The sequence below is a fragment of the Balaenoptera physalus genome (genome assembly GCF_965194825.1).
Source record: "Balaenoptera physalus genome assembly, chromosome: 2".
Lineage (NCBI taxonomy): Eukaryota > Metazoa > Chordata > Mammalia > Artiodactyla > Balaenopteridae > Balaenoptera > Balaenoptera physalus.
Window position 1 is genome coordinate 142082964 of NC_138883.1, and position 281896 is coordinate 142364859.

Genomic DNA, 281896 nt, shown 5'->3' on the forward strand with positions numbered 1-281896 from the left:
GCTTCCAGGGCTGTCCTGTACTGGTTCCCAGCACCCTGGCTGAGGTCCAGGACAGGGTGAGGGGTCTGTGTCTGGCCAATGGGTGTATTGACTTCTACAGCTCTCCTGGGTTGCTCCTGGCAGGAGGAGCCACAGGACTATGCAGGAGTAGACAGTTAGGAGTGTGGTTTCTGGAGCTCCAGGAAGAAAGCAGCATGGGCAGGTGAGGCCCAGGATAGCTGTGTGTTTCTCTCTATGCAACCAGGCCTGAGGCCAGTTCTCCAGCAGCTGCCCACAGGAACCCTGCCAGGGCTAGGCTGGTACTGTCTTCTTAGCCATGTCATATCACCTTCTGATGGCCCCTCTTGCCAGATCCATACCCCCTCCCCAGGAAACTGCTGAGTGTGGTGTGGATTGTGAGGGTTGGGTGGGGGGCCCAAAGCTAGTTCAAGGTTATGACCATGTCCATCAACACTCCCATCTCCTCATTCTGGGCATCCTCAGATTCCAAAACCACGGATAAAGGCCAAGGACTCATTACACCAAAGATCTGCCAGGGCCCAGAGTCAGTTACAGGGAGCTGGACTCTTAGGTGTGCCACAGAGTGGGGGCCAAGAGGGCGCTCATGGATCTGAGGGGGACCTATAGGGGGTGAGTGTACATATATAGATGTCTAGAAGGACTGACAGAAGTGTCAGAATTATCTGTGCAGCTGCAGATGGCAAGAAAAACTGAGTTTGGTTTGGAAGGCTACTTGGCATTATCTATCAATATTTAAAATGAACGTACCCTTTCACTCGACATGTCATGGTTCCAAGTTATAAATTTACCCTATAGATATATGCACACATCTACATGAAACATTTGTATAAAGGCATTTATTGTAGCACTGTTCGAAGGAGCAAACAATTGGAAACAACCTAAAAGTCCATGATTAAGGCACTAGTTTAATCAAACATAGCACATCTATATTATGAAGCACTTACTGTGTGGCTGTTAAAAAGAGCAAGGAGGATTTATGATACTGATACAAAAAAGATTTCTAAGATATATTGCTGAGTGAAAAAAGCACTGAGTATAACCTCCCACAGCTTGTGTAAACAGTGGGGAGTATATACACATGTGCCTGCACATGCACAGTCCGTAATCGGAAAGATACAGAAGAGACTGGCACCATGATTGCTTTGGGGAAGAGAAACCAGGGAACTCAGGGAGGAAGGCACACATCCTTTGGTAGTGTTTGAATTTTTAACTTATATGTATGCATTTCCAAATGTACCAAATATTAACATTTTCAAAAATAGGGCTTGGAATGAACTGTGGCTATAGAGTCCAAATATATGGTCTATACTGTATAACAAACGATCACCACTGTCTCCCAGCACTGGGGGCGCCAGCATTCGAGAGGTGGACGGAAGGGTGAACATGCAGGTGGAAAGCAGTAAGGGTGCAAATGGAAATGTAGCTGTGAACAGGAAGGTGGCGCTACAGAGCACAGGCCAGGACAGCCTGTGAAGAGTGTGGGGTACTCAGAAAGTGATGCTCATATGTATATAAACACTCAAGAGCTTTTGCACCTGATTGCTGTTCCCCTCAAAGTAGTCTTCTGAGAGCCTGTATACTCAGAGGAATCTCTGCATTCAGGGCTTAAAAATGTGCCAGGATCTCCTGCTTGAACCTTTAGGGTGGTGACACGTTCACTGGTGGCAAATATTTGTCTACAGAGGATGGATGTAAATACTGAAAACAGTAAAATGTCACTTGGCCACAAATTCGGTGAAAGAAGTGCGAGGTCAAGTTAGGCAATTAATCTTTTGGTAAAAACAACAAGGCATAGAATTAAAGCAGACTGCTAGTCTGATGCTTCTCAAAAATGGGCTCTGACAGCTAAGCCCAAAAAGGATGCTCAGAAGATGTGTGCCTTGGCAGCATCCTTGGAACGAGGCTCGGGACCCAAGGGGACTACTTGGAAGAAGTCAACGCTCATTTGGACGTGTAGGTTCTGTTTGTTTGCAGGAGACAGCGGCCCCAGCCCTCGGCCGGGGCGGGGCCGCGGGCCGGGCCGGGAGGGCAATGGGGACAGCGGGCTCAGCTCTTCTTGCGCAGCTGGCTGTACTGCGTGCGGCCCAGGATGGGCTCCATGACGCTGGGCCGGAAGAAGCTGTCGCTGACCCTGCGCGCGGGCTTATCGCGGGGCATGGCCGGCAAGGCGGTGCGCGGCGCGGCGGCCGTGTCCACCCGGTCCTCCGCGCCCGGGCCCCGAGCGCTGCGCAGGCTGCCGCGGGACGGCGCGGGGCGCGACGCGGTCTCCGAGCCGGCGGGCGGCGCCCCGGACCCCCTGCGCTCCGCCTCCGGGCTCTCGGCCTCGGCAGGCGGGTTGTCGATCTCCCGGAATTCGCTCTCGGGCTCCATCAGCGACAGCCTGGGGAGCTGGGGGCCGGCAACCACGTTAGGACCCCGCCTTGGCCCTCGTCTCTGCGCCTCCCACCACCGCCTCCTCTGTGGCCCTCGCGGTCACGCCTCCCGGGGGCGGCCGTCCGGAGAGCAGAGGCCGGGGTGTGGGACAGGGATGGAGGGTGCAGGGGAGACCGCTTAGGTCCTGCCCTCCCTGACAGTGTGCACAGTCCAGACCCCCAATGCAAGGCAGACAGCCACCCTCTAAAGTTTCTGGACCCCTCGGGTCTCCCTCGGAGGTTCCTCAGTGGGAGGTCAGTGGCTTTCCTGACTCTTCCTTGGACCCGCACCTTGCCCTTGCCTGGGTCAGGGTACCCACGCCTGGCTCTGTTTTGGGCCCAAGGTGAACAAGCTGGCTGCCAAGACCCCTGCCATGCCTCTTGGTGAGAGTGAGTGGCTGAGTAACCCATTCCTCCACTTCCCTCACAGCCTCCCTCAACCCTCAGCTCTAAGGGGCCTCCTGCCCTGACCAGCCCTCCTACTGACTGCTCAACCTGTAACTTGCTCTGGAAAGGGACCCAGGGACCCCCAAAGTGATAGTACTGGCACACCTTGGGGTTTTCCTGTTGGTGACAGGTGTTGGAATTGGCATGGGGGCAGCTGCTGTCCCCTGGAACATAGCTGACCCCGCAGGGTGCCCTGGAAGCCTCCCTGCAACCCTTTCCCAGGGAGCAGCATGCAAACCTGCCAGGTCCTTCAGTTGGGAGCTGAGGGGTAAGGACTTGGCCACTGGGACCCCCAGATTAATGGTGGGTGACCACCCCAGCAGCAGGTGGGAAGGACAGATGTGGGGAAAGGTCTCAGGCCAAGGCCACAGGTCTCTGTACTTTTGGGGCTGTGAAGGCCCCCAGTCAAGGCCATAGTATGTCAAAATGTTTCTGGGGCACTGAGGATCAGAGACTGGGGAAGGGAGGGCAGCTGCAGCCCCTTCAGTCAAATCTGCTTTATCTGTCCTTTCGGGGGGGGGAGGGGGAGGGGTAGCCGGAAGGGTAGGGGGACTCACCGGCACATAGTGCACCACCGTGTCCACGACGTTGTCAGTAACGCCCTTCAGGGCATCAGACAGGGACATGGCCCTGCCCTTGGTGGAGGAGACAGCATGGGCTGGCATGAGATGCAGCAACCACTCTGCCGTGCCCAGCACAGCCGCAGGCGCCCACATCACGACCGAGATGGTGCACTGGAGGGCCTTCTGCAGGGTGTGCGCCACACCGCCCAGGAGGCCTTGTGGGCCAGGCAGGGCTGCTCCCTGGGGGCCAGAGCAAGGTCAGTGCCTCCTCAGCAACTCCCCTGACCCTTCCCCTCTCCTCACCATCCCCAGAGCTAGAGGGGAAAGAACATGGATACCAAACTGAAAAAACTATTAGCCTGGCTCTTGGGCAGGTCACTTGGGCTCTCTGAACCTCAGTTTCTTCATCTGCAAAATGGGGATGACAATCTCTGTCCTGCCTATTTTATGGGGTTGTTGTGAGGATCCTCTGAGAGAACTTTGTTAGCTGGGCGTTTGGGGGTGAGGTGAAGAGCACTGCACCCATGTACTGCATTCCTGGGCCTGGGGGCAAAGACCCTTGTTTCACCCAGGGCCTCTGCTTCTCACCCCCTCGGTGGGCTGTGGGACCTCCAGGTTCCTGCATCCCACTCGGCTTCTGCTCTCTCCCTTACCTCACTGAGCTTGTTCTCCTCCGTCTCTGATTCCTCCTCCTCCACCTCTGTCTCCTCCCCCTCTGTGTCCATCTGGTCATTGTGGTCCTCCTCCCGGGTGGCGGTGAGGTTGTGCAGCCAGGGCACCCGCACCTCGCTCGACCGCCGGGACACCACCTGTATGGCCGCCGATGCGCCCCACTGGGCCAAGCTGCTCTGAGGGCGGGAAGGTGGCGGGCTGCTGGTTTCACAGCCCCTGCCAGAGGCTGGGCAGCCCCAGCAGGCAAAGCCCCTCACCCGCCAGGGTCAGGGTTGGGGGAGGCAAGCAGGGCCTGGCCCCAGCAGACTGTTCTTCAAACTTTTTATGGAGTGGTAACTTTCACCCACTAAGGTGCACAAGCTTTAGTATACAGCTCTGGGAATTTTTAGAAACACACACCTGTGTGACCATTACAGATCAAGATATAGACCATTTTCGACACCCCAGAAGACTCCCTGTGCCCCTCACCCAGTCAGTACCACCTAAGGGTGACCACATTCTGGCCTCTATCACCATGCATTGATTTTTCTCATTTGTAAATGGACTCACACAACGTGTTTTCTTTCATGAATAGCTTTTGTTCAACGTTATGTTGTGAGATTCATCCATGTTACTGAGTGTCAGAGTAGTTCCTCCTTTTTCATTTCTGTGTCATGTTCCACTGAATAAATATACCACAATATACCCATTCTCCTGTTGATGGACATTTGTGTTATTTCCAGTTCTTGGCTAAGGATAAAACTGATAGGAACATTTCCGGAGTGTCTTTGGGGGACATAAGCTCTTATTTCTGTCGGGTGGAATTGCTGAGTCATAGGGGATATGTATGTTTAGCTTTACTACATACTCCTTGCAGACCTTTTCAAGAGTGAAAAAAATCAAGTGGGCTAGAGGATCCCATGGGAGGAAACTGACCTGGGTAGGTGGGCTGGTGTCCCCTGGGGCACAGCTTGGCTCATTTCAAACCCCTAGGGAACCCCACAAACAGAGTCTCCTTGTTATACATCCTTAGGGGACACCATTATTTTCTTTTTAAGATTTTTTTTTTTTTTGATGTGGACCATTTTTAAAGTCTTTATTGAATTTGTTACAATATTGCTTCTGTTTTATGTTTGGTCCTTTGGCTGCAAGGCATGTGGGATCTTAGCTCCCTGACCAGGGATCGAACCCACATCCACTGCATTGGAAGGCAAGGTCCTAACCACTGGACCGCCAGGGAAGTCCCTGGGACACCATTATTTTCTATATGAACGGTGGTGTCTGAGGCTGTGCTGTACAGTGGTCCCCGCCCACTAGGGGCTAGGCCAGGGCGCAGCGGTTAGTCTAGCCCCCATGGGGAAGTGGCCCCCCAGTGCAGGTGACAGAGGAGAACTACTACTCCTGTATCCCTACTGGAGCTACAGAACCTGGCACATAGTAGGTTCTCAGCAAACATCTGCTTGAATGAATGAGCCAGGCCTGAGGATGCTTTTAAAAGTACCGCCCTCTTGATGGCTGAAAAGTGGTTATCTTGTTTGCTGACATTTATGCGTTAATGCTTTTATTTCCTTTTTTTTGTGGGGGGGGTGGGAGGGCTTAGTTTCTTACTAAAGTTCCTATGAAAAAAATCCAGGCTATCTCTGCTAAAATACACAGAGAGGTGGAGGTGGGGTGTGGTGGGGAGTAAGCCCTATCTGGGCCTAGAAAAGGCAGCTTTACCTTGGGTGCAGTGGGATGCAAATTAGAAGCCTCTAGAAGGGAAACCAGAACCCTGGGGGCAGTCAGAGACACAGCCCAGCTGGGGCTCTCTCCCCAACAGAATGGGTTTTGTGCCTTGCTTATTTACAGATGACACTCCCTAGTGCCTAGAGGGCAGATGGGGGGGTCTCTGCTTCCTCACAAGTGGGAGGGCCCACTTGGGAGGATGAAGGCTTGGGGGGGTGGGGGGGGGAACTCAGAGGGAGAATGGGAGAGACAGAGGAGGGTGGGGGGTAGGACCACCCTAACAAGCAGGCCTGCCCTCTCCCCTTGCATCCTAGAGGACTAGCCCACCACCCCACCTAAGGCCTCTTGTCCTTAGACCTAAAGTCCCCGCCCAGGCTGGAAGAGAGGAAGTTCCTAGGACAGGAAGCAGAATTGGGTAGGGGATGGGAGGGACCAGGAGGCCCACAGACAGGGTTCCCAGGACGTGGGTCAGTCAGAGCTCAGGGCAGACACTCACCAGGGGCGCCACACCTGGGATCCACATGGCCAGGGCCTGGCCCTGTTTCAGTGCCCGGGCTGTGGTCTGGAAGGTGTGTTGAGAGAGAGTGTTGGCCAGGGTCCCAACCCTGCTCACGAGGCCCGGCTTGGCCCCGGGAGGTTTCTGGGCATGCTGGTGTCCTGGAGCAGGGGCTAGGTAGGATTTTGTGAGGGGAAGGAAAGGAAAGCTGATCAGAAAGGCGCTGGGCAAAGCTGGGTTGTGTCTAGGGTTGGAAAGTGGTCATCCTAGCTCCACCACAAGCTCGCTGGTGATTTGGGCAACTCACTTTCTCCACTTAAAAATGGGGAGAGAGGGCTAGGTGAGGATGGATCCTTCTGAAAATCTTGCTGGGCCATCCCTGTTCCAGAGCAGGGGCTAGATGAGCCCTGGCTGCCTCTTCCTAATTCCCAAGCAGCATGGGTGGCCAACTCACTCCCCAGGACCCCTAATGGCAGATACCTGACTCTTCCTTGGCTGGAGGGAGGAGGAACTCTACCACCTTCTCAACACCACCCAAGGCCAAGTCGGCCCCTCCAGAGGCTAGCTGGCCAGCTCGGGTGTTGGCAGCAAATTCGGCAGTGTCTTTGACCATCCCCCAGGCGAGCTCACAGCCAGCCAGAGCGGCCCCTAGGACTTTGTCTGAAGTGCTGGCGATGGGCACACTGATGCTGTTCCTGGCACTGCGAAGGCGGGTAGAGATGGTGTCCTTCAGCTCAGAAGCGATCTGGAGGAAGTGGGGAGGGAAGTCAGGCATGTGGATCTGGCAGACCCTGAGCCCAGCTTCAGGAAAGCCTCATTTAAAGGGGACTGGCACCAATATTTGGGCAGCTTGATTAAGCCGAACTTAAAAGGAAAAGGGCTCCAGTCCTTCCTGTGCCAACCACTTAGATCTCCTGGCTTCTTTGCACCCCATTTCTACCTGTCAAGATCCTAACCATCCTTCAAGAATGCCCCCCAAAGTCCACCTCCTTGATAACACCTCATGCACACAAGGCATCTCCTCTTCCAAATTCCTCTACTGTCTGCTGTCTTGCCCTCAGAACATTGCTCACATTCCTATCTGCACTTATGTGGACTTATAGATGTGGTTGATCTTCCTACAGGTTCTGCATTGAAACAACGACTTTCTCTCCTTTGCCTTAGGAGCTCCTCTGTGACAAAGACGTTGCCGTTTATCTGGAAAAATAAGTGAAGAGCAAAGGCCTCAGGGCCAAATAGACCTGCTCTCATGTGGCCTCCACTTAAGGCTGTGTGGTCAGGGGGAAGTCACTAGTTTTCTCATCTGTAAAATGGGGATACCCACCCCTATACCAGAGGGTTGACAAGAGGATTAAATGAGAGGGCTCTATAAATCATATGTCATGACCCCTGTCATAGGGTAGGGCTCAGTAAATGTCTGTGAGATGGGTGGTAGTTTGTCAGTGAGACGGATGGCGTCTGAGAGTGCAACTTATTCCCCCAAAGCACCAGACATGGCCCTTACCATGGCAAATGCCCAATGAATAGCTATCCAGGTGAAGTGACATTTTCATTCTCATGGTCCATAAAGTGTTGGATCTTGAGGACATGGGACTGCAATCCTGGGATCTGATGAGTGTGACCCATGATCTTAGGTGGCTGTAGTCACCAAACAGTCCAATGCAGGCCAAAGAGCAGGGAATCAGAAGCAGTGGGCCCTACCCCAAGCTCCTGTTTGAGTTTGCCTCTGGGCTGTGCCTGCTGGTTTCAGAAAGCCTGCCTTCATCTGGCCCCACAGGGAGAGGAAGAAGCCCATCGTGTGGTCTTAGGGACAGGCAGCTGCCACCAGCCTTGGAAGGCATTTGCCACAGAAACAAAAGACTCACATTTATGCATCATGGGCTCGTGCCCTCTCCTCAACTGGGAGGCAGTGACAACAGAATGTGGGGAGCCTTAGAGAAGAGGGGAGGGGCTCACCTTTTCAGGAGGATACTGGAGGGCCGGGATCTTTTCCTCCAGGTGGTCCAGGCCTCGGCAGGCCAGCTCGTTGGCAGCTATGACTGGAAGCAAAAGGCCATGGTCGGGTGAGCCCTGCCCCCACTGTGAGAGCCCAGCAGGGGCCTGTGTGCCAAGGAAGGCACCTTGGAGCCCTCAAAACCCCCAGCCCTGCTACCCCCAAAGCATCTGGGAACCTAGGGCCCTCTGCCACCTTTAGCCACCATCCACTGTGACTCCTTGAGAGCAGGATGTTTTCCCTCTGAGCAGGAGCTCTGGAGTCATGCAGATCTGCACTCAAAGCCCAGCAGCTGCATCTGCAGTGTAGCTTCAGGCAGGTCACAACCTGGCTGAGCCTCAAGTTCCTCACTTGTAAAATGTGGATTAATGTGGACAAACCTTGCAGGGTTGTCGTGAGGAGGAAGTGACAGAACCTTTGTGAATCACCAACAGATCCTGGTCTCTCCTCCTCCTACAACCCCTCTTTGGGTGAGCGCTGGGTGAACATAAGGGGGGAGACCAGAGGTGTCAGGGTGGAGGGGCAGCTGGGCCCTAGGGTGGGAGCAGGCCTGGCACTGCTTAATTCTAGAGGTGTAAGGCTGTTCTAGAGTTCCAGATAGTCCATGGCCCTTCCTTTTAACCTCTAGAAGTGAGATGGTCAACACTGGGAAGAGGGTCACAGGGAAGAGAAAGGGGCAAGTGCCAGAGGATGCAAATGTTCCCGGGAGATACTGCCCAGGGGCTGCCGAGGACATCAGCTCTGCAGACATGACCATGGAGATCACAGTTTTAAAGGATATCTATATATTCTCTTTCATATTTTCTTTCTCCAGATATCCTAGGTTTCTTCACAAAATTCTCAAGCAGCAGAGAGCCCAGATGACTTGGCTGACTTCCGATTGGGCAAAATGAGACCCAGGGAAATTATTTAAGGAGTTTGCAGGCAGGGAGGTGGACCCAGGCCCAGGTCTTCTTTATATCTGTCCTCTCCCGTTTGCTGTGCCAAATCCTCAGATACCCATAACTCTGTAATCAGGACTGTGGAAGGTCCTAGACTTCTGGAATTTCCCTCAGCCCTGTCAAGAGCCATGCTGTGGAGACCATATTTTCTGATGGGGCAGAACAATTTGAACAGGGGCAGGTCTGGTAAGTTGTCCTCACCTTCAGGGCCCTGACTGGTAGCTCTCTGCTGCCCCTGCCTGTCATGGGGCCGGTACTATCAGCTGCTGGACCCAGAGGGCTTCCCCTCTCCCTCCTCTCCCCCCATCCCTGCCAGGCTAGCCCTAGTGCCCACTGCCTCTGCCTCTGTGCCAGACTCTGCTAGTTCCTGCTGCTGCTGCTGGATTTGGAGCCAAAGTGGGTGTCTGGTCTGCCATGGGCCCCCACTCCCACCACCGCCCTCATAGCTCTGCCCACCCCTTCTCCTGCCAATTATGTGGCCCATCATTGTCATCCTAGGAAAATGCCAGCTGGGCTACAGATGAGGCGTCTATAGATGAGAAGAGACCTATATCTATATCTATATCTATATTTATATCACCTATATCTGTAGATGAAAAGACTATGTAATGGGATGTAGATAGTCAGGAAGGCAGTCAGACAAACAAAAAGGCAGACAGACAAGCAAGCTATCAAACAGGCTGATAGATGGACAAAAGACCGGCAGGCAGGCAGTGAGCATCAGTGAACAGGCAGGCAGCCTCCGAGCGCCTCGAGGACTCACACTGGGTGGACAGCCTTCGGACCACCGGCTCCATGCTCCAGGCTGCCAAGCTGGTGGCGCTCTGCACGCCCTTCTCGTACGCACTGCATACAGAGGTCACCAGGGGGTGGGCTTCCTTGGTGCTGGTGTAGGTCTTCTGGAAGCACTCACAGGTGCTGCTCACCACCGGCAGCTGCAGGACCCGCTGCAGCACGTTCTCCTGCTCCTGGAGCGGAAGGAAAGCAGGTATTGAAGCCATCCCACCTCCTCCTCCCACCTCCTGGGGAGGCAGCCCCAGGGCCATGGAGCCCATTAGGGCTGGCCTGGGTCCAAGTGACCTAGAAGGAGCCCAGACTAGAGAGGTCTCTGGAGGCCCCACAGCGAAAACAAGAGCCAGGCTGCCATGCTCTCCTGGTCACAATCCTGGCTCTGGAGAGCTACTGGGCAAACTCTGGCCTCCAGGGCACCCCCCCTCCCCATAGCCACCCCACTTAAACTTAATGGTAGGAGCAAGTGTGTCGGCGCACCTGCCTGGAGTTTGAGCCCACCTTGGATTGGTAGCTTCATCTGAACATCTTTCTGGTCTTTTTGGGAGACTGCCTCCCTGCCTCCAGTGCTTGTCCCACTGCCTAGGATGCTCCCCTTCCCTCCCACAGCCCCTTCCGTCTGGCAAAATGTCACTCCCTCAAGACACGGCTTGAGCATCGCTTCTTGTGTGAAGCTTCCTGACTCTCCCCCTTCACATCAGAAGCCACCACTTCCCTCCCTGGGTTGTTTCCGTACTCATACATGGTGCTCGTCTTGATCATGTGTGTACTTGGCTCTCTCCCAGGAGACTGTCATCTCTGTATCTCCAGGGCCTAACCTAAAGCCTGCACAGTAATGTTAGTTGAATAGGTGAATCACAGTCAGGGCTGCACCTAAGGTGTTAAGTTTAGATCTGCCCAACCGCACGGAATCACAGAATCTTAGGCCTCCAGGGGCCTCTGTAGCAAGAGTGCTTCCCACAGTCCCTCTGGGAGGCTTGTATTTGGACGTCTCCTTGCATGGAGCTCACCCCTCATAGAGTGGCCTATGCCCCTTGTTGGACAGCGTGGCTGAGCTGAAATCCGCTCCACTCTCTGCCCTGTGGAACAATACTGAGGAAATCTGTTTCATCATTCATGGGCTGGCCTTTCACACACTTGAAGACAAATATTTCTCCCTTTAGCAGTCCCTTCTCCATTCTAAGTAGCTGTAGTTCCTCACTTAGCTTACAAACGGCTCAGCGCCCTGATCTGCTGATTCCCTCCTCTGCACACACTACAGTTTGACATCGCCTTTCTGAAAAATATAGCACTCAGACTTGAAGACAGCGTTCCAGGTGTGGTCTGAGTGTGTGGGGTATAGTGAAACCATCACCTCTTGTTATTGGGGTGCTGTGCTCTTATTAATGCATTCTAACCTCAACAGCTGGCACTTAATTAAACTTTAGATCACTGAAGAATCTTAGTGGAGAAACACTGATCTTTGAGGTAAAAACAAACAAACAAAAAAGTGGATTCTAATCCTGCAGAGGGTAACAACATTTACTCAGTGCCGTTATGCTCCAGGCACTGATTGGGGTGCTTTCGTGATATGACCTCATTTAATTCTAACAGCGACACTCTGAGGTCAGCATTATCTCCAGCACTTTGCCAGTGAGACAAAGACTCAGAGATGTGAAGTGACTTACCCAAGATCACACAGCTAGTAAGTGGCACTGCCAGGCCAACTCAGGCCTGAAACAGCATGTCTGAAATTTGCTTCAAAATAACACAAGGTTGGGGAATGAATGGGGTGAGGATGAGGCACAATTGTCCATGGATTATGGTTGCTGGGGCTAGTGAAGGGTATTATATTTTTCTGTTTGTTCTTAGGAATATTAAGAATTCTCCACATAAACATCCCAGGTCTGACTCAGATATTCGAGCTCTTTCTGTAGCTTTGAATATGCACTGTTGCATAGTTCTGCTCTAAAGGTGAGGACCTAGCTTCTTCTGTTTGTAGGCAGCTGAGTTAGAAGACCCATCAAGGAGACCTGATGTACACTAGACAGCAAGCTACAATATTTCAGCTTTTGGTCTTGCAGGTGAGTTTGAAATTTGAACTAGAAAAAGATTATGACTGTAAACAAGAAAACATTTCTTTAACATTTGGGACAGAACCTTCAGGAGTTGTTTTAGGCAAAGCCAAAGAAGGAGAGAGGTCCTGGGACAGCAATAAACTATCGATACCTCTTAACTGTGCACTTGACCATTTTATGCCTCTCTGTGTTCTATGATCCAATAAAAAACTTAACATGGCGATTCCTAGTACAGAGGTTAAAGCCTAACTTGGGACAAGATGGGTATTATATGGGTTCACAATTTTTAAGTTTCACTATTTGAACTGTACCTAAATTAGAGAGGCCTTGCCAGGAGGCATCAGTACACCTAAACGCGTCAAACCACTCTGAGTCACACTGAAAACCAGGTCAGACACACAAACTGGACACACTGCCCCTCTAACCCCTTCCCACATACATAATGTGCACCGTGTAACTCTAAGAGGTGCCATTTACATAGACTGCACCATACAAGAAGCCTCTGGAGTTACAAAATGCAGAGGCTCCGTCCCGAATATACATTTCGCCTGGGTGGACAAAGCATGGGCTTCTGTTTCAGGCTTTAGAATATAGTAGTTCCCTTCCTCTCCTTCCCCTCCCAGCTAATTTTTCTGTGCTTTTTCTCCAAGGTACTTAGTTTTTAATAGACGTCTTTTTTCCCCCTCACATTCTCTAACAGCCTTCTGCAAAAGGTAGTGAGGGCAAGAATAACTAAGACATAATGGTCAATGAGTTACGAATATAATCTAGACATATCTTGCTCTAAGCCCCCTGAACTTCTCCTCCCACCTCCTTCCTCCCCACAGAGTTGTCCACTGTCTCATATAAGCCCAAGTTACTTACAGGGCGGTCTTCATCCAGCAAGGTTGGACCCTTGTTAACTGCCATCGGAGCTCTTCAAGCTGCAAAGCAGAGGGTTCCAGGTCCATGAGAAAGTCCTCAGCCTGAGATCCACAGGGTCAGTCCCCTACCTCTCATGGCCATCAGGGGGGCCCAGGCTGTCTGGGAACTCAAGTTCCCTGAAGAGAAGGTATTTGGAGGATGAATGTCACAGACAAGTGGCCAGTCCTTAGAGTCCCATAGGAATGAGTTGTCCCGCAGCCCACTTGTCAAGACCATAGTTTCTTATAAGGATTCAGGGTAAGAAATAAAAAATGAAAGTAGCTTTAAGAGATAAGAGGTTGTAGATGAAGTTTAGGAGCTCTTAGATGAGGGTCCAAAAGAGATGAACAAAGTTTCAGATTTAGTCTCTCTTTTTTTTTTAAATGAAAAAGTTCTGCATTAATTCCTCTTTTTAAACAAGCAAATCTGTCAGTCATTCCCTCTGTGCTCAACCAGAGGAGAAAGTAGTCATTCTTAAAACCAGTAATTTCAGCTCTGTTCTGGAAAACTAGTGGCCTCAGAATATCTACTCTACACTCTTGGTCATTCACCCTGAATAATCTCTCCCTTAGTGGTTTCCCTGCAGGCCTCTTCATCCTCAGTAAAATTCCCAGAAGACCCTTACCCTCAACTTCTTTAATTCTCAGAAACAAACCAGGTAAGGTTGTCCCAGGATCCCCACACTCACTCCAGCTGATGCCACCTCAGTCCCACGGAGCCCGGGCTGCAGAGCGTCTCCTCCAGTGGAAACAATTCCAGTTGCTCTGGGGAGTCTTGAGCAAAGCTACTAACACCTCCCAGCTAGAGGAGGGCAGAGAGGAAGAGAAAGCTGGGTCATGGTTATTTGACCTAGCGTCCCCTGGGCATATCTTAACTTCTGTAAGGAGGTTTAGCCAACTAGGAGTTAGATTGCACAGCTGTAGGAAACCAGACTCAAAGGAGTTATTATTCCATGAGATAGCTGTTCTGTAACATATTTCTGGCCCCCAGTTCTCAAGAAACTGTTTTCCAGAAAGAAGATGTTGGGATATATGTCATTAAACTCATAAGCTCTAAAGTTTTATAATCTTTGGCTCCTTTTCCATTAGAGGGTCCTACGGAACCGTTTTCAACCCATTTCCCTCATCCTTATTTTTTACTATCAAGAATGAATTTTGAACAGTAAGATTTAAACCGACACAGGAACACAGTTTACCTGAATGTATTAGTCTTTGATTATGAAGATGAATTGCTCTCAGTGAAGAAGAGAACCAGAGCTGTGGTTTACTCCTTGACAATCTAGGCTTTGAGGGAGCAATTTCAATCTCTGCAAAATCCTGGATTTCAAGAAAGTTTATTGAACTCTACCTGGTCTAAGATGCCACCAGAATATGCAGTGGGAAAGCCAACTGGATTTTGTCAAGTTTGGAGAAGTGACAATGTTGACCAAGGTTCTGTTACTGATCAACAGCATCCAGACAACCACCTATCACCTCTCATCCCTTCCTTAGCGATGAATCAGGCTCCTGATTAGCCCAGGTGCTAATTCCTGGCTTCAAAGATGATGGAGGCTGTGGTTTTCAGCCATCGTTTTCAGATTGTCTAATAAGGGCTTTTTAATTAAAATGGGTAATAGGACAAAACTTTTTTCCTTATTTTTTGTAGAATCATATCTAGTGTTGACTCTCTGCTAAGTTGTATACTGTGGGCAATAGGAGAAAGAGGCAGGGAGTGGGGAGACTGATACAAAGGATCTATTTGGGTTTTTTTTGTTTTTATTTTTGGCTGCATTGGGTCTTCGCTGCTGCGCACGGGCTTTCTCTAGTTGTGTTGAGCGGGGGCTCCTCTTTGTTGCAGTGTGCATGCTTCTCATTGCAGTGGCTTCTCTTGTTGCGGAGCTCAGGCTCTAGGTGGGCGGGCTTCAGTAATTGTGGCGCACAGGCTTAGTAGTTGTGGCTCGGGGGCTCTAGAGTGCAGGCTCAGTAGTTGTGGCGCACGGGCTTAGTTGCTTCACGGCATGTGGGATCTTCCCAGACCAGGGCTCAAACCTGTGTCCCCTGCATAGGCAGGCAGATTCTTAACCACTGCACCACCAGGGAAGTCCCCAAAGGATCTATTTGTGGTAGATCCTTTGTATCAATCCTGTATCTAGGATACTGATAAAGCAGGAGAGGGAGGAAAGAGTCAAGCAGAGTCTCCAAAAGGAGTAATAAATATGTGATATATTTAATACTTATTGATCCAACCTGGGCTTTTAAAATATGACAATAATGGAGAGGAAGAGAAGTATCTAAAAAAAGTGGCCTCAGCCCTCACCTCACTTCAAGGTTCAGGACAAATTATCTGTGAGGCTGTGTCGAGAGAGTACCCTGGGCCAAAGGGCAATGTTAAGATTTTGAAGCCGTGGCTTTGGGCCAGAGGGCATACAGGGTCTGTGTCTGAAAGCTCTGTTGACAAAGCTCGTTCTTTGGCCGCTTCAGCTGGGCATCCAGGATGTGGGTGAGAGGTGAGAAGTAGTGAAAAGGTCTAAGGGAGTCCCTCAGGAAGGGTCCACTTTCCAGCAGCAGCTTGAAGGACATAGTTACCTTGTTTTCTTCCCCAACCCTACATGGCCCTCCCAACCCCGTCCAACTACCACATGAGCACAGGGACCTTGGTCATCTTGTGCACAAATGGATCCCAAACAAATCTAAGAATGGCACTCAAGCATTCGTTGTTGAATAAACAAATCTCAGGCAACAATGTTCAGTTGTCAATGTGCTGGCCCATACATCTATTAGAAATGTCTCTGGACAAATATTATATCACATGTGGAATCTAAAAAATAATACAAACAAATCTATATACAAAACAGAAACAGACTCACAGACATAGAAAACAAACTTATGGTTACCAAAGGGGAAGGGGGGTAGGGATAAATTAGGAGCATGGGATTAACAGATACAAATTACTATACATAAAATAGATAAACAAAGATTTACTGTATAGCATAGGGAACTATATTCAATATCTTTTGTAATAACTACAAAAGTATTAGGTTTGTAATAACCTAAAATGGAAAATAGTCTAAAAAATACATATATATCACTGAATCACTTTGCTGTATACCTGAAACTAACACAGTATTGTAAATCAACTATATTTCAATTTAAAAAAAAGAAAAAAGAAAACAAAAAATACACTTAGTAAGAATACCTACCATTTGGGGTGGGGATGTGCGGGGAGGAGAGAAATAGGTGAGGGAGATTAAGAGGTACAGACTTCTTACAGTTACAAAATAATTGTGTCACAGGTATGAAATGTACAGCATGGGGAATATAATAAATATATAATATCTTTGTCTGTTGACAGCTGGTACCTAGATTTATCATGGTGATCATTTTGAAATGTACAGAAATATTGAATAACTATGTCGTGCACCAGGAACTAACATTGTGCTGTAGGTCACCTTTACTTCAAAAACAAACTCATAGAAAAAGAGATCAAATTTGTGGTTACCAGAGGCAGTGGGTGGGGAGAGGGGAAATTAGATGAAGGCAGTCAAAAAGTACAAACTTCCAGTTATAAGACACATAAGTAGGCTTCCCTGGTGGTGCAGTGGTTAAGAGTCTGCCTGCCAATGCAGGGGACACGGGTTCGAGCCCTGGTCTGGGAAGATCCCACATGCCGCGGAGCGACAAAGCCTGTGAGCCACAACTACTGAGCCTGCGCGTTTGGACCCTGCGCGTCTGGAGCCTGTGCTCCGCAATGGGAGAGGCCGCGACGGTGAGAGGCTCGCGCACCACGATGAAGAGTGGCCCCCGGTCTCCGCAACTGGAGAAAGCCCTCACACAGAAACGAAGATCCAACACAGCCAAAAATAAAATATAAATAAATTAATTAATTAAAAAAAAAAAGACACATAAGTACTAGGGATGTAATGTACAACATGATAAATATAATTAACACTGCTTTATGTTATTTATGAAAGTTGTTGAGAGTAAACCCTAAGTGTTCTCATCACAAGGAAAAAAATTTTTTTTCTATTTCTTTAATTTTGTATCTATATGAGATGATCGATGTTCACTAAACTTACTGTGGTAATCATTTCATGATGTATGTAAGTCAAATCATTATGCTGTACACCTTGAACTTACACAGTACTGTGTCAATTATATCTCAGTAAAACTGGAAGAAAAAAAAAGAAATGTCCTTGGTTTTTAGAATCCCTCATGAATGAATGTGGAGGCCTGGAGGTGGGGATGGTTAGTTATAAAGGACAAAGATGCACAGGGAAGGAGGTAGCAGGGCACCATTTAGGTTTTCACAAACTCTAGAAGAGGTGGCATTTCCCAAGCTCTCCACCACCCACCCTAACTTGCAGAGGACAAAACTACCAAGATGGACACCACTGTAAAATGCCATCACAGATTCAAGGCCAACTTCTCCAGGCAGAATCAAAAGCACCACTGACAGGGATGATATAGAGGACCTTCTCCTGGCTAGCAGTCTGGATGAGATTGTCTTAGAGGTCTCTTTCAACCTGGACGTTCTACATTTAAATCTTCCTTCATCCTTTTCCTGAGCTTGGATCTTCCAGCCAAGAGCTTATTTTACCAGAACTCACTCTACCAACTGTGTAGACTCTGATTATCTTTGGATCACCTTATTTTTAACTCTTCTCCATTCCCAGAACACATTCACAGATACATGAATAAATTTTGTCTATAAATTTATTAGACATAATTTATTACAGTAGAAGATCTGGACAAAGCAAAAATAGTTAAATTTTTTATTTGCCCTGATCTAGCAGCTTTTATTTCTCTTAAAATTCCTGAAATGTTCTTTCTCAAATCCCATATCTTGATTGGACACTTTAAAAATCGAGAGCCAAGGACCTGAGTCTACTTTTTAAGAATCTCAATCACATTTATGGGAAATGTACTTAGTGCACATTTCTTTTCTCCTTTCCATCCAGTCCTGTCAGATGGCTTTACTGGCAGGACTGACACTGACCTCTTACCTGATGGTACCCTATTTCTCTACCTCACTTGCCTCAAATTAAGAGGATCTGTAATCACAAATAAGAACCCAACATCCAAGATGAGAAGCAAGAACACGAGTAAGTGGCATCGACTCATCGTTCTACTGTCCTCTTCTCTTGCCCCTTACTGCTCTTCTCCACCTCCCCCAACCACCCTACAAATATGAACTCTGATTTATTGTCGAATATAGTAGAATTTCATCGTATTCGTGAAATTTCTTAACTGCACAAATTTGGATGACAATTAACGTGTAAGTGCCCAAAATGTTATATGGTTTTAAATAAAACAATCCTGCTGGTGGATCTAGATATAGTTTTAATTTTTGTAGAATAGAATATAAACCACTGACCAACAAAGGTTCTAAAAAAGGCTTTTCGCACAGGATTCTGGAGAGTCTTGCACTTCCACTCAATCAGGAAGGCAGTGAAATATGGAAAGAGCACTGGGTTGGGAGTCAGAGAAATGAGGTTCTGTCCTCAGTTTTAACCTCAAGTCTCCTCATCTGTCACAGGGAAACCTGCAGGCACCAACTGTAACTTTCCACATTATTTTTACCTCAAGTCCTTTCTATCTGCTTCTGATTTTTTGTTTCCTTACTGCGCTACCTAAAGACACAATTTATACCATGAAGGTACCTGATGCACTTCTGATTTTACTACTGGACAGAGGAAAGACAGGAGCGCAGTGATGTAAAAGCCAAGTTAAGAGGCTATAAACCCAGCTCTCCTCCATCCTGGCACTGGTAGCTATGGAGGAAGTGGGATAACTGATCAGAGAATAAGGGGCCTCTACTAAATCTGAGAGAGGGTGTGTATCAGACCTACTGTAGTTGGGCAAAAGTAGTGAGGCACATGGCCCAAAAGTCGCTTATATTAGTGTCCACTTGTTAGTTTGGATCTTTTTCAATTTTTCTCTTAATTTTTATCCATTCAGCAACCACTAAGTTCCTAATATGCACATAAGAGATGCTCGATAAATGTTAGATGAAGGAAAAATACTCAGAAATTCAGAAGTCACTCCAGCACTCTAGAAAACACATAAACCTTCACGTTCTTCCCTCCACCGTTCTTGGCCCCACCTCTGTTCACATCACAGGTCACTCAGTGCTCATGTGACTAAGTCTGTAAGCACAGTATGTCATGGCTGTGCCTAATGCAAATGTCCATTTCACTAAAAGGTTGTCTTCAAAGCAGGTACTAGTCTTCAGCCTGAAACCACCTCAGCGGGTCTTCAGTTTCATCTGAGGATACGCCACAGTGATGATGCCTGCTATAGAGGACACGAGACCTCCAAGGCCTATGATGCCAGGATTGGACTTATAGATCCCCAGCTGGTCCAAAGGGTTCAGGATATCACAGAAGTTCTTCACTGTGTCCAGGAGCAAGGGAGGATGCTTCTTCAGAGATCGGAATAAGAGAAGAAGAAAGGACTGGAGCCATTCTGTTTCCTCATCAGCCACGCTATACACAAGAGGATCCTGGGATGGTGATTTCTCCTTCTTTGCTCTGTCGTGTGCAACCTGTTCCATCTGCAGGGAGATTTCATACAGATCCCTGACCAGGCTCAGCAGAAGAGAATAGTAGTAATGGCGTGCAGCCCACATTCGCCATTTCTTTTTGTTAATGCCAGAGGCGAGCCCTACGCTCCTCACAAAAAGGATGGTGTCACAGATGAAATAAATCACACGGTTCAGGCTGGCTAATATTAGGCAGATGCGGGGCACTAGGTCAGTGGCATGAATGCTCTGCTGAATCGTCTGTACAGCATGTACCACATTGCCTAGTCTGAACCCTGCAAGAAGAACCCACAAGAGTTAACAGTTATTTAATCAGTATGTAACAGGATTTTACAGGCAGAATCCCTGTATCAGGGTGGGAGGTCAGCACTGTTTTTTTTAACAACTGACCGTCCTCTGAGGCTCAGTCTTTGCTCAGGAAAGGAGGACTGTACAGTATGTTAAGGACACCTAAAATGATCCTGGAACGTAAAAAAGACAGTGACTCTTTAAACTTATTGCCTCCATTTCAATGACTACATTAACAATGACTTACTGCACACTTTAGGCAAAGGTCAATCGTAAGTGTGGATTGTTACATATGAATATCACCAGCTACACTTCTTTAGAAGGAAGGTACTGCAAATTACATGAACTCCAGATGCAACATTCTTTTGGAGAGTCTGATACCTTACACTGTACTTACTTTCCAGTTAAAAGATTGCTTCAAAAAAAAATACCATTATCATACTGCCATTTCTCTGGTCCAAAGCCCCATTGGCTCCCTACTGTCAAAAAGACAAAGTAGAGATGGTACGATTTAGTGGATAACACAACTAATAATACTGTCATATGTGACTCCTAGTTCAATTAAATCAACCATTGCAAGGGCATGTCCTTTATCTGAGCATGTAACTCAATTAATCAGGGATGCATCAATCAATAAATATTTACTGAGCACCTTCTCAGAATAAGTTATAGTCCTAAACATTATGGAGGATACAAAAGAACTGCTTTCCCTAAGTGACTATATCTTAGACTCAGCAAACGTTCAAAAGTAGCTACCCTCAGGAAACTTATGATCTCAGAAAAATGTTTTGTATTATTTTATCAAAAATAACACAAAATATGTAATGAATAATCTTGTTTTCCAGTTCTGGCTGTTGCACTAACTTAGTGACCTTGGGTAAGTCCTTTCTAGACTTCAGAGACTAGTGATCTTTAAAGGATCTTTGAGCTCCAACATTCCAAAGAGCCTGAGAACTACTAATCTTGGCTTTCCAAGCCATCCAGAAAAGCTCCTTCCCGTCCCTCTGCTTGACAATGTAAGTCTTGTCTCCATCAAACTAGTTTTCTCATTGATCCTCAATACAATGGTTTGCCCAGAACAGTCCTGAGCCTCCACTAGAGGAAACCACCCTTCAAGAATGTTCTCCTAATCCTTCTCTCTCTTGCCACACCTCAAGTTCCACCCCCTCCAAACATCTTTCTTTTTCTCTACCCCAACCAACATATTTGGTACTAAATCTTAAATCGTTATACCATGTGATCTTAGTTCTCCCATAAAGCTCAGGACTATATCTATATGAAGCAGGTACTCAAAGTGAATTAAATGAGTACAAAACACTGACCACTTTTTGGCATTAACATGAAACAATCCCACAGATGACTTAAGAAAAATGTATCCATCCATTTCCTCTAGCAATCCCTTAAGAGAAGGGAAAAAGGCAGGGGGTCAAGGATATAGCTATTCTATTCTTCGAGGGTTCCCAGGAGCCAGAAGCTCATGTCAAAGATCGCCAGAACATTTTGTGATTCTAAGAACTAAAGGTGAACTAACACATTGTATGTCTCACTGGTTACAATTAAGCAGAAAGATATGATGTAGCACCAAATGTGAACATAGGAGGGTGTTTGTGAATGGTGTGCAGCAAAACATTCAATCCTTTTGGCCTGTCATTCCATGAGGGCAGCCTTACTGGTGAACTTCATCAATAAAGTTGATTGACTAGAAAATCGTGACCTAGGAAATATTTTGTGAATTACAAGGTCTGAGGATTCTAAACCAGGAGCCACTGTCCCTCAAGGGACAGGGTACTTACATTTACGGCCAGTGCTCACACTGGACTCCAGTTTCTTGAGCTTCATAACAACCTCCTGTTTGTCAGCTTTAGGCTCTAACAAATATCTAAGCAACATGCATGTGTACTGAGTGGCTCTGAAATGGAAAAAAAATGAGGAGAATGATTTACAAACCAAATAAAATTTGACTCATGAAGTAGGGGAAGGAGAAACATGTCCTGCTAAAAGCAAAGTTTCCAAGACAATTTCTCATGTAGCAGCTCTTACAAGAGCAAAATTCTGCAACAGTCACTCCACAGGGCTAAAGGGTAGAACATGTCATGGAAATGCAACACAAAGGTAATGAACGAGAACTCTGCAATAATACAGTGAACAGCTCTTCAGAAGGCCTCTTGCTGGCACAGAGAAATGGATATAGTCAAAGCAGTAAACTGCACAAAAATCGACCTCACGTTAAGTCTGCAAAGATCCATATTCTTTATTTCTTCCAGTGTAAATTTCTAAAAGATTTTCAGATTTCTAAAAGGAAATTTTTTTACCAACTACTTATGTGACAGGTCACACACTCAAACCAGAGCCAAATGAGAAGTCCACCATTTGCATATTGTTTAACTTTTTATAAAAGGACCAAATACACACCAATACATAAATAAGTACAGATTTGTCTTTCAAAACTAATTAGTATTTTATATAAAATACAGACTCCTGTTTAATAATACTAAATATTCAATAGTGATTATTGTCATGAGTACAAATAGCAATGCCTTACCAACAGAAACATAACAAATAAAAAATTCTGTATCACATAAACATCTAAATGTATATGGCAGTCTAGTAAATAAAGTAGGTAGATGCCTGTTTCCTACTGTCCTGTAACCACCTTTGAATCCCTTTATGCTATAAATATTATTCTCAATAAAAATATAGCACATTTTCCAAAATGGTGAACTTGTTATTGTGCATGAAGTAAAAAGAAACAATCTCTCCTTCTCTTTTAAGTATGCTTCCTGGATACAGGGCTCAAGCTGGTCAGGTCAATGAATCCCCCTTTTTCAGATCTGGTCTAATAATAGGATGTGTCCAAACACAAGGCATTATTTTCTGAATGCTAGTGTGTTCAAAGAAGCTATAGATCACCAAGAGGATTAGGAAATGAATACTAGAGATCTCACATCTTGCTGAATAGGTATATCCTAAACAATTATTTATTTATTTATTTATTTTTGCCACACCACACAGCATGTGGGATCCTAGTTCCTTGACCAGGGATCGAACCCGTGCCCTCTGCAGTGGAAGTGCGGAGTCCTAACCACTGGAACGCCAGGGAATTCCCCTAAACAATTATTTATTAACCAACCTCACTGATAAAATTTGCAGGGTACATTCTAAGTACATTGGATTTGTAGGCTTCTATTTTAATGAAGTTTGTATATAATGCAACCATTTTGAAAATCTATCAAATTAATTAGAAAGATAGTATGGCTTGGTAGTTAAAGAAGTGGGCCCCGAGTCAACTGTGTGGTTTTAAATCTCTCAATTCAGTCACTTAGTCCCTATTAACCTCCTTCTGCTTCAGTTTCCCCATTTCACAGAAATGGGGATGATTTAGAGAATTTAACCTAATAGGGTCGTGTTGAGGGTTAAATGGGTTAATAGTTGTAACACACTGAGAACAACGTCTGGCATTAAGTCCGCTTCCAAAAGTCTCATAATTATTGGGGCTACTATTGATCTGTGTGTATTAGCACTTGCACACCCAGAAGAAGGAAAAACTGTTAAATAAAACTGCAACTGTGACTAATTTCTTATTATTGAGCAAGACTCAACCAAATTCCTAAAAGAAACATTATGAATTAGTATTAAAGCCGCAATCTCTTTAATATTTTCGTGTACCTTAGAGGTGCAGTCAGTTCTTTCTGAGGCTCTCCACACTGTATTTTACAGTTCACAAAACTATTTCACATGCGCTATCTCAATGAGATAGACGGGACAAGAATGGGAGATAAATACAAGTGTTGGCTTCGCTAGTCATAAATGTCAACCCAGAGTTTCTCTTAAATAATTCCTCGGAAGAATGTTGGGCGGAGAAAACCCAGTCTTTCTCAGGTTAGGAGAGGAGGGTTCGTCGGCTGGTTTAACACTGCCAGCGACCCCGAAGCGGCTGCGGGACTTTGGGGCACGAGGCTCGGGACCGGACGCGGTGCGTTCGGCCCAGCCCCACTGAATTTAGGGTGAGGAGGGGCTCCATGACCACACTCCCTCCGGGAGCCGGCAGCGTCCTTCCTGCTGTCGTCCACTGGGCTACTACCTCCTTCTCCGGATGCCGGAGAACAGGGAACGTTGTACCGGGTTGAGGGACGGGGAAGGGCTAGAGGCCGCGGGCACCAGACTCACCTGAAGAGTCGGTCCCGGCCCTGGGTCTGGTTGGTGAAGCGGATGAAGGCGTCCATGGCACCCAGCCCAAGGACAAGAGTCGCACTGGGTTCTTTTGCGAGTCCTCAGGGGCTGCTGACGGGTCCCCACGGAACTGTCGGTCTCTGCCAGCCCGAGGAGCCGAGTCTCCCCTCCCCCGTGGGGGCGGGTGCACTTTCCGAAAAGCAACTTCTCGGGCTTCCGGTTTGGGGCCGGAAGTTGTGGTTACTAAGGCGACGTCAAGCTGCCGGCCCAGGTGAGCGAAACCTCGGCTTTTGCCCTCGGGTGCAGCGGCTCCTCACTTGTCCCAGGACTCTCCTGTATCTCTAGGATCTCCTAGAGGGGGATCTGAGGGAGGCCGTCTCCTCAGCGTCGGCTTCCCCGGGACGCCCCGCGCCTCCCCGCAGATCCCGGGTACCCAGGGACCCCCAGCGGAATCCCGAATGGAGATTCCTCTGAACTTTTGCTTGGGGACTGAGGAGCTTAATCATTTCCAGCTCTGTGCCTCCGTTTCCCTTGAGCAACACAGCTCCAGATCTGGGGAAGGAAATGGTTAGAGCAGAAATCAGCCAATTCATGGAGTGTATTTTAGCAGGAGAGCTGGGTAAAGTGAGAGAATTTTCTGTTAGGATTATTAACACTGAAAGAAGATTGCTACTTGAGGAAATTCTAAAAGGGTTAATGTGAACAAAGTGGGGGCAAAAAGAGATTAAAATGAAATTGCACCACTGAACGTTCCTTCTGTGAGGGCTGAAGACATGAAGCCCCACTCATTCCATAGCAGTAATTTTATAAAATGTACAACCTATAGTCACAAAGTAAGGTCATCTATTTTTGTAATCTTTATTCCCGTGGTCAGGCCTGCCCCTAACATTTGCAGACCCTGGGTAAAAGTACAAATAGAGACCCACAAACCATATGTTTAAATGTTTAAATTTTTAAATCAAGGTAACAAATTGTTGAATAAGCTATGTTCTTTTCTCCTACCTGGACAAATGTACCGTCATAATGATCAAGAAGTCCAGTTTCACATTCAGGATTCTTGGACTCCTTGGAATACCTGGAAACACGGCTAGAATATGGTACTATGGGGAGAGCTGATCTCCAGTCCTTTCCCAGCCCTTTCCACCCCATTTCTGGCTCCCACTTACATCACTGAGAGGGGCCTTGCATACATAGTGTGGATACGCCAAGCCACATGCAAGTTCTGCCCATTATCCTGCAAAGCGCCATGCCTTGTCCACCTTTCAGGTCTAGGGGTGCCCATATTAGCACCCATTTCTCTGCCCTCCAGAGAAAGCTGGGAAAGAGGCTCATGCAGAACCTGGCATTGTTTGGGCAGTAAATTCCAGGGGTACAGGCACCCTGAACATGGTCTAGACTCCAGAAGAGGGGCAGTCTAGGCTTTGGGTGGGGATAGCCTCTTTACCCCACGAATTACTCATCCTTTGCAGAGGGGAGTGCCTGGAAGAGAGCCAGAAGTATTCTCTTAATTCATGTCCCAGAGCAGGGCAATACTGCAAGCAATAAGAATTTCAGTGGTAGCACTGTACCAACCACAGTGCTAAGCTCTAGGCCTAGGGCAATAGATTAATGAGGGACACAAGAAAAATGGGGAAGTACAACACAGTGATGCGTTAGATGATAGAGGTGAGCACAGGGTGCTCCTAAACAGATTTATATAGTTTGTTTTCTATACCTACAATTCTGCCTTTTCCACTGTATCATAAATTGAATCATTTAGTATGTAGCATTTTCTGATTTCTTTCACTTAGCATAATGCATTTGAGTTTCATCTATGTTGTGTATGTCAGTAGTTTGTACATTTTTATTGCTGGGTGGTATTCCATTGTATGGATGTACCATACTTTGTTATCTCTTTATCCACTGAAATACATTTGTGTTGTTTCCAGTTCGAGGCAATTATAAAGCTGCTATAAATGTTTAAGCACAGATTTTCATATGAAACATGTTTTAATTTTTCTTGCATAAATATGTAGGAATGGGATTGCTGAATCACGTTAAGTGTATATTCAGCTTTGTAAGAAACTGCCAAGCTGTTTTCCAAAGTGACTCTACTATTTCGTGTTCCCACTGAATATGGGATGTGACTATGTAGGAGTTTATCTATTCACCTACAATAAACATTTGGGTTGTTTCCAGTTTGGAGCTCCTACAAGTAGAGCTGTAATGAGTGTTCATTTACAAGTCTATGTTTGGACATATGATTTCGGTTCCCTTATATCAAACCTAGGAGTAGAATGACTGGCTATTGTGGTAGGTGTAAACTTAACTTTTTAAGAAATTGCTAAACTGTTTTCTACACTGTACTATTTTACTTTCCCAGCAGCAGGTGGAAGAGTTCCAGCTTCTCCTCATCCTCGACAACACTTGTTACGGTCTATCTTTCTAACTTCAGGCTTTCTAATACATGTGTAGTAGTAGTATGGTCTATCTTTCTAACTTCAGGCTTTCTAATACATGTGTAATTATAATTTGCATTTCTCTGATGATTGACCATGTTGAACATCTTTTAATATGCCTGTTTGCCTTATGTGTATCTTCTTTGGTTAAGTGTCAATGCAAATCTTTTTTCCATTTTTAAAAATTGCGTCATTTTCTTATGACTGAGTTTTAAGAGTTTTCAAAATATTCTGAACACAAGCACTTTATTACATATATGACCTACAAATATTTTCTCCCAGTCTTTGGGCTACCTTTTATTCTCTTAAGTGTCTTTTGTAGAGCATAAGTTTATTTTTGAAAGGTTTAAATTATCAATTTGTTCTTATAGATTGTGCTTTAATGTCGTATCTAAGGAATCTTTGTCTAACTGAAGATTGCAAAGGTTTTCTCCTGAGTTTTCTTCTATAAGTTTTATAGTTTTAAGTTTTATATTTAGGCCTGTGATCTCCTTTGAGTTAATTTTTGTATATAGTGCAAGGTATGGATTGGAGTTCTTTTTTTCCCATATGGATATCTAACTGAGGCAGCATTATTTATTAAAAGGATTATCCTTTTTCCACTGAATTATCTTTGCACCTTTGTCAAAAATAAACTGTCCATATCTGTGTGGGTCTAATTCTGTATTCTCTATTCAGTTTCATTGATCTATTTGTCTTTTTTTTGTGTGTTTACCTCTTCATTTCCCTCACCTATTTCACTTATCCTCCCACCCCCGTCCCTTCTGGCAGCCACCTGTTTGTTCTCTGTATCTATGACTCTTTTTTGTTTTTTTGTTTTGTTTTGTTTGTTCACTTGTCTTGTTTTTTAGATTCCACATATAAGTGAAATCAAACAGTATTTGTCTTTCTCTGTCTGACTTACTTCACTTAGCATGGTACCCTCTAGGTCCATACCTGTTGTTGCAAATGGAAGGTTTTATTCTTTTTTATGGCTAATATTCCATTGTGTATATCACATCTTCTTTATCCATTCATCTGTCAGTGGGGACTTAGGTTGCTTCCATATCTTGGCTATTGTGAATAATGCTGCAATGAACATAGGGTGCATATATCTTTTCAAAATAGTTTTTGTTTTGTTTTGTTTTCTTTGGGAAAATATCCAGAAGTGGAATTACTGGATCATATGGTAGTTCTATTTTTAATTTTTTGAGGAACTTCCATACTATTTTCTGTAGTGACTTCACCAATTTACATTCCCACCAACAGTGCATGAGGGTTCCCTTTTCTCCACATACTCGCCAACACTTGTTATTTGTTGTCTTTTTGTCTTTTTTGATGCCAATACCACACTGTCTTGATTACTCTGGTTTTGTAAGTCTTGAAGTAGGTAGTGATGGTCCTCTAATTCTTTCTTTTTCTAAGTTATCTTGGCTATTCTAGGTACTTTGCATTTTCATATGAAGTATAACATCAGCTTCTTAATTTCTAAAAAAAAAAATGCCAACTGGGATTATCATAGGGATTGCTTTGATTTTATAAATCAATTTGGGGAGAATTGACATCCTAAAAAAGTTGAATCTTCCAACCCATGAGTAAGGTCTCTGTCTCTCCATTTATTTAGGTCTTCCCTTAGAGGTATTTTACAGCTTTCAGGGTACAGGCCTTGTACATCTTTTGTCAAATTTAACCTTAAGTATTTCATATTTTTATACTATTATAAATAGTATAATAAATAGCATTTTTAATTTCAATTTTTTATTGCTTGTTGTCAGTATGTAGAAATATAAGAGGTTTTTGTATATTGAACTTTTATCCTGCAACCTTGCTAACCTCATTTATTAGTTCTAGTAGATTTTTTAAAAAAGATTACATCAGGTTTTCTCTGTAGATAATCATATTGTCTGATTATAAATAAAGACAGCTTTACATAGTTCTTTCCAGTCTGGATGAAACAGTCCCACACCACCCAAAAAAATTCCTTCATGCTGTCCTTTTTAAATAACATTAAATAACATCATCCCTCCACTTATAACTCCTGCCAACCACTGATCTGTTCTCCATTACTCATTTTGATTTTCAAGAATGCCTTATAAATGGAATCACTGCACATAAATTTTTAGACTGGTTTCTTTTATTCAGCATAATGCCTTTGAGATTCATCCATGTTTCTGTATGTATCAGTAGTTCTCCCCTTTGTATTACTGAGTTAGTATTCCATTATGTGGATATAACACAGTTGGTTTGTCTATTCACCTGGTGAAGGACATTTGGATTGTTTCCCGTTTGGGGTAATTATAAATAGAACTGCTATAAACACTTTGTGTACAGGCTTTTTTGTGCCCACAAGTTTTCATAATCTTAGAGTAGATACTCAGGGGTGGTATTGCTGGGTCATATGATTAATATATGTTCCACTTTATAAGACACTGCCAAACCCTTTTCCAGAGTGGTGGTATCACTTTGCATTCCTAACAGCCATCCATGTATGAGAGTCCGAATGCTCTGCATCTTCACAAGTATTTCATATTGTCAATATTTTTTTAAAAATTTGAGCCATTGTAATAGGTATGTAGTAGTGATTGGTAAGTTATTAAGAAATATTTCCTAATATTTTGAGGTTTTGTATACTTCTAAATATCTATCTGTTATTGATTTCTAAAATAATTTCTGTATGATCAGAGAACATAATTTGTATGACTTGAGTACTTATAAATTTATTAAGACTTGTTTATGGCCCAGAATATGATTTTTCTTGATAAATGTTTCAAGTGTACTTACAAGAAAATTTGTATCCTGCTGTCGTTGGGTAGAGTGTTCTACAATTGTCAGTCAGATCAAATTCGTTAATAGTGTTCAAGTTTTCTGTATCCTTGCTGATTTCTTTGTCTACATGTTCTATAAATTATTGAGAGAGGGTATTGAAATCTCTGACTATAATTGTGCATTTGTCTATTTCTCATTGAAATTCTATCAGTTTTGCTTCATGGATTTCAAAGCTCTGTTATTAGGTTCTTTAACATTTAGGACTGTTATGTCTTCTTGATGAATCAACCCCTTTATTATTATAAAACATACCTCTTTATCCCAGGTAATATTCTTTGCTCTGAAATGTTCTACATATGATATTAATATAGCCACTCCAGCTTTCTTTAGTGTTAGCGTGGTACATCTATTTCTACTCTTTTAGTTTTAACCTGTACGTGTCTTTACATTTAAAGTGGATTTTTGGTGGGCAGCATATATGAGTCTTTCTCCTTTATCTAATCTGACAATTTCTGTTTTTTGATTGGAGTCTTTAGACTATTTACATTTGATATGGTTAGGGTTTCCTATTTGTCTCATCAGCTTTTGCCCTTTTTCCTCTTTTTTACATTTTTAATTGAGTATTTTTATGACTCCATTTTTCCTCTTTTGTTGGCTTATTAGCTATAACTCTTTGTTTTATTACTTTAGCAGTTGCTTTAGGGTTTATAGTATGGATCTTTAACTTATCATAGTCTATCTTCAAGTGATATCGGTATACTTCTGTGTCTCCCCTCCTAGCCTTTGTACTATTATTGTCATATATTTTTCTTCTACATATGTTATTAACCCCACACTACATTATTATTTTTGTTTAAACATTTTAGATATCTTTTAAAGGAATTTAAATAGTAAGAGAAAGTCTTTTATATTTACCTACATAGCTATCATCCAGTGCTTTTCATTCCTTTGTGTAGATTCACATTTCTCTCTGATGCCATTTTTCTTCTGCCTGAAGGCCTTCCTTTAACATTATTTCTTATAATGCTGGTCTGCTGCTGATGAGTTCTTTCAGGTTTTGTATGTCTAAATATTCTTTATTTCACCTTCATTTATTTATTTATTTGTGTTTGTTTGTTTGTTTGGCCTCGCGGCTTGCAGGATCTTAGTTCCCCAACCAGGGATTGAACCCGGGCCCTCGGCAGTGAAAGCACAGAGTCCTAACCACTGGACCACCAGGGAATTCCTTCACCTTCATTTATTGAAAGATATGTTTGTGGCCTGGAATTCTTAATTGACAAATTTTTTGCTGTCAGTACTTTTAAGATGTTGCTTCACTGTCTTCTCACTTCTGCTGTTTCCTTCAGGAAATCTCTTGTCCTTTACTTTGTTCCTCTATGCATGCCTTTCTATCTCTGGCTGCATTTCAGATTTTGTCTTTATCACTAGTTTTGAGCAGTTTGATCATGATGTGCCTTGGTATAAATTTCTTCATGTTTAATTTGCTAGGATTTTTCTTCTTAAATCTGTTGGTTTATAGTTTTCATCAAAATTTGAAAATTTTTGTTCATTATTTCTACAGCTTTTTTTTGTCTCTTCCCTCCTTTGGGGATTTCAATCACACTTATACTAGGCTACTTCAAGTTATCCTACACCTCACTGTCTTCATTTTTTTTCAAAAAATTTTTCTCTTTCTTTCATTTTGTTTCTATCGCTATGTTTTCAAATTCACTATTCTTTTTTTTGGCCCATCTAATCTGTTTTGCTCTGAAATCTTGTTATTAATCTAATCCAGTGTATATTTTCATTGCAGACATTATATCAATAGTTTTCATCCTTAAAAGTTCAGGTTGGGGTTTTTTTTTAAACATCTTCCACATCTCTACGTAACATGTTCAGCATTTCCTCTTGATTTTTGAACATGTGGAATATACTAATCTAGATATATACTAGAATTATATATCTGCTAATTCTAATGTTCTGTGTTGATTATGAGTCAGCTTCAATTGATTGAGTTTTTATTATGGCTTGTGTCTTCTTGCCTTTCTGCATTTGAGGTAATTTTTTTAATTGGATGTTAGACATTGTGAATTTTACTTCATTGGATGCTGGATATTTTTGTAACCAAGCAAGGGCTTATGTGCCTGTGGCGCAGAAAGTCAAACTCTGACAGCGGGTGTTTGCAGCAAAGTAAGGGTTTATTGCAGGGTACCAAGCAAGGGAGTGGTCTTTGAGATAGGGATATTTTAAAGGGGAAGAACAAGGAAACTGGGTTTAATCATCATCTTGTGACATTTCTTAATCAGGGTTTCGGGAGTCAGGATGTCTCTGGTTTATGATTCTCTGGCCAGGTGGTCCATGGCTCGGGGGTCTGTGAGTTCATCTTGCCCTAGAGAAACAAGCTGAGTTTATAGGTTAATGATGGTATCTATAACAGCAATTTTAGTACATTTACGATGTTGTCAACAACTGCAATCTTAGTCATCTGTTCTGGTTTATTAGTGTCCAATTAGCACAAGATTGAGGTCAGAGAGGACAAGAAAGGGATTGAGGTCAGAGGAGACAAGCAAGGGAATAAAGTCTTGGATAGATTAATCACAAACTCAGTAAGGGAACTTGGTTTGAGGGGGGCTCAGTTTCATACTTGTATTCCTATAAATATTCTTGAGTTTGTTCTGGTATGTAGTTAAGTTATGTAGTAAGTTTGATCTTCTGACTTCCAAGATTTGGTGGGCAATACTGGAGCAGCGTTTATTCTAGGGTTAATTTTCCCACTACTTGGCTATGCTCTTCAGAGTACTCTAACCCAATATTTGTGAATTACGAGGTTTTCCGTTCTTACTGATGGAAACAGGCATTATTCCTGGCCCTGTGTGAGCTCAGCTTACTGTTCCCACTGATGATTTCAGGTGATTCTTTCTTTTCAGACTCAGACCCAGATAGTCTCTCCTCACTTTGCACTGGAAACATCACAAATGTACTCTAGCAGGTGAGAAAAGATGATGGCAGCAGGGCCTTTATAAGACTTCCATGGCCCCAGGGTACTCCGACAGTGTAAGACCCTATGCCACTACCTACTAAGGATCTTAAAAATGTACCCCATGTTCCACATTAAATGCCTTTTTTAAACTGTAACATTTAAAAATCTTTTTATAATTTGTACAGTTTTGAGTTTTATAAAGTATAGGTTGCTTGTTCTTTTCTTACAGACTTAAACATTATGCACACACAGAGTGGAGTTGATAAGTTGTAAATATTTTTGTAAATATTTAGTTTAATTATTTTGATTTTGTGGGGGGTTTTTTTTAGTCAGTATTTTTTCAAGTCTCAAACATTTCTGCAGGCCCTTTAAAAATCTCATAGGCTCTGGGCACTGTGCCTACAGAGCTCCTGGATGGGAGCAGGGGGAGTAGAGAGGAAGGAACAAATTGGACAGCAAGGATTGGATAATGCTTGAGCTGCATCTGATTGGAGGGGAGGGAAAAGGAACTGGAGAAGTTGTTGCTCCCTACCCAGCTAGCTTCAGCACAACCATTTGCAGAGATGGAAGAGCCAGGAGAAGGCACAAGTTGTAGGAGAAAGGGTGTATTCTATTTGGGACAGAAAGACAGCCACTGTCTTATCAGGAGGTGAAGAAAGGCAACAGGGTGCCAAATTCCTTTCCTTTTGTCATAGGGCACATCGTCTTGAGCTGGTCTGGAAGATGTGAATAGTCAATACCTGTCTCTGCTAATACCCTTATTAATATGAAGAGCATATCTTAGAAATGTGACAATAAGGAAGATGCCAATCTCTAGAATAAATAGTTCCCATAGGCTAATATGCCAAGGAGGATGATGGGCTGTCTTATGATAACTTCCCCTTTTTCTCAAAGTACCTTGGCTTACTTCCTTGATCAGTTTTGCAGAATTTCATAGATGTTTCCAGCACCACCTTCTGTGATGACATCTCCCAAAGGAAGTCGAGCCCAGAAGCCGAAGCTGCCCACTTTAACACGAAAGGGGACACTGGAGGTGCCGTCCCCTACAGAGGAGGACTGGTGTAAGGATGATGAAGAGGACTGGGTCTTCAAGGGTCCAGATCAAGAGCAGGATTCCCTACCTCAGCCTTATCGAATGATCAACAAGCTAGTGAACTTTCTGTTTGACCACTCGTGGGAAATTATTGAGGAGAGGGAAGCATCGAGGAAAGCTGAGCTCAGCCGCATCCAGCCCACCATCTACCCTCCACTTCTAGAAAGCAAGGTATGGAGCGGCTGACAAGGCGGCCTTGTTTCTGAATTGAGTGTTAATAAATGATAACACCTGATCCAGGGAAGGAATTACTACCAGGAACCTTCATTCAATAGGACAGTGCATTTTTGAAAGATTATAGGCATGCTGGTGTTGATTAAAATAGATCTAGTAATTGCCTGGGGAAATGGGTGTTCTGGTTAATTGAAGATTATACAGATGTATCTTTTACATCCTATTGTTATTTAAAAATCTTTCAGAGCGTATTAATCACTCCCTTGCTTGATGGTTGAAAATCTGCCAGTGTGTCAGTTATAGCTCTTACCAGTGTTGTAGATGAATAAAGTGAAGGGAATGGGGCCACTGGTCCACTCACCACAGGGCCTGTGGTCACGCTTAGTGTTGTGAATGAGCATTTATTCTCAACTTCTTTGTTTTCTCTGGCCCCTTTCCCCTAAGAGTAGAATGCTATGACTTTCTTGATGTTTGGGCAAGATATTTAGATGGGCACTGTGTTTGGACATGATACTATAACTAGGAGGGACCTGCTTCCCTCTTTGAAAAGTTAGCTCATATTACTTGCAGATGGCGATAACTGAAAAAATCATTCCTTTTTTCTATGTTTTTCTTTTCCCAGCTCAACAAAATGCCAAATTGTATGGCTATTTCCCAAGACTATGTGTTTATTGGAGGAACCAAAGGATTCTCCATCTATAATCTGTACAGTGCTAAACGAATATATGTTTGGGAGAAACTTAAGGTTGATGTCACTTCCATCTGGGCCACAGATTTGGGGAGTGAAATACTTATTGCTTCTGTGGATGAAATGGGTACACGTTCTTCATCTTCCTTTTTAGCCTAATTTATAGGTACCTGTAGACTGTTGTTCAACTTAATCTCCTTTCCAGGCATGGGAGGGGCCAGACCTGGAGAGTTCTCCCTGGTCATGTAGTATTAACTAACATCTGCAGGACAGTATGGTGTGCCAGGCACTATTCTAACATTGCACACATGTTGGCCCATTTCACCGTCACAACAGCCTTAGTAGGTAAATACAGTTTATTATTCTTGTTTTTCAGAAGAGGCAACTGAGGCATGGAGGTTAAATAACCTACTTGAGGTAATGCAGAAAGTAAGTGGCACAGGCAGGATTTGAACCAGGCCCAGAGTCCACATCCTTTCCAGCACTCAGCAATCCTGCTGCTCATTTAAGCCAGGCTTGCTTTTCTTCCTCAGCCTGAGGATGACCCAGGCATGGGGACCATAGTATAGAGAACTATGGACAGTGTCCTGGAAGATACGTGTCTGCAGGAGAGTGACCTGACCCAACTGGCATTTTAGGAAAAGCACCCTGATAGGAGTTTGCGAAAGTCAAATGGAGAGGTAGAGAGACCAGGAGGAGCTAGTGCATTCATTTAGGAGAGAAATTAGGAAGGTCTGAACCAAGGCAGGGGCTGTTAAAATGAAAAGAAAATTGTACTGTAGTTCTGTAAGATGTTAACATTAGGGGAAATGAGGTGAGGGATTATAAGGGAACTCTTTGTACTATTTTTGCAATTTTTCTCTAAGTCTAAAATTAGTTCAAAATAAAAAGCTTAAAAAAATGAAAAGGAAAATATAGTGGAAAAACTTGGTGAGTGATGGAATATATGTATGGGGTCAGGGAGTAGGGCGGTATGTGAGGGTAAGTGAAGAAAAATGACTCCTTTCCTCCTTAGATAATGGGGTGGATGATGATGCCATTACTTGATAAGCAATTTTAGGAGAAGAAGATTTCAGGGGTCTGTGAGTTGAGAAATTCCATTTGAGCATGCACATCTTTGAGGCACCTGGAGTGGGAATGTTGATACTCAGGAGGAGTTTGGTGTAAAGATAGGACTGCATTTATCACACTGCATTATATCTAGTTAGTTTCCTGTCTGTGTGAGTCTCAATGTGATGAATTTGAGGGCAGAGACTGCCTTGGTTGCCCCTAGCACATTTGTGGTCATGGAGCAGATATCCCATGAATGTTTATTGGGTTGAGTTAGACTTTCACCCACGGTGATCCAGATACCTCTGCAAGGTCAGTATTATGGCTGTAGGGGCAGGTTATGAGTGTCTGGGAGGCACCTAAAGAAAGAGGCAAGAAGTCATGGTGGATGATGATCACATACTAGAGCCCTTAGGTTAAATGAGAATGAGAATGACAAAATTACTTATTGTATCAACAAAATTAACTGCATGAGGAGCTTGTTGGGCTGTGAGAAATGAGGCACATAGAAGAGTAAGATGTGATCCTTTCCCTCAGAGAATCTGTGAACTCACTCGAGGAATAAAAAACACTCACAGGAAGCAGTTGGATAACAATGTGAAACACTATGGGATGATGTGCTAAAACAGATGAATAGAAATCACGAGTGGATTGGTGTGGCCGAAGTGCTTACAAGAGGATTCTAGAAGAAGAGGGTAGGGCCAGTGTAGACCGAGATGACCCAAGAGGGAGAATAACTTGAACATTTCAAGTGAGGGGTGGAAGAAGGCAAGGAGTCCAAGATGATCATGGGCAGTGGAGGAGCCGGGGAGGAAGCCTAATAATGCATGAGTTTATCATGATATCTCAGAAAGTCAAATATAAAATTTCAACTTTTCTTCGGTTCACCTGCCTGTCTTTCATTCTTACTTATTTTTCTGTTTCAGGTATCATTAGACTATTTTATTTTTATAAGGATGGTCTTTACCTCATCAAATCCATCAATGAAGCGGTAAGCTCATGTTCTTTCATCTGTAGCTGGGCCAAAAGCTGTAGCAAATCAAGTTTACTTTTAACATGGAGGCAATGACAGCCATCCTAGAGTAGAAAGAAATAGAGACCTCCCTGGCCAGAGAGCCTCCTCCAAAATATCCAATTAAAAGATCCCTCACCATCAGAGGGTACATACTGAATGCCTTGGATTCATTTTCCTGGTTGTCAAGAGAAGAAAATTACTAAGGAACTCCGGTCCAGATTGAGCACCAGACCAACATGTCTAATAACTACTTACAAGTCCCTAAATTTTCCAGGCTGCTTCACATCCTGTTCCCTTGTCCATGCTGTTCCCTTTGCATAGAAGGCTCTCCTTGTCTTCCTACCTACTGTGTGTACCTCTTAAATTTCTCTCATTCTTCAAGACCAGCTCAAATATCCCCTCCTCTGAGATGCTTTCCCTGATATACCCAAGAGAAGTTGATCCCTCCCTCCTCTGTGCCACCACCATATAGGAAAGTATTTCTATCAGTGTTTTCTCTACCCTCCACACTTATTTGTTTATATGACTGCTTCTTCTCCTGGATGTAAGTTCCTTGAGGGCAGAGGACATGGCTTATTCACCATATATTTCTTGTTCCTAGTACATTGCCTGCATACTATAGGTTCTTTTTTTTTTTTTAATTAATGAATCCAAAATAGAGGCGGTATTGCTCAGAGTATATTTTTAGTTGTAGTTTGTTTTATAAAAAATACTTTTGATGGGCACCAAAGCAATTCAGTGGGAAAAAGAAAGTATTTTCAACAAATGATGCTGGAATGCTGGATAAACAAATGGGGGAAAATGAACCTCAACCCTACCTCACATCACATATAAAAATTAATTTGAGATGGATTATAGACCTAAATGTAAAGGCTAAAAACATTATCCTTTTTGAAGAAAACACAGGAAATGTTTTTTGCAACCTTGGGGCAGGCAAAGATTTCTTAGGACATAGAAGGCACTATCCATAAAAGAAAACAACTAAAATTGGACTTCATCGAAATTAGATACTTTTAATTCCTCACGCCATATACAAAAATTAATTCAAAATGGTCATATATCTATATGAAAAATCTAAAACTATAAAACCTCTAGGGCTTCCCTGGTGGCGCAGTGGTTGAGAATCTGCCTGCTAATGCAGGGGACACGGGTTCGAGCCCTGGTCTGGGAAGATCCCACATGCCGCGGAGCAACTAGGCCCATGAGCCTGCGCGTCTGGAGCCTGTGCTCCGCAACAAGAGAGGCCGGGACAGTGAGAGGCCCGCGCACTGCGATGAAGAGTGGCCCCCGCTTGCCGCAGCTAGAGGAAGCCCTCGCACAAGAAACGAAGACCCAACACAGCCAAATAAATAAATAAATAAATAATAATTAAAGGTGCTAATAATTAAAAAAAAAAAAAAAAAAACCTCTAGAAGAAAACATAGGAGGAAGTCTTCGTGACCTTGAGTTAGGCAAAGATTTTTTAACTACAACACCAAAACCACATTCCATACAAGAAAAAAATTGATAGATTAGACTTCATCAAAACTAAAACCTTCTGGGCTTCCCTGGTGGCACAGTGGTTAAGAACCCACCTGCCAATGCAGGGGACACAGGTTTGACCCCTGGTCCAGGAAGATCCCGCATGCCGTGGAGCAACTAAGCCGGTGCGCCACAACTACTGAGCCTGCGCTCTAGAGTCGTGAGCCACAACTACTGAGCCTGCGTGCTGCAACTACTGAAGTCCCACGCCTAGAGCCCGTGCTCCACAACGAGAATCCACCTCAATGAGAAGCCTGCGCACCTCAACGAAGAGTAGCCCACACTCACCGCAACTAGAGAAAGCCCACACACAGCAACAAAGACCCCACACAGCCAAAAATAAATAAATAAAATAAATAAATTTATTTTTAAAAAAAACCCTAAAACCTTCTGTTTTGCAAAAGACATTGTTAAAAGAATAAAAAGGCAAGTCATAGACTGGGAGCAAATAATTGCAAGTCACATATCTGATAAAGGACTTGTATCCAGAACATATGAAGAACTCTCAAAACTCAAAACTCAAAAGTAAGAAAACAACCCAGTTTTTTAAAATGAGCAAATGTCTTGGGGAAAAAAGGACAGTTTACTAAAGAATATATAGAGAGGGTAAATAAGATGTTCACCATCATTAGTCATTAGGGAAATGCAAATTAAAGTCATGAGCTATCACTGCACATGTATTAGAATGCCTAAAATTGAAAAGACTGACCACACCAAGTGTTGGCAGAGCTATGGAACAGCTGGAACTCTCATTCACTGCTGGTGGTAAAACATAGTGCCACAACCACTTTGGCAGTTTTTTAAAAAAGTTAAACACACCTACCATATGATGTGGCCATTCCACTCCTAGACATTTACCCAGGAGAAATGAAAGCATATCTCCATACAAAGACATGTACATGAATGTTCACAGCAGCTTTCTTTGTAATAGCCAGAAACCAGAAACCACTCAACACCCATCAACAGGTGAATGGAAAAGCAAATCGTGGTACATACTGCTCAGCAGTAAAAAGGGGTGCACATAACAACATGGCTACATCTCAGAATAAACAGGCTGAGTGAAAGAAGAGAAACAAAAAAGCATACATACATACTGTACGATTGCATTTATGTAAAATTCTAGAAAATACAAACTAATCTAGTGACAGGAAACACCAGTTTTTGCCTGGGGTGAGTTGGGAGAGGGGTGGAGGGAAAGCTTACAAAGGGGCAGGAGGAAACTTTTGGCAGTGATGAATATGTCCACTTTCTTGACTGTGGTGCTGGTTTCAAGGGATATACATGTCTAAACTAATCAAATTGTACACTTTAAACATGCAGTTTATTATGTTATCACATCCCTAATAAAGCTGCTAAAAAGTTTAAAACTTATGCTCGTCAAAAGATGCTATTAGGGACTTCCCTGATGGCACAGTGGTTAAGAATCCGTCTGCCAATGCAGGGGACACGGGTTTGAGCCCTGGTCCAGGAAGATCCCACATGCCGCAGAGCAACTAAGCCTGTGTGCCACAAATACTGAGCCTGCATGCCACAACTACTGAAGCCCATGCGCCTAGAGCCCATGCTCCTCAACAAGAGAAGCCACTGCAATGAGAAGCCCACGCACACCAACAAAGAGTAGCTCCCGCTCGCTGCAACTAGAGAAAGCCCGCGTGCAGCAAGGAAGACCCAACACAGCCAAAATTAATTAATTAATTAATTAATTTTTAAAAAATAAAAGATGCTATTAGAGTTTGATCAGTATCAGGGGCAGAGAGCGGACCCCAGAGAGCTCTGAGAAACCCCACCGCCGCCCTGCCTAGTGGCCCTCACACCCCAGGAGGAGCCACAGCTGTCACAGCCGGCCCCAGTCACTATGACCACAACCCTGAGCAAGGAGGTGGAGACCCAGCAGCCCACAGCCCTCCACACTGCCCACACCTGCACCACGCATGCAAGAAGCTGCGCCTGCTGGTGGGGACAAGGAGGTTATGGCAACAAAGGTTTGGGGAACAGTCAGATGGTTCCTGTGAACAACAGATACGGTTTCACCACCAGTAAGGACACCAAGGAAGATGTACTTGGACAACAGACTGCCATAAAGAATAACCCAGGAAGTGCCTTTGCCGTGTAGGAGATAGACCGTGGAGTGTGATGTTGTTGAAGGAGAAGGGGTGCAGAGGCCCTGTATGATTCCAGTTACATGAAATTTAAGGACGGTTGAAACTAAGCTATGTTGGTGAGGAAGAGCAGAACGTTGGTTGCCTATAGAGGTGTAATTGACTGAAACAGGGCACTAAAGAACTTATACCTTGACTGTGTGTTAGTTACATGGATGTATACATATGTCCATACCCATCAAGTTGTACATTTAATATCTGTGCCTTTAACTGTTCTCATTTTTTATTTATTTATTTTATTTAACAAAGTACTTTATTCTTTTTATTTATTTATTTATTTATTTTATATATTAATTTTTGGCTGCGTTGGGTCTTTGTTGCTGCATGCAGGCTTTCTCTAGTTGCGGCAAGCGGGAGCTACTCTTTGTTGCAATGTGCGGGCTTCTCATTGCAGTGGCTTCTCTTGTTGCGGAGCACGGGCTCTAGGTGCGTGGGCTTCAGTAATTGTGGCATGCAGGCTTCAGTAGTTGTAGCTCGTGGGCTCTAGAGTGCAGGCTCAGTAATTGCTTAGTTGCTCCGCGACATGTGGGATCTTCCCAGACCAGGGGTCGAACCCGTGTCCCCTGCATTGGCAGGTGGGTTCTTAACCACTGCACCACCAGGGAAGTCCCTTTAACTGTTTTTAAATTTTATGTAAAAAGAAATCTCTCTAAAAAAAATACAGGGAATACTCATCAACTGATTTTAGGAGACCAGCAAAACTGTGATATCCAAACTTGACAGGGACATTACAAAGAAAGTAGTGTTGGTGGATTAGAACACACCAAAAGTGTTAAAAAAAAAAAAGTTAATTCATTACATATATATTTTTTAAGGACATCATTATTACCTCTGGAAGTTGCTACGGTACAAACAGTATTCTGAAAACTGATTAGGGAGAGCATCAAGCATTTATCTTGACTTTCCCATATAGGCTGTATTTCAGGGTAATCAAATAGTTGATGATGGAAAAATGGAAAGATTTTCTTTATAGAAGAATTCTAACAAATGCAGAAGGAATGATAGAATTGGGGGTATCAGTTTTGTAGCCATTTTGAAGAGTAATGGTCTAGGTAATGACCATCAGTGCTGATGGGGGACTTTATATTTGATGAGCCAGGATGACACCTGTTGTCAATGATCACCATGAACATTATTAAAAGAAAGAACAGCTAGCTATTATGAGCCTCCTCATGTGATGCCGGAGGGAGACACCAAACACCTGTGGAGTATTCTGGCCTTTCGTTTTAATTGAGCCTAAATCTAATCAAACCTCTAGAACTGGTTGCTGGTTTACAGGAAATACATGTAAACAATGCCATGGGATACAATCAGTCCAATCCAGAAAGTGAAAAATTCCACAGGACAAATGACCTGGTTTATTCAACAAAAAAATGGTGAAAAGAAAAACAAATAGGGTAACAGTTATAAATTAAAAGAGACTTAAGAGATAAATTAACTAAATATTGGGTTGGCCAAAAAGTTCATTTAGGTTTTCCGTAAGACGTTACAAAAAGAACCCGAATGAACTTTTTGGCCAACTCAGTACAATACATGGACTTCATTTGAATCCTGATTTCTCAGTTTTGATAGTGACTTTTTAAAAAAATTTTTTATTGGAGTATAGTTGATTTACAATGTTGTGTTAGTTTCAGGTGTACAGCAAAGTGAATCAGTTACACGTGAATTCTGATTTGAACAAACCAGTTGTGGAGAGGTATTTATTAGACAATTGAAATTTGAAAACAGACTGGATAGTAAGTGGTATTAAGGAACTAGGATTAATTAAATAGAAATATTTAATGAAGTTGGGAGATAATAAAACAAGATTTGTCATATATTGATAACGGGTGAAGTTGAGTATTGGATACATGGGGTTCATTATACTATTTTTTGTCTTCATGTGCATTTGAAATTTCTATAACCTACAAATTGATATTAAAATACATAAATAAAAATATTTTTTTAATGACCATACTACCCAAGGCAGTCTACAGATTCAATGCAATCGCTATCAAAATACCAGTGGCATTTGTCACAGAACTAGAACAAATAATTTTAAAATTTGTATGGAAATACAAAAGACCCCAGATAGTCAAAGCAATTTTGAGAAAGAACAGAGCTGGAGGAATCACAATTCCTGACTTTATACTACAAAGCTACAGTAATCAAAACAGTAGGTATTGGCACAAAAACAGACACATAGATGAGTGGAACAGGATAGAAAGCCCAGAAATAAACCCATGCATGTATGGTCAATTAATCTATGATAAAGGAGGCAAGATTGTACAATGGAGGAAAGACAGTATCTTCAGTAAGTGGTGCTGGGAAAACTGGACAGGTACATGTAAAAGAATGAAATTAGAACATTCTTTACCACCATATAAAAAAATAAACTCAAAATGGATTAAAGACCTAAATGTAAGACCGGATACTATTAAACTCCTAGAGGAAAACATAGGCAGAACACTCTTTGACATAAATCGCAGCAATATTTTTTTTGGATCTGTCTTCTGGGGTAATGGAAATAAAAGCAAAAATAAACAAATGGGACCTAATTAAACTTAAAGGCTTTTGCACAGCAAAGGAAACCATAAACAAAATGAAAAGAATGGGAGAAAATATTTTCAAATGATGCAACCAAGGGATTAATTTCCAAAATATATAAATAGCTCATACGACTCAACATCAAAAAGACAAACAACCTGATTTAAAAATGGGCAGAACAATTGAATAGACATTTTTCCAAAGAGGAAATGCAGATGGCCAGCAAGCACGTGAAAAGATGCTTAACATCACTAATCATCAGAGAATGCAAATCAAAACCACAAAAAGATATCACCTCACACCTGTCAGAATGACTGTTATCAAAAAGAACACAGGGACTTCCCTGGTGGTCCAGTGAGTAAGACTCTGCGCTCCCAACGCAGGGGGCCTGAGTTCAATCCCTTGTTGGGGAACTAGATCCTGCATGCATGCCGCAACTCAGAAGTCCACATGCTGCAACTAAACATGCTGCAACAAAAATCCCGTGTGCCACAACTAAGACTCAGCGCATCCAAAATAAATAAATATTAAAAAATAACAAAACAAAAAACAAAAGCCGTTTAAAAAAAAAAAGAACACAAACAACAAATGTTGGCGAGAGTGTAAAGAAAAGGGGACCCTCATACACTGTTGGTGGGAATGTAAATTAGTGGAGTCACTGTGGAAAACAGTGTGGAGGTTTCTCATAAAACTAAAAATAGAACTACTGTATGACCCAACAATTCCACTCCTGGGTATATAATGGAAAAAAACCCAAAAACCCTAATTCGGAAAGATACATGCATCCCAATGTTCTTAGCAGCATTATTCACAATTGCCAAGATATGGAAGCAACCTACGAGTCCATCAACAGATGAATGGATAAAGAAGACACACACACACACACACACACACACACACACAATGGAATACTACTAAGCCATAAGAAAGAATGATATTTTGCCATTTGCAGCAACATGGATGGACTTGGAGGGTATTATGCTAAGTGAAAAAAGTCAGACAGAGAAAGACAAATACTGTTTGATATCACTAATATGTGGAATCTAAAAAATGTAACAAACTAGTAAATATAACAAAAAAGAAGCAGACTCACAGATAGAGAGAACAAACTAACGCTTACCAGTGGGGAGAGGGAAGTGGGGAGGAGCAATATAGGGGTAGGGTATGGGATTAAGAGGTACAAGCTATTACATATAAAATAAGCTACAAGGATATATTGTACAATATGGGGAATATAGCCAATATTTTATAATAACTATAAATGGAGTATAAACTTTTAAAATTGTTAATAACTATATTGTACATCAAATATACTCCAATTTTTTAAAAAAGAAAGTGAGGGACTTCCCTGGTGGTCCAGTGGCTGAGACTCCGTGCTCCCAATGCAGGGGACCCGGGTTCAATCCCTGGTCAGGGAACTAGATCCCACATGCCACAACTAAGAGTTCACATGCAGCAACTAAAGATCCCATATGCCACAACTAAAGATCCTGCGTGCCACAACTAAGACCTGGTGCAGCCAAATAAATAAATGAAATAAAAATAAAAATAAAATGAAAGAAAAACAAAAATTAAAAATGTTTAAAACTCATTCTCCTTAAATAATTTAGCGGGCTCACCAGCCTAATTAGTCTAGCCACCTTATGTTGCTAGTCTTAGAACTCCTTAAAGGTATAGCACAACCGTACACATTGAGTCTTTTTCACCTGGCCCAAAGTTTGAGCAGGTTTCATTCTAGGGTTACATTCAATCTCTACTTAATATGGACTGAATGCTTGTGTCCCCCTAAAATTCATGTTGAAATCCTAATCCCCAATGTGGGAGGTGATTAGGTCACGAGGGCAGAGTCCTCATAAATGGGATTAGTGCCCTTATAAGACCAAGAGAGCTCCCTCAACCCTTCCACCATGTGAGGACACAGCCACAGGTGGCAGGCGGTCTATGAGCCAGGAAGCTAGGTCTTACCAGACACTGAATCTGCCAGAAATCCTTGGAAATCTTGGATTTCCAACCTCCAGGACTGTGAGAAATAAATGTTAATTGTTTATGAGCCACCCAGTCTATGGTATTTTGTTTTAGCAGCCCAATCAGACTATGACACTACAGTAGCCTAGACAGAGCCTTTTTTCAAGCAACTGACCAGAGTTTTCAGTGTCATGTAGAACTTGTTTCAGCTCATTTTGAATACCTGAGTGGTGGCATAGGTCTGTAGGGTTTGCAAACATGACCAGGAGATCAGATAGTATGAAATCACTACAAATCATCAGTAGTATTTAAGAAACCAGGAAATAAGTCCAAAACCATTTAGACAGAAAACTGAGTTCCACTTCTTTACTTATAATCTTGTCTAATTCCTGTACAAAAATGGAAAGTTTGAAGCAGTTTGAGGCATCTTTTTATGCCTCAAGTTTTAAAAGGATTTATTTCCCTGGTGTGAACTACAAAAAGCCCTGAAATACATTCTCTTCTGTCATCAGGCTGAACTTCCTCTCTCAGTATCTCTCTTCTTTTCAGGATGATACCAGCAAGCAAACCACCTGTATAAAGATGGAGATTTCTGAAGGAGGGGACTTTGCAGCCTTCCTCCTACAAGGTAAGATTAACCAAAGGCTCTTAAGAAGATTCAGATTTGCAGTCTCTTCCAGATAATCACTTTTCTCCAAAAACTTTTAAACTTCATTTATTTATTTATTTAGGCTGTGCCGGGTCTTACTTGTGGCATGCCGGATCTTTATTGTGGAATGCGGGTTTCTTAGCAGTGGCATGTGGACTCTTAGTTGCAGCATGCGGGATCTAATTCCCCGACCAGTCATCGATCCCGGGCCCCCTGAATTGGGAGCGCGGAGTCTTACCCACTGGACCACCAGTGAAGTCCCAAACATTTTATTTAGAAATAATTTACAGAAGAGTTGCAAAGATAGGACAGAGTTCCCTTATACCCTTCACCCAGTTTCCCTAACACCAACATTTAACAAAACCATGGTACAGTTGTCAAAATTAAGCAAATAACATTGGTATAATACTATTTTTTTTTTTTTTAATTAATTACTTTATTTATTTTGGCTGTGTTGGGCCTTCGTTTCTGTGCGAGGGCTTTCTCTAGTTGCGGCAAGCGGGGACCACTCTTCATCGCGGTGCGCGGGCTTCTCACTATTGCGGCCTCTCTTGCTGCGGAGCACAGGCTCCAGACGCGCAGGCTCAGTAGTTGTGGCTCACGGGCCTAGTTGCTCCGCGGCATGTGGGATCCTCCCAGACCAGGGCTCGAACCCGTGTGCCCTGCATTGGCAGGCAGATTCTCAACCACTGCACCACCAGGGAAGCCCGGTATAATACTATTAACTACAGCTTTTTTTTTCACGTTTTGCCAGTTTTTCTTCTAATCTAATTTTTTTTGCTCCAAGGTGCAATCCAGGATATCATATTGCATTTAGTCATCGTCATATTAGTCTGTACCTATTTGTGATGTCTTGACCTTGCCTTGTTTTCATGACCTTGACACTTTTGAAGAGTACCAGTCAGATATTTTGTGCAATGTCCCTGAATTTCAGTTTGTCTGAATTTTTTCTCATGATTCAACCAGGGTTAAGGATTTGGGGGAAAGTCCCACAAAGGAACTTTTTGTTGTATTATATCAGGGGTATATGTGATAGCACTACTGCTGATGTTAACCTTGATCACTTAGTTAAAGTGATCTGCCAGCTTCCTCCACTGTTGAGCTACTGTTTTTCCCTTTCCATACTCTAAGTCCAGACCACACTCAAGGGGAGAGGATGTAAACACCATTTCCTGGTTGTAGGAGGATCAAAGAATTTTGAGACATGTTGAAATCTCCACAGTGATTGATAAACAACTGGGGGGAGATACTTTGAGACTATGCCCACCATTAAAGTTTAGTCTCTAAACTTTAGTCTCTAAGGAGACTATGCTCTCCTTAAAGTTTTGCCCACCATTTTTAGCATTCAGTGTCGGATTTTGCCTCTTGCAATTATTCCTGTGGTGATAGAACATATTTTATCCAAACGATTGTTAGCTTGATTTTTAATTTTTAAATATTTAGACATGCGGTGTATGGGCCTCCCTGTATATTCTTGCCCCAGTCCCCTCATATGTCAGGTGCTGGAGAAAGATACATATTTTACAATGCTTTATGCATCAAAGGAAACTTATATACTATCTGTAGTAGTTTCCTAGGGCTGCCGTAACAAATTACCACAAACTGGGTGGCCTAAAATAACAGATATTTTTTCTCTCACAGCTCTGGAGGCCGAAAGTCTGAAATCAAGTTGTCTATATAGATTACTTTTTTAGGAAACATTTAGCCAGAATCCCATCATAGGAAAGTAACCTTTCCCAGGTTGGCAGGAGTGCAGTATAGAAGCTGAGCAGGTTTCTTTGACGAGATAGTCTCACAACCACCCCATGGGTTGTCATCTCCTCAAATATTGGTCAGAAGAATTCTCTGGGGCATCTCTCACAATTCTAACCCTTTCTCAGCCATACCCCTCTCAGTTATTGATTCTATATATGCCACTTTCCTCCCCAGACGGGAATAGCTGTGAGACAAAACATCAGTGGAATTTACCATTGGAACCTAGAAAACACGGAGACCAGTCAGCACAGACAGTTTGGTTAAAAACTGTTACCTCAGTGCTGTGAGTGAGAGGCCCGTTTCCTTTAGAGGCAGTGGCCTGAGAAGAGGAGCTCTGCAGCTCTCCGTGAGTGAGGACTGGCAATGACCATTGCAGAACTACATCTCCTTCCGTTTGTCAAAGTTGCTGTTCTGAGGGTGCCCGCTGGTCTCTGTGCCAACCTTCACAGAGGTTCTGTGAAGACGGGCCATTTCTCAGGGGAAACTTGTTGCCTGCTTGCAGTTGCTCAATGGTTCCTTGGTTTCCCAATGCAGGAGCCGGAGATATTTGGCTGGATGTGTATAAATTGCCTAAGGAGTCTTGGCTCAAGGAAGTGGAGTACCCCCAACTCACCATAAATCCAAAGAAAAAAGTCAGACAGCTGCAACTGGTAGGCAACATCCCTGTTTTCAACTGATATGTTTCTCCCTACCCTTGACCCACATCTAGCCTAACTCCTTGCAATTTCAAGATGAAGGAGGCCTTCTGGAGGCCATAAGAGAGGACAAGAGGCACACTGGCCCATGTCTCTCAAATCAATTTGCTGTGGTTAAAATAAGATGTTAAAAAGCAGAGGTATCGTTGTATATATGTACCACATCTTCTTTATCCATTCATCTATCATTGGACATTTAGGTTGTTTCCATGTCCTGGCTATTGTAAATAGTGCTGCAATGAACATTGGGGTGCATGTGTCCTTTTGAATTATGGTTTTCTCAGGGTATATGCCCCGTAGTGTGATTGCTGGGTCATATGGTAGTTCTATTTTTAGTTTTTTAAGGAACCTCTTTACTGTTCTCCATAGTGGCTGTATCAGTTTACATTCCTATCAACAGTGCAAAAGTGCAAAAGGGTTCCCTTTTCTCCACACCCTCTCCAGCATTTATTGTTTGTAGATTTAAATGGGTGGGATGGTGGGGAGGTGGGGGAGAGGGAGGTCCAAGAGGGAGGGGATATAGATATACATATAGCTGATTCACTTCATTGTACAGCAGAAACTAACACAACATTGTAAAGCAATTTTACTCCTATATGCATACATATATATATATACATATATATATATATATATATATATATATATATATATATATATATATAATTTGGAAAAAAAAAAAAGCAGAGGTATTAGAATCCGGTATCTCTCTCGTCTAGGTGTTGCCTCTCCACCAAGAGCACTCCCAGGCATTTCTCTGGAAGAGTCTTTGTTTTTTTGACTCTGATAGATATATATTTTTTCCCTCCGGGTTGAAATAATCCTTTCATGTCTCCCATTCCACTAAATTCCCCAGATTGTGGTATAAAAGGGTTGTTCTAAATATACAGTAAGTCCACTACATACGAACCTTCACGTTTCGAACTTTCAAAGATGCAAACATGCGTTCACACGTCTGGTGTACATTGTCACATGCGTGCATCTTCTACAAGTTGTTGTGCTTTTGTGTACTTTACTGTACAGTACTGTATAGAGTACAGTAGTACAGTATCTTTATTTCAAGCCCAGGATGTCTGGAAGCAAGAGTAAAAGCAGCGGAGATGTAGCCAGTACTACTGTACTTTTCAAGGTACTGTACTGTAAGATTAAAAATGTTTTCTTTATTTTCTGTGTTTGTTTTTTATGTATTATTTGTGTGAAAAGTGTTATAAACCTATACGGTACAGTACTATATAGCCAATCATGTTAGTTGGGTACCTAGGCTAACTTTGTTGGACTTAACAAACAAATTGGACTTACGAACATGCTCTCAGAATGGAACTCGTTTGTATGTAGGAGACTCACTGTATAGGAATACATGCATTCTTCATTTATTCTTAGAAGGTAGGAAATCTACCATTTCAGTTTAATTATATGTGATCCCTGGGCTTCATGCCATGTCTTTAAAATATAGTTTTTCAGTAAATATTATTTTAAGATGTAATTTTCTTTTTTTTCTTTTTTTCTTTTTTTCGTTTTGGCTGCACTGGGTCTTCATTGCTGCACGTGGGCTTTCTCTAGTTGCGGCGAGCGGATGCTACTCTTAGTTGCGGTGAGCGGGCTTCTCATTGCGGTGGCTTCTCTTGTTGCAGAGCATGGGCTCTAGGCGCATGGGCTTCAGTAGTTGCAGCACGTGGGCTCAGTAGTTGTGGCTCGCGGGCTCTAGAGCGCAGGCTCAGTAGTTGTGGTGCACGGGCTTAGTTGCTCCGCGGCATGTGGGATCTTCCTGGACCAGGGCTTAAACCCGTGTCCCCTGCATTGGCAGCCAGATTCTTATCCACTGTGCCACCAGGGAAGTCCCTAAGACAAAATTTTCTCATCTATCTGATGTGCACTTATTTTTTTAATCAACAACAACAAATAGTCATTGAGCATGCCTTTAAAACATACTGTATTAGGTGCTAAAGAATTAGTGAAATTATTAATATAGGAGACCAAGATTGAGACTCAATGATGCCGAGCTCATTGAGTGGCTGTGAATAAATGCCTTTTCTCTCCAGTGAATGTCTTCATAGCAGGGTGTGATTTTGTATCCCTGGGAGAGTTACTGGCCCAGAGACCTTCCCCCTCTAAACTCTTACGGAATTTATTCTCTATACCTCTCTTTGACACTTCTCACATACTATCCGGTTGTGCATAGAAGTCCTTTTCTCCTAACTAGATGATAAATTTCTAGGTTGTTAAGATCATAGCTTCTGCTTCTTTTTATCAACCACCGCATGGTGTCCTACTTGGTGCCCAACAGATACATTTTTTGAGGGATTAATTTATTATCCAAGTTGGAAAAGCACCTTGGAATGGGGGTGGTTTCTTGCCATAATTCGCTGTTTCTATACACTGAGAAGCAATCAACTAATGCCAGTTACAGTGGTAATTTGTGTCCTATGAATTGATAGTTATTTAAATATAATTGTCAACATCACTGATATATTTTGCCAATCAGACATATTCGCTTCAACTTAGATTTTTGTAATAGTCTCCTAATTGATTTCCTCCCCTCTACTCATATTTCCTCTTAATGTCACTAATGATTTCTTGTTTCCCCAAATACATTTTAAGATCCTAGAGGACAAGGATCATGTGTTAAAATCCGCAGGCCAGAGGACCACACAAACATTGGCCCTCCATGTCTACGGGATGAGTTCACATCTCACGAAAATAATTGGGGGGAAGAAAGAGCATCTCAAAAGATTAAAGGAAGAAGGGGAACATATACCAAACCTATTGAGAAATAATTTCTCATTTTTCTCCTCAGAACACTCTTGATCCCGTGACTGCAGATAATTTAGAAACGGTAAGAAATGTCAAAGAAAATCTCCAAAGAGATTTAAGTTACATGTTAGAAATTTTTATTTTGATTTGAAATTTACCTTAAATATCAAATATACTAATAAAATGTTCTACCAGGGTACTATTTTCAGATTCTCTTTGACTTAATCTTGTGCCTCATTCCCTTGAAGATAGCCCCCTATCCTTGAGGATAATTGACCCAAGTCATTTGTTCAGAGATGGGTTTCCCTGAAGATAAAGGAGCTTAAATTTCAGGGCCCCTCACTTGTATGGCCCCTTCCAAGACCGTAGGAGGGGCCCTAGCAGTGTGTTCACATGACCACGTACTTTTGTAAAATTGGAAAAAGTAACATGTTTTAACCATAATCATGTAAGACCACCATCTCTTCTCACTCAAACTTCCCCTCTGTCACAATTTCCCCCAGATTGAGTGGTATTAGGGTGGTCATGGGCATTTTGTGTTCAAACTTTTGTGTTCTCTTTCTTACCAAGACCCCTAAATCATATATACTTCAGGCCCCATGAAATCCAATTTGCCCCTGCCAAAGTAACAGCCCAATCCACCAAACTGAGGGTTTTTTTTTTTTGGTGTTGGAGGTTGTCTTTGTATTGGGATACTGTAGAGAACAGAGTGGCTTCCCTGGAGCTTCCTGGCTCTCCCTCTGAGGCAGAGAGCATACCATACTTTCCATAGGCTTAGCTCTTGGGATTCTGGCCTATCAGAAGAGCAGTGGTGAACTTCCAAATGGAAGTCTCTTTCTAGATTCCTTTCCTTTTTGCCTTCTAAAATTACATTATGTTTCAAATTATACAAATAATATGTGAACACATCACTCTGGGAAAAGCCAAGTAATTCAGATAGAGCAGCCCTCTCCAGAGGTCATCACCATTATTATCTTGGTGTGTGTTTTCTAGGTCTTTAGTGTATATTTTTATTCTGATATCAGTTTATTTAGAAAAATATAGTTTCATTTTATGGGAATTTTCTCCTATATAAGTGGCATCATACTATATATATTTTCTTACAAATTTGCATTTTTATACTAATCAACTTATTGGCAAAGTTTTGCAATGTCAGATAAACCTACCTTATTCTTTTGACATCCTGTGTTCTATTCCTATTAAGGATGTACCATAGTTTATTTGGCTGTTTGTCCATTGATGATACTGAGGGTGGCTTTTATATAATGCAATGAAAATCTTTGTAAATTCTTCTTTGTATACCCGAGTGCTTCTGAAGGATATGTGTGTTTTTAGTTTTAATGTAGATACTGTTAAACTGTCCTCCAAAAATGGCATGACAATTTACATTTAATCAGTATTTCTCCACAGCCTCGATAAATTTGATATTAATTTTTTGTGTGTGCAAACTGATGGAACAAAATGGCATCTCATGTTAATTTTCATTAATCTCCTCATACTTTTATTGGCTATTGAGGTTTTATCTTCTGTGAATTGCCTGTGAATTCTTTGCCCATTATATATTTTCTTACACTCTGTTGTTTCCCTTTTTACTTTGCTTATGTGCTTTTTTGTTATAAAGAAGTTTTAGATTTTGATATAGTCAGAATTTTTAATCTTTTCTTTACAGCCATTGCACTTAAGAAGGCTTTCTCCATCTCAAGGTTATAAATAAATTCTCCTGTGTTTTCTTCTAATACTTTTCATAGTTTTTTTTTTTTTTTTGGACATTTCACTCTTTTATACACATGGGAGTTCCTTTTGTGAATGGAGCAAGGAAGAGATCAACTTTTATCTATTCTTTTAAAATAGCAATTGCCACACAAATATTTTTGAGTAATCCTTCTTTTCCCATTTGTTTCCTGACCTTATCATTCCTGTGTATGACCTTTATCATTCCTATGTCCTTGCCTACACCAAGACCTTATGAACTTTGCAGAATGACACAGGCATTTAGTGCTATAAACTTATATCTAAGTACTGCTTAAGCTGCTTCCTTTAAATTTTGATATGTTATATTCTCATTTTTCAAAATACTTCAAAATACTTCCTAATTTGCTTTTTTATAGCTTTTTTGACCAATGGATTATTTAGAAGCATGTTATTTAGTGTCCAAATACTTGAGATGTTCCAGACATCTTTCTTTTTTTTTTTTTAATTTAATTTAATTTAGTTTTATTTATTTATTTATGGCTGTGTTGGGTCTTTGTTTCTGTGCGAGGGCCTTCTCTAATTGCGGCAAGTGGGGGCCACTCTTCATCGCGGTGCGCGGGCCTCTTACTATCGCGGCCTCTCTTGTTGCGGAGCACAAGCTCCAGACGCGCAGGCTCAGTAATTGTGGCTCACGGGCCTAGTTGCTCCGCGGCATGTGGGATCTTCCCAGACCAGGGCTCGAACCCGTGTCCCCTGCATTGGCAGGCAGACTCCCAACCACTGCGCCACCAGGGAAGCCCCCAGACATCTTTCTTTTCCTTTTATTGGTTTCTAACTTAATTCCATTGTGATCAGAGAACATACTTCATATAATTTGAAACCTTTCAAATTTATTGACTTGTTTTATGCCCAGAATATGGTTTATCCTGGTAAGTGTTCTATGTGCACTTGAAAAGAATGTGTATTCTTGTTGTTGTTGGTCCAAGTTATTCAAGTCTTCTATATCCTCACTGCTTTCCCTTCCGATTCTTACTGATTTTCTGTCTACTTATTCTGTCAATTATTGAGAGAAGAGTTTTGAAATCTGTGAGATTGTAGATTTATTTATTTCTGCTTTCACACCTAAGAATTTTTGCTTCCTGTATTTTGAAGCTCTGTTATTAGGTGCCTAAACATTTAGAATTTTATGTCCCCTTGAGAGTTGACCATTTTATCATTATTCAATGACTCTTTGATCCCTGGTAATATTCTTTGCTCTGAAATCTATTATGTCAGATATTAATACAGCCACCCCAGCTTTCTTTTGATCAGTTTACAAGATGTATCTTTTTTCTATACTTTTACTCTTAATATATTGGTGTCTTTGTATTTAAAATGAGTTTCTTTTTGACAGCATATTGTTGGGTCTTGCCTTTTTATACACTCTGTCAATCTCTACCTTTTAATTGGGGTGTTTAGGCCATTTATATTTAATGTGATTATTGATATGTTTAGGTTTAAATCTACCACTTTGCTATTTACTTTCTATTTGTCCCACCTGTTTTTCTTCCTTATTCCTCTTTTTCTGCCTTCTTTTGAAATGAGTGTTTTTAATGATGCAGTGTTATCTCCTTTGTTGGCTTATTAGCTGTGCCTTTTCCTTATTGTAGGATATAAACATTTCTTTTAGAGGAGATGTTAAGTTGAGTCTTCCGGTTTACATAATGAAAATCAAACCACCCAAACCAGTTGCAGGTAGGTATAACTCAATGAATACTCTCTTTCCTTTTGCCATTGATTTCTTAGTTTTTTCTTTCTCTGCCTTTCTCCACATTTCCCATCTTTTCCATTTATTGGCAGCAATATCTAATTGACAAGTATAGTTCTGAAGATAATTTTTTAATTCATAAGCTCTGAGACCTAAAGATTAAAAATATAAATGTTACAAGGATACAGTTAACTAACAGAATTGGGATATCAGGAAAGAGACATCTTTCCCAAGTGCTAGTGGAGTTCATTCATTCCTACATTCCTGTGTTAGTTCATTCATCAGTGCCAATACTACACCAAGCACAAAGATGAGTAAGACACATCTCCTGTGCTCTAAAAGCTGCTAGTGTACCAAGAGAGACTAGGAGGAAACCACCATAGTAGGATATGATCAGTGCAACAATGGGGAACATCCAGGGCCATGAAAACATAGAGGAAGGAGTAACTAACTCTGCCCAGGGAATAGGCAGAGGCTTTACCAGAAGAAGGAACATTTGGGAAGGTTTTGAAGAATAAGTGGGAGGAAAAAAAAAAAAAAAGAATAAGTGGGAGTTGGTTAAGAGGAGCAGAGGGGAAGTCCACTGTAGACATGGGACATAGAGTCTATCCTCTCAATATTCACATATGACCTCAAAGATATACCTACAAGAATGTTCACTGCAGTGCTATTTATAGAGGCAAAAGACTAGTTAGATAAATCTGGTACACTCAGAATACTTTACAACCATTAAAAACAAAGAGAGAAATGCAAAACACCAAGAATAGCCAATTCACTCTTATAAAAGAACATGGTGATATGATTTGCTCCATCAAGATTTATTATAAAGCCACAGTAATTAAGACAAGGTAGAAAAAGAGATGAGTGAATAATAGAAATATATATAAAATACAGAAATATAAACAGATAGAAATAGTAATAGAAAAATAGATTAATAAAACAGGATAGAGAGGCCAGGACAAACTTAAGCATAAATGGATACTTGGTACCTGACGGAGGTGGTGCTACAGAGTAGTGAATGGTCATTTCAGTAAATGATGCTGGTTGTCTATATGGAAACAAAAGTGAAACTTGACCCCTGCCTCATATGATATACAAAATTAAATTCCAGATGAATCATAGAAGTAAATATGAAAGACAAAACAATAAAACTTTTAGAAAATAAGTCAATATCTTTATGACCTCTGGGTAGAGAAAGACTTTTTAAACAAAACACAAGAAGTACTTATATATAATAAAAGAAAAGTTGATAAGTTTGATTACATTAAAATTGAGGACTTCTAATCATCCAAAGACATCATTAAAAACATGAAAGAACAAATCATGTATTGGGAGAAGATATTTGCAAAACACGTAAAACTTATGAATGGTCCACATCCAGACTATATAAAGAATTCCTAAAAATTGTTAGGAAAAAGACAGATCATTCAGTATAAAACAGGCAGGAGATTATTCAAATGGCCAATAAACATATAAAAAGGTGCTCAACAAAATTAGTTATCAGGAATGCAAATTAAAACCATAATGAGATACCACTCCACACCCACCAGGATGGCTAAAATTAAAAGAGATTGATCATACCAAGTTGGTGAGGATGTGGAATAATCAGACCTCCCATACATTACAGTTAGCAATAAAAGTCAGTACAACCACCTTGGAAAACAGTTTAGCATTATCTGGTAATGTTGAAGATAAGTTATATCCTATGACCCAGCATTTACACTCCTAGGTAGGGTGACCAAGAATATCATTTTGCCTGGGACTAAGGGGTTTCCCGGGATGTGAGGCCTTTGGTGCTAAAACTGGGAAACTCCTGCACAAACCAGAATGAGTTGGTCACCCTACTTCTAGGTGTATACCTGATAGGCTTGCAAGTAAATGTGTGCAAGGAGGCATGTACAAGAATGATAATAATGACATGATTTCCAATAGCCCCAAACCATGAAACAACTGAAATATCCATCAATAAAAGAACAGATAAATAAACTTTAGTTCACTCAATGGAATATTATACAGCAATGAAAATGAACAAACTAAGCTATACACAACAAAATGGATAAATCTCACAAACAATATTAAGCAAAAGAGGGCACATATAGAGTTAACACTGTGTAATTCCATTGTGTACAGCTCAAAATCAGGCAAAACAAAGCTGTAGTGTTTAGATGCATATTTAGGTAGCAAAAGTAAAATAAATGTCATGAAGTGATTACATAAAAGCCAAGAGAATGGTTGCCGCTCTTCCCAGGGGGTTATGACTGGAGAAGGGCCCTTGGGAAGCTTTTAGGGAGGGGTGATAATCTGTTTCTTGACCTCAGTAGAGACAGATGTTTGCTTTATAATAATTTATTAAGATATATTTTTATGCTCTTTTCTGAATGTGTTATATTTCACAACAAGAAAAAGATTTACTAAATGAAAATAAGCAACGAACAACGAAGAAGATCTATAGTACTGAAATGCAGAGATCTCCCAAGACATTTTGTTAAGTCAAAATGCAAGGGTTCTAGTGTATGACAGCAATTCTCAAACTTTAGCTGGATCAGACTCACTTGGAGGACTTGTTAAAACCCAAATTGCTGGGCCCCACCCACCGAGGTTCTGTTTCAGTAGGTCTGGGGTGGGGCTTGAGAACCTTCATTTCTAACCCTGCCAGATCCCTGCTGATCTGGGACCACATTTTGAGGACTGCTAGTTGATATATGCTATCATTTGTTTATAAAATATATACAAATGTACATGTAATACATATAAAAAATATAATATAATACTGTATATATTATATAACATAATAATATATTGCCATCTAGAAGGGGCCTCTTTCTAGAAATTTATGCAAGAAACTGATAACAATGGCTGCCTCTGGGGAAGGAGACCTGGGGCACAGTGAGACCTCCTGGGCAACTTGAGGGACCTGGGCACTTTCAGAAGTTCTGAAAGTTGGGCTGTGAACCCAGAAAATAAATCACTTAGTTTTACTGTGGATTTAGGAGCAGATGAAAAAGAAGGAAATGCAAGGTTATTGGGAAGGAGAGTGATAAGAAAAGTGATTGGCAGAGAAAGGAGATTTTTTTAAAGGAAGGTAGTTGGATAAATGTAAGCACAGGAGGAGGCTGGGACTGTCGAATGTAGGTCCGCAGCAGCAGCTGAATAGCACAAGTAATGGCAGATTTGGGGCCTTGCTGAGCTGGGGAGACAGCAACAGTGATCTAAGGCCTCTAGTGACTCGTGAACATGTCCTTGGCCTCTGGAGATTCTGTAGTCTGGAAACAGGAAATGACGGCAGGATGGAGATGGAGAAGTGGGAGGAGGAGAGCAGCTGCCCTTTGCCTGTGCTCCATGAGCTGGTGGAGTAGGAGAGAGGCTGGGAAGAAGACTGAACACCTGGGCAAAGCAAGAACAGATTTCTGAGGATGAGAGATTCTGCAGGAAACTGGGAAGCATGGAGAAGGGGGAAATCAGGAAGGAGGAAGTCAGATGGTTTGACCAATTCTGGAATATTTTCAACCTAGGTACCACATTTAAAAGCCCCCTGGAAGTCTTTGCAAAGATAGAGGACTGCTGTGGGCTGGGCTCTGGGCAGAATCACTTCATCAAGGACAGTCAGTGGGAGCAGCAGGCGGCAATCTTCAACGCCACCTTCAAGAAGTACCTGGATGGGGAGTGGGAGGAGGAGCCGCTCAGGTGAGCCATGGAGGGGGCCCAGCCAGAACGCCTCCTCCCTGGGAGCTTCTCCTCTCTGGGCACACGCAGGAATCAACCCAAGGACCTGAATTAATTCAAGGTCTCAAAGCTCTCGATGGTTTGGGGGACTTTTCTGAGAACTTCAGAAAAGTCTTTTGAAAAGTTGTATGGAGGGACTTCCCTGGTGGGGCAGTGGTTAAGAATCCGCCTGCCAGTGCAGGGGACACGGGTTCGAGCCCCGGGCCGGGAGGATCCCATATGCCGCGGAGCAACTAAGCCCGTGCACCACAACTACTGAGCCTGCTCTCTCTAGAGCCGGTAAGCCACAACTACTGAGCTCACACACGTAGAGCCCATGCTCGGCAACAAGAGAAGCCACCGCAATGAGAAGCCTGCACACCACAATGAAGAATAGCCCCCGCTCACCGCAACTAGAGAAAGCCCGCGCACAGCAACGAAGACCCAACGCAGCCATAAATTAATTAATTAAATTTCTTTTAAAAAGAAAAAATTCCTTAAAAAAAAAAAGTTGTATGGAGATTGTCTAAATATAGCTCGAACAAAGGCTGATAACATAGATTTTAAAGAAGGCATAGACATCTATGGAGATGAGAAGTAGAGTTTATTGTAGAATTTTTTTTTTTTGGCCATACCACGTGGCTTGCAGGATCTCAGTTCCTCGACCAGGTATTGAACCCGGGCCACGGCAGTGAAGGCACTGAATCCTAACCACTGGACCACTAGGGAACTCCCTATTTTATAATTTTTTGTATGATAGCGTCTCCTTAAAAAAATTTGTTTTCCTGATTATCTAGACAGCACAGATGATCCTCAAGAGGGAAATAAACGTCACCACTATTTTTTTTTTTTGCAATTGACAAGGAAATTTAGTTATTTCTGAGATATACATTTTAAAGTAATAACTAGAATTATGACTTATAACATTATACCAGAACATATAAGATTTTTAGAAATTTCATGTAATGTCTGAAACATTTATATTAACATATTTCCATACAAATAACCCAATGAAAGTTTAGTATTAGTTGTTTTGTTTGTTTTTTATACGGCAGGTTCTTATTAGTCATCAGTTTTATACACCTCGGTGTATACATGTCAATCCCAATCGCCCAATTCAGCACACCACCATCCCCACCCCACCACAGTTTTCCCCCCTTGGTGTTCATATGTCTGTTCTCTACATCTGTGTCTCAACTTCTGCCCTGCAAACCGGCTCATCTGTACCATTTTTCTAGGTTCCACATACATGCATTAATATACGATATTTGTTTTTCTCTTTCTGACTTACTTCACTCTGTATGACAGTCTCTAGATCCATCCACGTCTCAACAAATGAAAGTCACCACTATTAATATTTTTCTCCATTTCCATCCAGTCTTTCTAAATGTAATACATTAATGTGTAATTATTAAAACATTACTTTCTAATCTCGGTCAGCAGGTAGGCCTCAGTGATTGTAAAAACTGAGCCCAAGTCCTTGAAGTATCTGGCGGAGCAGGTTCAGGAACCAGCTCTCCTCACGGTGACTGTGGGTCTCAGGGATGTTCTTGCTTCACGTGGGAAGTGAAACCTCTCATCTTGCCGTCAAGTGGGCCTTGAATTTTCTCACTTCACACAAAGTCCCAGGGCTAGGCCCTAACAGAAACTACCTGAGGCCTGAACTGGAACCCAGTAAGGTTCAGTGCTGTGCTGCCCAGCAAGGTATTTAGGAATTTTGCAAGCCAGTTATTAAACCACTGGTAACCGTCCATAGTGAGAGTATTTATACCACAAAAAGCTACGAACCCTGTAAATCAGGAAATAGGGTTTTTTTGGTTTTTTTTAAGAGTGCCAACTTATCAGCACACCACTGGTTGTACTGCTCCCAGGATAGGAGCATTTATGCACTTCACCCAAGTCTGGCATTAAGGGATCTTCCCCAAGATCTCTTGGGGAAGGGATCTGCCCACACTGGGTGCTGTTCCTGGCCTGGGAATAACTCCCACCGCTCCACCTGCCCTGCCCTCACCAGGACCAGCACATAGAATGTGATTGCCTCATGGTCCTGAATTCCTGGGAAGGTCCATCTGAACTACCCATTTCTGGTCTTACTACCAAGACTCTGCCAGCATTTCTCCTTGCCAAGGAATCTGCCATGGCTCTGACCAGTGTCTCTTTCTTTCCCAGTATGGCCACGTTCCACTTCCTCCTTCCTAGCTGCATAATTGCAATGCCAGTGGAAGTCAAGAGCCCCCCAGGTAAATGAACGTGAAGCAGGTGGTCACCTTGGGGGAATGCTTGGCAAGCCCTCCTAGGGAAGTTCTGCACAGCACACCCTGCCTGCTGGGAGGGAATGAGGTGGAAAGTTGGCTGCCAGCGGCAGCTTAATGGTTTCTGGTTGGACCTGTGGCCCCTGAGCCCAGATCCCCTGATATGGAGGCTGGCACTGTCTTCAGGGAGTGAGCTGCCACAGAGGACGGTGTGCACACACGTCCTGCCAGGCTGCTTCTGGATATGAATTCAGAATTTTGTAGAAAATGTTACTTAAAACACTGACAGCCAAGTGGACATGAATTATCTAGAAGATGTGAAAGCAGCTGAGGGGCAGTTGTGACCATCCTCCCTGCACTCCCTGCACAGGAAGGCGACTTGTAGGAACAGCCCTCCTGGGGGGGTGCCCAGCCCCTCATCTGGAAGCTCACCCTTCAGTTGGGTGCTGCCCATTAGAACGAACCATTTCAAACTGACTTCCTCTTGGGCAAATCCCTTCACACAAACCAAAGGCCACCCAGACTCCTTACGTAATGCCCATTTCCTCTCTTCTTTCCCAGGGGTAGCCTGTGTCATCGGCGTACACTGGACTGGGAGTCACAACTTCTTCCTCTATTCACTTAACCGAACGCTGAAGGATAAAGCTGGTACTTTACTGCCGAGATGGGAGTGGCCTAAGCTCAGCGCTCTGAGAACATGTCCTTCTTCAGCTTAGCTGAGAGCACGTGACTGACACAGCAGCGTGGCTTTAGGGGACCAGAGTTGTGCAGGCAGAGTGGGTGGCTTGGCAGCTGTGGTGTGACCCCAAGGCTCTGTCTCTGAACTGTCATGTTTCTTAAAGATGACAGGTCCATAGGGACAGAGCCCCATCAGGTCCACAGGGCTCCTTAGACAACGAAGGTAAAAAGAAGGTGGGCTTGGCACCAGAGGGCCCGTCCCAGCACAACTGTCTGCGAACTGTGTAGTCTCAGGCCAGTCACTTCACACCCCAATCCCGTTTTCTCATCCAAAACAGAAAACTACTCAGTTACACCATTGTTATCCACTGCATGCATTTGTTGTGAATAGCAAAATTCAGAGTTTCTGTATGTGAAAGCTCTTTGAAATTGAAAGGCACTTAGGAAATATGGGTGGTGGTGGTTTTTTACAAACTCATGGAGGCAGTTACATGAGCAAGTTCACTTTTGTGAGAATTCCTTGAAGTACAACACTATGTTGTACTTCAGAGTTATATCTCAGAAGTAAAGTTTAAAAACTCACAAGGGAAGAATTTCTTTCCTTCCATCCCTCTCCCAGGCAACCTGGCTTCTCATCTCAACTTCCGTACTGACCGGGCTTATATGACCTTGGGCAAGTCACTTACTTCTCTGCCTCAGTCTCCTCACCTGTAAGACAGGGGTACTAATAGGACCCACCTCATAGGGTCCTTGTGAGAATTAAATGAAATAATGCATTAAAGTGCCTACCATGCTGTTTAGCACCTACTAAGTACTCATTCAATGTCAGCTGTAGTATAATGGTGTAACTTGTTATATATATTATCCTGAGGAAGGAGACAGCATTGCACAGAGAGGAGAGAGATGGTGAGTCCAGACAGGCAGACCAGTCTGGGTCTCACGTTGTCCAGGTGGAGGTGATGGGTGGGGGCGGGGTCCGGGGGGCAGCCTGGCGAGTGGTGTCCTCCCCACTAGACCCCGAGGGCGTGTGGCCCTGTGCTGCACCCATTGCGGTGTCTCAGCTCAGCGGCTGCTACTCCTACCTGGTGCTGGCCTGCGAGGATGGTGTGCTCACACTGTGGGACCTAGCCGAAGGTGAGCCCCACAGCTGCCTAATACCGCCGTGCCTCTGATACACATTTGATGGCTAGAGTCAGTACCTGGCTGCGTTGTAGCTTCCTTCCCTCCGCTCCAGTGCTGACCCTGCCCCCCTCCATGGGTTTGGTTCCCCCAAATACTTAGAAGGGGTCCCCCTGAAGGGGGCTCCCCTCGGACATTGGGGTTTATTGCCTTCACCCTCGGGGGATGCTCATTGCTTGGTTTTGCCCTCACGTCCCTCACACTCTTGCTGGTCGTAGACCCTGCGCTCATGGCTGCCTCCCTCTTCCCCCTTTTCTGACCTGCTTGTGCCTTTACTTTCTCCAGGACTCTCTCTTGGGGTCATCGCTCTTCCTGAAAGATGTCTCTGCCAAAGCATTCACTTCCTGAAATACTTCTTAGTCCACAAAGGACAGAACATGTATCCCGAGGGTCCAGTGAAATCCCAAATGAAATGTGTGGTACTGTGTACAGATGCTTCTCTCCATCTGGTGGCAGCCACGGGGACCCAAAGACCCACCCTCAGTGTGCTGGTGGAGAGGTCAGTGGCTTGAGGGCAGGGTGGGTACATGATCTGCCAGACAGATGATGCTATTTAATGGTAAAAACTGACAATCTCTCAGCCTAGAGTCCACTTTCCCTCTAGTCATCACTTTCCCAGTGAGCTTCTCAAGATCACCAATGTCTTTTACATGTGGGTGTATATATATATATATATATATATATATATATATATATATATATATATATATATAAATTGTATGATGGCACAAATGACTTCTTTCATATCCCACATGACCAGGAAGAGGGTCATTTCTGCCAAAACAGTTTTTTATCAGTTTCTCCAAGGGTCTCTCTCTCTTTTAAATTGTGAACTATTTTATGCAGGCAAATGATCTGTACAATATGTGTGAGGGGGTGTATTTAGCATACATATCGGGGGGGGGGTGAGAACTACACTGTACCCATCACCGAGCTTAAGAAATAGATCATCTCCAATTCAGTTAAGGCTCTCTGTGTGCTTCTCCCTGATCACATCCTTCTCTCTCCTCCTCCAAGTTAACCACCTTTTAATTATCTATTGCTACATATAACAAACCACTCCACAACTTAATGGCTTAAGAAAACAGTCAGCGTTTAGTCTCTGATGCAGTAAGTCAGCACTATGGGCTGGTCTCGCCTTGGCTCTCACAGGTGCCTTTGGGCAGCTGGCAGCTCGGTTAGGGGTTGGATGTCTAAGCCGGCCTCACTCACGTACCAGGCAGTTGGCAGCTGTTGTCCGGGGCACTCTTCCTTTCGGCCTCTCCTGCAGACCATCTCAGGCTCCGTCACCTGGTAGCCTGAGGGCTCCCAGAAGCCAGCGAGTTTCACTGATGCTTTCTAAGCCTCTGACACTGGACAAAGCATGTCACCTGGCCACACCCACATTTAAGCAGCAGAAAAATAGACTCCACCTTTTTAGTGGGAGTTACTGCCAAATATTATGTCTACTTTTTTTTTTTTTCAATCTACCACATTGTTTTCTTTTTTTTTTATTACTTTATTTATTTTTGGCTGCACTGGGTCTTCATTGCTGTGCGCAGGCTTTCTCTAGTTGCGGTGAGCGGGGGCTACTCTTTGTTGCTGTGCACACGTTCCTCATTGCAGTGGCTTCCCTTGTTGCGGAACACAGGCTCTAGGCGTGTGGGCTCAGGAGTTGTGGCGCACGGGCTCAGTAGTTGTGGCTCACGGGCTCTAGAGCGCAGGCTCAGTAGTTGTGGTGCACGGGCTTAGTTGCTCCGCAGCATGTGGGATCTTCCTGGACCAGGGATTGAACCCGTGTCCCCTGCACTGGCAGGCAGATTCTTAACCACTGTGCCGCCAGGGAAGTCCCTTTTTTCTTTTTTCTTTTCTTTAAAATTTATTTATGTTTTCCTAAATTCATCATTTCTTTGTTTTCCTTTAAGAATTAACCATATCCATATGACTGTATCTCCAAGCAATATATTGTTTAGCTGTGCATATTTTAGGGGACCTGTAAGTGGAATCATATTATGTATATTCTCCAACTTGTTTTTCAATGCTATTTATTCTGTAACTTGCTTTGTGATATTGTTCATGAGAGCCATACATGTTGTATGTAGCTCCAGCTCTTTTATTTTTGTTGCTATATTGTATCCCATCGTATAATGTAACACAGTTACTTAAGCATTCTCCTACCAATGATTTATTTAGATTGTTCCCTGTTTTCACTGCTGTGAACATCTCTGACATGCCTCCTGATGCTTATAGACAAGAATTTCTCCAGGATATATGCCTAGGAGAGGATAGCAAAACTTGAAAAGTCTTCAAGTCTGGATGTCTGTGTGTCTTGTTTCCTATAGGCCTGTGAAGCACCTGGATGAAGCCATCTGTGCAGTGGCCCCAGTCCAAGCCTTACCTGGCATGGTAGGTTCCTCAGGCCCCTCATTCCTCTTTAGTGAACGTATTCTTTATTCCTTCCAAAAATACTGGGCTGGCCAAAAAGTTCGTTTGGGTTTTTAATCCCACCTTAGGGAAAACCCCGAACGAACTTTTTGGCCAAACCAATATTTGTTGAAGGCCTATCGTGCGCTGGGCACTAGACTAGCTTTGGGCACTGACACGAAGGAGAAAGCACCTGCCCTCGTGGAGCTCACAGTTCAGTTGGGAAGACAGGCGAGCCCCAAGCACCTGCAATAGAACCTGAGAAAGGCTGTGATATATCATGCAAAGGATACTGTGGAACGGAGAGAGGGGCCTCCTAACTCAGCTTGCAGAGGTCGGTGGGGAGGAAGTGATGGGCAGTGAGCTGAGCCACGGGCACTAAGAGGGCAGCACCATGGAGGCGAGAGAACACCGTGTCCCAGGCCGGCAGGAAGTTCAAGGAGCTGCAGGATCAGACTCCTGTGGGGTGTGGAGAGGGAAGAGGCTGGGGGGTGGGAGCAGAGGGGCCCTTGTCTGGGATGGAGCTTGAAGCTTAGAGGGGAGTTGGAGCCAGGGAGCTCCAACTGTGTCCAGGGCAGGGCGGCGAGTGGAGCGGCGTTAGTGAGGAGACGGGCCCCACAGCCCAGGGCTGCCTGGGCTGCAGCCAGAGGACAGGGAGGCACTGAGGCTGCTCTCGGCTTGTGGAGCTGATTCTCTAATCCCTACACGGCCACTGAAGGAAACACAGGCCTGGAGGGAAAGCCTGTGATTCCCTGTGTGGCCCTGCCGGGAGTCAGGGGCCTACAGGACCCCCAGAAGAGGCTCTGAGAGAGTCCAGGGCTGAAAGCGTAGATTCTGTGCTCAGCAGCCGGTTAGCGGTAGTTAAAGCCGTGGGGAGCAGCACGGCTGGCTAGAGCGAGGAGGTGCGTAGAGAAGACGTTCCCGGGGGCGCTACCATCACTTACACTGTAAGTCTTCCGGGACAGGGAAAATGAGCTCATGAAGTGATGGACAGGGGCGCCCCAGGAAAACCAGGAGGGGGCTCCTGGCGGCTCAGGGAGAAGGACTGGAAGAAAGCGAGAGCACAGGGTCCTGTGCTGAAGAGAAACCGAGTACTTTGTGGAGACCAGTGTCCATGGCAAGGGGGACAGCAGGGGAGGTCGGGGTGCAGGGAGGGCGAGGAGAGGCTCTCTCAGGCGTCTGAGTGTGTGGCAGCGGGAAGAGGATGTAGGGTCAAGGGGGGTTTTAAAGATGGCGGTGAGTTTAGTATGTTCATCTACAGAGAGGAAAGAGCCCAGGCAGGAGAGAGGCCTCAGCTCCATCCCAGGGCAGGAGCGGCCGTTGGCTTGAACAGTCCCCAAGGAGGTGGGAGGAAAGGGTACGGCACAGATGCAGAACTGAATCCTGGCCGTGTGGAGGGGGAAGGAGCAAGAGAAGCAGGGCCAAGTGGGGAAGGACGGGCCCGGAACAGACACAGCCCTGGGGCCGGCCAGCTCCTGCTGGCGGCTCCATAGGAGCAAATATGCACATTGCTGCTGTCCCCTGAACGGTCTGGCTGGGGCCACAGGCTGGGTGCCAAGAGTGAAAAAATTCTCTGTTCTTTTTTTATTTCTAGCTGCTTTTCTTATTTCACACGGGGGTGAGTGACAGAGTGGAGAAGTCCCCATTCACCATCTCTTTGCTCCCCAGGTGCTGATCTTTTCCAGCAATGGCTCTGTGCACCTCATGGATGTGGCCAAGCCGCAGATCGTCTGCGCCTTTGCTCCCCCAAGGTCCTACCACCTGGCGGTCCCCTGGAAGCCAGTGTTTGGCGTGTCTTTACACCACCCGTGTTTCCTGCTCCGAGGTACGGAAGGGGGATCGTGAGGGCTGCTGCCCAGACCTGTGGCCTGCTGACCGTTTCCCTGAATTTCTCAGTCCTCTCAGAAAGCATAGGGTGACCCCACCCAGTCTCCTCCCCACGCCTCATCCCATCCACCACAGGCCAGCAGGACACCACCACTGAGTCCTCACTTGGCACTTAGATAAAATGCCAGACAAGGTCTCCTCTCTGGACCCCTGCTCCTCCAGATCAAGTGAGCCCCTCACAGCTCAACCCCAGTGACCCCGGCTTTGTAAGCAGAGAGCGGCCCCTCATGCCCGCCGGGACTACAAGGCCACAGAGAAAGGGATCACTGTAACAGAACGCGGTGTTCCTGTTTTGTCCCAGGAGACCATCCAGATGAAATTGGATCTGCCAGCCAAGCCGAGGACATCCCAAATTCTATTTTCTATTTTAATTTCGAGGCCTACCCACTCCTGGAACAAATCTCAAGAAATTGCACCATTCCTCAAGCTAATGTGTTGGATGACACAACTTTCCCCCAGGTGTTGCCCTTGGAGGAAAGATGCGAGAATTTCTTCCAAAAGAGGTAGAGTTCTGGGTCTCTATCTCCTCCCCACACCGCACCCGGGGTTGTCTCTGGACTAAGGAATAGTGGTTTGCTTGATGGTAAGATCCTTTCAGCATTCAAAGCTCATTCAGACTGGTAGAAAAGGAGTAATGAATTCAGGCTGGTAAGAAAAGAAGGGCTGCAAGTTGGTATTTTCTTCCTGTCAAGACTGTCTTTTCTTTTTGCTTTCTCAATTTTTTTTTTTAAAGTATATTTGGATTATCAGACACAGTCATCTAAGACAGGGGTTGGCAAACTACAGCCAAATTTGGCCCACTGCCTGTTTTTGTAAATAAAATTTCACTGGAACACATCACACCCACTGCTTTATGTCTCATCTACTTATGTAAGTGCTACAACAGCAGAGTTGAACAGCTGCAACAGAGACCCTATGACCCATAAAGCCTAAATCATTTACTATCTGGCCCTTTATAGAAGATGTTTGCCAGCCCCTAGTCTAAGACCCCTTTCCTCTCTCCGTCATCCAGATAAACGATTATGTGATACATCTTTCCTCTTCCCCTTTCTGTAAACCCCAGCCTCACAGGGACTCTGCTTGTGTTCCTTCCTCCTATAAAAGCATCATTAATGGTACTCAGTCCATTCTGGGGAAGCAGGGGTCTCTTCCAATCCATCCACAACAAACTTCTAGGGGTTTTCAAATTCTTGTTGACAATTTCTGCCATGATCTGACCATACCTGTCAGGTGGAAGAGGGTTGTCAGTGGAGCCGTGGACTCTCACACCACCTGCCACTACAGAGCTGGGGGGCTTTGGTGGGCTCTCCCTGCCAGGGTCTCAGTGTCCCTCGAGGAACGAAGTGAAATGGCTAAGATACTCAGATTTGAGGGTATTTTTGGTTGCGCTGGGTCTTAGTTGCGGCAAGTGGGCTCCGTAGTTGCAGCTCGCTGGCTCCTTAGTTGTGGCTCACTGGCTCCTTAGTTGCGGCATGCAGGCTCCTTAGTTGTGTCATGCAAACTCTTAGTTGCAGCATGCACGTGGGATCTAGTTCCCTGACCGGGGATTGAACCTGGGCCCCCTGCATTGGGAGCGCAGAGTCTTATCCATTGCACCACCAGGGAAGTCCCGGATTTGAGTTATGACTCTATCACTTACTAACTGGGGGAGACGTTGGGTGAGTTACTTAGCCTCTGAAGGCCTCAGTTCCCTTAGTCATTCAAAAATATTTATTGAGCACCTACTATGTGCCAGACTGTGTTCTGAACATTTTGATGATGCCTGTTCTCCAGGCTTCGTAGGTATTCAGTGAGAAAATACATGTAAAGTGCTAGGCACAGGGTGGTCACTCAGTAAATGGTAGGTACAAAAATGGTGATGGGTCCCCTCTGAGTTCAAGTTCATGCCTGGGAGGATTGTACATATCACCACGAGGGGGCACCACAGCTCTCCTCCGTGACTGCATTAACCGCCGCATTCAGTTCCTCCCTGGGTTGTGATGTGTTGCTCAGGCGGCTTCCAGTACCTCATGGGGGGGAGCATGCCCACCCACCAGGAGGGGAATGTGGTCCATGGGTCTTGGGGGAGGAGGACAGTGAAGAAGGGGTCAGTTGACATTTCCCCTGATTCAAGATTTACCAAGAATGCTCAGCTATCCCTCACCTGGAAGTTTCTTATTTTGACCCTTGATGACTTGACTTGTCCTTAGGAGATGCAGCTGAAGAATTTAAGGGTCAAGTATTATGATGTCTACAACTTACTCTCAAGTGGTCTAAGAACACATTTGTAGAGAGAGACAGAAAGAAAGAGAAAATGTTAACAACTGCTGAAACCCAGGAAAATATTTATAGAGAGAGAGAGAAAGAGAGGGAGAGGAAATGCTAACTGGTGAGTCTAGGTGAAGGCTCGTTGTACTACTTGCAGCTTTTCTATAGGTCTGAAATTTTTCTAAATAAAAGATGGAGAGAGATTATATTATTTACAGTAGAATCCTGATTTTGAGTAAAAGAGAGAAGACTAGAAATGTACACACCACTAGTAACAGTAGTTATATTTGGGTAATGAAGGATGTGTGATTTTTTTCTTTGTGTTTTTCCTCTTTGCGGCTTTTCTATCAAACATGTGCATGATTTTGGCAAATTTCAAATACTGGTTTTAAAAAAAGTCAAGAGTGTGCGGTTAGGTCATGGCTGTAGTGGGGCCGTTCTCCTGGGTTGGAGGTCATGGTGTGGAGCTTTCTGGTACTCTTATTTGATGAGGCTCAGAGAACTTGTTTAATGAGCGTGTTCCCATTTCTGTCCTTTCTGTGGAACCCCCTCCTTTTACTGGCCTAGGAAGGGTGAGCCTCTCCACTTCACCCAAAAGCCAACTGGCTGCCCTCCTTGTGGGAATGGACCACAGGCCAGCAGCTCCAGCTCTGGGCAGCTTACCTCCTGGCTGGCAGCCGAGGGCCCAAGCAACTCAGGACATTCAGCCCCTAACTGACATTTCCCGCCCTCAACCAGGGTGCCAGGTGGGCGTTACCACTCAGACACCTGCTGAACTCTGCTTATTAGCCCAATAAGGTTGCTTCACATGTAGAACTACTACCATAACAGAGTAATTCCCCACTGTAAAAAATGTTATTCATTATTTCTGAAATATATATATATATATATATATATGCACTTGTAAAATTTGGGAAACAGGACAATACAAAGAAGAAAATTTAAATAACCCACAACCCATCACCCCAAATCCCAGCACTGCCATTAATGTGTTAGTACATTTCCTTAAGGTTTTATCCTTAGCATTTTTACTAAGTTGAGATCGTGTTCACTTTTTTAATCTGGCTTTATGTCACTCCAGAATACAACTTAATGACTTTTTAATTTTAAGAAAAACTTCCTTGTCACAGTGGTTTTTAACGACTATGTAATTTCCGTGGGAAAGGTGTCTATAATATCCTTCCCCACCCCGCTATGGTTGGGTCTGCTCTCATGAGAAGACAGTCTGTCTGCCCTGACCCCCTCCAGTCTCTGGAACCCCAGAGACCTATCCTGGCCCCCAGTGGGAATTGGGAGGGATTCCTCCAGTTCCCCCTTCCCAACCGTCTCTCTTCCCTGTCAACACAGCTTAGCCCCTGGGTCCCACACCCCAACCCCTCACCAGGAGAGACCCCAGAGGCTGGGTGGGGTGGAGGGGACTGCCTCCCAGGGAACCTTCTGCAGGGAAGAGGGCTGGAGTCGGCAGGGCTGACCAGGTGGGGCGCCGGGGGCCAGGGACAAGGCTCGGGGCTAAACGGGCAGTGGGAGCTTGGGGAATGGAAGAGCTCAGGGAAGTGCTCCCTGGCTCCGAGGACCCAGCAGGAGCCAGGAGGGGCTGCACTGTGTGGGTGGGGCAGGCCTAGCTTGAAGGGACATCTACCTGGGCCTGATCACAGTATTCAAATCATATTCCTCATGGCAACCCATTTTCTGAATTGGGTCCCAGAGATAAATTAGGAAACACTGATTTAAAGAAGGCTCTTCCTGTTCTGCTTGCTCTGAGGTCTGACACCTGGGGCTTTTCCAAAGACTACCCCGCCTCCAACATTTTATTATGTTAAATATACAGCAGCTTTGAAAAAAGTCAGTAAACATCCACATACCCACAACCTAGATTCTGTCATTAACATTTCACTATCATTTCTCACACATAACCATATATGTCCGAGGATTTTAATCTTATCTTTTTTTTTTTTTTTTCTCTATTTACTCCTTGTGTCTGAAACAGTTTCCATTGGCCCTAAAACTAGGTGAAACTTTAAGGCAATGGATTCAGAGTTTCAAACTCGCGATAGTCTGTCCAAATTGTTTTCGCAAAACCTGCACTTGGGACTTTTATAAATAGCCAGTGTGAAGGAGCCTGCCCTTAGGACTTTGAAAGGAGCCCAGATAGTACCCAATGTGCCCCCACCCCACCCCCTCCGCAGGCCTGGCTTCTGCTCCCATCCAGCCTGGGCCTCCAGGGCACCACTTCCATCTGGCTCTACTCCCTGTTGTAGTATCTGCCATCTCGGCTGGGTCAGACTTTTGATCACAAGACAGAAATTTCAGGACACAGGAAGCTGACAGAAACAAAATGCCTCTCTCTCTCTCTCTCTCTCTCTCTCTCTCCCCCACCCCCCCGCCCCCTTTGTTCCCTATGGCCAAGCAGAAGGTGGGCTTCTGGGCTGACCCAACAGTCCCAGCTCCACAGGGCACACGCCCCCTTGGCGAGGGGGTCGGCAGGCCCTGTATGGACACCAGGTGACATTTCCCTTGAGGGTGGAGGAGGAATACCCTCCCACCCCACCCCACCCCCGTTTTTACTATCCCTGGGAGGGAAATTGTGGGCCTATCCTAACCTTCCTTTGCCTTTCTTGAGAAACAAAGGGACGTATCCCTGGAAAATTATTTACAGACTCATAGATCCCAAATGTGCATGCCATCAGGCTATTGGAATTCAGAGGTTTTGTGGGAGGCCTTACAGATGTTCCATCTCCTCTCCCACTTTGCAGATGCACAGTCCATCTTTTTGGAAGATGTATGCACACACATTGCTTCAAAACAATAGACAGCAGTCACATTTGTTGTGCCATCATGGGAAGGAAAACCCTTTCCTTGCTGATGGTGGAGGGAGGTTGTCTCAGTCTCCAGAGAGGGCTTTCCCCAGGGGGCACCTGACAGTCAGTGCCCAGCCTCACATGAACAGGCATCCTCCCCTGTCCCTCCTCACCGCTGAGCACTGACTGCCAAGGGGAAGCACACGGGAGATGTGCCGGTACCACGTGGCAGGCGGCTCCCACCACCCCTGCCCTGGCCGTTGGTGGATAACCTCACCTCCCACTTCCCAGAGCACGCCAGTTCCTTGGCTGCCCTCTCATCCGGGTCTCCTGGGTCACCCCCCACCCCCTGTCTCCCTCCTGATGCAAAGAAAGAGGCATCCTGCTCATACCCAAGGCCATCTCCTCCCCCAGGACACCCAGACCTTACTGTCCATCTGGTTGGTGACCTCTTCCCCTCCACTGTCCTAATCACAGGCATGTGTCCCGACCACATTCCCATGTTAGAAAACAAGCAAGCGCCTTCCCAGCTCTGCAGCCGCCTTATTTCTCCTCCGCCCAGAGCGCGGCTCCCAGCAATCAGTCCACACCCCACTCCTGTGTCCTCTTCTCCCATCTGCGCCCCAGCCCACTGCAGACTCACCATGGGTGTCACTCTGGCCCCACTTTCCCAGACAACATCCTCAACCAGTCATTTTTGTGAGTTTTTCCTAATATTTCTGTACGGTAAATTAGAGGTGGACTTTCAGAGTTAGGGGGTAGGCATGTTCGAACTGGGATAGTTGTACCCACCAGCCCTCCAGAGCTTCATTCTGCATCCTCACCCCTTCCCCATACTGGCCAAGAAATGAGGGATAAAAATTGATAGCTCATTACTATTTTAATTTGGAAATTAACAAGGTTGGGCATCTTTGTGTTACATCTATTGTATGTTTCTCTCTCTCCTTCTGTGACCCCACCTGGGTCTTTTTCTTACGGGTGAGTTCATTTTCTTTTGATTTTAAGAGTTCTTTGTTAATATGTTGTGAATAATTTTTCCTGCTTTGTCTTTGGATAGGAGTAATTTTGGTTGCTTGTTTAGCCAAACAGAAGTTTGGTATTTTTCCATCTTCTCCCTTAGGCTTTGCTGAGGGGCGGTTGTAAAGAGCCTCAAATTCAGGGTGCAAGTCTGCAATGCGATTGGGGTAGACGAGGGCCTCTAGCTGTGTGACGGGTCAGACCTCAGTGCCCTCATATGTAAAACAGTGACAGTCCTATCTCCTCATAGGACATTGCCTGGCACATTCAGTAAAGGTTAGCCATTATTTATTACTAGATCATAGAGAAAGCCCTTCTACACTCCAACATTATATTTTAAAAGTCACCCACGTCTTCTTTGAACAGATTAATGACTTTATTTTCAGTCCTCCTTTTAAAACTTGCCCTAGTTCCATCTATGCGCTGCCTCCTGGCTGGTCGCTCACTGATTCCACGTTGTCCTGACCCCTCCGCCCAGCAATTTTACTTCCACTTATTTAGCAGCAGCAATAGTATTATTATAATTAACTTTTACTGGAACTCTCCTACACTGTTGGTGGGAATGTAAATTGGTGCAGCCAACAGTTTGGAGGTTCCTCAGAAAACTAAAAATAGAATTACCATATGATCCAGCAATTCCACTCCTGGGCATATATCTGCACAAAACTATAGTTCAAAATGATACATGCACCCCTATGTTCATAGCAGCACTATTCACAATAGCCAAGACATGGAAACCACCTAAATGTCCATCGATAGATGAATGGATAAAGAAGATGTGGTACCTAAATACAATGGAATACTACTCAGTCATAAAAAAGAATGAAGTAATGCCATTTGCAGCAACGTGGATGCAACTAGAGATTATCACACTAAGTGAAGTAAGTCAGAAAGAGAAAGACAAATACCATATGATATCACTTATATGTGGAATCTAAAATATGACACAAATGAACCTACCTATGAAACAGAAACAGAATCACGGACACAGAGATCAGATTGGTGGTTGCCAAGGGGGAGGGGGTTGGGGGAGGGATGGAGTGGGAGGTTGGGGTGAGCAGATGTAAGCTTTTATATATAGAATGGATAAACAGCAAGGTCCTACTATATAGCACAGAGACCTGTATTCAGTATCCTATGATAGGGGCTTCCCTGGCGGTCCAGTGGGTAAGACTCCACGCTTCCAATGCATGGGGCCCAGGTTTGGTTCCTGCGGGAACTAGATCCCACATGCATGTTGCAACTAAGAAGTCAGCATTATGCAATTAAGACCCGGGGCAGCCTAAATAAATAAATAAATAAATATTTTTAAAAAAATATCCTGTGATAAACCATAATGGAAAAGAATATTTAAAAAAAGAATGTATATATATGTATAACTGATTCACTTTGCTGTACAGCAGTCATTAACACAACATTGTAAATCAACTATACTTCAATTCTAAAAAATGAAAAATTAACCTTTACTGAGCACCTACTGTGTGCCAGGTACTATGCTAAGTACTTTGTGGCATATCTTGTTTCTTACTATGATTATTATATCAGCATATCAGCACCTTATAAGTGACGGAGCTGGGTTTGCACACAAGCAGTGAGGGGCCAAGGCCGAGTTTCTAACCTGCACACCCTCTGCCTGCCCCCTGCCCATCCGCTCCCCACCCCAACACACACATATACACACACACACTGCATACTGGAATCTCCAAGTGTCATCAGTAGGGAAAGAGAATGAGGCAGATCTGAGTGCCTCCTGGAAGCAACTGCCAGGATACATTTTCAGTGAAAAAGGCAGACGGCACAACAGTGTGTTGCACACTTCCATTTAAATTTAGAAAAAGATTATATGCATGTCTGTACTTGTGTGTATGAACAGTATTCAAGAATTTATAAGGAGTTGTTAATTACAGTTGCTTTGAGAACAGAAAATAAGGATCTGAGGTGAGAAGGAGATTTAATTGTGTATTCACTTGTATCCTTGATTTTTTTTTTTTAAAGCAAAGCATAGGTTACTTCTTTAAGTTAAAAAAAAAATGCTTTAATGCACTGTGTACCAGACATCTCCATGTGACTGTCCCATAGGCAGAGCCACAAAAAACTGCAGTCCTTGTCTTTCCCCACAAATGTGTCCCTTCTCCCGTTTGCCCTAAGCTTTTAAACATTTTTTAAAACATCGCTCACTCAGGCACCAGAGGCGGAAAGCTGGCAGCAGCCTGCATCCTCTCCCCAGAATGAAGGCCTCCTCCTGCCTGCTTGCAGTGGCCAGCTCTACGTGCAGAATGAGGGGTGACCCTGGGCTTCTCTGATTCTTCCACACTGACTATGCATTTATTTGTTATTTTTTAAAAACCTATTTTTTTTTTTAAAAAAACCTCAACTCAAAAATCTTATCTTCTGCGAGCACTCCCCAGGCAGGGAGTGCTCCTCTCTGCACTTTACCTCTATTGCTCTTAAATGCCTCCTATTACAAATGTTCTTTTCCTCTTGTCCCTCTTACTAAACTGGGGGGAGGGGCGGCTGTTTTAGTCACTTTGATCTTTCCAACACGTCCACCAGTGCCGGTCACTAGTAGATGCTCAAGGAATGTTTGTTAAACGTAACTATTGGCATTCGGATGTATTTAACGTTGGTCCTGCAAATGGACTTTTAGTTCATAAATTCACCATGCCTCCTATCACTGTACATTTCCTAGTTTAGGATGCTAGACCTATATTGTTCCTTCAGTGAAGTTGTTTCGAGCGCCTTCTGTGCACCAGGCTGAGTCCTGAGAACACAGACAGGAAGCAGATGTGTCATTTGGAGAGCTTCCTATATCAGCCCAGGATGGTCAGGGTCTGCCCTGGGGACCTAGGAGCCCCCGGGGGGGTGGGGGGGTACGCAGCGCAAAGTAGGTTCCTCTCATCAACTGTGTGGCCCACAGGTTTCAGAAGCCAGTGAAGAACAAGGTGAAAGAACAGGAGCACTGGACCCGGCTTCAGAGGTATTCCTTGCTTCTCCAAAGAGAGAACCTCAAGAAGTGACAGGGCTGCCGCCCTGGGCTCTCTGAAAAGGTTGGCAGCAGGCAGGCTTTGCCCTGGAATGCTGTGAGGTCAAGAGACACGGTGACAAAGGGCTGCAGCTCAGTAGGCCTAAGGGGCCTAGACTTGCAGTCTGGGACCTCTGCAGAGCCAGCAAGGGGAGAGGCCCGGTTTGGGGGGCCTTCAACCACTAAGCCACTTGGAATCCTCAGGCGGGCAGATGTGTCACCTAAATAAACAGCGATATTGTCTCCAGACTCCAAAGCTGCTGTGGTGTGTAACCTTCATTCCCACCCAGTCCAGACCCCCAGCAGGGCCCAGGCAATGATGTCAGCCAGAGTCCCAGGCCTTGTGAGGACCACTTGCCTCATAGGACCAGGAGCCACTTTGTTCAAATGAGCAAGACGCCCAGTCCACCCCAGCTACTGTGTGGCCTCCTTTTCTCTCCGCCTACTTCTTTTCCCTCTCTTTGCTGTCTCATAACCTTATGGAATCACTTTGGAGAGGCTGAGGCTCAGAGAGGTTGAGTGACTGCCTGAGGTCACACAGGTATGAGAGGCAAAGTAGGGGCAGGTGAGGAGGCAGGCAGGAACTGTGCCACTACTGCCTCTTGCCTTCTGGTCTGGGAACCCTATAGGAGGCTGGGGTACCTAGGGGCACAGGAAGAGGGCGGAGAGGTGCCTTTTTCTTTTCTAGAAACTGCCCTTCCCAGGAAAACTGGGTGGAGGAGTCCCCTGCAGCTCAAGGCCTACGTCTGCCTCTCTGAGGACACCGTGTGGTATCTTTGAGAACTGCAAGTGGTTAGCGCCTCCGGCCGTCTCCCAAGACCGCCCACCAAGGCCAAATGCTTGCATTGTTTTGTGACCGCAGCTGCTTTTGTGTCCCCATCCACCTTCTCCCCTGGGTCACACACACTCTTTGTTGGCACGACACCGCCCTCATGGTGCTGATACTGACTATAGCTGAATGTCCCCTGGATGAAGAGGTCCCCGCCTGAGACACTCTGCCCCTTGCCCTCCGCCGGATGGGAATGAAAACACAGCAGCAAAAATAACTTTCTACAACAATCCTTTTCCACAGTAGGCATGGTGGCAGCTCTCTCTGAGATGAGGAAGGAAAACTTAGGATGATAGTCTTGGCCTTACACGCCACCTAAATGTGACAGGGAGCTAACATTTACGGGGCATCTACCGTGGTCTGTGTATTTTTCATATAAGCTTTGTGAAATGTAGATATCATTACCCCCATTTTACATGAGAGGGAAATTGACACACAGGTTACACAGCTTGGAACAGCCTGTATCAAATCCTGATGGACTTTTTCAACAGAAAGTGTCAGAAACCCAACTCAAACTAACTTTAGCAACAAGGGGAATTTGTTGGCTCATGCAGTGTAAAAGTCCAGGCGTAATGCTTTCCATGTGGCTGGACCCCGGTGTTGGATAAGAGCAGGAATCCTTCTCCGCCTCTCAGTTTTGACTCCCTTTCCAGGTAGGCCCTCTGCTTGGGCGGCAACATGGCCACCAACAGCACCCACAGTGAGTGTCCCTTTCTCAATGGTTCCAGCAAAGTCCTGAGCCTGCTCCTCGCCGGCCTGCATGTGGTCACATCCCTGAACCACTCACCGTGACGACCTTGCCAGCCTGCGCACGTGCCCATCCCTGGGGGGGGCATGGAGGTCATGGCCACCCAAACTAAGGAAGGGGGAGCTGTCTGGAGAAAAGAAAATGACACGCTGCAAGGGACGAAGGCAGGAGGGGCGCTGAACAGGCCGAGACAACAAAGGTGCCCTGTCCACCCTTTCCAAAGTCACATGCAGCCAACTCCAGGCCACCTCCTCATTTCCTAGTGTGCATGGGGGGAGCGAGGAGGGCTGGGGCATTCACAGGGAGCCTTAGATGCTGGGGCGCACAGAGGGATGAAGGAGAAGGAGCCAGGGCTGGTAAAGTGCCAGAAGATGGGCAGAAGAGGCCCAGGTGGCACTAGGCTGGGGATCCAGGGCACTAGCGCTGGTGCACCACTGGGGCTGTGCCGGTGGCCCCCAAAGAGGTCCTTGCCCACTGGGAGAAAGGGCCCCTTAGAAGCAGCACCAAGAAGCTTGGGTCTTCTCAGGGGAGTGTTGGGACTAGGGTGAGGCAAATGAGTGCCTGGGGTACAAAGCTGAGGAGGCACTTACCCTCAGCGTTGTGCAAATGCAGGGTCTGCCACTGGGGGAGAGCGGGCGAGTGGACAAAGTGGCCCTGGCCTCGCCCTGGGATGAACAGGGGCTTTGCAGTTAGGGCTCGCTTCCCTCCCCAGCCCTGTGCCAGCCTGGTTCTCCAGGTAGGGGGTGTTTCAGAATCCTGGGGCATCCATGTGCCCCTCAGATGGACCTGTTTATTTAGCAACGCATGGCCAACGCACGGCCCTCCTCCAGGTGCACCACCTGCCCACCCACGGCTGAGCCCAGCTCTCCAGCCCTGCTACCAGGACAGTCTAACATCTGCCGATACAGACAACTCATGACCACCAGCCCTTCCCTCCGCCCCTGGGCTCATACGGTGACCCAAGTGCCGTGTCCTTGAATAAATGTCTTGCATGTCGACCAATCAGCTTAGCTGCCCCTCCTTAAAACACTGGCCCATCCAGCATCAGCATCTACACAGTACAGCTGTCTCGGCGGGAGCAACACGTGTGGTCAGCAGGCAGTGGCACGTCCCTGCTGGCAACGGCGCTGGTGGTCCATGTGCTTTAGGAGCTTTATTTCACACCCCCAACATGCTCACACACTCGCCTGCCAGGCTAAGGCAAAGACCGGATTTGTCGACTACCACCCACCGTTGTCCCCACCCCAATAGCCGCGTACTAGAGCTTTGTGAAAAATCCCTTGACCTTTTTCTGTGCTCCAGTGTCCTGATCTGTAAAATAGGTATAAGCACCACCTGCCCGCCTCACCTGTGGCTCTGAGGCTAAAATGACTTGAAATTGCTGCTCCATATATGTCTGTTTCTCCACCATGTGGGTTCTGACCCCTTGGGCTTCGAAGGCGGAAAGCAGGGCAGCATTGTTGACTGGCAGCGACCAGCGTGCAGGCGGATCCGCAGGCCAGGCCTCTGATGCCATCCTCCCCCTCCTCCCACTTCTAGCAGGACGGTGCCCAGACCGCTCTGGACCAGCCCCAGGTGAGGTGAGGCGCCACCCAGCACCCTCTGTCCTTGCTCAGCTGTCGCAAAGGCAGTGCACCATCGGGGAAGCACACAGGCAGGCCCTAGAGTCACACCCGCGTCCCAGTCCCAGCGCTGCCCCTGAATATCCGCACGGGCGTGTTAGTCAGCCTCTTCCTTACCTAACTGCCCATCCTCAAGATGGCCCTGCTAACTGGGGTTAGCTCACAGGTCAGCAGAGAACTGAGAGCGAGCACTCGCCCAGGGCTCACCTTACCTGAACGCTGCTTACGGTCCTCCTCCCGGTGGGTGTGAGTGCGGCCAGCCCAGGAAGCGGGTGGGGGCGTGGGAGTGGTGGGAGGCGCCCCCTTCCCATCTCCAGACCTCTCTTATTAACAGGGACGTGCTAATGAAAATTCACACCCAGGTGCTAATAAACAGTGGGCCGCTCCTGGGCTCGGAGAGCGAGGGGAGGCTCTCCGCAGGGGAGGAGGCTGGCCGATGAGCCCCACTTATCTGTGAAAAGACTTGCTAATAACTTTAATTCCCCGTCCTAAACCACGGGGCCTTTGCCATGTAAATAGATTTTCTAAACTGGGCTGGGTCCTGGAAAAGACTTCCCGTTCTGCTCCTTAGGGCTCTGGGAGGGGAGAGCGCGTTGGGGGTGGAGGTGCGGGAAAGGGGGCGGATCAGCGAAGCTGTGAGGTCCCGCCCCCCTGCAGGGCCTCTGCTTTTGCATCGCACTCTCTGCAGCCAAACGCTGGCCAGGGTGCGCCTGGGCTTCTGAATTATACACAGTGAGCCCCCCACCCCACTCTGAATCACTGCCCCTCCTGGCCTGGGCCAGAGCACTGGAAATGATCTCCAAAGTGGTTTCAAAACAAACCTATCAATATCAATGGATAAATAAACTGTGGTATATCCATACAATGGAATATCATTGAGCAATAAAAAGAAACAAAGTACCGATACATGAGAAAATATGATGCCAAGTGAAAGAAGCAAGATGCAAAAGGCCTCATGTTATATGATTCCATTCATACTAAATGTCCAGAACAGGCAAATCTATAGAGATAGAAAGCAGATGAGCTGGCTGGGGTGGGGAGTGGGGGAACGGAATAATGGGGAGTCACTGTTAATGGTTACAGGGTCTCTTTTGGGGGGTGATGAAAATGACTCAAAATTAGACAGTGGTGATGGTTACATAACTGTATGAATATACTAAAACCATTGAATTATGTACTTTAAAAGAGTGAATTTTATGGTACATAAATTATACCTCAATAAAGCTCTTATAAAAAATGCCAAGGCCAGTATTTCAAAGATGCTTGAGCGGGGCAGAGGGGAAGAACTGAGTATCCATAGAAGGGTGAGGAACGCTCGGACAGAGAGGCTACACCCCTTACCCCACCTCACCACCCCCCCAGGCTTGACTGCTCACCAGACCCCCTGACTGAGGCCAGGCTCCTTCTGGGCTCAAGGCTCCCCCTTCCCCACACAGCACTTCCCTAATCTGAATCCAAGCCTGGTTCCAGGTCAGCTCTGTGGATTTGGATGCAACCAGTGGACCTCTCATCTCACCCTAGCCAGGCCTCTAGGAGGTCACAGTTACTTAAACTTGGGGCTGACCACTGATATTATTTCATGTCTCTAAACCACATGGGAGAGAAACCAGAGTGAAGGGAGATGGGAAAATCCCAGGGTCCAGGCCTAACGCTCCAGCACAAGGGGAATAAGGACTTGGGACACATGCAATGAGCCCTTGGAGCTGGTGTCCCCTCAGACCCCAGAATGAATGGAGCTGGCAAAACCCTACCAGAGCTGACAGCCCGGATTCTGAAGTCATACCTAGGCTTGAGTGCTGATCCTTGGCTTATCCTTCTGCAAAATGATTACTTAGGTATAAAATGTGTAAAGGACTTGGTGCACAGTAAGTACGCACTAGTGGAAATGCATTTTCTACAGAGATACTTGGTTTTATTCAGCTCCCCACCAGGTTCAAAGAAAAGATGGACAGACTCCCCTCGCTGCCACTTTCTCCAATGAATCTCCCCCCCCCCCCACCCCCTCAGGCTAACCCATCTGGAACAGGAGGTGCTAAGCCAGGGCTGGGGAAAAGGAGGAAGGGGTCTGAGCCTGTGTGCTTTGGGGGCTGAAGACTGCAAGAAACCCTCCCAACTCTCCTACGTCCTTTGGAGGAGGGGAAGGGAGCTTTGTGCCCCTGTAGAGAAAGAAGAGCTTGGCAAGTGACACCAGCACAAAATTTATTCACAAATAAATAAACACGTACTAGGCAGAGCCTCCTGCCTGCCTCAAAGTGTCTACCCTCTGGGTCCCTCCATCACGGGAGGGGTTGGGGAAGTCCGTCCTGGGTGGGGACAGGCTCTCCCTTTCAGCAATGCCCATGCCAGTATCGCCGGTGCCCTCTTCCTGGAAAGGGAGTCTGGACTGGGACCTCTTTGAAGGCGCAGAGGCCAAAAAGGCGTCGGTGTTCACAGAACGGGGTGCCAGATGTCCGCCGTCACTTCAACTACTCAGGCCGGCGGCCACTCCAGGGGCGAGAGGGGCATCCAGGTCTCCAGCAGGGCCAGTACGTCGCCGGGAAAGAGCTTGAGGAGAGAGGGAACAGCGAGGCCCTCAGCGTTGGACACCGAGCGTGGGTGTCCGCCTCGCAAGCTCCACTTTTAGGGCGCCTCTGGCGGGGAGCGGGACCCCGCCCCCTGCGTGTACTCTCCCTCCCCTCGCCGCTCGAGCGCCCCGGGCACACCAACTCTGTTGCTCCGGAGGGCGAGCAGGCGAGGCCGGGCCGTCAGTGGGGGAGCCGCACGGGGGCTGGTCCCCGCAGTGCGCGCGGGGGGGCGTGAGACAGTAGGTAGCGCCATCCACTACTGCGCCGCGCCCGGAGGGAGCTCCGCGCGGGAAGGAGGTACTAACCGGAGATGAGGGGCCTGGCTCCATCGCCGGCCCTTCCGGGCACGCCGCCTCGTCGTAAAGCACCGGCGGATCGCGCGGCTCGGGCGCCGCTAAGGCTCCGGGGTAGGCGGGCGGGGACCCCCAGGACACCACGGCGCTGGCGGCTGAGCCCAGGTCTGGGCCGCACGCCTGCGCCTGAGTCTGCATCTGCGTCTGCGTCTGCGCCTGCGCGGCGCCGCCGTCGGGGCACAGCGGGCAGCCTCGAGGGAGTGCCGCGTCGCTGTGGCGCCGGCGCCGGCGCTGCAGGCTCTCCTCGCTGAGGCCTAGCACGGCCGACAGGTGGCCGATGTAGCGGATGGCCAGGCGCAGTGTCTCGATCTTGGTCAGGCTCTGGCCGGCGGGCGCCACGGACGGCGGCAGAAAGCGGCGCAGCTCGTGCAGGGCGCGGGCGAGCGTGCGCATGCGCAGCTTTTCGCGCTCGCTGGCGCTCTGCCGCTGCCCGCTGCCTAGGCGGCTGCCGCGGGCGCCGCGCCTCCCCGCAGTCGGGGCGCGGAGGGCGGCGCTGGTGACGGGCTTCCCGGGGCTAGACACGGGGCTGCCGGCCGGGGCACTGCCCCAGGAGTCCGGGGACGAGGCGGGCGAGCAGCCACAGTCCCTGTTGGAGGCGGGCGGCGGCCGAGCTGGGCCCCAGCCCGCGGAGAGGATCCAGGACTCAGAGAGCGGCGGGCACAGGGACTGGGCCATGGCAGCGGCGGCGCGTCTGGGGGCCGGCGGCCAGCGACCGCTTTATCCTGAGCCCGAGGTGTGAAGTGGCCCCTTCCAGGCCGCATCAGCACTTCAAAGCGGGCTCGGGGCCTGGTGGGGGCGGGGCTTGACCCTTTGAACCAACGGGGGGCAAAGGTGCCTGCCCGTTGACTGCGCCAGGTTGGCCCCTTCTGGGTCCTCGCATGGGCACCTGACCCAGACACTCGGGCCTCCTGCCTGCGCCAGTGCGGGCACTGTCCAGGGTGTTGGGCCAGCTCAGTAGGTTAAAGGAAGCAAGGTCGGGGAACTGGAGGTTCAGTACTTAGGTTTGGGTCTGCCTTCACCTGTTGGGGACCTTATGCAAATTCTTAAGTTTTCTTGAATCTTCGTTTCCAGTTTGAATGATGGGAGCCTCAGGGCATAGTGCAGCCAGGTCTGTGGACTCGTATAGTGAGTGACCAGGAGTGGGGCCCTGATTCCTGCCAGAGGCCAGAGTAATCCGTTCCTCCTCTGAGGCAGGTTGGTCCTGGGTGCACCCTTCCCTGGTGGTGGTGAGTGGGAGGGACAAGGCTATCCTAGGTAAATCCAACAAGCTGGCTGAATCTGGGCAGGTTGCTGGACCGTCTGAGTGGAGGGAGAGGAAGCCTGCTGCCCTCCAGGCCACCTTCAGCCTGGCAGGATCAAGGGCTCGGCCTGTTGCCACAGCTGCCACCACTGGCCTCTAGCTGGTATTCTGCCACTTTGGGGCAGGTATAATGGGCCTTGCCAATGAAATATGAGTGCAAATGACACAGAAAAAAAGCATTTAACAAAATTCAGGGGAATTCCCTTGTGGTCCAGCGGTTAGGACTGGGCTCTCTCACTGCTGGGTTCAATCCCTGGTCAGGGAAATAAGATCCCACAAACCACAGCAGAGCCAAAAAAAAAAAAAAAATCAGCACCCCTTCATGATAAAAATTCTCAGCAAACTCAGACTAAAGGAGAACTTTCTCAGTCTGATGAAAAGCATCTATAAAGAAGCTACAGCTAACAGCATACTAAATAGTGAAAGACTGAACGATTTTCCCCTAATACTGAAAACAAGGTGAGGATGTCTGCTCCTACCCCATGCCTCTTCAACGTTGCCGGGGGGTGGAGGGGGCATCTAGCTTGTGCAATAAGGAAAGAAATAAAAGGCGTACAGATTGGAAAGGAAGAAATAAAAGTCTCTCTATTTATGGACAACATGATTGTCCACATGGGAAGTCTCAGAGAATCTAATACATTGCCTGCCTGACCCCTCAGGTTTGAGTTTGCACATTGTCAAAATAGCCACTTACATGCATGGTTGTCTGCTCTCCAGCTAGACTGTGAAGTACCTGGTGTCTGGTATCATGTCTTCAAAAGAAGTGGTAAAAAAAAAATTTTTTTAAAAGAAGAAGAAGAAGCGGTATCTAGGGTCTCTTTCAGTGCCGGCGGTCTACTGTTTTGCATCCCCCATGGCTTCCAGTTCTGTGAGATTGATGGGTGAGCTGGTTTGTAGCAAAGTCAAGTGGCTTGGTACCTTCTTCCTGGGCATCTCTGCTCACCACCTCCCCCCTCCCCTTGTCTCTTTTTTCTTCTACTGCCTTTGGCCTTTTCTAACACCCTCTATACCCTCTACCCTGCAGTCTGTCCCAGCAGCCCCAGATTCTTATGCCCATGGTCACATCCAGGACAGGCAATGCCAACTCACTGTTGGGGAGAAGGGGAGGAGCCCACTCCATGGGCACATGCCATAGGACCCATCTACTCCCTATGAGAGCCTGGCCTAGGCCTGCAGCTGTCACCAGGGTCTGCCCCTTCTGGACCCTGGCCAATGGATGCCTTCCTGGGGTTCCAGATCCAAGCCAAGAACCTGGCATTAGAGCCCAGTGATGGCCCCTTTGATCCACTGGACCAGAGCTAACAAATGGTGAGAACTGGTTGTGCACCCAAGCAGGGGGAGATGCAGCCTAAAAGCTGGACAGGCAGGAGGGGTGGGATCTCAGAGGGCTCTGGGCATTCTGTTGCCAACCTCTGAATGTCAAAAAATTCCTCCAATTCCCACATGATTCTGATTTCCACTTTGCAGCTAATAATTGAGAAAACTCAGAATGACCAAAAACTCCTAGACAATCAGCCACCCTTTTGTTGTATTGTTATATATTTGAAAATATAATACATGCATGTGATTAAAAGTTGAACAAGTACAGAGGGTGTAACAAATCTCTTTACTATTCTCCGTGTGAGGCCTCCAATTCCCGGTCCAGAGGAAACCACCATTACTGGTTTGTGGGCAGCAATGCTCTGAAATGAAGTTTTATTAAGTACAAAATCAACTAGACATTCTTTAAACAAGAGGCCATATGTGTGGGAGGCAGACTGTTTATCCTGAAAACACAGCTCTGGCCCCTGAGGATTCTCAGATCTGGGACCGAACAGTTAACATTCATTGCTCACTTACATGGGAGCCACTGAGAGATCTGGAGCAGGAGAGAGACACCGTGAGAGAGGGTTAAAAAGACCCAGGGGTGTCTGTGGAGGCAAAGAACTCACAAAAATGGCATGAGAGGCAGGGCAGATGGGAGGGTTCCACCCCCAACCCCAGTCCTTCAGTCTTCAGCCCTAAGGCTGACAAATTGGATGTGCCACGTGGGACTCCCTCCCTTTCCTGTTGCCTCTGAGTCTTGGGGCCCAGAGTGTGCAAGGGCTGTGGTCAGTGGGCCTGATGAAGCCAAGTGGGGGCAAAGGGGGGACCCCCAACCTAGATCCTGGGCTCTACCCCCTCCCGTCAGCCAGCCTTCCTCTTCCCTCGCCCCCATGCCTCTCTCACCTTTGATCTCCTTATCGCCAGCCTCTCCGGTGGCTTCATTAGGGAGCTGCCCCAGTTAATGAGTTCTCCGGGCGGCACGGCCCACACGTCCTCCCGCTGGGGTGAGGACTTCACACCTCTGGGGCCTGTGTTTTGACAAGTGCCGGAGCCAGTGGCTCCTGCTCCCCTGGCCCGAGCCTGCCGTCGCCTGCCAACGTGTAAGGCTGGGAAATGAGGCCTTGGGGCAGCCCCACCGAGCGGAGGTGAGAGTTCAGTCGGGGTCCTCGGCCAGGGTGGGGGCAGGCAGGACAGGGCAGCACCCTCTCAGGCTGGGGCCCCCGTCTCAGCCGTCCTGCTAGGAACCAGCCGGCTTCCTCAGGCCAAGCCTGGGTCCTGGGCGCTCTCCCCCTCCCACCTCCCAGCCTCAGCGCCCTCATTTTCCCGGCCAGCCCCTCTGACATAGGAGTGCTAATCAAAGGTGCAATGTCAGTACTGCCCTTGCAGCCCCTAATCCCCATCCCCTCGGGAGCCAGAGGCCCCAGGAGAAGGAAGCAGCTCTCTGCTACCGCCAGCCTGTTTAGCATCAGCAGGCGCATCTCCTGGGAAGCTCCTAATTTGGGTGTTTCCTACTGCCAGGGATTTTCCCGCCACACCTCGGCACCAGGCTGAGAGGCAAGCCCTTTCAGGGGAGCGATTGTTATTCAAGAAGTCCCCACCTTTAGACAGCCTAGGACACCCCTCTTGGGTGTGGCCAGTGTGGCTTAGAATAGAACCCCTGCCCTGCCATGTACCACTTGTGTCACTTGGGTAACTCACTCTCCATCTCTGGGCCCCAGCCTCTGCTTCTGTGCCATGAGTAATACCTACTGTGCTGATATGATGTGGGTGTCATTGCCTCGCTTTGTAGTTAAAGACATGGAGGAGCAGAGAGGTGGTCCTATGTCACATGGCTAGTAGGGGTAGAGCTGGGATCCATTTGGCTCTGTCTGGGACCAAAGCCAGTGTTCTGTCCCACCACCAGCTCCCCTGTCTCCTCTGGAGGACTTGATTGGCTCCTTTCCTCCTGGAGGGCCGCCTGGAGAGTGTGGGTGCCGAGGTGGGGACGACGGCCCATAGTCCTCAAGCCCCCTTGAAACCTCACTACAAGTCACTGGGACCTGTTGAGGTGTAAAAAGAAAAACGTTTCCAGACCCACCCTGGAGCTGCTTGAACCAGAATCCCTGGAGGAGATTCTGGGTATGAAAAGTAAAATCTCCCAAGAATTATGAAGCTTGGCCACTTTTGAGAAGCAATGCCCTGTAGTGAGCACCCCCCAATCCAGAGAGTGGAAAAGGCACGGGGAGTGCCCAGGCCCCCACCACGGAGCCTAAGCCCCACTGGATCGTGGATAGATGAGGCCCTGCTTGTGCTGGAGAGGGGGCAGCAGCCACCTGGAGCCCAGAGCAGTCAGAGGGCCCAGCAGGAAGGCTCCCAACTTCTCCTCCACCTCCCTCCTTCCCCATCAGCCTCCCAGCTAAGGCCCCGGAAGCTCCCAGGAAGCCCCTTCCAACTGAGATCAGCCCCTCTCCTCACACCTTTAGCTCCCGGAGCCACCGAGTTGGCAAGCCATATGGAATAGATTATTCTGGACCCATGATAATCTGATTATCTTGGTCATGGATCAGCTGGATGCGCAGCCAGTGGAAGTCACAGGAGGCAGAGGGGTGACGAGGAGGGAGGGGGTGGGAGGAAAGGAGAGAGATTTGTCAGATTCCGGGAAAGGCTCAAGAGGAAGTGCCAGAATCTCCCCTGTTCTGGGAGCTGGGCTGAGAATGCAGGGTAAGTAGATTGTGCCTTTCTCCTTAGGGGTGTCACATTTATGCTCCTTCACTTCGTCTGGGTAAGTGGAGGAGGGTCTAAGCCTTATAGTGAAACATGGGGAAACTGAGGCATAAAGGGGTTAAGTAGTTGAACCAGCCCAGAGCAAAGGTGTAGACAGGTGAATGTAGGGAAACTTGTCACACGGCTCCTCAGTTTCTATGTCTGTAAAATGGAGCAGGGACTCCCAACTGCCTGCTGAGCTGTCCTGGGAGACTGCATGCCTTGATTGCAAGGCACCGTCTCAGGCCAGAGGGCTGCCCCTGGGTGTCCAGTGTCCTTGCGATCCCAGCCACAGACAGCAGAGGGCACTACCCAACCACCTAGGATCTTGGGATCTGAGCTGGGCAGACCTCCTGCCAACCGGTCAGAGGCCTTTTTTTTTCTGGGGCCAGGGCCAGTGCGGGTTGGGGGTGGTGGGCACTGGGAACTAAGCAGGTGTGGCAGAGATGCTGGGGCTGGCTTAAGAAATAGGTGAAGCCGGCTTAGTGCCAGTGTGATGGGCCGTGTGACCCCAGACAGGCCACTTGCCCTCTCTGGACCCCAATTTGTTCATCTGTCCACTGGGAAAAACATACACCTGTATGCAGAAAGGCAGAGCAAGGTGGAGCCCAGAGGAATGAGGAGAGGGGGACGGGCTCAGGAGGGCAGGGGCCAAACAGGGCTCAGGTCTCCCTACCTTCCCTACACACCTCTGGAAGCAGAGGTTGAAAACAATCAGACCACAAGTTGACCGAAACTCTAGGCTCGCCAGCTCCCCAGTGGGGATTTGCAGGCCCAGCTCAGCTGCCAACTTGGGGCGCATCCAACACCAGCACCTGCTGAAAGCACAGAATGGAGCTCCCAACAGGCAGGACGCACAGGTTTCAGGCTCCTTCTAACCCCACCCCTGCCCTGGCTGACTGCACAGCAGAACAGTGAGGTGCCAGGACAATGATGAGGCTCCTGCCAAGTCACTGGGTGGCTCAGGCTCTCAGCCAGCTCCAGGTTGTCCTTCCCAAGGTCAGGGGAAGGAGCGCACCTCTGCCTCCCCTCCCCCGAGGTATCTGTCTTCAGACCCAATAAGATGCAGAGTGGGTCTAGGACTGAGCTGGAATGCCTAGGCAGGACTTGGGAGAGTGAACAGCCTCTGGGCATAGGATCCTTTGCCAGAGGCTGGGGGACAGTGACATCCCTGGACAGAGTGGAGAACAAGTTGGGGGCAAGGATAACGCTTAAGATGACCAGATAATAAATCAAACAGAAGAAGGGTCTTAGATGGTCAGTACTGATTATGTGCCGAAGACTAAGGATAGGATGAACTCAGTCCTTGGTTCTAGAGGTTTCCCCACCAAGAGAAATCCAAGATCCAGCCCTTGGATAAGCCGAGGAAGTTTCCTTCACCCTGGGAGATTACGCACCACCCCAGGCCCTGGGAGTTCAAGGTCAGCGCCCGGCACAGGTGGCCAGGCTGGCTGAGGCCCCTGGGAGTGCCGACATGTGCCGCTGGCTGCTCACAACCAGGTTGGCCTCAACAACCCGCCCCCAGGGCTCCCCAAGGCTGGCCTGAAGCTTCAGAACAGCCTCAGCATGCCCTTTGCCCAGCGGGTTCCCTGATGGGGAATTCATCCTGATAAGAAAAAATTAAAGGTGCAAGTGAAGACGTACTGTTGAGTGACAGAACCAAACTGCAGAAAAATCCCTTCAGTATGACTCGATTGATATAAGGAAAAGCAAAAGAAAACAAAAATCTAAAAACCAACCCCTACACCGAAAGGCATCAAATGATACCATGCATTTTGTAAGGCTCTATGGTATGTATGTGCGTAAATGCATACTCACCAAGTCTGTGATAATGTACCAGGACTTATTTGGTGTGGGGTGGAAGAAGGGCAGGTTCTGAGGGGTGATAAAGGGAGACTTTGATCATATCTGTAATGTCTAAAAATTTTACAAGGAGTTTGCATTCATACATGACATGTGCAATTTAAAAATAACTTTGAAGGGGCTTCCCTGGTGGTGCAGTGGTTGGGAATCCGCCTGCCAATGCAGGGGACATGGGTTCGAGCCCTGATCTGGAAGGATCCCACATGCCGCGGAGCAACTAAGCCCGTGCGCCACAGCTACTGAGCCTGAGCTCTAGAGCTCACGAGACACAGCTACTGAGCCCGCGTGCCACAACTATTAAAGCCCATGCACCTAGAGCCCATGCTCCACAGCAGGAGAGGCCATAGCAGTGAGAGGCCCGCGCACTGTAACAGGAGTGGCCCCTGCTCCAACCGGAGAAAAGCCCAGCACAGCAGCAAAGACCCAATCCAGCCAAAAATAAGATAAATAAAATAAATAAATGTAAAAAAATAATAATAACTTTAAAAATATAGGTATAAGGATACACCTATGTGGAAAACTTTAAGGCATCTCAGTATATGCTAGAGAATTTGTTACCTAAACTGTTACTGCCACACCATGGAGTACTAGGCATGCCTTAAAAAATCTCATTGCAGAAATAAATACAGCTACTGATATGGAAAAGTTATTCATACATTAGTGAGAAAAGGTCACAAAACAACATGCTCTTTATATATCCAAAGAATTGAAAGCAGGGGCTAGAACAAATATTTGTCCGCCAACATTCATAGCAACATTATTCATAATAGCTAAAAAGTGGAAACAACCCAAATGTCTATCAACTGATGAATGGATAAACAAAATGTGGTATAAATGTACAATAGAATATTATTCAACCATAAGAAGGAATGAAGTTTGGGCACATTCTACACTGTGAATGAACCTTGATGACATGAAATAAGCCAGACACCAAAGGACAAATACTGTATGATTAGGCTTATATGAGAGGTACCTAAAATAGGCAAATTCATAGAGACAGGAAGCAGGTGAGAAGCTACCAGGGGCTGGGGGCTGGGGGCAAAGGGGAGTTTTTGCTTAATGGGTACAGAGTTTCTACTTGAGATGATGAAAAAGTTTTGGAAATAGAAGTGGTGATGGTTGCACAACATTGCAAATGTAATTAATGCCACTGAATTGCACATTTAACAATGGTTAAGATGGCAAATTTTATGTTATATATATTTTACCACAATTTAAAGGAATTTTAAATGTAAAATATAAAAAATATTGGACTGTACACTTCAAACAGGTGAATTATGGTATGTGAAGTATATCTCAATAAAGCTGTTATAAAAAAGAGAATATATATTACCAGAAGCTTCAGAAAGTGGGAAGAAGAACTCAACATGCTCCCTCAATGACTCTGTCTCCATACTCTGTACTTGTAGGGATGCTCAGAAAAGGTTAGGATGCAGAGATATGGACCAACGTGTTAACCTGGTTCTCTCTGGGTGGATGGAAGTGGGGGCTTTAAAATTCCCATCTTTTTGATTGTCTGTATTTTCTCACTTCTTTGTAATGATTATGCATTGCTTTTATAAATTAAAAAAGAAAGAAAAGGAAGGAAGGGAGGGAGGAAGGAAAAGACTTTGCAGCCCCCCTTCCCTCCCTTGTTTGCATTCCAGTAGTAGAGCTGGTGGACCCAAGCTCCCTTATAGCTTTTGGAGATCAGGCTGGGGAGTCTGGGTCTTCCCTCACAGAGCCTGCAGGAGTGAGCACCACTCATTCTCCTCCTTTGTCCCTCCCTAGAGCTGCAGGACCACAGATGGTCACTCCTCTCCAGCAGGGCAGGCAGGCAATACTCATGTAGTCCCACATGCTGAACACCTGATGCTGCATCTAATCCTCCTGGCAAGGACACCCATTTCATAGATGAGGAGACTGAGGCTCAGATGGGGACTGAGCCCAGGCACGGATGGCCCTAGGCCTGAGCCACCTCTACTGCGTCTTGTCGCCCAAGGAGATGGACCAGGCAGCCCTGGGGCCTCTGCAGGCCCTTCCACACCAGCCTCCTTGGTGGAGGAAGAACGTCGAGTCCACCTCCATGTCCCCGGCCTGCTGGGCAGCTCTCCGGATGCCTGTGGCCCCAGCCACTAGTGGCCACGTCCTTCCCACTTTTTCCCACGTTCCCTCCTATCGGATCCTCTGCCCACTCCCAGCGCCCCTGCCCGTGCTCCAATCTAGTCAGCCCTTGCCATGATGTGACTGCAGTCTCCTGACTGGTTTCCTGCCTCCAGCTCTTTACCTCCCAGCCCCTCTCCCTCCTCAGAATTTCTGTGGGTCTCACTGTCTCCCTAAGAGTCCAAACTCCTCATTCAGCAGGACTTTCCAACCCCATCTGGCTCCCACTTGCTTGTCCATACCCCTCCCCCCCTCCCCACCTCCAACCCAGGGCTCCAGACCGCTTGGCATCACCCAAATTAGCCCTGGGCTTCCCTGCTTCCAGACTTGGGCTCACACCTTTCCCCTCGGCCAGGAATGCCCCACCTCCACTCGGAGAAAGTCCACAATTTCAGGTCCCTCCCTTCCTCCTCGGACCCGCACTGATCACCTGGCCAGGTGGCTCCGCTCTGTCGCCCATGGGCTCCCCGCACACCAGGGCCCCACAGACTCTGAGCCAATTTGTCTTTCTCCTCCTCCAACTCTCAGCTCCCAGAGGGCAGCAGAGACTCCTCCCTCCCTGGAGCCTCAGCCCCCTGGTTCGGAACAGTGTTTCCCAATAATGGGGTACATGGCCTTTGTGGGTTTGAATTCTGGTTCTGGGGGACCTAAAGCAAAGGAAGTGGCCTCTCTGGGCCCGGTTTCCCGAGCTCAGCAAGCGGGGAAGAGCAGGCTGTCAGGCCTGGGGTTTGAGCACTGAACAGGCTGCTGCAGGCACCGCGCTGGGTGCCATGCGGTGTGGAAATGCTCGGAGACCAGTAGTCTGAGGCCCGGTCAGGGTGAATTCAGCTCCAGGGGCTGCTCTGCGACCTTGCCTGGTGGCTGTCAGCCTCTGGTGACACTGATGGTGCCTGCCTGGCAGGGCCTGGTCATTGGGCTTCCCTGGCTGTGCCCAGAGTCACGCACCAGCCCCTGGGGCCAGGGGAGGGGAGTATCCCGGCAGGCTGACTCAGGGTTCCCGGAGCGAGGGGCCCATGCAGGCCCCCCTGCACCCCGCTCCCTGTTCCAGGGACACAGGGTCTGCCTTTTCCTTGGGCCTCCCAGGATGGGGACCTGCAGCCTCCCACCCCCACCCCAGAAGGGCTTTCCAGGGTTTCTGAGGGGACCTGCTGCCGGTCTGTTTTGGAGGCCCCTGTACACCCTCGTTCCCAAGTCGACACCTTCGGCTCTGGGGGGGGCGGCCTTGTGTCAACAGGCAGACGGGAGGTGTGAAGGCAGCCACAGTGGCCAAGGGGGAGGCTGGGCTGGCCCTCGCCCGCTGGCTGGTAATGAGAATACCACACGGCCGCTGCATGCAGCCCCCTTCCCTCCCATGTTCCCACAGCCTGACCACCCCCAGGGCCTGGGAGGGACCCAAGGGGAAGGAAGGGAAAGAAGACCTACAGGGCAGAGGCCAGCCCTTAAGCTGGCTCCACGTCCTTGGGCCTGTTCCCGAGGGCCCTGCACCACCTGCCCAGGGAGAAAGAGCGGGTGGAGAACTTCCTGGAGCAGGGCTGGGGGTAAACAAACACAGGTGAGGCCTGCGCTAAGCCACCGAGAGCAGGCTGAACAGAGGCAGTGCCCTCCACAGCTCCTCGCAGGGCCGGGGCTCAGGAGCACATTCTGACTCCAACCTGGGCCTCTGCCCTTCCCATCTGACTGGTGGTCTGGGGCAAAGTCCTGGGAAGTCGATCAGGGGCTGATGGGACGGGGGCCCCCGTTCCTTCACTTGTATAATAGGAATACTGATGTGGACACTGCCTGCCTCGCACTGCCAAGCTGACTGGTGCCACACCAGCAAGCTGAGCCAAAGATCACGTGGCCCTGTGGTTCCGGCCCTGAGAGGAGGCCCAGCTGAGCCCGAGCTGCCGGCACAGAGAAGAACAGGGGTGGGAGTGTCATGAGCGCTGAAGCACATGTGAGGTCTTATTCTGCCCTCCCCCCGCCCAAGATGTCCTGAAGCCAAGGTCTCCTGTGGCTCCCTCGCCCTGAGACTCCCCAGGGGGCAGCTCCTGTCCTCTCCCTGATTCTTGGCCTCAGCTCTGAAAGTACCTCAGGGATCATCAGGTCCAAACGCCTCATTTTATGGTACTTGTCAGTTTTGGCAGAGACAACAGCAGCCATCCCCTCCAGCTCCTGCATGTACTCATCCGGCTCCTACTCGACCACCTCCATGTACAGGCCACTCACCCCCTCACAAGACAGCCCCTGTGATCTTAGAAAGTCCTTCAGACTCTCCCTGGAGTACCCCCTCCAGGCATCTGGAGACAACTCTCACATCCCCTATGTCTTTTCCTTTTTGGATGAAACATTCCCACGTCCTTCAGCTATTTCTCTGGTGACCCGGCTTCAAGCCCCTCACTAACCTCCCTCTCCTGAGCTAGGGTTTATCCCCTGCCCTCATAAACTGTGGCCCCCAGATTTGACCACTTACCCCGCATAGGCAATAAGAGACCACTGCCTCCTTGATTGAAGATCCCCTGTTTCTTGCAAACGTGAATGGGATCACATTTGATTTTTCATGCCCTTGGTGCCTAGAAGGCAATGACTACCATGCCCTTTCCACAGTTGCTGCTGGTTACATGACGTCTCCTAACCCTCAACTTAGAGGGAGGGTACATAGGGCTCTGTTGATTCTACCTTATTAGTAATTAGATACGATCAGTTGTCCCAGCCTGCCAGAATCTCTTTAGATCCTGGCTGTTACCCAGTTAACTTCTTGGGTTTGGATCTTACCCCCAATTAGATCAGTTCATATCTTCATTCAAGATCATAATGCTGGGGCTTCCCTGGTGGCGCAGTTGTTAAGACTCCGCCTGCCAATGCAGGGGACATGGGTTCGAGCCCTGGTCCGGGAAGATCCCACATGCCGCGGAGCAGCTAAGCCCGTGCGCCACAACTACTGAGCCTGCACTTTAGAGCCCGCGAGCCACAACTACTGAAGCCTGTGCACCTAGAGCCCGTGCTCCGCCAACAAGAGAAGCCACTGCAATGAGAAGCCTGCACACCTCAACGAAGGTAGCCCCTGCTGGCCGCAACTAGAGAAAAGCCCACGCACAGCAATGAAGACCCAACACAGCCAAAAATAAAAAAATAAAATAAATAAATTTTTAAAAATAATAAAAAATAAATAAATTAATTAAAAAGATCATAATGCTGCCCATGACGAGGCTGGGAATAGAGTTGGTGGCACATCACTAGAGACCTTCCTCTAGGTGAACATCCATCCATTCAACTGTGGTAACATTGAATCTGTTATGAATTCACTTAACTTAAGCTCACATGGCCCCATTTGTCGACAAGGATAATCTAGGAACTTTTTAAAATAACTTTTTAAAAAATAAATTTATTTATTTAATTAATGGGCTCTAGGCACATGGGCTTCAGTAGTTGTGGCACACAGGCTCAGTAGTTGTGGCTCATGGGCTCTAGAGTGCAGGCTCAGTAGTTGTGGTGCATGGGCTTAGTTACTCAGCAGCAGTTGGGATCTTCCTGGACCAGGGCTCAAACCCGTGTCCCCTGCACTGGCAGGCGGATTCTTAACCACTGCACCACCAGGGAAGCCCTGAACTTCTTTACTATGTGGACAGGAATTATGTTTGGCTGCTCATAGCACACACCCAAACTGACAATGACTTAAACAAGATGGTAATTTATTATCTCTCACATTAAAGAAATTTAGAGTTAGACTGTTCTGGGCCAGTATGGCACTTCCAGGTTGTTATCAGTGCCTCAGGCTTCCTTCTGCTCCACCATCCTTAGGTGTGACTTCTGTCCTTGAGATTGCCTGAGGGTCACAAAATGGTTGCTGAAGCACCAGCCATCACGTTTTCCAGGATGACAATATAAGGGAGTAGAGCCACAGGCGTGTACCTCTCTGCTTTAAAGAGCTTTCCTAGAAGCCCCAAACAATATTCTAATAAATCTCATTGGCCATTCCATCTGCAAGAGAGGCTGGGAAATATAGTTTTTCAGCTGGGCACATCACCACCCATGATAATACAGAGCCCTATTATTAAGGGAGAAAGAAGAATAGAGGCTGTAACAGATGCTGTGTGGGCAACCAGAAGTGTCTGCCACACTAGTGAATATTCTACTGACCATGTTTCCCTGATCTAGCTTCCACCTCCTCCTATCATGGGAAGGAGGGGGGTAAACCTGGTGTCACTATCAGGCTGAGGCCCAGAAGTTAATCACCTTATCTAACAGCACACAGCCATAAATATCCCTCCTTCTACCAGGCGAGTCAGATGAAAGAGAAGTGGAGACTGCTCAAGTGGAAGCCCCTGCGGCCTGGGCCCAGACCTAGCTTGTTCGCGTGGCACCTGGGGCTGGTTTGAGCACACAGGGAGGAATGCTTGAGGGTCCCAGGGCCAGAGACAAGCTGGAAAAGCACCTGGGCCAGGACCCAGCCCACCAGGAGAAGCTGGTTCAGATCCTCCACTTCCTAGCCTTGGTTGGGCCAGTCGGCTGCGGCTCCAGCTCCAGCTCCAGGCACCTGGAGCTCTTCCATTGCCTCTGCACTGCAGCTCTGGTGACCCCTGCCACAGGCCAGGAGCTGGAGTGCCCTGCTGAGGAGGACCCCCCATGCTGGGTCCCAGAGAAGAAGGGCTGAAGATGGAGGAGGGGGTAGGGCAGGATGCCTGAGGCCTGGTGGTAGAGTGAGGAAGGAAGGAATCATCTTGTAGGGCCAAGGCTAAAGATGTCGGCCCTCTTACCCAAAATCCAATCTAGTCCTTTACCCCCTTCATTCTGCTGCCCCTGAACTTACTATAAGCAAGACTTATAGGCTCTATTCTCAGCTCTACAACATGCATTATCTTACTTTGTCCCAACAGTTGCCCTGGAAATCAGAATCCCCACTTCATAGATGAGAAGACTGAGGTTAAGTTGCCCAAGTTCTGAAAGCTTGGAAGGGATGAAGCTGGGACTCTAAATCCAGATCTGTCTGATTCCATAGCCCAGCCTCCTAACCATTAAGCCATACTGTCTCCCTGTGCTAAGTGAGTGGGGCTGGTGACAGTGTGCCCCTGTGCTCCCGGAGCCTGGCTGAGCGGCCCAGTGAAGAGCCAGGGGCCACAGCAAACCAGCTCCAGGGCCTCACCTCCCAGAACTTAGCCTCTGCCATCCCACAGTCAGCCTGAGACCTGGGCGCCAGGGCTAGCCCAAACTAAGACAGAAGGAGGCCAGGCTATCTTAGAGAAGAAAGGATAATATGCAGAGCTCTGCTGACGGTGAATTCTCATAACTCACCAAATCCTTTCACAGGAAATCCCTCCAGGCTTGCTCTAATGAGTAGGCGGTGGGGGGAGAGGAGGAATGATTCTGGATGTTCAGAACCTTGCTGGGAATCACAACGCCATTCCACCACTCCATATCTAGCTGCCTGTGCACAAGGCAGCACTCTTTGGCAAAAACTAAAACCATGCTAAAGGTACATCAATAAGGGACTATGGTGTGAGCACTCCATGGAATATTATACTGCAGTGAAAAGGGGTGAGTTGGAACACTGAGTATCAACAGCACAGCGATCTGACACTTCAGAATGCAGATGAAGAAATATATGTGAGGGACTTCCCTGGTGGTCCAGTGGTTAAAACTCCGCGCTCCCAATGCAGGGGGCCCAGGTTTCAACCCTGGTCAGGGAACTAGATCCTGCATGCCGCAACTAAGACCCAGCACAGCCAAATAAATAAATAAATAATTTTTAAAAAGAAATACACATGAAAACTGATGAATCTTGTTTACAACTGTCAATTACATATATATAAATTTCCTGATAGTACAATACGTCAAGCTCTTTATAGTACTGTGCAGCCTTGGACAAATGATGATTTGCCATTATTTTAATCCTAAAAAGTGTAGGATTGACTGTTTCCTAAGTCTCCCTCCCCTTAGGAAAAAGGATTATTATTTTTTCAACCTTGGTTTAAACCCTTTCAGATCATGAAATATTGCATAACTAATTGATTCTTTCCTGTTTGAAATCAAGGCCATTGTTGATTGATTCCACCTTCTTTTTGTGTGATGGACAAATTAAATATGTCCCCTCCTCATTCACAGCAGCTAGAATAAACTAAAAACAGTTGCCCTGGCCAACCTTATTCAATGTCAATTATTACTTCATCATAACGTTAGAGTAGTAACTTGGGCATATTTTCTCCAATATTTAAAAAAATAAGTTCTAAGGAGAAAGTGATGTAATTTCATTATTGAAGGTTTATCTGCACCTCCTGCCATTTAATTTTTTTTCTAGTTAAAATTATCCACTATGATTTAAATGGATGAACATTTAAATCAACTAAGACCAACTATGACTCAGCTAAACACATCCTGACATGGAATGCTCTCAGATATGCTGTTGAATGAAAAAAAAGCAATTTACAGGCAAATTGCCATAATGTTACCTCATTTATACTATGTGTTTTCTAAGGATACATATGTTTATGTGAGTGCACAGGGACCAGGTCTGGAAGGACACATGACCTTTGGGGAGGGGTTATAGGGACTCCAGCTTTATCTGTCAGGTTTCCATTTCTTATAAAGAGAACGTATCAGTTATGTAATTTGTGTAACAAAGTTAATTTTTAAAAATAAATGTATTTATCTATCTACTTATTAATTTTGGCTGCATTGGGTCTTTGTTGTTGCGCGCAGGCTTTCTCTAGTTGCAGCGAGCAGGGGCTACTCTTCGTTGAGGTGCGTGGGCTTCTCATTGCAGTGGCTTCTCTTGTTGCGGAGCATGGGCTCTAGGCGCGCGGGCTTCAGTAGTTGTGGTACGTGGGCTCAGTAGTTGTGGCGCACGGGCTTAGTTGCTCCGCGGCATGTGGGATCTTCCCAGACCAGGGCTCGAACCCGTGTCCCCTGCATTGGCAGGCGGATTCTTAACCACACTGCGCCACCAAGGAAGTCCCTAAAAGTTAATTTTTTGTAACAGTCACAAAAATACTACAAGGCCATTTATTACTTCAGGCTGGTGAAGGCTAATCTATTCCTGAATCATCATGTTAACCTTTAGTTACTGATTACTGATTTTTTTTTCTTAATGTCACACTTCTGCTGAAAAGTCCATTTGGCTTCCCATTGCCTTGGCAGTAAAATACAGCTTCTCAGCCTGGCCCCAGCCAAGGTGAGCTCCTGCTCTCCACATCATGCCCCCTTGCACACCGTTCCTGAAGCACACTGGGAAGTCCCACTGCCAGGCCTTTGCTTATGCAGTTCCCACATTCAGAATGCTCTCCACCTGCTTCTCTCCCTACCCAAGTCCTACCCACTGTTCAAGGCCCAGCTGTGACCTCTCCGCCTCTGTGGCCAGAGTGTGACAGTCCCTCTGAGTTCAGCCTTTTCTCTGAAGATTACGAAAAACACTGATGCCTCCTTTAAATTGTAATTATTGCTGAGGGGTGGGAGCTTTTACTTTTAAACTTCACTGTGTCAAAGGTTATATTATAAGACTATAACAACAGTCTTGTGAGCAGATACTATAATTACTACTCCTGTTTTAAGAGCTGTAGTTCAGGCTCAGAGCTGCCCAAGGGCATACAGCTAGCTAGTGGTGGAGCTACTAATTACATAATGTTTACTTCTCTCTCTCACAAGACTGAAATCCCATGAGAGCACAGACCACAACTATCTTGTTCACTCTGGTGTGCCTGACATTTACCAGTTGCTAAATAAATATGTATTAAATGAATAATGCCTACAAGCATCTTGAAATGTAAGTACTTTCTTAATAAAATGGTAGCAGCAAACATTTAGCCCACTTGCCAGGCTCATACTAAGTGGTCCCATGGATGGTTCCACTTAGTACCAGCAACCATCCTAGGTGGTGGGTATTTTATATTGTTACTGCCACAGGGATGAGGCAACTTGAGCCTCAGAGGAGTTAAGTGAACTGCCCAAGGTCACACAGCAAATAAAGAGGGTCTGACTCAGGCCTGCCTGGGGGCCCACATGCCCCCATTTTCATCACTCACTACACTCCATGCCTCTTCTTCAGGCTGCTCTGTACTATTTCTCAGGGAAAGAAACTAACTGTGGACGTGAGATGACTTTCTCGGTGTCACTGAGCAAAGCAGCAAGTGCGGACTCTGGGAACCCAGGAACGGTCCACCTGTATGTCCCCTCCTTCCCCAACCCCTCTCCCGCCATCACTGTGAGCAAGTCCCTCGGGGTTTGTCTTGACGCCTTATCCAGCACACTTGTAGGCACTGGGTGGGAGTTACTGGGTACAGCCTCCCGGAGGGTGGTGATGAGGGAGGCGGCCACTCTTTGCGGGGGTCCTTGAGTCACTGGAGGGACAGCCTTGCCGCCCCCAGACGATGGCACTGCCCACCATTGTCAGGGTCCCGGGCACTCACCGGAGCAGTGGATGAGGCAGAGTGGGTGGGAACACAGTGAGAAGTTTAGCAGCTCCATCCAGATGCGAATTGTCCCTCCCACGCTTCCCGGGCTGCAGGGGCCTCCATTAGAGCCCCCGAGGAGTCAGAATCCACACCTCCGCAAATGGGCCCGCTTTCCCAGGGCGCCCCCTGCCCAGACCTTCCCTGGGCTCTGTGGGTTTTGACACCTCTCTGTAACGTGGCAGGGGTCCACCTCGCACCTTTGGTCCAGATAAAAGCTCAGTCCTGGAGGTGGCCGGCCCAGCCTCCCAGAGCCAGCAGCCCCGGCCATGGCCCAGTCCCCTCCTCTGCAGGGCCTCCTCGGCCACGACCACTGGATCTTCCCCCAGGGTTGGGGCTGGACCGGCCACTCGGACTCCACGTCCCCGGCCTCCTCCTCGGATTCGTCGGGCTCGTGCCCCTGCGACCGTGCCCGCGGCCCCTCGCAGCCGGCGCCCCCAGCCCCCAGCGCCTCAGAGGCCGCCTCGACGGCACCCGGACGTGCGCGGACCCGGCCGGCAGGCGGGCAGCGGCAGAGCGCCAGCGAGCGCGAGAAGCTGCGCATGCGCACGCTCGCCCGCGCCCTGCACGAGCTGCGCCGCTTTCTGCCGCCGTCCGTGGCGCCCGCCGGCCAGAGCCTGACAAAGATCGAGACACTGCGCCTGGCCATCCGCTACATCGGCCACCTGTCGGCCGTGCTGGGCCTCAGCGAGGAGAGCCTGCAGCGCCGGCGCCGGCGGCACAGCGACGCGGTGCTCCCTCGAGGCTGCCCGCTGTGCCCCGACGGCGGCCCCGCGCAGGCGCAGACGCAGACGCAAGGGTGCGGCCCTGGCTCAGCCCCTAGCTCCGCGGTGTCCTGGGGGTCCCCGCCCGTCTATCCCGGAGCCCTAGCGGCGCCCGAGCGCCTGGGGAGCAGGGTCCCCGATATGGGTCCCTGGGTGACACCCCCTTACTGCCCCGGGATGCAGTCGCCCTTGCAGCTGTCCCAAGGGAGAGCCCCTGAAGCGGCCCGTTGCACGCCGCCCCAAGCCTGTTCCGGAACGCAGACACCCCCAGAGCCCCGGAACCAGGCCACGCCCTGGACCTCGCCCCCCGCGATGGAGCTGGCTGCAGTGTACCAGGTACGCGCCCAGGCTCTCTCCGCTTCCCTCGGAGTGGTCCCCAGGCTTCGATTGGAAACGGAGGGGGTGAGTAAGCTCTAGCTTGCAGAGAATTTTATGCTTCTTAGATCCCGGGTTACCTAATCCAACCCTGGTTAGGGATGGAAAGAAGCTGAAGGGAGGATGAAGAGGACCCTAACCTCCTTGGGGAAAGAGATGGGGCCCTGGGAAGTTAAGGCCACCACCACCTCTACCTAGAAGCTTTCACAGTCATGTGGAAGAGGGGGGAATCTTCAGACTTGCTTTCAGAGTCCAGGGTGGAAGGTAGCAGGGGCCTTCAGGTAATTCAGGAAATTCCTTGCAAGTGCTCCATCAAGGTTTGAGGGGGAGGGAGGCCTGGCTGCCCCAGGGGTAGGGGCTTCCTAAGTAGATGGGCTTGGAGCAGGTGACCTTTATGCTTTCCTCAAGCTTCCATAAAAGAGCATATTAATAACCAAAATTTATTGAATGCTTACTGTGTGCCCAACACGATTCTTGGTATTTTACATGAATTAACTAACTCATCAGCCCTCCAGCAACCCTGTGAAGTAGGTTTTATTTCATCATCACCATTTAATAGACGAGAAAACTGAGACTAAAAGAGGTTATCTGAGTTCTCATAGCTAGTGAGTGGCAGAGCTGGGTTTTGAACCCTGGCAGTATATCTCCAGAGCTTGTACTCTAAACCACTTTGCTTCACTGGATCCATGGCACCAGGGCAGTTCAGCAGCTGCCAGCCACACTATGGGGAACATCCAGGTTCAGGATCTCAGGGCATGAGGCAGTGACCCACTAACCCGCTACTCTTCTCTCTCTCAGGGTATCTCTATGTCTCCGGAGTCCTGTGTGTTGCCAGAAACCCCTCCTGTCCTGCCCCGCCCAGCATGCCAGAGACTCCAGCCTGAGACCCAGTGGGGATGGTGGAGCCACAGTGCAGAGGTGCTGCCCAGCTCGGAGGACCAGGGACCAGGCCCCGCCTTCCAGCTCAGTGATGAAAGCCCTCCCCAGAGCTCAGGCGTACAGCTCAGTGGCTGCCCTGAATTTTGGCAAGAAGATTTGGAGGGGACTCACCTGGGCATCTTCTACTAATGGCCTTGGCTGCCCCCTTTCCAGCCAGGAATCAGGCCTGTAGCGTGGGGTGTCCTCCTCATCTGCTACTTCACTAGTATTCAGTCTTTGTTTTAGCCTTTTCCAAATGATGTCTTTCATGGAAGCAGTGTTTGAAACAGCTAGGGGTGGCCTCCCTGGCTGAAGTCGGGGCTGGGGCAGTCCCTCCACTCCTAGACGCCCCACAGAATGACCAGTGCTCTGCAGAGCACAACCTGAGCTGCAGTAACATGGGTTGTTTGACCACAGTGGTTGGACAGGCTGGGACTGGTGGGGGAGTGGGCTTGGCGGGGTGGGGATGGGAGTGGGAAGAAAAGTATATGCTTAGATTTTGTACTTCTTAAAAAAAAAACCAAAAGAAACCCCCAAATTTGGTTTGGTCTGTTTTTCTTCTATACACCTGGGTTTTTATTGCTTCTGGAAAAGGAAAAATGTTCCTGTCCTGCAGGGAACAAATCATGCTGCTTTTCCCCTCCTGGAATCCAGGCCCTCACTTGCCAATTTGACAGTAATTATTGCGCAGGGGCTCCACCTGGCCTGCTGTGCAGGCAACACAGGTGAGTTAACGCTCGGGCCTGTTCACTTGCCTGAAGCCCGTCACCATTGCCTTTTTGCATTCTCCTGGGTGCATTCCTGCTGACCTGTAGGGCTCTTTCACAGTTATGTGAAGTTGTTTCCAAAGGGTGCTTGTGAGTGGCTCCCATGTGCTAGGCCCAGTGTATTAGTTTACTAGGGCTGCCGTAAGACAATACCACAAATTGGGTGGCTTAAACAACAGAAGTTGATTATCTCACAGTTCTGGAGACTGGAAGTCCAAGACCAAGGGGTCAGCAGGTTTGGTTTCTTCTGAGGCCTCTCTCCTTGGCTTGCAGATGGCCGCCTTCTTGCTGTGTCCTCACATGGTTATCCCATGGTCCAGTCTCTGTGTCTGTGTCTTAATCTTCTCTTCTTATAAGGACACCAGTATATTGGATTTGGGCCCACCCACATGAAGTCATTTTACCTTAGTACCTCTTTACAGGCTCTATCTCCAAATACATTCACATTCTGAGATACTGGGGGTTAGAACTGCACCAAGAGTTTTGGGGGAACACAGTTCAGCTCACAACACCCAGTACTAGGTGCCAGAGAAAACATGCCCTGACTAATGGGGTAAATAACAGGGAAGGAAATGATTAGAGCCCAGGTCAAGATGGGGGTTTATACAAGGTACTTTGGGACCAGAGAGGATATGCCAGCCTGGTGGGAGATGGGGTTGACAGTGCTGTTGCGTTCTTGAGTTACCTGATCCATTAGTCCTGCTGCGTTGATTTATGTGGCCTTGAGCAAGACTAAGAGGCACCTCCAGGATCTTGGGGAAAGGGCGCCATGATCCATTAGCAAAGGCTGCCATGGGCTTGGGAGCCAGCAGTGGTGGTGACTTCATTCTGTTTCTGACTCGGAGAGGGGAGAGTTGCAGGATGTTGGAACCGAGTATTGAAGGATGTGTGGAGTTCGCCAGGAGGAGTAGGCAGAAGAAACAGCATGAGCCAAGTTGAAACAGGTGGTTAAAGTCCAGGACTGATGGGGAAAAGTGACAAATTGAGTTGGAAAAGGAGCTGGGAGGCGGGGTTGTGGGGAGGCCCACATGACGGCAGGGGGAGGCATCTGGCCTCTGTGTCCTGGGTGGAGGGGGCAGTGAAGGTGGGCGGTAGGGAGTGGGCTGGTCAGAGCCACTCTTGGTCTTTTGGGCTGCCTTGTAGAAGTGGAGCCTGGCAGCGGTCCGCTGTTAACGGTGCAGGGCGAGAGCAGAGGCAGGAGAAAGACCAGAGCATGAGCTGCCACATGCAGGGCCTCCCATCTGACCTACTGCCTGCTGACATGCCCTTTGACACCAGGCAAGTCACTCCATCTCTGTGCCTCAGTTTCCCCATCTCTTAAAGAGGAGCTGGATTAGGTGACCACTGCAGTGCCTTCTTCCCCCAACCTTTCAGAAGTGGGTTCTGGTTCCTACCCCAGGACCCTCTGTAGGGGCTGCATGCCACAGCGGAGTTTGAGAAAAGCTCACACAAGGTTACATGCAGCAGGGACACAGATACAGGGCACAGCTGCCCTGGTTGCACATTCATTCAGCTCCTACTCTCTGTGTAACCGTGAGCAAGTTTCAAAACCTCCCTGGGGACTTCCCTGGCAGTCCAGTGGTTAAGACTTCAAGCTTCCAATGCAGGGAGTGCAGGTTCAGTCGCTGGTTGGGGAACTAAGATCCCACATGCCACACAGCGCAGCCAAAAAATTAACAAAAAACGAACAAAACCTCCCTGACTCTCAATCTCCTCAGATGTGAAGTGGCAACAATAATAGACCCTACCTCTCAGGGTTCTTAGGCTTGGCACGTAGTAATTGCTTAATACATAATAGCTGAATAGAATCACACGACCTTAGAGATGATCCAGTCCGGTGGTTCCCTCACCTGACTGCATGTTGAGCCCTCTGGTTCCAGGGTCCCACCCTGAGAGTACGATTCAGTGCATTGGGCCGGGACCTGGGAACCTGGAGCCGAGGCCCAACCAGGTGTGGGAGCAATGGCTATTTTTTGCTCCTTCATTTTACAGCTGAGGAAACCGGCCCAGGGAGGGGAGCAACTTTCTCTAGCCCTCCAGCTAGGTTGGAACATCAAGCCCCTGACTCCCTGTCCAGTGCTCTCTCCTTCTCAAGAAGATGCAAGGACTTGGCTCTACAGTCTCATGGCACCTGCAGCCAAGGAAGAACTGAACAGCTGCCCATCTCCTTCCTTTGGCTCCCACCTATCTGGGCTCAGTCCTTGGTCCAGTCACTGATGGCCACGGCAAGGGCCAGCCAGAGCTGAGCATCTTCTGGAATTTGGCAGCCTTCTTCTCCCAGCTCCTCTGGGAGATGCAAAGGCAGAGGCAAAAGGCTGCTATCACCCCAGCTGGAGTTGCCTGGGACACTTCCTAAATGTTGCTGGCGTTGGGCAGGGAGCAGGGCCGGGGGCTCGGGCTAATCCCCTACTCCTGTCCTCACCCTCTGGGAGGGCAGGCTCAGCCCTGCCTCTCAGGAGCAGCAGCCCCTCACCCTCATGTGTGGCTCCATCCCAGACAGGCTGCTCTTGGCTGCACCTCTGTGCTAAGTGCCTGGCAGGGGCGGGAGAGGGGCTGATGCTGGTGCCCTGCCTGGGATGACTGATCCATCTACACCTTCCTGGGGACCCAATCACCATCCGTAAGGGACTGGACATTCACCGAGTACCTCACCCGGGGCTTCTCAATGACCCTGCAGTGCAGAGGATGTGCCTCCTGAGGAGTCTCCTGGAGGGTAGGGAGGTGGGAGAGGCCACCCACCCACCCCCACTGCTTCTGGCTGATCCTCAGGGCCCCCCACTGGCCGTGAGAAGTCAACCCACCTGTAGACGGAGCGCTGGATAGGGAATGAGCAGTCGGGGTTCTAGGCAGCTCCTGTTCTGCATCCGACCTTGAGCTAGGTTCTGCAAGCAGGTCTCTGGCTTTGCATGTCCTCGCTGCATCCTCGGTACCGATTTCCTCCAGCCCCACAGGCAGTCATGAACGCCTGCACTGTGAGCTGTCAGGTGATGAGTGCCTAACTACCGTAGCCCCAAATGCAGGGCCAGCTTCCACTCATGCACGGGCATTAGAGGCGGGGTCTTACCCTCCCTGCGCCTCGGTTTCCTTATCTGCAAAACTGAGATAAAGACAGTCCTTATCTCCTGGGACTGTTGAAAACCAAATGAGATAATGCACATAAACACTTAGCCCAGTGCCAGGCACGGAGACTAGGGTCCCTGCTGACTCTCCTACCTGGAGGCCAGCTCTCCCCCAGGGACCCTAGATGGTGGTGCTGGTCCTTCCCCCAGCGGGGACCACCTTAGGGGGCCGCCTGCCCTCTGGTCCCCCAAAGGTCAAGTGCCAGGCGCCAGCAGCTGGGCCCTGGCGACAGGAAGGGCTGGTCCGGAGAGGCTGGGCTGGGGGGAGCCTCCTGGTTGGTGGAGGGACCCATACCCAAGGCTGGTCCCACCCCTTGGCCCGCCCCAGCCTTTGGTGTGCGGAAGGTAGTGGAGCATGGAGGAGCCTTCCTGGCCCCAGGCCTGCTGGCACACTTCTCACAAGGAGGAAGAGGCTGGGAGGAAAAAGGATGGATGGGGCCTTGAGCAGGAGACAGGGCTAAGGATGATAGTAACACCCTGCTCTCCTTAAGTGTCAGACTGTGTGCTAAGTACGTGAATCTCCTTAGATCCACACACCAACCCTATGATAGATCGTCTTTATCGTGCAGATGAGGAAACCAAAGCCCAGGGGTCAAGAAACAGGCTGGACTTCAAGACTCCAGCTGGAGCAGCTCACAGGTGGGGTCAACTGGAGGTGACCCCTGAGGAGCCTGGGCTATCTGTTACCTCCCTCTTTCCCTCCCACCAGCCTTGGGTGCTCAGCTGGGCCTCCTTTGCCAAGAAATTTCCACCAAGGCTGATGTGGGCCATGAAGCCCTGCGGGTCCCAGACCTTCTCCTCAGAGTTGGCCCTGATCACTGGCTGCCCCAGGTGATCTGGAGAGCACCTGCCATTTTCTGTATGCTACTCTTGAAAACAACAACTTTACAAACTGATATGCCACCCAGGGATCCTGGAGAGGTGGCAGGACATGCCCTTGGCCAGTGAGTGGTCACACCAGGCCTGGATCCAGGGCTTGCTGCCCTTACCGCGAGCCCTTTTCTCTCACTCTCCCAGGTGTGCTGGCTGCAGTGCAGGAACAGGGGCCCAGCCAGCACCCTGCTCCCTTGCCTCACTCTAGTTCAGGTGCAAATCCTAGCTTCTGAAACCGTGGAAACTCCTGCTTTCTGGAAAAGCACTCCCTCCACTGTCAGGACCTGCTCTGTGTCTGGCACCAAGCCCCACTCCACCTTGGGGACCGCTGTGTCCCCATTCCTTCCACCTCCAGTGGCTCCCCAGCACCCAGAGTCTCAATCCTGCCAATGAAATGAACACTGCAGGCAGACACTGCCACACAGGTGTTCTAGGAAGGACCAGCAGGCTGGGTACTTCTTCCTTCCTATGTTTCCTGGGGGTCCAAGGCCCCCATGCACCCCAGGTTCTCTAGCTGTTGTGCAGACCCACTCCTGCTCTAGTTTAGTAATGAGTCTGGAAGCTCATCTAGAAATCCTTTATTTACATTTTATCTTAGAAAAAAATATACAGATCTGGTGCTCTGTTAACTCCTCAGGTTCAGGGTCTTTATGGGAGTGTGAGAGAGGGCACAGGGCAGCCCCCCAAGGCAGTCGATCATCCATCAAGGGCCTCTGCTCATCTGGCCCTGGAGCTGGACTTCCCTGAGATCAGCCCCAGGGCCCTGGGTGACAGGAGCCATGCCAGGCCTGGGGTGGGGTTGGCATGAGGGGCAGGGGCTGGGAGGCACTTGGACAGTCTGGCCATCAGAAACTGGACTGGCCCCCTGGGCAGAGTGGAGAGAACATGGGCCAGAGACTGTTCCTAAGGGGAGGACACGGGTGCCTCAGGCTTTAGGAATGGGGACCCTACCATGAGCCACTTGGATACACACACGTGGGCATCTCACATGGGGGCCAGGTGACTGTAAGGACCAGGGACTATTTGGCTGTGTTTTGTGAACCAGTTAAACACCACCTCCTTGTTCTCCTTCACCCACTTGATGTTGGCTTTGGTCTTCTCCAGGGCTTGCTCCAGAGCCCGGGTGCCTGAGCCGAAGCCTACATCCATGTTGTTCTTCTTGAACTGCTCCAGCTGCGAGGAAAAGGATAACTTTGAGCCTCAGGTTAGGTCTCTAACACAGCCCTGAGGAGAGGGCTGCCAGGTCCTCTGTCCTCCCCCTCCATGTTAGGGCCCCTGGGGATGCGGACCACAGCCTGTTCTCCAGGACAGGGAGGGCCAGTCCTTCCCTCTCCCTGGCAGAGGTCAAAAATGACAGCCCTGGGCTTCCCTAATGGTGCAGTGGTTAAGAATCCGCCTCCCAATGCAAGGGGACGCGGGTTCAAGCCCTTGTCCGGGAAGATCCCACATGCCTCAGAGTAACTAAGCCCATGCGCCACAACTACTGAGCCTCCGCTCCAGAACCCGCGAGCCACAACTACTGAAGCAAGCCTGCACGCCAAGAGCCTGCGCTCTGCAACAAGAGAAGCCACTGCAGTGAGAAGCCCACGCACCACAACTAAGAGTAGCCCCTGCTTGCTGCAACTAGAGAAAGCCTGCATGCAGCAACAAAGACCCAACACAGCCAAAAATAAATAAATTTATTTTTTTTTAAAAAATGACCGCCCCAAGGTTCAGCTTGGCTCCTACATGTATTTGACCTTCACTGTTAGGTTCTTATTGAGTTGATTCTCAGTTTTTAAATGAATTACAATCTCAATCCAATCAAGGGAGGAGAGAGGGACAAATTAAACAGACACCACAAGGAAGCAACCAGCCAAATTCAAAATGTGGCCATTTCTATAGTACAAATGGCCCAGTTGCTTGAGCAAATAAATGTTGTTTTTTTTTTTTTAAAGAGATGCTATAGATTAAAAGATGTATTAGTACTGGAGGTTGTAGCGGGGGCAATTAGGCAAGAAAATGAAATTAAAAGCATCCAGAAAGGAAGAAGTAAACTATCTCTATTTGCAGATGACATGATTTTGTATACAGAAAGTTCCAAGGAATCGAAAAATAAAAAAGCACAACTATTAAAACTTATGAGTTCAACAAGGTTGCAGGATATAAGAGCAATATGCAAAGATCAATTATATTTCTATACACTAGCTGTGAAAAATCTGAAAATGAAATTAAGAAAACAGTTCCATTTACAATAGCATCAAAAAGAATAAAATACTTAGGAATAAATTTGACAAAAGAAGTGCAAGACCAGTATGCTGAAAACTATAAAATATTGTTGAGAAAAATTAAGAAGACCTAAATAAAAGGAAAAAAAAAGACAAATCTGTGTTAATGGATTGGTAGATTTAATATTACTAACATGGACATACTCCCCAAATTGATCTACAGATTCAGTACAATCCCTATCAAAATTCCAACTGTATTTTTGTGCAGAAATTGGCAAGCTGATCCTAAAATTCATAAAGAAATGCAAAGATTCAGAATAGCCAAATGATCTTGAAAAAGAACAAAGTTGGAGGGCCCACAATACCGATTTCAAAACTCACTACAAATCTATGATAATTAAGACAATGTGTACTAGCATAAAGACAAACAGATCAATGAAACAGAATTGAGAGTCCAGAAATAGACCCTAAAATTTACAGTCAATTGATTTTCAACAAAGGTGCCAAGATCATTCAATGGGTGAAAGAATAGTCCTTTTATCAACAGAGGAATGGGTAAAGAAGATGTGGTACATGTCTACAATGGAATATTACTCAGCCATAAAAAAGAATGAAATAATGCCATTTGCAGCAACATGAATGGACCTAGAGGTTATCATACTAAATGAAGTAAGTCAGACAGAGAAAGACAAATATCATATGATATCATTTATATGTGGAATCTATTTTTTTTTAAATGATACAAATGAACTTATTTACAAAACAGAAACAGACTTACAGATATCGAAAACAAACTTATGGTTACCAAAGGGGAAACATGGGGGCGGGGAGGGATAAATCAGGACCTTGGGATTAATATACACACACCACTATAATAACCAGCAAGGACCTACTGTATAGCACAGGGAGCGTTACTCAATATTCTGTGATAAAGCTATATGAGAAAAGAATCTGAAAAAGAATGAATATATGTATATGTATAACTGAATCACTTTGCTGTACACCTGAAACTGACACAACATTGTAAATCAACTATACTCCAATAAAATTTTTTAATAAATTAATGATATTACAAAAAAATAATAGTCCTTTTAATGAATGGTACTGGGACAACAGGATAGCCACATGCAAAGGGATGAAGTTGGACCTCTGCCTTACACCATGTACGAAAATTAAGTCAAAATTGATCACTCCTAAATGTAAGAGCTAAAATGATAAGAATCTTAGTAAAAAGCATAGGTGTAAATCTTTGTGACCTTGGATTAGGTAATTGTTTCTTATATATGACACATAAAGCACAAGCAACAAAAGAAAAATAGAAGGTTAGACTTCATCAAAATAAAAAACTTTTGGACTTCCCTGATAGCTCAGTGGTAAAGAATCCGCCTGCCAATGCAGGGGACATGGGTTCGATCCCTGGGTCGGGAAGATCCCACATGCCGCGGAGCAACTAAGCCCCTGCGCCACGACTACTGAGCTTGTGCTCTAGAGTCTGCGAGCCACAACTACTGAGACCACGTGCCACAACCACTGAAGCCCTCGTGCCTAGAGCCTGTGCTCCACAACAAGAGAAGCCACTGCAGCGAGAAGCCCACGCACCACAACAAAGAGTAGCCCCAGCTCGCTGCAACTAGAGAAAGCCCACATGCAGCAATGAAGACCCAATGCAGCCATAAATAAATAAATAAATAACTTTTTTTTTTAATTGAAAACTTTGTGTATCAAAGACACTATCAAGAAACTGAAAAGACAATCCACAAAATGGGAGAAAATATTTGCCTAATATGCGTCTAATAAGGGCCTAGTATCCAGGTTATATAAAGAACTCTTATAACTCAACAATAAAAAGACAAATTAAAAACTGAGTGAAGGGGGCTTCCCTGGTGGCACAGTGGTTAAGAATCCGCCTGCCAATGCAGGGGACACGGGTTCGAGCCCTGGTCCGGGAAGATCCCACATGCCGCGGAGCAACTAAGCCCTGCACTCTAGAGCCTGCGAGCCACAACTACTGAGACTGCAAGCCACAACTACTAAAGCCCGCGCGCCTAGAGCCCCATGCTCCGCAACAAGAGAAGCCACCTCAATGAGAAGCCCGCACACCGCAACAAAGAGCAGCCCCCACTCGCTGCAACTAGAGAAAGCCCGCGTGCAGCAATGAAGACCCAACGCAGCCAAAAATAAATAAATAAATTTATTTTTTTAAAAAATGAGTGAAGGATTTGAATAGACATTTTTCCAAAGAAGATATACAAATGGCCAAGAAGCACATGAAAAGATGCTCAACATCATTAGTCATCAGAGAAATGCAACTCATAACCACAATGAGATACCACTTTGCACCCAGTAGGATGGCTATAATTTTTTCAAAAAGGAAAATAACAATTTTCCCCAAAACATAAAGAAATTGGAACCTTCATACATTGCTGGTGGGAATGTAAGTTGGTGCAGTTGCTTTGGAAAACAGTTTGGCAGTTTCTCAAAAAGTTAAACACAGTTACCAAATGACCTAGCAATTCCACTCCTAGGTGTACACCCAAGAGAAGTAAAAACAGAGGTTCACTCAAAAATGTGAACATAGGGGACTTCCCTGGTGGTCCAGTGGTTAAGACTCTGCGCTCCCAATGCAGGGGGCACAGGTTCAATCGCTGGTCGGGGAACTAAGATCCCACAAGCGGCTGGGGCACGGCCAAAAAAAGACAGAAAATTTGAAAATGGCCTGGGTATAAGATGATAGTAAGGCATTGTTAATTTTCTTATATTTGCTAATGATAGATTATGTTTTTAAAATTCTTTATTTTAGATACGACTAAAGTGTTTATAGGTAAAATTATATAATATCAGTGATTAGCTTGAAAACTGTCCGCCCCAAAAAAATGTCGGCAAATGTTAATAATTGTTCAATCTGAGTAACGGGTACATGGAGGTTCATTATATTATTCTCTTTACCTTTTGCCTATACAAAAATTCCAAGATGAATATCTGTGATTGAATTGTGACATTTAGAAAGTCTGGATACCCAGCTTCCCCTCTACATGAGGAAGGCCTGACCACATGGAGCCCCGCTGCCTTGTGAACACATGCGGTGGGAGCTGAGTGGCGGCTGTCCCTTGAGACTGGGGATGGGCCTCTGGGTGCCGCCCCGAGGTCCGGGGCTTCTTACCTGCTGCAGCTCGAACTCAGTGGAGAATCTTCGGGTCACAGCCTGGATGAGGTTGGAGAAGGAGAAGGAACCACCGCCATAACTGCAGGGCAGGGAGAGAGAGGAACCGTGAGGGGGGCCAGGAACCAATGTTCGGTGACTGGCAGGCGACACAGGACCCTGTGACTGTCCCCATCTCGCAGATGTGATGAAATGACATGTCCAAGGAGACACCACTAGGGACTTGAACACGGGTTTGATTGCAGTGTCCTTGCTCCCATCTCTTCAGAGAACACTCCCACCAGCCAGACTTTCTTTCCCCCAAGTGGGAAAAGGGACAGCTGTGCCCCGCTGCCACGTCTTTCAATTCCTGTCCCTTCCCGACCTCAAGCTGGGTTCCTTTTGGACCACTCCGATGCAGTGTCTACCCTCCACTCCCGACCCTGCAGGGTCTGGTGCACACAGCCCACCCCCAGGGGACTCAGCCTTGGTGTGTGCTTCCCCTAACATGCTCTCGGCAGACTCACTCCTGAAAGAGTTTCTTCCAGTTGCTCTGGACAAAGTCCCAGGCCAGAGATTGCCCGAGGACGTTGCTGGCAATGCTGTTAATGGTGGAGGTGGCATCCTGCTTCCGGATGAGGTCTGGCTTCAGGGTGTAACTCAGGTACCTGTGAGGACAGCATGCTGCGTAATAAAAGGACCCTGCCCTCCACCCCACACACCTCTCCTGCAACCCCTCAACATCCCTTCAGCATGCTGCGGGTTGAAGACTCCTTGGTCCTACCGCCCTCCTGCAGATGGGACACTGAGTCCCCTAAGCAGGGTCACTGGCTATGCCAGGTATCATACTGACATAGACCAAGTGCTTGATAAATATCTGACGATGAATGAATGAAGGAAGGGGTAAGCCCTGCACCAGGTAGGGTGGCCACTCCTGTCTTTGACATTGAGGGTAGCTCTTCTTTACTGAAGTACAGAAGATGGCATATGAGGCACACAGTGGGAGCCAGGAGCCCTCATCCAAGGGTTTGGGGGGTGCCCAGCTGGATGTCCAGAAGGACTCAGGTCCAGATGCACCACAGCCCTTGACAGAGAGGTAAAGGCTAGGAGACTGCAGCAGTTAAAAGCACAGGACGTGGACCCAGATCCAGATACAAATCTTGTTTTTTTCACTGAGTAAAGCTTCTAGCCTTTGGGCAAGTTGTTTTGCTTCTTTGAGCCTCCGTGTCCTCATCTGTAAAACTGGGAAACGCACTGCTCCACTGCGCAGGTTTGCGAGGATCCCACGGAGGAGAGTGAGGACGCCTGGCTGGTTCTTTCTCCCCCACATCGGGACCCTGGTCCCCGGCGGGGAGGGGAACTCACCCAGCCCCGTCCAGCTCTGGTCCTCACCTGTTCAGGAGCCAGACCTTGTTGGTGCAGGCCAGCGCTGAGCGGAGTTTGTCAGCTTCATTAACCAGTTGGACTTGTTGTAACTGCCTCCAGGCGAAGTCCCACTCTTTCTGGTCGCCCTGGGCGATGGCATTGCAGTAGATGGTGGACCGCAGGTTGGGGTGGATCCTGGTGTGGGGTCAGGGTGTCAGGGGTAGAGCAGCAGCAGGGAGGGCGGGACGAGGGTCTGATGAGGACAGGGCTGTGAGCTTGAGGGACAGATAAAGATCAGGAGACAAGCAGGGGACACACTCACGGGTTATTTTGGGGGTTCTCCATCCACTGGTTGTAAAGGTTCTTGGCCAGCTCCTCACACTTAGGCAGCCCATTGGAGCAGGCAGTGCTGATGGCATTAATCTCATTGTACCTGCCCCAGGGGTGACATTCTGTCAGCATGCCTGGCTCTGACTCTGGCAAAGACTCCCCTGCTGACACACAGCTCCAGGCAGGGCAGCAGGGCTGGGGCTCTAAGGTTGCAGCCCACCCGCCCTTTGGGTCCCCCTCTTTGCTTCTTGCCTTGGGCAGCCCAGGGAGGGCGGGCACAGACTCCAGCCCCACCTTCAACCCCTAGAATCTGAATAACAATGCCGGTGAGGGGACCTTGAAATTTCAGTTTGGTCCTTTGTACAAAGAGGCCACATAGAGCCTCAGGGCAGGGCTCCCTATTCCTAGTGGGTGGGTGGGGGGGTCTCTCCCTGACTGGTGGCCCTGGTCCGGCCAGGAGTTGGGAACTTCAGAGGAGAATGCTGCTGGGACTTGCTCTGGACTTCCCAGGTCAGGGTGCCTGGGCCACCTGTGATCTCCAGACCCAAGAGAGGTCATACTCACTGGTCCATCAGGCTTTCTGGGCGCAGAGTCCAGTTTTTGGTGCAATTTTCAAAATACAGGAAGAGGGGTTCAACCTGATTCCTGAGGTAATTCTGGGAAAAAGAAAACATGAATAGCCTCAAAGAGGTGGCTCATGCCTGACCCACCTGGAGCCCCACGGAGCCTCTGATGTGGGTAGGCAAGTGTAGCAAGGGCTAATGGCTACAGAAGCAAGAGGCCAGAGGCTAAGAGCTTCGCCCAAGGCCAGACAGTGGTCAAAGGAGCCGGCGCTAGTGCAGGTCTCAGATGACTGATCTGGGGTTCTTTCGCTCAACCAGTTCTGACACTCTATGTCTAAGTATCACCATTTCCTAATATAGTTTTAGGGCCTACCATCCCCCACCACCTGATCATAAGTATTCTGCCTTTACTGTGGGGAATTTAGAAAACACTGTAAAGCACAGGCAGAAAATACTAACCATCCCAGAACTTACCGAATCCATGACTTCCAAATTGGTGAGTTTGCCCCTTCCTTTCTCTTTTCTGCCCAGCATATCTACAATTCTGCATGCTGTTCTTTTAGCTGGCATTGTCGTGTAAGGCCCAACCCATGTTATTAAAATCCTTTGCAGACGCTGGTTCAATACAGTAGATTATCATGTGTGTCAACCAGAATCCGCATCCAAACGTAAAAGGAATAAACCCCCAAGAGCAAAGAGAATTGGAAAGGAAACAACAGTGGATGAGACGTCCACACAGTGTAGGAGCTGGGAGGTGGAGAGAGGGAGATGGAACAGGCTTGGCCGAGGCGGGGGTCTGCAGCAGAGCACCTGCCATGGGGGAGATGGAGACAGAAGCAAGGAGACTTGCTGTGACGAGGCTCAGAATTAGAGGGATGGGTGTGCAGGGGACAGGAGTGAGGCCGGGCTGTGAACAGGGCAATGGAGCCAAAATCTGTAGAGGGACTAATTAAACCCTCGAGTGCCCACTTCCCTCCCTGCCTCAAGCAACACCCCTCCCTCCCCCATGAGCAAGGCTGAATCAGAGGGGCTCAGAACTAGGGTCCCCAGACACAGTGGGAGGGTTGCTGAACTGCAGAGAGGGCCAGAGGTGAAAGTTTACAGCCTAAATGGAGGTACCCCCAGTTTCCTTCCCCACCCTGATCCCAGAAAGTGAGCCTCAAATGCACAAGACAGAGGATCACTCTCTGGAGACTGAATGGTGTCAAGAGAACACAGTCATAGATATTAATTTTTGAGGGTCCCCACGAGGAGTTACTTGGCCACCTAGTCACCCCATAACAAGACTGCAGGTGACAAACTCCACCTCCCCGTGGAGCTTTCAACCACTGCCTCACTCTCAAATTCAAAGGGGCAGCTCAGTTTCCAACCTGAAAGAGGAGATCAAAACAAACAGATGACTTGGAGGAAACAAGTCAGTGAAAGAAAAAGAAAACTTCATAAAAGCCTGTGATAAATATCCTCCAAGAGTTCAGAGAAGATATTGCATAGGGCGCTGGAGCAAGGAATAGCACTTGGAAGCTTAAATATATGATAGAAAAAATGAGGAGAGGTGGTGTGCTAAACTGAGGACATATCCCAGTGGGCAGAACAAAAAGTCACCAAGCTGGAAAATAGGAGAGAAGAAAACTAGAGGACCAATGTAAGGGCAGTGAATTGGATTAACAAGGGTCCCAGAAAGGGAGAACTGGGGGAAAAAAGGAGAGGAAGAAAGTTTAAAGGAGCAATGCAAAGTTGTCCAGGTTGAAAACGTAGAAGGATGAGAAAGACCTGCATGAAGGACCACCAGCATGGAGAGAAGAGCCCACAGCTTCCAGAAGGGGAACCTGGCCACATTCAAAGAACTGGAAATAAGAAAGGCCCTGGGCTTCTCAACAGAAGCATGAGAGGTTTGATGTCAATGGAGCAAGACCTGAAATTTCCTGAGGAATAATTTCCAAAATAGAAACTACTTTTTTTTTTTTAATTTTTTTGGCCATGCTGCGAGGCATGTGGGATCTTAGTTCCCTGATCAGGGATTGAACCCATGCCCCCTACAGTAGAAGCACAGAGTCCTAACCACTGGACCGCCAGGGAAGTCCCTCAACCTAGAAACTTCTAAACTCAAGCAAACTCTCAATGCAGTGTGAAGGTGGAATAAAGACATTTCAGACAATCTACCTGAAAAAATCCACCTCTTATGAACCCTTTCTCCAAAACTGGAAGATGTGCTCCCCTAATAGAGAGAAAACTCAAGGAAGAATCCATGGGTTCAGGAAACAAGAGATGCAACAATGGAGAGCCTCCCAATGTGGGAGCTGAGTAGCAGTTCTAGAAGGGAGCAGGCCGACAGAGGGCTCCAGGAGGGATGCCTCCAGGAAAAAGCAAAACTAATGTATTATCTGATACATTTGTATAAGATGTATAAAAAAGGAGACACAAACATGGTACTTTATGTGGCTCAGCAGAGAATGATATTTAAATAATCACATAAAGTAAATGCTGAATACTGAGTTGACCAAATATTGTGATTTTACTACATTAGGAGGATGGGGTGAATCCAAGGTGTAGGTAGGTTAATGAGTTTAAAGTGAGTTAAAACCTCATTTACCATAACAGTTAGTTAATCATGTGAAAAACATTTTTAATGACTACATAATATTCCATCAAATGGATATTCTAGTTTACTTAACCAACTCCAACTGTTGGACATTTGAGTATTTTTGGTTTTCTTGTCTTTTATAAACCACACAGCAATGAACATCCTTATGGGTTCAGCTATGCATCCAGAGCAAGCAGTTTCCCTCTGATCCTCCCTGCCCGCGCCCCCAAGCTTCAAAACTGTTAACAGCGGCATCCCCCTCCAGCCCCTTAGGGCAGGCTAGGCAGGCACAGGCCCGCTCCTTTCACAGAGGGGTTCTCTGGGTCTGAAGAGGGTTGCCTGAGTCCACACAGCTGGTAACAGGCCTTCTCCCCCACTCCCACCCCCTTCCTGTACTGTGGCTTTTTCTGTTGCCTTCTGAAAGAAGGATTTGCTAATTTCCAAATCTAGCAAACTTTGCTAGAAGTCTGTGTCCTTTCTTTGCTGTGCCCAACCTGCTCACCTTCTCAATCCCTGCTCCCTTCACCCTACATCCCTCGGGCTCTCTCACCACTGCCAAGGACCTGGCGTGTTTCACCATTCCAGGCAATATTTCTATTCACTTCCTTATGGCGTAATTTCAGGCACTGGGGAATTGGTCCTTGAACCCTGCCATGCCCCTCTGTACCTTCATGGGGCCGTAGACCTCGGATCGGTCGAACATGAGCTTGAAGTACCTCAGGCTGCTCAAGGCGGCCTGCCAGGGCATGTACTCTTTCTCGTTGATCAGGAAGAGGGTGTTGTCCAGCGCCAGGGTGACAGGGACTATATGGGCACTGGGAGCAGACAGAGGGGCTCAAGTAAGCATCCTCACCCAGTTCAGCCTCACTGTGGGAACCCCAGCCTCCTCCTAGAGCCTGAGGTCCCAGAGGCCCAACTGAGCCAGCTCCAGCATTCACCAGGGGTGGGGCTGGGGGTAGGGGTGAGGGATGTGGATGCTGGGTGGTGCCACAAACGAGGCCAGCCCAGGCCTGGCCCTCACCCACTGCCAGTCACATTTCCTTGCTCATTATCCCCATTTTACAGATGAGGAAACTGAGGCTCAGAGAGGTAAAGTGCCTTGCCTAAGGCCACACAGCCCATAGGAGATAGATCAGAGATTCAAAAAGACAAGAAACCTGTGCTCTTTACTCTGCCCACCTCTTCTCTGATTTGCTTGGCCCTCTGGTCTTTCCTCCCTCCACCTCCTCAGGCCATCTGTGCATATTTGGTTCATAAAGGTCCACGTCTATGGGTGACATCACTTATGTCAAAGAACTTGGTAACTGTTGGTGCTCATGAACACAGCAGCTGCTCAATAAATATCTGTTTATCCATGCTGCCTCTCTTCTATCCTGTCCTTCCCGGATTTTTCTTAGCACTGAGCATGGTGGCCTGGGCCACATGTAGCCCTCCGGAAAACCTTGGTGCCGTGGAGTGCACTGTGGTTTTGGAGTTGGACAGGACTGCGTCTGGCTGTCATGGGCTACTGTGTGACCTCAGGCAGGGTACTCAAGCTCTGAATCTCAGATTCCTTCTCTGGGAAGTATAGGCTGTGACACCGACAATCTCCGGGGATGTGTGGCCAAGGGAGGGGTGTCCAGAAGCACAGGGAGCCCACGGTGCTGAGCCTGGCACACGGTGAGGACGGCGGGAGGCAGCACTGGCTCTCACTATGGAACCGCACTTGCCAAGTCTCCAGGCTTCCATGGCTGAGCACTCACCTGGCCAGGTTGAAGCTGTCGTAGATGACCTGCGCCCGATTGATGACAGGGATGGTCTAGAAGGGGTAACAGAGCGTGTGACCTCGGGCTGGCGGTGCGGGCAGGCCCTGCAGTCTGGGGCCCCATCCTGGGGCTGGGCCTCGGGCAGGGGATGGGTGGGGCGGCAGGTACCCACCAATGGTTTTATCTGCAGCTGATTCTGAATCTTCCTCCAGTTGTTCTCATCGTAGTTCACCTGGTAATAGCCCGTCACGTTGACGTTTAGCAGGACCCACTCATCCGCTTGGGTTTTGAACAGATCATTCTGGGCTGTGGGGAGAGACCAGAGCTGGGGCAGGGCTGCTCAGAAGGCCACAGGCTGACCTGACCCAGGCCTCAGCAGAGCAGCCTCCCCTGCAGCCTGGCAGCAGCCGGCCCTCACGCCGCTGGGCCAACGCCAAGGAGAGGGGCGGAGAAGAGGGGTAGGACTGGCTGCCGGGGCCCAACTCTGGCCGGGGACCTTGGACAGACCAGTTGCCATCTCTGAATCTCAGTGGCCGCCCTGCCTCCCACAGGCTCTGGGTGGCCGGGCCAGTGGCATCCACCGAGACAACTCCATCGGCACAACCCCGGCCCCTCAGACTCAACTCCCCAGGCGGCCGCTCCTCCTCCACCCGCTCCTCCTCCCACCTCTCCGCTTGTAACAGCGCCATCAAACCCAGGCAGCACTTCCCATCCAGTTAGCCCCCCAGCACTGCTCATCTCTTCCTGGGGGCTCCATGCCTCCTCCTCACGGCTCTCCCTCCACCTTTTCTCCTGGCAGCCAGAGGGGATCCTTCCATACCTGCAGGTCAGACCCAATGGCTTTCCCACTTCCCACCTGTCCCGGCTCCTCCTGGCCCAAGGACATAGCCATCGTCTCCTGCAGCCTGCAGGGACCCGCTTCACCGAGGGCGCACCTCTGCCCGAGCCACACTCAGTCTCCGAGTTCTCTCCTACCTCAAGCCTTGCACTTGCTATTGACTCTGCCTGGACTGCTTCTCTCTGCTGCCATTAGCCTGGCGAACTCCTACTCTTCCTCTGACTCAGATCACCTCCTCCAGGAAGCGTTTCCTGACCTCTCCATGTAGTTGAAGCTCCTTATTCCCGGCTCCCTGCCCACCTGCCCCAGTACCCCAGAGGCCACATATGCCTCTGTTAAAGCACTCAGCACAGCTCTGGAACGTTTGAACTGCTTGTCTTCCTTCCCTTCATCTGCAGCCTTGGCTTAGGCAGAGGATGACTTGCCTTGACCTTGGTTTCCTCAGTGCCTGGCAGAGTAGGACTGCTCATACTACGTGCCAGGCACTGTTTTAAACATTTCATGGGAATCCTCTTCTTTAACCTTCACAAAACTCAATGGGGTAGATATTGTTCCTAGCCCCATTGTATAGATGGGGAAATGGAGACCAGAGAGAGATGGTAACTTGACCAGGGTCACACAGCGTAGAAATTAGAACCAAAGAAGCTGGCTCCATTTGTTGAATGAAACGATGAAGGAAGCCCTGGCTGAGGCCTGCCATAACCCCAGAACATGGGCCAGGAGCTGGGAGTATAGGATGGGGCTGCTGTCCACTAGGGCAGGGCTGGATTACTTGCTGCGTTGCCCTGCAGCCAGTAGTGGCCCTGCGGTTTGCCACTTCTGATAGATGAGATGGGAACAATCCACAGGTAGCTGCAACAAGAGATCCAGAGGCCAGGTGTGAGAAACTGCAGCTCTTGGGCACTGCCAGCAAAGAACAGCCGTGCCCGGACTTCCAGTTTCTGCCCAACTCTGGCACTAAACGCCCCCATCCTCCTGGCCCAGGGGGGAGACTGTCTACAGCCACTATGGCAGGGGCCACAGCGGGCCAGGCCCTGCTATGGTCAGAGGGTCCCAGAGCAACTGCCCCTCAGAACCCTCACTAGGACGCCTGTCTCAGTGACCTCATCTGCTCACTTGAATGCTGAGGGGCGGGTGACGGTGGACTCGGGGTCAAGCAGGAAGTGCTTCTGGGAGATGCTCCCTGTCTTGGTGTCCACGGTGATGACAGGGAAGCCCATCTGCAGGGTCCAGCGGTCCATGATGTCACGCACGGTGCCTGGCAGCTTGATGGCCGACTGATTGTTTACAGCCTTGGGCAGAGGGATATGGTGCGGCCTTCAGCAACTGCCATTCTCCCACCCACCCACTCTCCCCTTTCACCCTTGGCCTCCCCTTAGTGGCACCACTTTGCTGGGGGGCAGTGGAGGAGCACTGGGCTGAGAGGCAGGAGCTGGGGTCCCAGCCCGGCTCTCTGTCTCCTCGGCTGCCCAGTGCTGGACGAGCCAAGAGCTTCCCAGCCTCCGGTTCATTCCACTTCGATTAAGCAAATCCATGTGGCTTCCCATTCTGTGATCCAACCTGAGGTGGGTGTGTGTCAGGGAGGGGCACCCAGGATGCCCATGGCTCAGCCTGAACAAACCCGGGAGGACGGGCAGGGAGAGGAGACAGAGAGGAAGGAAAACCAGTGTCCCCATGTCACAGGCAGCGCGAAGGAGAGGGTCGTGGCAATGTGAAGGAAACGCACCCGGATGAGGGTCTGGGGATGGGCTTAGGGTGGTTGTTATTGTCTTAAATCTTTTTTCATCTTTTTCCATGTGTGTGCATTGCTTTCATAATAGTAACAAAAAACCAACCACATCTGTTAATAACTGAGAAAATAAAAAACTAAGAACAGCATAAATAGAGGGCAGAAGACCCTGTTGGAAGGTGCAAGCTGAGGGGGAGGGGATCTCTAGGGGGGCTGCAGAGAGAAGGGGCTCAGGGAAAGAGGGAGGGGCAGATGGAGCTGGAGGGGTGCTGGTGCGGAGGAGGGCTTGGCTTCGGAAGAAAGGAAGGCGCTGGAAACTGAGGCTGGGCAAGGAAGACAGTGGAAGCGGAGGGGAGGGACTGACGCTGTGGGAGGTGGGGGAGGTGGACCGGCCTCATGGCAGATGGATGTCGGGCTGCAGACTGGCCAGGAGGGCCCTGGAGCCCAGCTGTGACTCTGCGACAAGGCCCTGGGTCTCCCCTCCCTGGTCAGGCTGGTCATGGAGCACAGGCACATGGAGGGGTCGGTAGGGCTGACCAGGGCCACAGAGAAGGGGTGGGGGCCACTGTGAAGGAGAGGACATGATGGGGAATGATAGGGAGAGTCTCAGGAGAGGCGGGGAGGGGCAGGCGGGAGGGTGGGAGTGGTCAGAGGGTTTGCCCAAAGACAGGGGCCACTCAGGGTCTGAATGGACAGGAATGCAAGGTGAGGCTGGATGGGAGGGTCAGAGAGCGCGCTGAGGGTGCTGGTGTGTGCAAAGTCATGTCTGGGAGGGGCTGACCGGGGCGCAGGGCAGCCAGGAGTGCTGAGTAGGTGAATGACTGGCTCCAAAGTTCCAGGGAGAGGAAGGCTTGGGCTTGGGAACCACAAGAGCCTGTTTCCTCGCTACTCAGATGACGGCACTCCTCAGCTGCCCTCACAGAGCTCACTGTAGCGTGAGGGGGGCTGCCTGCCAGGGCTCATGACCCAGGCTCTCATAACACCTCCTTCAAGGAGCCATCATTGCGCCCATTTTACAGATGAGCAACCAAGCCTCCAGATGGCCTGCCTGGGAGGGTAAGCAGTGGAGCTGGGCACATTCTCTTACACGTGTGCTGCCCCCAGGGACTTTCAGCATCTCAGGACCCCCACAGAATGGCTTCAGGGGGGCTGGTTGTTACTGACCTTCTGCAGGTGTTCCCACAGGTCCAGGTAGGTGGTGTTCTGATAGGCAAAGGCATGCAGGTAGGACTGTGGAAAGACGGCACGGTGAGGGTAAAGCTGCTGCCCCAGGCTCTACCACTCAGCCTCTGTGGTAGGCCGGGGCTTGGAGGAAACACCTCCCACCCTATGGCTGGCCAAGGGTACTCACCGCCAGGCCCTTCCTGAACAGGTCCTCAGTCAGGAACTCAGAAAGCATCCTGATGACCGAGGCTCCCTGGTGGAGGAGAGGGGGCTCAGAAGGCTGCGCCGAGCCAGCAGGAGACCCTGTGTCCCCATCAGGTTAGGACAGGTGCTCCCGGAGCCCCGGCTTCGGTGGGCCCCTGTGGGCCGAGTCCCCACCTCCCTTCCCATGACCCCTACTGTCTCAGGACCAGCACGGGGGCTGGGCAGCACCTTGCTGTAGGAGATGGAGTCAAACATCTCGCTGATCTGGGCGGGTGTGTTGACCTCCTCAGCAGGGGTGGTCAGGGGGTGGGAGGAGGCCAGTGCATCCACAGCCATCACACGGTACAAATCGTTCGGCACCATGAGGTCTTTCTGCAAATCCCCAGCAGCCATCAGGAGACTGGCCTGGGAGGGGGTGACCCAGGTCTTCCCCCAACCCAGACCCTAGTGGTCCCTGGGCAGCGGGCTCACCAGATTCCAGGTGGGCTCTGCATAGTCAGCACCCAGGTACTCCACGTAGGAGGCAAAGCCCTCGTTCAGCCAAAGATCATTCCACCAGGCCAGGGTCACCAAGTTCCCAAACCACTGTGGGGGAGGGGAGGTCAGCCCGGCAAGCCACTCGGGCCTTGCGGTCACTAACAGCACCCAGAGCTACGCTTCACTGAGTGCTCCCAGTGTGCCAGTCTTGAGCTCGAGGCTTCACCGACATCATCATGACTCCGCCCTGACACCCTGCCAGGTGGAACTCTTCCCTTCTCAGCTGCCAAGGACGGAGCCACAGCTTGTGCCGTCTCCTCCCAGAGCCCCCCTCGTTCTCTGTCTGCACTCCCCATGACTGGGGGGCTACCTGGTGGGCCAGCTCATGAGCAATCACAGTGACAACCCGCTCTTTGTTGCTGCTGGAGGAGGCCTGTGGGTCAAACAGCAGCGAGTTCTCCCGGTAGGTCACCAGCCCCCAGTTCTCCATGGCACCGGCGTTGAAGTCAGGCAAGGCAATCTGGTCTGGGGAGTCCAGGCTGTTGGTGGGATGGCCTCGGGCTATGGGGGGAAACCCATCCGCTTCCCCCCAATGTGAGGCACCTCACTCACCAGATTTTGGGAGTGGGTAGGGTGTATCAAAATGATTGGCAAAGAAGTTTAGGATGGGACCTGTCACATTCAGGGCATAAATGCCATGGTTCTGTGCAGTTGCATTAGGCCGAGCCCAGATCCGGACCTGCAAAGAAGACAGAGGTAGGTCAGGGGCCCTTCTTGGGTCCTGGTGCAGATGGGCCGAGTCCCAAAGGCTGGCAGGCTGGGGGACCAACTAGGTTAAACTGGGAGGCTTGGTCAGCGGAGGAGAGGGCGGGGGTGTCTCTTTAGAGCCTTGAGTCACAGGCAGGGGCCTTTGGGGAATAACAATAGCCATCGCCACCATCTGTCTGGCACCCAGGAGTTGGGAACTCCCTTCGTGAGGAGGGTCTCACTTTTCAGATGCAGAGACGGAGGGTCAGAGAACCTAAGGCATTTGCCCAAGATCACTCAGAACTGGGATTCAAACACTGCCTAGCAACTCAGGGGCTGGGACAAGGATGAGGATAAATAGGAATATCTCCCAGGCCAGGACCAATCCCGAGGAAGGATAGGTGGCCTCAGCTCCATACCTGGACGTTGTTGGGTTCACTTGTCTCCACACTCGTGAACTCGCTCACGATGTAGGCCAGAAGGTATGTGGACATTACAGGCGTGGTTTGGAACTCAGTGACCTTCCAGTTGGGGTCTTCTGCAAACGGGACACTGGGACCTGGACAGGGAGCACGCAGGCATGTGGGGTTGCGCCCTCTCCCTGCCCTGTGCCCCAGCCCTGGGGGTCTGCTTTCCGAGGATGTGTGGCCCCAGCCAGACCTGCTCACCTTTGGGTGGCATGTTGGACAGGGCCGTGAGTTCCTTGGGGTAGATGAGGGTGATGTTGAATGTGGCCTTCATGGCCGGCTCGTCAAAGCACGGGAAGGATTTCCGGGCATCTGCAGACTGCATCTGTGTCGTGGCCAGCACCCTGCCCGAAGCGGGGGTTAGAGGGTGTGCCAGCTTAATGCCTGTGCCCGTGTGGGTGTGTGGGGCTGGGGCTGTAGGGTGTTGCTGGGTGTGCAGGGATGGGGTGCACAGATGCTGCCTGGCCTAATCCCTGCCCTCCCCACCTCCCCCAGGCTGCCTCCAGGCCGACAGGCCAGCTGACATGGGAGAGCAGAGCTCCTTCTGGACTCAGGGTCAAAGTCCTGGCAGGCTCCATCCCTGTATTGGCTGGGAAACCTTGGCAAATTTCTTTCCTCAGAGCCTGTTTTCCTATCTATCCAAGGGGCACTTTCATCTCTCATCCCTGACTCCCTAATAAAGTATAGGGGAGCCCTCCAGGAAAGGGTCGATTGTCTTGGTAGCTGCTCTACCAGAGCTGCAGATGGAGTGATGGGCCAGCCAAGGGCTCCCGAAGATTCAAAGGCCCCGAACCCAAGCCCTTCCTTGGCTCCCAGGGTCCAGCTCTGCCTCAGCACCTAGGATCTGCCCCCACCCAGCAGACCTGGCTCCGACTTACTTTTTGACATTGCCTTCCATGTACTCGCTGCGGTAGAAGCCTGCCAGGTCGTCGGCCAGCTCCCCCTGAAATTCACTCTTCATCTCGTACATTCTGCCTGCCTCCAGCAAGCCCTTGAGGTGCACCACCAGATACTCCGTGGGCTCTACCAGCTCGGTCCTGTCGATGGTGGGGACCGAGGAGGCCCCCACGCCCCGCAGGGCCACCATGTGCCCCTCGGTTGTGGTGTAGTTGAGCTTCTTGCTATGGATGATGATGACGTCAGTGGGGTCCTTGCAGATGAAGCGGACGATGCTTGTGCCCTTGAAGATATACAGGCCATTCTCATTGGGAGTGAGGTAGGGCCTCAGTGTCACGTTGTAGGAGTCGGGCAACAGTGTCGTGGGTAGGCGGTATCGGTTCCACGGCTTGCTCTGGTCCAAGGTGGTGGCCGCGGTGATGGTGGTCGCGGGGCTCGTGGGGTCCACGGCGGCATTCTTGTTCTTCTCCTGGGCATACACCACAGACAGAGCGATGATGGTGGCTATGGCCGCCATGCCCAGGAGGATGCCCAGGATGCCCAGGGCCTTGGATATGTAGAATCCTTTGGCCATGGTGAGGGTGCGGAGGGAGCTTGGGGAGGCTCAGGACAGGTGGGGAACAGGGCAGCCTTGGGCCAGGCTTATATCCCTGAAGGGGAGGAGCCCCACAGCTTGCAGACTGGGCAAAAATTAACCAGGGCTCAGACAGGTGAAGGTCACTGGACTGGGTGGGAACACACCCTGCCCAGGTTTCGGAGAGGAGATCCAGGAACAGTGTGAGGAGTACAGCTCAGGGGTACCTGCGGGGAGCAAACTGTCCGGTTACAGGCTGCAGGCTTCCTGGGAGCCCACCGAGGGCTGAAGGGCAGGTGTCAGGCTTCGTGCCCAGCGGGGAGAGGGAGCGGCCAGCTGTCTTGGATCTGCCTGCAAGCTGAGACAATGGGCACAGGAACAGGATTGAGGTTAGGTCCAGGAGGTTAGAAGGACTTCCCAGGAGCAGGGAGGTGGGAGCTGAAGAGAAATGGAGAGTTGGTTTCTGGCTCAGGTCAAGAACACATTGGTTCACCCCTGTGGTTGGATGGATGCCCAGGGCTCCTCAGTGACATGGCCCCAGCCTCCCTTGCATTCTTTCAGAGCAGGAAGTTCTTCCAGGTTCCCCTCCCTTTCCCTTCTGCCAAAAACTTTTTCCTCAATTATCAGCTCACTAAGAAGAATGAAATAAGTTGTTTTGCCTTTTTTTTTTTTTTTTAAGAGAGGAGGCTGGTGGAGGCTTAACCTCTTCCCAGCCATGACCTTGGGCAGGTAATTTTACCTTTCTGAGACCCCTTTCCTCATACATAAATAATAGTATTTACTTCTCAGATTTGTTGAACAGATTTAATGAGAAAACATATTAAATACCATATAGTAGAACCTGAAAATTCTTCCCTTCTTTCTTACTTAGAGGTCAACCATTCTATCCTTGGTAGAAAGGAAGATATTACTTATCATGCTCAATATAATATGTTCTTACAGGAATATGATGTTCATTGTCACCCTTCCCATCCGCCAGCCCAGTTCCTCAGACCTCAACATCGCCTGACCCTCACCCCAACATCCAACTCACCCTGCCCCCCAATCTCACCATGTCCTTGGTCAAAGCCACTCTCATTGTTTATGTGGGCACTGCTGGACCCTCATGGACTCCTCACTTCCACTTGGGCCCCCTCAAACTAGTTTGCTACACAAATTGGATCATTTTGCACCACTGCTTAAAACCTTCCCTTTGCTCTTGGAATTCAGACCAAATCTTCTAAAGACACCCACAAGTTCAAGTGCTATCAGCTGGCCCACTTCCCAACCTCATTCTCACCACACTCCCCTCTGTTGCGGAACTCCAGCCACTCTGGCCTTCACCCAGACCCTCCACCACAGGACCTTTGCATGTGCAGTTCCCTCTGCTTGGATCATCTTCTCCCCCTTCTTGCCCTGGTTACTTCCTATTTATCCTTCAAGTCTTTCTCAGAGAAGACACCCTGACCTCCGTGACTAGGTCAGGTCCCTTAGAACCACAAACCTCTTTTTCAAAGCCATATAACTCAGCACAATTTTCCATTTGATCTGTGTGGTGATGACTTGAGTGTTGCCTGTCTCCCCCACCAACGGCAGGCCCCATGAGAGCAGGTCCTTGGCTGCTTCTGCTCACTGGCACTAGGCACAGTGCCCGGCACATAGTAGTTGCTCAATACATATTTGCCGAGTGAATGCACACAGGCGTGAATGGGTGCATGGATGAATGAGTGAGTCAATTCAGGAGTCACTCCTTATTGGAGTCTTTGCAGCCCATCTCCACCCCTGTCTCCACTCCCACTTAGCCCTGGGAGAATTGTCTACCCCCTTCTCTGAGCCCTCCTCCAACCATGGCAGACAGGCAAGACTCTTGCTAGGGCCAAATGCATCTCAGGGCCCACGCTTGTCTCCTCCCTCAGCTCGTCTGTCAGCTCCTCATTCATTGGCCACTCCCTGCCCTGGCTTGGGCCAGTGACCCGTGAGCCTGCCTGGAGGCTTGGTAAACAAATGCATGCATGGATTGTAAGTATTCATAGGTTAATTCATGCAGGCATCCCTGTACAGGATCCTCAGGGGAATCCTGGGTGCCCATCTTTGGGCTCAAGGGTGCTCTGAGCTGTCAGCACTTCCCTCCTTCTCTCTAGAGACCTGCCCCCCAGGGCCTTGGTCTAGACAGTGTGGACTTCCCATTGCAGTGACCTACAGCCACCCCTATTAGGCCTGGGCTGATGGCCAAGGGGCAAGAGTGGGAAGCCAAGTACCGAGGGGGGGCTCCAACTTGGGCATGGCGACAGAGGGAGCAGCAGCCCCTGAGGGTGACTGAGAGTGAGAAGTATGTGCTTCCAGTCTCCCTCCATCAGGGCTAGAATTTGCCAAGGGAAGCCATCTCTGTTGTACCCCTGAAGGCTGGCACCCAGGGGTCATGCATCCCCTTGCAACAAGTTTCACTCTGTAGGACCTGCAGCCCTCTCCCACCTTTGCAGCAGAAAGACACATACGCCTCCTTGGCCTAATCTCTACTCCAAACAAAGAAAGAGGCCCTGCCTGGCCCACCATGGCCTTTTCCTGTTTGCTTTGGACACAGCCCGTGGGCCCAGCTGGCTGGGATCTTTACCCTTTTGGAAAGGGCCTCTGGTCTTCAAAGCTGGCACAGCAGGCAGCCCATTGTCCTGTAAGGAGAGGTCACTGTTCTGGGCACTGTGCCAGCCAAGGCTGGGGGCACATAGAGGGGCATGCTCCACAGCCCCCACCTCCTCTGATAATAAAAAGGGACCCCTCTTCCAGCCCCCTGCCAAGGCCCAGGCATGGCCATCTCCACACCCCACTGGGTAGCAGTAACCATGCTCTTCTCCCCTGCCACCCAACCTGCCCACACACCTTGGTAGAGGGATCGTCCTCTCCTGCTTGAACCTGGTCTCTGGCTCCACACTGCTTGTAGAATGAAACCTCAGCTCTGGCTTGAGCCTGAAAACCTTCTGTGGACTTGACCCTCTGGCCTCTCCTCTTTCCAATGCCCGATGTGGCTCCAGTTGTGGGTATTTCCCCAAACTCCCTGGACTTTTTCATACCTCTGTGCCTTTACCCATCCTGTTTCCACTGCCAGGAATGCCTTTCCTCTCCCTCCTGTCAAACTCCTACTCATCTTTCAAAACCCAGCTCAAACGTCACTGCCTTCTCATGAACAGGCAGCCCCTTTCCCCTGGGTGCTTCCCTGGCCTCTGGTTCACACCTCTATCACAGCACTTAAGGCCATCTATGTGTTCAAAAGCTTCTCACTAGACCTAGGCACCTCAAGGGAAGCCTCTGTGACTTTGTACACCCCTCCATGCCTAGCACAGGGCAGAAGCTCAACGCTGGCTAAATGAATGACAATGTCCACAATCCTTGCCTTGGCTTACAGGTCCAGTGTGACCTAGCCTCCAATGATACTCTGGTCTCATCTCAAGCCTTCTCCCCCTGTTGCTCTGCCCCAATGGCCTCTTTTGGTTTCTCAAGCCCACCATCTCTTCCTTCCTCCACCCCCACTCCACCCTCACCCTCACCCTCACCCCAAGCTTCTCTTTGGGCCTGGACAGCTTCTGTCTTTCCCTCACATACCACCCACTCATCCCGGAAGCTCACTTCAGCGATGCTATCCCAGGGCAGCCCTCCCAGCACCCCCAAGACTCAGCACCATGAGGATGTTATCCTCTATACCAGGCAAGCACCTAGTACACAGCAGGCAGGTAACACATGCTTGTGAAATGGAGCAGCAATAAGAAAACGAGAGGCAGTGGTTAAAGACCGAACTCGGCGTTAATTCAGACCCTGGATCCTCAGCACAGATTTCCCCTCTATGCCTCACGTTCCTTCTTGGGCTCCTAGATTGTGCATACAAACCACTTTTGTGAGTTTTGCCATATCTGTGATCCTCCCATACATTATTTAGTTAACATTTTTCTTTAAATAAATTCACTACTTACTCTCCTTCTGAGCAATAACGACCGTGAAGTCATGGTTGGATGTATTACGTTATATTTTTTCTGATACACATTTCAGTTTATGACTATTGATTTTAAAACTATTCATCTAGGTAGCCACCGAAATCACCTTGTTTAGCTGCACTCACTTGGGGAATCACTGCTCCACCCTGTATGATTCTGGGGTGGCATCACCAGCAGACTGTCTTTGGAGTGGAAGATTTCTGCAGGTGAGCAGAATGTGTGCATTCCTTTTACCATTCATTTCTTGATGGGGGAGAAGCTGAGTACCCAGCTCCGGTCTCAACCAAAGCAGCCTTCCTATCTATGGGTTTATATATTTCTGCCCTGCCTATGTTTTGGTCCGGGAACAAAAGTTCTAAATTAAAAAAAAAAAAAAAATTAAGGTTGACAACAATCATGTTAGAGAATATTTGAGGCATAGCCACTCGTGTAGAAGACATTAATTGAATGGGAAAAGTCAGCTTTATCTCAGATATGGGGGTACAAGTTGCCTTGTATTCAAACATGACAACGCCAGGAGCCTGGGAGAGGCTGTAGTGGGGAGAGCTAGGACCAGCAGTCAGGCAAACAACTGTGTAATCCAGGCTCCCTCACCGATCACTGGGTCTTGGGGTAAGCTACTGCTCATGCTCACTCAACACCTCGCCGCCCTATCCTCCTCAGCTGCAGGGCTGGGCAGGCTGGGAGCTATGGAACAACCTGAAGCCCATCTGTCTGCTCTGAAGGAGCAGCGAGTTAGGAGCAGGGATGAGGCTGGGGCCCCAGTGCAGGGCACATTCTGGTCCCTCTGGCCCCTCCGGCCCCTGGCCTCCTCCCAGACTTCTGAGGTCTCCACCCACAGCTGCATGAGGCTGGGCCTGGGCCAGCCCCCAGGGTGCTTCCTCTGGGAGCCTTGGACATTGTCCATCCTGTGAGAGCCGCAGAAGGCCCTAATGGGAAGTCAGCTCCTGTTTTGGCCTCTGCAGCCCAATGCAAGGGCACTCAGGAGCGAAGGAGCAGAAGGGGCTCTCTTGAGTGGGGGAAGTACACCAGCCTTGGAAGGGCCATTCTGGGCTGTGGATCCTGTCTGGAAACTCCCATCTGTGTAACTGAACAGATAATCATCATCAGGATAATCACCACCATTTGGCTGTTGAGAAAACCAAGGCACAGAGAAGTTAAGTGACTTGCCCAAGGTCACACAGCTAGTTAGTGGCAGGTTCTATTGCTTAACTATATATGCCTCCCAAAGCATCCTCTCATACAGCTCCCCACATTTCCTACTATGCAGTGCCCAGGAGGGTTAAAAGACCACAGGAGGAGACACACACCTTTTAGCATAACAACACATGACAACAAGTTAAGGAAGGCCAATCTGGGCAGGATGAAAGACCTGATCATCTTTTAGGGGAACTGTATGTCCCTTCTTCTGAATTTTAGAGGCACACTAAGGGACATGGGGCAGGAGTGGCTGCTGCAAGGAATAGCTGAGAGACTGGGAACCTGGTGGAAGTCAGCATGGGGTCTCTACAAAGGGGCCATGAACTCCCTGCCCCCAGACCAGGACCAGGAGCAGGGGCTGGTTCTAGGAAGTGGAACTTCTTATGAGAGGGGGAGCGCTGTGCTACCAGACACAGGTCTCTGTGGAGGACCCTGGCTTGCCTTCAAGGGTGCAGCCGAACCACTGTAGCGTCTCCAATGACGGACACCCAGGGTTGGGCCCAGGCTGGAGGTGATGGCTGTTGGCCTGTGTGAAGGAAGGCACCCAGGGGACTCAGTGTGAACAGCTGGCCTACTGTCCCTGCCATCCCTCCCAGACTCTCGAATAGCCCCCAGCATGGGGTTCTGGATTTTCCACCAGAGTCAGAAGCCCAGGAACTAGGCCCCATTCCAATACCCTGATTGATGCCTTCCCACGTGGGGACCCCCACCTGTCTTCTCAGAACGCTTAGCAATAAAACTCTTGAAGCAAAGGGGCTGGAGGACTTGGCTTAAGGGTTGCGGAAGTGGGAAGGAGCTGATGCCCCACTCCCTAGAAGGCTCTGGGGGAATCACAGGGCAGGTGGCCAGTCTGCCTCACGCAGTTGAGCCTGTTTCTCCATCTGCGAAGCGGGAGCAGCTCTCTGGGGTAAGCTTTCTTCCACTGATAGTCTAGCCTTACACTAGGGCTCTTTAGGGAGGTGGGCTAGTGGAGGATGCCAGCCCACTGCCAGAGAGGGGCGAGGCACCCTGCCTTCTCCACCTCCCCTGCCCCCAATGTGTCCAAAAGGGATCTTTAGTGGATTGGAGGCCCATTGCCACTTCCATGTGACCATGCCCTCATTTCTCCCCTCCCCCACCTCACATATTTACAGCCAGCTCCACAAACACTGACAACCAATGGGAGGGCCCATCTAGTCCAAGACTCTGCTTTTACAGGTGAATAAGGCAAGGCCCAGAGAGGTCCAGGTCAGTTAGAGACTCAGAGACTAAGCCACAATCATACCTTAGGCCTGACTGAGAACAGTGCTCTGACCATTCAACCACACTGCCTGGTTGGTGCAGTCCCTGGGCTGGGTTGGAGGGAGGAGGCGGATTCCAGTTACAAAACCCAAGGCATGACCCAACTGGGGCACCCGTGCCCACTGCACTGCTGGGGGTTTGGAGGTGCAGAGTTAGGACCCCACTGGCTCCATCTGGAGGACCCCTCCCCAGAACAAGTGCGGGTTGCAATAGGAGCATTGATCATCTCGGCTGCCAGGGAGTGCTGGAGCGGGCACTCTGTTCCCGCCTCAGGAAAACCCGCAAACTATGGGGTTGTAAGGAGCAAGGGAGACGACGACTGTTCAATGGGTGTTTAAAAATAGGAATTCCCTTTAAGCGGTCGGGGGGAGGGCTTTGGACAAAGGCAAAACGTCCAAGGTTAGCTAAGGGGGACTCCTGCTGCGGCCTTGACCCTGGCCTCCCCCCCTCCTCCTCTGGGGGCTGTATAGACCCCAAGGGCTGGCAAGGATTCCGTTCATCTTTGGCTCCGCCCCACCCACTACGAGTCTGAGCTGCTGTGCCTCATAGTCACCACGCTCGCACCTCTGTCCCCACACCACCCTGCCTCAGACCTCAGCAGGGTAGAGTCCGCTGCACCAGCGGGGTCTCTCCATCCGTCCTCCCCCAGAGGCGCCGGCAGCCGCCCTCCCCGCCCTGGGGACCACCTCTCCAGGTGGGCGGCCCCCTGCCCGGCTGATAGGCCCGCTGCGGAACTCGGCCCCGAGATCATAGCGGGATCTCAGCCAAAAGAATTCTTCGCTCTCCTTGGACCTCAGTGTACCGGTCTGAGAAGGGGGCGTCGGCGGGGACGTCGGGGTCTCTGCGCGCGCTTGCGTCGATGTCCCTTCCTCCCTGTGGCTGCCGCCCCGCAGCTGCCCCGCAGCCCCTCCGCGCCCCGCAGCCCCTCTCCACCGCGCTCCACTTGCCTGTGGCCGCCAGGGCGCCCGACCCTGACCTGCTCGGAGCCTCCTCTCCCGAACGACGAGCCGGACCGGCCACGGACACTGCCCACCACGACCTGACTCCTCCTTTCCCCTTCTTTTTAAAGGGAAGTAACCTGACCCGACCACTACTCCTCCCGGGTTAACCTCTGCCCCCCCGCAGTTCCGCCCGGACTCCTCCCCCGCCTGCCCGCAGCCTCCCAGGAGCACCCCCGATGGGGAGCCGCTCCAACGACGGCCGGCCCGCAGGCCCTGGAATTGCTCTTCGGTTCCAGGTCTCCCGCTTCCACACCCTACCCCGCTACGCCCCCCAGCCCCGCTGTGGCCGGAGCCCCAGGGCCCCGCCCCGCCAATCTGGACAGCATCTGCCCTTGGGGGAGGGCCACAAAGCCTCGCCCTTCGAGTTGGGGCGCCGGGGGTGGGGGGAGCCCCACTCATTCAAAAAAATAAACTGGGCATCCCCCGGAGATGGCTGTTCCAGATAATTGAATGTCGGCAGCACAGAATTTAACTTTCGTGATACCTGGGGCTCGTCATTAAGAAGGCAGAGAAGCAGCAGGACCTAGCAAAAAAAAAAAAAGACCAGAGCCAGGAGTATGTTGCTTCCAGCGACTGTGCGGCCAGCGGCAGGGCACTCCTCTTCTCTGGGTATCTTTTTTACCGGGCAGTACCAGATGATATTTGTATTCCGTTCCTATGGTTGCTGTAACAAATTAACACAAACTTAAAACAACGCGCTTATTATCTTACAGTTTTGTAAGTCAAGTCCAAGATGGATCTCACTAGGCTATATTCAAGGGTGTCCACAGGGCTTCCTTCTGGAGGCTCTACAGAACATCCATTTCTTTGCCTTTTCTGGCTGCCTACATTCCTTGGCTTGTGGTCCCCTACCATTTTCAAAGCCAGCAGTGGCCCATCCAGTCTTTCTGACATGGTGTTACTCTGGTGTTAACTCTTCTTTGGCCTCCTGCATCTGCTTTTAAGGATCCTTGTGATTACATTGTGTCCACCCTGATAATCCAAGATAATCTCCCTATTTTAAGGTTAGCTGATAGCAATTTTAATTACTCTTTGCCACATAGCAAAGCATATTCACAGAATCCAGGGATTAGGTCAAGGGAATCTTCAGGGAGGGGGCATTACTCTGCCTACCACAAAGTTCAAGATACCTTCCAGAATCTCAGGTTTAGAAGCAAATTTAGAGATCACCCAGTCTAACTGACTCTCCCTCATCCATTACTGGGATCTGTGGGACAGTTTAGCACTGCATCACCATGGTCCAAAGTGGTTGCTTTTTGACTGACTTGCACTTGCTCTTCCTTTAGAAACAGCACAAGTGGGCTAGGGTGCTCTTAGTAGCAGCCTTGCTTCCCCTTTCTCATTTGTTCCTGTGCTCTTAAAAGCCAGGTCACAAGTTTATTGGAGTATAGAATTGTATGTAAAGTAAAAGTTGGCTCTGAGTGATACCTTAGCAGCTACTCTGGGCCTCTAGTCTCATGCTGCCTGGCCCCCTCCTCTAGCATATTTGACATAATCCTCTCTATGGCTGACAAGCCAAAGAAAGGCTCAATCAGGCCAGGAGAGAATCTTCCATTCTGGGTCCCTGCCTTTCTGCTTTAGGCTCTAAGGGCATTTTGAGAGTAATACACAAGCCACTGTGGCAGAAATGCAGCCTGACTTTCTGGAGGGCAGTTTGGGGATGGAAATGAAGGTCACTTTCAGGAATTTAGCCTGATGAACTAGAATATTTATGGACAAGGCTTTTACTGCCTTGTATTATTTATAATTCAGGAAAAATCAGAAATAGCCCAAATATGCAGCTATAGGTGATTGGCTGAGTAAATTATGGTCTTCCCATATAATGAAATACTATCCCACCATGAAAAACAAATCATGTTTTATAACTACTGAATGAAACCATGGGAGAATTTTTTTAAATCCCAGAGTGGGGAAGTCCTTTATAAATATTATACAAAACCTGAAGCCTCAAAAGAAAAGACTGATAAATTTGACTACAAAAAAAAATTTTTTTTCTGCAAAAAAAAACCACCACAAGCAACGTCAATAGGGAAACTTCATACTGGGGGAAAAATTAGCCTTATCTTCATCACTGTTGGAGCTCAGAGGTAGGTACACTGGGAGTTCCTTATATCGTTCTCATTACTTTTGAGTATGTTTTCAAATTCCTGTAATAAGGAGTTAAAAATCATTTAAGCATATACAAACTTCTGTATGGCAAAAGACGATTATTACACGGGATTATAATATTTGCAACACATACAACAAAGAATTAATATCAATAATGTTTAAAAAGTTCCCTCAAGGTGATTTTTTAACTGAAAACTGGCAAAAACTCACAGAAGAGGAAATAAAAAAGGCCAACCATCACATGAAAAGATGTCCCACCTTAGTTGTATTCAGGAAATGCAATTGCAAAACAATGAGATGTCGTTTTTTGCCCATGATACGGGCAAAGGTTTAGACTATTGATAACATCTAGAACTGGCCAGGGTATGGGGAACTCACGTTTTCATACACTCCTGGAGCTCTTGTGAATTGCTCTGTTTGAGAAAGTAAAATGGCAAGACCTATTAAAAATTCACATGCATATCCCCTTTGACCCAGTGACTCTGCTTTGGGGGCTTTATCCTAAACCCTGGAGAAACCCAACCAGAACTCAAAAATGTGTAAGAGGAGGCTTATTGCAGCGTTCCTTGTTACAGAAAACAAAAAAAAAAAGGCCGAAGTGTCCATAGAGTACCATTTAAACAAAGTATTAAACATCCACAGGGAACATTACACAGCAGTTGGAGAGATCAAGTTAATTCTGTTTATATGACCTTGGAATGATGTCCCTAGCATATTTTTAAGTTAAAAAAGCAAGAGCCAAAGTAATATATTTACTATTACTCATCTTCATAAGAACTTTCTTGGTGCATGTAGACTTGTGTAGAGTCATGAGTGTTGGGGTGGTGGAAATGCACCTGCCAAATGATTAATCTCATTGGCCTCAGTGAGGTCGACTTGATGCAGGGGGCTCGGGGGAGCAGGGCCGGGAGAGACTACCATTTTTCCCTTGTACACCTGTGCATTCTTTGAATTGTTAGAACAAACATACATCTGTACTATTTTTGGAGCAACCACCACCAAAACCATTAAAATACTACTTAAAAAAGAAAAGGAGATAGAAAAGCTTTGGGGAAGGGGGAGCTGGAAGGGATTAAGGTTATTCACTCACTCATCCGGTTGGTCATTCAGTCAACAAACATTTAAGGAGCACACACTGCCTGTGGGCACCAAGCTCGTCTCTGTGCAGGCAGGTGGCACATGTCCTGGGGGACTCACGGTCTACCTGGGCAGCAGCAGCAGGGATAGTCATGTCCACTGGGGCAGAGGCTGGGCCAGTACTGTTTTCTGCTGTGCCCCAGTGCCTAGCATGGGAATGGACACATATCAGATGAATGAAGGAGCCAGGTTCCACCCAGTTGTCATGACAGTGGGGAGGAGGGCCACTCTGTTGCCTGGGGAGGGCAGGAGAGGGCCATCAAAAGAGGGAACTAATTGGGTTGAGTCTTGAGGATTGAGTTGAATTATCCTGATGGACAGGTGGAAGAAGGGTGTCCCAAGCAGAGAGAGGGACCAGCATATGCAAAGGCAGGGGGTCAGGTGCCTGCTGGGTATGAGGCTGGGGCGAGCAGGGACTGGACATTGGAGCCTTGAATGCCATGGTAAGGAGTTAAGACTCTATGAACTTTGAGTAAAGGACACTGATGGAGTCAGATTTGTCTTTCAGAGTGAGCCTCTGGGGAGAGCATGCATGGAGGGGACCAGCATGGAGGGGAATCAGACTGGAGGCTGGAAGAGCAGTTGGGAGGCGTAGAGCCTCTCCAGAGGTGAAGGATCTCAGCAGCAGGCAGAGACCAAGGGACTAGGGGATATTTAGGAGGCTTGGTACCAGGAATTGTGCATGGGTGGGTGGAGGTAGGGTTTTGGGGGAGAGAGGGAAGGGAACCAGCGCTGCAGCTTGGGCTGGAGAGGATGGTGCTAGAGTCAGCACTTCCTGGAGCTGAGAGTTTTTTCTTTTATTATTTCTCATTGCTGTTGTTTTCAAGAATTCAGTTTGGGTTTTATTATAAAATTGATCGAAAACACATTTTTTGAAAAAAAAAAAAAAAAAGGACAAAGAGCAGCTTTTAGAGCTGACTCTCTTGGCAAGGCCGGAAGTGGGAAAGAGCCTGTTGTTGTTGCGAAGTTGAGCCCAGCGGGGTCCCAGGCGGGGAAGGAACAGAATGGACTGGGAGCCTAGTGGGAGGGACAGTGGTCCCTGAGGCGGGGTGAGAGGGAGGGACAGGCCAGGCGGGGCAGGAAGGCAGGGTGAGCGCCACTCCCCTGGGCCAGCTCCCATCCTAGTGCTCCCTCCACACCCCACCCAACCACGCACTGGCCACAGGCTGCCCCCGGGAGCCTCCCGAGGGCAGGGCAGGATGCTCAGAAGGAGGCCAGCTTTGCAGGCAGACACGAGGCTTCCAGTCAGGGTCTGACACTTACAAGCTGGGCAACTACTTTACCCACAGCCTTCGCCTTCCTCGCCTGTAAAATGGGAAAAAACCCTCGTGGAGCTGTTGTGAGAGTTACTCAAGAAAGGTTGTGCACGGCGTTTACCAACGTCTGGCCCGCAGGAGCCCTCAGTAATGATTCCTTTGTGGATGATATCAGTGCAGTGCTTGTCTTTGACCCACTTGGCATAGCCCATGCCTCCTCTGGCCATGCCTCTCCCTGGGCATGTCAGCCTCTTTGTCTAGAAAGTCTCAGCTCTGGGGGTTTCCCCATCTGCCTTCTCGGCCACCCCTCCCGCATCTCTTCCCAGGACCTGCCATCTCCTGAAATTGTCCTTTTCTTGAGCCCCCTCCTGGACCCTGGCTCTCCCATCCCCCTGAGAGCTCCAAGCTTCTCCCCACCTCCCACCCATAGTCTTTTCCATCCGTCCCCCTCTGCAGGTCTTCCTTCTGCCCACCCAGCCTGAGCTCACCGCACTCCACCTGCCAGTATGTGAGCCTCCTTTCCCGCCTGGCACTGCCCCATGCAGTGGAGGAATCTCTGTAACATGCCTGTTTTCACCCCCACTGATGGGTTTCCTAGGGCTTCCACAAACTGGGTGGCCAAAAACAACAGAAACATATTCTCACACTGGTATGGAGAGTCACCAGTCTGAAATCACAGTGTCAGCAGGGCCGTACTCCCTCCAAAGGTGCTGGGGAGGATGCTTCAGTGGCTTTTCCAGCCTCTGGTGGCTCCAGGTGGTCCTTGGCTTGTGGCTGCATCACTCCAATCTCTGCCTGGGGTCACGTGACCTTCGTCTCTGTGTATCTCCTATATGGACACTTGTCATTGGATTTAGGGCTCACCTGAATAATCCAAGATGATCTAATCTCCAGAACCCTAACTTAATTACATCAAACACCCTTTTTCCAAATAAGGTCACATTCACAGGTTCCAGAGATTAGAACTTGGACATGTCTTTTTGGGGGACACCATTCAACCCACTACACTCAGCAGGGCCCTGGGGCCCTCCTCAGCTTCCCCAATCTCTTCCAGGCCAGCCTTGGTCCACTCGCCATGTGGCTCACCTGAAGCACACCCACCTGTCACCCCCAACCCTGCACTGCAGCCTCCCTCACCTCCAGCATCAGAAAGAAAATCACAGGCATCCTTCCCACCGGCCCTTGGGGCACCGCTTTCATGGCACCTGGGAGACCTGCTCCAACCTTCTGGCCTCCCAGGGCTTCCTCCTCTTGCTCTGGCAGCCTGAGACCTTTTCCAAAACTCTCTTCTCTGAAACTCCAGACTCTGGACAGTCAGCGCCTTCTCAGTCTCAGGGACATTTGCACTCCCAAGCCTTCACTTTCCTCACATATGAAGAGGAAGATCTGAGAGGAGGATCTGAGAGGCCCCCTCAGGCTGCGGCACTCTGGAATTTCTCCTCTTCAGAGCCCTCAGGAGGCTTCAGGGCTTCCACCAGCCCAGCTTGTCCCCTAGTGCTCCAGGGCCCCTGAGAGGTGCAAACTGTTCTGGAAAGGGGTCAGCCTGCCCTTGGCCTCGGTCATGGGAAACGGGTCAGTCCTCTCCCTGGTACTCAGTTCTGCACAAAACGTGGCCCCCAAGACAGGCTGCCCACAGGAGAACTGGGACCATGGGCCCAGTGGTCACTGAAGCCTACTCCAGGCTCCTAGGGACCTGGAGCCTGTGCCTGGCTGGAGGTTTCAGGAAAAGGTTAGACCGGACCCTGAGTCCCAACACTGCTACTTTCAGGGGGCGGGGGTGTGTGGACAGTAGCAGTTAAGGGTCAGGCTTTGTAATCCTGCCTGTGACGCTTACTAGCTGAGCAACTCTGGGCAAGTATTATATCTTCTCGGCTTCCTCATCTGCAGGTAGTAATAGCACTTTACCTCTCAGGGTTGTGGTGAGGATTAAGGGAGGGAATTCACAAAAAACTTGTCAGGCAGCTAGGGTCGAATCAGGCTAGCCATTTTATCACCGTCATTATAGGCAGCCCCGGGCCTCCAGCCTCTGTCTGTACTTGCCTCTCCCTTCAGCCCCAGACCTAAGCCTCCTGCCCAAGACCCTAGGGCTCAGTGATGTGATGATTAAATGTTTAACAATCCGCAGGGTGTGGGCTTGAGGGGTTAGCACTGATTTAGCATTTTTCCCATCTCCATGGTGTAAATAATCCCACCAGTCCGAATTCAAGCTACCACAGGAGGCGGAGCTGGGAAGAGACCATCTCCCCTTAATAGACACAATGGTGTGCAGAACCACAAGAGCATAAATACCAGTCAGAAGTGGGAACGTAATTAGGAGGCCATGAGTTCTGAGTATTATAATCTTTGTTTTTTACATATTTTGCTTAATGGTAAGCATATATGATTTAATTTTTAATAATGGCTATGTTTAACAACTGATTCGTGAAATTCCTGAAATTTTAACAGCCGGCTCTCCCATGTGGGTACCAGCTGGCTCCAGAACCCCACTGCTGCCATGCTGTGCCTACTCTTCCAGGAGACGTGGGGCTGCTCTGAAAACCGTGGGGCCTGGCATCTGCCCACCTCCTCTCCCCCAACAAGGTGACTCTTGGGGAACACTGTGTTTAAGCAGGTGCTGTCTCTGGGGTTCCATATGTAGCCCATATTCATGCCTGGGGGCCCTCACCCCTGGACCCTTGGCCTGCCACTCAAACTCCTTTGGGGTTAAAAGGTACAGGTTTTGAATTCAGGCACACCTGGTTCAGATTCTGGATCCAGCCTTTAAGAACTGAGTGACCCTCAGCAAGTAATTTTATCCCAAAGAGGTTCATTTTCCTCATCTGTAAAATAAGGATAAGAATTTTATTAGAATTCTAGTCTAACAGAGTTGAGTTTTCTATAAAAACTGTTTATTGAGGTATACTGGACATACAATAAACTGTACATATTTAAAGTCTGTAAGATCTGACACGTATATACAGTCATGTAACCATCTCCACACTTAAGATAATGAACATATCTGTCACCTCAAAAGTTTTCTCATGCCCTTTGTAATCCCTCCCTCTTGCCCCCCTCTTGCCCCCCTCTTTCCCACCCGGTTCCCAGGCAGCCACTGATCTGCTTTTTGTCACTATAGATGAGTTTATGTTTTCTAGAATTTTATACAAATGGAATCATTTGTGCCTGGTGCAGAGTACACACTCCAAATCCACGAGCTGCTGTAGCAGTCAGCTGAGGCTATGCTATACTGCAGCAACAAACAGCCCCCAGATTTTAGCATCTTACAACAAGGTTTATTTCTGACTCACATTACATGTCTGTCATGCAGCTCTGCACAAAGTCAGCTCCACTCCAAGACCCAGGTTGAAGGAGCAGCCCTTATCTGGGACACTGCAGGTCTCCTGGCAGAGATAAGAATGAACGTGGCAGCACCATGACTCCTGAAGTTTCTTTTTAGAAGTGGCACACCTCACTCATGCTCAGGTTATTGACCAAAGCAAGTCAGGTAGCCAAGCCTGATGTCAAAGGTATGGGAAGTGTCATGCTCCCCCAGGGAGAGGCAATAGATATCTTGAACAGTAATAATGTCTACCAGAGCCACTTTCACTATTATCGTTGATATTGTTCTAGTTGGAGATCATGCAGAGGCTCCACACACGCGATCTAGCCTGATGTCCCCTGACGCACCCCCACCCTGGGCTGGGTGCTCTCCTTCTCAAGGGTCAGGGTCCTCCCATTCACCAGTGCCCACCTCACTGATTTGGAAATTTAGAGACTAGCTAAGCCCACCAGGCCCCACATCTCTGTCATCCTTGGCCCCAGCTCACTCTGTGCACCCATCCCATCCCCCTGTCAGCCCTTCCCCCCCTTCTCACTGAGCCCCAGAAACCCTGGTTCCATGGCCCACACTCTCCCAATCTGGGCCTCTCCTCTGAGCTGGCTGCCTAAACTGGGCAGTGTCCCTGTAAGCCAGGGGTTCTCTATGCACACGGCTTCCCTTCCCTCCCACAAGCCCACCCTCCACAGGCATTGCCCACTGCGTCTCAGTCTCTTCGGACTCTGCTCCCCAAATCTAACTTACACTCACCCCAAATCCAGCTCCTCCATGGTGCCAGACAGAGCAAGGCCTATCATCTGTGGGGCTACTCAAGCCCCTGGTCATCGCCTGCCTCACCCATCCCCATGCTTCCCTCCACGCTGGATGACGACCCCCAAGTCCTATCAGTTCTAACCCTAGAATGCCCCATGAATCCTCCTATTCTCTCCACCTCCATGGTCTCACCCTGACCTGGTCACCACCAAAGGCTTCCTAATTGGACTCCTGGAATGTTTTTTTCTCCCTTTTCATCCATTCTCCTCACTAAAGCCAGAGCAAAACTGGACACATACACCTCCCCCATGCCCAACACACGCACACACAGACCACTCCTTCCCTGGCTTCCTACTGTCCTCAGGATGGGCTCCAACACATTCCCTGACTCCAAGGCCCCAGCTCTCCATCACCTCCCTGATCTGTCTCCACTCCTGTCCTCAGCTACTTGCAGGCCCTTTGTTTGCCCAGTTCTCACTCTCTCTGGCCTCCCAGCCCCTGCAGGAAGTGGCTAATTCCTTGATGAGTGAATGGGTTGTGCTGAGCCAGGAGGTCTTCCCCACCACTCACAAATGAGCTCAGAACCCCCGTGCTTGCAGCACCAGCTCTGCCTACTGAATGCATTTGAGGGTTGAGAACACAGGGGTCTCTTCCAGCCTGGGAGGACGGTGTGTGAGGATGGGGTGTGTGGGGTGGGGAGAGACCAACCAGTGACAAGGACGACGGTAACAACAACGACCTAACATTTATTCACCTCATACCATGGGCACTATCCCCAGTGCTTCCCAGAGACAAATTCTTTCTTTCTTTTTTCTTAAACCCGTACGTGATTTTTTAATTGAAGTATAACAAGCCTAGAGAAAAATACAAAATCATAAATGAAGAACTCAATGAAGGTTCACAAAGTGAACACACTGTGAAACCAGCACCCAGATCAAGAAAGTGAGCTTTCTCAGCACAAGGAGCCCCACTCCTGCCCCTTCTTCTCTGTCGTTCTAGGAGGACACCCACTATCCCAGCTTCTAAAATCATGCATTCACTTTGCCTGTGTTTGAAGTGCAAATAAATGAAACCATACAACCTACATGGTTTTCTGCTTGGCTTCTTATGCCTGGTGTTGTGTTTGTTAGATTTTTCCACGTTGTTACATGTAGTTGTAGTTTGCTCTTTCTCGTGGCTGTGTAGTAGTCCAGGGTACTTATTTATTCATGTATTCCATTCTTGATGGGCATCTGGCTGTTCCCAGTTTTTGGTGATTACACGTAGTGCTGCTGTTAACATTTTTGTCCCCGTCTTCCAGACACACACACTAGTTTGACATCACTGAGTCACAGGATAAGCATGTATTAACTCCAGCGGATTCCACCAGGTTTCCCACTAGCTGTGCTCGAGGTTCTGGATTAACTCTAATCCTCAGGACAACCCTCTGCATGTGATGTGGTGGACAGGCGTCTCTTCCCTGCTTGGCAAGCTCCTCACTATGTGATGCTGGGGCCAGCCTCCTCTACTTGCTGCCCTGGCCCCTGGACCTGAGCTTCACCAATCAGAGGCACTGCCTAGGAGTCTATCTATTCAGGGAAGGCCAGCAGGGTCTGTGGCCCTGGGGTCCAGTGTTGGCAGTGCTGGTGGCGGGCTCCAGAGAATATTTTTCCTTGTGTCCTGGACAGCTTTGTTTTGGGCTTTCCACCTTTCCATTGAGCGTGAGAGCTTCCCTATGGCCCTTTAGTAAGCTTCTGGGTTGGTGCTATTGTTTGCAACCAAGAACCCTGACTGATTCAAGGAAGCTGTTTTACTCCCATTTCACAGATGAGGAAACGGAAGCACAGAGAGGTTAGGGATGTTGCCCAAGGCCACACAGCTAGCAGGTGGTGGAGCCAGGATTCAAACCAAGTTTATATCCCATTCAGGGCTTTATGTCTCTATGACAAGTGCGTTCTCATACACTATTCCTACAACTAGAAGTAGGCAGCTACATGACTCACTCAGGCTCATGCAGTGAATTGAGAAGCCAGGCCCCATGACTCCCACCCCACAGAGCTTCCTGCCCTCAAGCCTGGAGTAGGTGTGGAGCTCCATGCATGTTGAGAGGGGAACAGTAGAATTGTTCATTCATTCATTCATTCATTCATGAACAATCATTTATTTACCTGACAGCTAAAGTGGGTCAGGCACTGTGCTAGGCACAGCAAAACAGCAGCAAAAAATAGTGAAAAGAACAGAGTTTGACATTACAAACACTATCATGTCAGGTGATAAGTGCCATGAGAAATAGGAAAGGGCAGGGAAGTCCTCTGACAGCGACATTTGTGCAGAGACTCTCCTGAAGCGAGCGAGTGAGAAAGACCTGAAGACAGGCAGAGGGGATGGCCAGGGCCAGGGCCCGGCCCGGCCTGGAGTCTGAGGCCTTTCTGGGGCCACGGGAGCCAAGAGCAGCTCACCAGGTCTGGGCTGGAGCTGGGAGTGGGTGACCTGATAGGAAAGGGTTGTAACCCTGAGCACTGCGGCTCAGGGAGAGGCCTGAAAGGACGGCCCGCTGCGGGCCACCAACCTGTAGAGGCTGGGAAACTCATCAAAAAACGAGAGGGAATTTCAGCAGAAAACACCCCAGAGTGCACAGTCCAGCATCTGAACGGGAGCCATCTCCTCGTGGACCAGCTAGCTGTACCTCCCAGACACACAAAAGGAGTTCCAGAAAAGCTGGCTTAGTAGTTAGCAGTTCAAATCCTAGCTTGCCTCAGTTAGAGAAGCACTTTCCTAGCAAGAAAGGATTACCTTCCAGGCTGTACATATTGCCATCTTTGGCATGCAGCAACCTCAGGCCTGCCCGCCAGAGTAAGATTCGTGTGGCCCGTGGCCAGCTGGGGAGCCACTCGGAGGTTTGGAGAGGGGTCAAGGGAAGGGCGACCAGTGCCAAGGGCTCAGAACTGGGAGGTTGGAGGAAAGCTTCAGTGCCAGGCTGCCCAGGGCAAAGGCGGTGATCTTCTGTGGTGGGCATGCCCTGGGCTTGTGTCTCTTGGCCTCCAGTTTCACTTTCAGCTTGTAAGGGTCTAGGGATGGGGTACGAGGAGGCTCCTTGCCCCTCCCACCTCAGGGCCCCAGCGGGAAGAAGCACACTGACTCACCAAGCCACAGTTGCCATCAACAGGGTCCTACCCAGGCCAGCACAGGAGCGAACTGCAGCAGCTGCAGGTGTGGCAACCTCCTGGGTTCTCCTCTCTGTTACCACAGGAGAGGTAGGGCCTGGTGGCAGAAGCATCATGGACCACCAGTAACATCCCCAAGCCCCCATCTGGTACCTCCACTTGTCGGTGCCTGAGACAGACCTGTTGGTAAATATTTTGAATATCACCTGAGCCTGGGGAGTCAATGGATCCCAGTCTTTGAAAAATTCACCTGGCTCCCTCTCCTCAGCTGCCGCTAGGGTGCTCAGTCCCTCCGAGGAAGCTTGGGTCGCACTGGGGTGAGGCCCTCACTTCATCCGGCGACTAGCACCATGCAACGCCTCTCATTCGCTTGTACCATGGCCTCCATCTCGGAGCTCACCTGCATCTACTCGGCCCTCATCTTGCACAACTATGAGGTGATAGTCACGGAGGATCAACGCCCTCATTAAACAGCTGGTGTAAATGTTGACCTTTTCTGGCCAGGATTGTGTGCAAAGGCTCTGGCCAATGTCAACATCGGGTGCCTCATCTGCAAGGCAGGGGCTGGTGGGCCTGCCTATCAGCTGGGGCGGCACCAGCAGGAGGTCCTGCCGCCTCCACCACTGCTGCCCCAGCTGAAAAGACAGTGGCAGCAAAGAAAGAAGACTCTGAGGAGTCTGATGATGACAGGGGCTTTGGGCTTTTTGACTGAACCTCTTTTGTAACATGTTCAATAGCTGAACTCTTAAAATAATAAATGAATAAATATTTACCTGTACCTCCTCTTTTCTGTCATTTCAACTGTGCCTTTATCCCATGGGTTTGTAAAGGGCATTCATCATCACCAATACAGAAAATAACCCCCAACCTGCCCTCTTGAAAGTGTGGTCCAATCCTAGGTGGGAGAGGAGGGCACCCCTATACCCAAGTGCCCTCAGGCCAGGCTGTTATCAGAGTTGAAAAAAAATGTAAGGTTTGGTCTTGAGAAAGCCTAAAGATCCCATTTCTCACAGGAAGCGTGGAGTCCCTATAGGAACCCAACCCTCGGCCAGGCCTGCTTGGCCAGAGGCCCTCACCCCTGTCCTGGCCAAATGCTGACTCCTCCCAGTGTCTTTGGGACCTCTCCGTTTCCCCCTGACTCTGGGGGAAGGGAGTTCTAGGCTCTGTCCCCCACGCTTCCGGTCCTACCAATCCCAAGCTCGCTCTTCTATGTCTTCAACCTCCTCACTGTAAGGGAAGCTTCACTTTCCAGAAATTCCACCCCTTCCCCTACAGCTTTATCCACCAGTGGCCTCTAGATATGGGCCACTGGTGGGGCCAGGCCAGCATCCACTGTCCCCATCATCCCTCTGCAGCCCCACCTTTGAGGCCTTCTGCCAGGACTTGAGCACTACAGACGTCCGTCTCTCCTTCCCAGCACCACCAAACCTCTCCCAGCTAACTGCATCTACTTCAGCTCCCATTCCCTCTGCAAAAATCCCAATGATGACGGCAGCCAGTGTTTATGGAGTCCCTTGTGGTCTTCATCAATTCTGTTAACCCTCAAACAGCGCCCTAAGGCAGGAGCTATTGGTATCCCTTTATGGATGTGGTCACTGACCTTCTGAAGGCTCTGTACATCAGAGCTAGCTTGTGACACACACTCTTATACAACCACCTTGTGGGTGAGACCCACCCCACCACTAGGCTAGAACCACCCCTTCCAAGTTCCCTCATTTCGCTGCCTCACTTAGAGGGCTTGGGGTGGAGGAGCAATGGCAAGACCAAGAAAGGTCATCTCTTCTAAGTCCCACCCCTTGGCCTCTCAGCAGGGGCCCTTCCCACTGAAAGTCCTCCGTCGACTTGAAGTTGCCCCTCTGTCTAGACTCTCATCTCCCTTTCTCTGCCCACAGGCTGAGTCCTCTTGGCCACATAGCTCGCCCACATGGCTTCAACCACCATCTCTCTGGGATGGACATTCATTTCCTCTCTGCTCACTCCCAGGTTCCCAGCTGGCTGGTGGACATCTGCCCCAGATACTCTCAGGCAACTCGTGTCACATGTCCACACCCAACCTCTGGTCTTTCTCCCTCGCTGGTCCTCTGGTCACGTGGGCTCCGCTGTCATCAGCTTTGCCTTTCTCCTCTCCCTCATCCTCCACAGGCCATCACCTGGTCCCTCCCTATAGGCTGTTCCCAATGCCATTACCCAGGTTCTTTCCCCAAATGCTGACTGAGTATAGGGCCCTGGAGAGCATAAGCTACAAGTTGCTGTTAGAATGAGTTACCATTTGTCTCAACTATTCACTCGTTCAATAGTTATTTATTGAGCAGTACATACCAGGCACTGGTCATAGCAGCTGGGACACAGCACTGAACAGGAGAGACAAATCCCTGCCTTTGAGGGGCGTACATCCTAGTAGGGGAGATAAAAACTACAACTCAAACACACAGGACATCAGAGTGCCATGGAAAACAGAGAGGCAGAGCAAGGACGGGGTGGTCTGGGAGGCCTCTCTCTCTACAGAGGACGGCAGGATTGTAGTGGACTGAGGTCAACCACCAAGGTCAAATGGAACAGAACTCTTTGAGGAAAGTACACTGTCTCAGTTTCAGTAATAAAAATTCAGGGGCTTTGTTTCTTAATCTTTTAAATTGGAAACACTTGTTGCTTCCAGGGATGGGGGAGGGTGCTCCGTGGTTTGGGGGAACAGGGTGAGAGTCTGGCTGAACAGTCTTTTGTTACCTTAAATTTTGAACCACGCGAATTTCCTTTTCAAAACATTAATTCATTGAAATAGGAAAGAACTTGAACAGTCTTCTGGAAAAGATTAATCATTTCCATGGAACTACTTACTGCCTTATAGGAGGCCTGTCTACCTGCCAACTGCTGCCAGACATCGCAGATGTAGCATCCTCCAGTGCTCCCCAGTGGGCAACATTTTAACCATGAGATCAGCCATTTGTCCACCTGCGGGAACTGGCCACGTTCTGGTACACACAGGTATGTGGACACCAGGCTCCCGATGACCACAAGGAGATGGGTAGGGCAGGAGACTCGGGAAGCTGAAGACCAGGATGTTTGCTAGGAGACGACATCCCCACCCCACCCCAGGTGACTCCCATACCTCATTGGCTCTTGTCCTGGCTATCACACTCTCTCTTGATCTTTATCTTCAGGCACTGATCACTGCTGCATCCTATTTGGAAACCCATGGACCACACTAAGGAAATCCCCCACTAAAGACTGGTCCACAAGACAGGACTTAGCCAGCAGCCTGGTTTCAGCCATACTCCCCTGGTTTCTTTCCTGGTGAAGCTGGGGCCCGAGAGGTCTTCCCTAGGTTGGCTCCATGGAGGTGGAGGTGGTGGGGAGGAAAGGCTGGCTCTGTAAGTGGCAGAGGCCTGAATAACAGGGACTTGAGAAGACTCGAGATAGCTGACTTAATCCTTAATATGACAAGCACAGGGCCATGACCAGGCCTAGCAGAAAAGGTGGGTACGTATGGACTGAATGTTTGTGTCCCAAATTCATGTTGACATCCAATCCCCAATGTGATGGTAGTTGGAGATGGGACCTTTGAGAGGTAATTAGGTTTGGATGAGGTCACAGGGGTGGAGACCCCATGGTGGGAATGACACCCTTATAAGGGGATGAAGAGCCCAGAGCTTTCTCTTCATTATTTCAGGACACAGCAAGAATATGGCCCTCTGTGAAACAGGAAGTAGGCCCACACTAGGCACCAAATCTGCTGGCACATTGATCTTGACCAGCCTGCAGAACTGTGAGAAATGTTTGTTATTTAAGCCACCCAATCTATGGTATTTTTGTTCTAGCAGCTTGAAGACAGGCTGTTTGGAGCATAGACAGCACAGCATGATGGGGTCAGCTGGGGTTGGGAAATGGGTTACTGTCCTTTAAATATTCCATAAAACACAAAGTCACTGACTCTAGTCTCCACAAATTCAGGTTGCCAGTCAGATGCGACCTGAGCACTCAGAGATGCACAGCAGAGACAGCTGCAGGAGGCAGGGCCTCACTGCTCACAACCTTCAGTGCCCAGAACTGAGCCTGGCATCCACCAAGCACTGAGAAATTGCATAATGGAGGAATATTAGATTTTTGTCAGTGGCAGTGAACACTGAAAACCCAGTATTCTGTACCACTTCAGGAAATCCTCATTGTAAACCATCCAGGGCCAATGGCTCCCAAATTCAAACCTGGCCCCTATTTTCATAACCGACATCTCTCAGCAGCAGTATTTGTATCCCTCTCCAAAAAAAGGCCAATGAGGATTTCCTCTTATTTTTCAAAAAAGTTTATGGCTTTGCTCATAACAAGCAAGAAAGGTAGCTGGATTTGCAGGCAACCTCAAGTAGTTAATGAACAATTACTGTGGCTCATCCAAAGGGATCAAGTGTTCCAAACAAAAGACCAGGCTCAAGTTTTATGTCATTTTTAGAAGCAGTATGAGGGATGATGTTGGGATGCCCACTGCTGGAGTCTCTAGGACCAGTCAGTGGCTTTTGGGAATCATTGGTTTCTGGCAGGCAAAACATTCAAAGACTATTCCAGAAAATCCAGGACATGTGGCAGCAATGCGATAAGCCATGAAATGAACTCAAGAAAAACAACTTGATATGTATATGTATAACTGATTCACTTTGCTGCACACCTGAAACTAACACAACATTGTAAATCAACTCTACTCCAATAAAAATTTTAAAAAAAGAAAAAAGAAAACTGACTTGGTTCTAGCTCTGTGACCCTTGACACAACACTAAACACTCTGGGCTTCTGCTTCCTCACCAGTTCAATGGATGCATGTGGAGGACCCCCCAGCTCACACTCTTTGATGCTGTCACTGGCTACCAAGCCGGTTTTTACCACAGTTTCTGAGAAGCTACCTAAACTTTTTGAGGTTTCCTTACCCATAAGAAAGAAAATAAAATTGGGAGAAGCCATCTTGAGCAGTGAAAAATAATGAACTGTGGATTTAGGCAGACAGACAGTCCCAATTCTTAGCCCGTGTGAACTAAAGCAGGTTACTTGACTTCTCTGAGTCTTACTTTCTTGACTTGCAAAATGGAGATAACAGTGTCTGTTGTAAGGATTGTGGAAGGATCTCGCTCATGCCACCTTACAGGAGGTGCAAAATAAATATCGTTTTCCTTCTTTGTTCCTATATCACTTTCAGCAAATGTGAGAGGGATGTGAATATACTGAAATGTCTGTTAAAAATAAAAATTAAACTCTTTAAAAGAATATGAGAGGTTTTAACATCAGATAGATATGAAAACCTACATTTCCCTCTTCCAACATAAGAGGGCCTACATTCTGATCAACACTACCCATCTCTGAGGTTATCAGAGATGTTCCAAAAGACTGAGGTTAAGAGGCTACAGGGAGCAAAGGGCACCAACCACAGGAAGCACTGTTCAAAGTGGGAAAAGACATGGTCCTGACCATGGTCCTGTTGGGCACCATCTCAGAAGGACTCTGCGACAGCATCAGGAGGCCTGAGGAAACAGTTTGGGCCACCGGCCGGCAGGCACGAGAAGTCCCCAGGCCGGGAGGCTTTACCATGATGGTGCAGCGAGCTCCCTAATCTCAAGGCAGCTCAACATCATACCTGAGACCTGGCCCCAAGGCAGCGCAGGAGTAAGAGGCACTACTTCGGGGAGCAGCTTCAGCTCTAAGTTAACCACAGGAAGAAAGGCTCTTACCGAACGTAAACACTTACAGGTTTCCACAGCTAGCTCTAGAGGACTGTCATCTGAGGGGAACAGGGCGTGCCCAGAGTGAGCTCACGCAGGGACCCCTCGCACACTGGGGAGAAGATGCTGCACTGCCACTGGTCTCAGCCAGCAGGCTGCCCGTGTCCCCAGCCTTCCCCTGTGCCAGGTCCAGAACACATGACCCCAGCTCAGGCTCTCATGCTCCAGAAGCTGGTGTAGACAGCACTGGGTTTCCTGTACAAAGAATACTCATCATTCATAACACAGCAACTGACCCGTCTGCTCCTCGGAAGGAGAATGTATTTTAAACCTGGAAGAGTCATAATTCTTAGATGTTCCACATGTTGTCAGCTTTGCTTTCTACAGACACAGGGCCCCTCCCCTTTGAGGGGGACCCCTCTGGCTGTGTGGGGGTGCCCTCCCTATTGGCAGATATGTGGGGGGCAGGCAAACAACAGGCTTATGATTTGGATTGTGTCCTGCACATAAACACCTGGGAAAGCAGGGCCAGGACTGTGGCAATGGGGAGCGTATGCCGCAGGAGGTGGTGATGAGACAGCATGGCTATACAAAAGGATTCTGGGTGTGCCAACTCTAGTAGAGTCAGTAGGCAACTCTGGATCTCATAGCATCCTGCCCTTGTTTGCCACTCACCACATCCCCAAATCTAGAGGGTCAGCCCTTTTCTAGCTATGGCACCTCACCAGGAAAGTCAATGCTACAGGACCTCAGGGAGCCACGTGGTGCTAAGGTTGAAGACTTGCGCCACAGAACATCCTCGTGGTGGGGTTCTGGGAGCAGGGGGGCCTCTCACTACAGTCTGCAATCCCTGGGAGTGGCTGCACATGGCAGGTAAAGGGGGCGAGTGGCTTGGGCACCTGACCCCCACTGAGGAAGCCAGGGCCCCTCACATCTGCAGTGGCTGTGTGTACAAGAGATGGGCAAGGCCGCACATGTGAGAAGCAAGCACAGGCTGCCAGTGGACACAGGACTCCTTCCTGCTTCGGGACAGCAGGGGCCACGGCCTGAGGCTGGACTCCTCTAGGGCGCAGAGCGGGTTTTGCTGAAGGACTGGCTCGGCTTTGCTGGTTCCAAGGACTCAGTTCAGCCATCTTCCACTCTCAGACAAACTGGGACAGGTTGGGGACTTTGATGTTGAGATCGCCGATGTTGATATTCCGAGGCATCTCCGGCAGGTTGATGTTTTTCACAGCGGACACGGCCCGGGCGGGCGCTGCTGAAAGGCCACCCTGAGGAGACGTGAAGGTGGGTATGAGAGAAACCCTCAGTGTCATCTGCTTAAGGCTTAAATAAAAACAAGTGAAAGAGGGCTAGAAAATGTCCAAACCGAGCACATGCAATGCACATTTTGATTTTTCCCTCCTTATGCCTCAAAGGTGGCCAACACAACAATCTTTAGGTTAGTGGGTTCCATAGTACAGGGACCCAAACTGCACTCCTAAAGGTGGGTTGTGTCTTATGCAGTTTTATAGCCCCAGTACCAACAGTGCCTGGCACACAGTAGGTGTTCAATAGATGCCTGTTGAAATAACCAAGGAAGTTTAACCAGGTCATATTCAGCAACAGGGTTATGAAACAAAATAAAACAAAACCCTTTCCTCAAGAGACTGAAGACTCTTACAGAGGAGGGCAGTCACAGGGAAATTCTTAAAGGGAAAAGGAATGTCACAGCTTAGGACAACCGCTTGCCAACTAATACCATGAAATGGACAAGAGCTGGCTTTGGAAATGTCATGTGGCCACAAGACGGGAGGAAGGACACGTAGGAGGTGGAGTGTACCCACAGACACAGAAAGTCTGGGAACAACAGAGAGGAAAGGTGCCTGCGGTCAGCCCTCACTCTCCAGGCTCGGCCCCGGTGTGCGGAGAAGGGGAGAAGTCGACGAGGATGTTCTCAAAACCGTTTCGTCCTTCTTGACTACTTTCAGGATCCTGACTCCAATCCCACCCTCGCCCAGCAAGTCTCCATTGCTTCTAGTTTTGAAACCCCTTGCCTCTGACTCACTTACTATTTCTGGAAGCTTCTCAGCCTACATTTCTAAGAGAACTATAGTTGCCACAATAGCTGCGGTCTGGAAAAGCTTCTTCAGCAGGACTGCCAGTCCTCACAGGAAGCATTCCTGGTTTCGCAAGATCAAGTTCCGTTACACAAAGCAATGAAGCTCTTTAAGACACTTAGATAATTGAAGAGGTAATTTGTTCTGCTTGTTCTGCCACGTGTGAAGGTGTATGCCTGTAACCTCTACTCCCTGGCAAGGCTGACGAAGGCGATGGAGAGACCTCAGGGGAAAAGGATGGGAATTTACTGTGAGCATTTGTATCAAACTCAGCACTATGTGGGGGTGGACCTGGGGTACGCTATTTTCAAACCCAGCCCAAACTCTACTGTAGCTTTTTATAAGGCTAACTGGAAATAAGGAAATTGGCAACTCTGAGGTCTGAAACCACAAGAAGTGCCTGCTGGGAGACCAGACTCATAGGCACACAAACTAGGAAACCACACTGGAATCAGAGAAGGGGATTCTGGGTCCCTCCAGGGAACACGTGGCTTTGAAGGAGGAATTAGAAACCACAAACATGGGCCATAACCTCCCAAGCCAGAAGCTGTTTGCCTTCCCGTGCCACCTGGCTTTTCCATTCACACTTTTAGCCTTTTTCTTACCTTTTTAATCTTCAGGGCTGGCCTTCAAACCAATGAGTTTCGATGGACTCAAGGAAGAAAGAGGATGAGTAGAACACACTGCTAAGGTTCCACAGCAACCCAAGCCCACACATTAGCCACTCCTCCTTCTGCCCACGTCTTCTCTAACCAGCCAGGGCAAAATTACAGCTGCATCTCACCTCGGATTTCTCCAGCCTGTTCTGAGCTTCAATCTGAGCCACGATTTCATTCATGTTTGTTTCCAACACCATCCCACCCATCACCACCTCCTGAAGAATGTAGTGCACCTGAAGGGGAAACAAAAATAAGAAGGGTTAGAGGCCTTTGTGGGAGTGACGGTGTGGACCCGAAGGAAACCTCGTGGGCTTTCCTGCAGCAGCAGGGTGGTCATACTTGACACTGGCACCTGATTCACAACAAATGCCTCAGAGACCACAGGGGATTTCCCCCATATCTCGGCATATCAAGACACAAATCTCTTCCAAAAGCAGTGCAGAAGGGCCTGGCTACGCTCAAGGTGGTGGCTGAGAGCAGAGGCTTCATTTGAAGTCAGACTGTGTTTAAATTTCAGCTCCGCTCTTTGTTATTAGCTGGGTGACCTTGGGCAAATCATCCTTTCAGTGCTTCAGCTTCCTTCCAGGACTGTGGTGAAGGCTGAAGGAGATGACCTGTGTGAAGCACCTACCCTGTGCCTGGCACACATTGGGTTCTAAATAAATAATGATGCCTTTCATTACTAGTGTTATCCTCATAAACACCGACTGGCATTAAGTCAGTCCAGCTATGACAGAACAATTCCTGTCCACGCACATTTCCATGTGAAACGTTATCCCCCAGGCTTCATAAGATCCTCCAGTCTGTGCTCCGCTGGAGGCAAAATAGGCCCATTTCTTTTTTTTTTTTTTTTTTTTTTTTTTAATGTCTGAAACATTTATATTAACATATTTCCATACATATTTCCATACAAATATAAGATTTTTAGAAATTTCATGTAATGTCTGAAACATTTATATTAACATATTTCCATACATATTTCCATACAAATACAAATATAAGATTTTTAGGAATTTCATGTAATGTCTGAAACATTTATATTAACATATTTCCATACAAATAACCCAATGAAAGTTTAGTATTAGTTGTTTTGTTTGTTTTTTTATACTGCAGGTTCTTATTAGGCATCAATTTTATACATATCAGTGTATACATGTCAATCCCAATCGAATAGGCCCATTTCTTGGCACCCGTCCTCATCCCATATCTTCCAGCTTTAGATAAGAAACCATGTTCAGGGTGAATATTTTTCTGGTCATGAGGCTCACACATGGGCCTTCCATCTAGCTAGTACTTCTCCCAACAAAGCTGAGTCTCAGACTGCTGTGACAGCCAAGTATTGTGCTGACTAAACCACTCAATCCCACAGTGGCAGGAAAGCTGCCATGGGAAGCCCCAGGTGGGTCAAGGTGCTCACTGGGGTATGTAAGGGGTGGTACTTCATATTTCAAATCAAGTCCTATCGACATGGCCTTCAAAGCACTTTCAATTAAGTTGGAAAGAGAGCAAGTACCACTTTGTATTGTTAACCAAGTGCCAGATTAGTGGGATAGTCTTACAGGAGGTCAGAGAAGGAAGAGAGCAGTGGCTAGAGAGACCAGAGCCAGTTTTACCGAGACAGTGAGAGAACTGAAGCTGGGTCTGCCATCAGAGAAGCAGGGAGGAGGATTTCAGGTGAAAGGCACTGGAGGAAGCAATTCAGCTGGTGTATGGTCTGAGGAGCACCCGGGTCTGGCCAAAAGGTCAGGTTTATGCAAAAGAGAGGCCGAGGACAATGATGAGAAGGTAGTTTGGGTCTAAGGCAAGGTCTCTCAACTTGGGCACTATTGCCATCTGGGGCTGGAGGGTTTTCTGTTGTGGGGAGCTGTCCCATGCATCACAGCATGTTTAGCAGTATCCCTGGCTCTGGAATCACTAGATTCCAGTAGCACTCCTTCAGCTGTGACAACAAAAATGTCTCCACACATGATCAAATGTCTCCGGGGGAAAAAACTGTCTTCAGTTGAGACCCCACTGGCGTAGAGTCCAGACTAAACTATGGAGGATTTGAGGGCCAATATACTCCACAGGCTATGGACAGTCAAGAAAAAAGACATGTCAGCAAGTTTGTGCATATGTATTTTTGACACATGAAGTTTTCTGACACAGCAGTTCTCCATATTTTGCCCATAATAAGTGAGGGGAATACACTAACAGATGTAACTAGGGTATTTCTTCTGACCTCGAGGAGGGAGTGTAATAAAGCATACATTCAAATACAAATAAAATATGTTTGCCTACATTAATTAAGCCTTATAAACCACTTTTATGTCTACATATACACTCACATGAGGTGTTTTAAAATTTTACACAATATGAACTATTTCATTATCTATACGTAATGGCGATTTAATAGTGAAATTCTCATATACAGGTAATTTACAAAATGTTAAACAAGACTGGTCTTAAAATTATGCCCTGGGGGACTACACTGTTTATACTTCCCCATCAAGAAATAGCCTTCCAAAAATAGTATGGTGTTTCCCTAAAAAATTAAAAATAGAATTACCATGTTACTTCTGGGTTTATACCCAAAAGAAGTGAAAAGGAGGATTCAAAGAGATATTTGTATACCTATCTTCATAGCAGCATTATTCACAATAGCCAAAAGTAGGAAGCAACCCAAGTGTCCATCAATGGATGAAGAGATAAACAAAATGTGGCATATACATGCAATGGAATATTATTCAGCATTACAACGGAAGAAAATTCTGAAACATGCTACAACATGGATGAACCTTGAGGATATTATGCTAAGTGAAATAAGCCAGACATAAAAGGACAAATATAGTATAACTCCATTTATATAAGGTACCTAATAGTCAAAATCATAGAGGTAGAAAGTAGAATGGTGGTTGCCAGGGACTGAGGGGAGGAGGGAACGGGGAGTGTTGTTTCATGGGTATAGAGTTTCAATTTTGCAAGACAAAGAGCTCTGGAGATGGGCTGCACAAAAATATGAACACATTTAACACTACTGAACAGTACATTTAAAAATGAAGACAGTATACTTTGTTATGTAAATGTTACCACAATTAAAAAAAATAGGTCTCTATACCAGTACTCCTAGTATTTATTCCTTTTGTTTAATGAACCCCTTCTTCATGGGGGAAGTAGTACTTGTTGAGCACCTACTATGTGCTGAGCACTTTATATGTAACTTATTTTAATTTTATAACATCCATCTGAGGTAAACCGATACATGGAAAAGTCAATAAACTATCCCAATGTCACATATTTAGTAGCAGAACTGATCACTGAATCTAGGTCTGTCTGACTCCAGAGCTCATGTTCTACCCTTTCCACCATACTCCCTCAAAATCCCAAACTGAGTCCTCCACCCTCTTCATCTGAACAGGGTATGTCAAAGGTCTAGTAGAAAGTCTTCCATGCTTTATCCCCAAGACCTAGAGCAATGCCCAGTGTGGAGTAGGCATGTTGAATGAATAAAAGGCTTTTCATAAGTCTGAATAGCATCTTCCTTGGGCTTCAGGTGCTTAAAAGATGGATGACAGTGTGGTGGTGGAGGCTTTATGGAGAAGGTGTAGTAAAAGGCCTAACAGAGGATATCATGGGGACCAGCGGTTGGTTAATAGATAACGTCAGTTAAGACTTCTGACTTGAACACTGCATCATGAAGTCATAATTTTTAAATGCTATTCAAAATGTGTTTCAAGTGCAAAAAAGGAGAAATAAATAAAAATGCAAACTCCATTTTCAACAAAATTAGAAGATAACCACAGGGCTTCCCTGGTGGCGCAGTGGTTAAGAATCTGCTTGCCAATGCAGGGGACATGGGTTCGAGCTCTGGTCCGGGAAGATCCCACATGCCGCAGAGCAACTAAGCCCATACGCCACAACTACTGAGCCTGCACTCTAGAGCCCGTAAGCCACAACTACTGAGCCTGCATTCCACAACTACTGAAGCCCATGCGCCTAGAGCCCATGCTCTGCAATAAGAGAAGCCACAACAACGAGAAGTCCGCACACTGCAACGAAGAGTAGCCCCCGCTCGCCGCAACTAGAGAAAGCTCGCGCACAGCAACGAAGACCTAACACAGCCAAAAATTTAAAAAAAAACAAATAAATACATTAAAAAAAAAAGACGATAACCACAATCCCAGGCGCCAAAACAGGTGTAAAATCTGTCAAAAGCAGGGAGTTCAAGCAAGGGCTCTTTTCCTTTTGAGAAGAAGAAGAAAGGATGCTACCGAGAGAGGACACGGGAGCTGGAGAGCTCAGGAAGACCTGCAAAAATATACTTTTTGTAGGTAAAGAACACACCCTCTGGGACCAAACAGATTCCTTGTTTTTGGAAGACAGGAACTTCCTTGGACCTGGAGTTGGGGCTAAATGAGAAACCACCCAAACAAGCTCTATTTGCCTCACAGAGCCGGTCTCTGTGGCAGCAGAGAAGATAGCCTTTGCATGGTGGAAAAATTGCAGACGCCCATCTCTCTTGGCTAGGTAGAAATAAAGGGTAAAGGAACTCACCCGGAACCTGAAATCATGAGAACAACTGCAGCCAGCCTGGAACACAGACTTGGGACCTCCCCTAAACAAGCATCCTGCAAATAGCTGGTCCCTGAAAAACTCACCTATTTAAAGAGGAGTTATAAAAATGAAATCTGCGCAGGATCTATATAAAGATGCAACAAGAGAAAAATTAGGAAAGAAACAGGAAACCCAAAGGGTAGACTAAGACTACACACCAGAAAAATGCTGTGATAGAGAGGATTAAATGTAATAAAATACTTTACAAAATTGAAAAAAGAAAACTATGAAGCAAGAGCTCAAAGCAGAAGTGCAAGAGTTTATGGGAGAGGCAGGGAGACAAGAAGAAGAGAAGACATAAGTGGAAGGGAAAAAACATACAGAAATGAAGATGAAACTGGAAGGAACAAAAGGGAGGAGAGACTGCTGAAAATATAGGGAGGAACAAAAAGGGGAGAAATTTTTAAAAAGCAACTAAAATGAAATGAAAAAAAGAATTAAAAGGAATAGGGAGAAAATGAGTTACAGAAGACAGTAAAGGAGATATAACATATGCATAAAAGAAAACTGTAACATAGAAACAGAACAAATATGTAAAGACTCAGTTCAGAAAGATGATGTAAAAATATAATTCAAGATGTTCTTGAAAGGGTACACTGTATCCCAGGGAAAAACTGACCCAGAACAGTCAGTGTTCAAGATAGACTTTGAAGGTAAGATTTCTCAACTTCTGCAACCAGGCAAAAAGATCAAATCACTTAAAAGAGGGAAAAATCTTGAAAATTTCAGCGGTAAAATTCAATGCTAGCAGAAAAAGGAGCAATACTTATAAAAATTCCCAAGGAGACAAAGGGTAACCCAAGAATTTTACACCTAGGTGACTGTCAATCAAGAGTAACAGAATAGGAAATATTGTTCCCAGGAGTTTTTTTTGAGGAATCTACAGAAGAAAACACTTCTGCTAACCAAGAGGTGACTGGAAAAACTGTGGCAGAAAGACTGGCGGTGAGCACTGAATCCCCTTAATGGTAGGACTAAGACAAATGGGATTAGAGTGACAACAGAATGCCCATGCTATATGCTTTGACAATGTAGAAAGCTACAGCTAGCAAAAAATTAGGAAGACGGGGGAAAAAAAGAGGGAGGCAGAATAATGACACTGATTTCCTTACCCTCAATGGATAGCATTTAAAACTGACAACTCATGTAATAAAGATATTTTGACTTTTATTGTGACTTTTCCCCCAATGTCCAAGCCCACAATCATCTGCTATAAACACTACTTTGAGAGCCATCAAATTTTTGATGTAGAGCCCAAAAGATCTTTTCTGCTGGCTAGAGAGCTATGCCTTTTTTCTTGTATAAAATTCACTCATAATGTATCATCCACAATTTCCAGTTTCTCTAAAGGAGAGGGAGAACTCAGACTCCTGTGAAACAGGAAGCACAGAATTTTTCTAGATTTTAGGAGTCCTCCACCTCTAGTCTCCTATAGTTATCCTGTCCAAACCTAATTCAACTTCATTTCCTTTTTTAAGTAACTTGCCTTTCCAAAGCAAGTTAAGTTTTCATAGAACAAGTCTCTTTCCTCACTCATGGTTTATCTGTATATTATTAATTAAATTACTTATTTACAATACCAGTATAACTGGCATCAACAGGTCTGAAACAATCACAACTAACCTTTGGTAAGCACAGGGATTCGTGCAGTGTAAATGAGCAAAGGATGAGCAACTAGGGATTAGCTCACCAGCTGCCCATGTTAACCTGACAAGTCAGTGAAGACTTCCTTCCACTGACTATGAAGTGGACCATGAAAGATGGGTGACATTTCTTTGAGTGGCGATAGAGGGGCCTTGAGAAAGCTGGAGGTTGCCAAGCATGAGTGTGGGGAGAAGGCAGCCAAGAATCAATACCAAACTCATGTACTTAAAAAACTAGAAAAAAAAGATCACAAAGAATGGTTCTGTTAAATGACAGGAGCTGACTGACGGACTGATCTTAAGGATGCTAGCAGAAATGTAGGTAAGTACCTCAGAGAACACTGAGGGTTAAAGGATCAAACCAACAAACCAACTAAGATGGGGGAAAAAGAAATCTGAAACCTGAGTCATGTAGGTGGCAATAAAAACCACAACAATAAAAGATAGCAAAGAGGTAAAGGTCCTCAAGAGCCCTAAACCCAGCTTAACGCAGTGTGCACTGAACAAATATCAATTATCAAGTAATAGTAATTCATAGCTCTCTAGCAAAATTCATTCAGAAGTGTTTAAACAAAAGTGCTACTGATTTCTTAGTTCCTGGCAAATCCCCTGGTAATTTGACCCAAGAGTAATCACAACAGGGAAGAGTTTAATCTGAATAAAAAGATTAAGATAACCCTAATAAACAAATAGGTTATCTTGATGTGAGGGGACGGCAACAGAGGAAATACTTTGGGTGATGAATCTGAAATGTTAACAGGTAAAATGCTGGTTGGAAACTATGTTTTACAAGATCAAGATACATAAATTTATGGTCACACTTTAATGAGTGAAAGTTGGTGTTTATAATTCTGTCTCTTAAAACCCCTCAAAGGGACTTCCCTGGTGGTCCAGTGGGTAAAACTCTGCGCTCCCAATGCAGGGGGCCTGGATTCGATCCCTGGTCGGGGAACTATATCCCACACGCATGTCACAACTAAGAAGTCCGAATGCCGCAACAAAGATCCCACATGCCACAACTAAGACCTGGCGCAGCCAAAATAAAAAAAGTAAATTAATTAAAGAGAAACACAACAACCCTCAAAACAGTCAAAAAGTAGGAATGATTACCAGTCAAGATGTCTATTCCTCTGAAGGCAATCTAACCTGCTATCAAGACTCTATTCTCTCCTCCCCACACATCTGGACATCCGTCTCCTTCATTTTTCTTTTCCAGGAAGCTGTCACATCATCCTCCCTCTGTGGAGGGTACTTGCTTCTATAACTGGATCCACTGGGCATCCAATGTGGCCCCTCTATTCTTTTCTGTCAGTATAAGCTAACTGTTTGAGACCTTCCCCATCTCATTCCCTTGAGGCAATATGAAATGTCCTGATCAGGATGGAGACCTATGAGTTTGTACCCTGGGCTCCCTCAGGAAGTGTTCCTGTGACCCAGTTTACTAACAAATGAAATAAGAAGAATAAATCTGGTGCATGTTGAGCATTCAACAGTGCTTAGGTACAGCTTTGGGACTCCTGGAAGGTGTGACTCTCCTGTTCTGAAGAGCTTGAATTAGAGGTTCTGTGCCAACAAAGGCTTGGTAAGCAGTTCCACTGTGAAAATGCACAGAAAGGGGAAAATAACACTGGGAAGCATCGAGGGAGAGTTAAATGACTGTTTAACCTGCTGGGACTTCCTGATGGAAAGAAAGCACTTCTCTAATTGAACAAGGGCTTGTAATGCTGCTGACTCTGCTGAGAATTGCTAATACTAACCCTCACTACCTTCTACCATTCTTCATGCTGATCCTGTTAAGCAGTTCTGTAAAAATCAGAGACTGCAAAACCATTCTTCCAAGATTTGAGGTGATGAATACTTAAGACTTGGGCCGAGTAAATTCAAGAAAGACTAAGGACCTCTCTAGGCTGAGATAATCACCCTCTTCTCAGTGATACTGCTGTGCCCAGTATGCATCTCTCCTGAGGCACTCAATTCAGTGCACTGTCATATTTTTCACTTGTCTGTTCTTCTCCTCCACCATGATTTTCCTTGAAGGCAGAATCTATGTCATATTCTTCTCTGGGTCTCCAGTGCCAAGCACTGTGCTTCGTAACAGCGGTACTTCATAAATCTGGCTGAATGGATGAAAGAGGCTCATCTGGTTCACAAGCCCTGATTTTGAGGAAGCACACTCTACTGCCTGGGACACAAGAGTTAACCTCCACAGATAAAAGTGGGTTAAAATGAGCTTGCTCGTTTCATGTCAGGATTGATACAGTCTAAAAGGGAAAATAAAAGTGTCACTTCAAGGACAGAGGTGCTCCTTAGGGACACAGCTCTGGAACTATAGGGGGTGGAGACGAGTCAGTTTCAACAAACCTATCCAAGAATAGAGGATTCCAGGATCTTCAAAAGTTCATCCTTGGTTATGTTTCTCACTGAAGACAAAAAAGCTCTGAATCCAATCCCAGGTCAACAGAAGCCATCACTGTCTATGGCTGTTAGCATAACTGATGCCATCTTGGGCACATACAGTTCCTCCTGTCCTTCTGCTGATCCTACCCGGGACTGTAATGTGAGGTAATCACTTCTCTGTTGTCAGGGGATTGGTATGTAATAGATATTGTTTAATAATCATTCTGACAAGGTGGCCTCTATGCTCTGTTAGTTCCCAAGCAATGATGAAGACCTTTGCTGACATATACCTGGTTACCCATGAGACTAGTAACCCATTCATAAATCGTGACTTAGGAATGCATGTCCCATTTCCAAGCACATACCCCCCTACACTAGGTTAACTATGAAACTGTCCCAAGGGCCCCTCAGCAGTGTGGAGTGTAGCTGCAAATGCTTCCAGATCACTGCCCGATCCCACCCTGTGAGTGAATTACCCTATAATAAACTGATCCATTGATTATATAGAGCTTCCTGTCTTGTCTTTCAGTCTCAAGATACCTTCTCAGTGCAGTGGGCACTTTTCATTCCCTCTGTCCTACAGCAATCACTAAAAGCAAACTGACCTGGAGCTTGAAGATAACAAACATCACTCTTTTTCCTCCAATCAAAATACAGTCTCCAGACATTGCTGGCCATGTTCCAGAAGTTTATTTTTAAGTATTAAACTTACAATGTATTTTTCTATAGTTATAATAAATAAGGTTCTCATGCAAGCAGGACACAAAAGCTGACTCAAATCCATAATGTTACCTAGAATGTGATACCATAAAGCACCCCTGCATCTACAACTAAGTACCATGAATAATACTGTTTCTATAGTAAAATGCAGTTCTATACTGGGATGGCAGGAACCCATCTAGCAGAACTCCACGGGCAGAAAGGGCAGTGACATGTCAACACTCACCACACTCCAAGCTCAATCATATCCACAGAAATCTCTAAACTAGATCAATCCCTCTCCAGGTATTCTGCATTGGAGGATGAAAGCCTGCTGTATCACACAAGACAAGGGCTCACATCCCCACTAAGTATCCATACTCTCATATCTTTTTTTATTTTTATTTTTTGTTTTTATTTGGCTGTGTTGGGTCTTCGTTGCTGCGCACGGACTTTTTTTTTTTCTAGTTGTGGCAAGAGGGGGCTACTTTTGGTTGCAGTGCACGGGCTTCTCATTGTGGTGGCTTCTCTTGTTGCGGAGCACAGGCTCTAGGCACGTGGGCTTCAGCAGTTGTGGCACACGGGCTCAGTAGTTGCGGCTCGTGGGCTCTAGAGTGCAGGCTCAGAATTTGTGGCACATGGGCTTCACTGCTCCACGGCATGTGGGATCTTCCCGGACCAGGGCTCGAACCCGTGTCCCCTGCATTGGCAGGTGGATTCTTAACCACTGCGCCTCCAGGGAAGTCCCTCATATCTTTCTTAAAACAACTATTACCACAGAGAAGACAATAAAACGCTCATCAAATACAAAAGAGCATGGTCACAGTGCTTGTACTGGAACAGGAGGATGCCAATATTGCAACATTCAAGTTTCAAAAAAGAACTGTTAAGCACTAATAAAATATCTAGTCTACTATATAAAATCTAAGTGCTAATAACTTTTTCTACCCCAAGTCAAAAAGCTTGGTTGGTTTCATCAGTTCCTAGGAAAGGCCTCCAAAGAGTAAGGAGGGAAGAGATTCTTGGTAGGATGGGGTATGCATCATCTCTTTGTCTATGCTAGGGGTGTGGTGGCTATTAATAGGCCAAAGGGTAGGAGGATGCTCCAAGTGGACTCAGTACTGATAGGGGAAGAGAAAATCATCTGAGAGTCATTTTGCCCAGAGTAAGTCTCTAGTTCCCATATTATCCATTTTAGAAAGAAATGAAAAGGGGAAGAGGACATAAAAATGCCTTCCAGAAACCTGGTATGCTCTGCTAAAGTAAAGAGAGCAGGCAAAGAAAGCAACCTGCTTTGTAAAGTTCTGTTTTTCTCTTTTCCTTGCTATTAGTGTCTCCTGAACCACTTTCATGACCTTCCTTGGTTTTTAGACTAGACATTTTCCACAGTTTTCTCCAGATGTCTTGTCATGAAATTCCATAAGACCCAATCCCTAGCCCTTGATTTTCTGTCCTTCTCTTTCACTCACATGATCACAAAATGAAAAAATGAGAAAAATGAGCAAATAGTGGACTCTCATCTTATATAAGGTTTAAGTTCTAAAGTCACCAAGTAAGATGGAAACTATGCATAGCCAAAATCCCTTAAATCACCAATGGAGTCCAACCTGGCTAGTCTTTCCTCTTGATTACTTTTTTTTGTCCTCAGTTAAGTACTAGATAAAGTGGCTGGCTTGTTTAGGGACCACACAGATTGAAAATCTGTATTGTATCTTTAAGCATTAAAATCACTGTAAACACAGTAAGATGCTCATGGGAGGCACATGACAGGCACATGAGAGGAGAGGCAAAGAAGAGCGGATTCAAATCTTCCATCTCACACTCATTCCAGGCACAGACTAAGGGAGTAGAATTGTGGACAGAATCATTCTGTATTTAGAATTTACTTCTCTTTCTTCTTGCCAAATGGTTACAGATGAATCTGTATATACTAAGTATTTATATGTGAGCCCACTGTACCCACACACACAAGATAATGTATTAGGTTCAAGTATTCACTCATTTTCACTAAAAGAATGTGATCTGTAACAATGTCTATTTTTATTTTTATTTTATTTTTAATTTTTTAAATATTTTCTTAGCCGCACCACACGGCACGTGGGATTTTAGCTCCCCGACCAGGGATAGAACCTGTGACCCCTGCACTGGAAGTGCTGAGTCATAACCACTGGACCGCCAGGAAAAGTCCCATCAATATCTGTTTTTAAATATGCTTAACATCACAGAATGTTAAAAGCCAGAAGGAAGAAATGAAGATAAGATTTGGACCCTGGCCTCAAAGGGCTTAGTCAAGGAGGGAAGATAAAACATGTATAGAATTAACTATAATAAAAGGAAGACTGTGACCCAAGTACAAAATGCTGTGGAAGTTTAGATGAGGCTGGGCCTTAAACTAACCCGTAAATGGAAGAGAAGCTATCCAGGCAGGGGGAATGGCAAATCACCCAGTAACTCGTTAACTATTCTTTAGGGAATTCCCTGGGGGTGCAGTGGTTAAGAATCTGCCTGACAATGCAGGGGACATGGGTTTGATCCCTGGTCCAGGCAGATCCCACGTGCTGTGGAGCAACTAAGGCCATGCGCCACAACTACTAAGCCTGAGCTCTAGAGCCCACATGCCTCAACTACTGAGCCCGCATGCCACAACTACTGAAGCCTGTGTGCCCTAGAGCTCGCACGCTGCAACTACTGAGCCCACACGCTGCAACTACTTAAGCCCACGTGCCTAGGGCCCATGCTCTGCAACAAGAGAAGCCACCGCAATGAGAAGCCCACGCACTGCAATGAAGAGTAGCCCCCACTTGCTACAACTAGAGAAAGCCCGTGCGCAGCAACGAAGACCCAACGCAGCCAAAGAATAAATAAAATTTAAAAAGAAAAAAGAAAAAAATCATGGTAAAGTGATTTACCATGGGTGCTAAGAATCGATTAAATATGGTTATCATCCCTGTTTTACAACTGAAGAAACTGAGGCACAAGGAGGTCTTTAGGAGGTTTGCCTAAGTCACAAAGTTAGAATCTAGTAGAGCCAGAACCCATGAAGCCACTTCAGGCAGAATCCCACTCAAGGAACACAGGGCTCCTCCTGAGTCCACCCAGATGTTATCTCCCAAGGGAGCAAAGGCAAAGCTAAGTGATAGACTGATGTATGCCCTGAAACTAGTGGGTGTACGCAGGTCATAACCTTGAAAGTTGAGGTCTAATTAGAATCTAGTTTTTAAAAATAGGCCTCTAGCTGTGTTAATCAGACATTATCTCTGAAAAGTGCTTTGAAAATTAAAAAAATTTAAAAACCACACAAAATTTGGACAATCAATCAACTGCAACAATCAACTTATCAACTATATTTGAGTGCCCTGTACTGTTCAGATAACCAACAAACTATCACATATTGACACTATTCCAAGAGTTTAAAACCTACTGGAAACAATTGGTAATAAAAACTTTAAAGCAAGAGTAAGAAGACAAATAGCTTGGAGACCTACAATACTGGAGTTCAGAGAAGACTTCATCAAATGTAAAACTTGAGCTGGGTGCTGAAACCTTGAAAGCTTGTTAGGGAGAAGATGAGGGTGTTTCAGGGTGGAGACAAGGCATAGGCAAAAGCAAAGAGGTGGGAATTGACAAGGTATGTATGAAAAACAGAGGAAGACGTGTCTGATTGGCCTGAGGGGTCTCTGTTCCAAAGCAGAGACAGCCTGAGGGACAAGAGGATCCACAATCCAGAGATCCTCTGAGCCAGAAGGAAGACTGTAGACTGAAGGGAAAATGGGAGAAATGTTTTCTATGGAAGATTAGACTGAGTGAAAAAGGTTGGGAGAAAGACTGGATGTAGCTGCTGTAGTTACCTAGAGCTGATATATTAGTTACCCAGGAAGGAAAAGGAAAGGAAAGGGGAGAGGAAAAGAGAAGGAAAGGCAGAGGTGGGCCTGAAGCGGACCCTTAAAGAAGAACCAATACCATTTTGTGACCACTTGGAAACCGAAGGCAAAGTACACATCCCTGAGATTTCATGCCTTGAAGAAAGATGATATCGCTGACAGAATAAGGAAAGTGAAGAAGAGAAGACCACGGCTGAGTGGGTAAGTGGGTGAGGGGTAGGCAGGAGAGGAGGTGAGGAAAGGAGGAGAAAATGAGTGGACTGGTGTACACTAAGTTGGAAGTGATGGCAGGTCATCCAGATGGAAAGGTGCTGTACACTCCCATAAACACAAGCCTTTAGCTTGGGTCAGAATGAGACGTAGATCTGTTGCCCATCTGTATCAAAGCAGACGAGTGCCCAAGGGTGAATGTATAAAGAGAAAGCCAGCAGGGTGCCAGGGACAGACCTGTGTGGAATGTGCCCATTTCTCTCACTCTGTAGGTAGGAAAAGGAGGAGCAGTCTTAAAGCCCAAGGGGTCAGGCCCAGTCAGCAAGGAACCTTCCATTCCTTCCCTGAGGTTTCTAAACAACATTAACATGATTCTTCTAGAGTAAATTCAGATATATGGATTCTGAAAATCTAAAGGGATGCACTTGTATAGTGACTGGGTAAAAAAACAGGAAGTGCTCAACTCCAGGCTTTGACAGGATGACTTCCCTTCAGTGCTATCGGGAGTTCAACCGCAGGCGGATGGGCCTGGGCATCCCTCTGCCCTAACCTGCTAAAAATGTCTCATGGTACAGACCTGGCTAACTTCAGAAACAGATCGAGCAACTTGTTCTCTACAGAATGTGGACCTTAATTCTTGAGGTCATAAGCAGATAAGGCCACAAAGATTTATCAATGACCAAGATGTCAATGTAGCAAATTGTTTTCCCCAATCTAGATCGATGTGCTTTCAGACTCATAAATGTGTCCTGAGGTGTACTCTGGGCCATTACCACTGCTGTGCACACACTCCCTTGGCCCTCCCACTTGTACTCCAGAGTTAATCACAGTTCCTAGGCTAAGGTGAAGGGATAATGTGTAGACAATCTACAATTTACCTAGCTTCAAGCTCAGACTTTGCCTCAGAGCAGCAGACAGCAATTTAAACTGTTTACTGTGTAAAGCTTATATTCAGAGGACTGTACTCTTTCTTCAGTGCACTGGGCCTAAAAGACCCAGGGTGATAAATAGGCTATATATGCACATGGTACAACATTTTTGAAAAGTTAGTCCCCACACTTACCTAGCTCCCCTCTCCAGAGGCAGTGATGACTTATCCGCTCCTCTTTCCCCATCCCTATCTCATCTCCTATTATTTCCCCCCCCCCTTCTCACTTCCATTCAGCTATACCGGCCCCAAGGTCTTTGGACTTGTTCCATTTACCTGGAATGTTCTTCTCCAGGGAAGAACCTATCTCTCTCTTCTCTTACTTTCTTCTGGTTTTTGCTCAAATGCCATCTTATCAGGGATGCCTTTCCTAAGCACCCTATATAAAATATCAAGCCATACCTACCCACCCCTCAGCCTGCTTTATTTTCTCTCCTGCACTTACTACCACCTAACATTTATTTTATTTTGTCTCCCTCTAGTAGATATAAGATTCATGAAGAAAGGAATTTTTGATTAACTATTTCCCTAGTAGTAGATGGACAAATGAATTCAACAATGAATAACCAGTATGTGCCAAGTATTGTGCTAATATCTGAAAATACAGTAGTGAGCGAGACAGTCTGATCCTTACCTTAACAGTATCTGGAGGTGGCGGGGGCAAACAAACAAAAGAATGAAATAAATACTTACTATATTCTAAGCACTTTCCATATATTTAATGCTCACATCCACCATATAAGCTAGGTGCTATCATGATTTCCTGACCACATATGAGTTCCTAAGGCACAGGCCATATGGTTCTTAAGCGGCAGAGCCAGGAATCAAGCCCAGACATGCAGGCTCTGGAGTGTGTGCTCTTAAACAGGCAAATAAGCAAAAACAACACACTGTGTTAAATGTCACGGCAAAAGTAATTGAAGGTGCTTGGGGGAAACAAGATATCTATTTCAGTCTCTGGGCAGCGAGGGGAATGCCAAGAAAAGTTTTCCTAAAACCTTTCCAGAACTGTCAGTCTGGAAATACAGGGGGATACAGATTCAGTTTTGGACATAACTGAGTTTGAAGTGAAGTGAGTTCGGATGGTACTTTAGGAATCACCAGCAGAAAGATAACTGAAGTCATGGGATTGTGTGAGATTTCCTAAGAAGAGAGTGTCTAAAAGAAAAGAGAAGAGGGATCATTTAAGAGGTAAGAAGCTCAAAATGCCAGATGAAATGGCCAGAAAGGTAGATAAAACCTGAAACTAGAAACAAAGAATGCTTTAAGAATGAGGAAGTATCAAAACTGCTTGGTGAGAAGGGCACTGGGGAGTGTACATTGGACTCAGAAACACATAGGACAAGGCTCTCCACAGTCTGATCATCATCTACTTCTTCAAACTTCTCTCGGCCTAATCCCATACACACACCCTGCTCTGACTCAGTGCTCTTCATCTAGGATAGCACTGCTCCCACCCCAGAGGGCATTTGGAAATGTATCAGGCAGAGGCCCTACTGGCATTTAGCAGAGGGGGGTCAGGGATATCCACAGTTCAATGAACAACTGCACTGCCCAAAATGCCACTAATGCCTCAGCTGGCAGACCCTTTGTCTAGCGGGAGTTTATGCAAAGTTCCCAATCTCCAGTGGCCTTCACCCCTAATGTTCCCACTCCTCCCCACCCCCTGCCATACCTTTAGCCTTTGTTCCTACTGTTTGGTCTCCTGGAATTCTGGTTTTGGAATCAGAAATCAACAAATTCTGTAAATTTTTACAAATCATATTTATTATAATATTCGTGCTTTTAAATTCTCAAATTCTGTAGTATAGTGGAAAGAACATGGTTTTTTTTTGGTTTGTTTGTTTGTTTAAGTTTTAGGCACTTTAAGCCTCAGCTTGCTGATCTGTTACACAGGGATGTTACTATCTACAGTATTAAAGATTATTGGGCTTAAAGTACCTAGCACAATGCCCGGCACTTGGCAGCTGCCCAATCAACATTAATTTCCCTTTCTATGATTACCCTCCCCTTGAATGATTACAGTCCACCCATGGTATCTGTTGGGGGCTGATTCCAGGACCCTGCCACCAAATACCAAAACCCGTGAATGCTCAAGTCCCTTATATAAAACGGCACAGTATTTGCATATAACCTACATACATCTTCCCACATACTTTCAATCATCTCTAGATTACTTATAATATTTAATACAATGTAAATGCTACATAAATAGTTACAAATACAATGTAAATGCTATATAAATAGTTGGCAGCATGGCAAATTCAAGTTTTGCTTTTTAGAACTTTCTGGAATGTGTTTATCCCCCAAATATTTTCAGTCTGAGGGTTGCTGAATCTGCGGATGTGGAACCTTCAGATCCGGAGGCTAACTGTATTCTACTCAGGAATTCATACAGACCTCATTGCTCTTCTCACTTGGCAGTGATCTTCTACCTCAAGTTGCAAATGGTTTTCTCCAGCTACCCGACTTGGGGCCATCACACCTGTGGTGCTGGTCCAGCCTTGCCACACCCAGCACGGGCCACTGCACTCAGTCAGTAGGCTGCCCAACATGCTCTATATCTAGGACCTCAGGCTCTCAGGCAAAAGCTGTAGATGGGCCACCATCTATCCTGCCCCTCTTCCATTTCAGAGGCTAGCCCCAGAAACAGCTATTTCTTTAAAGTTCCATTCTTCTTTCTCTACCTCTGATTAAATATCATTAAATAAAAGAGCTCATGATTAGGTACTATGTTATTCTGTATAAATAATGTATATACATTTTAGTTTGATGAAGTACAATATGCAGATATACTATATATATTTGACTAAATGCAGTGCTTGTGATCACTTCTATAAAAAGTAGTACAAAATGAGAGCTCCCTCATATAACAACATGCCTCCTAAAAAATTACATTCAACTTAAGGCTCCTTCTCCAAAAATGTTGCTTTAGTCCAAGACCCAGGAATGTCTCTATGTGACCCATCTTTATAGTTGCACCATGAACCTCTTGAGGACAGAATATTTGTCTTTTCCATCTTTGTATCTCCATATCTAACACAGTGGCCTCCTCATTAATAAATGTTTGCTATTTGATAATCAGAGAAAAAAAGACAAAAACATTCTCAACAGACATCAGTACTTTACCAAGGTCAGAAAGCCACCAAGGTAAGGATAGATAACTGGAAGAAAGCCTCTGTAAGGAGAGAGGAACCTGCCTCTCAGATATGGAAGCAATTTATTCTATCAGGGAATTTTAATTTTGTAAGTCACGTTAAATTGATATGCGAAGTATACAAGACATAAATGCCAAGTATTTCATTAGAGAAACTGAAAAGCTGCTACATGAGATGCCTTTTCCTAAGATTCAATCATGTTTCCTTTTTACAAGAGTGTTCCTCTATTTTTCTGATACTAAAATTTCTAAGTTTCCACCTATTAATTGATACTGAAGCAAACGTCGGCTTTGTTTTGCCTCTAAGAAAATAAATGAAAAAAAAAAAAAAAACTGTGGTAGTCATTAGGAATATTCAAAACTATTTCAGGTTCTCCCCCATCTTGGGCACATGGTAGGACTGCACTTTCCTAGGCCTTTAAGTGAGAGCATGTGACTTGCTTTTGGCCAATGAAATGTGAGTGCAATGGATGTGTCACTTTAAGAGCCAACACACTTTAAGCGCCCCAGGTGGAAAAGTACACGTTGATGAAGATTTCCATCAGCCTGGACCCCCGAGTGACTATAGTGAGCAGAGACACACAACGGCCACACAGCCTGAGTGAGAAATTGACCTTTCTGCTACTGAAAGTTTGAAGTTATGTTATTCCCTAGTCTACCTAGATTGATACAAACACCAAGTCTGGCAAAGGGTTCTCAATTAGGGATCAAGAAATTCTGTTTTTTATCTCAGAGCAGGCCAATCCTCTTTTGCATCATAAATAATAATAGCAAGAACAGTAGAACTGAATCTCAATTCCAGCCTTTTAGGGCACCTACACATCAGCAATCAAAGTGATTACACAATTTGTTTTATCTGCAACACAACCAAGTAACATCATTGGTAATAAGCTTTGCTATACCTACACTCTTGACAAACACTAGGTTTTATTGAAAAGGCCGGATAACAAACAGCTCTAAAGGTCAAATTTTGCTGTTTTGTGTACAGTATCATCCTAATACTCTAAACTAGTAATAAGGAACGATTAAACAAACCAAAAAGGTTCTCTGTAATTTCAAGTGGCAATCAATGAGACTGTACACTGAGGCAGTGCAGAGTTCAAGCGCAAAGGAAAGTGAGAGTGTGTACTGTAGCAGATATTAAGTGCAGTTTGGGGCAGTCTGAGCTTTTCTTTCCTTTGTTTTAAAACAAAGTATAGCAATGTTAGAAATTTAAGAAATGGGGCTTCCCTGGTGGCGCAGTGGTTGAGAATCTGCCTGCCAATGCAGGGGACACGGGTTCGAGCCCTGGTCTGGGAAGATTCCACATGCCGCGGAGCGACTAAGCCCGTGAGCCACAATTGCTGAGCCTGCGCGTCTGGAGCCTGTGCTCCGCAACGGGAGAGGCCGCGATAGTGAGAGGCCCGCGCACCGCGGTGAAGAGTGGTCCCCACTTGCCGCAACTAGAGAAAGCCCTCACACAGAAACGAAGACCCAACACAGCCATAAATAAATAAATAAATAAATAAATAAATAAAATTAAAAAAAAAAAAAAAGAAATTTAAGAAATCATTATTGCTAATCTCTGAGCTGTCCTGAGGGAATAAGATACTGGCCTCTGAAAAATATTCTGCCACAAAATTCTTCTCTCTCAAGCCTCAGCAGAGAATGGCTTGGGATGTGATGGGACAAAAGGCAGGCCTCGGCTCCCCTCCACTTTCTCGGGAACATTCAGAGAGAGAAACACAGGTAGCCAGAGACGGTTAGACATGCCAACTATCACCTTTCACAAGAACTAAAACTCAAACAGAACGTCTTGTTCTTTTAGGCCCAAACAGCTCCTCCTTCCTCACTAAAAACACACAAAACGTGTGTCCTTTACTCTTCCTCCATTCTTTGAAACAGAAATCAGGGTATCTGCTTCAAACATCACTGGGGTGTGGAGGGCATTAATGAGCTTTCTTATCACAACCTCTCTTCCCAGAAGGGACATTTAACAAGCATCATCATTTATTTATGATCCTTTCATCTTAGGTCTCAACAGTTCATTTCAATTTTGAGCCCTCAGCATTCTCCCATTTCAGCAGCTTATACTTAGCAGAGATTTAAATTCCATACTACAAGGTTTCTTGGGCTCAGACCTGCCCCAAAGCATGTGTTCCAAATCTCCTGAGACAGCCCACTGCAGACTGAAATCTATAAAAAGGCTGGATGAATTCCCTTGACATAGGCACTAAACCATGACTCTGATGACCAAATCTTGAAAGCCCAACTGAGTTCCAAATCCAGCTTTGCTGTTGAGGCACTGGTAGAACAGAATGTTAGGCTACTCACATGACTTTCTTTGAACAAAACTCAATTCACCAAAATCAACACCAATACCCACCTCAGCCATGAAATTGAGCTGTGTTTGGGGGATTTCTGAAAGCAGAAGGGAACCAACTGCCCCAGGCAAGATAAGCTCTAAATGGCACAGTCTGGAGAGTTGAGGACTATGCCAGAGACTATGAAATCAAACTTTACTCCACCTGCAGCATTTTAAATCACGAAGAAGCTTATGAGACTAGAGACATGAGAACTCTTTAGTGACACTCACCTGTAGACACCTCACTCAGTAAAAGGGGCCATGCTAGATCCAGTGAGGGAGACAAGGGCAAACACAAAGAAAAGAACAGTCTAGTCAAGTAGGGAAAACATACAAACTTACATAAACTAAGGTACATAAGGTCAGAAATAGCACTACATATTGTCCACAGAGATGATGACAGGCCAGGGTAACCAGGACAAGCTTTAGGGTGGTAGGATTTGAGCTAAGCTTATATGACAGGCTGGATTACAAAGAGATGTTGAAAGGCAATTCAGGCAGAGGCTCTGAAGCAGGAATTACAAAGTGATGAAGACTGGTCCACTCTGGCTAGAGCAGAAGGTATCTGGCTAGAAGTAATGGTAAGTAAGGATAAGACAGAATAGGGACAAACTGTGAATAGCCTTGAATGCCTGGCCAGGGGGGTCAAAGCTTGATAATGGGGAACCAAAACAGGTCTGTGATCAAGGGAGCTAGTCTAAAGGTGCTTTGGAAAATGAATCTAATTCCAGTGTGCAGGATCAACAAGAATGAAGAGAAAACAAGGTTAGAAAACCCGACAGACACAACTGAAATCAAGAGACACCATAACTAAAGACAGTGGCTCTCCCTGACTCATAATTGAAACTAAGATTATAAAATTTATATATATATAAAGGACATTACTGGGTCAAACGGGGAAAATTAAATATGAACTATATATTGGATAACAGTATATATTAATGTTAAATTTCCTGAATGTTAATTATGTTGTGGTTAATAATTAATTATGCTGTAATTAAGTATATTAGAGAATTATACACAACATATTATATAAGACAATGTCCTTGTTCTTAGGAGAGGTCTGCTGAAGTATTTAGGGTTGAAAAGTTATGATGTCTGCAACTAACTCTCAAATGGTTCAGGAAAAAAGTATGTATCTAGAAAGATATAAAAGCAAGTGTGACCAATGTCAATAAATAGTGAATCTAAGAACAAGATATAAGAAGGACTCTAAGAAAGAAAGCACAGGAAAGAAGCACAGGTTTTAGTGACTGACTGGCTGTTGGGGGCAAGGAAGAAGGAGGAAAGTTTTTGCTTGTACATGACACAGAATAGTGGTAGCACCACCGGAAAAGGAAAGCTAAGGGAAGAAACAGTTTTCAGGAGACACGTGCTGAATCTGGCTACGGATAAGAAGTGGCAAGAAGAAACAAGATACTAGAATGAAATGAGAAAGAAATGTCTTTGAGCAGTTGGGAAAAATAAGACTCAGGCCACACATCAGGACTAGAAATACCAATTTACGAACTACCTAAGTGGATAATAGTTTAAGTATGAGAAACAGATAAGATCTAAGATAGAAGTAGGAGATGGAAAAGAGTGAAGTGAGAGATGACTGACATCATAATTTACTGGTAGAAGGTGGGAAGAGAATAAGAGAACCAGGAGGGTTCTATGTGACAGAAACAAAGGTAGGAAAAGGATTAAGGCAGTGCTTCATGGAATGATCAACGGCATCAAATACTGCAGAAACATTAAAGAAGGTGAAGATTGGCAAACAGAATTAGGAAATAATCAGTGAATTTGGGGTAGAAGTGAAAACCAGGCTATAGGCTCCAGAAAAGGAACAGACGAAGTAGATGCAAGACTGGGTATAAATCACTCACACATGAAGAGGTTTACCTTAAATGAAATGATGGAAATGAAACGACAGTTAAAAGGAGCACTAGAAGCATGGGGAGAGCTGTATTCTGTAAGAGATTGGGACAACCTGGGGGAATTTGTAGTTATAGGAGAAGGAGCAAATAAAGACACCTTGGAGACGAGTTGAAGAACCGAGATTATGCTGCATATTAGGGAGAGATAGGAAGAGGACTTAGTTCTAGAAATGGAATGGAATAAACCTTCCTTTAAGACAGGAAGAAAGGGTGAGAAGAGGTGAAGAGAGCAGCAGTAATAAAAAGAGGACACTGACAAAAATAATTTAGAAGCTGAGAAAGAAATCTCAAGATTAGAAAAAAACAAATTGCCAGGGCAGCAGGAATTCAGTCATTTCTGGTCCTTACACAGGCCTGCTACTCCAGCCACAGCTGCTTAGGGGAATGGGGCAGCTATCCATGACAACCCAACGCAGAGTGTAACCGCCTGATGAGAATTCCTGACTTAAGGTGGAGACTAATTAAGAAGGACTGCGTTCAGAGTGACATTCCTCCTGTCTTATGACAGGTCATTTGCCTATCTGAGTAAAAGACCATTTTCTACTATCAGTAGAAGATATGCCTGAATTACCAACTGCTCTACATCAGGGCAAAGGTAAGCTTGAAATCCCACTGAAAGTCACCTGTTGGAAGACACCTTTAGACATTCTACAGACGAGTACAGTGAGATTCGGTCCTTGCATCATCACTTTTCAAAAACCTTAGGAGATATGGACAGCAATTTCCTGATGTCATAGAGCAACTAAAAATAAAGTTTTATAAACTGTAAAAGAAATGTGCAGCAGCAGCAAAACACTTCATAGAACTCATCTGAAGATACGACATATGAGAAAGAACAACATTTTTATGGCCTTTTATTTACTTTAAAAGCCACATGCAATAAAACAGTTGGGACTGGAATTACTTTACTGCTTTAGCAGGTATCCTCACAAATATTTAAAAAACAATATTAGAATGATAAGGCAAAAAACATGATTACCTCAGGAGATGGAGAAAAAGCTTTTGATACATTTTAACACCCTTTCATGACTAAAAACTCTTAGCCACTAGAAAGAGAAGAAACTTCCTTTAACTTGATAAAGAATATTTACCCAAAAGCTTGCTATACTTCAAATACTATATATACAGCAAATACTGACAAGATGAAGACTTCACTTTGAAATTATGAACAAAATGAGATGCCCACTATCACCACTTCTATTCAGCATTACACTGGAGTTCCTAGTCAGTAGAGTAAAGCAAGAAACAGACAGAAAGCTATAGGATTGAAAAGAAATGGGCAAGATGTTTACAGATAAAATATCAGAATTAATAAGTGTTTAACACAATCTCTGAATTCAACATCAACTTGCAGAAATAAAGTGATGTATATATTATATAGCAGCAATAAACAAAAAATGAATATTTAAAACATCATTACATAAAAAAACAGGTATCTAGGAATAAATTTAATAAAAGATATGAAAAACCTCTATGGGAAAAATTGCAAAAGTTCACTGAGAAACCTCAAAGAAGACCTGAAGAAATGGCTATACCATAACATGGATAAAACCTGATATTGTAAAAGTGTAAATTCTCCTCAAATGTTTTATAGATTCAATGTAATTCCAATAAAAATCCCAACAGTTGTGTGTGTCTGTGTGTGTGTGTGTGTGTGTGTGCGCGCGCACGCGCGCATGTGTAACTTACAAATTGACCCTAAATTGCACACTAAAATGCAAAGGACCAAGCTCAACTTCCCATAAGACCCACAACTGCCTCCTCCAGCTGTATCATCCCATAGGCCCCCAAGTTTTCAGGTGTTAGGCATCTGGCATTCTGAGACAACTTCTAGAGACAGCTGGCACCCAAATACAGACTGCCTAGTATCAGGCAGTTTGTGTATCTCCTCACTGGTAAGTCTGCTCCTGCAGTTGTCTGATAAATAGAGAGGGCAAGGCCTCCCTGGTGGCGCAGTGACTGGGAGTCTGCCTGCCAATGCAGGGGACACGGGTTCAAGCCCTGGTCTGGGAGGATCCCACATGCCGCGGAGCAACTAAGCCCATGCGCCACAACTACTGAAGCCCGCGTGCATGGAGCCCGTGCTCCTCAATGGGACAGGCCACCGTGATGAGAGGCCCCCACACCGTAACGAAGAGTAGCCCCTGCTCGCCTTAACTGGAGAAAGACCACGTGCAGCAATGAACACCCGATGCAGCCAAAAATTAAAAAAAAAAATTTTTAATAAAAAAGAATATAGAGTTTCTTTAAAAAAAAAAAAAGAAAGGGCATTGGGAGAAGGGGGCGGGAAGCCACTCTATCAGAGACAGGCCCTGACACACCTTGCCATGGGGACAATGGGAGGATGGGAGACCTGTGCCTCCTCTTCTCTTGCTTGGGAATTCCCAAGCAAAGCCTATCCCTTAATCCATGAGCTGAGACCTGCTTGGTAAGCAACAGGTGGCATCCCCAAAGGAATCTACTTTGAAACCAGGTGGTAACCCCAAGGTTAACACCTTGTATTTCACAATTTAAAAAAAAATTGTTTTAAAATAATAATAAGGCCTATAGAAAGCATTCCTCTGTTCCCTCCATAGTCTCAAGTTTCTTTAAGTCTTAACTTTTTTCCCCCACTAGTACAGAAGGAAACTAGAGCTATGGCTCTCCTTGACAGAAATTACCAGATAGCAGCACCTTTAACAACTGACAAGCCTAAAACAACTCTAATTGCCTGCAAAGAGGAGGTTGAGAGGTCTCTGAAGTTTCTAAAGTCCTTTCATATGAAAAGGGAGAGTGACCACCTCAAAAGTATCAGTTAGTCCCGGAAGCCTTGTAAGGCTATCAGGGAGCCCCAAGTCAAGTATCTATAAAAGGAATGGGGTTCTGTGATTCTCTTGCACCAAGCTGCTCAGGGAGCCACACAGCCAACCCACATGTTGAGAGAGAAAACTGTACTCCATTCCAACACCCACTGCATTAGCCCAGAAAATGCTATCTGAGAACCCTGGGAGAGTTAACTGAGACTGAAGATCCTATTGGAAAATGAAAGTGCTCTAAATGGCAATGATGGATCTAAAAATAACCTACCTCGTCATGATGAAAACAGATTAATAAAGGATCGTGGTGTAGCAATGTGTCGTAGTCTCCTAAACATCATTATCTCCCTCTAAGGGCCATGGATCATAGTGACAATAATCAGTGGAAGAAAAACCAGGACCAAGCAAACCTAAGATGCACCAACCTCCACCAATGAACAGCACTGGGTACAGCATGTGCCCAGTTGGATAAAATATATGTGGCAGCTCCTATCCCCTTGCTGGCTATCTCTCATATTTAATTTGGCACATGAGGACATAAGCCATGTCACAGTTATGGTAGCAACACAAAACTGAGAACGTGTACTTCGGACCACTTCAGTTCTGCCTGGCAGGCTTCCCTACAGAGTATCACCTGACCTCAAACTATGTTACTGATGTCTTAGTCACTACATTACTCTTTAGGAAAATGGTACATTTTACTAGCTAAGCTCAAAACCATGTTGTGTTTATTTCAAAGCTTCACTGTCACTGGACTATGCCTAGGAAACTCATTTTAAAATCAATATAGGGGCTTCCCTGGTGGCGCAGTGGTTGAGAATCTGCCTGCCAATGCAGGGGACACGGGTTCGAGCCCTGGTCTGGGAAGATCCCACATGCCGCGGAGCAACTGGGCCCGTGAGCCATAACTACTGAACCTGCGCGTCTGGAGCCTGTGCTCTGCAACAAGAGAGGCCGCGATAGTGAGAGGCCCGCGCGCCGCAATGAAGAGTGGCCCCCACTCGCCGCAACTAGAGAAAGCCCTCACATAGAAACGAAGACCCAACACAGCTAAAAATAAATAAATTAATTAAAAAAAAAAAAAAAGAAAGAGAGTCTTAGCTACAAAGAAAACAGGGTTTGAATAATTTAAAAAAAAATCAATATAAAACTATTTATCTCACCATTGGCCTGGTAGCCATCATTGCCCTAAACCAAGAAGTCCGTCTGTGAAAACACGAACCATAATATAGGCCCAGTAATTATCCTGTGTGTGTTAAAACTGGTAACAAATCTCAGCAAAATACTCCCCAAACTATTAAACTTAAGTTATTAAGTTTAATAACTTAGGTTCTAGGACTATCCCTAGAGTAAAAAAACCAAAAGAAAGAACATGAAGGTGTACAGATGGCTAGAGATGTCCAAAGTTCTTAGTTTCCTAGTAACCCTGGTTTGGAAGAGAAGGTTACCTTATCCATATGGAAGATCAAATCCAATTCACAAACATTTTCGAAACACTTATCCAGAGTCTCCACAAAAACCTAGGAAACAAGGAGAAATAGATACACAAGTCACATCTTCATAAATGTCACATCTGAAAGTAAAGGGGGCAGTCAAGATACTATTTACCTTATGATAAATCTCAAACCCCCACCCCCCCCCAAAAAAAAACCCCACCGCAAACCTCCCAGCACTAGTTGATCACCCTACTTATCCCAATTTGAAGGGGACAATTGAGGACAGGACAATCTTGTTTTCAGTATAGCCACACAACCAGCAGACACATGTGGCTTTCTTTCCCCCTTTATAACATGCCAGCTGATATAAAAGAATAACGAAGTAACAGCTACTTATAATACTATGTCCCTTCCCCGAGCCTCCACATATACATGTAAAAAAATTTTTTCATTATCATGGTGTTAACATAGCTCTGTCCTGCTAATTTCAATGAACATTATCTTCAAAACACTTTTCCATGAATCAACTTAATTAACATGCTTACGATTTTAATTTACTTTAAATATAACATTTAAACAGAAAAGTGTTTAAAGGGTAAACACTTTATAATTTATATATTATAAATAAACACTTTATAATTAAGCTATAAGGGTATAGCTTAATGAATTTTCAGAATGAGCATATCATGTAACCACCACCCAAATATTGAAATGGAGCACTACCAGTTCCCTAGAAGCCCCCTTCATGCCCCCTCAGACCATATCCTCTCCAAAGGTAACCACCACCCTGACTCCTACCATCACAGTTTAGTTTTGCCTGTCCTTGAATTTACAAAGAAGGCATCATACATCATGCATTCTTTTCGTTTGGCTTCTTTCACTCAACAATGTTTGTGAATTCTTCCATGTTGTTGCATGTCATAAAATCTTGTACATATTCACTGCTGTATAGTATTTCATTCTTAAATTTATTTATCCATTTCCTATAGACATTTGAGTCTTTTGTTTTTGACTGGGTACAAATTGATATAAATGGAAACTATACTTCCAACCACTCTGGAAAACTATTTGACATTATTTACTAATACTCTATGACCCAGCAATTCTACTCCTAGGTACATACTCAAAAGAAATGCATACAAATGTATGCCAAAAAACACATATAATTTCATAATAGCATTATTTATAACTCTATACATTTTTAACAATGACTGAATATCCACTGTAAGGATAACATACATAAATATGGGTTTTCAGTCACTGTGCTGGGCAGTGAGCCCTTACAATCCGCCAACTCCTCAAGTCCTTCAGTTTGAGGAAATTTCATCAAATAATTTTGTTGAGTATTTCCTCCCTTCCATATTCCTCACCTTTCTTTTTTGGAGCTGTTTATATTGCGGTATTAGACCTCCCATTTTCTTATCTTTTCTGTCTCATTTTCCTCTCATGTTTTTAATTTTTAAGAGATCATTCTGCTCTGTGTTTCCTGTTTATGAGCCCATTTTTGTTTGTCTTTATTTATTTCTCTGTGGCTTACAGACAGGGGGCTGTTTGCTTTATTGTTAAAATGAGTTGAATTTTACTGTTTGTTTTAGTCTCCATTTTCCATGTCAGAGCCTTCCCCCAGATGTCTGATTATCCTTGTTTTTTATTCATAAGAATTAAAGGCTGATTGGAAGCTCTGTAATAATGGCTATTTGCTGAGAATCCTACCCTCCTCCACCGCCTTGGGCTTTTTAATTTCATTTCCCTTACATTGATCAGATTTCCCAGAGGAATTTTACAATCTCCTGCCTAAAGAGTAAAAGACTAGCTGCCAGAAATTGGGGAGCTAAGTGGCAGGAAAAGGGTTGGAAAGTTAGTATACAACATTCACAAGGCATATGTTCACTTAATCCCCCTGACTTGCACCATCAACTATGTCTAGAATTGGAAAAGGACTTAGGGATCTAACTGGTTGTCAGCTTTCCTTGACCACTCCACACCCACAGCACAGTGAGACTCTGTACAGCTAGCTTTGTGCCTTTTGAGGGTTCCATGGTGTGTAGCAGGTTGGCTGTCAGCTTTCTCTACTGCTGGCCTGGGGTGTGACTTCCTTGGACCAGCCAAGTCAATACCAGGCATTCATATTCTTCCCTTCTTTCAAAATATTCCTTGCTATTGCCTTCTCTCCTGTTCTCTCTGCCCTTGTGGGTATATATGTTCTTTTAAAATTCATGTTCTATAGTTTTAAAGGAAGAAAATGAACTTAGAAGTGTGGGAGCTCCCAAGAGGACTTTTTAAAACATGAAACTGACAAAGTCTAAAATTCTTACAGAAAATAAAATGTGAAAGAATACCAAGAACATTTGGACAAACAATGATAATAAGGAATGACTGGTCTTACTAGGTATCAAAATTCATTGTATAGCTTTGGTAATTAAAGGAGTGTAATACTAAGATAGAAATAAAACTATGGATCAGTGGGACAGAATATGAAATACTGAAACATATACATGTTTGTAAGAAAACAATTTTTTTTTCTGGATGGGATAAATCATTTTCATTACTATCAAAGGCATAAACATGTGTTGGAAATTTATTAAAAGGTCAAAGTTCATTAAAAAAAACCTACTGTAAATTAAGGTAATGTAGATTAAAATGATGTAGATTAAAATGCATCATCTGTCTCTTAAATAAAGTAATACTTCCCATAAAAAGCAAAGGTGGGCTTTTGCCTTCATGTTGAATAACGCTGGTTCTAGAATCCTGTGCAAGTCTGAACAAAAATGCATTCTCTGAAAATTGTTTTCCACTTATTGTGAATGTCAATAGATCAAGTTCAAAGACACGGCATGATTAAAAACTGCCACTGTCTTAAATTCTATAGGCTATGAATTTCAGATAAGTTTCAGTGAAAAGTCACAGTTGACAAACGCAGTGAAGCACAGGGACACAGCACAGACACTTTGGATTTTGAAGTTTGAGAAAATTGAAGTAGAAAGTTGATTTTGTGCGGAATACTTTTACATGCTCTAGAAGACCCAGAATCATGATAGCTGTAGCAGTCTGTGAAAAAGTCACCGTAGCCTGCTGTCACCAAGTTGCCTCCATATCTGTAGCTCCCCTACCGGGTGCCAGCATTCATGTAGCCTCCAATGGTTGGCACCACCAAATCCTCTTCCTCTCCCTCTATTGCAGATGTCCCCTCCTTTGTCCTGCCCTGGTAGGTCTGGGGGTAGAGGCACTTCATTTTGCATGGAGCCTCCCATGCCAAGAAAATACAATTTTTGATAAAGGTGGTATTTTAAATTGATGGGAAAAGATGACCTAGACAATAAATAGTGTCGGGACAAATGGCTATCCTTTGGGGTAAAAAATATTGTATCTATCTCAATACAGACATATAAATACCTTAAAGATATTGAGCTACATGTAAAAAAAAAAAACTAACAAAGCAATGGCAGATACATTTTATGCCATCTGGGTCTCTCTTGGAAATGATTTAGTCATTCTGTGGGATGCTTCTGGTTAGCTGACACTGTTAAAAGCAGCAAGTGGAGACACTGCCTAGCGCCAGGACACGTGAGGAGAAGCAGCCCATATTTCTCAGCAGCACTGTGCCAAGGGGCTGTTTTCACTAAAGAGCGTTAATGAAATTAAGATTGGTGTATTAGTCTGCTTCGGCTGCCACAACAAAATACCACATGGTAGTAACTAAGTCTGTGTGGCTTAAACAACAGACATTTTCTCACAGTGTTGGAGGTTAGAAGTCCTAGATCAAGGTTTGGCAGGAGCAATTTCTCCTCCTGGCTTGCAGACAGCTGCCTTCTCCCTGTGTCCTTGAATGGCCTCTCCTTGGTTTGTGCATGTGGAAAGAAAGAGATCTCTGGTGTCTCTTCCTCTTCATAATTATAAGAACACCAGCTGCATGAGATCAGAACCCCACCCTTAGGCCTAGTTTAACTTACTTCCTTAAAGGCCCCGTCTCCAAATACAGTCACATTGGGGGTTAAAGGCTTCAACATACAAATTTTGGGGGGACACAATTTAGTCCATAACAATTGGGTTCTCAGTAGGCTAGTGATCCAGAATAAGATGGAATAGCTCCAGAAAAGACATCCCCAGATAGAGATCAAAACGAACAGTCAGACGTATCTGTTTCTCCTAAAGCTTTCTCAAAACATCATTATTCAAGATCATAATCAAGGTCAAGAGAAAGGAAACAAAAGTCAGATAACGTAGGAAGAAACCACAGGAGCCAGAACATAATAAGCAAACAGCATGCTAATGCATGAAGGGACTGAAATGAAGGTGCTACAGACTCAGATGGCAAAATAATATGACATGAATCTAAAACTAAATTAAGAAACAAATCTGAGGAATAAAATGACAAAGAACATTCTCCTCACAAAGGAAAAGAGCAACTAAATTCATCTGAAAACGGTGAGAACAGACACAAATGCAAAGAATGAAAGTCATCAAGAGGCAAAAGTCATTCAAGATCTAAGTCTCATAAAAGGCATCACCTTAGTAGAAGCAAGGAATGGAAAAGGTCTTGATCCTACAAGGTTGGAAAGGGCAGACAAATTACAAGAAAAGGAAATGGTGGAAAAACAAAAACAAGAAGAAACAGCTGCAGCTACTGGAGATTCTGTTCTCAATGTTGCTGCCCTGTTGCCATCAAGAACACAAGTAACTCCTCAGGTAGCTACAGAGGCTCAAAGGGCAGCCCCACAAGCTAAACCTTTGGCAGAGATCAGAATAGCCACATTTAGCTATTATAACACGGCAGCTGTGACTCCAATGAAATTGGCTGAACAGAAATAAAAAGGAAAACACTGGATATAGTTCAGCTGATGAAGAAAGTTACAAGACTCTGAAGCAACAGGAAGTAGTATGTGGAAATCTAGATGCTCAGTATGAAAAGATCATAAACTCATACACAAAGAGGAGTAGGATTGGGTCTCACATCTTCAATGCAAGGAATGGATACAGGTTGAAAAAGATCACACATTTAAAGTATGGGAGGGACTTCCCTGGCGATCCAGTGGTTAAGACTCCGTGCTTCCACTGTAGGGGGCATGGGTTTGATCCCTGGTTGGGGAACTAAGATCCCGCATACTACAAGGCACGGCCAAAAAAAACAAAAAAAAAAAGTATGGGACTTACAGAGTTCTTGTTCTGAAGTCAGGTCTTTGCGCACCAAACAGCCAGCATTCTAATTTGCATGGATGTCATGCTGACTTTAGTATATTGAAAAATATGATTTTTACCACAAAAAAGAAATGATAATTTTGTGACATGATAAGAGATGTTAGTTTGATATGGTGGTAATCATTTTGCAATATATAAGTATATCAAGTCAATACAATATACCTCTTAACTTTACACAATGTTATGTGTTATACATCAATTATACCTTGATAAACCTGGGGGAAAAAAGAAAAACATCATTTTTTATAACTATTAAATCAATGATACTGGTGTTAATATTGTAATCAGGTTAAATCTACTTCTATCAAACTTGATAGGAGGGGACTTCCCTGGTGGTGCAGCGGTTAAGAATCCACCTGCCAATGCAGGGGACATGGGTTCAACCTCTGGTCCGGGAAGATCCCACATGCCACGGAGCAACTAAGCCCTTGCACCACAGCTACTGAGCCTGCGCTCTAGCGCCCGCAAGCCACAACTACTGAGCCAGCACACCATAACTACTGAAGCCCGCGTGCCCTAGAGCCCACATGTCGCAACTACTGAGCCCACATGCCACAACTACCAAGCCTGCGTGCTTCAACTACTGAATCCTGCACACCTAGAGCCCGTGCTCCGCGACGAGAAGCACGCGCACCACAACAAAGAGTAGCCCCTGCTCACCACAACTAGAGAAAGGCCACGCGCAGCAACGAAGACAAAGCGCAGCCAAAAATAAATAAAATTTAAAAAAAAAACCAAAAAAACAAACTTTGATAGGACAATATTTTTTAGCTCATGAATTCTACTTTTCAAATATATAAAAGCTGCAGATGGGATAAAATCTCACACACAGATTTTTTTGCATCCACTGTCTTGTGTACTTTTGTTAACTTTTTACAGTTATTTTCATCTCTTGAAAAATGAAAGAAATGTTATGTAGATTTCTTTAGACAATCTGGCCAATGTGCTACATAATCAAGCACAAATAAGCTGGGTGGTGATAATAAAAATGGTTATCTCAAAAGAAAAAAAAAGCAATAGCAATACTGGAGAATATTTTTATATACCTTCAAGCTACAAGAAAAAAGACAAGCAAACCTAACTACATAAAGTTAAAAGACAAATGGACTAGGAGAAAATATCTGCAATAAATATAACAGAAAAGGATTAGTATCCATAAAGCTAGGAAAAAAACAAACGCTTACAAATGAATAAAACAAATGAGCTGGACTTCCCTGGTGGCGCAGTGGTTAAGAATCCGCCTGTCAATGCAGGGGATACTGGTTCGAGCCCTGGTCCGGGAAGATCCCACATGCCATGGAACTAAGCCCATGCACTACAACTGAAGATCCCACATGCCGTGGAGCAACTAAGCCCGTGCACCACAACTACTGAGCCTGCACTCTAGAGCCTGTGAGTCACAATTAGAGCCCACGTGCCACAACTACTGAAGCCCACGTGCCTAGAGCCCATGCTCCACAACAAGAGAAGCCACCTCAATGAGAAGCCCGCACACCACAACGAAGAGGAGCCCCTGCTCGCCGCAACTAAAGAAAGGCCGCGTGCAGCAACAAAGACCCAACACAGCCAAAAAATTTAAAAATAAATAAATAAATAAATAAATAGATTTTAAAAAACAAATGAGCCATTAGAAAAGTGGACAAATGCTATGGTCAGATATTTTCGAATACAAAATGACTGGTAAACAGTAAAAGATATGTGGCGGGCTTCCCTGGTGGCGCAGTGGTTGAGAATCTGCCTGCTAATGCAGGGGACACGGGTTCGAGCCCTGGTCTGGGAAGATCCCACATGCTGCGGAGCAACTAGGCCCGTGAGCCACAACTACTGAGCCTGCGCGTCTGGAGCCTGTGCTCCACAACAAGAGAGGCCGCGATAATGCGAGGCCCGCGCATCACGATGAAGAGTGGCCCTCGCTTGCCACAACTAGAGAAAGCCCTCGCACAGAAACGAAGACCCAACACAGCAAAAATAAATTAATTAATTAAAAAAAAAAAAGATATGCGGCCTCACTAGTATTCAAGAAAGCTAGGGAAAACAACAAATTTCTATTTTTTCACCCATAAGATGGCAAACATTTGAAAATATCCTTAATATTTAAAACTCGTAAGGTTATGGGGAAATAGGACTTTAGGGAGAGGCAATCAGGCACTATCTAACAATTTAAAAAGCACACATCTTTAATTAAAGCAGCAATTCCAATTTTAGGAATCTATCCTAAAGAAACTAACACACGTGCATACAGATGCATGTGCAAGGATATCATTGCACAATAATTTGCAATAGGAAGAAACTGGGAGAAACCTGAATGCCCACAGGTAGGGTATTGAATAAAAGATTATAAATAAAAGACTATGATATATTAATATTGTAGAAAATCATGCATCACTAAAAAGCATATATGAAGTGGAAAAAGCTCCAAGACTTATAAGTGATTAAAAAAGCAAGTTGCAGAACTATGTATGTAGTGAGATTACTTTTTACTTAAAAATTAAATAATGTATGTGACACGTGTGTGTGTGTGTACATGCATTAAAAGACTTAATAGTGACTACCTCTAGAAAGGGGAGTGGTATATGAGAGGGGAATGAATGCTAAGGGGGAGGACTTCTCCATTATACTTAATAAATTTACTGTTATACTCTGTAATGACCTATATGGGAAAAGAATCTAAAAAAGAGTAGATAATATGTATATGTATAACTGATTCACTTTGCTGTACAGCAGAAACTAATACAACATTGTAAATCAACTATACTCCAATAAAAATTAATAATAAAAAAAAAGGAATGGAATACTGATACATGCTACAACAATGGATGGATATTGAAACTATTATGCTAAAGAAGCCAGTCTTCTGTGGTCCTTCTGTGGTCCAGAAGGACCACATATTATACAAATCTATTTTTATGAAATGTCCATAATAGGCAAAACTATAGATACAGGAAGTAAATTAATGGTTGCCTAGGGCTGGAGTGAGGAGGCAGTTGGAGGGAAATGGGAAGTGACTATAATGAGTAAGAGGTTTCTTTTTGGGGTGATGAAAATGTTCTAAAATTGGTTGTGATGATGGCTATACAACTTTGTGAATATACTAAAATCCACTAAATTACACACTTCAAATGGATAAATTGTATGGTATGTGAATTATATCCCAATAAAACTGTTTAAAAAAAAAACCTTACTTTTTTTTAATAAAAAGAATATATTCAGGTACTACTTGTATAATTTTAAAAACCCCAAACAATGTACTTGAAATTCCACAAAGGGGCCTACATTCATACAGAAATTTAAGTTAAACTAGAAGTAGCAAAACAATGGGAGACTGAATAATTTGAAGAAACTGGAACATGATACAGAGAAAAAGAAACTCAGTTCCATATCTCAGAATATACTGAAATAAATCTTGTGTGTGTTAAAAAGATTTAAATAATCTTTGTGCTAAAAACTTATTAAAACATTTTTTAACTGAAAGCAAATGATTTGGAATTTTGTCCCAATTGGAAGATAAACTTATGACTAGTGAAGAAGTAGAGGAGATAAACATAAAAGTGGATAGTTTCAACTATGCTGAAGTGCAAATAATGAACAGCATAATCTAAGAATTAGAGGGACGGTTGTATAATGGTAAAGAAATATTTGTGAATATAATGATGAATAAAAGCTTACTATCCTAAAACTCCAGAATAAACCATGAGATATTAGGACCTTTTTTGAAAAACAAAACTGTAATGAAAGATTTGAAAGAAGGAATGAATAAATGCAAGGAAATGCTACTTTAAATTCACTTCTAATTAAAATCCAACAGGGACTTTTGGGACCTTTACAAATTATTCAAAAATGTATAAGGATGAATAAATGGTTATAAATATCGGAGAATATTCTGAAAAAGAACCGCACGCAAGGGGAATAACTGCTCTTACTAGGGATATGAACCTATATATATATATATATATTTTTTTTAATAAATTTATTTTTATTTATTTTTGGCTGCATTGGGTCTTTGTTGCTGCGCACAGGCTTTCTCTAGTTGCGGGGAGCGGGGCCTACTCTTCGTTGTGGTGCGCGGGCTTCTCACTGCGGTGGCTTCTCTTGTTGCAGAGCATGGGCTCTAGGCACGCAGGCTTCAGTAGTTGCGGCACGCGGGCTTCAGTAGGTGTGGCTCGCGGGCTCTAGAGTGCAGGCTCAGTAGTTGTGGCGCACAGGCTTAGTTGCTCCGCAGCACGTGGGATCTTCCCGGACCAGGGCTCGAACCCGTGTCCCCTGCATTGGCAGGCGGATTCTTAACCACTGTGCCACCAGGGAAGCCCTGAACCTACATTAACAACAAGTAAAACAGTGCAAAACTAACACAGAAAGAGAAACATAACTCAGTGGAACAAAGTGAAGAGTAAACACTAAATAGCGAGTGATTACTGTGTACTAGGCACACACGGGTGTACTCTGGGGATACCTCAGTCAGCAAGTCACATTCTTGTCTGGGTTATGTTCTGGGTGTGGGAAGAATAAGGCAGATAAACAAGATCTTTTCCATTGTCACAAGTGCTCTGAAGGAAGTAAATAGGATGATGCGATGGGGGTTACTTCAAACAGTGTCAAGAAAGTCTCTCTGAGGATTAACATTTGAGCTGAGTCACGAATGAAGAAGCCAGTCTTTTGAAGAGCTGAAGAGTGAAAAACCTGGGAAAAAGCACTCCAGTGGACAGAACAGGTGCAAAGGCCCTGAAGCAAAAATGTACTTGGACCTGAGGAGCAGAAAGGAGGCTGGAATGGCTAGAGTGAAGGTGACAGTGTATATGGTGAGATCGGACTGAGAGAGACAAAGGAGCCAGACCATGTCAGGCCTTGCAGGTTGTGATAGGGAGTTTGGATTTTACTCTAAACTTAACATATTATACATTAAGGTTTCTTCAACAAGGGGAGGTATAAATGGATTATTTACATTTAATAGAATCGTTTAGAAAAAAGTTAGTTTTAAAATAAACAAAAATATACAAAGAATTACTTTTTCATTGACTGTAAGACAAACCATTATTTTTGTACTAACAAAGAAAAAAATGCTGTCAATTGTAACTGTAAGATGTCATCTACTGTAATATACATCCTCATGTTAGTTATTAAAGTGTGAAAAAATGTGTATCTTACAATAGATGAAATATAATACTATAAACCAGGAACTAAACTTAACTGGACAAATGTTTCTATTACAAAAGGTTTACATGAAAAAGAACATTGTAAATTCACACATGGGAAAAGTTGGCATGATTAATAAAAATAAAAATTCAGACATTTGTGAGGTACCACTCACCTCCGAGTAGAAATTAAAAATGATGTATTTCAATGCTGGAGTTAGGAAGAAACATAAACTCATATAGTTCTGGAAGCATTATAAATTAATATAACCTTCCCAAATATCTATCTAGCAACATGCATTATAATTAGAAATATTAATCCCTTGATCCAGGAATTTCATTGGGGTGTGAACAGGCACAACAGTTTGCATAAAGACTTACAGTAGTTCTATTTGGGTTAATTAAAAAAAAGGAAAATGAAAACAATCAAACTAATAAAAAAAAAAAGGAAAATGGAAACAATCAAACCATCTAGTATCTGTTCTACTGCTCTGCTGCCTGGATCAGCTGAGAACACTCATTTTACCCATCCCCCATTGAAATGTTCTGCTTTGATTTACTCTTGAAATACAGAGGTTATGAAAGGTGAGAAGCAGAAAATGCAGTGGTCCATTCCTCCTGTCATGTTCCTCCAAGACAGCCAGAGGCTAATGCCCCAACTACGGTGAGCTCTAAGTTTCCCTGGAATCACTCACATGACCTTGCCCTCAGACTTCCTCAGAAAGGCCTCTTGTAAACCCTCAGGGATACTGAAGCCAGACGGTGACACTGTTCAGCTTATCTTCTTGCGGGAGCTTTCATCTAGTAGTGGCAAATTATCCTTTCGTTACACAACTACTTACACTCAGTTTTTCCAAACTAACAAAGTATCATTTAGGGAATATACATCACATGATAAAACTATAAAGAGAAGCAAAGCAATGATCAACTTAAAAGTCTGAAGAAAGGGACTTCCCTGGTGGTCCAGTGGTAAAGAATCCACCTTGCAATGCAGGGCACGCAGGTTCGATCCTTGGTTGGGGAACTAAGATCCCACATGCCATGGGGCAACCAAACCCACGCGCCACAACTACTGAGCTCGAGTGCCTCAACGAGAGAACCCACGTGCTGCAAAAACTACAGAGCCCACGCACTCTGGAGCCCACGTGCCACAACTAAAGAGAGAAAACCCACACACCACAACTAGAGAGAAGTCCATGAGCCGCAATGAAGACCCAACACAGCCAAAAAAAAAGAAAAAGAAAAAAAGGAAAATAAATAAATAAATATTTTTTAAAAAGTCTGAAGAAGAATGCAATGAACAAGGGGGACGGAATTGAGGAGGGACATACGGGAGCTTTGAGGTACTAGCAATGTACTATTTCTTAATCTGGGTGAGAGTTTCATTTTATTGGCATTCCTCAACCTGTATAGGCATGTTTTCCATAGTTTCTTTTTTTTTTTTTTAAATAATTTATTTATTTATTTATTTTTGGCTGTGTTGGGTCTTCGTTTCTGTGCGAGGGCTTTCTCTAGTTGTGGCAAGCGGGGGCCACTCTTCATTGCGGTGCGCGGGCCTCTCACTGTCGCGGCCTCTCTTGTTGCGGAGCACAGGCTCAGTAGTTGTGGCTCACGGGCCCAGTTGCTCCGCGGCATGTGGGATCCTCCCAGGCCAGGGCTCGAACCCGTGTCCCTGCATTAGCAGGCAGATTCCTAACCAGTGCGCCACCAGGGAAGCCCCCCGTAGTTTCTGTATATACGTTTCACAATAAAAATTATTTTAAAAACAGCAATAATCTTATTGGGATTCTGATTGGGTTTTCAGTAATTCATAAGCTGGAAGTACAGTTGACACTTGAACAACACAGGTTTGAACAGTGCGGGTCCACTTACACTCAGATTTTTTTCAATAGTAAACACTATAGTACTATACAATCCCCAGTTGGTTGAATCTGAAGATGCAGAACCACGGATATGGAGGAACCGTGTATACGGAGGAACTGGGTATACAGGAAGGCCTACTATAAATTATATACGGATTTTCAACAGCATGGTGGGTCAGCACCTCTAACCCCTGTGTTGTTCAAGGGTCAACTGTACTGACAGTTTAAAAAGTTTTTTCCACAGGCAAAGGGTATGTTTTATTCATTTATTTTGCTCTTTTATCATATTTTCAGTAGAATTTTAAGTTTTCTTCATATAGAACTTAACATTTTTTACATTTATTCTTGGGTATCTTAAGGAACGTCTTCCTACTGTGAATGGGCCCCTTTTAAATATTATATTTTCTAACTTATTATTGCTAAGGGAAAGCTATTAGTTTTTATACATTAAACTTGTATCCAGTCCCTTACTGAACTATATTGCTAATTCTAATTGTTTTCCAGTTGATTGCTTTGGATTTTCTAGGTAGATAATAATTTCATCTGCAACCATTATATATTCTGAAGCCTAGTGAAGCCAGTCACTCATTACTGCCCTTCTTCCCTCAGAACATACTTTTCCATTTCTTGGCCATTCATTTTTCCTCATAAACTTTCTCTTTACCAAGTTCTATACGATCTCCTGGATTGGGACTTCCCTGGCAGTCCACTGGTTGAGACTCCGCGCTTCCACTGGAGGAGGCACAGGTTGGATCCCTGGTTGGGGAACTAAGACCCCGCATGCCGTGCGGCATGGCCAAAAATAAATTAAAAAGAAAAAAGATCTTCTCGATTTATACTTGGTTCCCCATTTAATCTATTGATTACTACTGTCATCTTTGCTCAGCTCTTCCCAGTAAGGGGAGGGCTTGTAGCTCCACTGATTTCAAGTATTCCTTTATGTTTTTCCTTTAAAATTTTACAATTTTAGGGACTTCACTGGTGGTCCAGTGGCTAAGACTCCATGCTCCCAATGCAGGGGGCCTGGGTTCGATCCCTGGTCAGGAAACTAGATCCCACATGCAGCAACTAAAGATCCCGCGTGCTCCGACTAAGACCCGGCGCAGCCAGATAAATAAATAAATAAACAAACAAAGATCTTACAATTTTATTGGAATCAATATCAAGTATTCCATACTAAGTTAATTTCCAAACACTAAATATCCTTTGTCACTACCATAAGTGAAATTTCTTTAATTATGAATTTCCTAGCTGTTTTCACAAAAAATAGGAAATTCAATTTTGACGAATTGATCTCATATTCTGCCATTTTGCTCGTATCATTCATTACTTGCTACAATCTCCCCCCATTTTTTTTTAAGGTTTACTAGGTACATAATCAGGCTCTCTTACAGTAATAACTTACCTCTCTCCTCCTTTACTATGTTACTTCTTCATTTCTTTTTTAATCACTCATTACAAATGTTTGCTCAAATTACAGTAAACAGTAAGAGACACCTTGTTTTCATAAATGCCTGTAGATTTCTCCCCTGAAAAAACACTGGCTCTGGCTCTTGGTTTTAAAACTAAAATTGGCTGTTTCTGGGTGACTGGGGGAGAAGAGAAGAAAGATGTTTTTCACTGTATACTCTTGGTATGCCTTTTGAATTTTGAACCACATAAGTGTATTATTTCTTCAACAATAAGTAGTTTATACTGAATAAAGAAAACATGCACTAAATAATCAAGTAAAAATGCTTCCAATTCCAATTTAAGAGTATTTCAGAAATATAACTTGGGTAATCATTTCTCTCGGCATCTACTGATGAAATTATATTAGTTATATTTTTCTTACTGTTGTAATAGACTCTAAGCATATGTTATTGTTAAACTGACTTGCATCCTTGGAATACAGACTATTTGGACATAATAAATAATTCTTCTAGTATGCAGTATTCCTGAGAAAGAATTTTAGAGCTAGAAAGAACACCTAGTATACTTATAAATCCAAATAAACACACACACACACACACAGAGCCAAAACATAAAACAAAAACCCTAACGCCAACAAAACTTAAATGATTTAAGACCATGCTGCTTGCTAACGGGAGAGTCCAAAACAAGAGCCAGGTCTCATGACTCCTTGGTTCAACCGATTATTGGCTAAGATTTTATTTAATAATTCTGTCCAATAAAAATATGCAATATCTGGGACTTCCCTGGTGGCGCAGTGGTTAAGAATCCGCCTGCCAATGCAGGGTACACAGGTTCAATCCCTGGTCCGGGAAGATCCCACATGCTGCAGAGTAACTAAGCCCGTGCACCACAACCACTGAGCCTGCGCTCCAGAGCCCGCGATCCACAACTACTGAGCCCACGTGCTGCAACTACCGAAGCCCGCGCACCTAGAGCCTGTGCTCCGCATCAAGAGAAGCCACCGCAATGAGAAGCCTGAGCACGGCAACAAAGAGTAGCCCCCACTCTCCGCAACTAGAGAAAGCCTGCGCGCAGCAGCAAAGACCCAATGCAGCCAAAAATAAAATAAATAAAATAAATAAATTTTTTTTTAAAATGCAGTATCTAACATTTTCTCTATGAGAAGCTTTTGGATCATAACCAATTTACTCCATAAAATACACTTAAGCAGTATGATTTTTTAGTCTGAGTTTAAAAAATAACTTACATAATAGAGGTCTTACTGTACTAAAACCTACTGAGTCTATTAGGGAGTCAGTTTTTCATTTTACCTTTCTTATTTCATCCTGATATTGGATTCAGTGTCTTTGGATATTTATTTTTTGAGGTCAGCTATTTCAAATATATTGGCATTATAACTATGTATATCATCCTCTAAAACATTTTAATGGTTTCTATTTCTGACTTTTATCCTCTTTATATTAGGATACCTATTTACTGATTTTATTGTCTTTTCAATGATGAAAACTCTTAGTTCCTATTATTTTTACCTTTTCTTTATCTGTCTTCCCAAATCCAATGCATGCTAAGTATTCAATAAATGTCCACTACATTAAAGTTACACTTCTCTTTTTGCCTTGTTAATATGCATTTCTCTTTTGTCTTGAAGTGCATCTCCTCTAATAACTGCATCTCAATTTTAAACATATATTATCACTATATATTTTACCTTTATTTTCTAATACACTTATTACATGCACATTCCTATAGCATTCTACAGTGTACAATAATATAAAGTACATTGTCACAATTTAATTCTACGACCTAGTATTTCGGGATTTTTTAGTTGAAATACAGTTGACATACAATATTATGTTAGTTTCAGATATACTACATAGTGATTTGACATTTGCATACGTTATGATACAATCACCATGGCAAGTCTAGCAACCATCTCTTTCCAAACAAAGCTATTAAAATATTATTGACCATATTCCTTAAGCCATAATATTATATCTTTGTGGCTTATTTATTTTATAACTGGAGGTTTGTACCTCTTAATCCCCTTCACCTATTTTGCCCTCCACCTCCATCCCCCTTCCCTCTGGCAACCACCCATTTGTTCTCTGTACCTGTAAGTCTGTTCCATATTTACAACCTAGTATTTCTATATCAGATGGTGGATCCATGACTCAAACCCAGGTTTTCTGATTCTAGATCTTGAGCTCTTTCTGTTATGCCACATTGACTCTCAACGTCCAATTGAACTCAGGTGTTAAGAAAGCATTTAAAGGGACTTCCCTGGTGGTGCAGTGGTTAAGAATCTGCCTGCCAAGGCAGGGGACATGGGTTCGATCCCTGGTCCGGGAAGATCCCACATGCCGTGGAGCAGCTAAGCCCGTCCGCCACAACTACTGAGCCTGCGCACTAGAGCCCATACGCCACAACTACTGAGCCCATGTGCCACAATTACTGAAGCCCACACACTCTAGGGCCTGCGTGCCACAACTACTGAGCCTGTGTGCTGCAAATACTAAAGTCTGCGCACTGCAACTACTGAAGCCTGCGTGCCTAGAGCCCGTGCTCTGCAACAAGAGAAGCCACTGAAATGAGAAGCCCACTCATCAGAGTAGCCCCCGCTCGTCGCAACTAGAGAAAGCCCATGCACAGCAACGAAGACCCAACACAGCCAAAAATAAATAAATTAATAAAAAAAAAAAAAGAAAGAAAGAAAATCTACAAACAAATGTTGGAGAGGGTGTGGAGAAAAGGGAACCCTCTTGCACTGTTGGTGGGAATGTAAACTGATACAGCCACTATGGAGAACAGAATGGAGGATCCTTAAAAAACTAAAAACAGAATTACCATATAAGCCAGCAATCCCACTGCTGGGCATGTACCCTGAGAAAACCATAATTCAAAAAGACACATGCACCTCAATGTTCATTGCAGCACTATTTACAATAGCCAGGTCATGGAAGCAACCTAAATGCCCATCGACAGACAAATGGATAAAGAAGAAGTGGTACATATACACAATGGAATGTTACTCAGCCATAAAATGGAACAAAGTTTGGTCACTTGTAGAGATGTGGATGGACCTAGAGACTGTCATACAGAGTGAAGTAAGTCAGAAAGAGAAAAACAAATATCGTATATTGACGCATATATGTGGAATCTAGAAAAATGGTACAGATGAACCGGTTTGCAAAGTAGAAATAGAGACACAGAGTAGAGAACAAACGTGTGGACACTAAGGAGGGAAAGAGGGTGGGATGAATTGGGAGATTGGGATTGACATACATACACTAATGTGTACAAAATAGGTAACTAATAAGAACCTGCTGTATAAAAATAAATAAATAAAATTTAAAAGAAAATAATAAAATTTAAAAGTTGCTATGTCCAAGAATATAACTTTTTGGAAGAGTGTAGTATATCTGAAATAAAAATACACATTTAAAATTTCCATTTATTTGTCCCAAGGTATATTAAATTTAGCTACTTTAATTTTATCTTAACAAATATAGTTGTAAGCATGTAAAGTTTATAATTTATAGCTAGAGTCTTCTATAATTGATGTTGTTAGCTTTTAATGCATGCTCCTTTTGAGTGCTTTCAACTTAAGTGACTTGTTCAAGTCACTTAAAGCCTATCTAGAATATCATGTACAAAATGACGGAATTGTACTAAATTACTAGTTCCCAGTATAGGGTCCCTACATATCGCAGTTTCCATGAAGGTAATGAAAAGAAATCTGTAAGCCATTTCTAATTTTCAAAAAGCCTAAAAAAACATGTTTACCTATGTCAAGATTGCACAGACTAAATAAAACATCAAGTTTCTTTGCTTTAGGCTAGAATTACAAGTGAAAATACAAAGTATGCATTTTTAAATGTCATTTAGTTTGATACTTGAAAAAAATCTTAAAACATGATGTGACACTGTAATTTATAATGAGAAATATTTGGTATTCATCCTTGTATCTGGCACAGAGCTCCTAAAAACCTTGGAACTTCCTAAGTGATAAGGGTGCCTTTTGTTCTGTTAATAAGGTGACTTTTGGAAAGCACCCAGGAATGGGGACTGGTTGCCAGAGGAACCAACCATGTGATTGTGGCAACTTTCAGTCCTACTTCCTGACCTCTGGGGAGGGGAGAGGGGCTGCAAACTCAATCAGTCACCAATGGCCAATGATTTAATCAATCATGCCTATGTAAAGAGGCCTCCTTAAAACCCAAAAGGGACAGGGTTCGGAGAGTTTCCAAGTTAGCAAACATGTGGATATTCGAGGAGAGTGGCGTGCCTGAAGAGGGCATAGAAGCTCCACGCCCTTTCCCCATCTTCCATCTGGCTGTTCCTAAGTTATACCCTTTTAAATTAAGCTGGTAAACTAGTAAGTAAAATGTTTCTCTAGAAAGCTCTGCGAGCCACTCTAGCAAATAAACTGAACCTGAGGAGGAAATCAAGGGAATCTTCAAGCTATAGGCTGTCAGTCAGAAGCACAGGTGACAGACAACCTGGACTTGAGATTGGCATCTATCTCCAGGTAGACAGTGTGAGAATTGAGCAAATTTGTGGGACACCTGGTTACTGTCCATGGAGAACTGAGTTAATTGCTTGGGGTGGGGGTGAGTACACACATTGGAACTGGTGTCAGCCTCGTATAAGAAAACCAAGGGAGTGAGAGGGCTGGAGAAGAAGAATCCAAAAGCTCTAAGAGTTTTTAAGGGTTGCTAAGGAGCTTTCTCATAGCACCATCTGGTGGACATCTAGCAACTTTCCCCAAGTATCATAAAAGAGACTGACAAAAGGATCTACAGATGGTTACTCAAAAATCCCATGCAAACTCTCTGAAGTGGCTGCCATCATTACCTGCTACACATACCTGGATGAGGTCCAAGATCCCAAGTTCACTCTCTGATGAATCCACACAAAATACAAAATAGAGGGTAGCATAATGCCGATAAATCAGTTTGTAGTCAGAGCCACCAATCAAACTGTGGAAGATGGGAAACATTTAAATGCCTGTATCTTAACTGAACATATCAAAGAGAAACTCTGTGCCAAGGGAGGAGAAGGGGCCCAACAGAAAGGGGGAGGACAGGCCAAACAATAGGCCATTTCTACCAGGTGAACGGCAACCAAATTTGGCAGAGGTGCCTAAAGCCATTTTACCTCCCCTTTTCTTCTGCCCGTCCTCCCAGGCACCAAACTTGTAAATATCTGAAGCACAACCATTTAGCAGCTTCCAAAACAGAACTGGGTCTCTCCCTGAGCAGATACAGCTCAGCTCAGCTCAAGTTGCATCAGGTACTCACCTGACACTTGAGTACTGCCTGAAGAAGCAGTAACGATGAAGGCCACCCAAAAGTGGATGTATGGGGAGAAAACTGATCATTTACCTTCCACCCTCCAAGAAGTTACAGATGTTGTCATCCCGCTTGAGAACTAGATGGAAGGTCTCTCGAATAATCTGCTGCTGAATTTCTTCTGGCTATGGAATAAAAGAAATAAAGTGAATCAGTGGGAAAGTCTGAAAAACTACAACCCATCAGTGAGGATGGACAGGAAGGCAACGGCTTCCAAACTAGGAATGATCTGAACATTTGGTACCAGTTTACAGAAAAGATAGAAATGCTGAGTAGAGAAAAAGTAAAAGGGGAATCTATGGAAAAACGGACAAGGCTCTGTTACAGGAATTAAAATAGGGTATATCTACCTAGATATCTAGTCCCTAACCATTATCACCCTGATAGGTAAGCTGATATTTCTTTACTGTGAATAACCAAGGAAAGGAGAACTGACAAACTCTCATACAAGATCAAAGAATAACTAGAAGGCCTGGTTCTGAAATATTTTGCCTTACTCTAGAAAACATCTATGCCAGGGCAAATAACAAACGTTAATAGGTCTAACACTTTAAGGAAGTCAAGATGTAATTGTGTACGTGCTTTAAAGACCTGCATTTGGGCTTCCCTGGTGGCGCAGTGGTTGAGAATCTGCCTGCCAATGCAGAGGACACGGGTTCGAGCCCTGGTCTGGGAAGATCCCACATGCCGCGGAGCAACTAGGCCCGTGAGCCACAATTACTGAGCATGCGCGTCTGGAGCCTGTGCTCCACAACAAGAGAGGCCGCGATAATGAGAGGTCCGCGCACCGCGATGAAGAGTGGCCCCCACTTGCCGCAACTAGAGAAAGCCCTCGCACAGAAACGAAGACCCAACACAGCCATAAATAATAAATAAATAAATAAATAAAAATTAAAAAAAAAAAAAGACCTGCATTTGCCATCTTTTGTACTGGTAATACAGACATTACATATAAGATGCTGTGTTACCAACAAAGTACTACAGAGAAAGACAGAAAATGTTCTATTTACAGATTAGAATCTTGAACAATTGCAGAGCTATCAACACCTTTTTTCACTTACTACACTCCAGAAAGCTCAACTGTGATGGAATCTCTTGATAACTCACATTTGATTTCTATTTATACATATGAAGTTCATAATAAGAATGGTTTTTTGTTTTTTTTTTTTTAATTTTTATTTATTATTTATTTATTATGTTTATTTTTGGCTGTGTTGGGTCTTCGTTTCTGTGTGAGGGCTTTCTCCAGTTGCGGCGAGTGGGGGCCACTCTTCATCGCAGTGCGCGGGCCTCTCACTATCGCGGCCTCTCTTGTTGCGGAGCAGAGGCTCCAGACGCTCAGGCTCAGTAGTTGTGGCTCATGGGCCCAGTTGCTCCGCGGCATGTGGGATCTTCCCAGACCAGGGCTCGAACCCGTGTCCCCTGCATTGGCAGGCAGATTCTCAACCACTGCGCCACCAGGGAAGCCCCTAAGTATGGTTTTTAAAAAAGGATAGTGGGAGGGAGAAATCAGTCACTAAGACAAAAGTAGGGATTCCCTGGAGGTCTAGTGGCTAAGACTTGGCGCTTTCAATGCAGGGGATTCAGATTCCATCGCTAATCGGGGAACTAAGATCCTGCAAGCCAAGTGGCAGGGCCAAAAAAAATCTCAATGTATAATCAATCACCCGGGAATGTTGTTAAAATGCAGATTTTAATTTAGTAGGTCTGGGCTAAGTCCTGAGACTGCATTTCTAACAAGTTTCCAGGTGATAACAACGCTGCTGGTCTGAGAACAATATTTTGAGTAGCAAAGCTTAAGAAAACCTTCAGATTGGACTTCCCTTAAGAGTCGGAACATAGATTCAAGTAACATTAACCCCTTTCTTTCTACAGCATTGAATTTAGACTTGAAATGGTTAGTTATTTAAACGAAACAGGAAAAAACAGGGAAAATGTCATTGTGGAGAAATTACTTTTCATAACTTTGACTTACACTGGTATACAGTGGCTCTCTGTATTTACCAAATGGATAAATGAAAACTTGCTAATAACTGGTCACTGTAAGCTTGAGTAAATCAATCACTATTTTCTGGTTTCCATTTAAAGAGTTCAGAAAGCTCACAGACGCCAGGATGCTGTAAAGGATTAACTCTGTGTACCCAGAAATACAAAACATGCTGAGCATCAGCACTTTTTTAAACTGACAAAAACATCTTGCAAAGCCTGACTCTACAGGGAAGTGGTGATAGTCAGTGGGCAAGCACTGTGAAATGGTGAGGTTACCTAATTTCTAATTCAACAAAACAGCAGACTACCAATTGCTTGCATCTCTCAATCATTTTAATAATCCCTCATATCTTTTAGTACTCTGCAGTTTTCAAGGTAACTGTCACTTAGGAGCTAATTTAGGTCTTATAAAAATTCTATGCTCTCCAAAGAAGATAAACAAATGGTCGATAAAGACATGAAAAGATGCTTAACATTATTAGTCATTAGAAAAAGTTTTGAAACCGCAAGAATCCACTTTACACTTACTAAAATGTCTTTAATCAAAAAGATAATAGAAAATGTAGATAGGGAGGTGGAAAAATTGGAATTCTTATATATTGTTGATAGGAATGTAAAATGGTGCAGCCACTTTGGAAAGCAGTTTGGCAGTTCCTCCGAATGATCACCATAAAGTTACTACGTGACTCAGCAATTCTACTCCTAGATATATACCCAAGAGAAATGAAAATACATGCTCACACAAAAGCTTGTACATCAGTGTTCACAGCAGCATTTTTCACAAGAGCCACAGGTGGAAATATCAACTGATGAATGGACAATCAAAATGTGGTGTGCATCCACAAAATGGAATATAATTTAGCAATAAAAAGGAATAAAGAACAGATACACACTACAACATAGATGAACCTTGAAAACATTATACTAAGTAATAGAAGCCAGTCATAAAAGGCCACATATTGTATGATTCCATTTTATATGAAATGTCCAGAATAGGCAAATTTAGAGAGACAGAAAGTAGATTAGTGGTTGCCTAGGGCTGGGGGAGTTGAGGGGGAAACACAGAATGATTGCTAATGGGTAGGGGGTTCCTTTTTGGGATAATGAAAATGTTCTAAAATTGTTGTGATGGTTGCATAACTTTGTTAAGTACTAAAAACCATTCTACTGTGTATTTTTAAAAGGTGAACTGTATGGTATGTAACATATCTCAATAACACTAAAAAACCTGAGAGAAAAATTCACACACACACAAATGCAAATACAAATTGAATAGTGTTATTGAATGTTAATATAAAATCGATATAATAAAATGTAATCTACCTAAAAATTTCTATGAAAAAGGTAAAAAAAATTTTTTTTCATTTCTACTTGACAAAGGAGGAAATGAAGTCTGAAAAAGGTTTTTGTTAACTTGACATAAGGGTAAAATAAGGTGTTGCTGAGGCCTGAACATAAGTTTTCTGACACTTTCCCCTCTACGGTTTCACAATTACGTATTTAACATTTTGAAACCTAGCCACGAAGAAATAAAACGTCGGGGGGGAGAAGGCAAATAATGATGTTTATTTTTTCCAGAGTAACGTCTTTGGAAAATTCAAATTCACATTATCACGTATAATTTCTCAATATTTCCCACTTTCAAACGGACTTTCTTCAACTCTACGTAGTGAAAGGTATGTAGTTCCTGGGCACTCCCAGCCTACACTGAAGCAAAATAATTCCAAGAAAGCACTTTTCCAAATCCGTTAGCTAAAGCAAAATCATTAAAAAGCTGCATATTTCTTCCTCCTCGCGAAACTGCGTTTAACAACCAACAAGATTAATTTGATTTCAATCATTCAAGTTGTCAATGAGGCACACCCCCTCCACACACACACACCAGTTATAGTGCCCTGAGACTCTACAAGAAGCGTCACAAAAATGGCACAAAAATGCCGGGGTCCAGGAGGGGGTGGGAAAGAGCGGGGGTAGCGGGGCGTGGGACACAAGGCCTGACACTGGCCCCAGTCCGGGGAAGGTCACATATACGGGGCAGGAGCCCTAGGAGGTCAGCGGGCGATGCCCGCGTGCGCCGTACGGAACAAAGAGAGAGAAGGGGGCGCAGGTGCCCTGTAAGGATGTGACGAAGCTCGGCCGCACTCACGAAACGCTGGTAGAAGCGGACTAGCCGCGGCTTCCCGTGGTTATTGAAAACCAGAATCGCCTGAATCATCTTTGCCCGCCACGCTCCTTTCAACACCGGCTGCTTCCAGAGAGCATCTCCTTCCGCCACAACACGGGCGCTTCCGGTTGGTGCGCTGCTGAGAGTGGCTCCCGGAAGCATGTCCCGGCGCCCAAGGGCCCGACCACCAAGAGTCCGGTTTCCCGGCACGCCTTGGAGAAGGCTGCAGGACGGGCGGCGGGTTCCGGGGTTAGGCTGATGCGGACACCGAGGCTGGGGCCGCAGAATCCCGGGCCTGGCGCAAAGCCGAGCACACCGGAAAAGCGGATCAAGAAACAGAAACCCCAACAGCAGCTGCGCTCCCAGGTGAAGCGCCGCGGGAGTCTCCCTTTATCATCGTTTGCCTTAACACTACAGGACGTTGCGCGGTGTGGAGATGCAGGCTAATTTAGCCATTCCCCGGTTGGGGAAAGTTAGGTTCATTTTTATTTTTTAGTATTACATACAATGCTGTAGTGAATTATATATGTGCCTTCTCGTGCAAAAGGGCTCTCTCTCTGCGGCAGACAGCGAATGGTGGAATTAAGGGATCTTTAATGCAATTCCTTTTAAAAGGTACCGGCGACCCCAAATTAGTAGTTTTTGTATTTTCTTTTAATGACTTAGTGCGGGTGAGGTGGAGCACGTCCTTATATCACAGATAGAGCTGCAAATTGGAATCACCTACCCAAAGGACAGTTGACAATATTTATCAAAAGCCTTTAAAATATATTGAACATTAGACCCAGCATTTCCAGTTTTAGAATTTATAATAAAACGATGTGGGTGTGTGAAAAGATTTAGCCTCAAGAACGTACATCTCATTAGTCTTATTACAGGGGAAAGTAGGAAGCAAACTAATTATTCCAAAATGAGAAACTGGTAAAATGCATTGATCCACATGCATATGAGAAATATTAAAGTTATAAAAAATCGTGTTGTGAAAGATTTATGGTATAGGGAAATGTTCATGGCATATCTGTAAGTGAAAAGATTACACGAAGTATGTAGAGGGACACTCCACTTTGTAAAAGATTGGAAGTATATACACCAAAATATGAGTAATAATTGTGTCTGATGGAATGGCAGCATCATAGTGTTCACCACAGGCCGGTGGAACCACACTGCTCTGATCAAAACCCTGGCTCTGTCCACGGCCTGTGCACCTTGGGCAAGTGTCATCATTTGTAAAACAGGCATAATATCAGTTTCCTTTACTGTAAAACTAGTTTATTTCTACTTGAAAAAAAAATTCTACTTACCTAAGACAGTTGTTATAGCACAAAAAGAGTTAATATTTGTAAGTACTCAGAGCAATGCATGGTATATAATTGAGTACTACATAAGTGATTTTTTTTTTTTTTTTTTGGCTGTGTTGGGTCTTCGTTTCTGTGCGAGGGCTTTCTCTAGTTCGGGCAGGCGGGGGCCACTCTTCATCGCGGTGCGCGGGCCTCTCACTATCGCGGCCTCTCTTGTTGGGAGCACAGGCTCCAGACGCGCAGGCTCAGTAGTTGTGGCTCACGGGCCCAGCTGCTCCGCGGCATGTGGGATCTTCCCAGACCAGGGCTCGAACCCGTGTCCCCTGCATTGGCAGGCAGACTCTCAACCACTGCGCCACCAGGGAAGCCCTACATAAGTGATTTTAAAAATGGTGGTGGAATTATATTTTTTTCTTATTTTAAATTGTCTAAAATAAAATGTATTACTCTTGTAGCCAGAGTTTTTTTTCATTTAAAAGAATCCAAAGGCAATAAATATGCACTGAAACTTGACAAAGTATTTCAAATGTTGAGGAGGAATACCAAAAAAAATTCTGAAACAGAAGAATAATAAGTGAGACCTAGCTCTGCCAACTATTAAAACCTACTATGATAGTTCACACTGTCATTAAAGGGAGACTTATTGAAATATAATGGATAATTTAAGTATAAGTGATTTTAATATGTGATGTGGAAGACATCATACCTTGACAGTGGGAAGGAATTCAGTAAGTGTGTTGGGATAACTGGTTAGCAATTTGAAAATAAGCAATTTAGTTATCTCCCTTCATACTCTCTCAAATTAAAGGCAGAGTGGATTACAGAGTTAAATACAAAACCAAGTAATAACTAGAATGGAAGAAAATGATAGAGAATCTAACATCTGAAAAGAGTATATAAGCTTAGAAGCAATAAAAATCATAAAAAGTCAAGATATAGCTATATAAAATTTTACGTTTGTAAGTCAATTTTTTTAAATGGAAAAGTTTTTAAAATATGGCAAATGGTTATATTTAAAATATAAATAACTGATAAACAAAAAAAACCCTCCCCCCCTCAGTAATAAATGGGCAAAGGAACTGAGTAACAAATGAGGAAATACATCTAGGAAATGAACATGAAAAAAAATGCTTAAGCTCACTATTAATGGGGGAAAAGGCTAATTAAAATTAAAGTATTAACTTAAAATTAAAGTGTTATTTTTACCTTATCAAATATCAATTTTTAAAATATTATCATACCCAAGTCTAGCAAGGGTAGCGTGAAAATAGTCCTCTCCTACCTTGCTGGTGAGATTATAATTTAGAACAACCCTTTTGGAAAGCAGTTTGGCAATATAACAAGACCTTTACAGCTCCCAATGCAGGGGGCATGGGTTTAATCCCTGGTCAGGGAAGATCCCACATGCCACATGGCATGGCCAAAAAAAACCAAAACAAAACAAACAAACAAACAAAAAACCCCAAGACCTTTACAAAGAATTCCTAGATTCCCAGTAATCTGACTCCTAGGAATCCATCCCTAAAGAAATAACCCCTGGGACTTCCCTGGCGGTCCAGCGGTTAAGACTTCACCTTCCAACACAGGGGGTACGGGTTTGATCCCTGGTCCAGGAGCTAAGATCCCACATGCCTCGCGCCAAAAAAAACAAAAGATAAAACAGAAGCAATAGTGTAACAAATTCAATAAAGACTTTAAAAATGGTCCACATCAAAAAATCTTAAAAAAAAAAACAAAACCAAAATATAGTGGCGGGGGGAGGCAGGTGAGATTGAGGGAACTATGTAATTTACAATAGTTTTTAACACAGATAGCTCCAAATAGGGATCAATTAATTACCCAAATTCTGGAAAATAATAGAGCTATTAAGGTAGTCAATCTTAAAAACAATGACATGAAGACTAGCGATATATTGATAGGAAGTAGTTATATAACATCAATTGAAAAAGGATTATCAAATTTTATGTGTTGGTATAAAGTTGCAATGACCATGTACAGAAATTGCATATTCCAAGATCAGGCCACTCCCCCACCTCCATGGCCTTGCAGGTCCTCTTCTCTTGCTGGAAAGTCCCCTTCCACCTGTCTACCTGAATTTCTTTCCATCTCCTCTGCCAATGCTATAGACTAAATCACTCTAGGCTCTCACCCCCACCACTGCAGCAGTCTCCTAGTTGGGCTCATTGCCTTCAGTTTCTCTGCAGTCAAGTGATCTTTGACACAAATCAGATCTTATATAATATACAAATATACAAATCAGATCTTATTACTCTCCCTGGGATCACTGGCTTCCAAGGTATTAAGGATAAAGTCCCAAAATACTTAACATGCTGAAGATGCCATGCCCGACCTCCCACCATTCTCTAAGCTCCAGCCACAATGGCCTTTTCCTTCCAGGAGCCCATCCCCACCCCCTGGAGACACCAAGCCTAGTTGTTGCCCAGGGGCTCCCCCATTGACACGCTGTGCCTCCTTGTTTAGAATGGTGGCCTGCCCACATGAGCTTGCCATACCCTTTGGCCACAGTGCTTTGGGCAACAGGATGCCCTCACTGGGTGCCTCTGCCCACGTCAGTGTCCCCAGTCCTCCTCCTGTTTAACCCCTCCCCTGGCCACCACATGGTTGAGGTCCCAGCATGCTCAACAGTGAGCCAGCCCCATTCAGACACAGGACACTAGTGAGACGGCTTCTATAGTAGCCGAGGTAAGAGAACAAGGATGTGAACTAAGAAAAGGGCAACAAGAACAGAAGAGACCCGAGGGCAGTCCAGTGACCTGTGACTTAAGGTGGCCTAAATGAAGTGTTAACCCCAAGCCTCACAGCCATATTGTTGAGCCCAGGCTCAAATATGCAGGAAGGCAAATGAAAGTTTGAACCATGATAATAAATGCTGGGACCTCAACCATGAAAACCATATGAAAAAAAATGGAGATAATAATCACATGTGCCTCTTGGGATTGTTGTGACAATTCAGTAAGATACTGGAAGAGCTTGGCACAAGTAATAGAACCAAGAGGCACTCAATAGTCAGGGACTATAATTATCATCATGGAAAGCATCTAGTGCTGTGTTTGACACATTAGGGGACTCCCTAATTGTTAGTTTACCACCACCCCTCTTTTCCCTGAGAGAAGCAGGATCCACATTCCACCAAGTCCCTACCCATTCTTAGGATGTGTAGATTTCAACTCCAGATCTCTTCATAGATGTGGGTGTGGGCATACTACCCAGCAAGGCAATGTTCATGACCAAAAAGATACGGCTTTCTTCTTATAGGAAGGTTGCTCAGTTTATACCTAATAATAACACAGTCAGTGTAGAGGAATCCTTCCTGAAGATTTACTCATTCGTAAAAAGTTCTCAAGGTACAAAACAACAAGAAAAAAGGTGTTGTCCAAAATGTGGCCTGGCAGAGTGAGTCAGAGAGATGGAGACCAGCCGGCCACACCTGTGAACGCTCTCAGCCTCCCTGAAAAGAGCATCCCCAGGAAAGCAGCCAAAGGAGGTCAGGGGACAGGAAACCCCAGGGTGGCAGAGAACCAGAGGAGGAATAAAGAACTGGCAGCTCTGGGGACTGAAAAGGGCACAGGGGACAAGGAGGCTTGAGCAGGAGGGCAGAGGCTACAACACAGAGTGCTGCGGAGGAGGGCAATTGCAGAAGAAAAGCAGGAAATACAACAAGGGCAGAAGAAGGAGGCCCCGCTAACTTCTCCTCTGAGCCACTCTGCATGCAGATAAGGGATTCCCCACCAGTTCTGCACCAAAACCAAGTCCAGTTCTTCTGACTGCCCTGGGGGACTTGCCCCCTGCCTGCCTCCAGAAACAAGGCTGCCACTCAGGGGGAGGGCCACCATGAAAATGTCTAGGAAGGCTAGACTCACATCCAGGGAGGAACCCTCCATGAGCCACAGGCTGGGGCCCCACGTCTAACATCAGGGTCTTGCATTTGATTTTAGCAGAGCTTGTTCAAAGGGTATTCCACAGTGGCTGTAGGGAAGAACCAGGTAAGGCTTGGTGGACCTGCTCTCTCGAGCTCCAGAGTGAAAGTTGATGGAAGAAATGCTCAACAGTGGGCCCCGGAGGCACCCCATCTCTCACTGACCTCAGTTGTCCTAGAGGTAAAGTAAAGAGATATGAACAGAGCACATTTCGTAAGAGTCTTCTACCGTCATCAGACAAACAAGGGTTCGGTGGAGTGGTACCAGTGGGGCCCGCGGCTACCCGACTTGGCCTCATCTCATTGTTGTTGGCCCAGGGAGCCAGCCTGGCAACTCCAATTGTTTTTTAGTCCAAGACTCACTCTATTAAGACAAAAGGGAATCCACTCCCTCTATCTGCCCCTGCTTTCTCTGGCAAATATCATCATCTTCATCACCTAGATAAAGAGCCCATGTTTCTGAGGCTTTGTTTTAAATATTCAATCTGGGGCCTTTTGACACCAATTCAAATCTTCAGGTGAAATATACCTCAAAATACCAAATCAACTGTGAGTAGGCTGAGGATCAACTAGGAGGCTGAACTTTGGGCCAAAATAACTATTAAGGACCAGGTCAGCCATTTTCCAGCCACTCTGGGCAGGGAGCCCAGAACAAAGGGGGGAAAAATGCTCATTCAGCTGCTCAACATGGCTAATGTATTCACTTGAAGTAGAAATGTTTGGAGCCTTAATGGAATTAAGTCTCCTTGGTTCCCCTCTGTGCTCCCTTCTTTCCATCCCTTGCTTTCATAAATCTTTGGGGCTCTCTTGTTGATTGGCACAGTTCAGACCCACCAAAAAGAAAGGTCCCTTCATAGCTTGAGGGAATTTTCCTGATGCTAACACACTCTCAGGAATTCCACCAAAGCTGGGGAGTAAAGTTTATGCTGCTGTCTCTTTGTCCTACACCCAACCACAACCAGGGCATACAAAACTCCTGCCAGGAGATGAACCACACCAACGCCAGGTCCACGGTTATCTCCCTGGACCTACCCACTCCTCGTCCTCTGCGCCGTCCCCCTGCTCTCGGGTCTCCACTGCAGCCCCCTCTGAAGACTTTTGGGCCATGATGTTGTCTGTCCAGGATGCCCCCATCTTCCCATCACCAGCGAAATTACACTTGGTCACTGTTCCAGCCTCGAGTTTGGCTAATGAATCTGAAAGGAGAAGTTGAAGGCCTCTCTCCGTGTGGCAGAAACACAGTGGGGGCTGGCCCATTCTGCTGGGGTCCCCTAGGCCTGAGTGTGCTCAGGGAGGCCCTGGATGGGACCCCCAAGGCAATAGATAGGAGAGGTCACCCACAGGAACCATGGGATTGGGCAGCACCCCAGGATCCAAAGTGTCCAGGCTTTTGGCCCCGAGGCACTTTCCCAGGGACTTAGGAATAAATCTCAAGGGGTCTTGTCCGCGGGGAGGCCAGATGTGGCCTGCTCCATGAGCTCGGATCTGGAGGGGTGGGTAAGCCTCGGACAGGAGGCCAGGAGCCCCCACAGGCCATATAGGAGCATCAGGCCACAGTGAGGGCTGCACTGCTCACCCAGGAAGGGGCCGTCGCCTCGAGTTTTCAGCCGTACCCCAGCCCCCAGCTCGAGCTCCACGGCCTCCATCTCTGACTCAGGCATCCAGAATGCCACTGTCTGATCGGGGGTGAGGCTCTCCGTCAGCGCAAGCAGCTCTGGCTTGTTCACCAGCCCCTTCAGCGCCTCAGGCGTGAGTCTGTCGGTGTTCCCCTTGGCTTCCACCTCTGCAGGCACACAGCACGAGACAGTCATTACCACTGTAACAGCAAGCACTCTAGGAGGGCTTTTTAGGAGCCAGGTGAGGCCTCAGTGTTGTACACGCTCACAACCACCTGAAGGTAGGGCTCTGAGTTCCCACCCTGCCAGTACTCAAGGAACGCATCACAGAGGAGTTATGGCTACGGGCTCTGGAGCCAGGCTGGCTGGTGCAAATCTGCTTACATGCTGTATGACCACAGGCAAGTTACTTAACCTCTCTCTGTGCCTGACAAATAGGGATAAAAGAGGTACCTACCTGATGGGACTGACGTGACATGTAAAAGAAATATCGAATGCACATAAAGCGCTTAGTATGGGGCCTGGCACTCAGCAAGTGTCAATGTTTTTACTATCCCTATTCACAGATGAGAAAACTAAGGCTTAGACAGGTTAAGTAATTTGCCCAAGGTTACACAGCTAGTCAGTGGAGGAGGCAGGATTCAAGCCCTTCACACAATTCTGCCTTCCCACTGAGACCCCAGTGACCAGGCAGGGTTCTCACCACGACACTGAGGCCATGGTCCCTCCTCTATCTTGAGTCTGCCCAGTCTCTCCATCCTCACTAACCAGTCCTTAATCCTGGCCCTCTTATCCCCCTCCTAGATGCCATCACGGCCTCCTAACAGCCTCCTGGTCTCCAGTCTCTTCACTTCCCCAGGGATTTTTAAATTAATTTATTATTTATTTATTTATTTTTGGCTGCGTTGGGTCTTCATTGCTGCGTGCAGGCTTTCTCTAGTTGCGGTGAGCGGGGGCTACTCTTCGTTTCAGTGCACGGGCTTCTCATTGCAGTGGCTTCTCTTGTTGCAGAGCATGGGCTCTAGGCATGCGGGCTCAGTAGTTGTGGCTCAAGGGCTCTAGAGCGCAGGCTCAGTAGTTGTGGCGCACGGGCTCAGCTGCTCTGCGGCATGTGGGATCTTTCCGGATCAGGGCTCAAACCCGTGTCCCCTGCCTTGGCAGGCGGATTCTTAACCACTGCGCCACCAGGGAAGTCCCTCCCCAGGGATTTTAAAAAGCAAATCTGGACTTCCCTGGTGGCGCAGTGGTTAAGAATCCGCCTGCCAATGCAGGGGACACGGGTTCGAGCCCTGGTCCGGGAAGATCCCACATGCCGAGGAGCAACTGAGCCCGCGTGCCACAACTACTGAAGCCTGAGTGCCTAGAGCCTGTGCTCCGCAACAAGAGGAGCCACTGCAATGAGAAGCCCACGCACCACAACAAAGAGTAGTCCCCACTCACTGCACCTAGAGAAAGCCCGCATGCAGCAACGAAGACCCAACGCAGCCAAAAATAAATAAATTTATTAAAAAAAAGAGCAAATCTAATCACATCACTCACCTAACTTAAAACCACTCACGCAGAGCTCCCCTGCACCCTCAACTGACTGCCCTCTCTGCAGGGCTGCTCTTCCCCTGCGGGAGCCCTCAGTTCCCAGAATGCCCTTGGCACCCTCCTCCCTCTCTGAAACACCCTTCCAAGCCCTGGCACCCTGCTGATACCTGCTTGTCTTTCAGGATCCAGTACTGGCATTCCCTCCTCCAGGGCACCTCCCCCAACCGCGCCTGCCTGGGCTCAGAGCCCCCGCTAGGGCTCCAGTCATGGCCTGTCCATCTCCTCTACCAGACTGAGAACGGCTTGCGGGCAAGTCCAAGTCTCGCTCGTCCCTGAACCCTCAGCATGCAGCTCAGGGTCTGGCACATGGTGGATTCTCATTAAATGTTCAGATACTTAATGAGCAACTGAAAGCATGAATGGATAAAATGATAGAGGGATGATGAGTACCCACTCAACCTCAAAACCTTCTCACACAGGGCAGACAGCAAGGAGGTCCTTCTCCAGCCAAAACTGGGAAGAGGAATAAGATCACAAAGGGCCCAGAACCAAGTGAGAATTTTGGCAGGAAAATGGAGGCCACCTGGCCTGGGCTCTGCACTAAGGCAGGTTCATGGACGCTTCTGCCAGACTGCAGGAGATGGCAGGAGCTGGGAAGGCAACCAGGTCCTCAGCACTGAGGTGGGGCACTGGGGACCCTCTGAGTGAATGGGGAGCAGGAAGAGTCCAGCCAGGGGGCCCTCAGGCCAAACGTGGGCTTCAAGGCCAACCATGCTGAGAAGACACTTTCTAGGGACCAAGAGACCTCTGGAGACAAAGGAAGACCACAGTGTACGAAGGCTCTGAGGGAGAAAGGGCGAAGGGTACCTACTGTAGGATGACATGAGGAAGCCTGTGTTCACCTTCCTGGTGGCGCTGAAGTTGGGCTCAATTTCATTTCCCTTGGGGTCGAACTTACGGCAATGGATGTGACTAGGCCGGATATACAGCACGTAGTAGCGCTCCTGGGGCCAAGCAGAGAGAGAGTGAGGGGCTGCTTCATTCCCTTCAGCCTCCAACACAACACACACTCCCCACGTGCTCCGGTTGCAGCCCCCCAACCTCACTCTCTACCCCAGAATCCCACCCCAGCTCCAAAAGATATTCAAGCTGGCCACAGGCTCCCACTCCCAATATTCATTCATTCATTCATTCATTCATGTGTTTAGTAGAGCACTTGCCACACATAATGAACCATGGCTAGACGTCCATGAGAGGGCAGGCTCAGAGCCTGACCCCAAGGCCTCCACATGTCAGAGACAGAAAGAGTATACAGAAAACCATAACCCGAGCACCAAGGAGCCCAAATACCATGAAGCAGGAGCGGAAGCAGCCAAGATGCCATGGAAAGGGCACTGAAATGGAGTTCTGAGTGAGGACAGCCACTGTGCCTCTTCCAACAGATGTGAGTCCTGGAGCAAATCACCCCTAGCCTCAGTTTCCCCTGTTGCCTGGAGACAACGTGATGTCTACTTTCAGGCACGTTGTAAGGATTCAAGGAGCAAGCACAGTATAAAGCATGAAATGTGCTGTAAATGCTCTTTGCCAGCTATCCTAATCAAAACAGGAGACTGACGACATTGTAGATCAACTATACATCAATAAAATTTTAAATAAATAAATATTATAATAAAACACACACACACAAAACAGGAGATTAAAGAAAAGGAAACCACTTCCTGGGAGAAACAGAGAAGGCAAGGTCTCAGAGTGGGGAGAAACCTGCAACTGTGGGATAAGGGTGTAGGAAGAATACTAAGAGCCTGGACAAGTACATAAAATAAAAGTCAAGGTCCTGTGTGGATGTCTGAGCAATGCAGGACCCTTAGAGGTCTCACGGGAGTCCAGGCTGGGGAAGCAAGTGGGGGATCAGCCTTGAGTTGGCATTTGGAGTTTGCATTTTATGTGGTAGACTAGAAGGAATCCTGAAAGGTTTTTGAACAGCAGTGAGACCCTGAGAGATGTCTTTCAGGAGACAAGCTGGCAGCAGGGCAGGAATGGGTGCTGGGTGCAGCCAGAAGGCAGGAGAGGGGGTGCAAGGTTTAGTCAGGACAGGCTGAGTTCCTGAGGGCCCATGTGAGGTGAGCAGACATGGAAAGAGGAAGGGAGGGGAGGGGAAAATGGTCAAGGTAGGAGGCCTACGGGACTAGGCATTACTCACCTGGGGGAGGGGGGAGGGGAGACAGTGGAGGTTTGCAGGCTGGTGGTCGGGGGCGTCTAGTGCACTATCATTAGGAAAGAAGGAGTTGGAGGAGGCAAGTTTGGAGAGGGGCTGGAGAACACCCTGCCTGTGGAGGACGGCCGAGGCAGGCCAGCTCCACATCAGCTACTGCTGGGCTCTCCTGGGCAGGCTGGCTAGGGTTCCAGACTGCTGTGCTCAGCCTGCTGACCTGCGTGCTAAGGAGGGGAGGGTGCAGCAAAGCATCTCTTGACCTGAAACTAGCGCTGAGCGGGAGCCGAGGCTGTTCACATGGGGTGTGGGTGAGAAACCAGCTCTGTGTAGCCCCAGGCCTCTGGCCTGCCTCAAGAAGGGATTTAATGAGCTCCCGTTCTACAGATCAAGGAGATAAGGTGGTCAGCACATCTGGGTGGGGTTATTTGGGGGGGGGGGAGGGGTGGAGACTTAGAATTAGTGCTCAGGAAAGAAACAATGGCTAGTACAGGATGGAGAATGCCAGGTGTGTCCATGGACATCTGAGATGGGCGGGTGATAAAGGGCATAACCCCAGGAGGCTGAGAGGACAAGAGGAGAAGGGCATGGACATGGGAACCGAAGCCCCAGGTGGTATCAGCAACGTGGACTTCACACTCAGGCTGGAAACAAAGGCCCAGAACTCAGCAACCCTCCTCCCACCTCAACGCTCTCACACCCCTACACATGTGGAGGTCCAGGTCCACACCAGTGACCTGCTTTATAAAAATCCAACATTCCAAAACACCCAGCCACACAGTGATATTAAAAGATGTGCAAGGGAATTCCCTGGCAGTCCCGTGGTTAGGACTCCGTGCTTCCACTGCAGGGGGCCAGGGTTCGATCCCTGGTCAGGGAATTAAGATCCTTCAAGCCTCGCAGTGCAGCCAAAAAGAAAAGAAAAAAAAAAAAAGATGCGTAAACCCATGCTAAGATATTCACCACTCTGCAAATGCGGTCACTTCAAGGCGCCTTCTGACAGCAAACTCCAACAGCGCATTTAAAGTAATTCAATTTTAAACAATTCAAAGTACACACGACTTCCCAGCTACAGAGCTGGTACCCCTAAAGGGGAAGGTCACTGTTGACCTTGCACCCACATAGGCAGATAACTTCACTCTGACCTTGTCCATCAGGTCCAGAGGCAGTGGGAACCACCAGGCCAGAGGACAGGAGCTGGGCCTTCAGCCCCAGAATAAAGAGCCACTCATCCTGCCTACCCAGCAAGCTTCCCACCACTCTAAATTTGTTCCATCAGAAGGTGAGAGGACCTCTTCAGAAGGCAGGCCTGTTGTGGTCATCCATGTACAATGCTTGGTGTCAGTCTATTTATCTCTTGTAAAAATAAAATACAGTGTGTGTGTGTAAAAAAAATAAAATAAATAAATAAATAAATAAATAAATAAATAAATAAATAAAAAAAAGAAGGCAGGCCTTCCAGCCCACTCATAACCCACAGCCTGAGTCCTGAACCACTCACCTCACCCTTTCCTGCTCTCAGCCCTCCCAGTCCTGGCCCCAAACACACCCCTTGGGTTTAGGGCCTGGTCTGTCTTCTCAGCAAGAACCCAGGCCCTCCCATCGCACCCAGCACAGCCCTAACTGACCTCTTCCATCTGTCACTCCTTTTGGCTGCTAATCTCCCAACCAACCCCCCCACCACCTGCCCTGTGAGCCCCTCAAGGAAAGAACTGGACCCCAAGTCTTGGCACTGGCAGAGCCAAGCAGAGAGATGCTTTGGTGGGTGAGGACCCTGAAGCCAGTGCCCTGCGGGTGCCCCCAGGGAAACATCCTCACCTTCCTGCCATGGGCATCCAAGATGCTGTGCCGAGATACATCGACCAGTTCTCCTTCCAGCAGTACGCCATTCCCCCTAAGGATGAGAGAGAATGAGGGCTCAATTGGTTCTGTCAGTCCTCAGGCAAGAACCACAAGTGCGATGGCCCAGGTCAGGGTCTGCACTAGGACAGAAGCAAGTCCCAGGTGTGTCTCCCATTTACCTGGTCCCTGGGCAGGCCCAGTACGATGCAGCCCCTTTCTCTGGGCTCCCACACTGGGCCTCCACTCCTCTGAGGGTCCCAAAGGCTGGGGCACCATCCAGAGGGTAGGAAGGAACATAGACAGGCTGCAAGACCGAGCTATGGCCCCTCCTGCAGGGGGTTACTGTAACCAGAGCCTCAGTCTTCTTATCCACCAAATGGAAGAGTAATATCCACCTCACTCTGCTTCTATGACGATGACATACGATCATGTATATGAAGGCGCTTTGTAAACTATTAAGTGTTTACTAAATATAAAGGACTTTACTTTTTTTTTAACATCTTTATTGGAGTATAATTGCTTTACACTGTTGTGTTAGTTTCTGCTGTATAAAAAAGTGAATCAGCTATATGCATACATATATCCCCATATCCCCTCCCTCTTGTGTCTCCCTCCCACCCTCCTTATCTCACCCCTCTAGGTGGTCATAAAGCATGAAGCTGATCTCCCTGTGCTATCCAGCTGCTTCCCACTAGCTGTTATACATTTGGTAGTGTATATATGTCAATGCTACTCTCTCACTTTGTCCCAGCTTACCCTTCCCCCTCCCTGTGTCCTCAAGTCCATTCCTTATGTCTGTGTCTTTATTCCTGTCCTGCCCTTAGGTTCATCAGAACCTTTTTTTTTTTTTTTTTAGATTCCATATATATGTGTTAGCATACGGTATGATTTTCTCTTTCTGACTTACTTCACTCTGTATGACAGACTCTGGGTCCATCCACCTCACTACAAATAACTCATTTTCGTTTCTTTTTATGGCTGAGTAATATTCCATTGTATATATGTGCCACATCTTCTTTATCCATTCATCTGTCGATGGACACTTCCATGACCTGGCTATTGTAGCTGCAATGAACATTGTGGTACATGACTCTTTTTTTTAATTATTTTATTTATTTATTTATTTTTGGCTGTGTTGGGTCTTCGTTGCTGCGCGCAGGCTTTCTCTAGTTGCAGGGGGCAGGGGCTACTCTTTGTTGTGGTGCGCCGTCTTCTGATTGTGGTGGCTTCTCTTGTTGCAGAGCACTGGCTTCAGTAGTTGTGGCACGGGGCTCAGTAGTTGTGGCTCGGAGGCTCTAGAGCGCAGGCTCAGTAGCTGTGGAGAAACGGGCTTAGTTGCTCCGCAGCATGTGGGATCTTCCTGGACCAGGGCTCGAACCTGTGTCCCCTGCATTGGTAGGCGGATTCTTAACCACTGTGCCACCAGGGAAGCCCCATGACTCTTTTTGAATTATGGTCTTCTCAGGGTATATGCCCAGTAGTGGGATTGCTGGGTCATATGGCAATTCTTTTTTAGTTTTTCAAGGAACCTCCTTACTGTTCTCCATAGTGGCTGTATCAATTTACATTCCCACCAACAGTGCAAGAGGGTTCCCTTTTCTCCACACCCTCTCCAGCATTTATTGTTTTTAGATTTTTTGTTGATGGCCACTCTGACCGGAGGACTTTAGTTTTTTATTTCACCAAATTTTTGTTGGGGGGGCGGGGTCTAAGCTGCTATAAAGTATCTTCCCTTTGCACCTGTTTTAAAGCACTTTCATATTCCTGTTCTCATTCGTATCCACTTTAGAAGTGGAGAAACCCAGACTCAGAAGTTTCGTGACGAGCCCAAGATCGCAGGGTCCCTCACTGAGAGGAACTGGACCCCCGCTTCCCAATTCTAGTTTTCATAAAAGCAGAACCTGGGGACTTCCTTTTCTGGAACCACGGAAATGGGAGAGGGGTGGGGGCAGCTGAAGGGATGGGGATAAAAAGTGAAAACTCCCTGGACCTCACTTGCCCCTACCGCCCCCCGCCCCTTACGCCCTTCATTCTTTAGTGCTTGTAATTGCAAATGGAATGGTCCATTCGTTCTCATGACCTCGGCGTCCGTGATGGCAGGGCCTGGCCCTCCGGATCCAACACGCCCTCCAGAAAGGCCTTGCCCCTCCCCCAGCCCTGCCAGGCCAACTCCCACCCGCTGTTGCCGTCCAGCAGGACACTGTCCCTTCCGGAGCGGGGTGCAGCCTGTGCAAAGGCCTGAAGGCAAGGCAGCGGGATGAAGCTTAGAGTCACCGAGGTGGGGTTGAGACAAAGGTTGACGTGAAGTAAGCACCGCCTTTTGAGCCCTGCTTGGGAGTCGGGACCGACCCTCGGTGAGCTTTACGCCGATCAGTGTCTCGGGGCGGGAGGGGTGCGCTCCGAGGGGAGCGCAGGGAGGAGCGGTCTGGAGGCCAGGGAGGTCTTTGGCGATCCCCGCCTTTCCTCCCACCCGCACCCGAGCCCGCTGGCGCACCCCCTCCCCCTGCCAACCAGGGAGCCCGGATTCAAAGCTGAGCCTCGGGAGCCAACGGAGGCCGGGCCCGGGAGGCGGTGGGGAGACGCGGGCGGAGCCTACCCCTGGTGGGCGGCGGGGTCCCAGGCCCCGGGCAGCCGCGCGCTCTGAACCGCCTTGTTCCGGAGGGCGCTGTCGTGATAGATGCGGCTCATTCTCCCCACGGCCGCGGCGCCCTCGAGGCCTGGCGCAAGGAGCCTGCACGCGGGGCTGGGGGCACCGCGAGGTGGGGTATAGCGAGGGGAAGCGCCGGGAGGACGCGCGGAGACCAGCAATTCCCAGCTGCAGATCCGGGACAGGCGCGGCCCAGCCCCGGGCGTTTCCGCGCGGGATTTAAAGGGGCCGAGCCCCCTTCCTGCCCGCGGGACCTTGCTTGGCGGGAGGTGGGCTTCCCTGAAGACCCGGCTGAGACCTTAGCCCCGGGGTTGGGGGTGGGGGTGGGGAAGGGAGCCACTCCCTTCTCTTTCTCTCCCTCTTCCTTGTTACTAGAGGGAGACCCCTGCCCGACACACGCACAAAGGGGAAATTGAGGCCCAGAGAGCCTATAGGATCAGCTCTGAAAGGATGAGTTTCCAGAGAGCAGGAATGGGAAAAAGGGAACAGCCCTCAGGGACTGCGGGGTGCTAAGTACAGAGCTGCTCTTCATGCCCGCGCGCTAGGTCGCACAGTGGCTGAGGGAGGGGTTCCAGGGATCTGTAACGAAGGAGCCTAGTCTTGGGTGTCAAGATCTACGACCTGGGCTTCCCTGGTGGCACAGTGGTTGAGAATCTGCCTGCCAATGCAGGGGACACGGGTTCGAGCCCTGGTCTGGGAAGATCCCACATGCCGCGGAGCAGCTGGGCCCGTGAGCCACAACTACTGAGCCTGCGCGTCTGGAGCCTGTGCTCCGCAACAAGAGAGGCCGCGATAATGAGAGGCCCGCGCACCGCGATGAAGAGTGGCCCCCGCTTGCCGCAACTAGAGAAAGCCCTCGCACAGAAACGAAGACCCAACACAGCCATAAATTTAAAAAAAAAAAGCAAATCTTTAAAAAAAAAAAAAAAAAGATCTACGACCTAACAAGGTTGGAATCCCAGCTGTGTGAGCTTGGGCAAGTTCCTCAACCTCTCTGAGCCCGTGCTTCCTCCTCTGTAAAACGGGGTCAGTATCACAGGGGTTGTAAGGATTTAATAAACTCACTCTAGAAAGGAGCATTGCCCCTCGCCGTCTTCCCGTACAGTTCTTGGACCCCTTCCCAGCTCCCTACTGCCCTTTGCCCAAGTATGTAACAGTCTAGGGATGCATTTCCCAAGCCCGGGTGCAGGGGTCTGTTTTGACCCCAGGATTGTTGAGAGCCTTGGTTCTCTTGTTTGACTCCTTTGTGGCAAGCCCTGGGGCAGGTGGGCCCATTCATGGAGTCGAAGTGTAGCCTCTGGGGGAGACTTCAAAGGGGAGGTGGCCAGGTTAGAAACCTGGGGGCCCAAGATGAGCTGCCAGTGGTAGAAGAAGCACCCCCGCCCCCCTCACATTATGACTTTTGTGGATTTTCGACATTTTTGTTTTCAAGGGCTCTCTCCTCCATAAAAAATGTGTTTAAATTGTATTTTATGACTGGGTTGACATAAAGATGAATATATTAATATATATTAAGACATTTTCTTTGGCCTAAAAGTTCTTTTTTTTTCTTCTGATTTTAAAAGAAATTAATATATTTTCCTGTGCCTTAGGCATCGTGCCTAATGGATTAGTCAGCCCCACCCCTATCTGGCCTACCTGGCTGCTCCCTAAATTCTAAGAAGGAAGAATGTAGAAGACCCTCTGGGCAGAACTGTCCTTTGGCTCTGTCTCTTCAAAATTCCCCAGGCTGATATAAGGAACTCTCATAACTCAATAGAAAAAGAAAAAAAAAAAAAAAAAAAACCACACACGATAAAAAAAATGGGCAAAGGAACTGAATAGAGTACAGAAGACATACAGATGGCCAACAGGTATATGAAAAGCTGCTCAGCATCACTAATCATCAGGGAAAACCTCACACCTGTTAGAATGACTATTATCAAAAAAACAAAAGATAAGTGTTAGCAGGGATATGGAGAAAAGGGAACCCTTGTACAGCATTGATGGGAGTTTAAATTAGTACAGCCACTATGAAAAACACTATGGAAGTTTCTCAAGAAATTAAAAATAGAACCACCAAATGATCCAGCGATTTCACTTCTGGGTATATGTCCAAGGGAATTGAAATCAGGATGTCAAAGGGATATCTGCACTCCCATGGTCCTTTCACAATAGTCAAGACATAGAAGCAAACTAAATATCCATCAGTGGATGAATGGAAAAAGAAAATATGGTATATGCATACAATGGAATATTATTCCTCCAAACTCCAAACTCATCAAGTTGTATACACTAAAAACGTACAGCTTTTTGGGACTTCCCTGGTGGTGCAGTGGTTAAGAATCTGCCTGCCAATGCAGGGGACATGGGTTCGAGCCCTGGTCCGGAAAGATCCCACATGCCACGGAGCAACTAAGCCCATGCATCACAACTACTGAGCCTGCGCTCTAGAGCCCACGAGCCACAACTACGGAGCCCACGTGCTGCGGCTACTGAAGGCCACGTGCCTAGAGCCCGTGCTCTGCAACAAGAGAAGCCACTGCAATGAGAAGCCCGCACACCGCAATGAAGAGTAGCCCCCGCTCACTGCAACTAGAGGAAGCACACGGGCAGCAACGAAGACCCAACGCAGCCTTAAATAAATAAATAAATAAATAAATAAATAAATTTAAAATATGTACAGCTTTTTGTATGTCAATCATACCTGAATAAAATGGTTTAAAAAACAAACAAGCCAGGGACTTCCCTGGTGGCGCAGTGGTTAAGAATCCTCCTGCCAACGCAGGGGACATGGGTTCGAGCCCTGGTCCAGGAAGATCCCACATGCTGAGGAGCAACTAAGCCCATGCACCACAACTACTGAGCTCACGTGCCACAACTATTGAAGCCTGCGTGCCTAGAGCCCGTGCTCCACAACAAGAGAAGCCACCGCAATGAGAAGCCCGTGCACCACAACGAAGAGTAACCCCCACTCGCTGCAACTAGAAAAAGCCCGTGCACAGCAATGAAGACCCAACGCAGCCAAAAATAAATAAGTAAATAAATAAATAAATTTATTAAAAAACAACAACAAAAAAAACAAGCCAAAATACTCCCTAGGCTGGTCACAGCCTCACGGCCAGCACGCCCCCCTCCTCCTTCCCCATTCTGTGTCATCTTCCCCCTCAAATGGCTCCAAATCTTCACATCCTTTAATTGCAGTCACTAGCCATATGCGGCTATTGAAATTTAAATTTTAATTAATTAAACCTAAATAAAATTTAAAGTTCAGTTCTAAAGTCTCACTAGCCACATTTCAAGAGCTCGAAAGCTAGCAACATGTGGCCAGTGGCTACCAGTTTAGACAGTGCTGAGAAGGACCTTTCCATCATTGCAGAAAGTTCTATCAGACTGCACTGCTGTAAATCCTTTCTTAAAAAGAGTAATCTGCTTATTGGGCTCTGTGACTTCACCCCATCAGCACAATTGGCCGACCAGGCACCAGCAAGACAGGCAACTAAAGAGAACAAGAAAACTTTTTTTTTTAAGGTTTTGATATTTGTTTCCTAAAAGAGCATAAATCATCATGGGGAAAAAAACAGAACTTGTTGGACTTTCTTACACCTATTTGCAGATTATTGATGTCTCTACATTAAATTATAAACCATGAGGTACAATATGGAGACAGTTAAAGCTTCCTGAGTTCCATGGTCCCTTTTAAGGATGGGGTTGAAGGTCCCTAACAATGTGTTCACATGGGCATTTGGTTTTGTAAAATTTTCATAGGTAAGGCAGTTTTGGTGCAGTCAGTTAAGACCACTATCTTACTTTGCCCAAATTCTCCTTTGCCTCATGTTAGATGATGTTGGAGTGAACCTGAGCAAAGGAAAGCTGACAAGGGATACATTTAGTTTGGGTCTCGCAGAATAGATTTATGTGGTCTGTAGTCCTTCCCACCTATAATTCAGTTTTCGCCAGCCGTCCTGGTGTTGGAGTGCCCTACCACCCTCTGTGATGGCTTATCTGTTGTAGGGCACAAAGTGGGTGACACAGAAGAGCATGGCAAGGGGTGACATCACAGGAGAAACATGCCCTGCAGTGCCCAGTGCCCGGACTGTGTGGGGAGTGTAGGAGAAACAAGGTGTGAAACTAAGGAGCCGGAAGCTGTTATGAAGAAAGTTCTTCCACTTACCAGACAGGTAAAACTGTAAGCAGAGGATTTGGTTCTCGTTAACTCTAGTCAAGGGAATTCCCTGGCGGTCCAGTGGTGAGGACTCCATGCTTTCACTGCCGGGGGCCTGGGTTCAATCTCTGGTTGGGGAACTAAGATCCTGCATGCCGCACGACCAAAAAAAAAAAAAAAAGCTTAGTCAAAATGGAAGCAGTTTCAGGAGTGTTCTCACTAAAGCTCTGCACGTAATTATAAACACACCAACTTTTTTTTCTCTTTTGATGGAAAGCAAAATAGAATTATCAGGATTTCTGTTGGGCACGAATACGTAACAGTAAAAAACCAGGGGGCTTCCCTGGTGGCGCAGTGGTTGAGAATCTGCCTGCCAATGCAGGGGACATGGGTTCGAGCCCTGGTCTGGGAAGGTCCCACGTGCCGCGGAGCAGCTGGGCCCGTGAGCCACAATTACTGAGCCTGCACGTCTGGAGCCTGTGCTCCGCAACAAGAGAGGCCGCGATAGTGAGAGGACCGCGCACTGCGATGAAGAGTGGCCCCCGCTTGCCACAACTACAGAAAGCCCTCGCACAGAAACGAAGACCCAACACAGCCATAAATAAATAAATAAACAAATACTTAAAAAAAAAAAAAAAACAGGAGTAAGCATGCATGTGGACTCTTAGCTTTTATGCATCAGATCATATCTTAGCATATCTGACACATCTTGTCCTGATAAAGTTTGGTGGTTTCAGAAGAAATAGTGTGCTAAATTGCCACCAATGCAGTGAAATAGCCTGAAGAAAACACACATACACACCACAGAGCAAAAGATGCAAAACAAAGGAAGCACTCAAGAGAGAAAGTATAACGTAAAACATGATGCCAGAATGAGAACTAAACCTATCCATCACATTACATCAATACATGCAAATGGGGTAAACCTAGTTTGGAAAGAAAATCTGTGATGTGCCTTTGTAGCAAACATCTCTTAATGCCATATCTGAGTCTCTTGGCCTCCAGTGCCTTTGACCTATCCTGTCCTAGCCTCTCCGCAGTGACCCACCTCCTCTTGGGCTCCAACTGACTTCACGCAGAAACAATCCCCCACACCTCATCTCAAGAGCACACTGCACCACTTGCCCCCAAAGATAATTGGTCCCAAGGGTGGTCCTTAAAAGAAGACTTTCAGGATAGGATTGTGAAATTGGATTACCTATATTGTTCTGACAGCAGTAGGGACACTATTGCTAGTGGTAAGTGGGTGGTGATAACTCTTGGCATGAGTGGCATCAGAATGACTAAGGTTTTCATCTGTGGTTAATTGGGGGGAGGTGCAGGCAGAAGGTGAAATTGAGCTGGAAAATGGAATGTAGCATTTGATTGTATAAGGGCAATGATAATTATAAGAAATGTAGAGTAGCCTAGCTTTTAGTAACAGCATAAGAAACCTTGCAGAAAAGAAAATGATAGGCTTAGAGTAGCTAACAGCCAACTTAAGATACATGAAAGCCACGGGGAGTTTTATGGCAGTTTTTAGGAGATTCTCATCTTCTGCAGCTTCAGGGCAAACTGCTAAAAGTCAGGCTCAGCAGCTGATTGTAAGGGTGACAGAGCTGCCAAAGGAGGCTGAATGTGCAGGTTTGATAATCTCCTGTCAAACTCAGGACCCTGCTCCAAATAGCATGGGACCCTGGGATGGGGACATTGGGCAGATGAGCATGAAAACCTTGATCCCTTAAACCCCAAATTCCCCTAAACTCTCCTGGCCAGCAGAAGCAGCCCCTCCCCTAATGTGGAGACAGTGCAAAGACCTCACCGGAAGCAGATGCCTTGCAAAATGTCATTTGCTTTTCTTAAGATCTGCGTCCTTCGCCACTCATTGCCTCCAGGCCCATAATCAGAATCAGGACTCACCACAACCTGAGCAGGAGGGTACAGTCCCTCCTCCCAGAGGCTCAGCTTACACACCCAAGGAATTGCAGGACCTGGTCAACACGTGCCACCTGGAACAAAGGGAAGCCACATGGCAGTGGATCTGAGATGATCGACCGGGGATGGGGGTGGGGGAGTGGAACATAAGGCTCAGTTGGAGAGAATGTATTGACATGGGGCATTCACCTGCGACGTGGCCTTCAATGTTCTAGCAAGGATGCCTGGAGCTGGTCTCAACTGTGTGTGCATGTACATGAAACTTGTACATGACAGGTGGAGATGCCAGAACTTCCTTGACACAATGTTGAGAAAGTGATCACAAGGCTCAGGGAGAGTGGAATGTAAGAGGGATTTACTATGTAAGACCTGAGAACCCACCATCTGACTAGGGGCAGGAAGTCTCAGAGGCACTGAGGAAGGACAGGGCCACCGGTATCTTTGAGATGCCCCGTGGGGTTGATGGGAGTAGATAAGTAGGTACTACCTTGGAACTAGACTCTCAAATAAAAGTCTTTTCAGAGATGTGTGGCTGGCCACCACCTTGAAGGGAATCCTGAGACTAAGGAATCTTTTTCTCACAAAAATGGAGGTCACATGTTGTAGTACAGCAGTCAGGTTGGGTGCGGGCAGCTGAAGCAGATCTGAGTGGTGGTGCTTGCGCTGGACCTTTCGCCCCACCTGTCTCTGGGGCCTTTGGCCGCTTGTTCCATTCTAGCTGTTGCTGTGATGACAAACCGTGTGTGCTTCAACTCACTCCATGTGGGTACAACCCAACAGTGCCTCAGATGTCCCTGTGTCACTTGTCTCCCCCTCTTGCCCTGGGGCGTCCTTATTGAGGCTGAAGCACGAGACACCAGGGCCCTCTGGGCACCAGGGCTTGTACAACCCTAAGTGCAGAGGAGTGAACACCTGTGGAGAGAACCTTTGACCAATGGGGGACAGAAGCTGGCAGATAAATTCTTCCTCCTTTCTCTCCCTGTTCAGACTGTGATGAAATATAGTTAAAAGGGCTTCTTGGAGGACTTCCCTGGTGGTCCAGTGGTTAAGACTCTGCCCTTCCAATGCAGGGGGCACAGGTTCGACCCCTGCTTGGGGAACTAAGATCCCACATGCTGCTTGGCCCAAAAAAAAAGAAGGAAAGAAAGAAAGGGCTTCTTGGAAGATGGGCGCATAAGACCAGACAAGCACTCCCTCTTAATTCCAAGTGGTGACCAGGTGAGTAATGCACCCTTAGATTTGCTCTTCCTCCTTCCCTGCTCCTCAGCTCTTTCCTCTGGCTTCCCTGGGATTGCACTCCCTCATTAAATAATGGCAAGGAAGATTTTTGTCTCGGGCTCTGCTTTTTGAGGAACCCAAGCTAATACAATCACATACAAAAATTCTCTGAAACAAAGTGAGCCAGAAAGATAAATGCAAAAGGACTTGGCAAAGACCGAGTAGAAATATGCAAACCAAAATGGAAGAGGCACACTTTTAATATTAATAATGGACAAGGTTGAACTTAACAGAAAAGTCATTAAATCACATATATTTTATTTTATTTTATTATTATTATTTTTTTTTATAGTTGGGTCTTCATTGCTGCGCATGGGCTTTCTCTAGTTGCTGTGAGCCGGGGCTACTCTTCTTTGCAGTGCGCAGGCTTCTCTTGTTGTGGAGCACGGGCTCTAGGCGCACAGGCTTCAGTAGTTGCAGCACGTGGGCTCAGTAGTTGTGGTGCACGGGCTCAGTAGTTGGTGGCTCGCAGGCTCTAGAGCACAGGCTCAGTAGTCGTGGCGCACAGGCTTAGTTGCTCCTCGGCATGTGGGATCTTCCCAGACCAGGGATCGAACCCGTGTCCCCTGAATTGGCAGGCAGATTCTTAACCACTGCGATACCATGGAAGTCCCTAAATCAGATTTTTAAAAAGGGAACTTCATAGTGCTAAATGTTACAATCCACAAAGAAACTAAATGAAGATAATATTAATATGTCAAATAAAGTAGGATTAAAATTCAAAAATTAAAAGCTATAGGAGGAAAGGCAAATTAAAAGCACAATGAGATCCCACTTCACACCCATTAGGATGGCTATTATATAAAAACAAAAACAGAATTAACCAATGTTGGCAAGAATGTAGAGGAAATGGGGCCTTTGTGCATTGCTGGTGGGAATGCAAAATGGCGCAGCCGCTGTGGAAAACAGTATGGAAGTTCCTCCAAAAACTGAAAATAGTACTACTGTATGATCCAGCAATTCTACTTCTGAGTATTTATCCAAAAGAATTGAAACAGGATATTAAAGAGATATTTACACACCCATGTTCATAGCAGCATTATTCACAAGAGCAAAAAGGTAGAAACAGGGCTTCCCTGGTGGCGCAGTGGTTGAGAATCTGCCTGCTAATGCGGGGAACACGGGTTCGAGCCCTGGTCTGGGAGGATCCCGCATGCCGCGAAGCGGCTGGGCCCGTGAGCCACAATTGCTGGGCCTGCGCGTCTGGAGCCTGTGCTCTGCAACAGGAGAGGCCGCGATGGTGAGAGGCCCGCGCATCGCGATGAAGAGTGGCCCCCGCTTGCCGCAGCTGGAGAAAGCCCTCGCACAGAAACGAAGACCCAACACACCAACACAGCCATAAATAAATAAATAAATTTAAAAAAAAAAAAAAAAAAAAAGGTAGAAACAATCCAAACGTTCATCAGTGGATGAATGAATAAACAAAATGTGGTATTTACATACAATAGAGTATTTATTCAGCCTTACGAAGGAAGGAAATGCTGACACGCTACAGCATGGATAAACCTTGAAGACACTACGCTAAGTGAAATAAGCCAAACACAGAAGGACAAATATTACATGATTCCACTTATATGAGGTGCCTAGAGTACAGGCGTACCTCATTTTGCACTTCACTTTATTGTGTTTTTTTACAAGTTGAAGGTTTGTGGCAACCCTGCATCAAACAAGTCTATTGGCACCATTTTTCCAACAGCATTTGCTCACTTCCTGTCTCTGTGTCACATTTTGGTAATTCTCACAATATTTCAAACTTTTCCATGATTATTTTATTTGTTATGGTGATCTGTGATCTTTGATATTACTATTGTAATTGTTTTGGGGTGCCACGAACCATGCCCATATAAGACAGAGAACTTAATAAATGTTATGTTGGTGGGAACAGCTCAACCGACTGGCCGTTCCCCGTCTCTCCCTCTCCTCAGGCCTCCATATTCCCTGAGATACAACAATATTGAAATTAAGTCAGTTAATAACCCTACAATGGCCCCTAAGTGTTCAAGTGAAAGGAAGAGTCCCACATCTCTCACTTTGAATCAAAAGCTAGAAATTAAGCTTAGTGAGGAAGGCATGTCGAAGCAGAGACAGACTGAAAGCTAGGACTCTTGCACCAAATATTTAGCCAAATTGTGAATTCAAAGGAAAAGTTCTTGAAGGAAATTAAAAGGGCTACTCTAGTGAGCAAATGAATAATAAGAAAGGGAAACAGCCTTATTGCTGATGTAGAGAAAATTTGAGTGGTCTGGATAGAAGATCAAACCAGTCACAACATTCCCTTAGACCAAAGTCTAATCCAGAGCAAGGCCCTAACTCTCTTCACTTCTCTGAAGGCTGAGAGAGGTGAGGAAGCTGCAAAGAAATTTGAACCTAGAAGAGGTTAGTTCATGAGGTTTAGAGAAAGAGACATCTCGGTAACATAAAAGGTGAAGCAGCAAGTGCTGATGTAGAAGCTGCAGCAAGTTACCCAGAAGATCTAGCTAAGCTAATTAATGAAGGTGGTTACTAAATAACAGATTCTCAGTGTACATGAAACAGCCTTATACTGGAAGAAGATACCATCTAGGACATTTGTAGCTAGAGAGAAGTCAATGCTTGGTTTCAAAGTTTCAAAAGACGGGCTGACTCTTGTTAAGGGCTAATGCAGCTGGTGACTAAGTTGAAGCCAATGCTCATTTACCATTACATAAATCCTAGGGACTTAAGAATTATGCTAAATCTACTCTGCCTGTGTTATAAATGGAACAGGAAAGCCTGGATGACAGCATATCTGTTTCCAACATGGTGTACTGAATATTTTAAGCCCACTTTTGAGAACTACTGCTTAGAAAAAAAAAGATCCTTTTCAAAATATTACTGCTCATTGACAATGCATCTGGTCATCCAAGAGCTGTGTTGGAGATGTACAATGAGATTAGTGTTGTTGTCATCCTGCTAACACAGCATCCATTCTGCAGCCCATGGATCAACGAGTAATTTTGATTTTCAAGGCTTGTTATTAAGAAACATATTTCATAAGGCTATAGCCACCATAGAGGGTGATTCCTCTGATTGGTCTGTGCAAAGTTAATTGAAAACCTTCTGGAAAGGATTCCCCATTCTAGATGCCATTATTCATGATTCATGGGAAAAGGTCAAAATATCAACATTAACAGGAGTTTGGAAGAAGTTGATTCCAGCCCTCATGGATAACTTTGAGTTCAAAACTTCAATGGAGGAAGTAACTGAAGATATAGTGGAAATAGCAAGAAAACTAGAATTAGAAGTGGAGCCTGAAGATGTGACTGAATTGCTGCAACCTCATGATAAAACTTTAACAGATGAGGAGCTACTTTTTATGGATGAACAAAGAAAGTAGTTTCCTGATATAGAATCTGCTCCTGGTGAAGATGCTGTGAAGATTGTTGAAATGACAACAAAGGATTTAGAATGTTACATAAACGTAGTTGATAAAGCAGCAGCAGGGCTTGAGAGGATTGACTCCAATTTTGAAAAAAGTTCTACTGTGGGTAAAATGCTATCCAATAGCGTTGCCTGCTACAGAGAAAACATTTGTGAAAGGGAGAGTCAATCAACGCAGCAAACTTCACTGTTGTCTTCTTTTAGAAGTTGTCACAGCCACATTAACCTTCAGCAACCACCACCCTGACCAGTCAGCAGCCATTAACATTGAGGCAAGACCCTCCACCAGCAAAAAAGATTAGGACTTGCTGAAGGCTCAGATGATGGTTAGCATTTTTTAGCAATAAAGTATTTTTCAGTTAAGGTAAGTACATTGGTTTTTTTAGACATCAAACTATTGCACACTTAATATAGTGTAAACATAACTTTTATACGCACTGGAAAACCAAAAAAAATCATGTGACTCACTTTACTGCGCTATCTGCTTTATTGTGGTGGTCTGGAACTGAACATGCAATATCCCTGAGCGTGCCTATAGTCAAATTCATAGAGACAGAAAATAGAATTGTGGTTGCCAGGAGCTGGGGGGAGGAAGAGGAAGTTGTTGTTTAATGGGTATAAAGTTTCAGTCTGGGAAAATGAAAGAGTTCTGGAGATGGATGAGTCACAGCAATGTGAATGTATTTAATGCTACTGAATTGTACACTTAAAAATGGTTAAGATGGTAAATTTTATGTTATATATATTTTACCACAGTAAGAAAAAACAAAAAAATCAATATACACTGTAGAAAATATGATAAGCAAAAAAGAAAATAGTTTTAGAAATTGCACTAAGGGGGAAAAAAAGAAACAAACTGAGTCTGTATCTAAGATGATATATGTAAATTAAAAAAACAAACACATACATACTCCAACACTGGATGTCTTAGTTTGCTGGGATGCCATAATAAAATACCATAGATGGGGTAGCTTAAACAACAGAAGCTTATTTCCTCACAGTTCTGAAGCTAGAAGTCTGAGATCAAGGTGTCAGCAGGGTTGGTTTCTTTTGAGGCCTCTTTCCTTAACTTCTAGATGCAGTCTTCTCCCTGTATCTTCACATGTTCTTTTCTCTGTCCACATACATATCTGTGTCCAAATTTTCTCTTCTTAAAAGGACACCAGTCATATTGGATTTAGGCCAATCCTAAAAGACCTTGTTTTAACTTAATTACCTCTTTAAAGACCTGACCTCCAAATACTGCTCATTCTGAGGTTCTAGGGGTTAGGACTTCAATGTAGGAACTTGGTGGGAACACAATTCAGACCATAATACTGTATGTCATTTGACGAGACATGCATAACCAAGGACACATAGTTAAATACATTAGTGGGTACCAGGGGACGAGGGTGGGGGAAGAGTAGAGCTGGAATGGGAGTGGAAATGGTGCATGAAGGGGAAATGTCATTAAAAAATGTGTGAAAAAAAAAATGTGTGTGTGTGCACAGGTGTGCGTGTATGTGTGTGTATTAGAAATACAATAGAAATGGGAGACTTTAATTTACCTCTCTCAGCCCAGAATAAATGAAATAGACAAAAATTATTTGTTAATATCCTAGTACAGTATCTTGCTATGAGTATGCTTTACCATTTTTTTCTTCATCCTTATTTACCAGTTTTTAATTTTTTCTCTCCAAAAATCATTCTTTGAATATATTTATTAGTTCTAGCATTTTCCTGTTTTCTAATTCATTATTTTATCTTTTTAGCTTTACAAATTCCTTCCTTTTTTTTTAACTTATTTATTTTATTTACTTATTTTTGGCTGCATTGGGTCTTTGTTGCTGCACGTGGGCTTTCTCTAGTTGTGGCGAGCGGGGGCTACTCTTCGTTGCGGTGCGCAGGCTTCTTATTGTAGTGGTTTCTCTTGTTGTGGAGCACGGGCTCTAGGCGCGCAGGCTTCAGTAGCTGCGGCACGTGGGCTCAGTAGTTGTGGCTTGTGGGCTCTAGAGCGCAGGCTCAGTAGTTGTGGCGCATGGTCTTAGTTGTTCCGCGCCATGTGGGATCTTCCCGGACCAGGGCTCAAACCGGTGTTCCCTGCATTGGCAGGTGGATTCTCAACCACTGAGCCACCAGGGAAGCCCCGTTTTTGTTTTTTTTTACATTTATTTTTCTGTTTTTTTTTAAATGTCCTGAATTGAATGTTAAGTCCATTTATTTTCATTCTATCTGGTTTAGCAGTCTCAGTTTATAAGGTTGTAAATTTTCCGAGCTCTAACACCCTTAGGCTTTGCCATCTTCCTGATGCCCTTGTGATAGAGGGTGAAAAGTGCCCCCCTCACCCATCAAGAGCCCCAGATTTCTGTCCTCTTCATAGTTTTGAGAAATACTCCTTTCTTGGTACTCTCAAAGGGACTTGCCTTTTTTCCCTCCACATAGCATATGCCTCAAGATTCTTAGGCTTCCCAAAAATAAAATCTCAAGGAAGGCAACTTTATACATTCATGTGTGACTCCACAATCCCATGGTGAGGGTGTAGGTGGGCATATAAAACACCAGTATAAGATAAAGGTGCCATTACAACTTAGCAGAGAAGAGACAGACAGGTCGATAAATGGTATCAGGACAATTGAATACCAATAAAGATAAAAATTTTTAAATACTGTAAAAATACCAGAAGAAAACATAGAAAAAAGTCTAATAATTTCAGTGTGGGATAGCTTTTCTAAACAAAACCTAAAGTCTCAGCCATAAAAGAAAAGACTGATAAATTTGGCTCTTTGATTTTTAGAATTTCTGCATTGACATGCCAATGACATGAAAAAAGGGGTGGGGGAGGCATTGTTCTAGATTTATGAATCACTTGTGAACATGTTAAAAGATGCTCAACCTCATTCATAATTAAAGATATGCAAATAAAAACACTGAGTGGGGTTGAGCATCTTTTAACATGGTTTTTTTTTATCATTTTTTTTGAACTTCATTTTATTTTTTTAATATTTAGCATGTTTTATGAGCAGTTTATATTTATGTTTTCTTTGACAGCCAATTTTTGCTTTCATCCATATTTTCCCCGTTTGTTAAAGATCAGGACATTTGATAATACAAATTTGGCTATAACATAGATAAAGAGACACTCACATACATTTCTGAGGAAAATATGTGTGTGAATTGGTGCAACTTTTTTGAAAAGACACTTGACAATGCTATTAAAACTACAAACATATATACCTTAAAAGTTCTCATCACAAGAAAAAAAATTCTGTAACTATGTATGGTGAAATGCTAATTAGACTTATTGTGGTGATCATTTTGTAATATATACAAATATTGAATCATTATGTTGTATACCTGAAACTAATATAATGTCAATTATACCTCAATAAAATAAAATAAACCATACACACACATACCTTATTACTCAGCAGTTCAATTTCTAGGAATAGAACTATTTCTATAAATATATTCCTATATATGTGAAATAATATATATGTGAGCAAATAGCAAAATACTAGAAACACCCAAACATTCCATCAATGGGGGACTGGCTAAATAAACTGAAATATCAATTCAAAGCAATACTACACAGCCATAAAAAAGAATGAAGCAGATATATACATAACATATATAGGTGTGTTTGCATGCAATATTGAACTCTCTTACTTGCTCAAGTAAAAGCAGCACAGTAGAGTGCAGTGTGCTCAACAACCACTCATTCAGCAAATATTAATCGAGGACTTGCTCTATGCCGAGAACTGTCCCAGGTACTGGAGAAATAGAGGTAAACAGAACAGCTCAGATCCAAGCTGTCATGAAGCTTGCATCCTGGTAGAGAAGAGAGACAATGAACAAATAAAACAACCCAGAAATGAGATCATTTCCAATAGTGCTAAATGCTATGAAGGAAACTCAGGAAAGAGATGTGACAGTGAGAGACTGGGTGCAGTGGGGCTGCTTTAGAACAGGTGGTCAGGGAAGACTTCTCTAGAGGTGCTATCTGAGTTGCAACAGGGCACAAGAAAAAAGGCCCCAAGACAGGAAAGAGCTTAGGATGCCAAGGGCCACAAAGATGGCCACTGCCGTCGGAGAGTGGTGACTGGTGGGGAAAGCTGTACAGATGAGGTCTGAGCCGTAAGCAGGTCAGGGAGTTTGTATTTCACTCTAAAAACATGTTCTCATTGGGTTTAAAAATGGAGAATTATATATGGACATAAATGCTTTTCTTCTTGCATGTGTGCTTGCTTATGTACATAATATTTTTGGAAGGAGAAACAAGAAACTGATCATGATGGCTGCCTCGGGCGGATTGGGGCTCCAGGGTGGGAAGGAGACTTATTTCATACTGTATCTTTTTATGCTGTTTGATATTTTTACCATGTACATGAATTACTTTTTCAATTAAAAACTAGTTAATTTTTTAAACTATGGAAACATCTTAATATTCAATCTCAGTTGTAATCAGGGAAATGCAAATTAAAACATCAGGGAAAAAAATTTTTTTAAGAAGGATTTAAAGACTCATAAAGCTTATAGTTGATGAGGATATGAGAAAATGGACTTGTGTATTGTTTGTATATTTTCTTGGTGGGAATGAGCCTTGGTAAACCTTTCCTGAGGATCATAGGACTTTTTTTATATCAAAGGCCTTAACTTTTTTCCTATATCTTTGCCTCAACCATTCCATGTCCATGAATTTCCCCAGAGGAAAGAATCAAAAACAGGTACAAAGGGAATTCCCCGGTGGTCCAGTGGTTAGGACTCAGTGCTTTCACTGCGGTGGCCCAGGTTCAATCCCTGGTCAGGGAACTAAACTCCCGCAAGCCGTGGGGTGCGGCCAAAAACAAAAAACAAAACAAATAAGCAAACAAAAAACAGGTACAAAGATTAAGCTACCAGGATATTAAACCCAGTGTGTTAATAATAGGAAAATTATAGGAGCAATTTAAATTCTAACAGTAATCATTTATTTAAATAAACTATGGTGTATCCATACAATGGAATTTTATGACTATATTTTAAATACTCTTAAAGAATATTTAATGACATGCAAACATGTTATCAACTTATCTTTAGGTGAAAAATAAAGTTACAAAAGAGAGTGTTCCATTTTCCAATTTTAGCACAAATATATGTATGTATATACACATGTACATATGTATATAAAGACTGCAAAAATATTACAATAGTAAATCAAGAGTGATTTATAGTCTCTTCTTTTTTATTAAAGTGCATTTTAAAAATGATTTTTACTTTTTGGACCTCAAATCATGTATTTAGATTATAATTCTTAGACAAGAGCACACTGTCATTGTATAGTCCACGCATGGTCACTTTCATTTTATTTACTTTGATTTGTTTATGTATGCATTTCTGTAATGAACTCCCAAGAATCCACCACCCAGCTAGAATATTGCCAATAACTATTTGGCTCCTTTCCAATCCCCATCCTTCCACAACTAAAAGTAAACACTATCCTGAATTTTGTGCTTATCATTCCTCTGCTTTTTTTCTTTCTTTAAATTGTGGTAAAATACACATAACATAAAATTTAACATCTTAACCATTTTTAAGTGTACAGTTCAGAGGCATTAAAAACATTCATGTTTTTGTGCTACCATCACCACCATCCATCTCCAGAATGTTTTTCATCTTGGAAAACTAAAACTCCATACCCATTAAACTGTAACTCCCATATTCCCCTCCCCCCAGCCGCTGGTCAACCACCATTCTATTTTCTATCTCTATGAATTTGACCACTCTAAATATCTCATGTAAGGGGAATCAGACAGCATTTTGTCATTTTGTGACTGGCTTATTTCACTTAGCACAGTCTCCTCAGGTTTATACATGTCGTGGCATGTGACTGGATTTTCTTCCCTTTTAAGGCTAATATATATTCCATTGCATATATATATATATAATATATATATATATATATATATATATATATATATATACCACCTTTTGTTTATCCATTCAAATATCGATGGACACTTGGTTGCTTCTATCACAATTTTGGCTATTGTGAAAAATGCTGCTATGAACATGGACATACACATATCCCTTTGAGGCTCTGCTTTCAATTGTTTTGGATATATATACCCAGAAGTGGAATTGCTAGGTCACACGGTAGTTCTGTTTTTAATTTTTTGCCATACTGTTTGCCAACTGCCATACTGTTTTCCATAGCAGCTGCATCATTTTACATTCCCACCAACAGTTTTTAAGGGTTTCAACTTCCTCACATCCTCACCAATACTTGTTATTTCCTTTTTTTTTTTTTTTTTTGATAATAGCCATCGTACTGTGTGTGAGGTGGTATCACTGTGGTTTTGATTTGCATTTCCCTCATGATTAGTGATGTTGAACACCTTTCATGTACTTGTTGGCCATTTGAATATCTCCTTTGGAGAAATGTCTTAAAGTCCTTTGCCCACTTTTTAATTGGGTTGGTTTTTGTTGTTGTTGTTGAGTTGTAGGAGTTCTTTCTATATTCTGCATATTAATCCCTTATTAAATATATGCATTGCAAAAATTTTCTCTTTATCTACGGGTTGCCTTTTTTTGTTTTTTTTGACCATGCCATGCAGCTTGCGGGATCTTAGTTCCCTGACTAGGGACTGAACCCATGCCCTGGTTGCCTTTTCACTCTGTTGATTGTGTCCTTTGATGCACAGAAACTTTCCATTTTGATGTACTTCAATTTATCTGTTTTATCTTTTGTTGCCTGTGATTGCCTAAACAATGTATTGTTTTCCTTGTTTTAGAGTCTTATAAAAAGTATATTGTAAAAAAGAAAAAAAAGTATATTGTACTCTGTGTGGTCATCTGAGAAGTACTTTTTTCACTCATCATTATGCTGTCCAGATTCATACCTGTTGTTCAACACCTAGCTCTATAGTTTGCTTATTTTCAGAGCTGTATAATATTCCACTGTGTAAATATACCAAAGTTTATTCATTCATTCTCCTATGAATGGGCATTGCATCAATTCTAGTTTTTTGCTACTCTACAAAATACATCTGTGAACGCTTTCATATGTGTCTCTTGGTGCATGTGTATAAGAGTTCTCTCAGCTATCCACCTAGGAGTCACTGGGTCATAGGGTTTAAGAATGCTCAAACGTGCGGGGACTTCCCTGGTGGTCCAGGGGTTAAGAATCTGCCTTCCAATGCAGGGGTTGCAGGTTTGATCCCTGTTCGGGGAACCAAGATCCCATATGCCACGGGGCAACTAAGCCCACGTGCCACAACTAGAGAGAAGCCCATGTGCCTCAATGAAAGATCTCGCGTGCCGCAACAAAGACAAGATGCAGCCAAAAATAAACAAATAAACAAATAAACCCAGCCTGGGTCCAGAATCTACTAAAAAAAAAAAAGCTCAAATGTACACAATAATTCCAAATTATTTCAAAGTAGTTAAATCAATTTACACACTCACCAGCAATATTTAGAAGATCTCATTGATCCGTATCTTCTCCAACACTTGATACAGTCAGATTTTTAAATTTTTGTCCATCTCATGGATATTAAATGGTATCTCATTGGGCTTCCCTGGTAGCTCAGTGGTTAAGAATCTGTCTGCCAATGCAGGGGACATGGGTTTGAGCCCTGGTCCGGGAAGATCCCACATGCCATGGAGCAAATAAGCCCGTGCGCCACAACTACTGAGCCTGAGCTCTAGAACCCGTGAGCCACAACTACTGAGCCTGCGTGCCACAACTACTGAAGCCCGCGTGCCCAGAGCCCGTGCTCTGCAACAAGAGAAGCCACCGCAATGAGAAGCCCGTGCACCACAAGGAAGAGTAGCCCCTGCTCGCCGCAACTAGAGAAAGCCCGCGCAGCAACGAAGACCCAACGCAGCCAATTAATTAATTAATTAATTTTAAAAATACTTAATGTTTAAAAAAAAAGAGAGAGAGCAAGCAGAAAAAAAAAAAGAGAACAAGCAGGAAAAAAAAATAAAATCCAGTCCATACTCCCCTCACCACTTCTGTGCCTGGGGCCTCTTGTTACCCAGAGGGAATGCCTTTTTCTAATGTGCTCCAGAGTCTAATCAGTAGCCTTGGGTTCAGCAGCATTCCTGGGAAGAGCCCGTATTTGTTTAGAGCAAGAAGGTAAATGTGAAGGGAATATTCATAGCAAAGGTGATGATGCTTGAAACAAAGGAGTTTGCTGATGAGAGACCCTGAGTCCTAGAGACCTGGTGGCAAGGTTCAGGGGTAAAAACTATCAGAATAAAACAGAAGAATAGCTTTATAACCTTGGGGAGGGCAGCTCTTAAACAAGATTTTTTAAATTATAAAGGCAAAAAAAAAAAAATCAATAGATTTGACCATTTAAAGATTTGAATTCAATAAAATGCCCTGTAGACAAAGTGAGCAGACTAATGACAGTCTGAGAAAAATCTGTGCAAAGCCAAGAACAGAGTCATAGCTAGAACATTCAAGAATTGCAGATCAGCAAGAAAAAGACAGGAAACTCAATTTTTAAAATGAGCAAAAGATTTGCTAGATAATGCACTGAAAGGGAAACACACCTGGCTAGTAAGCACATGAAGGGATGTTCGAGCTCACCAGTAATGAGAAGAATGCAAATCAAAACAACGGATACCACTTTACTAAAATCAAGAGTTAGATGTTCACAAGTCCTGGAGAATATGGGGGAATGAAGAGCCCTCGGGTCTTGCTGGTATGACTAAAGTGGTGCAGCTGTCTGGAGAGTAGTCTGACAGTACTTAGTGAAATTAAGAATACACATTCCCGGGGGAAGGGATAGTTAGAGAGTTTGGGATTGACATGTACACACTGCTATATTTTAAATGGATAACCAACAAGGACCTACTGTACAGCACAGGGAACTCTGCTCAATATTATTTAACAACCTAAATGGGAAAAGAATTTGAAAAAGAATAGATACATGTATATGCATAACTGAATCACTTTGTTGTACACCTGAAACTATCATGATATTGTTAATCAACTATAGTCCAATATAAAATTAAAAGTTTAAAAAAATAAAAATAAATAAAATGTGAACCACATTTTATAAATGTGTGAACCACTGGGGGAAAAAAAAAAAGAACACACACTCCCTACAACACAGCAATCCCTCTCTTGAGGATACACCCTCCCCTCCACACCTCCTCAAAAACTGTCTTGCAAAGGTTTATAAGGTTTACAACAACCTTGTGTGTCATAACAAGGACCTGGAAGCCAGCTAGATCCAACACGAACAGAGTAGATGAGGAACGGAGGGCTAGGTTTTGGATGGAATGCTGTGCAACACTCAGGGAAAAAGACCTAGATTCCACGAAGCAACATGGTGAGATCTCAGAAACTTACAAGTTGAGTGTAAAAAAGTAAAAAACAGGACACCATTTATAATACAATATCAATCATGTAAATTTAAAAGTATGTACGTGTAATAACCTATAAGGGAAAAGAATCTGAAAAAGAGTGTATACATATACATAACCGAATCGCTGTGCTGTACACCTGAAACTAACACAACGTTGTAAATCAAATATACTTCAAATAAAAAAATAAATAAATAAATGTATGTACAAAAAATAGGACATCACATATTTTCAAGACCAGACATGTATCTTTTTTTATATATAAATATTTTTTTAAACAGGATTTATTTATTTACTTATTTTTGGCTGCATTAGGTCTTCGTTGCTGTGTGCGGGCTTTCTCTAGTTGCGGCGAGCTGGGACCACTCCTCTCTGCGGTGCACGGGCCTCTCACTGTGGCGGCCTCTCTTGTTGCAGAACACGCGCTCCAGGCGCACAGACCCCAACAGTTGCAGCTCGCAGGCTCAGTAGTTGTGGATTGCGGGCTCCAGAGCACAGGCTCAGTAGTTGTGGTGCACGGGCCCAGCTGCTCCGCGGCATGTGGGATCCTCCAGGACCAGGGCTCGAACCCGTGTCCCCTGCACTGGCAGGTGGACTCCCAACCACTGCGCCACCAGGGAAGTCCCCCAGACATGTATCTTAATAAATGTAGTTGGTAGATTGGAAGAGTATATAACTAGAGTGGGTGCCTGAAAGGACAGAGAAACAGAAGGAAAAATAGTAAAATAGAAAAGACTTTGCACAAACCACTAGAGGAAGAAAATCTAAATGTTATGCACCTGAAATAAAACAAACTAAAGAAATAGAATTTGGTGTTTGACATGTATTACTATTGTTCCAGCTAGCTATTGCTGCATAACAAACTACCATGAAACTTAGCGACTTAAAGCAAAAAACCCTGAAATAGATCTTACAATATCTGGGTCAAGAATTTGACCGTGGCCCAGGTTCAATCCCTGGTTGGTGAACTAAGATCCTGCAAGCCACGTGGCGTGGCCAAAAAAAAGAAAAGAATTTGAGTAAGACATTCTTTAGCTTCCACATGGCATTGACAAGGGTCCCTGGGTGGTATTCAGGTGGCAACTGGGCTAGGCTGGAAGGTCTAGGAAGGCTTCATTCACATGCCTCGTGCCTTGGGGAGAATAGCTGAAAGGGTGGGCTCAGTTTGGCCTTTCTACCTCTCCAGCTACTCTCCAGGTTCCCTCCACATAGTCTTCCCAGCAGGATAGTCAGATTTTACATGGTGTCTAAGGGCTTCAACAGAGAGCGTTTTAAGAGAACAAGGCAGAAATTGCAACGCTTCTTCTGACTTAGCCTTGGAAATCCTACAGCTTCCCTGTTGCCACAACATACTGGCTACAAGGCTCAATAAGAATGTCTGAATTCTGGAGGGATCAGGTAGCATCTTAGGCTGGTCAGAATGCTATAACAGAATACTATAGACTGGGTGGCTTACAAACAACAGAAATGTTATTTCTCATACTTCTGGAGGCTGGAAAGTCCAAGATCCAGTTGCCAGCAGGTTCGGTGTCTGGTGAGAACCCACTTCCTGGTTCACAGACAACTGTCTTCTCATGTGTGCTCACATGACAGAAGAAGTGAGAGAGCTCTCTGGACTCTCTTTTTATAGGGCAGTAGTCCCAATCTTGAGGGCTCCACCCACATGACCCAATCACCTCCCAAAGACTCCCACCTCCAAATACCATAACATTGGGAATTAGATTTCAACAAAGGAATTTGGAGGGAACACAGACATTCAATCTATAGCAGATTGGGAGAAAAATTAATGGGGTTTTTTTTTGTCTTTTATTTTTTAATTAATTAATTAATTAATTTTTATTTTTGGCTGCATTGGATCTTCGTTGCTGCGCATGGGCTTCCTCTAGTTGTGGCGAGCAGGGGCTACTCTTCCTTGCGGTGTGCCGGCTTCTCATTGCGGTGGCTTCTCTTGTTGTGCCGCACGGGGGTCTAGGTGCGCAGGTTTCAGTAGTTGTGGCTCGCGGGCTCAGTAGTTGTAGCTCACAGGCTCTAGAGCTCAGGCTCAGTAGTTGTGGCGCACGGGCTTAGTTGCTCCACAGCATGTGGGATCTTCCCAAAACAGGGCTCAAACCCGTGTCTCCTGCATTGGCAGGTGGATTCTTAACCACTGCGCCACCAGGGAAGTCCCAAAAAATTAATGTTTTATTTCTGCTTACAATGGTATAATTTATTGAATTGCTATAAGTTATAAATAGCTTATGAGAAAAGAGAAAAAGTGTCCCTTATATCTAGAAAATCAAACATTAGAGAACTAGCAAAGTTTTAAACAAAAATGCCATAAAAATTTTATAATCATCCTCATCAGTTTATTCTGTCCTATATAGTTAATTTTTGTTCTGCTTGATCTTGAGTTCGCAGTTTCATGAACCCATCAGTTTCTTTACTAGAGCTCTGGAAACTCTTACCCAGTCCAGTGGTATAATCTTAAAGTTATCAGAAACCTGTGTTCCAGAGTATTTGTCAGAGTCTTTTCTATGAATCTCTTTGAGGATTAAGTACTTTTGGATTGTAGCTGATTGTAAAAGATTTCAGGAGAACATCAAAGTAAAACAATAATTGTCTATGAATAACAAAAGACGTAAAAAGCCATGGTTAAAGATATAATGAGAGTTCATTATAACGCAATTGATAAGGAAGTTTTGTTACTTCTGTGGCATACAACATTTTAAGACAATAACTGGAATTATGACTGATTACATAGACAGTAAGGACATTAAGGGATTTCTAGGAGTTTTATACAATTGCTGACATTTATGTTAATAACATATATCCATACAAATATAACCTAAAGAATAACCTGAAGAAAGAATATTAAACATCTTTTTTTTTTTACAGTGCCGCCCATGCAATTAAACATATAAAATAAATCCAATCAATTTAACATCTCTCTTTTTACCAGGTGAGAAAACAAATCCTTTGAGATGTTTCAGGAGCCTTCTGGGAAATCTCAAAGTTAGTTTGAAGTCAAAAAGACTTTATTTAGAATTTGATTTTGTAAAGTTTGTCAAAAATGCCAAAAGGTTTGAGCACTTGATCACAGATCACTATGAAAGAATACTTACTTATTCATTTACCAATGTGATAATAAAAGATTTCAAAGGCAAATATAGGAAGTAACATACTTGAGAAAAAAAATACCTTAGCTCTTTTAATACTGAGAAGTTTCGGTTTTCATAACTAATCAAAGACCTAATGAAGTCAACAAGAAGCACAGGAAATTATCTTGATAAGACAGCGAATCTATATTTCCTAGGAAAATTATTCATCAGATTAAAAAAACAAAAACAAAACCCTTTTACAATCTCTCATTAAGAACAGACCAATAATCCAGGAAACCTGTAACCCTGTAACAGAGAAAGAAAACAAAATTCTACTTCTGCATTGGTACACTATTGCTATTAAAGCTCATTTAACCCTTACAATAAAACCATTCAATTTTAGCCAGCTTGACCCCATGAGATATTCTCTCTCTCTCTGTCAGCCACGAGTTAGGTATAAACACAGGAACATAAATTTCACTAATTTTTATGAGTGATTCTCATTCTTGACTTATTTTTTCTTAATCTGAATTATGTTTCTGGCAGGTAGAACAAGTTAAAGTTACCTGCTCATGAGGGCTAAAGCTTTTTACCAGTATTCCTGGAGAAGAACCTTATGATTTTTATTTGCCCTGATATGTAGTATTATGGAGAGTGTGGCCTAAATTTAGGGCCAGCGGTGACTCTTCGGAAACAGCAAGTATCAGTTTGTTTCCAAAAAGCCTCTTTTTCCCTCTTTTATTTCTTTTAGTCTCAGATGGCTCTGTTAGCTAAGAGTTATCTCCTAGGATGCTTACATTTCAAAGATACAGTAAGATATATATCTCAAAGGGACAGAGAAAGGATGTAGGTTTCCTCTAAAAAGGAATTCAGGGGTCCTATTTGCCTATTATCAGAAATCTAGGGCAATCACTATTTAATTCCCCCCCCTCCTTTTCTTCTTAATTATAGGACAATTATTTTTCCAATGTCCTGGCTTTTTACAGAATCTGAAGGTGTCCTGACATAAATAAGAATGATTCTGTGGTTAGTGAGGAGATTTTGAGTCATTAAAAAAAAAAATTGTGCACTTTATTTTTTAGGGCAGTTTTAGATTCACAGCAAAATTACGTGGGAAAGCACAGAGATTTCCAATATACCCCCTGTACCCACACAGGCATAGCCTTCTCCACTATCAGCATCTCCCACCTGAAGGGTGCATTTGTTACAATTGATAAACCTACACATCATTATCATCCAAAGTCCATGGTTTACATTAGAATTCACTTTGGTGTTGTACATTCTGTGGGTTGGGACAAATGTATAATGATATGTATCCACCACTACATCAGAAGAGTTTCCCTGCCCTAAAAATCCTTTGTGCTCTACCTATTCATCCCTCGCTCCAAATCCCTGGTAACCACTGATCTTCTTTCTGTCTCCATAGTTTTGCCTTTTCCAGAATGTCATATAGTTGGAATCATTCAGTATATAGCCTTTTCAGATTGGCTTCTTTCACTTAGTAGTACGCATTTGTTGGGGAGTAAAAGGTATCCCTCAACCTTCTTAGGGTCACTGGCTGGATCTGAAAATTAGACTGACAAAGATAGATTAACAGGAGAAAAGCATACACATTTCTTTAATATAAGTTTTACATGACACATGAGCCTTAATAAGTAAATGAAGACCCATGTGTTTTTATGCAAGTTTCGAAGCAGAGTAATCACTTGTGGAGGAATATGCTAGATTAAGGAGTATAAGGTAATTGCAGTAAACTAGGGGAAACTTAGCAAGGCCTGTTTCTTAGGATTCCTCTTGGCTTCCGTTTGTCTTCAGAGATAAGGATGCTCCTTTCCTCTGGGTATAGGGAAGGCACCTCTTTCATGAGAGTTTTGTGACATATTTCAGGGAAGAAAAGCAAGTGGGGGAGGAGGTCAAAGTGACCTTCCTGGGGACTTCCCTGGTGGCGCAGTGGTTAAGAATCCACCTGCCAATGCAGGGGATATGGGTTCGAGCCCTGGTCCAGGAAGATCCCACATGCCGCGGAGCAACTAAGCCCCTGCGCCACAACTACTGAGCCTGCACTTTAGAGCCCACGTGCCACAACTACTGAAGCCCACGTGCCTAGAGCCTGTGCTCTGCAACAAGAGAAGCCACTGCAATGAGAAGCCCGCGCACCGCAGCGAAGAGTAGCCCCCCCGCCGCAACTAGAGAAAGCCTGCGAGCAGCAACGAAGACCCAACGCAGCCAAAAATAATTAATTAATTAATTAATTAATAATTAAATAATTTTTTTAAAAAAGACAAAACAAAGTGACCTTCCTGTTTCCATCATTTTCTCAAACTCCTTCATCTTAAAATAGTTAATATATGCCAAAGTGCCATATTTTGGGGTAGCATGCCCCTGAGCCCTATCACATTTAAATTTCTTCCATGTCTTTTCATGGCGAAATATCTCATTTACTTTAGTGCTAAATAACATTCCATTGTCTAGATGTACCACAGTTTATCTATCCATTCACCTAGTGAAAGACATCTTGGTTGCTTCCAGGTTTTGACAATTATGAATAAAGCTGCTATAAACATCCTTGTGCATGTTTTTTGTACGGACATAAATTTTCAACTCCTTTGGGTAAATACCAAGGAACATACTTACTAGAGCATACAATAAGAGTACGCTTATTTTTGTAAGAAACTGACAAACCGTCTCCCAAAGTGGCTGTACAATTTTGTGTTCCACCAGCAATGAATGGGAGTTCCTGTTGCTCCACATCCTCACCAGCACTTGGTGTTGTCAGTGCCCTGTATTTTGGCGATTCTACTAGGTGTGTGGTAGTGTCTCGTTGTTTCAGTTTGCATTTTTTTGGATGACATATGATGTGGAGAATATTTTCATGTGCTTATTTGCCATCTGTATGTCTTCTCTGGTGAAGTGTCTGTAAGATTTTTGGCCATTTTTAAATTGGGTTGTTTGTTTCCTTATTGCTGATTTTTAAGAGTTCTTCGTATATTTTGGATAACAGTCCTTTATCAGACGTGATTTTGCAAATATTTTCTCCCACTTTGAGGTTAGTCTTCTCATTCTTTTTTTTTTTTTAAGAAATTCACATTCTTTTATTTATTTATTTATTTATCCATGACTGTGTTGAGTCTTCGTTTCTGTGAGAGGGCTTTCTCCAGTTGCGGCAAGTGGGGACCACTCTTCATCGCGGTGCGCAGGCCTCTCACCGTCGCGGCCTCTCTCGTTGCGGAGCACAGGCTCCAGACACGCAGGCTCAGCAATTGTGGCTCACGGGCCCAGCTGCTCCGCGGCACGTGGGATCTTCCCAGACCAGGGCTCGAACCCGTGTCCCCTGCATTGGCAGGCAAATTCTCAACCACTGCACCACCAGGGAAGCCCCAGTCTTCTCATTCTTGACATTGTCTTTCACAGAGTAGAAATTTTTAAGTTTAATGAAGTCCAGCTTATCAATTCTTTCTTTCATGGATCGTGTCTTTGGAGTTTTATCTAAAAAGCCATCACCATCCAAGATCATCTAGGTTTTCTCCTATGTTATCTTCTAGGAGTTTTATAGTTTTGCATTTTACATTTAGGTCTGTGATCCATTTTGGGTTAATTTTTTATGAAAGGCATAAAATCTGTGTCTAGAGTCATTTTTTTGCATGTAGATGTCCAGTTGTTCCAGTATCCTTTGTTGAAAAGACTATCTTTGCTCCATTGTATTGCCTTTGCTCCTTTGTCAAAAATTAGTTGACTACATTTATGTGGGTCTATTTGTGGGCTCGCTATTCTGTTTCACTGAGGTATTTGTGTCTTGTTTCACTGACACCACACTGTCTTGGGTACTGTAACTTATGGGGGCTCCCTTGTATGTGACAAGTTACTTTCCTCCTGCTGCTTTCCAAATTCTCTCTTTGTTTTTGACTTCTGATAATTTAATGATAGTGTGTCTCAGTGTAGACCCCTTTGGATTCAATCTATTTGTGAACATTTAGACTTCACGAATCAAGATGTCCTTTTTCCTGCCTAGATTTGGGGATTTCTCAGCCATTATTTCTTTAAATAAGCTTTCTGCCCCTTTCTCTCTCTCTCCTCCCCTGGGGCTTCCATAATGCTTATGTTATTTCACTTGATGGTATCCCATAAGTCCTGAATGCGCTCTTCACTCTTTTGCATTCTTTTTCGTTTTTGTTCCTCTGACTGAATAATTTCAAATGACCTGTTCCTTGTCAAGCAGTTCATAGATCTCCATTTCTTTAGAATCAGTTAGTAGAACTTTATTAGCTTCCTTTTGTTTTGTCATGATTAACTGATTTTTTGTGATACTTGTAGACTTGCATTTGTGTCTATGCATTTGAAGGAACAGATATCTCTTCAAGTCTCTACAGACTGGTTTTGGCAGGTAAAGACCTTCTCCTGCTGGGTCCCTGAATTGACAAGACTGCCTCCAGGATGGCGGTAAGGCCAGGCTGGAGCTGGGTCATGTAGCTGCTGCTGGGTCTGCAGTTGGGTCTGGTTAGTGGGCTTATTACCAGTGGCACAGGCAGGAGTGGTTCTTATCAGATCCCAAGGCTTATGGTAATGTTTCTGGGACCATGGTTGAGTTGGACCAAGGCCAGGTCACAGGGCCACTTCCAGGTCCATAGTCAGGTCCACAGAAGGCAGGCCTGTTACCAGGGGCATGAATGGGTTTAGCCTGGCCAGGCTTCTGCTAGATCCCTGGTTAGGTTCCTAGGCTGGCAGGACTGCCTCTGGACTATGGTAGAGGGGGGCCAGAGCTGTGTCATAAGGCTGCCTACAGTCAAGTCTATGGTTGACACACCTGTTACTAGAGGTGCCAATTGGCATGGTTCATCCTGGGTCCCTGAGTGATCAGGACTGCTTCTAGGACTATGGGTGAGCAAAGGTGAAGCCAGAGCATAGGCTTGCTTCCAGATTTTCAGTCAAGTCTCCAGTCAGTGGGTCATACCAGGGGCATGACAAACAGACATGCAGGAGGCTGACATGGTAAGAATTGTTACCTTTTGGGGGACTTCCCTGGTGGTCCAGTGGTAAAGAATCCGCCTTCCAACACAGGGGACATGGGTTCTATCCCTGTTCGGGGAACTAAGATCCCACATGCCACAGGGCAACTAAGCCTGCACGCCACAACTAGAGAGAGAAAACCCACATGCCACAACTAGAGAGAAGCCAACGCACCGCAACGAAGATCCTGCATGCCACAACGAAGACCTGACACAGCCATAAATAAATAAATAAATATTTTATTTTTTTAAAAAAAGTATTCTTACCTTTTGCCAGATTTTATCTGTTGTCCCAGGATCTCATCAGTGGTTTCCAGAGCAAATAGGGTACCCCAGCCTTTTCTGTTCCTTCATGGTCACCAAAACTTTAGGGGAGGAAAAAAATGTTTTTCCTCTACCATCTGAAGTTCATTGGCTGGGGCCCTGCAAATTAGTCTGACAGAACACAGATTAACAAAAGAAAAATAAACAGAAGTTTACTAAGATATGTATCATACATACATGCAGAAATACTCAGTGATGAGTAACTCAAAGAAGTGGTTAGAATTTGGGCTTTTATAGCATCTTGACAAAGGAACAATAAATTATAAAGCAGTGACAAAACAAAGTAAAGGGACTTTGAGCTCCTAGGGGTGGCAAACTGTGGGAAGGTCAATATATCGGGGAGTAAGATTTGGTATGTAGGTTCCTCTGGTGACATCTCCAGACTGAGAAGAGTCTAGAGCTGTCTCTGTTGATTAAGAATCTTTCTGTCCTTCCTGGTGGGTGGGAGGATCACAGAATTTTTCTTGTGTTTTCTTCTTTTCAATTGCCTTTAACTCAAAATAATTCTTTGCCAGAGTGGCACGTTTTGGGGTGGTGTACTCTGCTATCCTTATTCGTAACTCAAAGAGTTTAAAAATCCACAAGAATTAAGAAGCTCAGGGCATTATTAGCAAATTTGACTTAATTGACATATATAGGACACTGCATTCAACGACCCTAGAATCCATATTCTTTTCAAGTGCAAATGGATTGTTTACTAAAATTGGTCATACACTAAGCCATTAGGAAAGTCTCAACATATTTCAAAATACTGAAATCATACGTTCTCTTACTGCAGTGGAATTAAGCTAGAAATCAGTTACAAAAGATAGCTAGAAAATCCACAGATGTGTGAAAATTAAGCAATATACTTCTAAGTAACCCAAGAGTCAAAGAAGAAATCACAAATAAAAATTTAAAAATATTTTGAGCTAAAGGATAATAAAAATTTGACATATCAAAACTTTCAAGATGCAGCAAAAACTGTGATTAGAGTACATGCTATAGCTTTAAGTGCATATGTTAGAAAAGAAGAATATCAATTATCTAAGTATCTATCCTTAAAAAGCTAGAAAAGAAGAGCAAATAAGACTGAAGAAAGGAGAAAAAAGGAAAAAGAACAGAAATTAATAAAATAGAAAACAAACTTTGTTTTCTTGGAAGAAACTAATAAAATGTGTAAGCTTTGTTTCAGAGAAACAGAGAGAGAACATCAATTACCAGTCTCAGAAATTGGAAAGAGAGTATAATTATGGAATCTACAGAATTTACAAGGATAATGAGAAGAAACTATGAAAAACTATGCCAATAAATTTGAAAATGGACTAATTCTTAGAAGAATATAATTTACCAAAAATAGATATAAGAAGAAATAGAAAATCTGAATACTCCTGTAACTGGGAATTGAATGTTATGCTAAATGTTTCCAAATATTTATTGAATAAATAACTCTAATCTTATACAAACTCTTTCAGAGAATAGAAAAAGAAAGCATAACAAAAAAAAAAAAAAGAGAGAGCGAAAGAAAAAGAGAAAGAAAGAATACAGTTTATCCTTGAACAATGCAGGCATTAGGGGCATGGATCCTCCACACAGTTGAAAATCCACTTATAACATATAGTCAGCCCTCTGCATCCATGGTTCCTCCATATCCATGGTTCTACATCTGCACATTCATCCAACCACAGATCATGTAGTTCTGTAGTATTTACTGTTTTTAGAAGTTCACATATAAGTGGACCTGTGCATTTCAAATCCGTATTGTTCAAAGGTCAACTGAACTTTTATAACTCATTTTATGAGGTCTACATAACCTTGATACAAAAAGGACTTTACCAGAAAGAATAATGACAGACAAATCTCTCTCAGGATTACGGATGCAAAATTCTAAATAAAATCTAAAATAAAATATTAGCAAATCTAATCAGCAATGTGCAAAAAAGTATATTACATCACAGCCAATTCAGGAATGCAAAGTTGGCTTAACACTTGAAAAATCAATCAGTGTAATTCACATAGCAGAATAAAGGAGCAAGTCACAGGATCATCTGAAAAGAGGAATTTGATGAAATCACAAATTTATGATTTAAAACTCTTAGCAAACTAGGAATAGAAGGTAATTTCTTTAATCAGATAAAGCTCCAGCAATTCTTTAATAGTAATATATTGAAAGCTCTCTTCCTGAGACCAGGAACAATGACCTATAATTACCACTCCTATTCCACTCATACTAGAGATCCAAACTGAAATAAAGCAATAAAGGTAAAGATTGAAAAGAAAAAATAAAATTTTCATTATTCACAGAAAATATGATTGTGTGTGTACATAGAAAATCCAGAAAAATGCATAGAAATAAGTAAATTTAGGAATGTTGCTGGATATAAGATGAATATACAAAATTAATTATTCTTTATGTACTAGAAACAAAGAATTACAAATGTCAATTCTCCCCATATTGATCTATAGATTCAATGCAATGCCAATGAAACACTTAAGAGGTCATTGTTGTTTTGTTTTGCTTTACAAAATGTGACAAGCTGGTTCTAAATTTTGTATGGAAAATGGCAAAAGTACAAAGAATAGCAAAGGCAATCATGAAGAAAAACAAAGTTGAAGCACTGATAATACCAAGTATTAAGACTTATAATGAAGCTGAATTAATACAGCAGGTGGCACTGGCACAAGAAAAAACAGACTAATTGAACAGAATAAAAAACCCAGAAACAGATAAACAGATGAATGATCATTCAATTTATGATGAAGATGCAGAACAGAAGGAAAAAGATGGTCTTCTCAAGAAATGTTGCCGAGTCAACTGCATACCTAAATGGAAAGTGAAAGGAAACTCAACTCCTACCTCATACAATACACAAAAATCTGTTTTAGGTGGATTATAGATCTAAATGTGGAGAGCGAGACATAAAAGCTTTTAGGGCTTCCCTGGTGGTGCAGCGGTTAAGAATCTGCCTACCAATGCAGGGGACACGGGTTCAAGCCCTGGTCCAGGAGGATTCCCACATGCCACGGAGCAACTAAGCCCGTGCGCCACAACTACTGAGACTGCACTCTAGAGCCTGTGAGCCACAACTACTGAGCCCACGCTCCACAACTACTGAAGCCCGTGTGCCTAGAGCCCATGCTCCGCAACAAGAGAAGCCACCACAATGAAAAGCCCGTGCACTGCAAGGAAGAGTAACCCCGCTCAACACAACTAAAGAAAGCCTGCATGCAGCAATGAAGACCTAATGCAGCCAAAAATAAATAAATAAATAAATTAATTAATTAATTATTTTTAAAAAGCTTTTAGCCAATAGCTACATGTATCTAACAAGCTCTAGAAATGTAGCTAGCCTGATTTGAGTTGTGCTCTATGTATAAAATACACACTATATGTCAAAGACTTAAGATCAGAAAAGAATGTGAAATATCTCATTAAAATTTTATACTTATTACATGTTGAAATAATATTTTGCTATATTGAGTTAAATAAAATATTATTCAAGTTAATTTCACCTGTTTACTTATTTATTTATTTTTAATGTGACTACCAGAAAATTTTAAATTACATATATGATTTGCAGTTGTGGCTCATGTTATGTTTCTACCATTCAGCAGCTATGCACCAGAAGATAGCATAGGACATCTTTATAACCTTGAGATAAGCAAATATTTTTTAAAGGACACAAAGAAAGTACAGCAAAGGAAAAGATTAATAAATTGGACTTTATGAATATGAATAAATTCTGTTCATCAAAAAATGACATTAAGAGAGTAAGAAGCATCAAAATTAAAAACATTCATGCTTTTTTTTTTTTAACTTTTATTTATTTATTTATTTATGGCTGTGTTGGGTCTTCGTTTCTTGTGCGAGGGCTTTCTCTAGTTGTGGCAAGCGGGGGCCACTCTTCATCGCGGTGCGCGGGCCTCTCACTATCGCGGCCTCTCTTGTTGCGGAGCACAGGCTCCAGACGCGCAGGCTCAGTAATTGTGGCTCACGGGCCCAGTTGCTCCACGGCATGTGGGATCTTCCCAGACCAGGGCTCAAACCCGTGTCCCCTGCATTGGCAGGCAGATTCTCAACCACTGCGCCACCAGGGAAGCCCACATTCATGCTTTTAAGGACACCATCAAGAAAGTGAAAAGGGGACTTCCCTGGTAGCACAGTGGATAAGACTCTGCACTCCCAATGCAGAGGGCCCGGGTTCGATCCCTGGCCAGGGAACTAGATCCCACACGCATGCCACAACTAAAAGTTTGCATGCCGCAACTAAGGAGCTGGCGAAACGCAACTATGGAGCCCTGGAGCTGCAACTAAGGAGCCCACGTGCTGCAACTAAGGAGCCCATGTGCTGCAACTAAGGCGCCTGCCTGCCACAACTAAGACTCCACGCAACCAAATAAATTAATTAATTAAAAAAAAAAAAGTGAAAAGACAAGCAACAGAATAGGAGAATATTTTTGCAAATCATATGTCTGAGGAGGTTCTGGTATCCAGAATATATAAAGAACTCTTAAAACTTAATAATAAAAGACAAATAATCCAATATAAAAATAATCCAATGTAAAAATGGGCAAAGGATCTGATAAGATATTTCTCCAAAGAAGATATACAAATGGCCAATAAACACATGAAAATATGCTCAACATCATTAGCCATCAGGAAAATGCAAATCAAAATCACAATGAGCTATCACCTGACACACAGTAGGATAGCTATAATCAAAAAGATAGATAGTAACAAATATTGGTGAGAATCTGGAGAAGTTGAAACCTTCATACATTGGTGATAGGTATGTAAAATGGTGCAGTCACTTTGGAAAATAGTCCGGCAGTTTCTCAAAAGATTAAACATAGAGTTACCATATGATTCAGCTATTCCACTCCTGGGTGTGTGTGTGTGTGTGTGTGTGTGTGTGTGTGTGTATGAAATGAAATATATATCACACAAAAACCTGTACATGAATGTTTATAGCAGCATGATTTATAGTAGTCAACAAGTAGAATAACCCTAATGTCCATCATCTGATGAATGGATAAATAAAATGTGGTATATCCGTACAATAGAATACTATTTGAAAAGAAACGAAATGCTGATAAATGTTACAACATGGGTGAACCTTGAAAACATGCTGCGTGAAAGAAGCCAGTCACAAAGGACCACATATTATGTGATTCCATTTACATGAAATGTCCAGAATAGGCAAATTTATAGAGACTGAAATTAGATCAGTGTTGCCTAGGACTGAGGTAATGAGCAGATTGGGGAATGACAACTAAGAGGTGTGGGGTTTCTTTAGGGAGTGATGAATAATGTTCTAAATGACTGTGGTGATGGTCATACAACTCTGTGGATATACTAAAAGCCATTGAACTCTGCTCTAAATTGGTGAGTTGTACAGCATGTGAATTATATCTCAATAAAGCCATTAAAAACAAAGAGTATGAAGGCAAACCACAGAGTGAGAAGATACTTGCAATAACTATAATCAAAATAGAACTCATATCCAGAAAATATAAAGAACTTCAAACATTGACAAGAAAGAAATAAAGAAAACCCAATAAAAAAAAAAAAGTAAAATACTTGAATAAACCTTAATTACAGAATGATAGAATATCTAAATGGTCAATAAACGTATGAAAAGTGTTCAACAATATTCTGTAACAATCTAACTGGGAAAAGAATTTGAAAAAAAAAAAGAATATATATGTTTTCTACAAGAAAAAAAAGTGTTCAACATCAATAGTCATAATGGAAATGTGTATTAAACCCACAATGAGATACCACTACCTACCCATCAGAGTTGCTAAAATTAAAGATTATTGATATCATCAAGAATTAACAAGGGAGTGACATCAGCAAGATAAGGGAATAGGTGGTTCCCAGTTGTCATCCCCCAACAGAAACAACAATTTGGCAGCAGTTCACATACAAAATTACCTTTGTGGGAACTTTATGACCCAGGTAGGAGGTTGCAAAACTCCAGTGGAGCCCAAGACTGAGGAGTGTTGCTTTGAGAAGGCAGACCTGCACCCCAGTGGCAAGTCTTCTGAATGTGGTCTTGACTGTGGATACAGAAGCAGCCCTTTCCCCCTGTAGGCTCAGCTCCAGCCCCACATGTCCACAGTCCTGCCATCAACCCCATTTGTCAAAGGAGCTAAGAGGAACCATGCCCAGTGGCACCCCCTATAACAGGCCTGCTGACCTTGGACCCTGTGACTTTAGATCCAACTGTGAACCCTGAAGCAGCCCATGACCCAGCTCCAGCCTCACTTTTTGTGGTCCCAGGAGCAGCTCTGCCTGCCCAGGGACCCACCAGGAGCCATACCCATTCACACCGCTGGTAACAGGCCCACTGTCTATGAACCCAACTGTGGACCCAGAAGTAGCCCCATGACCTGGCTCCAGTCCCACTTGCCCACAGTCCCAGAGGCAGTCCTCTCAGTCTGGGGACTCAGCAGGAGTAGGTCTTTACTGGCCAAAGCCAGTCTGTAAAGACTGGAAGAGGTGTCTGCTTCTTCAAATGCACGGACACAAATGCAAGGTTACACAGATCATGAAGAGTTAGGTACTCAAGACAAAACAAAGGAAACTAATAAAGCTCCAGTAACTGATCCTAAAGAAATGGAGATCCATGAACTGCTTGACAAAGAATTCAAAATAATCATCTTAAAGTAACTGAATGAGCTACAAGAGGGCACAGATAGACAACTAAACAAAGTCAGGAAAACAATACATGAACCAAAAGAAATTTATAAAGAAATAAAAACCACTAGAAAGAACCAAACAGAAATCCTGGAGCTGAAGAATACAATGAATGAACTGAAAAAAAAAAAAAAAAAAATTCAACAGTGAGCTTCACAGCAGATTCATTCATGCAGAAGAAAGAATTGATGAACTCAAAGACAGGTTATTTGAAATTACCCAGTCAGAGGAACAAAAAGAAAAAAGAATGAAAAAGAGTGAAGACAGCATTTGAGATTTATGGATCCTATCAAGTGAAATAATATACGCATTATGGGAGTCCCAGGAGAAAAGAGAGAGACGGAGAGAAAGAGAGAGAGAGAGAGGCAGAAAGCTTATTTAGAAGAAAAAAAAAAAATAGCTGAGAACTTCCCAAATCTAAGAAGGGAAATGGATGTCTTGATTCATGACGCACAAAATAAAGAAAGAACTCAATTCAATGGGGAAAATTTTAAAAATGACCTGGTTTAAAAATGGGCATAGTGGGACTTCCCTGGCAGTCCAGTGGTTCGGACTCTGAGCTTCCACTGCAGGGAGCACAGATGTGATCCCTGGTCAGGGAACTAAGATCCCGTAAGCCAAGCAGCCAAAAAAACAAAACAAAACAAAACAAAACAACCAAACAACAGCAAGAACAAAAAAAACCCTCTATATTGTTTAGGGATAAAAGTTTACGTGGCAAAGTTCTAAACAAAAAGCAAGGAAGTTAGAAGTTATCTTTGTGGGGAAGGAAGCAGTGATTAAAAGAGCACACAAGATGGGCTTCCAGGGTGCTGACATGTGTTTTCTAACTTGAGTAGTGGTTACGTGGGTGTTCACTTTGTGATAAATCATTGAGCTAAAAATATTCCTTTTGTATACTCTTCTGTGTGAATGTTATATTTTACAATAAAAAAGTTTAAAAAAGAAGAGTACTTGCTGGCAAGGAAGCATTCCTGAAGTATCATGAAGTGGAAAAGGTTTATAAAACTATTTATATGACATGGTCTTAATTTTACTTTATGAATATATATTTATATATGTTTATATAAATTAAATGATTTGGAGTGATACACAGCAAGGTGAAATGGTAGTTATCCCTGGATGCAATCACAGGTGTTTTTTGTTTCTTTGTGTCTGTGTATTTTCTGATCTTTCTGTAATAAGCCTTTATTGCTTTTCTAATGAGAAATAAAGTCATTTTGTAGTATTGGCCTGGGAAGAGCAGATCAATAGAACAGAATAGAAAACTGGAAAAGAGATTCAATAGATATAAGAATTGGATGTGTGGTAAATGTGGAATTTCAAATCAATAGGGGAAAGATGGGTAATTCAATACATTGCCTTGGTTCAACTGGCTAACAGCTTGGAAGATAAAGCTGAGCTCTACCTCATACCAGATGCTAAATAAAACCCTATATGATTTAAATGCAAGCAAAACACTTTTAATCATACTAAGTAAAAGCATAAAGATTTGGAAGAAAATATAAGCAAACAGCTCCATAATCTTGGAGTGGAGAACACCTTTCTAAGCCTAGTATCAAAGTTAGCAAGCACAAAGGAACAGGTTGACAGATTTGGCAATATAAAAACATAAAACTATAGAAAATATATTTTTAAACACCATAAGTTCACAATAATAACAGCTGTAAAATACCTAGGAATAAATCTAACAGGAAATGTGAAATGCCTAATAACTTTATTGGAAGACACGAAAGAATAACTGGGAAAATGGAGAGCTTGATGAGGGAGTGGAATTTAGGTACTGCATCTTTGTTTATCTTTGAAAAGAGAGACAGAAAGAGAAAGAACCTAAATGTTCATAAATTAATCCTTCTGATTGTGTGATGTGCCGTGGTTTAAAAGAATGTGTTAGGTCTGCACTTACGTTTATGTTCAGGGAAGATTTCTCTGCCACTTCCTCTCACACACCCCAAGCCTGGAGGAGGAGGAGCCGCTGGGCTTTGATTTGGCCCTGCTTAGCAGCGGGGAGGTCACTGTGTCCAATGGACATGCCCATGCTTGGTCTTCCCTGTGCTGCCTCTCCATGCACACGCTGGTGGTCTCATAGCTCTCAGGCTGCCTTGGGACTGGCCTGGCCATGCCTCACCTTCTGCCCTCACCTGGGATCTGCTGATCTGCTTCAGATCCCCTTACCTTGGGGCTAGCCAGATGCCCAGACTCAGTGCTGCAGTCCAGCATCTGCCCCTGAGTCCTGTATGAGGCTGTGACAGACATGGCCAGGCCTGCTAGTTCACATTGGTCTCGGCCTCCTGGCTCAGAAGACAAATGAGGATGCATGCTCACATGGTTGCAGTGTGACTGCAACAGGCGAAGTCTAGTCATCACTTTATAACCAGAGGACACTATAGCAATGTGGCATTGTGCCGTAGGAAGAAGTGATCCCATGAAGCCAGATGCTAGAACTGGATGATGTAAACAACCAGAAGCCACTATAAACTAGCTACTGAGGTAGAATAGCATGCTAGTTAAGAACACAGATTTTAGACTGCCTGCTTTCAAATCCAGGTTCTACATCTAGCTAGCTGTGTGACCTTTGACAAAGTTAGTTAACCACTCTGTGCCTCAGTTTTCTCCTCTGTAAAATATTATTATCCAAAAATAGTATTAAAATACTATCTCAGGGCTTTTATAAGGAATAACCAAGTTAGTATATGTAAAGCATACTTAGAACTATGTTGGATGTTATTATCATTACAATGGAATCCAAGAGACTCAGAAAACCCCTGCTCAGGCAGAGCTCCACCCTCAACAGCTGACTGCACTAGCACCTCTCCTGAGAGGGAACAAGGAAACTGGAGAATTTACCTTCTCACACCTCCAGCCCATTAAAACCTAGCCATGCTGGCTGAAAGTCACCTCCTACGTGCTAATTGCAGTAAACTGGAATTGCTACAAGATGGAAGTATCAGGGCACACATTTTGGGCTGGGTCTCAAACCCAGGCCTCTCCGGTATCAGGCATTTGCTCAGCTAAAAACGAAGTGAATGGTGCTTTGATCCTCATTTGGCTGTTGGTCCCTGCACATGAGCTCCTTCGGGAACCTTTCATGTGATGGGTAAGTACAGCCTTCCAGGGTTTCCTGGCCATGGTCCCTTCAAAACCCCACCTCCACACTGCTCAGGGCTGATGTCGAAAGATGCCCATCATGTGCTGTTGAGTGAAAAAGCAAAAGGTGGAACAGTATGTCTAGTACAAATATTGTTTAAAGCACACATGAAAATGCATGTTCGAAGTCTAGAAGGACGGATGCCCGACAGTTCATCGTAGTTGTCTCGGGCTGGTTTCCCAGGGACAGGGAGAGTGGGGGAGGAGGGGGCACTGCATTTTTGCTGTAGACCCCTTACTATTGTCTGATGTTTTCACAGCAAATATGTGCAACTTTTACTGTTTAAAAAAATGAAGATTTTTTTTCAACAAACATCTAAATCATGGGAAAATATTTACAACACATATGACAGACAAAGGGTTAAAGCAATATCTACATGTTTATGAACAAAAAAAGTCGTTGAAAAGAATAGAACAACAACAGTGGTTATCCCTAGAGGAGAGCTTAATGGGATATTTAAATTTTTTTCTTTACACCCTTTCCTATATTTTCCAAACATTTAGCAATAAAAATGCATTATGCTTTATGAGTCAGAAAAATATGATTTTTTAAATTGAAGGGAAATATAACAATAAACACAGATAATTAAAGAGAAGATTTGAAAGGAAACCAGAAGGCTTAAACTGTTTGAAAGGATAGAAGGTAAAATGAGATCATTTAGAAAGGAAAAATAATGGGGAATAATACAAATCAAAACAATAAAGAATATACACTAAAGAATAAAACATTTTTAAAAAGATATATACACTAAGACAAAAGAACAAGCTAAGATACTAAAGATCAATATTGAAAAATATTAAAAATCAATAGCCAGAAAGGTTGAAAAGAAACCACTATAATGCAGATCAGGGGTGAGTCCTTATACAGGTCTTGCAGGCAGGAGACCTGGGCTGAGGCCCAGGAGCATCCTTACAAGGGCAGGGCCTCCCTACTGGGAGATGACACGACCTTTGCCAACTTTGTGGCCACCCAACAGCAAGGTGAACTTCCTGGATCCTCCACCTTATCTCAGAGTCATGTGGGCATTTGTCTAACACTCCCAAGACTGTTAACTCCACGAGTGCCAGTGCTGGATGCCCATTTGCTTCAGCCCCTGATAGATCCATCACGCCCCTGTCACTTGCTCCAGACCACTCTGAGGCCTTCCAGGCTCCAGGCCTCGGCATTCTCAGGTCAGGTGTGCAGTGCAGCCCACTGTGAAGCCTGGGCAAGCCATCTCACCTATCTGAGCCTCAGCTCCCAGCCCACATTATAAAACATTGTGGCACAGGTTAATCACATGATGTTTGCAAAGTGCCTGGCACACAGTAGGTGGTTAGCAAATGCTTAGGGAGTCAGTGACTGAGTGGCACCCTGTCCCCCAGGTTGTAGCATAGAAAATCAGAATTCTAGCCCACCAGGCTCCACTAAGGTGACACTCTGCCCTCCCACTAAGACAGACCCCTCTTAGCAGCAGCTCCCTTGGCCTGTACATCAAAGAGAGCCCCAAGCTGCCCTGTACCAACCCCAGGCCAACCAAGGAAACTCATTATTCAAGACAGAAGACCCTCGGCCTGAGCAGCACCCCATGAGCCTCTGTGCAGCCCAGAGCTTTCAGCCAGCTCCACTGGGGGCCCTGAGCTGCTGGCTGGAGATGCATTTTTGGTCATCAGTTAATTTTAGGGTGACGCTCCTCCTTAACTTCCAGATAAGTCCTTACTTATAGCCGTGGTCAGCCCAAGACCAGCCATAGCTGCGAGCAATGGAGGCCGTCTGGGGACGCAGGCTGAGCTTCTCAAAAGGTAATGTGGGGACTTCCCTGGTGGCACAGTGGTTAAGAATTACCTGCTAGTGCAGGGGACACGAGTTCAAGTCCTGGTCTGGGAAGATCCCACATGCCGCGGAGCAACTAAGCCTGTGCACCACAACTATTGAGCCCACACACCTAGAGCCCGTGCTCCACAACAAGAGAAGCCACTGCAATGAGAAGCCCACGCACCACAACGAAGAGTAGCCCCCGCTTGCCACAACTAGAGAAAGCCCAGCAGTGAAGACCCAGCGCAGCCAAAAATAAATAAATAAATAAATAAATAAATAAATAAATAATAAATAAATAAATAAAAATAAAAATAGTACAATCACAATTAATAAATGTTTAACTGTCTGCAAAATGTAACATTTGCCAAACAGACAACTGCAGTGCAACTCTTACAGAAGAGTTTGATATAAATCATATTTAATTATGGATACAGGTGCATTTTAATATGCTTCATGTGACCTGGGGTGGGGCCTCCCGAAGTAAGCCTGTCTCTGGCCCTCAAAGATCTTACACTCCTGTACCATCTTCCTCAGATGCTCCTCTCCCATCAGAAGTCAGCAATTGTGGCCTCCCCAAGTCAGGCTTCCTCTAAGCTAAATTTTTTTTTTTAATAGCTGATTGGTGCTCTTTATTTTATTATTATTTTTTTAATATTTATTAATTCATTTGGCTGCACCGGGTCTTAGTTGCAGTGTGCAGGATCTTTAGTTGCAGCATGTGGGCTCTTAGTGGCAGCATGCATGCGAGATCCAGTTCCCTGACCAGGGATCGAACCCGGGCCGCCTGCATTGGGAGCGTGGAGTCTTAACCGCTAGACCACCAGGGAAGTCCCTCCTCTAAGCTAAATTACTTCTGTAGATCTCCAGGCTCGACACCCAGGAAACACACCTCAAAAACAGTTCAGGATGCTACCGATTTTTTTTCTGTCAAAAGTAACAGTGGAGGGACTTCCCTGATGGCGTAGTGGTTAAGAATCCGCCTGCCAATGCAGGGGACACGGGTTCGAGCCCTGGTCTGGGAAGATCCCACGTGCTACGGAGCAACTAAGCCCATGTGCCACAACTACTGAAGCCCGTGTGCCTAGAGCCCGTGCTCCGCAACAAGAGAAGCCACTGCAATGAGAAGCCCATGCGCCACAACCAAGAGTAGTCCCCACTCGCCGCAACTAGAGAAAGCCCACATGCAGCAACGAAGACCCAACACAGCCAAAAATAAATAAATAAATAAATAGATTTATTAAAAAAAAAAAGAGTAACAGTGGAATCAACGTCATTTTTTGCACAGAGGCTTTCTAATAGGATTATTTCACTATACACACTGAAGGAGAGTGAATAGCACTAAGATGCCTCCCTTTTCACCTTCTCAAATTTGTTACCAAGTCGCACCAATTCTATTTTTTTCCTCTAGAAATTTATTTTTATTTGGATGAACAACAAAGTGTAGATTCATTCAAGACTCATTCCTACACATCATATAATTTGTTTTATCTCCATTGTCCTCCCCATCAATTATTTCATTTAAATATTTCTTAAATTCTTCTACTCTTTTCACATTTACTGTTTAAATTCATGCTGTCAGAATTTCTTGCCCAGGTTTCATAGCCTCCTGCCTGGTCTCCCTTACACTTGTATTGCCTTCCTCCACTTTACCTTCCATATTTCTACTAGAATATTCTTTCTAAAATTAAATTTGAGAGACTCAGTCTCCCACATAAAATTTTCAATGGCTCCCCATTGCCTTCAGAACAGACCCCTAACTCCTTACCCTGGCCCACAAGGCCCTTGATTCCTGGACCCTCCTACCTCTCCATTGGGTTCCCAGGGCTCCCTGTCTAACCAACCCCTCATTCTACTGATGTTGAACCAATTGTAGCCCCTCCCCAACAAAAAAAGAGGAGCCATGCTATTTCTTGCCTCCATGTTTTCATGCACACACTGACTCCTCCACCTGGGATCAGCTTCCCGGATGCTCCAACTAGAAAATACAACCTTCTCTCCAAGCTCAGTACCTACCCAGGAGTGAGAGGGGAGGAACAATGAATATGATTGCTAATATCCCAAAACACACTTGACAAGTACTTGGATGGGTTATGGGAAAAGAGGCTTGGAATCCCCTAATGTTAGAGCTGGAGGGAAAGGGACTCTGTGACATTGTGTAGTCCAATATCTTCATTTCTTGAGTAAAAAGCCCATGACAGAGAGGGGCACTGACTGGTGTCCAACATCCCATAGCAACTGGTGCCAAATCTGGGATGAGATTTCCAACTCCAGGCTGGCCTTTTCTCCATTACTTCATCCACACTGCCTCCCAACCACAGATGCTCTTCTTGGTGGCCTGTTATTGCTCACTTATCTATCGTGAGTACCCCATCCTACTCAATGCCTTAGTCCTTTTTTTTTTTTTTTTTTTAGTGTTATTGTTATTTATTTATTTTTGGCTGTGTTGGGTCTTCGTTGTTGCGTGCAGGCTTTCTCTAGTTGTGGCGAGCAGGGGCTACTCTTCATTGCACTGGCTTCTCTTGTCATGGAGCACAGGATCTAGGCACACGGGCTTCAGTAGTTGTGGCACGTGGGCTCAGCAGTTGTGGCTCGCAGGCTCTAGAGAGCAGGCTCTGTAGTTGTGGCGCATGGGCTTCATTGCTCCGCGGCATGTGGGATCTTCCCGGACCAGGGTTCGAACCCATGTCCCCTGCCTTGGCAGGTAGATTCTTAACCACTGCGCCACCAGGGGAGTCCTGCCTTAGTCCTTTTCAATAAAATGCCTGAGCAATATGTTCATATACTTGAGAGATGATTAGAGCAGTGATCCTCAAATCTGAAGCATCAGTCACCCAGGGAGGAGACTTATTTTAAAAATACAATTTTCCAGAGCCCAACCCAGACCTACTATATCGAAAACTCTGGGAAGGGCCCCAGAAATGCGTATTTTGTTTAAATTCCCTAAAAAGAGCCAAGAAACTGGTAACACTGGGTTCTGAGGAGGAGAAGTGGGAATTGGGAGACAGAAATGGAAGGATTTTTGTACTTTTAAAATTCTGAACAATGTAAATGTACTACATTTTAATATACAGTATACTTTTTTTTTGTTTTTTAAGGAAAGAGAGTAACCAGACAGAAGATCAATAAGTAAACACAGGACTTGAATGACAATATACACCAACTGGACCTAACAGACATATATAGAACACTCCACCAACAATAACAGCAGAATGTAAATCCATCTCAAGTGCACATGGAACATTCTCCAGGACAGACCAAATGTTAGGCCACAAAACATGTCTTAACAAATTTTAAAATATTGAAATCATAGAAAGTATTTTTTCCAATAACAATGGAATGAAACTAGAAATCAATAGCAGAAGGAAAACTGGAAAATCCACAAATTCATGAAAATTAAACAACACACTTTTAAACAACCAATGGCTCAAGAATAAATCACAAGGGAAATTAGAAAATACATTGAGACAAATGAAGATGAAAACACAATATGAGATGTAGTGAAAGCAGTGCTAAAGGGGGAATTTATAGCTGTAGATGCTTACAGTAAAAAAGAAGAAACATCTCCAATCAACAACCCAACTTTATTATCTCAAGGAACTAGAATAAGAAGAACAAATAAACCAAAACTAGCAGAGGAAGGAAATAATAAAGATTAGAGCAGAGATAAATGAAATAGAGAGTAGAAAAACAGTAGAAAAAAAACATCAACTAAATTGAGTTGGTTTTTGAAAAGATCAGTGAGACTGACAAACCCTTAGCTAGATCAACAAGAAAAAAGAGAGAGAAGATTCAAATAACCCAAATCAGAAATGAAACAGGAGGGACTTCCCTGGTGGCACAGTGGTTAAAAATCCGCCTGCCAATGCAGGGTACGTGGGTTCGATCCCTGGTCCGGGAAGCTCCCACATGCTGTGGAGCAACTAAGCCAGTGCATCACAACTACTGAGCCTGTGCTCTAGAGCCCGTGAGCCACAACTACTGAGCCCACATGCCACAACTACTGAAGCCTGTGTGCCTAGAGCCCGTGCTCTGCAACAAGAGAAGCCACCGCAATGAGAAGCACACGCATCGCGATGAAGAGTAGCCCCCGCTCGCTGCAACCAGAGAAAGCCTGTGCACAGCAACGAAGACCCAATGCAGCCAAAAATGAATAAATAAAATAAATAAATTTATAATAAGAAATGAAACCAGAGGCATTAAAACTGATTTTATAGAAATAAAAATGATTATAAGAGAATATTATGAACAATTGTGCACCACAATTGGTTAACCTAGAAAAAAATAGATAAATTCCTAGACATATAAACTTACTAAGACTGGGCCATGAAGAAACAGAAAATCTGAACAGACATACAACTAGTAGGAGATTGAATTAGGAATCAAAAACCTCCCAAAAAAGAAAAGCCCAGGACCAGATGGCTTCACTGGAGAATTCCATCAAATATTTAAAGAACTAACACCAATCCTCCTCAAGCTCTTTCAAAAAGTTGAAGAGGAGGGAACACTCCCAAACTCATTCTATGAGGCCAACGTTACCTTCATATTAGAGCCAGACAAAGACACTACAAGAAAAGAAAACTGTAGACCAATATCCCTGATGAATACTGATGCAAAAACCCTCAACAAAATACTAGCAGACAGAATTCAATAGCACATTAAAAAGATTATGTACCATGACCAAGTAGAATTTATTCCTGGGATGCAAGGGTGATCCAACATTCAAAAATCAATAAATACACCACATTAACAGAATGAAGGACAAAAACCACGTGACCATCTCAATTGACGCAGAAGAAGCTTTAGACAAAATTTAACAAAATTTTATGATGAAAACATTCAACAAACTGGAAACAGAAGGAAACTACCTCAACATAACAAAGGCCATATATGACAAGGCTATAGCTAACATTATACTCAATGGTGAAAGACTGAAAACTTTTCCTCTAACATCAGGAACAAGACAAGAATGCCCACTCTCACCACTTCCATTCAACATAGTACTGGAAGTCCTAACCAGAGCAATTAGGTAAGAAAAAGAAATTAAATGGGTCCAAATTGGAAAGGAAGAAGTAAAATTATTTTTGTTCAGAGATGACATGATCTTATATGTAGAAAACCCTAAAGATTCCACACACACAAAAGTGTTAGAATAAACAAATACAGCAAAGTTGCAGGATACAAAATCAACACATGAAAATCAGTTGCGTTTCTACCCACTAACAAAGAACAATCCAAAAAAGACTTGTACAATGAAAACTACAAAACATTGCTGAAAGAAATTAAAGAAGATGCAAATAAATGGAAATACATCCTGCGTTAATGGATTGGAAGACTTAATATTGTTAAGATGTCATTACTACCCAAAGTGATCTACAAATTCAATGCAATCTCTATCAAAATCCCAATGACATTTTAGCATAAATTAAAAAAAAAATTTCATCCTAAAATTTACATGGAACCTCAAAGTACCCTGAATTGCAAAAAAAAAAAAAACTTGAAAAAGAAGAATAAAGTTGGAAGTCTCATACTTCCCAATTTCAATGCATGTACAAAGATATAGTAATCAAAATAGTGTGGTACTATAGACACAGACCAATGGAATAGAGAACCCAGAAATAAAACCTCACATATATGATCATACGATTTTCAACAAGGGTGCCAAGACTACTCAATGGGGAAAGAACAATTCTGGAGCAAATGGTGCTAGGAAAACTGGATATCCACATGCAGAAGAATAAAATTGGACCCTTACTTTACAGCATATACAAAAATTAATTCAAAATGGATTAAGACCTAAACATAAGACCCAAAACTATAAAACTCCTTGAAGAAAACAGAGGAAATGCTTCATGACACTGGATTTTGCAATAAATTCTTGGATATGATGCCAAAAATTCTTGGATATACAGGCAGCAAAAGCAAAAACAGACAAATGAGATATCACTTCACAATCATGAAAAAAACAGAAACTCACCCATTAGAAAAAAAAGAAAAGAAAAACCCTGAAAATAACAAATATTGACGAGGATGCAGACAAATTGTAACCCTTATGCACTACTGTTGATGGGAATGTAAAATGGTGCAAAAGCTGTGGAAAACAGTATGGCAGCTCCTCAAAATTTTATATAAAAATACCATATGGGAAGGGATAAATTAACAGGTTGGGATTAACATATACACACTACTATATATAAAGTAAATAATCAACAAGGACCTACTGTATAGCACAGGGAACTCTATTCAATATTCTGTAATAAACTATATGGGAAAAGAATCTGAAAAAAAAATAGATATATGTATATGCATATATGAATCACTTTGCTGTACACCTAAAATTAATACAACATTGTAAATCAACTATACTACAATATAAAATTTAAAATTAAAAAAAAATACCATATGATTCAGCAATCCTTTTTTTTTTTTTTTTTTTCCGGCCACACCACTGGCATGCGGGATCTTAGTTCCCTGACCAGGGATCGAACCTGTGCACCCTGCAGTGGAAGCACAGAATCTTAACCACTGGACCGCCAGGGAATCCCAGTAATCCTACTTCTGAGTAAATATCCAAAAGAATTGAAAGGAAGGAGTTGAACAGATATTTGCACACTTATGTTCACAGCAGCATTATTCACAATAGCCAAGAGATAGAAGCAACCCAAATGTCCATTGATGAATGGATGGATGAATAAACAAAATGTGGTATATACATAAAATGGAATATTCTTTAGTCTTAAAGAGAAAGGAGGGGGAAATGGGAGTTTTTGTTTAATGTGTACAGAGTTTCTGTTTTGCAAGATGAAAAGTTCTGGAGATCTGTTGCACAACAATGTCAATATACTTAACACTACTGAACTGTAAAAGTGGTTCAGTAAAGTTAAAAGTGGTTAAGACAGTAAATCTTATGTTATGTGTTTTTTACCACACACAAAAAATATATTAAAAACCATCCCCCAGGACTTCCCTGGCGGTCCAGTGATTAAGACTCTGCACTTCCACTGCAGGGTGCACAGGTTCGATCCCTGGTCAGGGAACTAAGATTGCCCATGCCTCGCGCCTGGCCAAAAAATAAAAAACAAACCCCCAAAATGGGGCAAAAAGGAAAGAAAGAAAGAAAAAACCTTCTCAGGTGATTCTGAAGTGCCCCAGATTTGTAAACCACTGGCCCAATGTGATCCTGGATGACTTCTGAGAGGAAGAGCAGCTTTGAGCTGGACTGTCAAAGGCAAAAATATTTGGCTGGGTGAAGAAGAGGGGGGAAGTTACCAAGCAAGAAATAGTTCAGCAGCAGCATCATTATCATTATCACAAACATTTTATCTAAGTGCCTGTCATGTGCCAGGCATATGGTTCACATGTGTTCTCTCACTTAGTCCTCACAGCAGCAACTCTGTAAAGTGGGCACAACTAGTGCCATTTTGCAAAGAGAAAGTGGATGGCAGTTTGGGAGAGCCATCAAGGGGACCAGTCTGCCTGAAGCAAACAGTGCATGTAGAGATGAGGCAGATTGGAGGCGAGGAGGCAGATAGTCAAAGGCCTTGACACAAGGCAGAGACATTCACATGACACCACGGAATGGGGAGCCATTACAGGTTCTTGAGTGGAAACATGATATGATTCCAGTGGTGCTTTCAGCAGGTGAATCTGGAAGCAGCGTGCAGGGAAGTTCTGGCTGACCCTCTGTGCTCTGCACCAGGGTGGAACCCTGACCAGTACAAAATGGGTGACAAATAGATGTGTAAGTTGGAGGTCAAAGGAAATCAACCCTGATGCCCGTTCTCCATCTCCCTCCTCCCCCAACACTCCTAGGCCTCCTCTCTGAATGACTCATATCCCCCTGGGGCGGCAGGTCTCCTGGTACCTGCCCTGCTCTGGCTGAGCAGAACCAGATGGGGCAGGGCTTCATTCTCCTGCAGTTTGGTGGTTGGCATGGGGACACCTCCGGTCCCTGTGAGCGCCCTCTGCTGAAGGCTTCTGGGCGGGCAAGTGTCTGCAAGGCTGTGGGCGCTGGGCACAGTTAGCTTTCATTTTTTATTAGAATGATAGGAAGTCTTTCACAGCCTCGGTGGTATTAGTTACAGCCTGTTGTATAACAACATGAGGTTTCATAGAGGACAGAGTTCTCTGTTCCAGAGGCATCTGGCCCCCAGAACCACACCCCTCCCCCCAGAGGATTGACTTCTCCAGGATTCTGGACTCCCTCCTCTTTCTGCTCCTCAGCATGAGCCTTCAGCCCTCCAGCCCACCTTCAAGAAGACCAATCAGGCAGAACCCTGGGGCTCCTCGTGGGTTATACTGGAAGCTCCTTAACAATGGAGAATTCTAGAACTCTGATCTAAAAGCTGGACACAGGGAATTCCCTGGCAGTCCAGTGGTTAGGACTCCACGCTTTCACTGCCGAGGGTGTGGGTTCAATCCCTGGTCAGGGAACTAAGATCCCTGCAAGCCATGCGGCGCAGCCAAAAAATAAATTTAATAAATAAATAAATATATATATAAATAAAAACTGGACACAGATGACCATGACAAGACAGTCAATTCCTGCTCCAATAAAGAAAGATAGTGAAGTCTACTGTACCAGAATTCTTCCAAGAGGGCCTCAGCCTCATACCAGAAACACCATAATGGATTCAGGCATTGGGCTAATGGGGTTTTCAAACCTCTTTCAGCAGCCAAGCCCTGGAACCCTGCCAGCTGGGCCCTCCTGGGTCTGAGGCAGCTCTGCAGAACCCAGGATTCCTGGGCCCACAGCTACAACCCCTAATATCCCTTCCAACTATAAGAGTCCACACTCCACTATTTTAAGTCAATCAAATAGTATTAAATGGAGGAAGGCAAGTATATTTGAAAATCCCAGACTCACCTTGAAACAGGACGGAAGGGGGCATGGCACAACCCTTAAAGCATGACGTAGCCCTTGAGGATACGACAAAAACCGGTTAGAACCTATCAGCCCAAGAGGGCGGAAGATTCGACTTCCAGTAGACCTTGAGCCTCATTATACGCTCGTTGTAATGCACTAGCAAATGCTAAACGACATGCCCACAGGCGCCATGACAGTTCCGAGACTGACCCAAAACCACCCAATTCCTGGAAATCCCCACCCCTTCTCCGAGATAGTTGGAATAATCCACCTACTCATTAGCCTATGAAATTATCCAGCCTATAGGAACTAACCACTCTAGGACTTCCCTGGTGGCGCAGTGGTTAAAAATCCACGTGCCAATGCAGGGGACACAGGTTTGAGCCCTGGTCTGGGAAGATCCCCCATGCTGCGGAGCAACTAAGCCCGTGCGCCACAACTACTGAGCATGCGCTCTAGAGCCCACGAGTGCTCTCCGCAACTAGAGAAAGCCTACGTGCAGCAATGAAAACCCGATGTAGCCAAAAATGAATAAATAAATAAGTTTTTTAAAAAACCTAACCACTCTATATTTTGGGGCCACTCTCGCTTTCTGAAACAGACCACATTCTACCTATGGAATGTGTATCTCTCTAAATAAACCTGCTTTCCCACTCAGTTCTCAGAGCAGAACCCCCTTGCCTGCCTACTCACAAGCGTCCTATATTAATAAATCTACTTCTTGCCTATCACTTTGCCTCTTGCTGAATTCCTTCTGCACTAAGACCTAAAGAAACTGAGCTTCAGTAAGCCCTGAGACCAGGTGTGTGATTTTAATTAAAAGACAGTGGTTCGAGTCCCAGCCTGTGAGTTCAAGTCCCAATCTGAGTTTTAGCTGGGCTTGAAAACCATCTGAGGTGTGATTGGGTTCGAGTCCCAATCTGTGTGTGCGGTTTCAACCCTGGGAGGGTTAAGTGTTCATTTCTGAATTAACCCAGGCTGGATTCAGATGTTCCTGAGTTTCTGATTTATTTCCCTTCTGTTGGTAATAAAACAAAAATTTTAAAAGTACGGGGACTGGAAACAAGCCAGGGACCATACTAAGTGCTTTAAACATGTTTCTCTTTTAATCTTCATAATAACACCGTCATCCCCATGAATAAAAGGAAGCTGGAAAGTTCACAGATAATCTGCCCAAGGTCTCCCAGCTGGAGGCCAGGATTCAGCTTCAGGTCTGTCTGACACCTAAATGGATTAGCCTGCCTCCTTTGCACCGGCTCAGCCCCTGCCCCATTTAATAGCCCCAGCCCAACCACCACCTCCATCAGGGAGTTCCGCCCACGCCCAATTCTTTGTTGCTGCCCCTCCCACATTCCCACCACGTCCATCCTCCAGGCCATGAAATAGGCACAGAAAAAGTGTGTTTAAAATGTGTAACGTGGGAATTCCCTGGCGGTCCAGTGGTTAGGACTCTGCACTTCCACTGCAGGGGGCACAGGTTCGATCTCTGGTTGGGGAACTGACATCCCGCCCGCCAACTGGCGCAGCCCCAAAAAATAAATTAAATAAAATATGCAATGTACACTGGAAAATGGCAGGACACAAACCATAGAATATTAAGGCCACCTGGGGCAATAAGAAGATTCTGGAGAGTTCCTGAAGTGTTTCCACATTCCACATTTCATTTAATGCCCACATCCATCCTGTGAAAGAGACCAGTGTTCATAGTCCCATATACATAGGACATATAGATAGGACAAGGGGCTCATATAGATAGGACAAGAGGCTCAGAGAAGCTGTCTGAGCTTCTCTCCAAGGTCACACAGTTAAGGAAAGCGCCTCAGCCAGGACTAAAGGGATCTGAGTACCTGGATGGAGAGGCACTGGCTAGAACCCAGCTCTTGGGAAACCTGGACCAGCGCTCCAGCCATTAGCTCCAGGAAGCAGGAGTCTGCATAAAGATCTCAGGACAACATCTCTCCATGCTCTTCCTCCCCAGCACATGCCATTTTCTCCTCTTCTTTTTTCTTCTCTTCCTCTTCTCTCACCATAAATTACATCCCTTGTCTAAGGAATACTCAATGCTGTGTAAGTAAAGATAACAGCAGCCTCATTCCTCTGTTCACATAATTAAGAACTGTCACTTGCATAGCCTGCCTGTGGACACACCTGAGGTGTACCCACCGCTTATTGAGCTTTGAACAATGTGCCAAGCAGGTGCATGCATAGCTCATTGCATCCTCACCACAGGTCTCTGAAGTAGGTTTCCATTTGCCCATTTTACAGATGAGGCAGTGGAGGCTCAGAAAGGTCACTCATGACTTGTTCAAGATCACACAACTGTAAGTGACAGAGCCAGACTCGAACCTAAGTCTTCCTGAAGCTAAAGTCCATGTTCTTCACCCCTTGGTTCCTATTGAGGGGTAACCAACCGGTAGCCAGCTTTGACCTTCTCTGTCTTTAGAACTCTTCCAGTTAACAGAATGGTTTAGCATGCTTATAGGTTAGAACGGGCTTGGACATATCTAATGACAATAATAATTATTTTTTCCCATATAGTGCTTACTTTAGGCATTGCACTTTACCCCATTATGTCATTCAGTCCCCACCAATATTTTGTGAGGTGGATACTGCTATCCCTATTTTACAGATGAGATAACTGAGGCTCAGGGGGCTCAGTAACTTGCCACTGGCACACAGCTTGTGTGTAGTAAGATGAGGATTTGGACCCAGACCTGGCTGATGCCTGAGCCTTTGCCTTTAATCACCTCTCCCTACCTTGCCTACCAGGTTTACTGTTTTTCCAAACATGGCATGAATTCTCTCTGCCTCCGGAGTGGGCCAGGAGAGGTAAGTCTGGTCAGTTTGGCCGTCAGGAGACTCAGAGTACCCTGAGTTCCCTGTCACATTGTTTCTTCCTGAGGCTGGCTGCCTTTCCTTGCAGGAGAACCACTCTGGGTTTCAGGACAGATGCCAGATATCAGCTAGAGTGTCTGCTGGAGCCCTAGGAACATATGTGACTTGCCTATTTGGAGGTACAGAGGAGACTGGAGCTCACACTGTTTAAAAACAGTTCCTTTTCTTTCAGCAAGACGTGTGTGCAGTGCTTATCCTCCAAGACAGGGAGAAGAGTGGGGTATTTGAATCAACAGTGCAGGATCCGTGAGTCTGCCATGAGGCTTACTAATGCAGAAGTTGATTGGTGTTAGAGCGAGGGCTTTTCTGGTTACCAAGTGAGAGAAAACCCCACCCAAACTGATTTAAGCAAAGTGTATTTATTGACGCATAGAGCTAAAACCCCAGGGTAGGTGGAGCTTCAGGTGCAGCTTGATCAGAGGATCGAAGGATGACTGATTCCAAGTCCCGCTTCTCAGCTCTGCTCTCCTCCATGTTGGCTTTAGTTTCCTGTCAGCGCAACATGGCAGCCATAGCGCCAAACGTTACAGCCTCTCAGGAAAAGAGAAAAAGTAATCCAGTAAGTCAAACGACTAACTGAGTTTCACTGGCTCTCGCTGGCCTGACCTGGCTCAACACTGACGCACGGAAATGTGATGCGTTGATTGGCTGGGCCCTCGGGGGTGGGGCCAACACCCACCCAATAGCATGGACTTAGAGTGACTAAGGGTAGTGCCCTAGAAGCCATATTGGGATGCGTTATTAAGAAGCAGGTTAGGTGAGCGTGAGATGTCAGAAAGATAAAGAGAAAGAAAGACAAAAATCTACTTTGGGTGAACACACTCACAAACAGATACACAATTATGTGGTTACACAGATGTGCCTAAGAGCTTCCAGGCAGGTTATGCTCCAAAAGTTCATTTGTAAATCAGTTTTGTAAATCAGTTTCGCATTCAGCACATTTTTACCCGTGTGGGGAGAGGGGAGGGGGAATTGTTAGTTGTAAAATTCCCAGGCTAAACTAAAAATTTTTATTTAATCCGTAATATTGAGGAAGTGCTTGGATGTTTGAAATGAAAAATAGAAAGCAAAACTTGCAACTGTGGATGATAAAAAAGATTTTGGATCTGAAACCTTATCTGTATTTGTTATGAGTGCTGATGCTTGAGAAAAAGCAAGTTTAATTAATGAGAATAAGCTAGCAGATGGACACTCCAGTGGGGATCTGAAAGGGGCTTCTGAGCATTTCCAAGAGCTCAGGAGGTTGACTATAGGGCTTTTGGTTAGGCTGAATTTCCCTTCACATATTATGGTTTTCTTTTTTCTTGATAGAGGTGTGTCAAGGAGAACATTCTTACATCTTCTTTTTACAGGCGTACGAGGAAGACGTGAGTCTGCAGCCCCACCATGATTCAGGTCATTTTGGACTCACAAATGGAATCCAAGGGAGGGAGAGGAGAACAGGAGATGGTCCCACTGCACCTGGGCAAGAAGTGGCAAGGAGGGGGTGGGGGGAAGGGAGGGCCTGAGAGGCTGCACAGTGAAAAGAGAGGCTGGGCCTGCGGAGGACATACCTGAGTCTGCGGGAGGGAGTAAAGGAGAAAGCTGCCAGTCTCCTCTTATTTATCACAGACACGAGATACATTCAAAGCCACCTTTCTCCAGCACTCGGCATTTCGCCTGTCAGACCATCTAGAAGCATAGGGACAGCAACCAAGCTAAGCCTAGGCCCAGTGCCCCCCTGTTGGTCGGTGAAGTCAATTCTCTGACAGGCATGTGAGCGTCTTCTGTTTCCCTGAAGTTGGTGGATTGTAGAGATGCTTTCCTCTCCTTTTCCCTGTGCTTCTCCCGCCACTGGCAACCAGGCCACAGAATTACTTTGCCTAAAACATAAATCTGACCCTATCACTTTGTGCCCCTCAAAACCTTTCAGGGTTGCCCAGTGCCTACAGCTACATTTCTCCAAGTACATTCCTTAGAACCTTCATTCTTTGGTCACATAAGTTTAGAAAATCTTCTATAGCATACCCATGTTAGAGAATCCAAACACAAAATGACAAATTAAAGGCTCCAAGCAGCAGTTTCTCAGTAAAGGACTTCTTTCATTTTTTTCACTCTGTCAATTCTTTTTTTTTTTTTTTTTAATTGAAGTATAGTTTTTTGTTGTTGTTGTTGTTCTGTTTTGTCTTTTTGGCAGCACCTCGCATGACCTGCGGGATCCTAGTTCCTGACCAGTGATTGAACCTGGGCCCACAGCAGTGAAAGTGCGCAGTCCCAAACACTGGACAGCTAGGGAATTCCCTATTGAAGTATAGTTGATGTACAGTATTATATGTTACAGGTGTACAGTAGAGTGATTCCCAATTTCTAAAGATTATACTCCATTTATAGTTATTGTAAAATATTGGCTATATTCCCTGTGCTGTACAATATATCCTTGTAGCTTATTTTATACATAATAGTTTGTACCTCTTAATCCCCTACCCTTACAATGCCCTCCCCCTTCCCTCTCTCCATTGGTAACCACTAGTTTGTTCTCTATATCTGTGAGTCTGCTTCTTTTTTTATTATATTCACTAGTCTGTTGTATTTTTTAGATTCCACATGTAAGTGATATCGTACAGTATTTGTCTTAACCTTATTTGACATTGAAGCCCTTCTTATGCAATGTCATTTAACAAACACATGTTGGCCTACAAGATAAAGCCCAGATACCTTAACACGGCATCCAAGACCCTTCCACTCTGGCCACGACCCCGCTTTAGAGCCTTTCGAGCCTCACCACCCAGAGTTCTTCCACGGATGCACCCTAGTTCCCACCACATTGACCACACACAAATGCTTTGCACTTTCATTTCTCTGTATTTTTGTTCATATTATTCCCTTTTCCTTCCCTTTTCATTTTTCCAAATAAAACAAATTTTCGCAGGAGCTCCATGCAGATTATTATTTTATTAATATGAACGACCCATGCTTTTTGAACACTGACTATGTGCCAGGCCCTCTCCAGTCAGCTTTCCCTACTCAGGTCCCTGGCTTCGGCGCTGGAGAAGAATGCTAAGATGCTAAGATGCTAAGAATGATTTTGTTGCCTTCTATGCTTTGACACCCCTTTCCACTCGGCCCCCACAGTCCCTGGTACCAATGAGCCCCCGCTCCATTATCCTAGACCTCTCCCCGGCTTGGGTCTCCAATCAAATTTCCCCTCACCACCTACTTCCCTCTTAGAAAAGAGCTTTGCAGCATGTAGTTGACAAGGATGATTGAAACCCCTGAGGTACATTCATTCATTAATTCTACGGATATTGATAAAGCACTGCAGGTTTTAAGATAGACGTTGTCCCGCCTTCACCACAGGCCAGGGAAGACAGGCAGGAAACACAGTGTTATGATCAATTCAATAACTGCTAATGTGCAAAGTGTTGCCAAGAAGTGGGGGGAGGGGCCTATGGGAGGGACATACCAACCACTTAACCTGGTCTGGGTGTCCAGGGAGGGCTTCCTGGAAGAGACAAAGGCCCATAAGAGATGGGACAGCATGCAAAAGACAGATTGAGGTGCCTTTAGGGGCTGCAGTGAGTACAGCAGGTGAGGGTGGCTTTGGAAGAGGCTGGTGAGTAACAGGCTGGTGAGTAACAGTCTCCTTGAAGACTCAGCTCAGTGACTGGTGTCAAGAGGCTTGGGTTGAATCCTGACTGGGCCATTTCCCCTCTGTGGGGCTTGGTGGGGCGGGGTGGTGGGGGGGGTAGTTTCTTAACCTCTCTGTTTTCATCTCCCTAGCTGCAAGATAGGGTGTCTTCTCCAACACTTAGCTAAATTTAATAAGCGCTTACTACATGCCAGGCATTTTTCCAAGCACTTTACATGATATAACTAATTTAATCCTCACAATAACCCTAAGAGATAAGGTATTATCACCACTTAGCAGATAATGAAACTGAGTCACTAAATTAACTTGTTGAAGGTGACCGGGCAAGCTGGAAGTGATGGTATCTATCTAATAGGGTTTCCAGAGTTGAAAGAGATAAAGCAGGTAAAGCACTTAAGACAGTGGCTGGCACACAATACAGTCGATCTTCCTTATCTCCAGGTTCTACATCCCCGGATTCAACCAAGCTTGGATAGAAAATATTTGAAAAAATATTCCAGAAAGTTCCGAAAAGCAAAACTTGAATTTGTCAAACCAGCAACTATTTACATAGCTTTTACATTGTATTGACAACTATTTGCATAGCATATACATTGTATTAGGTACTACAAGTAATCTAGAGATGATTTAAAGTACACAAGCGGATGTGCTTAGGTTATATGCAAAGACTGTGCCATTTTATACAAGGGACTTGAGCATCCTGGAACCAACCCCCCACAGATACTGAGGAAGGACTGCGGTTGCTCAATAACTTTTACTATTTATTTTGATTTATCCTAAGGCCAGTGGGAAGCCATTAAAAGCTTTAAGTCATTAAGAGGTTTTTGATTGTTTATTTATTTATTTATTTATTTATTTATTTATTTATTTATTTATTTATTTATGGCTGTGTTGGGTCTTCGTTTCTGTGCCAGGGCTTTCTCTAGTTGCGGCAAGTGGGGACCACTCTTCATCGCGGTGCGTGGGCCTCGCACTATCGCGGCCTCTCTTGTTGCAGAGCACAGGCTCCAGACGCACAGGCTCAGTAATTGCGGTTCACGGGCCTAGTTGCTCCGCGGCATGTGGGATCTTCCCAGACCAGGGCTCGAACCCGTGTCCCCTGCATTGGCAGGCAGATTCTCAACCACTGCGCCACCAGGGAAGCCCCAAGAGGTTTTTTTTGTTTGTTTGTTTTTTAAAGAATGGGTCTAAGGAGTCCAGATTAGATGCAGAGAGAGTAGCTAAAAGGCTGTCACAAGGGAGGGAAACACTGGCAGCTAGCCCAGGCCTGTGGGAGTTGGGTGATGCATACCTGAAAAGTATTTCCATGGTGGAGTCCATACACCTTGGGCATTGATGGCCACTGAGGGTGAAAGAGAGGGAGTGCCAGGTTTCTTGTTGGCCCTGGATGGACAGCAGTGCCATTGACGGGAGCCCAGTGTGGGGACAGGTTTGGCGTGGAGACTTGCCTGTTTTAGATAAGTGACGTGTAAAGAGAACATGCAAGTGGGGACTTCCCTGGTGGCTCAGTGATTAAGACTCCATGCCCCCAACACAGGGGACCCGGGTTCAATCCCTGGTCAGGGAACTGAGATCCCACATGCATGCCACAACTTAGAGTTTGCATGCCGCAACAAAGGAGCCCGCCTGCTGCAGGTAAGACCTGGTGCAACCAAATAAATAAATAAAATATTAAAAAAAAAAAAAAAAAGAACACGCAAGTGGAGATGGCCAGCAGCCATGAGATGCACAAGTTCAAATCCACGACCTACCTGTGCTGTGCTGTAAGAGGCCAGGTCTTTAGAGAATGATGTACCAGCTACCATTTGCTAACCCTTTACTGTGCCTGACCCGATGCTCATGCTTCACTTTCTCATTAAATCCTCTCCACAGCCCTTGGAGGGGAGCTCTGTTCTTGTCCTCCATTTAGAAAAGTAAAAAATGAGTTCAGGAAGGTTCGATTACTTTCCTGGTGTCAAGTAGGTAGTAGGTAGAGCTGAGTTTCAACCCAGGTTGTCCAGATCCAGAAAAAGAGACGTGAATCATCTGCAGGCACACAGCAGCTCCACTGTGCCAGCCCACACAGTGTAGACTTGTGCAGCTCAAGTGTGAACAAATGCCGGGGAATCTAGACAGCAAAAGAGAAGGTCCCTATCCCCAAGGATGTCCACTCTACTACAAGTGCTTCAGAATCCCTTTGTATTCATCATTCCTGCCCACCTCTTCCCATGGTTTCCTACCAGCTCAAGGAAGCCCTAAAGCCAAACTTCCCCCCATGCTCTGGTGCTCAGTCCCTAAGAAAGGACACTTGTGTGGGGGCACTAGACAAAATAGCCTCAATTTTGTCTGTAGACTGGGCCACCCCACCAGCTCTCTGCAGATCTCTTTCTTTCTCCCCACACTGCACTCTGTTGCAGAGAAGGAAGGGAGGCAAAGTAGGGGCAGGAGAGGACCATCTACCCCATAGGAAGGGATGGGCAGCCAACACCGGCAAAATCTCCAGTTGGGAAGATCCGGGCAGGGTCCCCCATCCTCCTCTCTGCTGCAGGTTCCCGCAAGTTGCCCATTTCCCAAGATTGAGCTGGTCCTGGGGCCCAGAAGAGAAGTTGGAATTCTGATCTTCAGTGACAGCTTTCACTCTGGATTTATTTAAATGACTGTGAGTGCGAACATTTTCTTCTAGTTTTGTTTCTGGTATTTTCTTTTCAGTGACCTGACTCATGGTATCTTTTAACTGTTTATCTATTGGGATCTTACAGTTTAAAAAATCATTTATACAAGTTCTTTATATAATTTTTAAAAAGGCTTTAAAAGTATTTAACAGTCTTTTTTAGTTTTGTCATCACTTTTTCTTTAAAAATTACACAAGTGCTACATGAGTATATTCTTGTATGAAATTAAAATTCATACAGTTCAAATAAAGCAAATGTCCCCTTAGCCCACTCCAAATGCTATCAGTTTGTGTATATTCCTCCTCACCACTTCCTAGGTATTTACACACCTAATATATTCACAAAAATATATAGCTTTCTTTTGTGTACATTTTTCTTCATTATGTGAACATTATGTGAACTAACTGCAACTTGCCTTCTTCGCTTAATATCTCTTAGAGATAATTTTTGTTTTCTTACCATGGTAAAGTTTGACTTATTTATACAACCAAAAATGTTCTCTTTTCCCTTGATTCTTCCATTCGTTCTAAGCTTAGGAAGTCATTTCTTCTTCAGGTGTTTGAAAGTGTCTATTTTCTCTTCCTTACAACATTTTTACATTTGATCTTTATTATGATTGTTATTAAGTCCAGATAGAATTTATTTGTTGTATTATGTGAGGTGAGGATATAATTTTTTTTTTTCCTAAACTGCCAGCCAGGAGCCCAAAATAATTTTTAAAATAACCTTTTCTGGGCTTCCCTGGTGGCACAGTGGTTAAGAATCTGCCTGCCAACGCAGGAGACATGGGTTCGAGCCCTGGTCTGGGAGGATCCCACATGCCGCGGAGCAACTAAGCCCGTGCACCACAACTACTGAGCCTGCACTCTAGAGCCTGCGAGCCACAACTACTGAGCCCACGTGCCACAACTACTGAAGCCCATGTGCCTAGAGTCTGTGCTCTGCAACAAGAGAAGCCACTGCTGTGAGAAGCCCGTGCACCACAACGAAGAGTAGCCCCCGCTCAGCGCAACTAGAGAAAGCCTGCGTGCAGCAACAAAGACCCAATGCAGCCAAAAATAAAAATAAATAAATTTATTTAAAAAATAATAATAATAACCTTTTCTTTTCCTGATGATGGTACTTTATTACACATTAAATTAATATGTGTATCATCATCTCATTCTGAGTACCTTATTTTAAGCTACTAAAACAACTATATATTTTTGTCCTAATACCACAGAATTTTAAATATCACAATTTTCTAATATGTTTTGTGGCTAGATGGTCTATTCCTTCTATCCTTACTCTTATTTTACAAAACTTTCTTTGAAATTCTACCTATTTATTCTGCTAAAAGAATTTTATAATCTTTTTTGTAAAAGTTTGAAAAAAAAATCACATTTGGATTTGCATTAAGCCTGTAAATTAATTTGACCTTTCCATCTTTACATCATTTAACTTTTGCATCAGGCATAAAGTATATCTCTCCATAGTCAAATCTTTTCTTTTGGGACTTCCCTGACAGTCCAGTGGTTAAGACTCTGTGCTTCCAATGCAAGGGACTCGGGTTTGATCCCTGGTGGGGGAACTAAGATCTCACGTGCCGTGGGGCCAAAAAAAAACCCCACCAAAAAAAAAGTCTTTTCTTTTACGCCTTAGGAAAAAAAAAAATGTAGTTTTCTTCATATAGAAAATGCTATATTCTGGATTAGATTATATAACCCATGCCTCAAAACTTTAGAAGACACACCCTCTTCCTCAGTAAAACCACCTGAACTCACAACATCGGGGAACAACATTCTTGATATCTGTCTTAAATTCTTCCTCAATTCATTTATTCATTAAACTAGTATTTATTTCAAGTGCCTGCTATGCCCGAGATCCAGTTCTGTGCAGTAGGGATACAGCAGCAAACAAAACAGTTTAACAGTTTTCTTTCTTTTTTTTTTCTTTTTTTTTTTTTTTTGGCTGCTCCTCGCGGCTTGCAGGATCTTAATTCCCTGACCAGGGGCTGAACCTGGGCCACAGCAGTGAAAGAGCCGAGTCCTAACCACTGGACCGCCAGGGAATTCCCAAAACAGTTTTCTTACAATTATCTCAAAATATAACGTTTAATTAAACACACGCACACACACACACACAATTATCTCAAAATAAAAAGTTTAATTAAAAAACAAAACAAAGTTCTCTCTTCTCAGGAAGCTCGTATTCTAGTGGGGAGAGAAAAAGGGAAACAAGTAAGAAATTAAGCATATGTCACATCAGATGGTGTGAAATGCTGCCGAGAAAAAGTACAGCTTTGGAAAGCTGGTCAGGGGCAGGCACTCTGTCCACCGCTTCCGACCAGAAGCTGAAGGAGGTGGTTTAGATTTTCTACTTCTGATTCTGTCAGAGAAACTTCTCTATTTTTTTTTTCCAAAAAATTATCTCTGAAGTTTTCAAATTTGTCAACAATTTCACATTATACTTTTTTTCTTTTAAGTGTATTTTTGTCATTTCCACCATTTCGCCTTAAGTTGTGTTTGTTTCTGCTTTTTTTCCTTAGTTACATTTGTCCATTGTATTATTTAGATCTTCTTTTTACAAAAAGAACCAACTCAAGGACGTGTGTAATAATTCAACAGTTGTTCTATTTTCTAATTTATTTTTTTCTGTTTCTTTTCCTGATCTCTTCCTGCCTCATCTTTATTTGGGGTTTTTGTTTTTGCACATTTCTAAATTATTATTTTGTTTGTATAAATTTTTCTGGGTTTAATAATAAAATCATTTAAAAAACTAAACAAAATTTTGAGTAAAGCTTTGCACGCATACTGTTGGTTTTCCTAGGTGTGGTTCTTCTTTGTGTTTTTTTCTAAATTATCACAACTCCATATATATATATATATATATATATATATATATATATATATATATATATATATACACAATTAACTGAATCACTGTGCTACACACCTGAAACTAACACGATATTGTAAATCAACTATTCTTCAATTAAAAAACAGTTAGATGTGGGACTTCCCTGGTAGTCCAGTGGGTAAGGCTCCGAGCTCCCAATGCAGGGGGCCAGGGTTCAATCCCTGGTCGGGGAGCTAGACCCCACATGCCACAACTAAGAGTTTGCATGCTGCAACTAAGAAGTCCGCATGCCGCAACTAAAAAAAAGGATCCCGCATGCTGCAACTAAAGATCCCATGTGCCTCAACTAAGACCCGGAGCAACCAAAATAAATAAATAAATAAAAATTTAAAAAGTTAGACACACACAAAGAAAACTGTGTTCACACAAAAAATAAAATAAAGGCAGTGAAGCTCACACACACACACACAAAACCCACTTAATTCCTGACTTCCTCCTTTATCCAAAAGCTATTTTGGAAAATTTAAATAGTCAATTTCTAACATTAATTTCTAGTTTTAGCATATTGTGAACAAAGGACGTGATCCATATGACATTTGTACTTCGAATTTATTGGGATTTTCTTTGTGGAGGAAACTGTGATCCATTTTTAAAATTATTTTCTGCGTCCTGGAAAATAGGCTGAGTAATTTACAGCCTAAGCCAAAAGTCAGTATGTCTTCAGGAACTGGGGAAAAGAACAAAATGTGAACAGGAAGTAAGCTTCAAAGAGGAAGTGATTTTGATACAGAGGGGACAAAGAACTGGTTTTTTCAGTACCGACTAAAGGCCAGGCACTATGCTAGGCACTTTGCATGTATTGTCTTATTTCAAGGTGAGGCAGGATTCTTCAGAGCAGGAAATGGCCCCCCAGGGAGGTTAAGTAACTTCCTAAAGTCTGTTGCCTGCTCACAGCCCTGTCTCCCTTGCTTTGCTGAGCAAGTTCCCACTTTTCCTTCAAGACTCAGTTTAAACATCACCTCTTCTAAGGTTTCCCAAAGAGAAGAGTTGGGCACCCCTCTTCTACTCCTGTAAAAGTCATCCTTAGTCATATCTGTCACCCTTGGTTACCTGGGAGACCCTTAAGGATGGCCAGCACATTGCGGGTTCTCAATAAATATTTGTTGATGTAGTGAAGAATAAATGTAAAAAGACCAAAATAAAGGACAAAAAAGAGAGTTCCTGTATGAAGAATGAACATAGCAACACCATCACCCTATGGTACTCCTCCCCCTCCCCTGCCAAGCAGGTGATGCCTCGGGGTTTACAAGTAATAATACTGACATTAATAGCTTGTTCTATATGCAGAGTGTTTGCTGTCTACGCAGCATTATCCTACCTGCATTATCTCATTTGGTCTCCAAGAACATAAGTCACCTTAAGCCCCATTTTCTAGGTAGTAAAGCATTTAGAAACTGAGTCTGGCCAAGAGCAGCAGCTTGCAAGTCGCCATAGTCAAGAGCTCCTCAGACTCCACTCAATGCCACATTCAAACTTGAACCCAGGTCCCTCCTGACGCCAAAGCAGACATGCAGACACACTCCTGCACGTGCACACACACACACACACACACACACACACACACACACACACACACACACACACACACACACACACACACACACACCTTGCTGCCTTGGTGGAGAAGACTCTAAATTCCCCTCCTGTCTTGCTCATCATCAAGGTTTCACAATGGAGTCTTTCTTCTTCAGACAACATGTTTAATTAATGCCTTAAAGGAAATTCATGAGAATGATCCCTGATGTTACATTCTCATTCATTCATCAGTTCTTATGGACAATAAACACTGACTAAACATTTACTGAGCCCCTGTTATGGATGCAGAGCCAGGTACTCTGCTGACCCTGGACACTGCAACCCAGGTGCAGGCTGAGAAGGACAACTTGGGGGGACCTTCAGGGCAGCTCTGCCCACCGCTTCCAGGCCTGCCTCCTCCTCCCCCACCCTCCCAGTTCCCAAACCACACCCTCTTTATCTCCCTTCACAAAAAGCCCCATTCACTTTTTGCACAATACACTTTCACAATAGATAGTCTATTCAACCCAGAGCCCAAATCATCAGCAACCAAAATGCTGGTTCCTCTTTCCTCCTAGGTCTTCAAACATTTCCAGGGGAGGAGAAATAATTGCATTCTGTAGTGTAACTTCCTGTTTGCTTGGCTGTTTCTCCTGTGAACTGGAAAATCCTTGAAGGCCTGGCCTGGGTCTTTTCACCATTGACTGTGGAGTGAATGAGAAACCCAGGTCTTGTTCTCTAAATATATAGGTTATTGTTTAAAATAATATAATCATTATAGAAATTTGTCAAATACACTAAGACAGAGAAGAAAATAAAAATCACCTATAATTCCAACAAACACAAATAACTTTTAAACTTGTTTGTATTTCCTCTCAAGTATTTTATATGTATTTTTTGGGATAAATATATATGTATATACAAAATTGGACAAAAATATAATTGCACATGCAATTTTGTATCTCACTCACCATATCACAAACATTTTCCAGGTCATTAAATATTCTTCAAAATCATGGTTTTTAATAGCTATGCAGTATTATATCAAACGTGCATGCCATAACTTCTTTAAACATTTCCTTGCTGTTGAATACTTGGGTTATTGCTTTCTTCCCTCTGTCCTTTTCCTTTTTTGGGGGGGGGGTTGTAATTTTTGCCAACATAAATAACACTTTGATAAACACCCTTAACTCACATCTTTTTTTTAAAAAATTATTATTTATTTATTTTATTTAGTTTTGGCTGCATTGGATCTTAGTTGAGGTGCGTGGGCTCTCTAGTTGTGGCTTGTGGGTTTTCTCTTCTCTAGTTGTGGTGCACAGGCTCCAGGGCACGTTGGCTCTGTAGTTTGCGGCACAAGAGCTCTAGCTGAGGTGCGCAAGCTCAGTAGCTGTGGCGTGCAGGTTTAGTTGCTCCACAGCATGTGGGATCTTAGTTCCCTGACCAGGGATGGAACCCGAGTCCCCTGCATTGTAAGGCAGATTCTTTACCACTGGACCACCAGGGAAGTCCCTTAACTCAAATCTTTGTCCACACTGATGACTCTCCCTCCAATAGATTTCTAGAACTAAAGTTACTAATCAAAAGACATAAACTTTTTTTTTTTTTTTTTAATTGGCTGTGTTGGGTCTTCGTTGCTACGCGGGGGCTTTCTCTAGTTGCAGCGAGCGGGGCTACTCTTCGTTGTGGTGAGCAGGCTTCTCATTGCGGTGGCTTCCCTTGTTGCGGAGCACAGGCTCTAGGAGTGCGGGCTTCAGTAGTTGTGTCATGCAGGCTTCAGTAGTTGTGGCTCGCGGGCTCTAGAGCACAGGCTCAGTAGCTGTGGCTCCCAGGCTTAGTTGCTCCACGGCATGTGGGATCTTCCTGGACAAGGGCTCGAACCTGTGTCTCCTGCATTGGCAGGCGGATTCTTAACCACCGTGCCACCAGGGAAGTCCCATCATTGTGGCTTTTATGTTTTTAATTTTTTCTAACTGTTTAGTGAAGCTAGCAGTTTCCTGTTTATGGTAGGTGTCCCATGTTTCTTTTAGCTTATTTTTATTCTTATATTTATGCAAATAAGGCCAGTTAACTTACTGGTCCAAACCATGATGGGAATAAAGCCACGCAACTATGCACCCTTGGTCAAAAGGGGGATCAGAGGAGGTGTACCCTGTCATTATTCCTTGACAAATAATGCACAAATGTCAGATGTTCACCCCATCTATCCACACAGACTTTTGCTTTCTTTGGGTTTTCCCTGCAAACCCTGAGTCTTCCTAAATTGCTACTACACTTATGAGAATTTTGAGCTGCTGCCCAACACAACTTCTGTGGGACTCCAGTCATTGACTTAGTTCTAGGTGACTCTCCAGTTCTGGGTCCCCCTGCCACAAGCCCATCCTTTCAGGAGCCCTAGGTCCACCTCTGTTCTCTGCAGCCCCATTTAGTTCTGCCCTGGGGTCCTGCATCTTCCATTGGCTGGAATCCAGTGGGGAGGTTTGATACTCAAAATCAAATATTAGACATTGCAAAGTCACTGATGTATATTTTTAATGTTGTTTGGTTCTGCCAATGAAAGAAACAGATTTTAATAATCATCTGCTAATCTCCCAGCAGTTACTCTGATGAACACGTCAATTGAAACACGGAAGAGCTGTGTTTCATCCCTTTACTCAGCTTACTCGAGTCCTCAGATTTTCAGAGATGGATACAAACATTCTGGAAGGTCTGTGACATGAATGCATCCTCCCTCAGGGAAATCATGAGCATGAATAAACCTTATACTAACAAATCTCTCCCGTTCCAGCTGTGGGGCTGGGGTGGGGGTGGGGAGCAACTGTGGGGCTCCTGAAATGCCCAGGGGGACGCCTCCTTTATTGCTTCTGCATCGGAACAGCTGATTTCTTTCTCTCTAGTGTGAATCTGGAGGCTTCCTTCCTGGGTTTGAGGAGGTCAGGGGATTTGGCTAAAGGTGGTGGCATCTGACTGTGAGCTTAGGCCCTTGCTAGTACCTCCTAACATTCATTCACACAGGCTTCACAATTTCC

At 45.4% G+C, this 281896-nt stretch overlaps 8 protein-coding genes and 1 pseudogene across 19 annotated transcripts; 3 read left to right on the forward strand and 6 right to left on the reverse strand.

Moving 5' to 3' along the window:
• Positions 1-844: 844 nt before the first annotated feature.
• On the reverse strand, positions 845-24111 carry PLIN1 (perilipin 1). Of its 4 annotated transcripts, XM_082449548.1 has the most exons (11): positions 23972-24111; positions 14193-15132; positions 13686-13798; positions 12959-13017; positions 10012-10216; positions 8271-8353; positions 6795-7059; positions 6315-6487; positions 4096-4290; positions 3437-3682; positions 845-2409 (listed from the first exon to the last, which is right to left on the reverse strand). In XM_082449548.1, exons 4-11 carry the CDS (start codon positions 13001-13003, stop codon positions 2068-2070), a joined length of 1554 nt encoding a protein of 517 aa, XP_082305674.1. In that variant the 5' UTR covers positions 13004-13017; positions 13686-13798; positions 14193-15132; positions 23972-24111; the 3' UTR covers positions 845-2067. The 4 variants fall into 4 exon arrangements, with proteins under 4 accessions (XP_082305674.1, XP_082305675.1, XP_082305676.1 ...); XM_082449549.1 differs by lacking the exon at positions 14193-15132 and having other exon boundaries at positions 23972-24078; XM_082449550.1 differs by lacking the exons at positions 13686-13798; positions 14193-15132.
• Positions 17671-24111, reverse strand: PEX11A (peroxisomal biogenesis factor 11 alpha). Its single transcript, XM_082449552.1, has 3 exons — positions 23972-24111; positions 21598-21713; positions 17671-19791 (listed from the first exon to the last, which is right to left on the reverse strand). The coding sequence occupies exons 1-3, from the start codon at positions 24025-24027 to the stop codon at positions 19220-19222; spliced, it is 744 nt and encodes a 247-aa protein (XP_082305678.1). The 5' UTR covers positions 24028-24111; the 3' UTR covers positions 17671-19219.
• A 32-nt stretch (positions 24112-24143) lies between these two features.
• On the forward strand, positions 24144-75037 carry WDR93 (WD repeat domain 93). Of its 5 annotated transcripts, none has more exons than XM_082449543.1 (17): positions 24144-24245; positions 33036-33380; positions 34006-34198; positions 36048-36112; positions 44839-44935; positions 47246-47361; positions 50201-50239; positions 53499-53583; positions 57109-57280; positions 59468-59538; positions 60112-60198; positions 61243-61362; positions 61693-61906; positions 63729-63792; positions 65479-65635; positions 65999-66200; positions 74677-75037. In XM_082449543.1, the coding sequence occupies exons 2-17, from the start codon at positions 33054-33056 to the stop codon at positions 74774-74776; spliced, it is 2109 nt and encodes a 702-aa protein (XP_082305669.1). In that variant the 5' UTR covers positions 24144-24245; positions 33036-33053; the 3' UTR covers positions 74777-75037. The 5 variants fall into 5 exon arrangements, with proteins under 5 accessions (XP_082305669.1, XP_082305672.1, XP_082305673.1 ...); XM_082449546.1 differs by having other exon boundaries at positions 44857-44935; XM_082449544.1 differs by lacking the exon at positions 24144-24245 and adding an exon at positions 26441-32125.
• Positions 75038-80162: 5125 nt separating this feature from the next.
• Positions 80163-84363, reverse strand: MESP1 (mesoderm posterior bHLH transcription factor 1). Its single transcript, XM_082449939.1, has 2 exons — positions 80850-84363; positions 80163-80524 (listed from the first exon to the last, which is right to left on the reverse strand). The coding sequence occupies exons 1-2, from the start codon at positions 81570-81572 to the stop codon at positions 80450-80452; spliced, it is 798 nt and encodes a 265-aa protein (XP_082306065.1). The 5' UTR covers positions 81573-84363; the 3' UTR covers positions 80163-80449.
• A 14575-nt stretch (positions 84364-98938) lies between these two features.
• Positions 98939-103948, forward strand: MESP2 (mesoderm posterior bHLH transcription factor 2; the record flags this gene model as incomplete). Of its 2 annotated transcripts, none has more annotated exons than XM_082448812.1 (2): positions 98939-99835; positions 100607-103948. In XM_082448812.1, 2 exons carry the CDS (start codon positions 98939-98941, stop codon positions 100874-100876), a joined length of 1167 nt encoding a protein of 388 aa, XP_082304938.1. In that variant the 3' UTR covers positions 100877-103948. The 2 variants fall into 2 exon arrangements, with proteins under 2 accessions (XP_082304938.1, XP_082304939.1); XM_082448813.1 differs by having other exon boundaries at positions 98939-99769.
• Positions 103949-106048: 2100 nt separating this feature from the next.
• ANPEP (alanyl aminopeptidase, membrane) lies at positions 106049-132046 on the reverse strand. 3 transcript variants are annotated; one of them, XM_082448601.1, is made up of 21 exons: positions 131900-132046; positions 123920-124870; positions 123243-123385; positions 122994-123133; positions 122440-122566; positions 122198-122352; positions 121822-121935; positions 121579-121722; positions 121334-121399; positions 121147-121212; positions 119370-119545; positions 119026-119105; positions 117588-117721; positions 117413-117468; positions 116338-116485; positions 113091-113182; positions 112519-112629; positions 112224-112391; positions 111359-111499; positions 110853-110934; positions 106049-106658 (listed from the first exon to the last, which is right to left on the reverse strand). In XM_082448601.1, the coding sequence occupies exons 2-21, from the start codon at positions 124510-124512 to the stop codon at positions 106470-106472; spliced, it is 2925 nt and encodes a 974-aa protein (XP_082304727.1). In that variant the 5' UTR covers positions 124513-124870; positions 131900-132046; the 3' UTR covers positions 106049-106469. The 3 variants fall into 3 exon arrangements, with proteins under 3 accessions (XP_082304727.1, XP_082304726.1, XP_082304728.1); XM_082448600.1 differs by having other exon boundaries at positions 123920-124950; XM_082448602.1 differs by having other exon boundaries at positions 123920-124859; positions 131896-132046.
• An 11034-nt stretch (positions 132047-143080) lies between these two features.
• On the forward strand, positions 143081-148389 carry LOC309654593 (large ribosomal subunit protein P1 pseudogene; annotated as a pseudogene). Its single transcript has one exon. The product of its transcript is annotated as a large ribosomal subunit protein P1 pseudogene (transcript).
• Positions 148390-149655: 1266 nt separating this feature from the next.
• Positions 149656-201370, reverse strand: AP3S2 (adaptor related protein complex 3 subunit sigma 2). The gene is made up of 6 exons (XM_082448878.1): positions 201213-201370; positions 197111-197202; positions 196594-196705; positions 178136-178207; positions 152247-152354; positions 149656-150634 (listed from the first exon to the last, which is right to left on the reverse strand). Exons 1-6 carry the CDS (start codon positions 201279-201281, stop codon positions 150506-150508), a joined length of 582 nt encoding a protein of 193 aa, XP_082305004.1. The 5' UTR covers positions 201282-201370; the 3' UTR covers positions 149656-150505.
• A 4475-nt stretch (positions 201371-205845) lies between these two features.
• Positions 205846-216512, reverse strand: LOC309654572 (arpin). Its single transcript, XM_082448879.1, has 6 exons — positions 216262-216512; positions 213642-213717; positions 210486-210618; positions 208042-208248; positions 207498-207661; positions 205846-206640 (listed from the first exon to the last, which is right to left on the reverse strand). The coding sequence occupies exons 1-6, from the start codon at positions 216351-216353 to the stop codon at positions 206632-206634; spliced, it is 681 nt and encodes a 226-aa protein (XP_082305005.1). The 5' UTR covers positions 216354-216512; the 3' UTR covers positions 205846-206631.
• Between the last annotated feature and the right edge of the window lie 65384 nt (positions 216513-281896).

What these genes read in the sequence shown, in the direction of transcription:
- PLIN1 (XM_082449550.1), bottom strand. Translation starts at nt 13,003, where the DNA reads ATGGCAGTTAACAAGGGTCCAACCTTGCTGGATGAAGACCGCCCT. An exon ending in TCCAGTATCCTCCTGAAAAG is followed by an intron (nt 7,060 to 8,270) that starts GTGAGCCCCTCC and finishes CACTTCCTCCAG; the next exon opens with ATCGCTTCTGAGCTGAAGGA. An exon ending in TCCAGCCAAGGAAGAGTCAG is followed by an intron (nt 6,488 to 6,794) that starts GTATCTGCCATT and finishes AATCCTACCTAG; the next exon opens with CCCCTGCTCCAGGACACCAG.
- LOC309654572 (XM_082448879.1), bottom strand. Translation starts at nt 216,353, where the DNA reads ATGAGCCGCATCTATCACGACAGCGCCCTCCGGAACAAGGCGGTTCAG. An exon ending in GACCCCGCCGCCCACCAGGG is followed by an intron (nt 213,718 to 216,261) that starts GTAGGCTCCGCC and finishes TCTCATCCTTAG; the next exon opens with GGGGAATGGCGTACTGCTGG. An exon ending in AGGCGACGGCCCCTTCCTGG is followed by an intron (nt 207,662 to 208,041) that starts GTGAGCAGTGCA and finishes TTCTCCTTTCAG; the next exon opens with ATTCATTAGCCAAACTCGAG.
- ANPEP (XM_082448601.1), bottom strand. Translation starts at nt 124,512, where the DNA reads ATGGCCAAAGGATTCTACATATCCAAGGCCCTGGGCATCCTGGGCATC. An exon ending in TGTTCAGGAAGGGCCTGGCG is followed by an intron (nt 121,213 to 121,333) that starts GTGAGTACCCTT and finishes GTCTTTCCACAG; the next exon opens with TCCTACCTGCATGCCTTTGC. An exon ending in CCAGAAAGCCTGATGGACCA is followed by an intron (nt 112,630 to 113,090) that starts GTGAGTATGACC and finishes CCCCTGGGGCAG; the next exon opens with GTACAATGAGATTAATGCCA.
- MESP1 (XM_082449939.1), bottom strand. Translation starts at nt 81,572, where the DNA reads ATGGCCCAGTCCCTGTGCCCGCCGCTCTCTGAGTCCTGGATCCTCTCC. An exon ending in AGCCAGGCCCCTCATCTCCG is followed by an intron (nt 80,525 to 80,849) that starts GTTAGTACCTCC and finishes TCTCTCCTCAAG; the next exon opens with CTCTTTCCCGGCGACGTACT.
- PEX11A (XM_082449552.1), bottom strand. Translation starts at nt 24,027, where the DNA reads ATGGACGCCTTCATCCGCTTCACCAACCAGACCCAGGGCCGGGACCGA. An exon ending in GGCCGGGACCGACTCTTCAG is followed by an intron (nt 21,714 to 23,971) that starts GTGAGTCTGGTG and finishes TTTCCATTTCAG; the next exon opens with AGCCACTCAGTACACATGCA. An exon ending in TGTGAGCACTGGCCGTAAAT is followed by an intron (nt 19,792 to 21,597) that starts GTAAGTACCCTG and finishes TTCTTCTTGCAG; the next exon opens with GGTTCAGACTAGGCAATGTG.
- AP3S2 (XM_082448878.1), bottom strand. Translation starts at nt 201,281, where the DNA reads ATGATTCAGGCGATTCTGGTTTTCAATAACCACGGGAAGCCGCGGCTA. An exon ending in AACTTCTTGGAGGGTGGAAG is followed by an intron (nt 196,706 to 197,110) that starts GTAAATGATCAG and finishes CATCTTCCACAG; the next exon opens with TTTGATTGGTGGCTCTGACT. An exon ending in ACAGGCTGGAGAAATCCGAG is followed by an intron (nt 150,635 to 152,246) that starts GTGAGATGCAGC and finishes ACGTCTCCTCAG; the next exon opens with GGTGGCCTTTCAGCAGCGCC.
- WDR93 (XM_082449543.1), top strand. Translation starts at nt 33,054, where the DNA reads ATGTTTCCAGCACCACCTTCTGTGATGACATCTCCCAAAGGAAGTCGA. An exon ending in CTCCACTTCTAGAAAGCAAG is followed by an intron (nt 33,381 to 34,005) that starts GTATGGAGCGGC and finishes TTCTTTTCCCAG; the next exon opens with CTCAACAAAATGCCAAATTG. An exon ending in CTGCAGATAATTTAGAAACG is followed by an intron (nt 50,240 to 53,498) that starts GTAAGAAATGTC and finishes TCCTTATTGTAG; the next exon opens with GATATAAACATTTCTTTTAG.